The following is a 271,042-nucleotide window of genomic DNA, read 5'->3' on the forward strand; positions in this document are numbered from 1 at the left end:
TTATTCGATGAAATACCTATAGTTACGTCTATGGGTAAACTCTGGCATATAATTCTAAAGTTATTTTAAATAGGTATACGAAGTTATACGTGTATTAGTGGTAATATATATATAAGATCCAATTTTATTATGTTTATTGTGTTTGTTCATAATTATTATTAGATTTTTGAAAGATATTTTACATTAAAGCTGTTCATCTACAACTGTTTTTTTGTTCCTCTTAGTAGTTTGTAAGTTAGGACGGTTTCAGACTAGCGTTTTAGACGAGCGTACGCGTACGCGCGTGTAAGCTCGTATAGACCAAATGTAGGGAAAAGTAACGCGCGCGTAAGCTCGTAAAAACAAAAACCAAATGTAGGGAAATGTAACGCGCGTATAAGCTTGTACCTCTGGAACGACCGTATACGCGCGTAAAAATACACTAGTCTGAAACCCCCCTTAAAGTTAATCATTAAAAACTCGAGACTTTAATGGCAAAGAAAGACGTGGAGTTAATTAGCACAAAAGTCTATTTCTTAGCATTTGTGCTTGTAAGCGAGATTTTAGTGGAATGTTCCATTAGATATTCTAAATGAATATGCAGGGCCGGATCTAGGGTAGAGCGAGTGGAGCGGCCGCTCTAGGCGCCAGATGGCAAGGGGGGCGCCAAAATGGCAAATGAGAAAACAAAAGTTTTCCCCTCACTAGCTCGGAAAGTTGTCTTTTATCCTTTAAAACAAGCGGGGAAAAACGCATTTTATCCACTAGTGGGGAAAGTAATTTGACCTTGGATGGAGCATGTTTAAGTAGCTTGACAGATAACAAAACGTAAAACGCTCATAATAATGATTCGTTTGATATTAATTATCATTAAATAAATGGTTTGAGAATCTAATAAAAATACCAAATTTAGCTTTATTTAATGATTTTATGTCATAAACCTTAAAGTTCCATAAGAAACGTTTGTTTTTTAATAATGATGTTAAATATAATTCTGAACGCACAAGTTGAGTCGATGCAATTCCAAAACGCATCATTGACATTTCATTCGTCAGAAATGTCAACATTGTCAACAAAATTTTTACTTAAAAACTTCTCACGTAAAAATACAGAATTTCCAGAGTTTTTTGTTATAATATCGTAAAAAAAATGAGTGATTTCAGTGATGAAGATGATCTAACGCCTGTGGATGTTGCACTTTCCTCGCTATAGTGAGGTGAAAAGTTTTGTGTTACACACGGGTGCAAATGTATTTTACTTCTCGTGTGTTGAAACACTCGCGGGTTAAATACAACTTTGCACCCTTATATAACAAATAACTATTAAAAGACGCGGCGCGGCGCGTTTGTGACGCGGGCCCAAAATACGGTTCGTTTTGCTTTTGGGTAAAAAGCTTTAACGAAGGGCGCCAAAACCCGATTTCGCTCTACCTGATCAAGGACTCGGGCCGGCACTGTGAATATGTACCTACTTAGATAGATATAATCTAATAAAGTATAATTTCATCAACGAACAAAACTTTTAAATTGCTTTCGCATACAAAGTTGTTGGTACGTGATGTGTGCAAGTAGAGTTAGACCAAGATAGTTTAACGATTGCACACGCAGTGCAAGTGTTATTTTAAACGTTAAACTTCTATGAAATTATGACGTATACAAAACACTTGCACTGCGTATGATATCGAAATCTTTGCAGACTTTTCTTGGTCTAACGGTGCCTGCTACTAATTTAATCAATCATTTCACGCTTTGATTTTACTGCTACAGTACCTAATTATTAAATTGGGGTTCATTATAACTGTATCAAATGGTTTATTTGCCAAACGGCGAAATATAGTTGATCAAGCAAATCTTGTCAGTAGAAAACGGCGCGAAATTCAAATTTTCTATGGGGCGACAACCCTGCGCGCCTACATTTTTTTAAATTTGCCGCCTTTTTCTACTGACAAGATTTGCCTGACCAACTATAAAACTTTATATTATTAATTTGGAACTTAACGCACTTACCTATAGTCTGGCAAAAAAAGAGTAGAAATTAAAAAGTGGCAACACTGCAGTGTCGTCCCTTTTAAATCAAACTAAGAAAAACGGGACGACACTACAGTGTTGCCACTTTTTAATTTCTACACTTTTTTGCCAGGCTGTACACTTGAATGAGATAATGCAATGCTCATTTTAAGGTTTTGTAACAATTAGCTAATTAATCGTGAATAAAAATTCACATCATCATTTATAATTTTATATAATCGAATTAGAACTGTCGCGAGTCATAATATTAGGTAAGCTAATTTTTTTAAACGAATATAGGTTTATTTCGCGTATTTTTGGTCACTCACGCGACATGTTTCAAAGTAAGAGTAGATCTCCATTTTCAAGCACTATCTGTGAAAGGGTAGCGGTCACCATAGCTGCGCGGGCAAGCGATAGTAGATTCGCGAAAAACAGGTCGCGAGATTTACTAAAAATAAGTGAGCTTACCCGTAAAATTATTAGCTTAAATCGTCAAGTTATTGATTAGCGATTAATTACGATTTAACGCTTGGTTGTTCCTGTTGGCTATGCTTCAATACATATTATAAAACACAGACCCCCGCCTCGTCTGTCTGTCTGTATGTTCGCGATAAACTCAAAAACTGATGAACGGATTTTCTTGCGGTTTTCACCAATCAATAGAGTGATTATTGAGGAAGGTTTAGATGTAGGTTTTGTGTAAATTGGTTGAACTACCCTTGCAAAGCCGGGGCGGGTCGCTCGTTCAAGATAATTGAAAAATATGTAACGAAGAACCCTCACAGTTGCGAGTAGTCACGCTTAGTAGGCACTTATTTTCCTCAATGATTGAATAGTCGTGCTTATAATGTACCTACCTATAGGCGCACTACTTCTATAGATATGCATTTCGCCATATTTTGCTTATTTGCAAGTAAGTTTTACTTTTTTCATACAGGATTTTACATTTTATACTGGGAAACCAAATGCAGTCGGTGGATTAAGCCTTTTCCAGGCATAGTATTATTTATCGTCCACATACTTGTCAATAGAATTTCAACGTCAGAGTTCCGATTTAAGGTTCAAATTAAATTGGATTTTCGCAAAATGTGACTCATCGTCAAATGAATTACAAAAACTTAACTATTTGGGATACAAGTTTGAGAACAAATACAATTATTTTATTAAATATTTTGATTTGTGTTTTTTTTTAAAGTAGTCACACTACTATATATAATTAAAAAACTGTAATAGATGTCATATATTAAAGAAAAAGTGACGAAGCCCTCCAGTGGTGAAGGCCGGATTCGAACCGTCTTTAGCTATCGCGGCTAACGCCATGAACCCCTAGGCCACCCCGCCACTTACTTAAGTTATTACAGTTTTTTTTTATTTGGGATACATTTAGATTTGGGAAAATCTTGTAGATTAGTGCGGCCTAGAAAGGGGCAGGCTTCCTGTAGTTTAGAGTAGGTCCCATTAGGGCACTTACCCAAAAGGGCCAAAAGGACTTTAAAATGTAATCAGGTTGCTGCTGTTTGTACCTAACCTTTATCTTCGACTTCGTCTTAATAAAGTTTCAAAGGTTTTAAACACAGTATCATTGACTTTCAAGGTTTTGATTTTTTTTTACCAAAACTATGTGATATGTAAAAAGTTACCTAAGCTTAGTTAGGGTAAGGGAAACACTTATAGGGAATCCTCATACTGTGTCTCTTGTCCCCTAATAAACTATGCCTCTCTTACCCCTCATGACCATAACACTTGTATAAACTCATCTCTCCTTTTAGTATCAGCAACTATACAAGCCGGCCCCCTCCCCAAACTACGCTACCGTCCCCCCAGATGGTCCAGACTGCGCCCTATCAAAATACTACAAACATCAAAAGAGGCGTTCCATATCCCAGAATCCAGAAGATTCGACACAATCGTACACTTTGAAGAGCCAGATTTAAACAGTAGAAAATCATTTGATAAAGAACGAGATGAGGATGGGACAATTAATAACATAGGAATAGAGGATAATGATAGAAGATCATTGGGGAAAAACGAACTAGTTAAAGGTGATAAATTAAGATCGTTATTTGGGAATGATAATGAAATTGATGATAATTATATAAGATCGATATTTGGGAAAAATGATTTTATACATTTGACGAAAAGTAAAAAGAAGCATAATAATTTGCTGAACATCGTGGAGCAGTTAGTTGAGGACGAGGACGAGCCGAGCGATCAGGATGGCCGTGGTGTTATGGAGGATTCTTTAGGATTAAAAAGAGGGCTTAGGCGGCAAGGGGGACTCCCACTTAAATTGGTTTACGAGTTCAATGAATTGGTTAATTAAATAAGTTGAATGTATTTTGGTAAATATATTGAAAAGAGAAAAAAATGTGTGTGTATTTTCTCGTAAGAAGTCTTGCCAAAAAAAAGCATATACTAAACAAAGCCATGATCACGGTGGCATCTATTCCAATTTCAAAAGACGAAAGAAATCCTTTGAAAAGGCGCGAAGCCTCGGCTTAGTCACTTTTTCTTTATTTGTGACGTTTTCAACCAAAAGGTACCACATTGTCGCTTGTTGATAAGGTTGATTTCTAATTGAAACTATATGGAAATAGCGCCTTACTGACAAGCGACAATAAGTACCCTTTTGGTTGAAAATGGCACATTTTATGACGTAAAATAAAATAACGCTAAAATCTCTGCTACTGCAGAAACCCGTCGCCTGCGTCGGGCAGTCAGCCAGGCAGAGACAGAGCGAATGCGAGCAGTCATCTCTGCAGGGCTTTTGATGCAGACGGTACTGCTAACTACCATATTTGCAAATCGAACAAGCGGATTTCGACCTAAATTACGTGAGTGACCCGTTCCCGTTACCAATACAGTGTTTTAGGGTCATTCCTGAAAAATCTCATTCCCATGGCCATACCTATTCGCATATTCTCGGATATTTCGCTTTATTAGCATCAAATTTTTGGTGACTGTGTAGGTAACCCGTGCCAAGTTCCATCTACAACCAAAACTGCATAGCGGAATCTTCTGGGAATTTGCAAATAGGTATAGCCAGGGGAATGAGATTGATAAGGAATGACCCTTTTGCAACCCTTAGCCTTACTTTGCAAGGTGAAATAGGTCGCCATACTGAGCTAGTTTTACTATGGGAACAACTCCGTTATCGCAAAAAAAATTGTCTTTATAATTTTGGCTGATAGATTCGGACCACACTAAGTTTTCATACCTATTCGCATATCCTCGGAGATTCCGCTTTATTAGCATCAAATTTTTGGTGACTGTGTAGGTAACCCGTGCCAAGTTCCATCTACAACCAAAACTGCATAGCGGAATCTTCTGGGAATTTGCAAATAGGTATAGTCTTTATAATTTTGGCTGATAGATTTGGACCACGGTAAGTTTTCATGCCAAGTGGTATAGGGATATGTATGCGTTTTTACTGCTAAGTTTGTGCAAAGTCAGCGTGGTCAGAGCGTAGGGTGCCGATGTTTTTTATGGAAGTCAAATTGTTTTTGCGGTTTTGGGGTTGGTCCCATAATGAAAGTTGCTCAGTATGACTTTATATATTCACCTTCCAAAATTTGGCTAAGGAAGGTTAAAAAAATATGAACCGTTATATTCATCGGAGTTTCCTAGTTAATACTGCTATTTTTAAAATTGCAAGGTTCCTAAATAAAACAACACATTGTAATAGATTATTCTATTTCTATTCATACAAAATATTTAAAATCGCTCCACATGACTGCCCACACCTCGTCCATTTTTAACAATAAGCGCCAGAAGCAGGCGAAATACAACTTTAGGCACCTTGTCATATAGTTCAATTTACGATTAAACTATGAGAAAGTAACCGCACTTCATCTAACTCTTGTGATCCTGGTACCAAAACTGTCTTTGAATTTAAGAATTCGTATGTAATTTGGCCACAAAATGCTCAAATATCTATTTTATCTGCAGTTTTCATTTATCGTGCCTGTGAGAGATGTCATTCTGGCACAATTTAACGTACCAGAATGACAGCTGTTACAGGTTACATGGTTATAGGTATGGTTGATGAAATATAATTTCAACCGATAGAGACCTTGCGCGGGAGGATCTGCCATCTGGTGGCCTGAATCGGAAACATAAACTTGTACATTGCCAAAGCAAGTACTACCATCTACCGATCTCGTACGTTTTTTTGTGCATAATAGGTTCTGCCATCTTGTGGGCTACATCGGAAGCATCTTCACATTTACGCCTCGCGCCAAAAATCTGACAGCTCCTGAACTGCCCTATAGTATGCATTCCCTATCTCTCGTATGTCGAATCGGGAATCGATGCAAATTGTATTTTGTCAACTATACACTAAGAACTGAAATACGTACTGTACAGATGTAGTGCATAATTATTATCCATCGTATTTTCACGGAAACGTACGAACGTGTCTTGCTATTTCAGTCAGTCTCGGTACAAAAAGTACTGAGGTTGACTGAAGTAGCATGACAAATACGAACGTGTCCGAGAAAATACGATAGAAAACAATTATGCATTACATCTTTACACAAATCCACATAGTCTGGTACTAACTGTTTTTATATGCTAGATACCAAAATTACATTTCGATTGCCCAATTTTACCCATTTTACTACAAGATCACAGAATAAGTAATAGTATTATCATACAGAACGGCCACGCACCGCCCCGCACCGAAACGAATTACCTCGCCCCGCGACAGCAGATTGACGGCCGTTTGCCGGCCGCTCAGTACTATTTTTAAGCAACTTACTTACACTATGACGCATGACGCGTGTACAGCCGTGCCGTTCACACGTAGAAACGCAAGTGATTTTTGATATGTAGCGTGTCCGCCCTGTGACAAGATCAGACAGATTAGGTACCTACCGGACCGGAGTCAGTGAAAGAAATGATTCGAGCGGGGTCCCTTTGTTTGACATAATTATTGAGTCATAATGTAATGTTTGTCAGATTATAATTACATAATTAGTCATAATTCTGAAACCGTTAACTTTTCAGGATTTTCGTTAGGTTATCCTATAGATAGGTTAGGTTAGGTTTGTTTTATGGCAACCCTGAAAAGTTACGCGTTTCTAAGAAAAACCGAATTATGACTAACGAAAATGCGGACAAACAATACATTATGACTTAAACTTTATGGGAAATAATAGAGACCTTATTTGAGCCCTACCCAGCGGAGGATAACAGGATGAAAAAGAAGAAGAATACAAAAGTCTTTAAAGGGACAAAGCGTAGTTTAAAAAACAGTCTAAACAGTTTTCGTCATTTATTAAAATAAATAAAACGTTAAGTTTGTCACCCTGATTTGCGCTTGTTAGTATCACAACATAATTCACGTTTACCCATAAAAATATAAATTAAAAAGACGTATAAAATCTTATCCACCATTATAAACTAAATTATTTTACAGTACATATGGTGCTACTTTCTCGCACTAGTGCGTAAAGAGCACTTTTCGTCCATATGTCGAAAGTTTAAAGGGCCATATGTACTGTAAAACGTTGTACGATACACGTGCGAAAAGGTAATTCGCAACTCATGTCGATTTAAAACACTCCCTGCGGTCGTGTTTTAATTTATCGCCACTCGTTTCGAATTTTCTCTTTTCCGCACTTGTATCGTAAATAACTATTACAGTACATATAGTGCTACTTCCTCGCATTAGTGCGTAAAAGAGCACTTTTCGTGCATATGTCGAAAGTTTAAAGGGCCATATGTACTGTAAAACGTTGTACGATACACGTGCGAATAGGTAATTCGCAACTCGTGTCGATTTAAAACACTCCCTGCGGTCGTGTTTTAATTTATCGCCACTCCTCCTCCTCGCTCCTCGGTACGGAGTGAAACATGTCGAGCGTTTTCGACTTAAAACACGTGAGTGACCCGTTATTAATATATTTAATATTATCGCCACTCGTTTTGAATTTCCTCTTTTCCGCACTTGTATCGTAAATAACTATTACTACATACAGTAGCGGCAAATAATTTATCATATTGCTATTTTTTGCAGGCATTCATTTGAAAATTCGTGAAATTAGACTATATCATGTAAACAATGATTGTATCATCATCACGACCATATACATATACATATGTATATATAAAAAAAATATTATAGGACATTCTTACACACATTGACTAAGTCCCACAGTAAGCTCAAGAAGGCTTGTGTTGTGGGTACTTAGACATCGATATATATAATATACAAATACATAAATTAACATTAACATTAGCATATTAAGATTAATTTAATTGTATTACTAACAAATTATATGGGCATTTGCCTGAAATAAATAATTGAATTGAATTGAATAAACATAAAACACCCGAGACTCAGGAACAAATATCTGTGCTCATCACACAAATAAATGCCCTTACCGGGATTCGAACCCAGGACCATCGGCTTCACAGGCAGGGTCACTACCCACTAGGCCAGACCGGTCGTCAAAAAGGTCGTCGTAGGTATATATATATATATATATATATATATATATATATATATATATATATATATATATATATATATATATATATATATACTTACGTCCCACTGCTCGTGGCAACATAGGCAGTCACGTTAGCACAATGCGGATTGGGGACTTCACACACTAATTATATAAATATCGAATTTCTTATTTGGAAACACTCAAAAGCGAATTTTAGCAACAATAAAACCTAGAGGGATTGATTATTCGTCATCTTTAGCCTCTGGTTTGAAAATTAAATCGAATCATTACTTTACAATTTAACCAAGGGCGCCAATGACGGATATATCGGCACCGCAGGTCCAACGCCAAAGGCGGATTAATGAGTCACAGACCACAGAGCAACATAGACCTACGTGCATGTGCATAAAGTTCAATTTCAGTTTTGACATTTCGGTGACGTGGCGTCCGAGCGACAGCTTTTTTGTTTGACACGGCGTCGAAAAGGTTAATACCCACCGGCGCAAAACTCGAGCAAACTAATTATTTCTAGACTTCCGGTTCGAACGCCATCTTGATAGTAGCCTCGCGATTAATTCCTTTGTTTTTTGCTCATTAATATTGTTTAAAGTGTAATATCGATAGCTTTATTATACAATTATCTAATGTGGTAGTGTGCAGTGAATGGAGAATTAATCTCAAAGCGTGTTTAACCACCATTTTGGAGTCAACGGCCGGTAGTCCACGTGCTCCTCGTAAAATCCAGCTATCGGTTTTACGAGACAACTACAACAACCACCGAACAGCGTCGTGCTCTAAGAGCATTTATTTTGTTCCTACCCTTTTACGTGTCATTGGCTACGGGCAACACCGCCCTCAAGTCCATCAAGAAGAAAAAAAAAAAATTTTTCAAAAAGTACCCAAGTATGATCGAATTGCCGTTTTTATTACGCCCCTATATTGTAAATTTCATCGAAATCGCTAGAATCATTTTTGAGATAATACCAAATAAATTATGCAAATGTGTCTGGAAAAAATATAGATTATTTGCCGCTACTGTTGCTTAGTGTAGTTTTGGAAAAAACATTGTCGAGAGTGGGCTATATCAAAGGAAATAATAATCAAAATATATATAAAACATAACTCAAGGTTTAATACCGAACAGCTCAGTACTTGAATACAATTTTAAGATCTTTTTATTATACATTCATTTGGTCATTATTAAGTCACACCACATAACATGCAACTAAGTGAGTTTTGGTATAAAATAAGTTTTAAAAACGATTTCAATAATTTATCCGCCCACTCTCACGCGTTTAACGCATAATAAATTCATAATAATATCAAAAATACATCTAAAACTGGAAATCATATTTGTGCCTTCAGGAATGACTACTACAAAACACGAACAAGAACTATTCCCCGTATATAACCGTTCCCCCTCGACGGATATTACCGTCAGTGGGATCAATGCAATAGAGACTTACGTGCGTTAACATAAGGATTAAATTCGTATAACGACGCTTCTGTTATTATAAAAAATTTCACATAATTCAATACTATATGTCTAAAAGATTCCCATTTATAGAATTATAGACAGCAGGAGATAGGCGTGGGCCAAGCGTTCAAAATTAGCTATACACGCTCTTATTCTCAATAAAAATATGCGTAGATAATTTTGGAGTCTTGGCCCGTTTAGTTACTTCTGCTACTGACAGTACATAGCTCATCTCTTTCTGGCCAATGTGAGAGAAAGAGACGGCGCAAACTATTATTTCCTACCTATAATATCTCTATTATTGCTGACAATTAAATTGAAATATATAAAAAAAATCATTTACAATTTTATTTAAAAAATCGTTTACGCATTAATTTAGCTATCTGTATTTTTGTAACAATATTATGCTATTAATTAATAATTTTACAGGCATTTTAGCATAAGACATATACGTCAATAACTAGCCACTGTTTAATAACTGGCCACCTTATACTAAAAATGACTTCTATTCACCTAAAAACAAAATTCATTTTAGTATAAAATGTCAATAACTGGCCACCTTTCTGGTCACCCTTCAATAACTAGCCACCTTTTAATAAAATGAATTCTGTTTATGGTGAATAGAATTCATTTTAAAGGGGCCCACTGACTATCAGTCCGCCGGACGATATCGGCCTGTCAGTTAGAACAAAAATTTGACAGTTCCGAACAACTGTCAGGCCGATATCGTCCGGCGGACTGATAGTCAGTGGGCCCCTTTAGTATAAGGTGGCCAGTTATTAAACAGTGGCCAGAAATTGACGATTTACCCGATGACAGTTATTGCAACTATCATTTCTTGTATGATCTTTATATTCATTAAATTTACAACATTTGATATTTTTCAAAGGAAGTCCACCTGTTTCACGATTTTCGGGCAAAATATGTCAACCATCGTTATAGTTAGCTGCAAAAATATTTATGCTAAATGTCCTAGCAATGTAAATATTTGTATAGCTGATTATACTAACATTACACCTTCAGCGTACTTCACTCCGTCAAAACGGCTAAGTAAGTTCATTTGATGTCCTATAGCTACTCTAGCGCCACTCTGGAGAGATTTGGAACTGTTATTTATAGCTGACAGCTGGACACTTTAGCAACTGTTCGCCTATTAGAGTTTTCTCCTTACCTCTACCCTCCATACTATCAGTGATACATATTATTTAAAAGTCAAAGCAAATTCGACTAATGTCAAGAAATGTAAACGTTGCCACATTTTAGTTGCCCCATTTTTAAAAGGCAAGTCAATAAATATCAAATGAGTGTCGAAATCGTCAATTAACTAATAACAAAGCAGAACTTGATGTTTAGAGTCAGTCAAAGACAAAGACTCATCTGGCAAGCGGAAGTGTGGAGTTGCCATTAAAAAAATCCAATTTTGTTGACAATCATCATTCGCTTGCCCTTGTCCCATTCACTTGGGGTCGGCGCAGCATGTCTTTTTCTTCCATACATCTCTGTCACCCGTCATCTCATCATTCACTTGCGTTAGTTTCATATCATCTTTCACACAGTCCATCCACCTTTTCCTCGGTTTTCCTCTCTTCGTACACACACACATCCACATTCATTCTTAATACCTTTCTCGTCACATGACTTTCATCCCTCCGCATCACATGCCCGTACCATGCGAGGCGATTTGCCCTTACTTTTTCTGTTATGGGTGCAACTTTCAGGCTTCCTCTTATATACTCATTCCTTATCCTATCCATTCTCGTCACGCCACACATCCACCTTAACATTCTCATCTCCGCTACATGCAATCTCTTTTCATCCGTCATCTTTAGGGCCCAACACTCTGATCCATACATGACGACAATATGATGCTTATAATATAAAACCACTCCCACACTTTATCACTGCAAAATCGACTAACAGCTTTTCCGATATTGTCACAAAAACAATCTTGCCGTAAAACTGGCCACTTTTCAAGTCGTGAAACAGGCTTTACACCTTTTGACCGTCACGACTATTTTATACAGGGTGCTTTTGTTATCACTGACCAACATCCGAGGGGTGAATATATATGTAGGTCATAGTGAACAACTCTGACTATGGGGCCAACCCCGAAATCTCGGAAAAAAAATCTGCCGTCTCATTTCGGTGAATCAGTCAATGTTTTCTATAGAACGGCTGATTTATTTTGTATCCTGTATAATATGTGATATTAAACTTTATTAGAATGTCTTAAGGTTCATTTTATATTGAAAACTTCGTCGGCTATGGTCGACTGTGGCGTCACTGGTTTTTAAAAAGGCAGCATTTCCCAAACTAGTGGAGACAATATTGAGTGGGCCCTGAAACCAATAATATTTTATACCCCCTTTTATAGAAGGCCAAGAGGTGGGTCCCGAATTTGGCAGTAATTGTTGGTGGATCGGGGTCCAGTCAACTTTCGGAACCACTGCTTTAGAGCGTTAAGATTGGCGTTTCTTCGCGCTTTATCTGATGTAAAAAAATGTTCAGGTTTTTAACATTGAGGGTAAAGTTCAAGCATATACAAGGTCATGTAGCTCAGACCCGAGCAGCCACAAAGGTGGCGACCTCGGGTTGTGCCCCCCCCTCTCCCTCTCCCCCTTCCCCACTACTCGGGCTCCTCGCGCGGCCATCACCGGTCGGCGTGCGGGGGCTGCGCGTGCGCGGCGGGGGCGGGGGCGGGGCGGGGATGCGCGTGCGCGGAGGGGGCGGGGGCGGGGCGGGGCTTCTTGCGGTGGTAGTGGTCGTCTAGCTGCAGGAGGCAGCCCACGGCGCCGAAATATCTAGAGAACGGCGTGATGTAAGTTTTTGACGAAATAGTATTTTATACAATCGTGATATAATAGAGAGCTTTTCAGTCGAGTACCGCGTTTAAGCTGTAACAGGGAGTGAATTAATAAACTAAAATATGGTCAAGTGCCGTCCTTTAACTCACCGACGGAGCGGCAGCTGACGCTCACGAAGCTTCATGATACATCTTGGTTATAAGAAAACAGTCTATAACTAAATAATGAAGGTATCTTACCCCTCATGTTCTAAGAAGAGCGCCTTTAGAGCTCCGCGGGACCAGTACGACATGGCGTATGATAGGAGCTTCATTGATAGAGGGTTGACTCGTAGGAAATTGCCGCAGAACACCACCTGCAAAAAAATTACAATTTTACTAAAAAACAACGAGAGGATACTTCACAACTTATATCATAAAAGTGATGACCAATAACATGGCACTTAAAAATAAGGGTGTTTAAAAAAAAGGTTCAGGTAAAGTTTATTGCAGTCCATTGTCTTGAGACGGCCGGCATTTGCAAACTGAGATAAGGAATCCAAAATGCATCCTAATTACACGCCCTACATTTTAAGGACACGATTGGATTCTACAGTCTGTGGAGTAGTAACGAGCATGACTTACGCGAGTAATCCTTGACGGCCGAGCTTGGGGCGAGGCGGTCAACAAAAATGATTTTTATTGCCTTACCCGTTCTACATTTTGATTGCTGGCACACAGCCTCGCTATGGAGCCGATGTTGTTGGTGATGGTGACCAGCGTGGCCCGCGCGAGGTCCTCCCGAGACACCTTGGCTCTTCGGTCTGCTGTGCACATCTGTCCGAAACTAGAAACGAAAATTACATAATCTTGAATACAATTTAAATCTATGAAAACTACCAGCGCCGGCCCTCTAAGCAGGGTCAGAGTGACTCTTTTTCAGTAGAAATGATAGGTAAATTTGAAAAAATGGAGCTAAAGATCGATTTTAGAATTTCCCAACGATAAATGACCCAAACAAATTTAAAATTTCGCACCTTTTTCTACTGATTTGGTTTATAGTAACGCTGTAAAGGGTTCGAAACGTCGGGATGTCGGGGTTTTCATAGTTTTATTTTATAGTAACGAGTTTAAATACGACAAAATAAACCCTAAACATAATATCTGTTCACTTTCCTCGTAAAAACTGAAGCAAAAAAAGTCCAGAGACCTAATAAGTACTCCTTTTATAAGGCAGTCATATATAAAATAACTGTAAGTCTCACCTGCTACCAACAAAGTCCCGACCTCAGTATAAGACTACAGAGGCCTTATACGACTCCTTTATGTTAGCAATCATGTAGAAATTACTTTAGGCCTCACCTGCTAGCGACGAGGTCCCCCGAGAGGCCGAACCGCGCATAATACCCGCCGTATGTCTCTGATCAGCTCTTCGACCGTAGTGTTGTCACCGAAGGTCGCCAACGTTGTGGCCTCTTCGTAACTGCTGCAGCCGGTTAGCAGGCAACAGAGGCCTAATAACACTCTTTTTTAGGGCAAGTCGTGTAATAAATGATTTTAGGCCTCACCTGCTAGCCACAAGGTTCCCGGAGAGGCCGAACCGCGCATAATACCCGCCGTATGTCTCTGATCAGCTTTTCGACCGTAGTGTTGTCACCGAAGGTCGCCAGCGTTATGGTCTCTTCGTAACTGCTGCCGCCGGTTAGCAGGCAACAGAGGCCTAATAACACTCTTTTTTAGGGCAAGTCGTGTAATAAATGATTTTAGGCCTCACCTGCTAGCCACTAGGTCCCCGGAGAGGCCGAATCGGGCGTAATCTCCGCCGTATATGTCCCTGATTAGCTTGTCGACCGTAGTGTTGTCACCGGAGGCCGCCAGCGTTATGGCCTCCTCGTAACTGCTGCAGCCGGTTAGCAGGCAACAGAGGCCGAGGAATGTGCCGCCGCCAAGACTGGAAGGTGTGATAGATTTTAGAATAATTGTACGCTGAATAAACCACCATAGATAAGGTACTACAAAGATGGTTCTTCGTTATTTTCAGGGTTCCGTACCTCAAAAGGAAAAAAACGGAACCCTTATAGGATCACTCGTGCGTCTGTCTGTCTTTGGTACACATATGTAAGTTTGTGATCCAAAGATGGACACGTAACGTAAACATATTAATTTTAAACACGGGGGCCACTTTTGGGGGGTAAATGAGAAAATTAAAAAATAAAGTTTGTCAAACTATATCGTGTTACATATCAAATGAAAGAGCTCATTGTGAGAATCTCAAGTATATTTTTTTATAATTTTAAAATAAATAGTTTAGAAGTTATTCAAGAAAATACGCAAAAAATTACCATCCCCCCCCCCCTATCTCCGAAACTACTGGGTCAAAAAATTTGAAAAAAATACACAAAATAGATTACCTATAGATCACCGGAAAACCTATTAGAAATGTGCATTCAAGCGTGAGTCGGACTTAATTACTTAGTTTTTGATCCGACCCCTACGGGTTTTTTAAAGACATTTCACATAAAAAACACATTGTTTAAATTGTGTAATGTATAGAACCCTTGGAACGTGAGTCCGACTCGCACTTGGCCGTTTTTATTTTTTGTTTTTCTTATTTAATATGAATGAACTTATGTCTATAGAACTAGCGAACACACGCGTATATTCTCGATTCTCATGAAATTTGATGAGCAAATTCGATAATTAAGCAGTAGCGCTACCTGCTCTTTCACTCTTATAGGGATTAGGGCGCCAGCACTAGTGCGATCTCTGTTTAGGACCGCTTGCAAGTATGGAACACTTTACCTGGTGCCGCTGACTCGGTAGAAGTCGTTGGGGCCGTTCACCACGAGTATGGATACACCACTCCCTATGTTCACAAGTAGGAACGGGTACGGATTCGAGAAGTCGAACGGCTGCCGCTCGTAAAGACTCAGGGCTGCTTCCAAGTATGGCGGCTGGAAAAAAAAATTACATTAATTTTTGAATTAAGATTTAGTAAATCAAACTATAATGGAATTACACCTTTCTCTATAGAGCTCCCGACTCGATTATAATGAATACATTATAAAACACTCTAGTGAACTAAAATTAATTTATGAAACAACACTAAAATATAACATTTAAACCTTTCGTATTTTGAACACATTTATAACAGAGTATCCGCGACCACGACCAGTGAAACCTGCATTAAAAAGTCGTAAATAAAGGTAATAAAATAAATTCGGGATAGACCCGGTTATAAATATGTTTTAACACTAAAATATGCGATTTTGGCACACTTTTCTCTATAGATCACCCGACTCGACTATAATGAATATAATATTGTCTTCGGTTACCGCGATAGTTACTCATGAAATAAAACTATGAAAACGGATTATATCGCGTATATTGAATTTATAATATTAATACATCCCGACGTTTCGAACTCTTTACAGCGTTCGTGGTCAACGGGTGACTGAGGAAAAATTACAAAGTGCAAAAATACCCACATACTAAAATAATGAACAATCATAGACTACAAACTTTAAGGCTGGTTGTACATGCAAAATCGGTTCATAAGGCTAGTTATACACTACAATTATTTTCAAGTAAAGATATATATATACGCGATAAAAAATAAAATAAAAACCACCAACGTTGACCACGAACGCTGTAAAGAGTCCGAAACGTCGGGATGTATTATAAATTCAATATAGGCGATATAATCCGTTTTCATAGTTTTATTTTATAATGAATATGTTATAAAACTTTAGTGAACTGCAATGAGTTCATTATACTACACTTTAGTGAACTATAACTGACCGTGTTACTAGTATTGTGGTGAAGTAATTCTGAGTCTGGTGGCGCCCAATAGTAGCATTCGGTCGAATGCCACGCGTCGACGAATAGCAGCCCGGCGATTAACGCGTCCAATTCGTCCAGTTTCTGAAGGTGCATGTTCACTTCCTGAAATGAAAGTTTATTATGAATAAATTAAAAGTGGAAAAAATTCACTGTCGGGTTGGACTTGAACCCACGACCACTGGATAACTAGTACAGTCACAGAATAAGTAATAGTATTATCATACAGAACGGCCACGCACCGCCCCGCCCCGACTCGAATTACCTCGCCCCGCGCGTAAATCTGGCGGACTTCTGGCGTGCTCTCAGTACTATTTTTAAGCACACACACTATGGCGCATGACGCGTGTAAAGACGTAGGCGCCACCGCCCGTGGCGTATAATATAGTGTTGACAAGAGCGGCCATGCCTTTTGACCGGGCTAATAGACGTATACACTCAGGATGGTGTGTGTCTGACTAACCTTGATGAAATTCTCCTCGAATTTGTAGGCGCCACCGCCCGTGGCGTACATAGTGTTGACGAAAGCGGCCATGCCTTTTGACCGGGCTAATAAACGTATAAACTTAGGATGGGGTGTGCTTAACTGACCTTGATAAAGTTTTCCTCGAATTTGTAGGCGCCACCGCCCGTGGCGTATATAGTGTTGACGAGAGCGGCCATGCCCTTAGACCGGGCTAGTTGCAGGAACGCCCCCACCTCCGTGGTGGGGAAACGGATGAAGTGGAGAGTGCCGCGGCGGCCGCGAATCGTCACGTTGTCCATCTGAAACGATGTAACATTAGTTTCAACAGACCTAGGAAGATATAACCAAACGGAGTAGCCGGAGTAGCATTAACAGGCGTTCCCCTCTGCCAAAAATAGTCGGCCAATGGTCATACATAATGTATGGACTGACGTTTATCTGACATGGCATTTGACGTTCCCCTACCCTGCAAAAATTGGCATACTTTTTTGTACAGCAAATTACAGACGTGGCGTCTCCGTTAGTTATATCCTCCTAGCAAAAAGAGTATCCTGAATTTGCAATTCTTGTCTATAAGTTCTAAGCGTTGTCAACCTTAGCGTTGTTTCACCGGCGGTTGGTATATGTTCGTAAGAACTACACATTATATAGGGCCCGTGCGCGCTGGTGGGCGTGGAGGGGTGGAGGGGCGCGTGGGGCTGGAGGGTTGGGGAGGGGCTGGAGGGGTGGAGGGTGCTATCTTGTGGCCTGAATCGGAAACATAGACTGTACACTGTCATTCCACGCCAAAGCAAGTGCTGCCCTCTTTTCACGTACGTATTGTGCATTGTAGGTTCTGCCATCTTGTGGGCTACATTGGAAGCTAAAACTTGACAGTTACACTTCACGCCAATTTAAAGGGGCACGTGTGCTGCCATCTACAGTTCATGGACATTCCCTATAATCTATAAAGTAGACAATAAAGTATTATGGTGTTCATGAAATAAAACTATGAAAACGGATTATATCGCGTATATTGAATTTATAATACATCCCGACGTTTCGAACTCTTTACAGCGTTCGTGGTCAACGGGTGACTGAGCAAAAATTACAAAATGCAAAAATACCCACATACTAAAATAATGAACAATCATAGACTACAAACTTTAAGGCTGGTTGTACATGCAAAATCGGTTCATAAGGCTAGTTATACACTATAATTATTTTTCAAGTAAAGATATATATATATATACGCGATAAAAAACTATGCCGGCTCCAACCCTACACCACGGACCCGAGAAGATTTAATTCCCTCCTAAATTGTAGGAGGGTATCCCAATATGGGACCGGCAACAAACTCGGCGGGACACATCTTTTCAAAACATCAGAATGTCTAGCATCATCCAATATACGCGATATAATCCGTTTTCATAGTTTTATTTCATGAGTAACTATCGCGGTAACCGAAGACAATATTATTATGGTGTTATTCATAAACGCGTTACTGGCCTGAATTAGCTATGAATCGTTTTTCTTTATCTGTCATTTTGACTCATGTATTTGTATGAAAGGGATAAAATTTAATTTAACTAAACCAGCATGGAGACTATATAAAGGAGCCAAATCTCTATGTATGAAAAGTGTCCATCAAAAAACAGTAATTAGGCGGTGCCACCATACACCGAAATACTACCATAGACAACCTACGTAATTTGGTCGGGTTATTTGTTGCCTAATATGGTTCATGTTATACTCATGTCCCAGAGCCTTACTAGCGCCACCGGAGAGATTAGGAACTATTATTTAAAGCTAAAAGCGGTCAGTTTTGCAACAATCCTGCCATAAGAGATTGGCATCCTTTCTATACCATCCATATAAACCAGGCCCGTAAAGTTTTATGAATAAGGGGGTTAGAATATAACCTGTAAATGGACGTCCCTTCGTCCAGTATTGCCATATGCAGAATTCCTCGTGAGGTACCGCCTAATGTTCTTGAGGACCTCTGTTTCTTTGTCAAGCTCTCGACGGTTGGTCTCTCTCGGCTCGAAGTACACGAGTTTGGTGAGAGTGCCGCCGATGTCCATACCGAACCAGGGCATAGCTGAAAAGAGATGGATTATTTTAACCTCGTGAGGCTAAATGTACATTAAAATGTACATATTGATTGCAATCTAATTTGAACCTTTTGATGAAACCATAGAGTAACTTATACTAGAGCGGTACTGTCATAGTAAATTTTGTAACCCCAGTAAATTCACTGCCATCTGTCGACACACTTTAAAACTAAAAATGAAGATTTATAAAAATACGATAAAATGTATTTAAATATGGATAAATGTTTTTTTATATATTTGCATTAATTATTTTTATGATTTTCACCCATGTTCTTTCACTGATATGCGTTAAAATTGTTAAATAACAAACGAAACCGTCAACGCCATCTGTACGACAGTCGGCCAAAGCTAGTAGCGCCCTCTGAACGAGAATCAAATTTTCTTGATTTTCGAGGCACGTTTTTTCCTTAGACTGTATCCATTTATTACGGAGTTATATCTATCTTTGATGAAACAAATAGATTAGCATTTCTTTTGTTTCACTGCGTTGTAAAACAAACGAAATTCGTTTCAATTTACTTATAGAATAAGGTTCAAATTAAAAATTGAAAAACTTTATATGGTGGGTCTTACGAGGTTAATTTTTAAAAAGCAAAAACGTCTGAGAACGATACTATTAAGCTTAGAATAAATTTAAAAGTGGAAAAATTACTGCCTTGGATGAGACTTGAACTCACGGCCTCTGGATCGATACTCCAGCGCTCTGCCAACTGAGCCACCAAGACCTCAACCATAGCCAGCGTATATTTCCACCATATCACATAGTAACTGGTGAATTTCCAATATGACTTCGGTAGCCGTTTAAGAAGTCATAAGCTCTTACTAAAGGGGTCCTATCTTCGCTCCAGGGATGTTGCGAATATTCGCATCCGCATCCGCAACCGCGGAACTTCCGCATTATTTTCAACATCCGCATCCGCATAAAATTGATGAGGAGCTTAATGCGGATGCGGATGTGAAACAGGTAGGCGCAGGAACGTCTTAACGGCGGCGTAAGTGCAAGGTAATTTCGTCATTAGCCAATAGGAATCTCGTTTCGTTTTTGTGATTCGTCGATCGAGCACTTTAGCCTACGACGAATAGCGACAAGAAGTGAAAAGTTTGTTTTATTTGGACTTTAGTATAGAAATGCGACTGTAGGGCACCTATATATTCTTGTTCAAATACTAAGTTTCGTTTTTTATAATAAAAAAAATACAAAAATATAATATTTGACGTTTTTTATGTGCCTAATTTTGACATCCGCATCTGCATGCGCGGATGTGAGCCTTTAAATATTCGCATCCGCGTCCGCAGATGTCAAAAAATCGACATCCGCAACATCCCTGCTTCGCTCATATGAACGCACATATTTTAGATCGGGAAGGATACTTACGAGGCGCATTATTGTCAGGCGGCGTGGGTGGCGTAGGGTCCGCCATCTTGGTGCAGTTCGGTTTGCTGTTGCTCATCGGGTAGGGCGAGCGGCGTCGCTTGCACAACGTGGTTCTGTCGGTACACGAGAGATGGCGTTAAAATCAACCTATTGGAATTAAAAATATTTTCTGTGCGAAGTATTAAATGATAATTTCGCTTAAAACATAAATCCAAAGGTTTTAGCGTATCGTTAAACGCCTTTAAACTTGTGCGCCCAATAACAGTGCAAGCGCCAGTTCTGCTCAATTTCGACTTAAATATAATAGAATATCATTTATTTCAGTATAAGTACACATTTATACAATACACACAGAATACAGAGAAAGACAGAAACAAAAGACATAACTAACTTGAACACTGTAACTACACTGAAAAATGGGGGGTGAGAGGGGTAAAGCTCCTACAATCACTTGGATCATTGTTTACAGAGTGTAGGCACCAGGGGCCTGTTTCTCAAAAGCTTGTAACTTGTAATACAAGCGGATGTCACTATTTGACAGCTTTTGTTAGAAAGGGAGTTTCACTTGTATTACAAGCTACAAGCTTTTGAGAAACGGCCTGGCTGTCTGGACTTACTTGAAGATAGAGCGGGGATAGTCCGCAAGCGGCGCCCGGCGCGGCGGGCACGCCGCGAGGCAGCCCTCACAGCGATGCAGGCGCATCTGAAATAGAAAAGGTTTTATATTATAAGTCATATCGTCATCGACATCATCATTTCAGCCACTTGTATCGGCCTCTCTTCGAATACGCCACTTGTCCCGGTCCTGAGCTAACCTCATCCATCATCATAAGCACACAACGACTTTCTGCAGCGATTCAGTAGTGATGTAGCCGCGATATAGTATCAATACAGTCGCGATGCTGTCGCTGGTATGACATGTACCCTCGCATACGTAAACACGATTTTGCATCGCTACCTATCGCACTACTGAATCACTGCAAAAAGTCGCCGTGTGCTACCTCCATAACTTCCCTAAGGCATAATGTTTTAGTGAATTGGTTATTACAAGGCTACAAATACTAGGGGCCCGTTTCTCAAAAGCTTGTAGCTTGTAATACAAGTGGAAGTCCCTTTCTAACAAAAGCTGTCAAAAAGTGATTTCCGCTTGTATTACAAATTACAAGCTTTTGAGAAACGGGCCCCAATTACTGAATAACGAATGACAATCATGACAATACGCTTGTTGTAATTTATTATTTGTGCCATTTTCAATCAAATGGGTACTTATTGTTGGTTGTCAATAAGGCACTATTTCCATACAGCTTCAACTTGAAATCAACATTATTGACAAGCGACAATGTGGTACCTTCTGGTTGAAAATGTCACATATGGTTTTGCAAAAGGGTGAAATACGGCTCTAGACGTACATACAAGTGTGTTTACGACAAATAAAATAAAATAAATAGCAAACATTTATACAGGGAGTCTCGGAAATTACGAAACAAATCGAATCGAGTAGAATGCTGTACATTTGAGGATATATTTTTGATCTAAGACACATTCGTCATATTTCTTTTTCGTCGGAATAAATTATAGCCTACATTTTTTTTTCGGACGAAAACGGACTTTTGGTCAGATTCCGCTTTCGTCAGAATAAAATGGGCTGTTTAACAATTAACTGCACTAAGTGTTTCTTTTCCAAAAACATTTCCTTCACAACGTAACTAGCATCTGAATTTATTAACGAACCTAACCTATTGATTTAAGCTTAAGTGTGACGTCCGTGAAAACATTCCGTCAGTTATATCCCAAACTTTGAACTGTATCTATAAACGAAAACAAAGTAGCACATTAGGAAATAAATGATAAAATGATTTATTTACGGAGAACAATAATGTTATCAGTGCATTTACTACAAATTTTGAACGGGCAATATATGTATATACTTACTTAAAATAGCAAAAATTCGAGGTGTTAAACCCTCCACTCATTTATAAAGATTTAACTTTATATATTTTTTTAATTGTGTCCAATTTGCTTAAATTACAATGTGGTTATTGTATCATTCCGCACATAAAAGACCCCTGAATGATAAGCGGCTAGCGCTATTTTTAATTGCTCTTAAAATTATCTTAATCGCACTTAGGTGCCTTTTTTTGAACTGCCACTGAATGAACATGGAGAGAATAAGTTGGACGGAGAAAAAAACGAACGAGGAAGAGCTGCGAATTGTGGGAGAGAAGAGAAACCTGCTGAGAACCATAGAAAATAGACGAGGCAGAATGATAGGTCACTTGATAAGACACGACACTTTCTTTAACACTATATTAGAAGGCAAGATAGAAGCGAGAAGAGGCCGCGGAAAACCACGAGCAAGCTACACACAACAACTGAAAGCGAAAGCAAATGTCGTGTCTTACAGGGACCTAAAGAACCTGGCCGAGGACCGAGAAAACTGGCGCATACTCCACCGACAAGAGCCATGCTCTTAAATTATGATGATGATGATGACTGAATGAACATGACAATGAATTTGTCGTAACGCTTTTCGCAAAGATAACTAAGCTTGTTTTGACGTAACACAGTACAAATTCGAGTCAGTGACCTTGATCAGCTGGCCTGCTTCAATAAACTCAAATAATACGCAAAAGATAAAACCTGATTAGCAATAATAATGTAGGCATCACACATCACACCACTCTGGCGTCACGGCTTGAATTAAACAAATCAAATATGTCAGCGTTTACTGATATGCGATAGTAAACATTACAGCACGAATTAGTAGGTACTGTAGGTAGCCTGTCTAAGCTAATTTTGCATTGACTTGGCAGCAACAAAGTATGGTCACAGGGCGGACACGCCATACATCAAAAATCATTTGCGTTTCTATGTGTGAACGGCACGTCTGTACACGCGTCATGCGTCATTGTGTAAGTTGTGTCATATCATTTTTTTAAATTATAAGTGTGCAACAAAAAACATTAAAAAATTTTTAGAACACAACGGATACGCTCACTTGAATTTTTTGTCGCTATTGGCGACATGTTTCGACTTTCGGGCAATTCAAGTGAGTTTAACCATTGTGTTCTAAATATTTTAAAATATGTCTCACGAAAGTTTAATTTCGATAAAAAAATTAAGTGGGTTATGTTTATAGGTATAGATATTATAAAAAATATTGAACATTAATATTTATTACAAATTTAAAAACATAAGTCACCTACTAAAAGGATTCATCAATTAGATGGGTTCAAAACTCTAAAAACAAGAGGTTTTCGTGATTTGTTTTATTGTTGTTTAATCTGTGTATGTTAATTGTTTGAACAATCAATAAATTTAAATTCAAGGTCTTATATTACTCGTATTTAGTAAAGATGTATTAACCACGAAAAAAAATATTGTAATTATACCCTACGTAAGTAGGTCAATGATAATATGTATGAATAAACATTTTTAATAACAAAACGGGACTTAATCGCGGACTTAGTAAGTTTTGAAATGTGTGCCATTTTCAACCAAAAGGGTATTTATTGTCGGTTGTCAATAACGCGCTATTTCCTTATAGCTTCAATTTGAAATGAACCTTATCGCCAAGCGACAATGTGGTACCTTTTGGTCGAAAACGTCACATTTACGAATTTAACTCGAGCAGCTTGAAGATGTTGGTATGTATCAGCTTTAGCTTATCCGAGACCACGGGGACAATGCCGTCCTCGAAACGTCGGAGGTAAATTTCAAAACTTAATAATACGCGATAAGTACCGTTTATGTATAAAAATCGTGAAAGTTTAAATCAGTGTAATATGAATAAATTTCAGATTATTTAGCAACTATTCATATAAAAGTACACTCAACTGCAGAAATGGCTAAACCGGCGAGGTGTGCTTCTTCTGATGCTGAATGTACCTAACTTTAAATGGGTCTCTATTGTTTCCCATAAAGTTTTAAGTCATAATGTATTGTTTGTCCACATTTTCGTTAGTCATAATTTGGTTTTTCTCAGAAACGAGTAACTTTTCAGGATTGCCATAAAACAAACATAACCTAACCTATCTATAGGAAAACCTTACGAAAATCCTGAAAACTTAACGGTTTCAAACATCAAACATTTATTCAGCAAAAAGGCCACAGGGGCACTTTTACATGACAATTTTTACAAGCAATACAAAACCAAAATTTACAAAAAACAATTACAAATATGGAATCAATCAATCAATTTCAGAATTATGACTAATGATAATCTGACAATCATTATGACTTTCAATACAGGGACCGGCCCGCTATCCCTTATCGGGGTTTTATAAGGGTATTGCATAAGGCTTAACTCACCATACCCTTTGCCAGACGAAACCCTTTGTTTTGGTTTTAAAAACCCTTATATAAAGCTACCACATTTGAGTAATCGGTAGCCCAAATACCCTTACAAAACCCTTATCATCCGCTCACCAACACCTTGCATATTGCTTATAAGGGTTAGCCTTATAAAGGGCTTCCCTTTTAGCATATAAGCGTGCTAATTTAAGTCGTCTACCTTGTTCATAAAGCACACATTACTTCGAATCCGAGCGATCGTCGGCGGCGACGGCGGCGTTCTTTGACTAGGCACGTATTTTCTTTCCTTTTCATACACTACCGTAGATATATACTAATCCTGTCTCTTTCACGCAAAGGGAAACCTTTATAAAAAGCGCTTAAAGATAAGGGTAACCCTTATTAAGGGCTAGCCTTATTTTTGGTTAGCTTTTCGGTAAGGGTTAGTCAAAGGTAAGGGTATGAATGGGCTTGCAGTTCAAAAGGGAAAGTCTTTCAATGTGTTAGCCGTGTTTAAGTGTTGCCCATTGAAAGGGTTTTATCGCGGAAAGGGTTGTCCGGTCCCTGTTTCAATAATTAATTATGTCAAACAATGGGACCCCACCTAAATTTGAATAAACAAACGATAGGCATATTGGTTAGATATGTTAAATACTTTTTGGCAAAATATGCGCAAGGAAATTAAATTTGTACCTTCGGTTGAGCTTCCTTTTTGGTTTCCATTTTCATAAAACACTCAAAACTTACGCATACTTTTATTTAATTTTATCAAACACTTCAAAATCCTGTTACTTAACTTCAGTCAGTACACTTAGTCATATTGTTGTTAGTTAACTTCCGTCAAAACAATAAACGGGCACTATTGGAAACTACAAACTAAATAACTTATTTTCAGTGATATATTTCCATTATTGAAATAAGACTTGTTTCGTTTTATATAATTTTTACGAGTAAAAAAGTGATCACACAACAATAAAATTAATAGAAAAACGAATATTAAACACGTCTTTTGCAAAGGAAATATGAATCAAGACTGATTGATATAGCAACCGGCAAAGATAAGCGATAACATACTATCTCCGAGATTATATTTCGCAAACAAATAATAGCGGTATTAATTTAATTATTGTTATTAATTCTTTACACTCGAGAGATCTAAAAAGTTTTTTTCTGATCGAATCGTTATGCCGAAATTTCGTTAGTCCGAATGTTTTTTTTTTTTTCAAAACCGATTAGTTTTTCCAAACTTATTGCATCGGTTGCATTTGCGACGGTTTTTGAAAATTCGGTAAAATTAAAATTTGTCAAATGTCACATAGAACATTCACACACATCTTTACAAACCAACGTTTCAAAAATAATATTTTGGTTAGGACATAATACATAATTCATTAAAACATTAATTAAAAAACTCATCATCATCAATATTAAGAGGGCCCGGCCCTCTGTCGCTGCAGCGTTTTCCATTCCAGCCTATTCTGGGCTTTCGTTTTCACTTGTTGATATGAATGGCTGCAGCACCACTTTTATCCGTGTCATGTATGTGATATTCTAGGTCTTCCCCTTCCTTCCTCAATTCTGCCCTCTAGTATGATTTTGTTTAGCCCTTTGTATGTAGCCATTGTATGTGACCTATACATTTACCGGGTGTCTATTGTTTGACATAATTATTGAAAGTCATTATGTAATGATTGTCATATTATCATTAGTCATAATTTGGTTTTTCTCAGAAACGGGTAACTTTTCAATTGCCATAAAACAAACCTAACCTAACCTATCTATAGGATAACCCGAGGAAAATCCTGAAAAGTTAACGGTTTCAGAATTATGACAAATGATAATATGACAATCATTACATTATGACTTTAAATAATTATGTCAAAGGGACCCCTCATTTACCTCTACGTTCTTCAATGACGTGCATTATTTGTTTTAAAAAACTAGGCTATATATAACTCATTTATCATAATCCTTAATAGAAAAGGTAGATGAATTGAATAGATAAGGAGATTTCTGGTATTCAATGACAACAAGGTGATTTAGATAAGCAAAACTAAAGGGGGGCTTAGGACAGTCGCCATCAGAGATTTCGGAGCGAACAGTGTGCTCACAAATATCTGGACACGATCTAAAATCACTACATAGTATAAAAACAAAGTCGCTTCCTGCTGTCTGGATGTATATCTGTCCCTATGTATGCTTAGATCTTTAAAACTACGCAACGGAGATAGAGTGATTCATGGGGAAGGTTTACATTAGCATTACACTGCAAAGCCGGGGCGGGTCGCCATGAAAAATAAAATTGAAATGGCTATACAAGAGTAAATCCATTTTGTTTGTAGATATTTCTGGTTTTAACAAATTATATCTTACTCTGGGCCAAAAGCTTACTCACATATAAACTATGCTTTGGATATAAACTCAGTACGAGTTTTTACGAATGTATACAAACACTAGCTTTTGCCCGCGACTTCGTCTGCGTGGACTTAGTAACAGCAGCTAAAGTAAGCATAGCGCCTGGAAAAATTCTCATAGCAATCATTCAATTTGAGCATATTATGCACACAAATTACCAGGCACTTCATTAATTATCTCAATTCCACCCCGCTTTTTACTTTCTTAAGGGATGATTTTCGGGATAAAGACTATCCTATGTCTTTCTCAGGGACTCAACCTATCTCTATGCCAAATTTCATGTAAATCGATTCAGCGGTTTAAGCGTGAAGAGGGAACACACAGACAGAAAGACAGACAGACAGACTTTCGCATTTATAATATTAGTATGGATGAGATGTTTAAGCGATATATTCAAGACCGGTTGTTTGCTCGTGTATCGTAAAGTGTCAACTCAAAAACCTTGAACACAAGAATATGGATAATGTTAGGTAAATATCTTAAGGCTTCGGTTTGCCGCTATCACTGTCACATTTCGCAAGAAAGAACGGGAAAGACCATGCGCGCCAAGTGTCAATTTTGAGCGAATTTTGTTGATTTTTATTTATTTTAAAAACGTTGCCTAACAAAATCGAAATTCGAAAGCGGTAAAATTACTATTTAAGTTAAGATTGTTTTTTCTTATGTTTTTTGTTTATAGTGTCACATAATAAATAACCGAGTAAAGTTGGATTAAAAGTCCTAGTTAGAGGTTACTTTGGGAATTAATTGTATCGAGCGAAGTGTCATAATTCGTGTATCGGAAGCTTATAAATTAAAGATAATATAATCAAGAACTACATATATTTTTTCCACGTCTACGAATATCAACGTCTCTTAGAAAAATATGAACATATAAGGAGATTTTTCGCCTTCTGGCTCAGGGAACCGTCTTAACATAATTATACATGCTATTATTTATTCGCACACGTTTTAAACATAACTTGGCGTAAACATTATTTTTACACACAACAAAAATACAAAATAGATGTGTGTGAGTCGTAGATCAACATTATATGTGGTATTTTCTATAAAAAGGGACCTTATTGTCGATGGCGCTTACGCCATTATTAACGATGCTCCGATATAAATACAATGCCGCGCGACGCTGTGCGGCGTAAGCGCCATCGACAATAAGGTCCCTTTTCATAGAAAATGCCCCATATTTACACCTTTTTTCATGAAAACCGTAGTTATAGTATAAACTACATTATTATTATTCACAACGACGGGACTTAATCGTGTAAAACTTTAAAACTTTAGCCAGTCTTCTCCGAGACCACGGGGACAACGCCGTCCTCGAAACGTCGAAGGTAAATTTAAAACTTATTTTACGCGATTAAGTCCCGTATTTGTGAATAATAATGAGTAAAAATCGTGAAAGTTTAAACTACATTTGTGCCATTTTCAACCAAAAGGTACCACATTGTCGCTTGTCAACAAGGTTGATTTCAAATTGAATCTATATGGAAATAGCGCCTTATTGAGAACCGATAATAAGTACCCTTTTGATTGAGAATAGCACATTTATGTAGTGTTGAGCTAGAGTTGACAGCCAAGGATGCGTTCCTTCTTGCCTAACGGTGATGAAAGAAATGTAATGCCTATTCATAAGTCTTGGGCAAGACAATCGCGAAGGCTAGTACTTTGAATGGATTCAATTAATCTTGAAGACAACTAAAACGTTAAATTTTATACTTAGTAGAAATTAAAAATGGTAATATTTGCCACCTCTAATCTAACCATGGATTTATAACAATGAAATTGAATGAATGTTGATGGACGGAGAGCGAATGGTAGACCCAAAAAACGATGGATGGATTGTGTGAAAGAGGATATGAGAAAGAAAGGAGTGAGTGCTGAGGTGACGAAAGATAGAGGAGAATGGAAGAGGAAAACATGTTGTGCCGACCTCACATAACGTGGGATAAGGGCAGGAAGAAGAGAGAGATTTATAAGCCTTTAACGAGATTTCCATTTCAACTCGTGAATACGACATTGGTATAGCTCAGGCTGTAACCGCGAAATTCGAAGTGCGTACTAGCAAGTATCTCTGTCAGTCTAATTGCGCCTTAATTGGAGTAAAAGAGAAAATTGTTCGAAATTTGTGAACTTAGACGTTCGCGGTAGGCCCTCCCTTGCTAGGGCGGTCTCAGTTTACCAAGCTGCGAGTTCAAGAAGGGTACTTCTGGGACTGAATTTGTATTGCGAGAACCGGGAATTCCCGGGACTGAGTGAGTAGAACACTAGTACCGGGTGCATACCCCGTAAATAACCCCTTATAAGTAGGAATTAAGAACTGTACGGCTACCATTAGTTGACACTTTAGTTACACAGTACACGGTTTGCCAAATGTGACCAAGTGTGACAAGGAGGGGGGGAGGGGTCAAAAAACCTCGAAATTCGTGTGACGTAATTAATGGATGAACTCTTACCCCAAAAGGCCAAAACACGTAAAATACTCATCTGTTTTATAAGACTGTTTGTTTCTTAATAAATAATAAATAAAAAAAACACGTCAATATAAATTTCCACAGTAGCTATAGTATTAGATGCAAGTACCTATGACTAATTTGACAGAGTTTTACCGTGTACATGCCAAATTAACTATGCCAAGATGCATTCATACAATTGTTGAACTGTCACTAACTGTCACGCAATTTTGGCAGATGTATCCATTATTCATTACATAAGAATCAGGAAATCCTAAACGGATATAAATATAGATTTTTATATAAGAGTTGATTTGTGATAACTTGATAAGAATATTTTTGTTTATTTATTTAATTTAATCTTTATTGCACATAAAAGAAGTACAACAGGCGGACTTAATGCCTCTCGGCATTCTCTACCAGTCAACTATAGGGCAATATAGGGGCATAGGGATTTAATTATTTACTATTCCGATTGGTACAAATGTTTGGAAATCAGTTATTATAACCATTTCTAGGATTCCGTACCCAAAGGGTAAAAACGGGACCCTATTACTAAGACTCCGCTGTCTGTCTGTCCGTCTGTCACCAGGCTGTATCTCATGAACCGTGATAGCTAGACAGTTGAAATTTTCACAGATGATGTATTTCTGTTGCCGCTATAACAACAAACACTAATAAAAACAGAATAAAATTAATATTTAAGTGGGGCTCCCATACAACAGACGAGATTTTTTTGCCGTCTTTTGCGTAATGGTACGGAACCCTTCGTGCGCGAGTCTGACTTGCACTTGGCCGGTTTTTCAATTTATAGTCCGAAAAAAAATTTACTTGGTACACATCGATGTTATGCCACTCTCATATTAAAAAAAATAAAAATAAAGTGAAAATGATTTCTAATTATGTACCAATTTACTCGAATGTAATTTTTCTAAATATTAAAATCGTTATGTTAATGTTTACTAGACCTATATTGACCGGTATATAGACCGTGATTACCTTTTGTAATGTTTGTAACCGTGTCTATTCGCGAATCATTCAAAACTTATGTTCATGTTTAGTTTATTTTTGGACCTGTCACTAAATGGGGCATTTTCTATGAAAAGGGACCTTATTGTCGATGGGGCTTACGCCGCGCGGCATTGTATTTATATCAGAGCATCGTTTATAATGGCGTAAGCGCCATCGACAAAAGGTCCCTTTTTATAGAAAATACCACAAATATCACAGACCGAGATGGCAATGATTACTATTGACGGCATTGACTTGGCGGAAAAAAAATTAAGTTTTCCGTCACAACCCTTTCTTAACTTCATTTCAATCCAACCGAGTGTTTCACGTTTCATGTTTCACGATACCATTTTTTTTGTATTAATTATTATGTCTCTAGAATCTCACTCACTAAATACATACTTAGTTGTATGGGTTCATGACAAAGATGCCGTCAGTGTTATTTGGCAATATTATATTATAAAATAAATATTCAAAAAATCAAGTAGGTTAAATATATCATAGAGTAACTTATACTAGAGCGGTACTGTCATAGTAAATTTTGTAACCCCAGTAAATTCACTGCCATCTGTCGACACACTTTAAAACGTTAAGATGGATACAGTCTAATCTAACGAAAGAACGTGCCTCGAAAATCAAGAAAATTTGATTCTCGATCAGATGGCGCCACTACATTTGGCCTACTCTCGTATAGAGTGCGTTGGCGGTTTCGTTTGTTATTTAACAATTTTAACGCATATCAGTGAAAGAACATGGGTCAAAATCATAAAAATAATTAATGCAAATAAAAAAAATCATTTATCCATATTTTAATACATTTTATCGAATTTTTATAAATCTTCATTTTTAGTTTTAAAGTGTGTCTATAGATGGCAGTGAATTTACTGTGGTTACAAAATTTACTATGACAGTACCGCTCTATCCTATTATATCCTCTTTGATGTAGGTCAAAGATATCTTTCGCTATTGATATATTATAGATACTAGGTTCCCATGATCACCAGAAGCACTTATTTTGAACTAATCAACATTATACTTACGTGATTCCCAAGACATTGCAAAATCGCTTTTAACACGTCGACGCAAGGTTCACGTCTCAAGTTTACGAATCGATAACCCGTACGACACTAACAGGCCAATTCGAGTTTTAGCCATTCGATCTGTTTCCGATATGATAATGATCTGTCACTGTCAAAAGTAAAGTTTTTGATTAAAGATATGTCACTTTTGACATAGAGTAACTTATACTAGAGCGGTACTGTCATAGCAAATTTTGTAACCCCATTAAATTCACTGCCATCTGTCGACACACTTTAAAACTAAAAATAAAGATTTATAAAAATACGATATAATGTATTTAAATATAGATAAATGATTTTTTTTATTTGCATTAATTATTTTTATGATTTTGACCCATGTTCTTTCACTGATATGCGTTAAAATTGTTAAATAACAAACGAAACCGTCAACGCCATCTATACGACTGTAGGCCAAAACTAGTAGCGCCCTCTGAACGAGAATCAAATTTTCTTGATTTTCGAGGCACGTTTTTTCCTTAGACTGTATCCATCTATTACGGAGTTATATCTATCTTTGCTTTTGATCAGTATCGAATCGGAAACAGATCGAATAACTAAAACTCGAATTGGCCCGTAAATATTTGGAAAGTAGATCAAAGTTCATTGACTTGGCCAAAATCATGCATAACCCATATTGAATTTTGAGCTTTAATTTACAGGGATAGAGTCTATTTTAACATGCGGAGCTTTGGTACATCCGACGATTTGTTGGGTAAGTACACTTATTGCAAAAAGTGCATATGCGATTGTTATGTAACGTAGTTACCGGATTATTTGCTTAGCGGCGCTAGTTTGCGAAATAGTGACAGTATATTTGTATTGTGTTACTTTTGCTTACAGTAAAAGGCTAAATGCACATTATTTTAGGTATATTATGGTAATTTTTAGGGTTCCGTACCCAAAGGGTAAAAATGGGACCCTATTATTAAGACTCCACTTTCCGTGTGTCCGTCTGTCTGTCACCAGGCTGTATCTTATGAACCGTGATAGCTAGATTATAATTTCTTTTACAATTTTCATTTTATTTTGTATAAAAAGTGTAGGACACACAATTTACCAACAGAAACGAATTAAGTTATTCCGATCTTAAAAAATAACATGCAAATGTTATGTATGTTTTAATTATGGATCAATGTTATCTGGATTAATTATTTGGCAACTGAATTTAATAATTTATTGATTCATAAAATTACAAATAACTAATAATGTTAATCATGAAATAAAACTATGAAAACGGATTATATCGCGTATATTGAATTTAACGTCACCCGTTGACCACGAACGCTGTAAAGAGTTCGAAACGTCGGGATGTATTATAAATTCAACATACGCGATATAATCCGTTTTCATAGTTTTATTTCATGAGTAACTATCGCGGTAACCGAAGACAATATTAATAATGTTAATGTTATCTGGATTGGATTAAATGATTTTATTATAAGTCAATTACAGACACATTTTATTATAAATCAATTACAGGCAATTGGAATGTCAATAAAAAATGATTTTTATAGTAAACACTGTATAAAAGATATGTCAAATTTTCATGATGTTTTTCGTGGTTTATAGTGTTTTCAATATCAATGTTTACTTAACGTTAATGTTATGTTTACATAAGTACAAAAAGAAGTCTTTATTCCAGGGCTCGGAAACCGTTTTATTTTTCAAACCGGTTTCGTTCATTCACCCGGAAATGAAAAAGATTTCTTTTCCGTTTTCGGTAACCGGTTAAATAACTGTTCTATTGAGATACCGGTTTATGCCAAATTCGTTTGTCTTTCGTTTACGTGGAACTAAATTAACCGGTTAAATTGACAATATCAAAGCAAGATGGAACAAGTAAAGTACCTAATGCTATCTCTTTCACGTATGAAGACGAATTTAACCGAGTCCGAACGCCGAGTTTATGGTAATGATAATATCGTTCTCCGCGAACCATAAAATTTCGTTCCCTCTTCTTACCGGGCAGGAGAACAAATTTTTTTAGTTTGCGTTCTATCAATTAACCGGTTTTTAACGAACGAAATAATATAACGGTTAAGTAACGATATTAAACACATGTATTTCAATACCGGTTCCGAGCCCTGCTTTATTCCTCTTCCAACTTTAAATTTGCAATTTCAACTTATTTCAAGCTTGTTTACTAATGTGTTGACACTGCTCAATTTATAATTATATAATATAATATAAGTAATTTAACATAATTACGTGATATCTGGGTTGTAAATGTTATCACGTTTATTAGTGTTATATTATATGTTATCTAACTATATCCGTATGTATAGGATGATTCAAAAATACGTTGACAATTTTATTACTTTTGCATTTTGGCAATTTGTGAGGTATTTGTGCACGACCAATCTCTTTTTCTCAATTTCCATGGTCGAAAACTTTAAAATGCATAAAGGCAGCAATAGTTATTTGTTATACAAGGGTGCAAAGTTGTATTTTACCCGCGAGTGTTTCAACACACGAGAAGTAAAATACATTTGCGCCCGTGTATAACACAAAACTTTTCACCTCACTATAGCGAGGAAAATGCAACATCCACAGGCGTTAGATCATCTTCATCACTGGAATCACTCATTTCTTTACGATATTATAACAGAAAACTCTGGATGTTGTGTATTTTTACGCGAGTCGGTGAAAAAAGTTTATTAGTAAAAAAATTATTGACAATGTTGACATTTCTGATGTATGAAATGTCAACGATGCGTTTTGAAATTGCATCGACTCAACTTGTGCGTTCAGAATTATATTTAACATCATTATAAAAAACAAACGTTTCTTATGGAATTTTAAGGTTTATGACTTAAAATCATTAAATAAAGCTAAATTTGGTATTTTTCATTAGATTCTCAAACCATTTATTTAATGATAATTAATATCGAACGAATCATTGTCATAAACGATTTACGTTTTGTTATCTGTCAAGCTACTTAAACACGCTCCATCCAAGGTCAAATTACTTTCCCCACTAGTGGATAAAACGCGTTTTTGCCCGCTTGTATTGAAGGATAAAAGACAACTTTCCGAGCTAGTGAGGGGAAAAATAATATTTTCACCATGAATACTTTGAAGGTTGGTGATTGAACTGTAATTGTTAATTTTTTCCCGCCATGAAAATATAATAATAATATCTACAACTAATTATGTGCCAATTCTATATGAACTAGGCTTTACCTACTACTATTATTTTGGCGCAAAGACCCAAAATGAGTCTTGAGTGAGGCCATTTTACCCGGTCCTGCCGGATTCACGCCAGTTTTCACTGACTCCGAGCTTCTATACTAATCTTTAAAAAAACCTTGTCGAGTCCTGAAGGTAAGGACTAAAAGACTCTTCTCCATCGTTGGGTGTTCTCAAAACTCTAGTACCATTTCGTACCTTGTCACAGTGACAATCAATATGAAAGTCGCTAGGGACCTCATACTATTGTCACTATAAGGTATGAAATGGTACTGACATTAATTGAAACTCAAACTCTAATAGAACTCTGGAAGAAAGAGGCCTAAAATATTCCTTAAATTCCCAGGTTCACTTACATTTCAAACGTCAATGCAATATATCCTTCCCATTCACACCACAACTACGATACCAGTAAAAGAAAGGGACAGGAAGCTTTGGACTCTGCCCCCAGTTACGTACATAAGTTGATAAATATACAAATTACATTGTTACCGTGCCGGGTTTGAACCGGTGACCTATTCTGCATTACGCACAATGCGACGACAGCACTATTTTTTTTTTAGGGTTCCGTACCCAAAGGGATACGGGACCCTATTACTAATACTCGGCTGTCCGTCTGTCTGTCACCAGGGGCCTATTTCTAGAACGATATTAGACTAATATTATTAGTGTGTTGCCATGGTAACCCATACGATTTGACAGTTCGTGGACTAATAATATTAGCGCAGTCTGCGCCGGTCCGTCACCGTCGACGCAAGCTCCTGATGACGCTCCTCGGTACGGAGTGAAACATGTCGAGCGTTTTCGACTTAAAACACGTGAGTGACCCGTTATTAATATATTTAATAATATTAGTCTAATACCGTTCCAGAAATGGGCCCCAGGCTGTATCTCATGAACCGTGATAGCTAGACAGTCGAAATTTTCACAGATAATGTATATTTGTTGCCGCTATAACAACAAATACTAAGCGTAGGCGTGAAGCCGGTTTGCATGCTGCCAAGATTTCCGCGATGTCCTAACCTGAAGATGCAGCTAGGAGTGAATTTGGAGTGGAAACGGATGTTATCGTATCCCAAGCCCTTTGTTTTTTAGGTCTGGATGGAAAATTTGGACTCTGATCAGCTAGCCAAGTTCGTGGCCCCATTCAAGCACGCTATCTCGCAGTTTGTAGCCGTAGGGGCTTTAACCTGCGAGATCAGACGTACTGTGGATGCAGGACAGGAATGCCGGCAAAGCGACGCCAGAGATTACGAGTTCCCAAGCTAGAGGGACGGTTTTTGGTTTAGAAGTCTTCTAGAAATCGATTTTCGCTCATGTCATCGCAGACATGGGTATGTAATGTGGCAAATGTCCACTTTCCGTGTTTAGCAGTAACGATGTGGTTTACTGCGAGACTGCGACATAAACGCATATTGCTTGTGTCAGCGACAACATACATGTATAAATGGATAGGTTTACCTAAATAAAGACACATTTGACTGCATACTATACGGACTACTCTATTGCGTAATTACTCTCCGCCTAACCCTAAACGCTACCTACGCCGTCACTCTGCTCCACTCCGAAGGTACTGGAAATATCAAACCTTCAGTACCTAGGATATTTGGTATGAGTGCATTCAGTGGGATGGGATGTCCTGAACACAGATATATGAGATGACAAGACCATCACACTGAATGCACTGATACCAAATATACCCATGTCTGCGACGACATGAGCGAAAAGTAACCTAAAGCCTGTGCCGCCAATTAAGCTACTAAGCCGCCGAACCTTACTAGTAGACAAGCCTGAGTCCAGGCCGCGTAGCCAACATGCCAATCGCTTACGCTCCGTAGCGATCGAAACGCAACTGTCACTGTTGCACTAATATGGAAGAGTGATAGAGAGACACAAAGCGTTTCGTTATCGAAGCGATAGCGATTGTCACCTTGGCTAGGCCGGCTGGCCTGCTCGGTAAATTGAACGTTGAGAACGGATTCAATTTGGGACTTTAGGATGGAGTTCATATTTAAAAATAAATTGAGGTCGTTTTTGCTGGGAAAATGTTTTTATTCAGTTGAAGAGTTTTCCAGTACAATAATGAATCTATTTAATTTTGACATGTGCATCGTAAATGAATCGTTGTTTTTTTTTTTTAGTTAAGTATTTGTTTTTTTTGTATGGATTGACATGTTATCAAATAATTAATTAAATTGTATGTAGTTATTACAAATTATGCATTTTATTTTATTTGTTTTTCACTTGTCTTCACTTGTTATTTAATTTATTTAATTTTATTATTAAATATATATTTATTTGCTGACATGTCCCATAATTACTCAGTTTAATTTAATTAAGTTATAAGCATGTATGTAATTAGTTCGTAAGATTTCTAACACAATGCATTATTGTTCAAGAAATAAATAAATGAATGAAATGAATGAGTGTATTGAGCTGATCAAATTCGGGAATTTCCAAACTTAATTTCTTAAAGGGGAAAATGTACAGGACGATCGTGAGACCTGTTGTAATGTATGGATCAGAATGCTGGGCGACGTGACGGATGAAAGAGTGCACGCAGCGGAAATGAGAATGTTGAGATGGATGTGTGGAGTGACGAGAAAGGATCGGATTAAGAATGAGTATATTAGGGGAAGTTTGAAAGTAGCTCCGGTAACGGAGAAGATGAGAAGTGTAGGTTAGTGTGGTATGGGCATGTGATGAGGAGGGATGAATGCCATATAGGCAAAATAATGTTAGGGATGAATGTTGATGGACGGAGCGAATAGATCCAAAAAACGATGGATGGATTGTGTGAAAGAGGATATGAGAAAGAAAGGAGCGAGAAAGATATAGGAGAATGGAAGAGAAAAACATGTTGTGCCGACCCCACATAACGTGGGATAATGAGATAGGGCCTGAAGGCCTACCGCGAACACCGAACCTCGCAAATTTGGACATCTTCCTCTGTCACTCTAATGTAAAATAGAAAGATGCCCGCAATTTGCGAACTTCGGTGTTCGCGGTAGGCCCTCTGACATGGTTTTTTTAGGCAGTTCAAATATGCTAGCCGAAAGCGAATTATGCTTTCATATGTGTGTGGTGGTCCAAGTTCAAACCTTGCATGGTTGTGTTGTGCAGCAGTGTCAGCATGGTTGCATTTTTATCACCTGTCACTATGCCTGTCACTTTCGGACTTACATACTTGTTACAACGTGACAGGCATGGTGATAAAAATGCTACCGTGCTATATAAGCCCGCAGCAGAAAAAATTGTTCCCGAAAATCATTAAAAAAATTACTAAAAATTCGATCAGGATCCTTGTCATATACAGACAAGATGTGGGACTTAGGGCAGTTTCAGACTAGCGTATTTTTCTGCGAGTATACGGTCGTTTCGGCGGTACGACCTTACAGGCGCGTTACATTTCCCTACATTTGATTTATACGAGCTTACGCGCGCGTTACTTTTCCCTACATTTGGTCTATACGAGCATTACGAGCTTACGCGCGCGTTACATTTGGTTGGCAGCTTACACCCGCGTTCGCTCGTATAAAACGCTAGTCTATGTGTGTAGTGTAAACTTTTGAATATCCTAGGACGAAAACAACTGGTAATTTAGGTAAATGAGTTAACAATAAGTTTTAAAAGGTGGGCAAAGTTGTTGGATAACCCCTCGTGTATTATTTAGTAAATTTTTTTAATTTCCTTTTAAACCACTTCAGCATAACATTTATTGAAGAATTTAACCCACTTTAAATAACATTGAGTGGGATTTAATGGGTTTTACAAATGATTATTATATATGAAGAAATCCCTTAAAGGGATAAGTTCGCCTTTGTACTGCCTATTTCTGTGCCATATTTGTGTTCTATGTCTTTGTACAATAAAGAGTTTATACATACATACATTATTATATTTGGCTTTTGGAGCAATTGGAATTTCTAAATTATAGATTTTTGTGTCAATTTTTTTTACATTATGCACAGATTTTTATGTAGACTTCTATCGTTATTTCTACTGCTGATACTGACTCTTTGACCTATGTAAATGTTATGCAAATAAACGTAGAGGTCTCAATACGGGTCCTGTCTTCAGTTTGTGTCTCACATATGTCTTAGAAAGCAGACTATATAGGCAAATTAGATAACTGATAAGTTTCCTTTATCCATGAAGTCAGTGCCGGCCCGAGTCCTTGTTCAGGGTAGAGCGAAATCGGGTTTTGGCGCCCTTCGTTGAAGCTTTTTACCCAAAAGCAAAACGAAACGTATTTTGGGCCCGCGTCACACTCGCGTCTTTTAAAACTTTTTTTTTCTCATTTGCATTTTGGCGCCCCCCTTGCCATCCGGCGCCTAGAGCGGCCGCTCCACTCGCTCTACCCTAGATCCGGCCCTGCATGAAGTAATATAGATTATGCATAGGTAATAAAAAAACGCCCCTTTCAAGAACTTACTTGATGAATAGTAATAACTCCAGTTTGCTGCTTCATATTGAATAAATTAACAATAAATAATTAAATAACACTAATATCACAGATTGAATAAATAACAACACTATTATCACAAGTCACTCATCCTCCAACTCGAAAGCGTCAACTAAACTTCTCAATAATTTATTTAGAGAATAATTTAGAATTCTGCATAGAAAGAAGTTGTAATAAATAAATATGTAAGTTATTTGTATTAAGAGGCGCGGGTCTGTCATGCGTGCGTTTGCCGCGGCGGTCGAGGAGCGACTGAGCGTTTTTCATTGGAGTTGCGCGTTTTCTTGCGTATGCGCACTACACAAGTACACAGGGCAAAAGTTTATTTGTTTACACGCGCGTTCCGGGTGGACACGAGATGTCAGGCTACCAGTGGGCAAAATTCTGTGTTTTAATTAGATAACTGGAGAGTGATAAGTGAATTTGAGCGTGATCAGTATGAATGTCCCTCTCGGTGATGTTTATCAGAACAGTAAAAAAATGTACTGAAAGACAAAGAGTGCAAGAAGATACTGATATTATTTACATCACCCTCTCGACCTTAAAAAAACTTGGCTGATAAAGTCCAGAACTTGGAAAAATGGCCCCACGGCTTAGCTTGGCTTTTTTTGGTAGGCAAGATCGTGGAATAGAGGCAGATGGTCCCAACTATTAACTATGTATGATACTAACACATTATGGACTTTTGTTCAAAAATAAATTATTATTGATTGGTTGATTGATTAACTGAAAATTCATTAACGTTATAGTAAAAATGATGTCAAGTCGAACAAATAATTAACGAACGAACGAGGAATTAGAGTAAAATAAAATAGAGAATAGTGACAATTCAAAATGTATGTACCTATGATATAGGAAAGAATAGTTAAAAGTTATTGAGATTACGAAGGATTTTTTTAAATCTTTTTTTTTTATATAGCGTAAGCGATCACCGCCGCCCATGGACAACAACACCAGAGGGGTTGTAAGCGCGTTGCCGGCCTTTAAGATGGGAGTACGCTCTTTTCTTGAATGTTCGAAGGTCGTATCGGTCGGAAATAGCGCAGTATTCTCGGGCTGTAAGGTTTGAGCGTTCATAAGCGCAATGTAATGCCTACTTGATAAATAAACTCAAAATCTTAATCTTTAAAGCTGCCACGGTTTCACTGATTTTTAATGTAGTCTGGAAAGAGAAGAGTCGTGGAATGTACAGTCTAGAGCATGGATGTTGCGGATGCCGATTTTTTGACATCCGCGGATGCAGATTTTTAAAGGCTCACATCCGCGGATGCGGATGTCGAGATTAGGCACATAAAAAACGTCAAATATTACACTTTAGTAATTTTTATTTAAAAAAAACGAAACTTTTAGTATTTGAACATAGCAGATATAGAATATAGCAGGTGCCCCGCAATCTTTTTACTATACTAAAGTCCAAATAGAACAAACTTTTCACTTCTTGTCGCTGTCCGTCATAGGCTAAAGTGCTCGATCGACGAATGAGAAAAACGAAACGAGATTCGTATTGGCTAATGACGAAATTACCTAGCACTTACGCCGCCGCTAAGACGTTCCTGTACCTACCTGTTCTACATCCGCATCCACATTAAGCTCCGCATCGATTTTAAGCGGATGCGGATGTTGAAAATAATGCGGAAGTTCCGCGGTTGCGGATGCGGATGCGAATATTCGCAACATCCCTGGTCTACAGTTTGGCAAAAAAGAGTAGAAATTAAAAAGTGCAGGTAACACTGTAGTGTCGTCCCGTTTTTATTAGATTGATTTGAAAGGGAAGAAACTACAGTGTTGCCACTTTTTAATTTATACTCTTTTTTGCCCGACTGTAAGGGAGCCTATACAACTCTTCTCTTTCAACTAAAAGGTACCACATTGTCGGTTGTCTATAAGGTTGATTTCAAATTGAATCCTTATGGAAATAGCGTCTTATTGACAACCGACAATAAGTACCCTTTTGGTTGAAAATAGCACATATATTTATTCAGAAACGTGAACAAGGTCGTACGTAGGTGGCGGTGTCAAGATTTTGACTAGATTTCTTTGAAGAACTTGTCATTCATTAGAATTTAATCTTTGAACTCGCGATAATTTGTGGAAAAACCACTTGATATAAGACAGACTACTTATATAAGTCTTCATCTTCTCAAATGTCTCTTTTGTGTGAGCTGTCGGCCATGTGTGTGAGCGCCGCACGCGCCGTGGCACGCGCCAACACACAATGGCACAAATCTAATAAACCTGCTATCTATTGTACCCCAGAAACTTCCAAATTGTAATAATAAATGTCCGCGAGTAAAACGCCCCATACACAAAAAGTCACATTATAAAATAAAAAAATTCTTATTTCCTTAAATTTAATTTAATTTATGTGAATTTTTATTTTATAATCCTTATTTGCCACACTGGATGCGTTCTGCGGTCAGCGGTCAGGTCAAACCCTCATTATGTATGAACAACATTGACAGCAACCCTGGAAGTTGAAGTTTGACCTGACCGCTGCCCGCAGAACGCATCCAGTGTGACAGATCCTTTACGCCTAAAAATGCGTTCAAGTATATAGTTTTCTCAATACACTTAAAATTATAACACATTTTTTTCCTCGTTATACTTATGCCTAACCTAATACATAACGAATCCATACTAATATTATAAATGCGAAAGTCTGTCTGTCTGTCTGTGTGTTACCTCTTCACGCTTAAACCGCTAAACCGATTTTGTTGAAATTTGGTATACAGATAGTTTGAGTCCCGGGGAAGGACATAGGATACTTTTTATCCCAGAACTCACCCCTCAAGGGGGTGACAACGGGGGTGGAAATTTATATGGGGAATCAATAACCGCTGAACCGATTTAGATGAAACTTAGTATGGGGATAGTTTGAGCTGTGGGAAATGATATAGAATAACTTTTATCTCCGAAATCATCCCTTAAGGGTGTAAAAAATGGGGTTGAAATGTATAGTGTGGACCAATTTGGGGCTGAAAGAGGATGGATTAAAACGCAGATTTGTTTAAGAATTAAGGTACCCAAATTACTAATTCCACGCAGACGAAGTCGCGGGCAAAAGCTAGTCTAATATAAGTGCCTAATATACCCAAAAAAATTGTGTTATAATTTTTTTTAATTCTAATATCTTTACAAAAATGTTACAAACAAATGCGTATTTCACATATTTGGATTAATTTCGTATTTATGAACGTGTTATTGAACAACATATAAAATGTGGCTTTCCATCAGAGAAGGGTCCTTATGCTCATCATCACGATCATCTGCTATCAGAACCTTTCTATCAGAATTTCTGTTGGAATTTCAGATGAAAATTCATTATAGCACTAGAAGCATAAGGACCCTTCTGTTATGGAAAGCCACAAATATCTTTCATGCGTGTAGCTAATTGTCAGTAAACAGTGACGATGGGACGAATAGTAATCATTTGACATTTGAAAGGTCAAACTGTACGTGTTTATGTTAGAAAATATTGACAGAGCAATGTTATATGATGAGTTGATGACAACGTGATGTTTACAAGTTTATTTACATAAAATACTAGCGCCCCGCCCCGGCTTCGCACGGGTTTACAAAACCTTTACAAATTACACACCAAAACCTTCCTCAAGAACTCAAAACTTTCCTACTTCCTTCGGTCCCATATTGGGATACCCTCCTACAATTTACACAGCAACGCAAACCATGGCACATCTACTGGCGTGCCCCGCATGCCCACATCACTGCTTGGAACTGGATCTGAGGGACACGACAGCCAGGGCTGTCAATACCGCTGCCTACTGGGCATCTATCGTATAGAAGTGGGGGTGGAGCCACGGCACGAAAAGAAGAAGAAGAAGAAGGAGGGAATTAAATCTTCTCGGGTCCGTGGTGTAGGGTTGGAGCCGGCGTAGTTTTTTTTTATTGCGTATATATATATATATATGTCGGAGCCTGACTCCAGAAGGACACATTGCAGCGTTACATTTCAGTTTTAGACGCCTGTATACAATTGATTAGCAAAGTGTTGCTATGTATTACTTAGTTGATAATGTAATTTATCGAGTTATGTAGAGAGTAACGCCATCTATTGGCATTCTTGTTGAAATAAGATTAGGTACAGGCTTTGGAACGTCAAGTGGTTTAGCTTGCGTGAAGTTAGGTACGAGTTGGCAGTTTTGTTGGTAACTGGTCAAGTAAGTTGGCCTACATTCATTTTGGTGGGAGCGATTAGGCTCCGCCGCTCCGCGGCATTCATTCGATCATTCTCGATCGGACCGTGCTAGATATCGGACGTTAACCAACCTCGTGCCTAAACTCACTACGTTCCTGAAGGCTTATACCTGAAGGATTATTTTGAAAGCTTATAGATTCCAACATTATTTAATCATTTAGCTAAGTGTTTTATCCCGAGTGTTAATTTGATTTCTTATGAGTCATTAGAGGTTTACTATTGTAAAAATTAGAAAATAAGTGTTGTTTTGAAAAGATGTGTCCCGCCGAGTTTGTTGCCGGTCCCATATAGGGTTAAATCTTCTCGGGTCAAGAGGTGTACGGTTGGAACCGGAATAGCTTTGTTTGACGTTCATAATCGCATTGTAATATGCCTACCTACTTGAATAAAGATTTGAACGTTACAAGTGACTTTGTTATTTCAAATTAAATTGTCTTTCATTGCAAGCGTGACTAGTTATTTTTATTATTTAGTACGAAAGTATAGTAGGCACTAGGTTGATGAGTCCGTTAGTTTATTTCATACACTGGTAGCAGTGGTAGTATACTATTTAGCTGTGTAGGTATACATCGATGTACTGCGCCCACTACCGCCACCGCTATAGGCCACCACACCACACCCCCAATTATCCCCGACATCAGAGCGTGGGATTATTAAGAGCATCATGTATTGCTTGCACAGCCACGTGGGATCGTGGTGTACTCGTATTTCCGGATTGTATTCGGGGACATACATGCCTAATCTGGACACGTGGTAATGGTAAGCTCACGTGTCTGACCTACATTGAAAGGTGAGTGAAGTTCATTGTTATTTGGTGTGAATTATTGTGAATTATGATTAAGGCAGTCGACCAGAGCCGTCGTAACGTGACCCTATCTCTGATATCACCACGTTTCTTTGTTGTTGATTTGTAATCCGTTAAAATTAGAGCGATCACGTGTTATTTTGTTGTAATATCATTACGTTTAATTACAATCAAGCATCAACTATCACGACATGTTATTATTTCGTCGCTCAATTGTAAATCTACCCTCTAATTTTAATTTTCATGAAAATAAAATTGTGTCGATAGAAAATAATCCGGCCGATTCGCCAATGCATAAAATTATGACATTCTAGTTCTGTAACGTTTTGTAGTTAATAAATTGGAACTAATTATTGCCCGTAATGCCGTGATAGACACAAATCGTGTAGATTATGAAAACATGAGCTACGCGTTTGAAAATTAATGTTACAGTGTGGTGCAGCCTGAGCAGAGACAACTTACAGACGCCATCACGCGTGTGTTTCAACGCCTGAAGCAGCTTAACAGCCAGCTATGAAAAACCACATCGTGTATCTCGCCATCTGCCGCAGCAACGGCAACTGCAAGGCGGAGAGCATCGGCCTTCGTGCTTGGACGTGTGCATCATACCTACTGTATTAAGCTGGTGAGCAGTTCCCATTTCGTTGGGTTTATTTTGAGAAGTTTTACTTCTGTTCAGAACTCATGTTCACCTGATGTTAAAGCTAAAGTATGAAGCGATCTTATGTGATTTTGATCAGTAATGTTCAGTTTCAGTCTGTAATTGGGTCAAATATATACTGACACCGATTTGAATTTAAAATACCCGCATTATCGAAATAGAAAAATGCCTGAGCAACAGGTACAGGTTGCTATGAGTTGGATATTAATGACGCTGATAGTACTAGTGATTCTGAGTAACATTATTGTAACGCTTGTTTTTATTATTTCCTTTTTTTTTGTGATTCACTGTTAACATGTTATTTTGCTTTCTACGGACTGAAAGCTTGTACTTTCGAAGGACTGAGAGTACGCCCGATGGACTGGGCACTGTTGTTTTGCTTTCGATGGACTGAAGGCAGCCCGATGGACTGGGCACTACTGTTGTTTTGCTTTCGATGGACTGAAGGCAGCCCGATGGACTGGGCACTACTGTTGTTTTGCTTTCGATGGACTGAAGGCAGCCCGATGGACTGGGTACTCACTTACTGTTTTGCTTTCGATGGACTGAAGGCAGCCCGATGGACTGGGTACTCACTACTGTTGTTTTGCTTTCGATGGACTGAAGGCAGCCCGATGGACTGGGTACTCACTTACTATTTTGCTTTCGATGGACTGAAGGCAGCCCGATGGACTGGGCACTCACTACTGTTTTGCTTTCGATGGACTGAAGGCAGCCCGATGGACTGGGTACTCACTTACTATTTTGCTTTCGATGGACTGAAGGCAGCCCGATGGACTGGGCACTACTGTTGTTTTGCTTTCGATGGACTGAAAGCAGCCCGATGGACTGGGCTCTACTATTTTGCTTTCGATGGACTGAAGGCAACCTGATGGACTGGGCATTGTCTAATAATGCATTAGAAGTTCCGGAGCATGTAAGAGGTGCAAGTGGTCTGCTTTTTATGTGCAGTATACTCTTTGCGAGGAGTAGCACTTACGCGGCTGAGATGGTTAACTTCTGATGAGTTGTTAGATTCCAGCAAGCCGATGGACTGGCGCATCATATGTAGAGTCACATGTAGTCACATGTAGAGTCACATGTAGAGTCACATGCAGAGTCACATGCAGAGTCACATGCAGAGTCACATGTAGAGTCACATGTAGAGTCACATGTAGAGTCACATGTAGAGTCATATGTAGAGTCATATGTAGAGTCATATGTAGAGTCATATGTAGAGTCATATGTAGAGTCATATGTAGAGTCATATGTAGAGTCATATGTAGAGTCATATGTAGAGTCATATGTAGAGTCATATGTAGAGTCATATGTAGAGTCATATGTAGAGTCATATGTAGAGTCATATGTAGTCACATGTAGAGTCACATGTAGAGTCACATGTAGAGTCACATGTAGAGTCACATGTAGAGTCACATGTAGAGTCACATGTAGAGTCACATGTAGAGTCACATGTAGAGTCACATGTAGAGTCACATGTAGAGTCACATGTAGAGTCACGTGTAGAGTCATAGCTTGTTTTTGTTTGATGACAAATGAGACCGAAATTGTGGGTCAGGAATGACCGAGCGATTGAAATACTCTGCTGTGTGTTTTGTTTCAGAATCAAATGCATACACCCACACACGAGGACGTGTGTACCGCAGGATGGCCGTGTCGGAGCCTGACTCCAGAAGGACACATTGCAGCGTTACATTTCAGTTTTAGACGCCTGTATACAATTGATTAGCAAAGTGTTGCTATGTATTACTTAGTTGATAATGTAATTTATCGAGTTATGTAGAGAGTAACGCCATCTATTGGCATTCTTGTTGAAATAAGATTAGGTACAGGCTTTGGAACGTCAAGTGGTTTAGCTTGCGTGAAGTTAGGTACGAGTTGGCAGTTTTGTTGGTAACTGGTCAAGTAAGTTGGCCTACATTCATTTTGGTGGGAGCGATTAGGCTCCGCCGCTCCGCGGCATTCATTCGATCATTCTCGATCGGACCGTGCTAGATATCGGACGTTAACCAACCTCGTGCCTAAACTCACTACGTTCCTGAAGGCTTATACCTGAAGGATTATTTTGAAAGCTTATAGATTCCAACATTATTTAATCATTTAGCTAAGTGTTTTATCCCGAGTGTTAATTTGATTTCTTATGAGTCATTAGAGGTTTACTATTGTAAAAATTAGAAAATAAGTGTTGTTTTGAAAAGATGTGTCCCGCCGAGTTTGTTGCCGGTCCCATATAGGGTTAAATCTTCTCGGGTCAAGAGGTGTACGGTTGGAACCGGAATAGCTTTGTTTGACGTTCATAATCGCATTGTAATATGCCTACCTACTTGAATAAAGATTTGAACGTTACAAGTGACTTTGTTATTTCAAATTAAATTGTCTTTCATTGCAAGCGTGACTAGTTATTTTTATTATTTAGTACGAAAGTATAGTAGGCACTAGGTTGATGAGTCCGTTAGTTTATTTCATACACTGGTAGCAGTGGTAGTATACTATTTAGCTGTGTAGGTATACATCGATGTACTGCGCCCACTACCGCCACCGCTATAGGCCACCACACCACACCCCCAATTATCCCCGTCATATATATATATATATCTTTACTTGAAAATAATTATAGTGTATAACTAGCCTTATGAACCGATTTTGCATGTACAACCAGCCTTAAAGTTTATAGTCTATGATTGTTCATTATTTTTTAGTATGTCGGTATTTTTGCACTTTGTAACTTTTCCTCAGTCACCCGTTGACCACGAACGCTGTAAAGGGTTCGAAACTTCGGGATGTATTATAAATTCAATATACGCGATATAATCCGTTTTCATAGTTTTACTTCCTCAAGAATCAGTCTATTGATTGGTGAAAACCGTATGAAAATACGTTTAGTAGTTTTTAGGGTTCCGTACCCAAAGGGTAATAACGGGACCCTATTACTATGACTCCGCTGTCTGTCTGTCCGTCTGTCACCAGGCTGTATCTCATGAACCGTAATAGCTAGACAATTGAAATTTTCACATATAATGTATTTCTGTTGCCGCTATAACAACAAATACTAAGATCAGAATAAAATAAATATTCAAGTGGGGCTCCCATACAAAAAACGTGATTTTTTTGCCGCTTTTAGGGTTCCGTACCCAAAGGGTATTAACGGGACCCTATTACTAAGACTTCGCTGTCTGTCTGTCTGTCCGTCTGCCACCGGGCTGTATCTCATGAACCGTGATAGCTAGACAGTTGTAATTTTCACAGATGATGTATTTATGTTGCCGTTATAACAACTAATACTAATAAGTACGGAACCCTCGGTGAGCGAGTCCGACTCGCACTTGTCCGTTTTTTTCTTTTCTTTTGGCGTTTGTCGATGTACGATTGTCAATCTTGGCTAAGACCTCAGATGCATGCAAGACCCCGGCACCCTGTGTAGACATTTTACACACGCGCTTGTATACGCGTGCGTGTGCCGGTTGTAATGTATGGAATTAAATGTAAACTGTCACATCGCTTGCATGAAGTAATGTATAACTATGTTAAGTTTTTATGCTGATTTTACTAGATGTTATAACGGAAGTATATACAGGACGGCCCGGCTAAACGGTGGGAGATATTGGGGGGGTGCTCGACCAAATGTCATAGAGGACCCTGGGCAGTTTTGGAAGCCGCCATTTTTTTTTCAAAATGGCGGATTCAAAATGGCGGCCGATTTTCAAAATGGTCCTAGCGCGTTGAAATTTTGTATACGAGTAATTATGAAATTAAAAATGCCTAACAAAATGCATCTTAACGCAAAAACTTTAAAGTTCATTTTGCAATTACACTCGAACCACGGCACGTGTATTTCATCACTTTTATTCAATATTATTCAAAATTGATCCGTATTCTCAAATATATAAGATTCCATTTTCATCGCACATAAATTCACATGTTAACAAACACGTTCTGATCTGCCTCAATCCAGCCGTGTCGTACGATTTTAGACCTTATTTGTAGGTTATGAAGATTTTATTTATTTATTTTTAAATGTATAGTCGACGGTAGTTCAGTTCACATGTGACAGCTGACCGATAGCGCGTCCTAGACCTGACTTTGACAGTTGACCTTAGTGACGTGGGCGTGGTCAGAGCGGTCAGGTTGTAAAACTTCCTTCCTTTACCTTAAGTATAAGCAGAGACTAGTAAATATTCAAGACGGCCATCCTACTTACAAGTCTTACAACACCGCGTTATTCACGTGCTTTTTTACTATTTTAGCTTTAGGGTTCATCCATTAATTACGTCACACGAATTTCGAGGTTTTTCGAAGGTCTGACGAAAAATGTATTGCTAAAACAATATACAACTAATATTACAAGCAGAAGGAGTTCTAAATAGAGTTCCGGTTATAATATTAGCTGAAAATTGTTGAGCATTAGACTTTTCGTTCGTCGCGACATCTATTGTCAAGTAGCAGTACTGATAAATCCACTACTTGACGCTAGATGTCGACTACGAAAATAACCCGCGTTTCGGTAAGAAAACTGATGTATGTAGTTAGCACTGGGGTCCCTTTGTTTGACATTATTATTGAAAGTCATAATGTAATGATTGACATATTATATTATCATTAGTCATAATTCTGAAACCGTTAACTTTTCAGGATTTTCCTCGGGTTATCCTATAGATAAGTTAGGTTAGGTTAGGTTTGTTTTATGGCCCCCCGCGGGTTGCTCACCTTGTCGTGGTGGAGGGGCTTAGTAACCGTGGCTTGGTCACCCACGGTGAAGCGAAGAGGCAACCAGGGCCGGCCTGTTTGAGGCGCGGGCTGGCCCGAGGAGGACGCTCCAAGTGGGCTAGTTAAGCCCGCTTGTGATGCGCCGAAGGTGGACCGTCGAGGAAGAGGAGTGTCGGTATTGCGGTAAGCCGTTCTCCCTATCCTCGGCGGCCGAGGTGGGATCGCAGGGGAAGAGGAGTGATGGTATTTTGATGCGCCACTCTCCCTATCCCCTGCGAACTTGGCGGGGCCGTTCCGCTGTAGTGGCGTTGGTGGGGCTGCAGAGGAAGAGGAGTGTCGGTGTTACGATGTGCCGTTCTCCCTGTCCTCTGCAGCCGAGTTGTGGTTTTGCGGCAGAACCATAGACCTGATCTGTCGCCGGGCGCCGGGGAAATTCCTGGCGCCCGTGGCTTCCTTGTGGCGGGCTCGGGGGGATCCGCTACAATACAGAATGGAAGCCGAGAAGGAAGGCGCGTCTTACCATCTGGCGCGCCTAGCGTGAAGGGCCTTCGGGCATTCGCGAAGGAGCCGCGCTCGTGGGCGGCTGCCGCCGGTGGGGTCGCGGATGACAAGCGCAAGCGTTCCTGTAACCCCTCCAATAGGGCGGCGAGGCGGCATATGGGGGGTTTTTAGTGGGTACATCGTGGGCCTCATTAGCTTAGACGGGAGTCCCACATAACCACTCGGGTCACCCCCCGCACCCGGGTGGTATGCGTAATGCATTTTTCCCTCCTAACAAAAAAAAAGGTTTGTTTTATGGCAATCCTGAAAAGTTACGCGTTTCTGAGAAAAACCAAATTATGACTAATGATAATATGACTATCATTACATTATGACTTTCAATAATTATGTCAAACAATAGAGACCCAGTTAGCACTCTATCCAGTCTATCCTTACTTATTCATCTATGAAAGAAACACATGTATTGCAACTTGACGTTACTCCCTCACAGTACCAAGGTACTAGGGCCTCAGAACATCTAAGGTGGTTATCTGGTTGTGTTAATGGTACAGAAATGGCTTACAAGGGTCAGGAGGCCTGTAGGAGCTTTATGGATCTGTCTGGAGATGCATGGCGTACCTGGAGAAGGGAGGGTTAGGATAAAATATAAAAGGTAAGGGGATGAGGGTTAGGGATTACTATAGAAAGATAGAAAAGGTAAGGTTGGATTGATGTTTCTACACTTTGTACTATTAAATATATTAATAACGGGTCACTCACGTGTTTTAAGTCGAAACTTATTAGTTTCACTCCGTACACTTTGTACTATTTATTTATTTAAACTTTATTACACTATATTAAATTGTACAAATGGCGGACTCAATGTCTCAAGGCGGTTCCCTGAGCCAGAAGGCGAAAAATCTCCTTATATGATCATATTTTTCTAAGAGACGTTGATATGACTATATTATCTTTAATATTTAATCCGGGACGTCTTGCCACAGCAGTATAGTATGAATTATTATCTCAGAATTCTCAGATGATTTGTTCGGGCTCGGGCCCTAATCTGTTAATGAAAATCCTTTGTTTATTTTAAGAGCGGTCTTTTTTTTTTGTTAACGGAGTGGGCGAATGCTGTTACGCACCGTCCCCCCGGCCGCGAGAAGGCCATTGATGGGGGGGCTCGCCGCTCCTGTCCCCTCTCAACTGGCGAGAGGGGAGGGAGAACCTGGCCCTACCCACTAAACCCACTCCGGCGTTTCGTATCCTCTTTGCCGTTTGTGACTTTTGTGAGGGCGCCATTGGATAGGATGGGGTTTGTCCGCCACAGCAGTATAGTATGAATTATCTCAGATGATTTGTTCGGGCTCGGGCCCTAATCTGTTAAACAAAAGCCTTTGTTTATTTTAAGAGCGGTCTTCAGCACGTGCCAAAGCAACCATGTCGTTTAAAAAGCAACTATCGTAATAGTATTAAGGTTCAAATTTATGTGACAGCTCATTCAGAGAACAGTCAGGATGGCATTTTCTTTGCAGATAACAAATGTGTTATCTCCGAATGGGCTGTTTCATGAATTTGAACCATATAAATAAATTGGTAGATTTGCTTTTTAAACGGGCTTGTTCCCGTTCCATATGTCGGGGCTATTAGCAGTAAGCAGTGTAACCACTTCATAAAGGAAACTATACCTTTTGTTTAATGGAGTAGGGCCCGAGCCCGAAAAAAATCATCTGAGATAATTCATACTATAAGTCAAATTGTACTTACCTAACAGCATCGCACACCTAACAGGCTGCGCTGGAGCATGATTGAAGGTCACCGGGCCGATATCCTCATGGTTTGGAACTGCGGACAACATACATTTTTTTAAATGTATTGCACATAACATTCAGATATTTGTGAGCACCTCGCAGACCGCTCCGATATATCGCCGCTATATTTACTCAACCTCGTATCTGCAACACTCATTTGATGACAAAAACACCCGTAATCCGAATGAAAGAAAAGCAACATTTCTATCAAATGATTGTTGCAGATATGAGGTTTAGTAAGTATAGCGGCGATATCTGATGGCGACTGTACCACGATAAAGTATAAAAGCGCCCCATTATGTCTTTACGACTTATGAGAATAAGTAGATGATCAGCTGTAATTAAAGAAAGATTTCCTTCCTTGAGAAAAAATCGAGACAATAAACAAAGAAAAAAAAAATGCAATTTATATGAGAGAGAAAAAACCGGACAACGAGTCGGACTCGCCCACCGAGGGTTCCGTACTTTTTAGTATTTGTTGTTATTCGACTATCTAGGTATCACGGTTCATGAGATACAGCCTGGTGACAGACAGACAGAAATCAGAAATCAGAAACATTTATTGTTCAAACTGTGTAGGTACAAGAAGTATAGCTAGGTACATTTTTTATGGGTATCAACAGTTTTACCCTTTTCGGGCATACAATTTATTTCATGTTATCAATTTTTGTTTTGTACAATAAAGTGATTTACTACTACTACTACAATTTATTTTATCTTAAACTAAGTAATCTTAAACTAAATTTTAATATACATTTAGGTTTACAGAGTTATAAAATTCTTTTAGGTTTCAGACGGACAGCGGAGTCTTAATAATAGGGTAATTTTTACGCTTTGGGTACGGAACCCTAACAACACATGTATATGATGCAGGGGATAGAGCCAAGTAAGCAAATGAATGCCTGTGTTGGGAGGCACCGCTCTTCCCTAGGTTTATGAAGTTTACAAATAAACATGTGTAAAACTTTTTACCATTTTAAACAAAATAAACAAATAAGTAGGTAACTTAGGTACTACATAGAGCATGCTTAGACAATTTGACATATTTTTTTTTATACTACGTCGGTGGCAAACAAGCATACGGCCCGCCTGATGTTAAGCATTCTCCATAGCCTATGTACGCCTGCAACTCCAGAGGAGTTACATGCGCGTTGCCGACCCTAACACTCCTCTCCCTCGAGCTCTGGCAACCTTACTCCCCGGCAGGAACACAACACTATTAGTAGGGTCTAGTGTTATTTGGCTGCGGTTTTCTGTAAGGTGGAGGTACCTCCCCAGTCGGGCTCTGCTCTAGATCTGGAATGACATCCGCTGTCCTGTGCCCTACTACACAAAGCGAGATGTCATTCACAGTGCCCAATTGCCCATACCTCTCTTTTGGACGTAGTTTAAGGACATACCCGGGGCCGCGTGGTGTATGATTCTTCTTCTTCCTCGCCTTATCCCGGCATTTTTGCCACGGCTCATGGGAGCCTAAGGTCCGCTTGACAACTAATCCTAAGAATTGACGTAGGCACTAGTTTTTACGAAAGCGACTGCCATCTGACCTTCCAACCCAGAGGGGGAACTAGGCCTTGTTAGGATTGGTCCGGTTTGTTTTCCTTCACCGAAAAGCGACTGGTAAATATCAAATGATATTTCGTACATAAGTGTACATAAGTGTGTGTGGTGTATGATTACCCCTGAAAATTCGCAACCTCGCGAAGGCCAAATACAATCTTTTCAGGGTTTAACATGTGACAAATACTGAATCTGTACTTACAGTAAGACAGGTACAATTGATTTTATATTTATTGTGAGAATACCAAACATGAAAGAATGGAATATAAATAAACTAAAGATTCACTATCACAACACACCTGGTTCAGAAATAGCTCGTAAAATACTGACTTGAGATCATTATCATTGACTGATCACGCGATATTAAGATAAACATGATGCGTCACTAACGCTGCGTCTTACGTAAGCGAACAACTCGCGAACGCGAAGCGAAGCGGCGCGGCGGGCCCACGGCGTTCGCGTTCGCAACGAGATCGCCTACGAAGGACACTTTTATAGGTATCAAAGGATTGATTCACCCCGCGCCGCATCGCTTCGCGTTCGCATGTTGTTCGCCTACTGTCAACCAAGTGCGAGTCGGACTCGCGCACGAAGGGTTCCGTACCATTACGCGAAAAACGGCAAAAAAATCACGTTGTATAGGAGCCCCACTTAAATATTTATTTTATTATGTTTTTAGTATTTGTTGTTATAGCGGCAACAAATTTACACCATCTGTGAAAATTTCAGCTGTCTACCTATCACGGTTCATGAGATACAGCCTGGTGACAGACAGACGGACAGCGGAGTCTAAGTAATAGGGTCCCGTTTTTACCCTTTGGGTACGGAACCCTAAAAAATGGAATATCCTGACATTAGTCTGAAGGGCATGTTTGCTGACGCGAGAGTCCCTGACTTCTTCGCCATTCTGCCTTCCGGGCGAGACTGCTCGCCTCTAACAATGAAATTCTGTCACTGGTAGCTAAAGACTACAGTGACGAATTTAACAAACATTGGCGAAAACTGCACCGGTCCGAGAACGGCCATCTTTAGTGCATAAGTTTGTACATGTTTTATTTCATTGTTTTAGGTTGTAAGTTTTAGTATTTTGTACTGTATTTTTTTGTTTATTTGTACACCTTTATATTAGATTGTAAAAATTGGGTTTCTTGCCTGCCAAATAAAGAATTTATTTATTTATTTATGTTCAGCTTTGGCTTTGTATTTTTTAGATTTCTTGTTGTAATTACTGTGGCAACACCAAAGTCACAGTTTGAATTTGAATCTTGCTCTGTCACAAGCTGTCAGAGCCAGTCTGTCATAAGCCTACTACCAGTTAACACTGTGTCGCGCCATTCCCGCTAATTTTCTCGCAATCTGTTAAAAGCACTACTGCTAATATTTAGACTACTTTTAAAATCAGTGCCGTAGCCGAAGTACGCCGTGCCCATCCGTGAAGTGGAGAATCCGAGGTCTAAGTTGGACGATCAAGGTAACGGTTCTAAGCTTACCTCTAGCTTGCGACAAGGGCAGCCCGGGACCAACACCAGGGTCTACAACGGAGGCCAACGGTTCAAGCCCACAACCCCGGATTGCAAGGTAACTTCGCCCTACACTATTTCGCACTTTAGTTTCACTTCATAGGTTAATTTTAGTATAGCACAACTTTCTTGCTCGACCGGCCCCTAAATATCATCCCTTATTGCCCCCCTTTACAGTCCATTCTCTCGCCAATGAACATTTTGGTCCTTCGAGCCGGATAATTTGAAAAGTGACCTTTGGTTTTTCGTTTGTCGTTGTGTGTTGCTTATTCAAATTCGCTTGGTCATACATATCGTCATATCATTTGTTTAATTGAAAAAGTTGAAGGTAGACTTCTAAAAAAGTCGAGGGTAAAGCAAGAAAGTTGTTGGTAGTGTAGTAGTGCTTTTACTAAACCATTCGTTCACTCGTGGTTAATACTGTCGGCAACATTGTCACAGCTGTCAAGTGTTGACGTTAGCTGTCAGTGTCACTATATACATATAGGTTCGGTACTTTGTTATTATTTTGCATTGCAATTAGTTTTTTTTTTTTTTCGCCGTTTTAGTGTGTTTATTTGCATTTAAAACAATATGAGTGTACATGGTGATAGTGATCCGGAGCCCGCGACCGTGGACATGTTCCGTGTCGCGCGAGGGTATGCTATTTTTCGTTTGGAAAACATCGAGAGTTCCGACTTAAAAGGTTATGATGAATCGGACATAAAAGATTTAGAAAAAGACTTTCACAATGCTCAGTTGAGGATCTTACGTCCGCTGAAACCTGAAAGACGTGTGGAAGAGTACGAAGTTACGAGGGAATTCGAAAGTAAGTTGAAATCGGTAAAATGTAGGTTGAGACAAATGGCCAAAAGTGAGATGAGTGACAAGTCGGATGTGAAACCTTTAACGCTTGAAAATAATTTAGCCAAGCTTCCTAAAATAGCGATTAAACCTTTTGATGGAAAACTGGAAAGTTGGGTGTCCTTCAAGGAGCTTTATGACTCCCTCATACATAGTCGGAGCACAATTAGTGACGTGGAAAAATTGCATTACCTATTGTCTAGCGTTCAGGGTTCCGCACATGATTTAATAAAATCTTTTCCTTTGTCGGGTGACAATTATAGTAGTGCTTATGAGACGCTGTCTAACTATTATGACAGGAAGAGGCAAATTGCTGTCATGTATTATGAAAAATTGCTTAACTGTGAGTCGGTCAAAAACAAAACAGATTTGGAAAGGGTTTTTAGAACTTTTAATGAAAATTTAAATATTTTGTCCAAATTTAACCTCCCCGATAAGAACTTTATGTTGTACTATTTGCTGTGGGGAAAGCTAGATGTTGCGACTCGGGAAGCATTTGAGTTACAACTCACTTCCAGCACCGAGGTTCCGAAGTTTGAAGAATTAAAAAGTTTTATCGAGAAGCGGAGCAGGGCGTTGGAGAACTCAAGTGTAAGTGTCAGGCCTCCATCTCAGAGTGTTAAACCGGTAACAAAAAATAAAATGGCTCTTGTTGTGTCGACTCCGGCAACACCGACCTGTGTTTGTTGTTCCGGTCAGCACAGTCTTGACAAATGTAGCAAGTTTATAAGTCTTGGCAACAATGGCCGCTTTAATTTTGTAAAGGAGAAGGGTCTGTGCATTCTATGCTTCTCAAGTGCACATAAAGTGAAGACTTGTCGGGCTTCTCGCTGTAGTGTGTGTCATCGCTCACACCACAATTTGTTACACTTCACCAAGAATGTTGAAGCACCCACGGGCACAGAGACTACAACTACACCACCTAGCGGTAGCACAAGCAGTAGTAGTAGTAGCACGGTTTTAACTGCTATGGCGGGAGAGAATACAGTCTTCTTCGCTACTGCCAAGGTGTTAATTCGGGACAGTTCTGGTGTCTTCCGCCCAGTGCGTGTGCTTTTGGATGGTGCTAGTGCATGCAATCTTATGTCAAAATCCTGTGCAGACATGCTAGGGTTTGAAACTTCTGGCCAACACACCGTGTTTGGCATTGGCAATTCGCCCTGTCAAACATTTGGCTCACTTTCATGTGAAATCAAGCCAATGGGTAATAAACCCTCTTCGCTGAGTACTAAACTCGAAGCTTTCGTTTTGTCGCCGGTGTGTGCCGACCAACCTCCACAACCTGTCGATTCGTCGGGGTGGTCGCACACCAAGAATTTATCGCTGGCTGATCCTGAGTTTGCCCGTCCGGCGCCGGTGGACTTGTTGCTTAATGCACAGGTCTTCGTTTCGTCGTTGTTGCCCGGTATACGGCGCGGGGAGCCTGGACAGCCTACTCTGTTGAAAACCATCTATGGATGGGTCGTTATGGGTGAGTGTGACGGGAGTCAGCTCACAACAAGCGCTCTCGTATCTTATCGCAACAATAATAAACATTGTTTTTTCGTGTCGAGTCCTTCGCAGATCTTGTCGCTCGATGACTCCATCAAGAAATTTTGGGAGTTAGAAAACGTTAGTTCTCCGACCAAACCTTTCGTCTCGGAGGAGGACCAACGCTGCGAGGACTACTTTCGTACAAACTATTATCGCAATAAGGAAGGCCGGTTCGTAGTTCCGTTACCATTTGTCGATCCCGCGAACAAACCTACCTTCCTCAATTCACGCGAAATCGCTTTCAAGCGGTTCACGTCGTTGGAACGCAAATTGAATTCCAACCCCGAGTTCAAAAGGGCGTATGTGGAATTTATGGCTGACTATGAGTCTCGCGGTCACTTGGAGGAAGTGGAACCTCCTTCCACAAGTGAAGGCCACTTCTATTACATACCTCACCATGGAATTCTGCGTGACTCCGTCACCACTCCTCTTCGCGTGGTTTTCGACGCAAGCGCTAAGGACGCTAACGAGGTGTCCTTGAACGCTACTCTTCTCGCTGGGCCCAAGCTTCAGACCAACATCTTCGACCTGCTCACACGCTTCCGCTGGCATGCTGTTGTCTTCACAGGTGACGTGAAACAGATGTACAGGCAGATCCTGGTCTCTGAAAAGGACGCAGAATTCCAGCGCATTTTGTGGCGGCCCTCTGCTGTCGGTCCTGTGCGCGACTACCGTCTCAAAACGGTAACCTACGGGGTTTCTGCTGCGCCATTCCAAGCGCTTCGTACAATGGCTCAACTGGCCAGTGATTCTGCAGCCGAATACCCAGGTGGTTCAACTGTTCTCGCTCGTGACATCTACGTCGACGACGTCGTCACCGGAGCGGACTCTGTCGAGCAGGCGCGTTTACTCCAGCTGGAACTTACAAACATATTGTCGTCGGGGGGTTTCCATCTGAGGAAGTGGACCTCTAATAGTAGTGAGTTCCTGGAGAGTCTTCCGTCTTCTGACCTGTACTCGGAAGATTTTAAAAATTTCGAAGAAATGACTGACATTTCTCTAAAGATTTTGGGCTTGCTATGGCAACCACAATCTGATTCCTTTCGCTTTCGTGTAGCATCTACTCCTAACGGTCGATGCACAAAACGCACCATTCTGTCGGAGATAGCTAGAATCTTCGATCCATTGGGTTTCCTCTCGCCTGTAACATTTCTCGCCAAGTATCTGATGCAGTTACTTTGGGTCTCGGGCGTTTCCTGGGATGGAGATGTCCCGGAAAGCATCAGTCTGGAATGGCAGGAATTTAAAACTCAACTCTCTTCGCTGAGTGCTGTAGCTGTGCCTCGCCGTTTGTTCGGGAAATTCGACGTGCTACATCTCCACGGATTTTGCGACGCGTCAGAACGCGGTTTCTGTGCCGTAATCTATTGCCGTACAGTAGCTGGGGAGGGTGACGTCGACGTCCAGCTGGTGTGTGCTAAGTCCAAGGTCGCGCCGTTACGTAAATTGTCCGTGCCGCGACTTGAATTGCTCGCAGCGGTTCTACTGTCGGACTTGATGGCTTCGGTCGTGGAGGCTTTGAAGCCTTTCCACTTGGTAGATAGAATCATCGCATGGTCGGACTCAAGTGTGACGTTAACCTGGATCAAGTCGTGTCCGTCCAGGTGGAAAACGTTTGTGGCCAACCGTGTGAGTCACATCCAAGACGTCATTCCTCCCGACTCCTGGCATCATGTTAGAACCACTGACAATCCAGCCGATTGCGGATCTCGAGGCTTGCTTCCCCAAGACTTGGTCAACCAAACGTGCTGGTGGAACGGACCTGGTTGGCTCCGGGACCCTTCCGAAAGCTGGCCCAAGTCAGCACTAGCGCCTGATAGGGATGTTCTTCAAGAAGAACAAAAGATTACGGTCCTTGTAGTGTCCAATGACAACGCCTTCATTGACAATTTATTGGAGAAGTTCTCGTCGTTAAGAACGATTCAACGTGTCTTAGCGTATTGTCGCCGCTTCGCGAACAACGCGAAGAACCAAAAGACGACCGCGAAGTTGTTACGCGGACCTTTGACACCTCTCGAAGTAAAGCAGTCACTGATGCTTCTTGTGCGCTCCGTGCAACAGCGCAGCTTCGCTCAGGAAATCGAAAAGATTGCGAACAACCATTCGAACTCTCTTCCAAAAGCGTTCCGGAAACTGTCCCCATTCACGGATGACGCGGGTCTCTTAAGGGTGGGCGGTCGCCTGTCGCGAGCTTCTCTCGACTTCGACGTGAAGCATCCGTTGCTTCTACCTCGCGACAATCGTCTGACCTTCCTTCTTGTCGACGACTATCATAGGCGGTTCATGCATCCAGGCATCCAAACGCTTCATAACTTGTTGTCACAACACTTCTGGATCATGTGTCCAAAACGGGCAATCTACGCAGTGGTATCAAAATGTATGAAGTGCTTTCGGGTGCGGCCACTGGGTGCCCCTGCGCCGTTCATGGGCGACCTGCCGTCCTATCGAATATCCCAACTTAAGGCTTTCTCGAGCGCAGCGGTCGATTTTGGCGGGCCTTTCGACATCGCTCTCGGGCGCGGACGCGGTAACAAGACGTACAAGGGCTATATTTGTGTCTTTGTCTGTACCGCAACCAAGGCCATTCACACCGAGCTTGTCACCGAGTTGTCCTCGGATGCTTTTCTCGCCGCACTTCGGCGTTTCGTCGCTCGTCGTGGTCGGTGCAGCCGGTTAGTGTCTGACCAAGGAAAAAATTTTGTCGGTGCGAACAACATCTTGCAACGTCTAGTGAAGGATGCTGCCGCACACCATACAATTGCCTTCGAATTCAACCCGCCAGGTAGCCCACATTTCTCAGGACTCGCTGAAGCTGGAATTAAGGCCGTGAAAACACATTTGGCGCGTGTCGTCGGGAACCAAAGGCTGACGTATGAGGAATTTTCGACGGTTTTAACCCAAGTTGAGGCTTTGCTCAACTCGAGGCCACTCACTCCTCTCAGCACTGACCCCAACGACCTGTCGGCTTTAACTCCGGGTCATTTCCTCACCACGGAACCCCTGTCGGTCGTACCTGAGGAAAACCTGTCAGACGTTCGGGTTAGCCCTCTCCAACGCTGGAAGCTGCTTCAGAAGATGCACCAGGACTTCTGGAACAAATGGTCGAAGGAGTACATGCATACTCTCCAGCAGCGGATGAAGTGGCACGACAGACAGCCCAACATCCAAGTTGGCGCACTCGTGCTCGTTGTGAACGAGCAGACGAGCCCAATGAAGTGGCCCCTGGGTCGCATCACCGATACACACCCCGGATCTGACGGGATATGTCGTGTGGTTACTGTGCGCACGGCCACAGGGTTGTACAAACGGCCTGTGGTCAAGCTGTGCCCACTGCCTGCGTAGCCGCTTTAGAGCGCTACCTTTGTGCTGTCCGTTTTTCGTTTAGTTTTAATATTATCGCACTACCTTTTTTGTTATTTTCTTATCTTTTTCGCTTAGTTAAAATACAATTGCATTTTGGTAGGCGGAATGTTCAGCTTTGGCTTTGTATTTTTTAGATTTCTTGTTGTAATTACTGTGGCAACACCAAAGTCACAGTTTGAATTTGAATCTTGCTCTGTCACAAGCTGTCAGAGCCAGTCTGTCATAAGCCTACTACCAGTTAACACTGTGTCGCGCCATTCCCGCTAATTTTCTCGCAATCTGTTAAAAGCACTACTGCTAATATTTAGACTACTTTTAAAATCAGTGCCGTAGCCGAAGTACGCCGTGCCCATCCGTGAAGTGGAGAATCCGAGGTCTAAGTTGGACGATCAAGGTAACGGTTCTAAGCTTACCTCTAGCTTGCGACAAGGGCAGCCCGGGACCAACACCAGGGTCTACAACGGAGGCCAACGGTTCAAGCCCACAACCCCGGATTGCAAGGTAACTTCGCCCTACACTATTTCGCACTTTAGTTTCACTTCATAGGTTAATTTTAGTATAGCACAACTTTCTTGCTCGACCGGCCCCTAAATCTCATCCCTTATTGCCCCCCTTTACAGTCCATTCTCTCGCCAATGAACAATTTATTATTATTTATTAGTATGGACATCAGCCTGAAAATCATGATCTATTTTAGACATCCGTATCTCGAAGATTCACTATCAAAATAACTCATAAATACTGACATGGGTTATCAATATTATCGTGATTGATCACGATATTATAATAAACAAGATGTCAGTACGAATTATTATTGTGCGTATAATAAATGAAACAGTACACAGTCGCCTTCATCAGATATATCGGAGCGGCCGACGTGCTCAAAAATATCTGATGCATGCAGTGTAAGGGTCTCTCTACATATGTCGAAATCGGCAAAAGCCGATAGAAAAAACCTTTATGTCTGCGCAATAAGAGTGAAAAAGTCGTCGGATCGGCTCGCATCGGCCGACGCCTGCCGACGCCTCTTTCGCTGTTATTGCGCAGACATAAAGGTTTCTCTATCGGCTTTTGCCGATTCCGCGTCGACATATGTAGGGAGACCAGAGTTTTGCCGTTCCCGGTAACATTTCCCATTTTGTATGAGGAATGTTACCGAGCGAGAAATTTTCCCATACAAAATGGGGAATGTTACCGGGAACGGCACAACTCTAAAGGCTCCGTCACACTCGCGCGTTTTGCGGGCGGGACGTGAGCGGACGCCGGCGCGACGGGAGCGCTCTCATCGCGCTCCGTTCACCCTCCGCCCGCAAACCCTAACGCCTCGACAACAGAAGCATGTTCAGATATTTGTGAGCGCCTTGGCCGCTCCGATTTATCTGATGGCGACTGTACCATACCAGTATAATACCACGACTCCTTTTTAATTAAATAAATCAATATTATAGTCCTACGGTAACCTCAATAAAGCTTGTGTTGTGGGTACTTAGACAACGATATATATAATTTATAAATACTTAAATACATAGAAACACCCATGACTCAGGAACAAATATCCGTGCTCATCACTGAATAAATGCCCTTACTAGGATTTGAACCCAGGACCATCAGCTTCACAGGCAGTCACTACCCACTAGGCCAGACCGGTCGTCGTCTAATTAACATTTAACCATCTATATAAATATGTAGTTATTCAATAAGTATTTTATCTTAAACTGAAAAAGATCTCCGAACGTCATTGCCTGGCAATACGAAAGGATATCCGCTTCGTGCCTTTGTTACAGACGTCATACTTAAGTATACAAGTTATTTTTATTCTTTAGCATTCACCGCCGATATGTGACTTCGTATATCGTAAGAATCTATTTCCTTTGCATTAGTTAAAGTCGGCATAATGGTGATAAGGGAGCCCGAGGGGAGTTAAAACCGATTAAGTTGAAATTTGGGATAGAGACAGTTTGATTTCCGGGGAAGAACATACACTACCGCTCATAACTATTTAGGCACTCGTAATTTTTTCCATACAATTGTATACAAAATCGACTTTCAGAATTATACCGCTAAGTCTCGTATATGATAATAAGAATACATATCTAAATTATGCGAATGGCTAGAAAACGTAACAGGAAAATAAACTACTGGAAAATAAAAAAATGGGAAAATATGCGAATGGTTAGAAAACGTAACAGGAAAATAAGCTACTGGAAAATAAAATTAATGGGGTATGCGAATGGTTAGCAACGCTTACGGGAAAGGAAGCTATTGAGAAAAAATAAAATGGTAAAAATTGCGAATGGCAAAAATCGCGATCTGGCAAAAACGATTTCCGGAAAAGAGAGTACACGCTTGGTGGCGTCCGGGAACGGCATATTCCTTTGCCGTCTGGCGTTCAAAGAGTTAAAGCTTCGTTAGAAAACTATAAGTAAAGAAAAAGTGGTAACTCCATACATCAGTTTTCTAACCAAAACGCAGTTCGTAGTCGACATCTAACGTCAAGTAGAGGAATTATCAGTATCAGTACAGCTACTTGACACCAGATGTCACAAGTGTCGCTACTGACGAAAAATGTACTACTAAAACAATTTACAAAAAAAGGTCAACTGGAAGAGATCCCTGAAAGGGATAAGTTCGCCTTTGTACAAATGATGTGTTTTTATTCTTGTTTTATGTTTCTTTTTGTACAATAAAGAATTTTACTACTACAACTAATAAGCAAAAGGAGTTCAAAATAGAGTTCCGGTTAATCCGGTTATAATTTTGGCTGAAAATTGTTGAGCATTAGAGTTTTCGTTCGTCGCGACATCTATTGTCAACTAGCAGTACTGATAAATTCCGCTACTTGACGCTAGATGTCGACCACAAAATAACTCGCGTTTTGGTAAGAAAACTGATGTATGGAGTTACTACTCTTTTCTTACTTATATTTCTCTATGCTGCGAACACAATATAATTGCCTGCTATGTGCTATTGCCTGTTAATTACTCACTAGCACTGGTACGATTTTTGCCTCCGAATAACCGGCCAAACCGGGCTATGGTCATATCCTTTAGTGCCTCCAATCAATTAATTAATAATCTTTGAGTAAATATCTGCTTCACATTATCACCAATACTCCCTTGCGATATAACATATACTAATCTATGATTGCGATAATAAACAATAATAAATATAATGACGCGATACCAGATTGTTATTTATCATGTATCTATTCTCTATTCGTATAGTAAGTAGGTATCATCGCTTTCTACATAATTATTGTCATTACCGGCTCTAACGCGATTAAATTTCATTATTTTACCTTTTTTCCGACGTTTCAGCTAGGTTGCACTAGCTGTGGTCACGGAAGACTGACGTCCCAGCAAAATGTCAATTGAGATTTTGAGAGATTCTTATTTGTCTACCCTGAACATTTATATAAACTAATGTCGGGTAGTTTAGTGTTGTTTACCAAAATCTCAAATTGGATTTAAGAAACAGTCACGGTCATATCGTACTCATTTATTATTAAAAAAAAAATTTTTTTTTTTAAATATACAGGTGTTTATAAGTAGGGGATAAACCAATATATATAACAATATTAAAACAATATAAACATTCCACTCTTTCGAATCTAGAACTGAGTCCACTCGAAACAGGTAAAAATCTGCACAATGCGCGCCTAATAAACGGAAATGTAGGTATTGTAGGTATAGTTCCGCAGGCCGAATCTTCGGCGGCCCAGATACCGAATATTCGGCCAATGGTCAGGCTGAACATACGGTATCTGGTATCGGCCAATCAACTATCCGTTGCATATCTACTTTCTAGGTTTAGTAAGTCGGTCCTTAAAAAGAGGCTAAAAACTTATAATAAATAAATAAAATGCCTTTTTATTCCATAACTACTAATAAAACATTTACAATCTTAAAAAAAAAAACACAATTAGTTATTCTGTGTAAAAACATACCTTTTAGAAAATGAATCATTCGGAAATTTTATTTACCTATTAGGTATTTGTGCGTGTTAGTTTTTAAATTATATATAAGGATTATTGTTTAAGCTGCTAATTGTTTTGTTTAGGTGCATGATTCTATTTTTTAATTGAGTGCTGCAATTGCCAACAAACTGGTTACAGTTTGGCGATGCATTAATTTCGATTGTAAGCATGTACCCTTTTGTAAATAAATTAAAAAAAATGTTACTATAGCCAAAAAAAATGTTAGTATATTTGCCATTTTTTTAATCAACCTGCTTTCGAAGTAACCCCAATGCACCTTACCTACAAAATGTAAACAAAATACATGGAACATTGTAGAAAAACATCAACAGTGTTCCAATGAACTCTACAATAGAATTCAATTATTTTGTTTTGAGACCTTGAAATGGATACCCTTTAAATTGGCTTTTAATTGCTCTGACCAATCAGTTAATTAATCATCGTGAAAAATAGAATGTAGAGCACCAGCATCATTAATTTAAATTATGGCTTAAAGGTCTTGTAACCAGGCCCTAAAATACAAAAAAAAAATGAAGGAAGGTTATAGGTTTTTTTTTTAAATGGAGTCATTTAAATACTATGAGGCAACAGCTTCGTGTTAGGTTCTATGAATGGAATCGTATTTATTCTGCAATCTATATTTTCATATCTAGAATGATCGTTACGTTGGAAAATAGTGTTTTTAAAGTACATATTCCAATAAGAATTCGGTTATAACGTAAAGTACCACTATCAAAATAAAGGTTAAAAGGTATCTACACGTCAAATACACAGTCCGAAGTACAGGGTCAAGCTATTGAGCTAATTTTTCCTCTCAAAAGAAACCGCAATCTTCAACATAACTGTTCCGAGCCGTAAAGTGGATCGCGACCTACTGGAATTCGCGACAAAAATTCCATCATAATATCAAGAAATATAGCTATCTAGTCATTGTTACTTACCCCTTATATAATCGAGATTGTCTCTGAAGCTCCAGAAACTTTATTACTGCAGTTATTGAAGAAGATAAGCAAAATTTAAAGCAATTTCGCGCAAATCGCGACGTGACAACGCTTGCCGAAGAAATGTAAACGTCACTCTGACAGGTCAAGTGCACACGGATAGTTTCCGCAGTGCACATAACATTTTTTCACATCACGTTAGTTCTACTAAGAGATGATTATTATATTATAAGTATATAGAAAATTATTTGTGTTCTTATAAAAACTATTATATTATGTATGTACTTGTTAAGTGTGTACAGCAATTTATAAAACATTGCGTAAAATTATTAAAAAATACAGCTGACTTAATCGTATAGCCTGTGGTAAATTTGAAAAAAGCATGGCGGATTGTCGTTCCCGTGCTGTGTGTATTTTTATTTTGACGTCTCTGTGTGAACTGTCTTTGTTTTAAATCAGCGATATTTATAGAAAACTGCACATTTGAACAGTGAGTGTTGATAAAAACCCACAATGGGTTTACCAGACACCTGTATCACTGAGGACAAGCTTCCTAAATGCTGGTCTGACGATGTGCGCATGAACGCACTTTTTGCACCTTTTCGTTTGAAATCTGCAAACCCTGAGTCTTGGGACATGAAGATGAAGTTCTGGTCTGATCTGCTGAGGCAGTATTGCCGCTGGAAAAAGGACCCAGTGGTATCTGCGGCAGATTTAAAATGCGCCTTTATGAGGAGGGGTCGGACGCCTGCTTGCCTTGACATTGTGGTGGAAGAAATGTTCCGGTAAGGTTTTCTCTTAATCCGAGCATCTTGTGTTGTGTCTAAACACAATGTGCGATTGCGTCATCGCTTTTTTGTATTATGAATCAAGAAAAACGTATTTACTTGCTTTGTTTAATAATAAATAATTAATTATAAAAGCAACAAAAGTACTTAACATCAATTTTTTTACATGCAGATACGTCTGCGAGCAATACTCCATATTTTATATTAAAGGAAAAAATCCTGCCGGAAGTGTAACTTTTTCCTTTAATATTAAATTTACTTAACATCAATCTTGAAAAGCCTAGACATGGTGATTTTTATAAAATATTAATTAGATGATGATGTATTTTTATTTAATTATTATGAAAATCAGTGTACAGCACAAATACTCAAAATAATAACCAAATATTTGCCTTCTAGAATGCATTTACAGATAATGCAATAGAATAGATAATGGTGTTGAATACCTATAGCATTCTTTGTACTCCAGGCATATGCCTTTTACGGTTAAAATAGAACAGGCATTATATCCATGCCATTCTAAGCTGTATCTTGATTATAGTATGGGTTTAACTTGTATGTAGAGTCAATTAATGAATTAATTTGCAGACTGTTTAATGCAAAAATAGTTTTGTTGATAGTATGTACCATATATGTTATGTAACAGTACCTGGGTATGGGAGGTAGTTAAAATTTAGAGTATGGTTTGTTCCAATCAGTGGTTAAGAAAAATTCATCTGAACAAAGCGTCTATTATTAAGACATACATGCATGTTAAGATGTTTTTGACCACCTTGACCACTCCGATATATCTGATGGTGTCTGTACAACTTTTGTTTACCCTGTTAGCAATGGCGAGCTAGCACCCCTAACAAAGTACCAGCAGATCCTGCACAACGGGCCTGAAGGTTGGGTGCGGTGGGGCGCTCGCTTGGCGTTCAAGCCGGCTGCACTGGCCCTGACGGCGGTCACCTCTCTTCTACCGGCCCGACAGGCTATTGACAGTGACGGGCTACCCAAGGCCAGCATTGATTCCACACAGAGATTTGTATGTGAAAGCGCTGTGAAGGTACGATTCATTTGAAGTATTTAAACTGGTTTAAATTTTTTTGTTTTATCCCAAATCTAAAAGCGGGGTTAACTTACACAAATTGACGTAAGTCCCACGGTAAGCTCAAGAAGGCATGTGTTGTGGGTACTACCCACTAGGCCAGACCGATTGTCAAACCTAATGGCTCAATACATCATCACTGTCACACCATGGTCACCAAATGCCTTTGCAAAAGTATGAGGTTGCCAGGCAACCAACAATGTTTGCATGTGAACAGCCCAGTGTGATTGAATACACTTTAAAAACTGAAAAAAACATGTTTGCGTATTCCATGTTTTTCGCACTTGTATTGTATATCTATTTTTTTTTTTTAGTATTTCTGATTGAAATTGAGTTTACAAAATTAATTAATTTTAATGTAATAAACAGGAACCTCTTATGTGAAGGCCTCTTTTAAATCTAGCCATTTTTCTCAATCCTGAGCAGATTTTTGCCAGTTTGAACCAGCAATTTTATTATTTATTCTAAATAAAAAAAAACATTAGTACCAGTCAAAACCAGTTGTTGGTGTTTTTATTTAAGGATCATGGGGCTTATTTTTATGCAGAGAACTGTACTAACGTTATTTATATTTTTACTCAGGAGCAAGCAACAGAACTTCTAGAGAACTTTCCCAATGACGCAGAGCGGATAGGAACCGTAGATGAGCTGATGAAGATCTGCAAGTGGCAGCACGGAAGAGACACCTTCGAGATGCTGCTTGGTTACCTAGTGTCACAGGGTGCTGCTGTCAAGAAAGATGAAGTCATCAAGCTGGGTGAGTAATACCATAGAAACCATATGTCAGCTCATGGAGAGCTTTATGACAGCTGGGCTGAGATACCTTTGAGATGCCGCTCGGGTACCTAGTGTCACAGGGTGCTGCTGTCAAGAAAGATGAAGTCATCAATCTGGGTGAGTTATACCATAGAAACCATATGTCAGCTCATGAAGAGCTGTATGCCAGCTGGGCTGAAATACCTTTGAGATGCCGCTCGGGTACCTAGTGTCACAGGGTGCTGCTGTCAAGAAAGATGAAGTCATCAAGCTGGGTGAGTAATACCATAGAAACCATATGTCAGCTCATGAAGAGCTGTATGCCAGCTGGGCTGAAATTATACCTTTGAGATGCCGCTCGGGTACCTAGTGTCACAGGGTGCTGCTGTCAAAAAAGATGAAGTCATCAAGCTGGGTGAGTTATACCATAGAAACCATATGTCAGCTCATGAAGAGCTGTATGCCAGCTGGGCTGAAATACCTTTGAGATGCCGCTCGGGTACCTAGCGTCACAGGATGCTGCTGTCAAGAAAGATGAAGTCATCAAGCTGGGTAAGTGCATCCCTGTTTGACCACCAAATTTGTGGAAAACCCTGACTGATTTGATAAAAATAGAACAAAATGAAAAGATTAGGAAGTAGGTACACGCATTCCCACAAAAAAAAAAAAACAGTTTTATAGTTTGACCAGGGACAGGGACTGTCTCATTTTAAACATAGATAGAGATAATCATACTGTCTTTGTGTTACGCTAGTACCAAATATATATATAACTTTGCTAGTACTAACAGTACTGGCACCGTAAAAAAGGAATGAGTAACGTTTTTTTCTTCTTATTTGCTGGCAAATTGGGTTTGACAGATATACTATGGCAACCAAACACCAAAATTTATATGTCATCATCATGGCATTATACGGCACCAAACTTGACCCCTGCTGCGAAAACCGAAAATCGAAATTTCGTTATGTGCCTCTATCGCTCTTTGCATATTTTGGAGTCCCGTTGACACATCTGAAATGTTACCTCTTCAGTATCACTCCTCAGGCTTCGTTCCGGGCACATTCCGTCAAACAAATTCAAGCACCTTATGAAATTAGCTGCATCACCAAACTGCCCTGAATGCAATTAAATAGAAGATGTTCACCATGTGTTAATGGAGTGCGTCCGCAACGAGGCGCTGAGGAGTGTCATGGCGTTTATCAAAACTACCAACATAGGTAGCTGCAACATCGTCCTGGCATCGCCACTATCACACGAGGCCAGGATGATGTGCAAGCTATACTTGAAAATAATGTAGTGGTGTAGGTAATATTGCAGTACTACATTTATTACTATAGATCTCAGTACGGGGGGTGACATCGTCACTGAGTGACGAAACCCCCTTAAAAAAAATAGATAAAAAAAGTATCATGGACTCGATATTGCATACAAAATTTATGAATATCGAAAACCCCTACGGCTTAAATTATACCTCATTTCTCAAGACAATTTAGCAAAGCGCCCACTCTTTTTGCACTGTATGCAAATAAAGTAGACAAAAGAAGGTCGGACAGGTCGGTGGGTATAAACATTTGCACCTGAATGACAAGATAAGCTTACATGCCGTCGGCGTGCGGATTTTTCAATAATGTTTATTTTCATTATGCTGATAAGAAGAGATAAGAATTGCAGCACTTTTTGTTTTCTTGTTAATTATATTTATATTGACCGCGGGATATGGACCGTGATTACCTTTTGTATTGTTTGAATGGAGTCATAGTAATAGGGTCCCGTTTTTACCCTTTGTAACCCTAATAATACTTATAATTATCGAACTAGTGCGGTAATGTATGTTGACATTTTTTTTGATTATTGTACTTTTACTAATTGTTTTACGATTAAAATATGATTAATATATAAGTTTTGTTTTTTCCTCGCAAGTGTATTGAAAAACGACGTATGAAACACGTGTGCTTTAGTAATTACACACATCGGCTTCTTTATTGAGCAATCGCATATAGCTCGCGCGCACAATATAGCCTCAAGTGTAATGACCAACGCAGAACACTTGTATCTTATCATAATGTACTATTTTAACATTGTTTATGGCTGGGACTCAGATTAATTCATTATTATCTTGTCATTAGCCGGAAATCGATTAGTATACTCGCCGTATCGAAATCGCTCTTCACAAAGCAAATAAAACAACTGATAGCTATTATCATTTGTGCAGTCTTCTCAATAAACCTTCCAATTTTGATTATGGAACTAGGCCGATTTGTGTCTTGTGTAAGTTTTTCCTTTTTTTTAATAGCCTATTTTGTGGCCCACTCCCAGGCAAAGGCATCGCCTTTCTTCCGTCACTCATCACGGTTTGGTGCATGCTCCCGCCAGTCGCAGCGAGATGGGTTCTTTTTAGGGTTCCGTACCCAAAGGGTAAAAACAGGACCCTATTACTAAGACTCCGCTGTCCGTCTGTCTGTCAGCAGCAGGGTTGATAAAAAATCATGATTTTTATAAAAAAAAAACATAATAATTTAAGCAGTTTTTTTTTTTTTTTTTTAATTTAATTTAATTTATTTAATATATAATATTAGCACTAACAGATAAACCTTACATGCTAACATTCAAATTACATTTATATTTATATTTACACTTTAGCTTATACACTATATTTCATAATTATTTTATTTTATTTAGGTAGGTTAATTTATTTATTATTTAATTTATTAGATAATATTGTCTTCGGTTACCGCGATAGTTACTCATGAAATAAAACTATAATCCGATTAATTTGATTTAAATCGGATTTATTTGATTAAAATCAGATTTTTTTGATTTTTTCATTTTCATTGCTTTTTTTCATCGAAATAAACCCACACAGCATCTTTTTTTCTTCCAGACATCTTTTTGTTGTATTCACTCTTTCACTAGTCAATTACGAATGACCGGGCGAAAAGCGAAATGCGTCTCGTGTTTTAGTTTCGGGGAATCCTGGAACTGTTTCGGTACCATGCGTCTTGATATGACTCGCTTGCACATGTGTGCGTGCCGTAGTGGTCCGGGAAATTCGCTAAACAATTTTGGGCCGATTTGGTTGTAGTAAAAATTTAATGATTTAAATCAATGATTTTTTTGATCAACTGATTCAAATCATATCAACCCTAGTCAGCTGGCTGTATCTCATGAACCGTGATAGCTATTCAGTTGAAATTTTCACAGATGATGTATTTCTGTTGCCGCTATAACAACAAATACTAAAAAGTACCGACTCGCACTTGGCCGGTTTTTTAGTCTGCCGTGTCAATTATTTAGCCAATTTGGCCCACCGATCCAGGTGCATTCGACAGATGTGTTCCGCCAAATCCCACTTGAGCTTGTCCTTCCTTATAATATTTAATATTTTTTGCAGCTGAGCCGAACAAGAAAGCGACGCCAGTAACAGAGACGGACGAGGCCCTGGTGCGCTTGGTAGCGGCCGAGGCGCGGCTAGAGGCCGAAGCCAACAAGTTAGCTCGCGAGGCCTCCACCGCTGAGGGCGAGGCCAGGGCAGCTCTGCAGCTGGGCAACAGGCTCGCTGTGAGTTATGTAGACCTAGTTACTTCCAATAAAGTTGCACCTTATCACCGAGCAATATGATAGCAGTTAGAAAGCGACGGCAGTAACACAGACGGACGAGGCCCTGGCGCGCTTGGCAGCGGCCGAGGCGCGTCTGGAGGCCGAGGCTGGCTCGCGAGGCCTCTATCGCTGAGGGCGAGGCCAGGGCAGCTTTGCAGCTGGGCAACAGACTCATTGTAAATTGTATAGTTACTTTTAATCAAAATTAAACCTCTACGGCTGCCTCCAGTTTGACACTGTATTTGCTAGCATGTGCGTAACTTACTTTCTATGCATTGTGCTCGTACTCGCATATTAGTGCGAGCGAGATGTATAAAAAGTAAGTGACGCAGACGTTAGCGAATATAAATATATATATATATATATATATATATATATATATCACCCACTATAAATTGATTGATGTGTAATGTCGACAATAAAGAACTTTAATTCGTGTACAAAACAGATTGCTGCCCCAATATAACAGGGTTCTATGTTACATTTTCAAGATAGTTGAAATTCGACTTAATATCACTTTGATAAAGTTCAAATTTCAGTTCGATAAAAGTGAAACATAGAACCCTGTAATATTGGGGCAGCGAAATGTGTCCGTATTTATAATCTTTATTTTAAAGGTAATACAATGAATCCTTTAATTAAAAAAATAATATCTAACCCTATTTTTGTTTAACAGGCTAAGAACCACCTCCGTCGTAAGCACAAAATACAACTAGGCATCGAGCACACCGACGGGGCGCTGCAAAATGTAAAGCAACTGTTGCAGCAGATGCGAGAAGTTGACACCACCACCGCCATCGTCGACACATACAAGTTAGTACATAACATTAGGCAAATCACACATTGACAATGCGGCGAGTGCAGTACCTAAATGTGGTATTTTCTATAAAAAGGGACCTTATTGTCGATGGCGCTTACGCCATTATTAACGATGCTTCGATATAAATACAATGCCGCGCTACGCTGTGCGGCTTAAGCGCCATCGACAATAAGGTCCCTTTTCATAGAAAATGCCATAAATATACATCAAAATACACCCGACATAAGGGTTCATCCATTAATTACGTCACACGATTTTCTAGGTTTTTTGACCCCTCCCCCCCTCGTCACACTTGGTCACATATGACAAAACCCTCCCCCCTGGTGTGACGTCACATTTTTTCAATGAAACCGCCAAATCGAATTAAGTATTATTAATATTTTATGAAAATATTTTGAAAAAAGAAATATTAGTAATTTTATAACCCAAAACTGAAAGAAAATTAAACTAATAAAAACGATTATCGTTCCAAAAACTTGTTATTTAACTGTACAGCGAATAAAATAATTTAAATAAGACGTCACAAAGCTTGTGACTCGCCCATCGGTGTCACAACATGTCACATTTTCTTGACCCCTAACACACTGAAGAAGTGAAGACATGTCTATTTGTATATCGCCGCGGTACACGAAATCGGGAACCGTTCACCCCTTCCCAGAAAAAAAAACCCTTTAATAGGCTTACCCCCTTATTAATAAAACTTTACGGATCTGATTTAGTTAAATTATGTTTTATCCCTTTCTTACAAATATATTAGTCAAAATGACAGATAAAGACAAACGATTCATAGCAAATTTAGGCCAGTAACGCGTTTATGAATAACGCCGTTAATCATTTATCGACCCTTCCGCAGGGATCAGATCTGGGGGACTATTTTAGTTAGTTTTTATTTAGTTCAAAAAAATTATATTTTATCATCGTAGCTGCTCACAAAGCCCAAACTGAACAGGAGGCCTTCACCTGACGCTCGGTCTATAATTATATTAACTATTGCATCTGTTGCAGGGTGACATCGCAGGCACTGAAGCGCGGCATGAAAGAGGGAGGCCTCGACGAAGACGCCGTGCACGACACTATGGACGATCTCAAGGAGGTATTTATCATCTATAAATAGGGGGCATTACTGTGTTCTGCCACCAGAGTGCAGCACTAGCCTTTTTTAGTAAACCATTGAGAAAAAAAAAACATTTATTTCAGACGATACAATCCATATAACATTTTAAACTTTCGCGGTTTGAACTCATATTAAATCACATTTACAAACGGGTCTATCGGGTCGGTAAATAAAGGTGACAAAAGAAATTCGCAATAGACCCGTTTGTAAATGTGATTTAATATGGATAAAATACATATTTTGTTAATTACATATATACTTAAATTACTATGTTAGTACCTAAACTAAGATGTTGGGAGGTCCATAGGACGTCATGACCGTTTGGCATGCATGACAAACGACAATGAGGTGAAAGATTGTCTAGCGCGGGCGTTTGGATGTTGCGTTCGGAAATCTGATACAAAATCTTGAATTCTCGTTGAGAAATTTTTATTTTTACTCTGAATTAGTGGTAACGCTACTACAAGTTATTATACGTCATTGAAGAAATTTGTGCAGCGTAATAATAATGTGATTATATTTAATGTGTGTATTAACTACACCAGGTGATGGAGCAATACAACGAAGTGGAGAAGGCTCTAGCTGGCTCTGTAGAAGATGTGGATGCTGCAGAACTGGAACAAGAGCTCAAGGAACTCTTGTCCGGCCCTGCGGCGCCCCCTGGCGGCGGCGAAAGGAAAGAAGGTCGGTTCCTTTCACTACTTTATTCGACTTATAACTTACTTTACGATGGAGCTATTACAACGACGTGGAAAAGGCTCTAGCTGGCTCTGTAGCAGATGTGGACGCGGCAGAATTAGAATAAGAACTTAAGGAACTCTTGTGTGGCCCTGCCGCGCCTCCTGGCGGCGTCGAGAGGAAAGACGGTTAGTTTAATTGTGGTATTTTCTATAAAGAGGGATCTTATTGTCGATGGCGCTTACGCCATTATTAACGATGCTCCTATATAAATACAATGCCGCGCGAAGCTGTGCGGCGTAAGCGCCATCGACAATAAGGTCCCTTTTCATAGATAATGCCCCAATTTATTACATTATTTTATAGTTTTAGCCTTACTCAGCGAGAACGTTTGTCATACCAAAGTGTAGTAAGTTGATTAACTGTATTAATAATAAACATATGCGCTATTTTCAATCAAAATTGACGGTTGTCAATAAGGCGCTATTTCCATACAGCTTCAATTTGAAATCAACCTTATTGACAAGCGACAATGTGGTACCTTTTGTTTGAAAATGTCGCATATATTTGCTTTCATTATACTATTATTCAACTTTTGTCACTGTGACAGCGGTTGGGCGAGTCCAATCTTAGTTTTGAAGTAAATAGTAGTAATGTGACTGTTATCTTGCTCATAAAATGCACAAATAACTACAACCAACAAAGACGAGGCAGCGTCGTATGGAGATTATTAGTCTCCTACATTTACTTGCCTCTGGTCATACTTAAAACGCTTTTGATTATGAGGATGGTATCCTGTTATCCCGCATCAGGGACATAGGGCTCTCAGAAGGGATTTCCGTTTTTACCTTTAAAAAAAGTTTAATTGAAAAATTCTAAATCAGTGGCAATTTTTTGGACAGCTTATCTTGAAAGAATCTTTTCATTTATTTATTTAATTCATTTATTTAATGTATAATATTAGCACTAACAGAACAGAAGAACCTTACATGCTAACATTGAAATTACATTTATATCATAGAGTAACTTATACTAGAGCGGTACTGTCATAGTAAATTTTGTAACCCCAGTAAATTCACTGCCATCTGTCGACACACTTTAAAACTAAAAATAAATATTTATAAAAATACAATAAAATGTATTTAAATATGGATAAATGATTTTTTATTTGCATTAATTATTTTTATATGATTTTGACCCATGTTCTTTCACTGGTATGCGTTAAAATTATAAATAACAAACGAAACAGTCAACGCCCTCTATACGAGTGTAGGCCAAAACTAGTGGCGCCATCTGATCGAGAATCAAATTTTCGTGATTTTCGAGGCACGTTTTTTCCTTAGACTGTATCCATCTATTACGGAGTTATATCTATCTTTGCTACAACCAACAAAGACAAGGCAGCGTTGTGGAGATTATTAGTCTCCTACATTTACTTGCCTCTGGTCATACTTAAAACGCTTTTGATTATGATGATGGTATCCTGTTATCCCGCATCAGGGACATAGGGCTCTCAGAAGGGATTTCCGTTTTTACCTTAAAAAAAGTTTAATTGAAAAATTCTAAATCAGTGGCAATATTTTGGACACCCTATCTTAAAAGAATCTTTAGCTCCATTCGAACTTTTCACAATCTCAACATCTTTAATCCACAGTGCCCGTCCCGAAAACGCCGCAGTCCAAAAAGAACCCGGAGCCCGATTTCGTTTTCGATGGCGAAGAGCGTGTGCTCGCCGAGCTGAATGAGCTGAGCGTCGAGGATGCCTCTCCCCGCGCCCCGCGCACCCGGGTCCCGGTCCCGGTCCCGGTCCCGATCCCGGTGGCCGAGGGCTGGGAACCTGCACCGACGGGTAAGCGGAACCATACAGAATATATAGGATAGAGCGGTACTGTCATACTCAATTTTGTAGTCACAATAAATTTACTGACATCTATTGACACTTGATTAACCTTTGGTATGCTTAGTAGCAGATCTGCTCCATATATGCATAGAGTATAACTTATACTAGATCGGTACATAGTAAATTTTGTAACCCCAGTAAATTCACTGCCATCTGTCGACACACTTTAAAACTAAAAATGAAGGTTTATAAAAATACACGTTCTTTCACTGATATGCGTTAAAATTGTTAAATAACAAACGAAACCGTCAACGCCATCTATACGACAGTAGGCCAAAGCTAGTAGCGCCCTCTGAACGAGAATCAAATTTTCTTGATTTTCGAGGTAAGTTTTTTCCTTAGACTGTATCCATCTATTACGGAGTTATATCTATCTTTGATATATGTGACGTTTTCAATCAAAAGGTACCACATTGTCGCTTGTTGATAAGGTTGATTTCTAATTGAAGCTATATGGGAATAGCGCCTTACTGACAAGCGACAATAAGTACCCTTTTGGTTGAAAATGGCACATATGTTCAACTTAAACATGAAGTTGTCTAGATTTCTATTTTTTGACAGGAGCATACGGAAGGTTAAAACTAAAAATAAAAATATCACAAAATGTATACATATGTGGATAAATTATATTTTTATTTGTATTTATTATTTTTATATGATTTTGACCCATGTTCTTTCACTGATATGTGTTAAAATTGTTAAAATAACAAACGAAATCGTCAACGCCATCTAGCCGAGAATATGCCAGATTGGTATTGGTGGTAGCGCTATCTGTGCGAGAATAGAATTTTCTTGATTTCCGAGGCACATTTTTTCCTTAGACTATTCATCTTATACGGAGTTATATAGGTCTTTGGCGGAACTTATACATAGCTCCAAGGCTCGGTACCGGTTCAAAAATAACGGTAAACGGTTAAACTCGCTTTTACTCCGAACTATCATTATAACGCGAACGTCGTGCCTAGGAATAAACAGGTTTTTATTATTCTAAACAGACTAATCTGACAAGACGTTTGTGGAAATGTTCCCCTAAAAACCAGTTTGCAAATAACGGTTTCACGAACGAAAGAACAATTTTACTACAAGTACACTAATGTAAAATAGTAAATTCGGCGGAAATTTAGTTAGCAAAAAAAGTTTTGATCAGCCTCAGAACATAAATTAGACGGCCTATTTCTGAATACAGAAAACTTAATAAAGTCTTAGGCACAAACCCTAACTTATTACATCTACATCTAACTTAAAAATAATTATCATGTTTATTTACTTCGTAGCGAAACCCGAACGCAAGGCCTCTCCGAAGCCCTCCCAAAGCTGGTACCCGCCCAGCACTGAATGCCTCCGTCCCGACACCACTTGGAACAACAACCCGGACCGCAGTTACGACGAATTGCGATTGGATGACAGATTACACCCCGGTGAGTATTTATATTGGTGAGTTGTGAGATATTTTAGAAGTTTTATCTTTTTTTCCTTTTTAGGGTTCCGTACCCAAAAGGTCAAAACGGGATCCTATTACTAAGACTCCGCTGTCTGTCTGTCCGTCTGTCACCAGGCTGTATCTCATGAACCGTGATAGCTAGACAGTTGAAATTTTCACATATAATGAATTTCTTTTGCCGCTATAACAACAAATACTAAAATCAGAATAAAATAAATATTTAAGTGGGGCTCCCATACAAAAAAACGTGATTTTTTTGCCGTTTTTAGGGTTCCGTACCCAAAGGGTATTAACGGGACCCTATTACTAAGACTTCGCTTTCTGTCTGTCTGTCCGTCTGCCACCGGGCTGTATCTCATGAACCGTGATAGCTAGACAATTGAAATTTTCACAGATAATGTATTTCTGTTCCAGCTATATCAACAAATACTAAAAACATAATAAAATAAATATTTAAGGGGCTCCCATACAACAAACGTGATTTTTTTGCCGTTTTTTGCGTAATGGTACGGAATCCTTCGTACGCGGGTCCGACTCGCACTTGGCCGGTTTTTTTTCCTCACAAGTGTGTTGAAAAACTGTGTGACACAGGCTACTACTAACTCGTCAAACTAGTGTTAATTAAGTCCTCGCCTAAGCTTCGGGCTTCAATTCACGCTTGTTCGTAAATCCCAATCCTCCCGCCAAAGAAACAAAGCTCCTCACTTCCTCGGCACGTGGCAAACCAAGTACAAGCGGGCATCTCGCTCGTTTTTGCCCAGAACGTGCAAGTTGTGGAATGAGCTACCTTCTGAAGTGTATCCCTTGCGCTATAACATGGGGTTCTTCAAGCGGGTATTTAGGGTTGGCAACGCATAAGTGGCTCCTCTGATGTAGCTTATGTCCATGGGCGGCGAAAACTGCTTCCCATCAGGCGGCTTCTCTGCTTGTTTGCTTCCTATTACGTTTGCCCTTAATACACAATGTATTATTTCTCCCAGGCCGCAGTTAGGAGACTCCTGCTATAGGGTAAAAGGTTAAGGGTCTCCGGCAAGCTCGGGTCTCCATACAAACGTAGTTCCGCTCTCATTTTAAAACGACTAGCTAGATTGCTCTGAAACTTTATACTTACAATAGGATAAGGTATATCTATGTCTGTAATTAGTTTATGTAGCTTCAGATACCATAGTTAAAATAATACATCGAATTTAAGTTTTTCATACACAACTTGTTTTTGCTCTATTTCGTTTGTTTTATAAACTGGAGCTATATAAACTAACTAGTTTTTTGCGCGGTGCGCGGGGCCCGAGGGCCCCGCGGTCATCGTGTTGTTGTTGTTGTTGTTGTTGGTGTTGTTTTGTTGTTGGTCTTGTTGTTTTTGGTGCTGTTGTTTTGGTGCTGTTGTTGATGTTGGTGCAGTTGTTTTTGGTGCAGTTGTTTTTGGTGCTGTTGTTTTTGGTGTTGTAGTTGTTGAGGTGTTGTTGTTGGTGCTGTTGTTGTTGTGTTGTTGTTGTGTTGTTGTTGTTGTTGTTGGTGCAGTAGTTTTGTTTTCCAATGGAAAAAGTAATAAAGTTGTACTTTTGGTAGAAAGAAAAGATCCGCATGCGAGCACTTCATACCCGCAGCTCGGCCTTCGGCCTCGCGTGCTTGGGAAATCGTAGGGGACGCTTCGGGCCTTCGGCCCTACGCGGAGCTCGGCCTTCGGCCTTCGCTGGGTTTCGAAGCTCAGCGTCGGGCCTTCGGCCCGCCGCTTCGCTTATTAAAACACTTGGAGGGTTGGTTTTGCTTTGGGCGGTAAGCGGGAAGTTGGAGCTTAAACACGACCCAATAGTAAAAATGTCTTGACAAGCTCACGTCGGGCCTACGGCCTTCGGCCTTCGGCCCGCCGTTTCGCTCGTCTAAGACATGTTTACTATTGGGTCGTGTTTAAGCTCCAACTTCCCCCTCTCGTGTGACGCTTCGGGCCTTCGGCCCTACGCGGAGTTCGGCCTTCGGCCTTCGCAAGCCTTGACGCTCCGCCGTCGGGCCTTCGGCCCGCCGGCTTCGCTTATTAAGACACTTGGGGAGGGTTGGTTCTGCTTTGGGCGGTAAGCGGGAAGTTGGAGCTTAAACACGACCCAATAGTAAAAATGTCTTGACAAGCTCACGTCGGGCCTACGGCCTTCGGCCTTCGGCCCGCCGTTTCGCTCGTCTAAGACATTTTCACTATTGGGTCGTGTTTAAGCTCCAACTTCCCCCTCTCGTGTGACGCTTCGGGCCTTCGGCCCTACGCGGAGCTCGGCCTTCGGCCTTCGCTAGCCTCGACGCTTCGCCGTCGGGCCTTCGGCCCGCCGGCTTCGCTTATCGAGACAGTTGACTTGGTAGAACGCTTGGGAGCGCTGCATTCACGCAGCTCGGCCTTCGGCCTCGCTTTAAATTACTTGGAGTTGGCACGCTTGGGAGTCGGGGTGAAGGCTCCGGGCCTTCGGCCCTCCGCCGGGGTCGGCCTTCGGCCTCCCGGCCTGAAGCTCGCCCTTCGGGCTCGCTTAAGACACATTTTGTATAGGATTTTGCTTTGTTCGGCCTTAACGCAGCTCGGCCTTCGGCCTCGCCCAAAATTACTGGGGGTTGGGGGTGCCTGGCCATTCGGGGTGAAGCTCCGGGCCTGACGGCCCGTCGCGGGGTCGGCCTTCGGCCTCCCGGCCTGAAGCTCGCCCTTCGGGCTCGCTTGACCTACTCGAAAATTTGACTTTGCCCCTGTCCGCCGCCATTTTGGATTTTTCCAAAAAATTTTTTCGACATACTAATCTCGGGCCCCGAGGCTCGCCGCATGCCAAATCTCAGCGCGCTCGGACCAACTTGAAAAAAAAAAAAAAAAAAAGTCGGCCATTTTGAAAAATTTTAAATGCAGTCGTACTTCTCTCGGGGCCCTCTATGACATTTGGTCGAGCACCCCCCACCCATCTCGCACCGTTTAAAAGTTGTCATACAAAAAAAAAGTGGCCATTTTTTCCGCCATTTTGAATTTTTTCAAAAATTTTTTTTTCCATACCAATCTAGGGGACCCCGAGATTCCGTGACCGAAATTTCAGCGCGCTAGGACCATTTTGAAAATTGGCCGCCATTTTGAATCCGCCATTTTGAAAAAAAAATGGCGGCTTCAGAAACTGCCCAGGGTCCTCTATGACATTTGGTCGAGCACCCCCCCACTAAGTCTTACCGTTTCGGCGTGCTCTTGTGCGGAATCCTCGTCTTCCACTTGTCCACAAAATCCATATTTTTCTGGACCTACATTTTTTGAGCCCTATACAATACTTTTTTTTTTTTTTACCCAACCCTCGTAGTTTCCAAATAAAACGTATACATTAGAAATGAGTGGTTTTGTAGCTATATATATTATTAATTACAGACCTAGATATACCTCATGTCATTATATGTGCAAATATTACAATCCAACACGTAGTTTTAAAATGAGAGCGGAACTACGTTTGTATGGGAAGGTGCAATTCGGCCGAGCTTGCAGGGGCTCTAATAGTATGCTAATTATAAGATACATAAAATTAACAGCAAAAAGACCTCATAAGAAGGCTCAAGGTCACGCAAAGGGCAATGGAGAGAGCTATGCTCGGGGTTTCTCTGCGTGATAGAGTCAGAAATGATGATATCCGCAGTAGAACTAGGGTCACCGACATAGCTCGCAGAATTGCAAACCTTAAGTGGCAGTGGGCGGGGCACATTGCTCGCGGAACTGATGGCCGGTGGGGCAGGAAGGTTCTGGAGTGGCGTCCGCGTACCGGAAGACGAACTGCCGGTAGGCCTCCAACGAGGTGGAGCGACGACCTGGTGAAGGTCGCGGGAATTCGGTGGTTGCGAGCGGCACAGGATCGGTCGGAGTGGCGAGCCTTGGGGGAGGCCTATGTCCAGCAGTGGACGTCTATCGGCTGACATGATGATGATGAACAGCATAAAAATTAGGCAAAAGACCAGAGTAGTCGATGCTCTCACACAAGCTTTATCCCTAACATGGCGCTGGGCTGGCCACATATCACGCTATACTGACAAGAGGTGGACCATAGAAACAACAAAATGGAGAGGACCACCAGGAGGGCGGCGCGCTGGCCGGCCGCAGTTGCGTTGGGCTGATGACCTATCCCAGGCTGTGGGAAAGCAATGAATGGCAATAGCTTCAAACAGAAGCAAATGGATTGAGTTGGAGGAGGCCTTCATCCAAAGAGGGGTTCACCACTAAGCAAATTAAAATAGATTCAACCTACAAATGTAACCTAAACTTTGTGTGAATAAACGACTTTTTTATTTTTATTTTATTTACTATTATCAATGAGGATATAATAAGATAGAGCGGTACTGTCATAGTAAATTTTGTAACCACTGTAAATTCACTGCCATCTATCGACATACTTTAAAACTAAAAATGAAGATTTAAAAAAATACGTTTAAATGTATTTAAATATGGATAAATTATTTTTTTATTTGCATTAATTATTTTTATATGATTTTGACCCATGTTCTTTCACTGGTATGCGTCAAAATTATAAATAACAAACGAAACAGTCAACGCCCTCTATACGAGTGTAGGCCAAAACTAGTGGCGCCATCTGATCGAGAGTCAAATTTTCGTGATTTTCGAGGCACGTTTTTTCCTTAGACTGTATCCATCTATTACGGAGTTATATCTATCTTTGCTATTATTTTCAGGTCAACCTTTCAACGTGGACTTCACTCTACCAGCAAAGCTATACAGCTCGGATTTTCAAGTCCGCGACCACAAGCCTCACTCCGGAGTGTGGTTGTACAACAGTAGAGATGACAACTGTAATACTCTTAATACCTCTTTCAGCCCCAGTACGCAATATACCAGGTAACTGTCCTTGAATTCATTTAGACCGGTCTGGCCTAGTGGGTAGTGACCCTGCCTGTGAAGCCGATGGTCCTGGGTTCGAATCCTGGGCATTTATTTGTGTGATGAACACAAATATTTGTTCCCGAGTCATGGGTGTTTCCTATGTATATAAGTATGTATATCTCGCCTAGCACCCATAGTACAGTCAGCTACAGAGAAAAGGCACCCCCCCTGCATATAAATTTCTGTAAATTCGCTTAGTTTGGGGCTAGGTTGATCTGTGTAAGATGTCCCCTACTATAATTTTTTTAAATTCAGATTCTCAAACAAATTGACAGATCTAATCTGCCAGACTCATTTGTCAATCATCATGGTAGTCGATTTCGAGGTTTTTAGGGCTGCAGGTTCGAGAATATCTATTTTGAAATCCAAAATGGCGGCCATGCACTTTTTGGTAATGGTAGCCATGGTAGTCGATTTCTAGGTTTTGTGCTGCAGATTTTGAGAATGATGTCCGTTAAAAATCCAACACGGCGCCTTTGCTTTTTCTTACGACAAGTATCATTATAATCAACGTCGAGATTCTCAAAGATGCAGATATTAGAAACAAATTAAATTAATTTTTATTTAATTATTTATTTGCTAAAACTAGATGCAATTAACAAAAACAAACATAATAAAATTAAAAACTGTAATAGATGTCATATATTAAAGAAAAAGTGACGAAGCCCTCCAGTGGTGAAGGCCGGATTCGAACCGGCGTCTTTAGCTAACGCCATGAACCCCTAGGCCACCCCGCCACGGCGGTGCCCGTCCGAATTTCTCGACTATATGCCATCTTAGTAAGACTAGGCGTCTTTGAGTCACTGGAGGGCTTCGTCACTTTTTCTTTAATATATGACATCTATTACAGTTTTTAATTTATATATAGTAGTGTGACTACTTAAAAAACACAAATCAAAATATTTAATAAAATAATTTGATTTGTTCCCAAACTTGTTTAAACATAATAAAAGTTAAGCTATAGGTAAAAAATCCTAAATCGCCGTCAACGGGCAAGGTTGTATTTAAAACACTATACGGTCGTGTTTTAATTTATCGCCACTCGTTGCGAATTTTTGTCGTTATTAACCTATACTAAAGAGGATATAATAAGATAGAGCGGTACTGTCATAGTAAATTTTGTAACCACTGTAAATTCACTGCCATCTATCGACATACTTTAAAACTAAAAATGAAGAATAAATTAAATTCGATTAAAAATGAAGATTTATAAAAATACGTTAAAATGTATTTAAATATGGATGAATGATTTTTTTATATGCATTTTTTATTTTTTTATGATGTGACTGATATGCGTTAAAATTGTTAAATAACAAACGAAACCGTCAACGCCCTCTATACGAGAGTAAGCCAAAGCTAGTGGCGCCACTGATCGAGAATCAAATTTTCGTGATTTTCGAGGCACGTTTTTTCCTTAGATTGTATCCATCTATTACGGCGTTCTATCTATCTTTGGTACTATTAACCTATACCTTCTCCGCCAGCACCGAAAGCCCCGCCGGCTTCCAGATGGCGCCCGGCGGCGAGCGGCGCCGCTCCCAGCCCGCGCCCCTCGCCACCCCCGCCCCCGCCCCCGCCCCCGGCGCACCCGCCCCCGGCGCCCCCGCCCCCGGGGGCTGGCCCCGGGAGCCCGAGGACGACGTGGCCGACATAGAGCGCCGCCTGCACAACCTCCGGGGCTTCAACTTATAATCCACGGACTAGTGCACGCCTGACAGGTAGGCTGGACACTCACAGTGAAATAGCTTTAAGTACGGATACGTGTCGATGTTTTGCAGTGTACAGTCCCGTCTAAAAATATCGATACGGACAAAGTGCCAAAAATATGCTTACACGACCTTATTGCCCATGTATTAAAGTAGTGTATACAGTCGAATCCGTTCATTATGACTGCTTATACTGACCAACCGCTTACTATGACGTATTACTGTGCGAGGTTTGGTTTTCACATAAAATTCTTTGTGACAGTCGGATATGATGACTTCGCTTATAGTGACAAATCGCTATGACCTATAAATCCTAATTTCATGACATTATGTACGGTTATACTGACACCCGAGGTCTTTTCCCGCGAGAACGTTTGGTGCGCGCGTGGCGTTTAAGTTGTCTTAGTTTTGATTCTCGGTGAAAAGTTGATAATTGGTACAAGGTTAATAATACTCATCTCTCACAAAGGAGTTTGAGATTAATTTGGAAAAAATCACAAAAATAAGAGTTGATCAAATGCTTTATATGACATCCGCTTAGTATGACGTGTTTGTCACTTCCCTTCGACGTCATAAGCGGATTCTACTGTACATATTTTTGGCACTTTGTCCGCATCGATATTTTTAGACGAGACTGTCCGGCGTCAAGGCTAAGGCCCGAGTTGGCCGATTTTTAATTTGTTGTCGATTTTTGTACGTCAGATTTCGATAAAATTTGGTGGAGTTCTCTACTCTGTACAATCGACCAATTTGATTCCTTGGCCACTTTAGAACCGTGTCATAATACAAATCAATTAGTTTTTTTTCTACGACATTGCTGATTGAGTGATGTGTGTCTAGTAGTTAAAGCAACAAGGTTCTATTGTTGCCTTAGAATCAAATTGGTTGATTAACGTTAACGTAATAAGCGCAATTTCAACGTAAGTCCTAACAAGTCTTCCCCTGAGCGCCCATGCGGAGATCTTCATACTTTTTTTTTTACTAGCCTAATTTAGTGTCCCACTGCTGGGAAAAGGCCTCCCCTCGCTTCCTCCACTCGACCCTGCTGTTTGTACTTATCAAATTTTATCCAAATTTAACGAAAAAAAATCTACAAAAAAATTAAAATCAGCCCAAGTGTAAAATCAATGATTTTCGCCTGTAAACATCTAGCTTAAATATGTTAAAAATAGTTGTAAATTTGTATATTCATAGTGTAGTGACATGTCCTGGTGACATTATAGAATACTCCAATTTAACGTATTGTTTTCTTTGTGTATTATTATAACTGAAATACATACACTGTTATAATAATTGACAGAGTAAAATCGACCTTATATCGTGTAAAATAAGTTTTAAATTCATCTTTCGTGACGGTTAGCTATAAATATGCTATAGGTAAATATTATAGTAGCCGTTTTTCTGTCAAATTTCGAATGAATGTAATTTTTGGTTAAATATTGGGTTATAATTTTATGTGTGTCTGTCAGATAACCTTTCTATGCGGCTTTCCTTGGTTGTTATGTTATATTATATTACGATATCATCGCCCACACTGTTAAAAACTTACAGTTCGTAAACCTTAATACAAAAGGCATATTGTCCAACGATGGACAGTTTAAGAGCGTTTCTGTTTGTACTTTAGGTTTTTTTGATAGTTTTTTAATGTCGAGCGATTTAAGAGCCCATCAACGTGCTACTAGCACCACTGCTAAATAATTGTGATTATTTGTGACGTTTTCAAGTAAAATGTACCACATTGTCGCTTACATAAGGAAGGATTTGCTTGTATCTTCTGCCAGAGCGTCCTTATGGTAAGCGACAATGTGGTACCTTTTGCTTGAAAACGACACATTTAAATTCAAAGATAGCTATTTTAAAAAAGAGGGCCGCTACGTACTGTATTTCGTATTAAAGTACCTTTTGAAAACATTATAATAGTTTTTACGTTGCTGTATTCGTCAATCTATGCGTCCAAAGTTAAAACGGCCGTTTTTATTTTGAGTTTATAGATTGACGAATCCAGCATCATAAAAACTAGTTTGATGTATTCAAAATTTACTTATATACAAAATACAGTACGTAGCGGCCCCCTTTTTTAAATATCTATCGTTAAATTTAAATAATCTCAATTATTTAGCAGTGGCGCTAGTGAACACGTTGGGGGGCTCTTAAAATGAGAAAAAGGTCCTAAGATAGTTGATATGCTTATTTTTATACTTGTGTTTAACACATTCACTAACTAAGAGCGTATTCCCATCTTAAAGGCCGGGAACGCACTTACAACCCCTCTGGTGTTGCGGGTGTCCATGGGCGGCGGTAATCGCTTACCATCAGGTGATCCGTCTGCTCGTTTGCCTCCTATTTCATAAAAAAAACCCCAACGCAGATGTGCGTTCACCGTCATACAAGTTTGTTCCTAGGCCACGCCCCCTGGCAGTGAATGCGTTAAAGGTCTTTTAACCTGATAAGGTCCATATTTAGTTCATATTGATGTTTCTGTGGTCAAATATGAATTTGTTTGGCAAAATATTAGACCATTTTAGTTATAAAATTATTTCGATTTGTTATTAAATCCGAGGAAAGCCTCCAGGAAATGTAAAATAATATTTGACTGATGAATTAATAGTTAAGGTTTTATAATCAAGATGTGATTTAATTAAGTTATATAAAATAATAGTGTGATGTATAATTTAATTTTGGATTCGTTCTTCCGAATTGAAGTTAACGTATTTAGTTTTTCAATTTAGCCAAATAACAAGTTATATTAAATAAATATTTAAAAAAAAGTCTGAAAAGGATGTAATGTTTGTTTACCCCTTTTTCAGCATACATTATTAGGTTTTAAAATTGGTTATGGTCTTCAGCTGACATAATAGGGATGTTGTCTGTATTTTTTTTATATTTTTTTTAAATGTATTTCTTTAAATAACTCATTTGTTTAATAACCCAATATTCCCATATAAATGTTGTCGGTTGTTATAAATTGATATTTAATTTAGAAGTTTCAATGTGAAGTATATATAGTAATAGTAATACACCTATCGCTAGTTGTGCTTGTGCCTATATTAGCTTAGTAGTAGACATCCAGGTTCACATTGTATATCAACAACTGTGTCGTTTTCAAGTAGAAGGTACCACATTGTCGCCTGCCATAAGGACACTGACAGGTTATTTGTATAAAGATATAAGCATATGTTAATTGTGAATAAACTATTTCATTCATTCATTCATTCAAATTTCGTCCTTATGGTATGCGACAATGTGGTACCTTTTGCTTGAGAATGATACAACTATGTGGGCCATTTTATTTAGTTATTTTTTTTAAAATAGGGATTATTACTGCAATGTACTGCCGCCAGAGTGCAGCACTAGCAACTATCGTAAACCATAGAGTAACATACATACAGTGCCTTAAAACTGTTTGTTGACAAGTTTTCACAGATAAAATATGACATTGATGCATCAAGGCGGTTTGTTTATAAAGGGCCTACCGGGAAACGCAAGAATCGAAATTTAGTTATCTACCTATTTATCGCTTGAATATGCAAGTGATAGAGAGGTTAGATAACGAAATTTCGATTTTCTTGTTTCGCGGTAGACCCTCAGATTCTGATGATTTGTGGTAGTGGCGCCCCCTACGCAGTGTTTCGCGTAATATTCCCTATTTGCACAATTTTATGTTTTCTTCTCAGAATCATGCGCTTTTTCTATCCTAATAGGAGGGAAAAAAAAGTATCCCTAGATTTTTTTATCCGTACCGTTACCATTTTTCATAGACTTTAACGGTAACAGAATGGATTTCATTATATTATTTTTAATTAACGATGTAATTAAATACTGTATGTTCGTATGTGATATTAACACTGCCTGTTTCATGGGTATCGTTTTGTTGTATTTTTCTAGTTATGCCAATGTAATGTAATGTAGGTCACGAATTCTCGTTGTAGATGCACTAGGCTTCCTAATGTCGTGTTATAAAGGGATCTTACATACGACTTAGCCGCCGCCATACAATCGATCGCCATACTCTTAATGTGTGAAGTTATCGATGTTATATAAATAAACATGTTTCAATATAAATGCTGTAAAAAGGTACCTTTGTCCTTAAACTATACTTATGCAATTATAAAGTGTAATAAATGTGATATATTAAAGAAAAAGTGACGAAGCCCTCCAGTGGTGAAGGCCGGATTCGAACCGGCGTCTTTAGCTATCGCGGCTAACGCCATGAACCCCTAGGCCACTTCGAAAACAAATCAAAATATTTAATAAAATAATTTGATTTGTTCCCAAAGTTGTTTATCTATACTTATGAAATCCTAAAGTAGCAAGCGCTTATGCGCTACGGTGAGCGCTTAAGATTATTTAAAAAAAATAACGCTAGGTCTTAGACATAGTATATACAAGTAGTTATAGACGCGCCACCGAGCGACCGGGGGTAAGAGAAAGAATATTCATATAAAATTTGGGCAGCATAGGATTTTTTCTCTTTCACTCTTATAAATTTCGGTATTTCGCCATCGCCTCCTACCTATGATGCTACCCGGTCGGTGATAAGGACAAAGCATGGCACTATTTTCTCTTTCCTCTTATAGGAATCCCAATAAGACTATCTTTCTCTATTAAAGTGTCAGGCCCTTGCTTACGGTACTAAGATCCCTTTATCCCGATTACTACACTTAAGTATATTCGCTCGTAACACTCAAAAATTATCACAACGGTAAGGTGTATTCGGGTGATTTCGAAAAATGAACTCTAATAATCATAGTTATGGGTGATTTTCGGAATAACCCGAATACAGCTTACACATAGAATTTGTATAAATGACCTATCAATATTATGTAAAAAGATGTAAATAAAATGCCGCGGCTGGTCCGTGCTTTTGTAATCAACAATAAGCAAAAAATGAGAAAAAAAAATCATTTAAATATTGTAAAGTACTTTAAGTAGGTTATCAAATTCAAATTATCGTTAGATAGGGGAAAAAAAAAGAAAATGTGAAAAAAAAACTTTTGTACCTCGTCGGTGTATGGAAATTTTTGAGTTATTTTTTATTGTGACCTAACATTATGGGATTAACATGTGTTTGTAATATTGTTCTTTTGTGAACGATGATTTTTCTACCATTTGTACATAATGACTTCAAAAGTTACCAGTTAGTTGGTCTATGACGTACAGATGTAGTGCATAATTGTTTTCCATCGTATTTTCTCGGAAACGTTCGTATTTGTCTATTTCAGTCAAACTCAGTACTTTTTGTACCGAGACTGTCCGTAAGCACTTAAGCAGTCAAATTTAGATTGATACAGTATTGCTTTTGTTCTAATCAAAGAGAAGTTCTGATAAAATCGACCTGTCTTAGCTGTCATTTTAGTTTAGTTTGCGTATCTGCCGCATGGCGCTAGTTATAATCTTAGGCATAATGTACGGCCAAGCTGAGTTCGGCCGGATATAACAGCTGTACGTAATAATAGTGTCTATTGTAATAAGTATTTTTAACTTGTCTCTGTCTTTTGTATGTTATATTATATATTAATTTTGTTGTTTTTCTTGTTACCTGTCGTGATTGTTTCACCGGATGGTCTCACCGGAAGATCAGCGCTGGAAGTCGCCAGCAACATGCTGAGGTGAGACCATTTCGTGGCACTTTTTCTTTTATTTATGTTCCTCTGTTCTGTATAACTTTCTATTTGTGTGTGCTAACGAATAAATTATTTCTATTCTATTCTATTCTAAATAGCAAGATACGTTCGTACGTTTCCGTGAAAATACGATGGTAAATAATTATGCACTATATCTGTAATTTGGCGTCTAAAACGGGTCTAAAGCGGCTTTTAGACATGGCTAAATGAAGCTAGCTGCATGAAAATTACTGTAATTAAAATTAAAAATGTTTGTAAATGCACACTTGCTTGTCTATAGGCCGCTAAGGTTTTTTCTCGAAATCAAATACTTTTTGTTTAAATTACATGAGAAATGTTAGGAATGTTGGGCGTCATGACCGAATGGTGTCATTTTGTACGTACGGGTGCGGCGCACAGCCCCCCACTTCCTCGATCTCCGAATGCACGGAATTGGCGCGCGGACAGTAGACTTATATTGACCGGGATATAGACCGTGATTAAACAATACAAAAGGTAATCACGGTCTATATCCCGGTCAATAAAAGTCTATTGAAACTAACCGTGAATCATTCAAAACTGTCAAGATGAAACTTTATGATGTCGCCAATAGTGTTCACAATATCATTTTACGAAAATATCAATTTGAAAAAAAAAAAGCCATTCTGACATATCATGAGACCTGTTTATTTTGATCAGCAGGTATGATTTTACGAGTATATGATTCTATTTACTTTCAGATCCATACGAGAAAAGTTTAAATCGAATTTCTTTTTTACCTCAGCAGCTCGAACAAGCCTACTTTCGTCACTCCCGGGAGTGAGGAAAGTGCGACTTTCCTCACTCCAGGGAGTGACGAAATTGCGACTTTCTTTACTGAACTACCACTTCATACTTTTTTTTCTCCGTATTATTTTGTGTAATTCGAAATACATTTTAACCATGTGTTCTCACTACTGAGGTGAAAAATTATGTGTGCAACACGAGAGCAAAGTTATTTTACATCTCCTGTTTTTGAGTGCCTCGCTACGCTCAAGATTCTTTCACTTTCTCGGGACTCAAAATAAACACTCGCACGAAAAACCAACTTTCCTCTCTTGTTGCACAAATAACTATATCTGCCTCTCTATTTCTTGAATATGAAAGAGTGATAGAGAAGCAGATAACGACATTTAGATCTTCGGTTTTCGTGGTGAGCCCTCAGATGTCAGTATAACTTTACTTGTTGTATGTACAGTCGAAGGCAAAAATATCGATTCAGACAAACGGCTCAAAAATATGTGAACACGATAAGGTCGCGACCTTATTGCCTAAGGTGTATGAGCGTACACATATTTTTGAAACTTTGGGAATGAATATATATTTAGGATGACAGATAATGTAACTTGCAGTAACGAATTATTGTTGTGAAGTATACATAAAATAGTAGATATGAAATAAAATGGTACTAAAAAATTTTAATACTAAATTGTTGCCATTTTACGTCAAAAATGTGACAGTTACGTAGGCAGTGGCGCCCTCAATAATTTTCTACAATTTCTTGTCGGACTATATAGATGGTAGAAAAATCATTGTTAGTAGTCATAGAATAACATGTATTGCTCTCGAACGACTGAAAGATCATAGAATAATTTTACTTACAGTAAAAAATTACAGAAATATAGTAATTATTCATTGTGAGTATTTCTTTGTTTCATTTTCTTATCTTCTGTGCTCAGCCTAGTCTGTAGTGGTCCTGCCTGCGAAGCGAGAGGTCCTGGGTTCGAATCCTGGTAAGGGCATTTATTTGTGTGTTTATCGCAGATATTATCAGAGAAATATAAGTAGAAAGAGTGGTAACTCCACACGTCAGTGCGCGCGCCTTGTTTCGTAGTCGACATCTAGCGTCAAGTAGCGGAACTTTCAGTACTGCTACTCGACACTAGATGTCGAATGCGTCGCTACTGACGAAGTGTATTGCTGTATTGCTCAACAATAGGGGATATTACTGCAATGTTCTGCCACCAGAGTGCAGGACTAGTCTTTTTAGTAAACCATAGAGTAACTCAAAGAGTAAAGTACATAGATCTAGTATATTTCTATAGGTGCGCCCGTTAGGGATATAGTCTTCAGAGATAATAAAATATGACATTGATGCATCAAGGCGGTTTGTTTACAGAATTACGGGGGACCTACCGGGAAACGCAAATCCGAAATTTCACTATCTGCCTCTTTATCGCTCGAATATGCAAGAGTGACAGATGTTAGATAACGAAGTTTAGATTTTCTTGTTTCGCGATAGACCCTCAGATATGTGGTAGTGGCGCCACCTACGCGGAGTTTCGCGTAATATTCCCTATTTATAACGAATATATCTTTGCTAATATTAAAGCAGAAGGAGTTGAATATAGAGTTCCGGTTACTCTGATTATAATATAGGGGGTATTACTGCAATGTTCTGCCACCAGAGTGCAGCACTAGGCTCTTTAGTAAACCATAGAGTACCTTATACTTGCTTATACATACCAAAGACCTTTATATTATATAACTCCGTATAAGATGAATAAAGTCTAAGGAAAAAACCACGGAAATCAAGAAAATTTGATTCTCGCACAGATTGCGCTACCACCAATACCAACCTTTGGCCTATTCTCGTTTAGATGTTTGTCATTTAAAAATTTTAACACATATCAGTGAAAGAACATGGGTCAAATACATATAAAAATAATAAATACAAATAAAAAATTAATCATTTCCATATATATATAAATTTTTAGATATTTTTAGAATTAATCGTGTGTCGATAGATGGCAGTAAATTTATTGATGCATCAAGGCGGTGTGCTTACAGAGGATCTACCGGGAAACGCGAATCCGAAATTTCGCTATTTGCCTCTTTATCGCTCGAATATGCAAGAGTGACAGAGATGTTATGTTAGATAACGAAATTTCGATTTTCTTGTTCCGCGATAGACCCTAAGATTGTGGTAGTGGCGCCCCCTACGCAGAGTTTCGCGTAATATTCCCTATTAGCTGAAAATCGTTGAGCATTGGACTTTTTGTTTGCCGCTACATCTATTGTCGAGTAGCAGTACTAAGAGTTCCGCTACTCGAAGCTAGATGTCGACTACGAAAAGAAGCGCGTTTTGGTAAGAAAACTCGATGTGTGGAGTTACCGCTCTTTCTTACTTATATTTATCTATGATGTAAAGATATCTCTATGTATTGTATAAATATTAATTAACAGGAAAGTGGAAGACTGTTTCTTCATATAAATGTAGCCTCTATGTCTCTATAAATGTCAGCAAAAGCCAATATATCGTCAGGTGACAACCAAAACACTAATTACCTCCACAAGTCCATAGCCGTAGGCCGTAGTGAACCGTATTAGTGGTATTAGTATCAAAATAAGGATTTTTGTTTAATTGTTTTTTAGTAAGTAGTGAGTTTTGCTTGTCACCTGACGATATGGTCTTTGAGGTCTGTGCTATTCTACCATCTGCAGTACCGCCCATTCGTTTGAACTCGGTGGACAAAGTTATTTACTGAAAATTTGCTCTGGCGTGTAAGCGAGCGACTTTGGGCGTTTTCTAAAATAGATATTAAAAGATCACAGATCCTGGTGTTTTTGGGTTCTTTGATCTCAGAATCACTAGCACATTCAATCCTGATGCTAAAAAAATGTCCCTAAAAATGTACTTCTAATTGTTCTACGTCACGCACATACAAGTGAACAAATTTTTCACACTAAAACGCGACGTATAATGGAATTGCCATTTTGGGACATCTTTTTTTAATGGCAGGATGTAGAATGCTGTCGATTCCGAGCAGTCAGCCCAAGAATATCTAGATTTGAAAGAATCAGGTTAACAATATTTATTTTAGAAAACGCCCCTTTGCGCGCCCAAACGGATAACCTATAGATGGTATAGAAAGGATGCCAATCTCTTATGGCAGAATTGTTGCAAAAGTGACCGCTTTCAGTTTTAAATAATAGTTCCTAATCTCTCCGGTGGCGCTAGTTAGGCTCTGGGACATGAGTATATAATGAACCATATAAGGCAACAAATAACCCCACCAAATTACGTAGGTTGTTTTTGGTAGTATTTCGGTGTATGGTGGCGCCGCCTAATTACTGTTTTTTGATGGACACTTTTCATACATAGAGATTTGGCTCCTTTATATAGTCTCCATGGGATAACCTTTTCGACGCAGTGTCAAACACAAAAGCTATCACTCGGAAGCCACGTCACCGAAGTGTCAAAACTGAAATTGAACTTTATGCAAATACACGTAGGTCTATGTTGCTCTGTGGTCTGTGACGGATTAATCGGTCTTTGGCGCTGGACCTGCAGTGCCGATATATCCGTCATTGGCGTCTAAAAGGTTAACGCCACGCCTATTAAATATAACGCGTTATCGAATGCCTTATTGAAAATGCATGAAGGTCTATATTAGACTGTTACCGTGCGTGTCAGGTAATAAGAAATCAATTTACTTTTTGTATGGACATGTATGGATTTAGAATGGGTTACATATAAAAATAAGGAATAGGTAAGGTAGTTATATGTATAGATGGTAAAGTCGTCGTCAATAAAACTTGCAAATATGTAAACAAACTATTTTATGATTTTACCTTCATTACTTCGTAGTCTCGCTTTTTAAAAGAACAACCATGACCTTATCAACAGTCTCTATACCTACTTAAATATTTTATTTATATAATTTTTTCCTTTTAAATGTTAGTTATGAATATTTCAGGGAAAATAACATTCTTAAAAATGTTAGGTTATGTGTCAAACGCTAACAAAATCTGTCATATCTGTTTACATTGTTTGCAAGTTCTATTGACGACATTATTGAGGGACAATGAATGTGTAAATGAAACAATCAGATTAACTTATTTTATCCGTAAAGGCCTATATTTATTTATTTATATCTGTTGACAATAATCCATGTGTGCCCGCGTTTCGTAAAAGTCAAAAAATTACAATGTACCAGGGGCTCATAAACAGTCTGGCACTGACGCCGTCCAGGACACGTACAGGGCTTGTGATCGATTCGAAAACACGATAGACGTCTGGTCCCTTTCACTCACTCAGTCACAGCTGCAGTCAGACAGGGATAGGCGATATTCCACCGCTTTTCGAGACGACAAGGCCCACAGACTACGCGTATCCACGATTTCTCTTGCCATATATTCGAGCGCAACGGAAACATTTTCTGAATGATTTCTTTTAGATCTCTATTCTTAATCTATTGTGAACGGAAGGTAGTCATAAATTAAATATTACCCTGAATTTTAGCAAAACTGTTATTCAGAAGATGTTTCCTTGCGACTTTAGCTAGTGATATGTCAAAATTTATAACTTCAACGCAGTATTGTTTCATAACTGTGGTCGGTAGCAACTAAATGCACTTTAAACCAGATACAAGTTTTAAAATATTTGTTCTTGCCCAACTAGTCAACTTAATTAGGTATATAAATTTACTACTTAATTTGTTCTGTGCTACCATCACGAAATTAACCAATGAGGGCTACCGCGTTTAATTTCGCCGCTAGGGGCGCTAGTGTAGATGAAGGTCTTTCAAAATGTCAAATGCATAGAAGTTTGGGGGGTTTCAAGCTTTTTTATCGGAAATTTTCACTCCTTATTCATAATTGTAGTAAATCTTTGTCCATCTTTGATTAATCATAGTAAACAATAGATATAGCTCAATAAATGTTAGTGGTTTAAAAAAGTGCCAACTAAAATATATGCAAAATTAAACAGGTTGAAAAAATGACACATTTATACATTAAAATACCTTTGTGTTTATTAGAACGTATAGATTTTTTAAAAATAAGCATAGAAGAATTTTGAGACCTGTTTTTCTGGACCTACATCTACAGTGGCGCCAACTGGTGAGCACAAAAACGGTAGCCCTCATTGGACGCCGAACACTTGATATCACGTTCTTGAGGTGAAATGGTGTAATTTCATCGCGATTTCAACAGAAGCAGAAAAGGGCTATTTTTATAACAAATTTATGCAACTCAATACTTTACCAGTCGGCATTCATGCCAAAGAATTATAAAACTGAAATTGATGTCATATCGAAAGAAAAACTGACTAAAGTCACCGGTGTTCTTATGCATTCGCAGCAGACGGCACAACTACCGATCCATCCAGATCACAGAGGTCGAATCGATTGATTTCTAGGGTTCCGTACCCAAAGGGTAAAAACGGGACCCTATTACTAAGACTCCGCTGTCCATCTGGCCGTCACAACTGTATCTCACGAACCGTGATAGCTAGACAGTTGAAATTTTCACAAATGATGTATTTCTGTTGCCGCTATAACAACAAATACTAAAAAGTACGGAACCCTCGGTGGGCTAGTCCGACTCGCAATTGCCCAGTTTTTTTAGTACATGCAAGTTTTGAAAAGCTAGGCGCTTTTGATTATATAGTTCCTTCCGGTTCCTTTCATCGGTCACTTTTTCTTTCCTATATGATATTTATTTCAATTTATATAGCAGCGCGGCTACTTAAAAACGACACAAATCAAAATATTTAATTAAAAAAATGCGTTTCCTAGTCGTCGACAAAAGGATGTTCTAATTTTTAACAAGCAGATACGCCTGCGAACGAACTACAATTTTTTATATTAAAGGACCCACCCCAAGGCGGGTAATAATAAGGGTATGGAAAGATTTGCGAGGTTCGAGGCTTCCGGAGCTCAATCGGTTAAGAGCAATGCAGTTTGCGGGTACAACTCCTGCCGGAAGCTTGTGTTTTCCATTTTTTCCTTTAATATGAAAAAAAATTCGCTTCTAAATTGTCTTCAAGTGCTTCCAGGGACACCGGACCACCGGTTAAGAACGGCAAAGTTGCTAAATGTTGACATCACGGCACCGCTTGGCTGGTCTGTGTCGTGGTGTTGGAAGCTTGTTTTTTCCATTTTTTCCTTTAATATAAAAAAAATTCGCTTCTAAATTGTCTTCAAGTGCTTCCAGGGACACCGGACCACCGGTTAAGAACGGCAAAGTTGGTAAATGTTGACATGACGGCACCGCTTGTCTGGTCGTGGTGGTGTCGTGGTGGTGTCGTGGTGTTGTCGTGGTGTGCTCGGCTACGGGCGTCAGTGGTTGGGCGGGGTCTTGGCGGGCTCGGGCGGCGGCGGCGCGCTCCACTCGGCGTCGCCCTCGTACTGCGTGTTCTCGAGCCGCGTGATGAGCCGCTCGTCCTCGTCGCCGAACTCGCCGCCCATCAGCGACGGCTCGCCCACCACCATCACGTCCTAAACATACAAGTACACATTTACTATTACACCACACACTAACTATACTTTGTCCAAAGATAGATATAACTCCGTAATAGATGTATACAGTCTAAGGAAAAAACGTGCCTCGAAAATCACGAAAATTTGATTCTCGATCAGTTGGCGCCACTAGTTTTAGCCTACTCTCGTATAGAGGGCGTTGACGATTTCGTTTATTATTTAACAATTTTAACGCATATTAGTGAAAGAACATGGGTCAAAATCATAAAAATAATTAATGCAAATAAAAAAAATCATTTATCCATATTTAAATACATTTTATCGTATTTTTATAAATCTTCATTTTTAGTTTTAAAGTGTGTCGACAGATGGCAGTGAATTTACTGGGGTTACAAAATTTACTATGACAGTACCGCTCTAGTATCAGTTACTCTATGCTTATACTAGAGCGGTACTGTCATAGTAAATTTTGTAACCCCAGTAAATTCACCGCCATCTGTCGACACACTTTAAAACTAAAAATGAATATTTATAAAAATACGATAAAATGTATTTAAATATGGATAAATACAAACAACAAACAAACAACAACTGACAAATGGAGGCAAATAATGCTTGGGCTTGTGTAAATTTTTATTACGTGAATTATTATTATTATTTTTGTAATTATTAATTTTTGTAGTATTTATTTGCATTTTCTTTTAATCAATAAGGATTTAATTGTTATTACTTGTTGTAAATACTAATATAGAGTAAGGCATTGTTACTAACAACATTTTTATGGGCCCCAGGCCTGAAATAAACGAATATTTATTTAATTTAATTTTCATTTATAAATGTTTTTTTTTTATTTGCTTTAATTATTTTTATGATTTTGACCCATATTCTTTCACTGATATGCGTTAAAATTGTTAAATAACAAACGAAACCGTCAACGCCATCTATACGACTGTAGGCCAAAGCTAGTAGCGCCCTCTGATCGAGAATCAAATTTTCTTAATTTTCGAGGCACATTTTTTCCTTAGACTGTATCCATCTATTACGGAGTTATATCTATCTTTGCTATTACACCACATAATAATTACAGTTTGTCAAAGGACTGTCTCATTCATTTCAAACATAGACAGAGATAATCGATAATAATCTTTGTCTTACACTAGTACTAGCACCCAAAAGAAAAGGATAAGTACCTATAGTTTTTTTTTTGTTCTTATTTACCAACTGAGGAGTGTCTTATCAAAAGGGTTTATTTCTCTATGAAAAACCATACAAAAATAAGCCTTGTGTGTCTTTTCACGAGGCTTATTTTTGTACGGTTTTTCATAGAGAAATAAACCCTTTTGAAAAGACACTCCTCAACTATAATACTACTTCCGTACAGATGATAAACTTCCTACAAAACCGAACTTTGGAAAGAGACGAATCATCTCCCGTTCTAATGTATCGCCCTATCCCTTTTGGTTATTTAAGGTTGTCATAATTCGAGTCCATAGACCTAGCATTACCTACATAGATGAGCTATACGCACGCGTGCGCCCGTGAGGGACGAAACATACGTAATGCGACAATGATTAGTCGGTTAGATTTGTTGCCATAAACCATACTAAATTTACGGTGGGTAATAAAAAAAAAAGTGGGACTGTGACAAGGACAAACAATAACAGCGCTTTCTCTGCTACTCCTACTAAAAGATACATAAGACTATCCCGTTCGGTCATTACCCCTCACGCCCGATCCAGTTATACTAGATTCATGTTCGAGTCATTATCTTATCTGTGGTCGTGCACGCGAAAGGACGTCAAGTTGTGCCAAGGACTTCCGGGTCGAACGCCATCTTGATAGTAGCCTCGTGATTAATTCCTTTGTTTTTTGCTCATTAATATTGTTTAAAGTGTAATATCGATAGCTCTATTATACAATAATCTAATGTGGTAGTGTGCAGTGAATGGAGAATTAATCTCAAAGCGTGTTTAACCACCATTTTGGAGTCAACGGCCGGTAGTCCACGTGCTTCTCGTAAAATCCAGCTATCGGTTTTACGAGACAACTACAACAACCACCGAACAGCGTCGTGCTCTAAGAGCATTTATTTTGTTCCTACCCTTTTCCGTGACATTGGCTACGGGCAACACCGCCCTCAAGTCCATCAAGAAAAGAAGTTGTGCCAACCCTAATAACAGAGGGATGAGGGGTCATACCAAGTGTGACAGTATGTATCAAAGACCTATCTCTTTCCTAAGAAAAAGTGTGACAAGAAGGGGAGGGGGGGGCCATACCAAATTTTTATTTTTAGACCCCTCTAAAAATAAAAATTTGGTATGATGTAATGAATGGATGACCCCTATTGTGTATGTGTAGTGATAGTTGGTAGTGGTAGTGGTGTACCTGTGAGGCGAGGCTGAAGTTGGGTCCGGGGGAGCGCTTCTTGGCGGGCGCGGGGGGCGCGGCGTTGGCGCCCGCGCTGCCCTTGCGCTTGCGCCGCTTGCTCGCCGGCCGCTGCGACTCTGCGGGTGTGAGAGAGACAACATGTTACTTATATTAACATCATTTCGACCAACACACTGATATATTCAATATATTAGCATATCACTCGCGTATTTAAGAAGATCCCTCGACATGTTTGCTCCATAACGATTAAGGTGGTTCGATTTTCATACAAAATTCAATCGACTTTAATTAAGACACTACACACTATTACTACACAAATATTTGCTCATTTATCTACTTTCGAATATTCGTTTGCGCTGAATTAATAGAAAAACTTTATTTCATACAGAAATCATACATAAATCGACGTAATCTTTTCATAAATTTTACGTATGTGTGTGTCACAAATGTCGTGTACAAATACGTTGCGTGCGACGTTGCCTCTCTATGACGTTGGCGACGTTGCCTGGCCGACCATCGGCGCGCGGGATTTGCAGTGCCGTCATGTTTAGTGCATTTTAAGCTTTGGGTAACCTAGTCGAACCACCTTAACAAAGCTTCAAGCCTTGTGCATAAGCGTACGGATGCGGACTGCGAGTACCAACCCCGAGTGCGAGTGATACGTGTATAGTGATTGTAAGTGACTCAGGAACATTCGTGATGAACCCACAAATAGAGATATGCCTTTACAGAGATTTGAACCTGGGACCTCCAGCTTTGTAGGCTAGGACGTCTTATTATAATACCAGGAGCACATAACTCACCAGGGGGTGCGACCATCCGCTGCCACTTCTGGAAGAGCGTGGTCTTGAGGCAGTCCCGCGGCGACAGCGCGTACGCCTTGTGCCATATAATGGAATCAGATACCAGGAGCTCATGACTCACCAGGGGGTGCGACCATCCGCTGCCACTTCTGGAAGAGCGTGGTCTTGAGGCAGTCCCGCGGCGACAGCGCGTACGCCTTGTGCCGTATAATGGAGTCAGATACCAGGAGCTCATGACTCACCAGGGGGTGCGACCATCCGCTGCCACTTCTGGAAGAGCGTGGTCTTGAGGCAGTCCCGCGGCGACAGCGCGTACGCCTTGTGCCGTATAATGGAGTCAGATACCAGGAGCACATGACTCACCAGGGGGTGCGACCATCCGCTGCCACTTCTGGAAGAGCGTGGTCTTGAGGCAGTCCCGCGGCGACAGCGCGTACGCCTTGTGCCGTATAATGGAGTCAGATACCAGGAGCACATGACTCACCAGGGGGTGCGACCATCCGCTGCCACTTCTGGAAGAGCGTGGTCTTGAGGCAGTCCCGCTGCGACAGCGCGTACGCCTTGTGCCGTATAATGGAGTCAGATACCAGGAGCACATGACTCACCAGGGGGTGCGACCATCCGCTGCCACTTCTGGAAGAGCGTGGTCTTGAGGCAGTCCCGCGGCGACAGCGCGTACGCCTTGTGCCGTATAATGGAGTCAGATACCAGGAGCACATGACTCACCAGGGGGTGCGACCATCCGCTGCCACTTCTGGAAGAGCGTGGTCTTGAGGCAGTCCCGCTGCGACAGCGCGTACGCCTTGTGCCGTATAATGGAGTCAGATACCAGGAGCACATGACTCACCAGGGGGTGCGACCATCCGCTGCCACTTCTGGAAGAGCGTGGTCTTGAGGCAGTCCCGCGGCGACAGCGCGTACGCCTTGTGCCGTATAATGGAGTCAGATACCAGGAGCACATGACTCACCAGGGGGTGCGACCATCCGCTGCCACTTCTGGAAGAGCGTGGTCTTGAGGCAGTCCCGCGGCGACAGCGCGTACGCTTTGTGCCGCGACATCAGCTCCTGCATCGGCTCCAGGATCACGCATAACTGAAATTTAGACAATTTTATTACTTGACGGTACCATTTGATTTTCATGCAGGTAGTTAGGGGATACGAAACTAGGTGGCGCTGCACAATACAAAATGCAGTTTGCCGTAAAAACGTACGACAGTTGACGTAAACAATTGCATTAACGTTTCGGCCAACACTGCATTGTCACAGAATAAGTAATAGTATTATCATACAGAACGGCCACGCACCGCCCCGCCCCGACTCGAATGACCTCGCCCCGCGACACCAGATTGACGGCCGTTTGCCGGCCGCTCAGTACTGTTTTTAAGCAACTTACTCACACTATGACGCATGACGCGTATACAGGCGTGCCGTTCACACATAGAAACGCAAGTGATTTTTAGGGTTCCGTACACAAAGGGTAAAAAAGGGACCCTATTACTTAAACTCCGCTGTCCGTCTGTCTGTCTGTCACCAGGCTGTATCTCATGAACCGTGATAGCTAAACAGTTGAAATTTTCACAGATGATGTGTTTCTGTTCCCGCTTTAACAAGAAATAATAAAAAGTACGGAACCCTCGGTGGGCGAGTCCGACTCGCACTTGGCCGGTTTTTGATGTATAGCGTGTCCGCCCTGTGGTAGTGTGGTCTATAGTTGGTCAAGCAAATACTGACCCTCAAGTAGTTGAGCGTGGAGTTGGTGATGCCCTGACGTGTGATGTTCTTGGAGAGCTGGTCCAGGGCGGCATGGTCCGGCGGATGGACGGCCTGCCGCGGGATGAGCTCTCGATGAGCGCGGACCGCCATGTGCCAGGACTTGATGCGCATCAGGTCATCGAATGTGAACTCGAGGATCAGCCGACCTTCTGTGCACACCTGGAAATGACAGGTAAAACATTAATATGGTACAACAATATTTTCGGCCAAACTGGATCTAGATGATGGAATAAACTATCACTATCAATCTGGCACAGTGTAGTGCATTTGCTGTAATAAACTACTTTTTTAAATCGTGCAAGTTCCTTATATGTCGATGGTCACAATTCCGCGAAACTTAATAACCTGCTTGATGACGAAAAAACTACAAAATCGGCCCTTTTCACTATTCAAAGATTGAAAGCCATCTTCCTCGCGTTGTGCCGGCTTTTTGCCATAACTCAAGGGAGCCTGGTGTCTACTTGGCAACTAATCCCAAGAATTGGTGTAGGCATCAGTTTTTACGAAAGCGACTGCTATCTGACCTTCCAACACAGAGGGAAAGCTACTTAATTATAGGCCTTACTGGAATTTATACGGTTTCTTTCTTTTTTTTTCAGTGGTGATTTGCAGTTTTCTAAAACGATTTCTTGGGTTGCCTCAGGGTACACTTCTAGGACGCTCTAACGTTAGTGAACACGGGTGACCATCGTACAGTGGTCGCAGTCTCTGATGCTGATATTGTCAAAGGCCTTAGAGTAGCTCAGTGTTTTGGAAGGATTTTACGGGGTGCCGCACTAGGACCAGCTGACTTTAGTGAACATGGGTTTTCCATAAAGCTTGACCATGTCAAAGGCCTTTTAAGAGTCGCTTAGTATTCTGGAAGCACTTTATGGGGTACCGCAGGGTACAGCCCTAGGTCCTGCTTACCTTAGTGAACATGGGTTTGCCGTGGTGCGTGACCATCGTACAGTGGTCGCAGTCCAGCGTGATGCTGGTGTTGTGGAAGGACTCCTTGGGTTGCCGCATCGTGTAATACAGCTCTGAGACTCCGCCCTCGTATATACTGCGGAAGTAGCGCGGTATCAGCGTCCTTCCTATTGCTGAAATGTGAAAAGGAAATGTATTAGTGATTGTTTTTGCTTGTGATTGGATAAGAGAGTGTATGTTGAAGAAATATCGCCTTATGGACTAGGTAAATTACGTTTAGTGTTCCAGTAAGGGCCGATACAGGGACTTTAACCCGACTGCATATTTTTTGCAGCCAGGTCTGCGTGCAGTTCACATACAAGTTCGTTTGTACCGGCCCTAAGAGTTATAATCAAAAACAAATAAAAGTACTATTTCGTCGGATGTTAAGCGAGGTTTAGACTAGCAAGAACTTGCATGCAATTAACGTTGCATTGCCGACTTCTGAGGTAAACTGCATTCAAAAGTTTGATCAGATACCGCAATGTAACGTAAATTGCATCAAAGATAGATATAACTCCGTAATAGATGGATACAGTCTAAGGAAAAAACGTGCTTCGAAAATCAAGAAAATTTGATTCTCGTTCAGAGGGCGCTACTAGCCTTGGCCTACTGTCGTATAGATGGCGTTGACGGTTTCGTTTGTTATTTAACAATTTTAACGCATATCAGTGAAAGAACATGGGTCAAATCATAAAAATAATTAATGCAAATAAAAAAAATCATTTATCCATATTTAAATACATTTTATCGTATTTTTATAAATCTTCATTTTTAGTTTTAAAGTGTGTCGACAGATGGCAGTGAATTTACTGGGGTTACAAAATTTACTATGACAGTACCACTCTAGTATAAGTTACTCTATGATTGCATATAAGTTCTTGCTAGTCTAAAAGCCAATGTATCAGAACATCGATCCAATGATCCAATGAAGAAATCCAATGCTGCTAAATTGGGAACGCCAGTTTTGAGGATAGTGGCCCAAGGTTAGGCATAATCTAAATAAGCCCATGTATCTAGAAGACCAGTATCTAGAATTAATATGGGGCATTTTCTATGAAAAGGGACCTTATTGTCGATGGCGCTTACGCCGCACAGAGTCGCGCGGCATTGTATTTATAAGCGCCATCGACAATAAGGTCCATTTTTATAGAAAATACCACAATTTAACATTTTTGTAAACGTTCTGTTTTGACGAAACCTGAGGTGGATGAGCTTATTGTAATGTGACGAAGCCTGCGCTGTGGATCTGATGGTATGCCTTTTTGTTTTTTTTTTTTTGTTAATAAATTTTTTATGTTTTAATAAAAAAGTAGGTGATTTGACCGTGACGTTTTTGTAAATACTTTCAGACTGGACTGATATTTGTGTGCTCCATCATATTTTAACCTTTTAAAGAGCAGAAAATAGCCGAGGTAGTGAGTTTAAACTTCCACGACGATCGATTGTCTTAGATTCTGGTTAGGAAAAAAAAATCAATGTTTTTTGTTTGTTTCATTTTTTAAGCTTATCGCGAGGTCACAAAGCCACTAGTTGTAATTTCTGTTATTAGCAAATATACTTACTGTATCTCTTAGGTCCATCTTCTAAACAGAAGGTGAGCGTTAACGTCGCGTCGTCCTCGAAAAACTCCGTCGCGAACGCGTCCCACCAGAGGTTGTCTGAGTCCTGAAATGTTAGAGTTTCGCGTTACTTATGGGCTCCTGGTACTAAAAATTATAATATATTACATAGTTTTATATTTTTCTCAAAATATGATACGGGCATGTGCACAGTTTTATTTATTTTTCATCACACTCGCTCAGTAAATGTGAATGTGTGGGAACTATAGAAAAAGCGTTTTCCCTAGGGAGTTATGAAAATTCTAGTATTATAATTAAAAGTTTTTTGTCTTTTTAGTTCATTTTTGTATTGCAAGTGTGATGAAAAACATTGTGTGTAACTCGGGGCGTAATAATATTGCAAACTCGAGTCTATAAATCGCACCGGCAAGCCGTCGCGATTTAACTAGGTATATATTATACACTCGTTTGCAATATTTAACTTACGCCCCATGTTGCACAATGTTCTGGTTTAAATCGATGTTTTTCCAGATACGAAAAGTAAACGAGTAAAACTAAACGTAAAATAAATTAATTAATACAAACTGTCCCCCCATGAAATATACAACTATGCATCTATTCTAATATAAATATGGTAAACGTTAGTTTCCCAACCAAACACTTTGGTATAAGTTGGCTGAGAAATGAAATTAGCCGACTTTTTTTCACCGAAATGGCAATTTCCATACTGTAACCTAAACCTAACATAAAATTTAATACATAGTCGTGCCTTAGGTACATACACGTTGCAGTTGCACCAGTTATCAAGATTGTAAATGTCCATAAAACAACATTCCTAGGAAATATCATATTTTTGTAGGTAGCAAGGTATGAGTACTTACTTATATCAAAGATAGATATAATATAAAGATAGATAGTTACTCTATGCTTATATATTGAACCTACATGCTTTTGTCATGTTATTTTTTTTATACCACGTCGTTGGCAATCAAGCATACGGCCCGCCTGATGGTAAGCAGCATAGAGTAACTTATACTAGAGCGGTACTGTCATAGTAAATTTTGTAACTACAGTAAATTCACTGCCATCTATCGACACACTTTAAAACTGAAAATGAAGATTTATAAAAATGCGATAAAATGTATTTAAATACGGATAAATGATTTTTTTTATTTGCATTAATTATTTTTATGATTTTGATCCATGTTCTTTCACTGATATGCGTTAAAATTGTTAAATAACAAACGAAATCGTCAACGCCATCTATACGACAGTAGGCCAAAGCTAGTAGCGCCCTCTGAGCGAGAATCAAATTTTCTTGATTTTCGAGGCACGTTTTTTCCTTAGACTGTATCCATCTATTACGGAGTTATATCTATCTTTGGTAAGCAGTTACCGTAGCCTAGCTATGGGCGCCTGCAACACCGGAGATATTACACGCGCGTTGCCGACCCTAACACTCCTAACATATGTTATGTTTGTAAACTTGTAGATTTTAACATTTAACCAACGAACTTATTTTATTATTATATTCTCTTCACTACATAGTATAAAACAAAGTCGCTTTCTGCTGTCTGTATGTATGTCTGTCCCTATGTATGCTTAGATCTTTAAAACTATGCAACGGATTTTGACGCGGTTTTATTTAATAGATAGTGTGATCAAAAATAGATATAACTCCGTAATAGATGGATACAGTCTAAGGAAAAAACGTGCCTCGAAAATCAAGAAAATTTGATTCTCGTTCAGAGGGCGCTACTAGTTTTGGCCTACAGTCGTATAGATGGCGTTGACGGTTTCGTTTGTTATTTAACAATTTTAACGCATATCAGTGAAATAACATGGGTCAAAATCATCAAAATAATTAATGCAAATAAAAAAAATCTTTTATCTAAGTATATTTAAATACATTTTATCGTATTTTTACAAATCTTCAATTTTAGTTTTAAAGTGTGTCGACAGATGGCAGTGAATTTACTGGGGTTACAAAATTTACTATGACAGTACCGCTCTAGTATAAGTTACTCTATGACTAAAGTAATACAGTGAGATCATTTGAAAACGGATCAAAAAGTGATTATTACTTTGTTTATATTACCGAAAAAGCTTGATAAAACTAACCAGATGTTTATGAGCACAGATGGCGTTAATATCAATGTTGTATGTCCGCCGCTGCGGTAATAGATGTCGCTAGTAGTATTAGAAAACTACTTTATTGCTTTTTTAGAGTTCCGTACCCAAAGGGTAAAAACGGGACCCTATTACTAAGACTCCGCTGTCCGACTGTCCGTCCGTCTGTCCGTCTGTCTGTCTGTCACCAGGCTGTATCTCGTGATCTGTGATAGCTAGAGACAGCTGAAATTTTCACAGATGATGTATTTCGGTTGCCGCTATAACAACAAATACTAAAAACAGAATAAAATAGAGATTTAAGTGGGGCTCCCATACAACAAACGTGATTTTTGACCGAAGTTAAGCAACGTCGGGCGGGGTCAGTACTTGGATGGGTGACCGTTTTTATAGTTAATGGTACAGAACCTTTCGTGTGTGAGTCCGACTCGCACTTGGCCGGTTTTTAATATTGCTGTTTTTAAAAATACTATCTTCTAACTATTATCACTCAGCTGATTGAGTTTCAGTTGTGTGTTTATTTTTAATCTACTTATAGTTTCTTTTTACCAATATTTCATCCATTTCCATTCCTCAAATATGTTTGTTTGTTTAGGCAGAGGCTAGTAAATAGAGAAGACTGACAACTCCCGTATAATGCGATAGTTTTAAGAATAAGAATAAGAATAATTTTAGATTATTTATTTATTTTATTCTATTTTTTAATAAGATTGGCTTTTACGATTTCGAAGTTAAGATTCTGAATTATATGTAAAACGCTTTAGTCCACCTCAACTAAACCCTGCACCGACTTTGACAGAACAAAGTGTCGAAGTGTCATATAATCGTCAATGTTTCATAGAAATATTACTTTAATGCAGTACCGTCTTTACCATAAGGGCACACGGGGCCCGTGCTCAGGGCCCCCTTATGGAGACTCCGATCGTCAAGGGCCGCGAAGGGCAGACAGTAACAGTGAGCTTTCTTTAGTTAATCTTTACATTCTAAAAGGGCCCCAAATTCCTGAGCATAGTTTAAGACACGTTTTCATGTAAGTACTACGTCAAGTATGGAAGCTTATTGGCAAGGTGCGAAGTCGTTGGAGGGAGACATGGCGCTGATTGTCACAAACATTAATGCTAGCGGCAGCCGTTGGAACTAATTTTACTGCATAAGATTGAACGTAGAAAAGCCGACAAAGTGAGGGCAGCACCAGTCGTGCACATAGCAAATAGGGATAGTAATAGTATACATGCATTCTTACTGCCAAGTTTGTACAAAGTTAGCTTGGTCCTATTCTAGCTGGGTTCGACTAAATTTTAAGAGACATTTTCTATTGTCTATATATTTATTTATTTAAACTTTATTGCACAAATTTACACAAAAAGAGTACAAATGGCGGACTTAACGCCTTGAGGCATTCTCTACCAGTCAACCATTAGGCTAAACAGAGACAGTTAGTTTGGTGCAGGATTGTAAAGAGTAAATATGACACAAATATGATACTATATTTACACACTACTATCAAAGATAGATATAACTCCGTAATAGATGGATACAGTCTAAGGTAAAAACGTGCTTCGAAAATCAAGAAAATTTGATTCTCGTTCAGAGGGCGCTACTAGCTTTGGCTTACTGTCGTATAGATGGCGTTGACGGTTTCGTTTGTTATTTAACAATTTTAACGCATATCAGTGAAAGAACATGGGTCAAAATCATAAAAATAATTAATGCAAATTTAATAAAAAAAATCATTTATCCATATTGAAATACATTTTATCGTATTTTTATAAATCTTCATTTTTAGTTTTAAAGTGTGTCGACAGATGGCAATGAATTTACTGGGGTTACAAAATTTACTATGACAGTACCGCTCTAGTATAAGTTACTCTATGATATTATATTTACTATGATACTATATTTACACATATATGTGCCATTTTCAACCGAAAGGGTACTTATTGTCGCTTGTCAGTAAGGCGATATTTCCATATATAGTTCCATATTAGAAATCAACCTTATCAACAAGCGATAATGTGGTACCTTTTGGTTGAAAACGTCACAAATATATGGTATCTATATAATAAATATTATAGGACATTCTTACACAGATTGACTAAGTCCCACAGTAAGCTCAAGAAGGCTTGTGTTGTGGGTACTTAGACAACGATATATATAATATACAAATACATAAATACATAGAAAACACCCAAGACTCAGGAACAAATATCTGTGCTCATCACACAAATAAATGCTGTTAGCGACGCTCTAACACGACAGTAGATGATTCTAAGTTAATTTAAATCGAATAGTTTAAGATTGTATTCTTAATAAAGATTTTATCGTTTAGGTAGGCAAATTCGCTCTAGATTGTTATTAGTTCGTAAGTAACATGTATATACGCGTTATTTTATAGCCTAGGATTAGTTATGTATCTAGGTTTCATTCGATTTCATAAGAAAAGGTCAAATTATTTCCCTTGAATTCCTAATCCCATAGTAAAAAGAGTGAGATAAAGCATTAGAAAGAGATTAAAATGTAGATTCGTTAATTGGCTCACGAATTATAGCCAATCATAAGAAAATGTAGACAAGGATAGGTAAGAATGAGCAGGACGCACGATCAACTTCTCATTGGTCACACAAAATCCGCCGAGCATTTCGATATCGCTCAGATTTTACTATGGAGTTAGTACGTTCGATCAAATATCACGTAAATTATAAATATCCGACCATAATAATGTATGTGGAAATCGTAGAGAATAATATCGTTTATCGATCAGTGCAGGTACTATTGTCATAGGCCTAGCCAAAGTATTGTATTCGGCCAGCGAAAGGGCAAAAAACCCGCGCTATTGTCCTCGACGCGAGCGGACAATAGCCCGTATTGTGTGAGTATTACCGAGCAGAACAGAAGAGATTCGCTAATCGAGAAGCCTAATGGTTTAGATGTTAGGATACATAAGTTTTAATTCGATAATTACGTGATTAATTAAGTAAACATAATGTAAGCGATAACGAGATAACTAAAATCGAGGCGATGACGGCCGGATAGCGTCATTAGCCAATCAGAGCCCTTCGAATCGAACGAATGGAAATCGATCTTATCTCCTTATCGTAGGAGCTTTCCTTTTCTTAAATTTTCGTATAAATACAGGGAAGGACGACTGGGAAAGCACAGTATCGGAAAAGCAGCTTCTACTATCAAAAAGTCCTCAAGAAAACCTGAAGAAGTTTAAAGTGCTCAGTCGTTCTACTCTCAGTTACCGTGTTAGGAGTATTTTTATACCTTGTACCGCGATTAATAAAAGTCAGTTTTTACAAGTGTCGTAATTAGTTTAATTCGAATTCGTGGATAGTTATCCTGGTCCTTCGAGGGTGAGTCGGCGTGGGAACGGACACGTCTCGGCAGTACGAGTGGCGGCGGCAGGGCGTGCCAGCGACCAGACTCTACAACTGAGCTCCGGAGGCTATAGTGCGTCGCGGATTGCATTATTTTCTGGTCCTTCGAGGAGCCGGATTTCCTGTCAGCCCATCGAGACGTCGTGTTCAAGCCCATGTCTCTCAATATGGTAAAAACGAGGTCGAAGTCAGCGTCGCGGATCGACGAAGACAGGCAGCGCTTCCTAGACGAGGGCGCGGCGGCGGCTCAAGCGCGTGAGCTCGCCCGCGTAGCTGCAGAGAGGGCCGGAGGCGCCGACGCGGAGCGTCTCTCCCCTCCACCTGCCGAGTCGACCGGCGCAGAAAGGACCAATCAGCGCGCTGCGAGTGCCGAGCCGCTCGGCGCAGCGGCCGCGCTACCACCGATCGAACCCAGGTTTGGGGACTTACCGAGGCCACCGAGGTCTCCATCGCAAGATACAATGATGCTGTGGAGCAAGGATCTCAAGAAGCGCTTACGGCGTCTATCGAGACCGACACCGATACCGTCACGTCATCCGAAGACAGTCACCAGAGACTATACGACGTCACAACCGCAGGTAACTCCTAGGGAGGCAAGCACCCCGTATGCCCCTACCCGCTCTCATTCCGTGCGTTCGTGCGCGAGTACTATCGTCGAAGCCAGAGTCTCCCAGATCGAGTTGGAAGCGGACGAGCGGCTAGCGGCGATCAAGAAAAAGGAGTTACAACTCGAAGCCGACTTAATTCGTAAGCGGCTAGAAACCCAGAAGCTGCAAATACGTGCAGAAGGTAGTACGACCGACGCGGTTTCCGATCCAGACGACATCGAGCCGCAAAAACAAAGAAGAATCCTTAAGTGGATGGACGAATCGCAGGACAAGACGCGAACCGAGCCCGTCAAGTCCAACAAAAGGTTAGCCAACGAGCCACCGCCAGACTACGACACTCCCAGGCGACCTACGCAGGCGGAGCGGCATATTCGACGTCGCTCACCGAGCCGCGAGGATCGTCGGCGATCGTTATCGCCACCGGACGAGCCCCGTACGCCGCACACGGCACGTACGCAGCTCACGAACGAAGGTACGGTTGCGGAGTCTATGCTGCAGTTATTCGAGAGAATGCAAATGGCGGCTCGTCCGGCACCGAAAGATATATTCGAGTTGCCCCACTTCTACGGCGATGTAAGTGAGTGGCGAAGTTTCTACAATACGTACACCGAGACGTCGAAGAGATACAAGTTTACGGACTACGAAAACGTCGCGAGACTGCGTATGGCGTTACGCGGGGACGCGAAGACGTGCGTGTCACACGTCCTATCGACCGCTACGAAACCAGACATGATAATGCGGATATTGAAGAAGCAGTTTGGCCGAAGCGAAGTGCTTTTGGACAAGGCGATCGAAGATTTGCGAAGACTGCCGCAGTTGGGACCGAGCGCGAACGATCTCAACACTTTCGCAATCAAGATTATGAACATAGTGTCAACAATCATAGACGTCGACCGAAGACACTATGCCGATAATCCGATGCTCATACGAGAAGTCACGGACCGATTATCGCCTCATTTACGCAGCAGATGGTGCGACTATGCAGCCAGGCATCGGGACATCGACAATCCGGAGATTCTACAACTCGCGGATTTCCTGATGGAGGAGAGCGAGCAAGAGATGTCGTTCTGTCACGCTCGCGCGGCCCCGAGGCGCGCGCAGACCCCGTATGCACCGCCGCACGCGCGCGCGACCGGCGCTCGACTGACTGCATCCGCGCCGCGCTACCCCACTCCGGCTACCGCGAACGCGAGCCGCTACGCGATTGGCCCGAAAGTCACGTACGCTGCTCGTCATGTAAACGTCGCGAAGTCAACGTGCCTGTATTGTGGGGGCAATCATTCGACACCGGACTGTCGTAAGCTCGCCACACAGAGCATAGGAGCGAGATGGGAATGGGCGAAGCTGAACAGGATCTGCTACAGATGTATGGACGCGAAACATCTCAAGATTCAATGTAAGGCGAAAGCGTGTGGCGTGGCAGGCTGCCCGCACGTGCATCATCGATTACTCCATGCTGACCCGATGCAGGAGTCAAACGAAGACACTACAATGGCGGTAACTCTGTCTGCGCAACGAGCGGTTGCCCCTCCGAGAGTTACGTCATCGGTCGAGCCAGCGGCGAGAGCGGAGCCGCGGCCCTCAGAACGAGAGGACAACGACCCACGCGTGTACGTGTCATCGACCCCGAACTATAACGTGCTGCTCAAGGTGCTACCTGTTACGGTAACAGGCCCGAAAGGTACAGTTCAAATTTTTGCCTTTTTAGACGACGGATCGACGCTATCAATGATAGATCAAGATGTCGCGGACGAGATAGGAGCAGTGGGCGAGGACGAGCCCCTCTGTATCCGCGGAATACGCAATCTGAAGCATACATCAATCACGCAAACGGTAAAGGCAACAGTGAGATCTGCACGAGGAGGCACCGCACACGGGATCGTCGTAAAAACAGTAGAAGGTTTGGGAATCAGATCGCAGTCGCTCAATAAAGCCGAGTTAATGAAGTACGAGCATCTCGCAGACCTAGGAGACGAGTGCTACACAGGTACGGGAGTACCACAGATGCTGATTGGAGGTGACTTTAGTCATTTAATAACTCCCATGGAGATAAGGCAGGGCGGCGAGGACGAGCCGTGCGCGATGAAGACTCCATTGGGATGGGCATTTTTCGGAAGAATGCCGCGTATAATTCGTACCGTCGAGCAAACAGTCATGCATTGTCGTACCGACGACGAAGACTTGAACGAGCAAGTGAAGAAACATTGGTCGATCGAGGCGCTTGGAGTAACACAGAAAGAAAATGTAAGTCCGAGCGATCAGCGAGCCATCGACATATTCAACGCTACGGTACGCAAAACTACGAGAGGCCGGTACGAGGTAGGACAACTGTGGGCGTCCGACGAAGTGAAGCTACCACCGAGTTATGCAATGGCACGATCGAGATTGCATAATCTGGAATCGCGAATGCGACGCGATAAGGACTTTGCCGCGGACTACGCAGCCCAGATACGGAAGTTACTACAAAAAGGATATGCTGAACGCATAATGGAACCACCACAAACCGATCGAACTTGGTTTTTGCCGCATTTCAGCGTGTTTAACCTCAACAAAGGAAAGGGGAGAGCCGTATTCGACTGCGCAGCAAAAAGCCAAGGAAACAGTCTGAATGATTACATCTTAGCGGGACCGGACTTGCTACAGAGCCTGTTAGGCATACTACTGAGGTTTCGCGAATGGAGCTTCGCAGTAGTAGCGGACATACAGGAGATGTTTCTTCAGATCCAGATACGAGCCGAGGACCAACAGAGCCAGCTCTTCTTGTGGCGAGGTACAAGAAGAGACATGGAGCCGCAGGTTTACAAACTTAATCGAGTTTGTTTTGGGAACGTGTCGTCACCTTTTCTCGCGCATTCCGTGCGCAACCGGAATGCGATCGATAACGCAGATAAGTATCCCGAGGCGGTCTACGATATCCAGAACAACCACTACATGGATGACTACGTGGCGTCATACAAAACCGAAAACGAGCTGTTAAGAATATCATCGCAGGTACGAGACTCTCACGCCGAAGGGAACTTTCACTTGCGAGGCTACGCGAGTAACAGCGAACGATTGCTAGCGAGTATAGAGCCGGAATTGCACGCACAGGAGCCGACGCATCTAGGCGAGAGACAGCAGACCGTTCTAGGTATGACCTGGGACCCTAGCACCGATACGCTAGGCTACAACACGAAGATGCTGCGTGTACCGGAGGCCGTGAAGACTCGCGAGCGACTGCCGACAAAAAGGGAGCTACTTAGCGCGATAATGTCCATTTACGACCCGATGGGACTTATCGCACAATACGTAATAAGCGCGAAGATTATTTTTCAACGAGTATGGGCGAAAGGGACGACATGGGACGCACCGTTACCGAACGAAGAAGCCGAAGACTTTTTTCAGTGGCTGAAAGCACTGAAATTTGTAGCGACTCTACGCATTCCGAGGCAATACGAGTCGCCGAGTAGAGTAACAAGGTACACTCTACACATTTTTACAGACGCATCGACCGAGGCATATTGCGCTGTAGCGTATTGGCGCATAGAGAACGCGGAACACGAAGTGCAGGTCAGCCTGGCGGCGGGTAAGAGTAGGGTTTGTCCCCTGAAAGTACTTTCCGTGCCGAGGCTGGAGCTGACAGCTGCAATTATCGGAGTCCGACTGGCAGACACAATAAAAAACGAACAGAGATACGATATTGAAAAAGTAAGTTATTGGACGGACTCGCAAGTGCTGCTAGGATGGATCAGAGACGACGCACGAAACTACAAGCCGTTCGTGTCTCACCGCTTAGCTGAAATAGCTGAAAAATCGGACCGACAAGCGTGGAGGTACGTGCCGACCGACGTGAACCCGGCAGACCACGCTACACGAGGCAAGCCGACGAGGAAAATCGACATCGACGACGATTGGTATAAAGGCCCGCCATTTCTACGCCGACCCGAGGCGGAGTGGCCGAGTCAAAATATCACTGAAAAACCGAGTGAAGACCTCCCTGAAAAGAAGTCTAACGTGAAGGCGGAGACCACGCTGACTACGACTACATCGAGACCGGACCCATCGAGCGTGTTACCGGACATACGACGTTTCAGTAACTACGATCGACTAATCAACTCTACAGCCTACGTGTTGCTATTCGTAGAAAAATTGAAAACGAGAAATAGAAGACTACAGCTTCAAGTAAGTCACATTAAGCGAGCCGAGCATATGTGGCTACAAAATAGTCAGCGGAGGAGCTTCCCGGACGAGATACGAACACTGAACGCGGGACGAGAACTGGAGAAGAAATCGAGATTATACACTCTAGCACCCGAGCTGAGCGATGACGGCGTGCTACGTATGAAAACCCGCTTAGGTAGCGCTCCAGTCTTGTACTCATCACTGCATCCTGTTATATTAGACGGAAGGGATCCATTTACCAGATTAATGGTCCTACGAGCTCACAGACGATCAGCGCATATACATAACGAGGCCGTTATAAATCAATTGCGTCAAAATTATTGGATTTTGCAGTTACGACCGACCGTGAAAGCTGTGGCGCGAGATTGCGCGCTGTGCAGGCTACGCCGAGCCTTGCCGCGCGCGCAACCTCTTGGCGACCTACCACCCGAGCGACTACAGGCTTACCAGAGGCCATTCACCTACACCGCGCAAGATTACCTAGGTCCTATGTACGTGACCATAGGCCGACGACGAGAGAAGCGCTGGGTGTGTCTGTACACATGCCTAGCAACACGAGCCATACACTTGGAAAGCGTATACAGCCTGTCAACGGACAGCGCACTCCTCGCGCTACGTCGCTTCGCAGCGAGGCGAGGATGGCCGAGCACCATGTATAGCGACAACGCAACGTGCTTTAAGGCCGCATCGAACGAGCTGCGTGAGGCCTACCGACAATGGCTTCCGCAACTACAAACCTACGGCGTGCAACAGCGAATGAATTGGAAATTCATTCCCCCCGGCAACCCCTCGGCAGGCGGAGCTTGGGAGCGCATGGTGCGCACCGTGAAGACAGCAATGCTCTATACATTCAATACTAGAGCCCCGAAACCCGAAGTTTTCGAAACTATATTGACCGAAATCGAAAATATCGTCAACCGAAGACCGCTTACACACGTCAACGTAGACCCGGACAGCGAAGAAAGTCTCACACCGGCACACTTTCTTTTGCTCCAAAACGCTAACCTACCGATGATTGGAGCCTACGATGAGAACGAGACGAGACAATGGAAAGCTGCCCAGGCGCTAGCTGACCACTTCTGGCGGCGCTGGACGAAGGAATACTTCCCACTTCTGGCACCACGCAAGTCGTCCGATGACGGAGGGCGACAGATCCAGCCGGGAGATGTGGTCATCATATCCGAGCCGAACGGACCACGTAGCGTGTGGCCCAAAGGAGTCGTCGAGATCGTCTACCATGGACCCGACGGACGGGTTCGCTCCGCAGACATCAGGACGAGGCACGGGACGCTACGCAGGCCAACCTGTAGGCTTGCGGTCATCGCGTCGCAACCCAGACACCAGGAGTCTTCGACTGCGGGGACAAAATGTTAGCGACGCTCTAACACGACAGTAGATGATTCTAAGTTAATTTAAATCGAATAGTTTAAGATTGTATTCTTAATAAAGATTTTATCGTTTAGGTAGGCAAATTCGCTCTAGATTGTTATTAGTTCGTAAGTAACATGTATATACGCGTTATTTTATAGCCTAGGATTAGTTATGTATCTAGGTTTCATTCGATTTCATAAGAAAAGGTCAAATTATTTCCCTTGAATTCCTAATCCCATAGTAAAAAGAGTGAGATAAAGCATTAGAAAGAGATTAAAATGTAGATTCGTTAATTGGCTCACGAATTATAGCCAATCATAAGAAAATGTAGACAAGGATAGGTAAGAATGAGCAGGACGCACGATCAACTTCTCATTGGTCACACAAAATCCGCCGAGCATTTCGATATCGCTCAGATTTTACTATGGAGTTAGTACGTTCGATCAAATATCACGTAAATTATAAATATCCGACCATAATAATGTATGTGGAAATCGTAGAGAATAATATCGTTTATCGATCAGTGCAGGTACTATTGTCATAGGCCTAGCCAAAGTATTGTATTCGGCCAGCGAAAGGGCAAAAAACCCGCGCTATTGTCCTCGACGCGAGCGGACAATAGCCCGTATTGTGTGAGTATTACCGAGCAGAACAGAAGAGATTCGCTAATCGAGAAGCCTAATGGTTTAGATGTTAGGATACATAAGTTTTAATTCGATAATTACGTGATTAATTAAGTAAACATAATGTAAGCGATAACGAGATAACTAAAATCGAGGCGATGACGGCCGGATAGCGTCATTAGCCAATCAGAGCCCTTCGAATCGAACGAATGGAAATCGATCTTATCTCCTTATCGTAGGAGCTTTCCTTTTCTTAAATTTTCGTATAAATACAGGGAAGGACGACTGGGAAAGCACAGTATCGGAAAAGCAGCTTCTACTATCAAAAAGTCCTCAAGAAAACCTGAAGAAGTTTAAAGTGCTCAGTCGTTCTACTCTCAGTTACCGTGTTAGGAGTATTTTTATACCTTGTACCGCGATTAATAAAAGTCAGTTTTTACAAGTGTCGTAATTAGTTTAATTCGAATTCGTGGATAGTTATCCTGGTCCTTCGAGGGTGAGTCGGCGTGGGAACGGACACGTCTCGGCAGTACGAGTGGCGGCGGCAGGGCGTGCCAGCGACCAGACTCTACAACTGAGCTCCGGAGGCTATAGTGCGTCGCGGATTGCATTAAATGCCCTTACCGGGATTCGAACCCAGGACCATCGGCTTCACAGGCAGGGTCACTACCCACTAGGCCAGACCGGTCGTCACCTATGAACTCACCTCTGTCCTCTGTTGTAACCGCTTATTGAGTTCGTAAACTCTGTAATCCGGTTGACCGAAATATGGAGTGTGCCGCCTGAAAATAAGAGAAAACACAGTTTATACACGTGTTACTGGGAGAGTTTGTGCTTTATCTTCTTATCTTAGAAACTATAAGCGCGCCCTGGGGCTCAGCCAAGACGACAAACGAACATCGACAAACGCGGAACGAAAAGAAAAAAACCTGCCAAATGCGAGTCGGACTCGCTCACGAAGTGTTCCGTACCATTACGCAAAGAACGGCAAAAAAATCACGTTTTTTGTATGGGAGCCCCACTTAAATATTTATTTTTATTCTGTTTTTATTATTTGTTGTTATAGCGGCAACAGAAATACATCTGTGAAATCACGGTTCATGAGATACAGCCTGGCGACAGACGGACAGACAGACAGACGTGCGGACAGCGGAGTCTTAGTAATAGGGTCCCGTTTTTACCCTTTGGGTACGGAACTCTAAAACCGACCAAGTGCGAGTCGGACTCGCCCACCGAAGGTTCCGTACTTTTTAGTATTTGTTGTTATAGCGGCAACAGAAATACATCATCTGTGAAAATTTCAACTGTCTAGCTATCACGGTTCATGAGATAAAGCCTGGTGACAGACAGACGGATAGCGGAGTCTTAGTTTTTACCCTTTGGGTACGGAACCCTAAAAACTAAAGTTACTACTACCAATCTTTCCGATAAGTACCAGGATCACATGAATCAAAGGAGCTAAGGAACCCTAAAAATGATGAATCACACAATCACGGGACTATTTCTCTGACTGTGGATATCTGCCCGATTTTAATTAAATCATTTTTTCATTAAAGACGTCCACATTTTTAAAAGCCAAGGAAGCCATAGCTATGATTATACTATTGCTTATTCTGTTCTTCAAGCTTGTGGTCTTCATTTGATTTGTTTTGGAAAGACATATAATATAACTAATATAAGTGAAGACGGTCGAGTGGCTTCACATATTTCCACAGACAACCTACTCTGGAGCTAATTAGATAATATAACACACTGATTTAAACTTTCACGATTTTTACTCATTATTATTCACAACGACGGGACTAAGTTTTAAAACTCGGAAAAATAAAAACTAAATTAATAAGTAAATCGGAGTCGGAGGTAAATTTAAGACTTATTTTACGCTAATTAGGTTTTTATTAAAATGTAGGTATGTAGAGTCACCTCCGTGATTGCTGAGCCATTTTGGGTTCCAGCTAAATTGGACATTCCATATAGCGTAAGTATTGAGCAACCAATTTGGGTTCCAGCTAAATTGGACATTCCATATAGCGTAAGTATTGAGCAACCAATTTGGGTTCCAGCTAAATTGGACATTCCATAGCGTAAGTATTGAGCAACCAATTTGGGTTCCAGCAAAATTGGACATTCCATAGCGTAAGTATTGAGCAACTAATATGGGTTCCAGCAAAATTGGATATTTCATAGCGTAAGTATTGAACAACTAATTTGGGTTCCAGCTAAATTGGACATTCAATACCGTAAGTATTTTACAACCAATTTAACTAGGACCCAATAGCTCAACAATCACGGGGCGTGACTGTATCAATAACGAAATATTCTAAAATAACTTAACTTTGCTACCCGTACCTAACTTCGCCTGATATTTTTTAGGGTTCTGTACCCAAAGGGTAAAAACGGGACCCTATTACTAAGACTTCGCTGTCTGTTTGTCTGTCCGTTTGTCACCAGGCCATGAACCGTGATAGCTAGACAGTTGAAATTTTCACAGATGATGTATTTCTGTTGCCGCTATAACAACAAATACTAAAAATAGAATAAAATAAATATTTAAGGTTGCTCCCATACATCAAACGTGATTTTTTTGCCGTTTTTTAATGGCACGGAACCCTTCGTGCGCGAGTCCGACTCGCACTTGGCCGGTATTTTTAGTATGTTCCATGCAATGACCAAATCGCAAAACCTCTTAATTTACGAATTTATCGAAAAAAAAGTGTTTGGTTAGAGTTTGGTTTGGTTAACATCTAATTGGCAATTTGGCAAACGAAATAAGTAACATATTCACGCACTTTTAGCTTTTTTTACTTCGTGAGGTCATAACTATTTTGTGATATCTTATTATTTATTAAAGGTACTATCTATAGGTAAGGTTTTAAGTAATAGGATTAAGTTGTAAGATTTAAATAATAAGGTTAAATCTAATCTTGATAATAGTTATCTCCGCTATGGTTTATTTTTACATACATTTAAATCCAATGCTTCTAAATTGGGAACGCCAGTTTTAAAGATAGTAGCCCAAGGTTAGGCATAATCTAAATAAGCCCATGTATCTAGAAGACCAGTATCTAGAATTAATATGGGGCATTTTCTATGAAAAGGGACCTTATTGTCGATGGCGCTTACGCCCACAGCGTCGCGCGGCATTGTATTTACATAGGAGCATCGTTTATAATGGCGTAAGCGCCATCGACAATAAGGTCCCTTTTTATAGAAAATACCACATATAATTTCGGATTTAAAGACAAAAAGAAAAATCTAAATCGAAAAAAGTAATTTGCAGCATTGCTGCAGCAAATGTCAAATCAATGGTCGTCCTGGATGCTAGACAATAGGGTATTCTCGTACTAGTCAAATCAGTTTCTTTTTAGGGTTCCGTACCCAAAGGGTAAAAACGGGACCCTATTACTAAGACTCCGCTGTCCGTCTGACCGTCTGTCTGTCTGTCACCAGGCTGTATCTCATGAACCGTGATAGCTAGACACTTGAAATTTTCACAGATGATGTATTTCTGTTGCCGCTATAACAAAAAATACTAAAAACAGAATAAAATAAATATTTAAGTGGGGCTCCCATACAACTAACGTGATTTTTTTTGCTGTTTTTTTGCGCAATGGTACGGAACCCTTCGTGCGCGAGTCCGACTCGCACTTGGCCGGTTTTTTATTTATTTAGAACTGTCAAAACGATTTGCTAATATGGAATTTATATGAAACATTACATAATGACGTCACGGTCAACTGACCTACTTTTTATACTTCAATCCGATTGATTAAATATAATAACTGCTATCTATAATTTTCTAATAATTATCTGGTGCTTTATTTCATGCATGGTGTGAAATAATTTATTTTAAAAACAGTGTAATACCCTATTCGAACAGAAATACTGCAGCAGTAACGCTGGTGCAGTCTGAATCCGAATGTCACCTTTATTAATGTAAGTACCGTACGGAATCAGACTTCATTAGCATTACTGCTGCAGTATTGAGCATTGAGCGAGACATTACTGCAGCAGTATTGAGCATTGAGCGAGACATTACTGCTGCAGTATTGAGCATTGAGGGAGACATTACTGCAGGAGTATTGAGCATTGGGCGAGACATTACTGCAGCAGTATTGAGCGAGAAATTACTGCCGCAAATGTTAAAACTCCGGGCAGCAACATCGATTTGGAACTTTGCGGCAATAATGCAGTTGGCAGTGAAGTCGCGCTGCAATACTGCTGCAGTAATGCAGTTGACTGCGTTGCTACAGTAAACATCAAAAAGGTATAAACTGAAATAGATATCATACACTATCAAAAAGGTAATTTTATTTAAAAAAATGTTCGATTTGATATTTGCGGCAGTAATGCCGCAACGCCGCCGCGGCTGCAATGCTGCAAATTAACCAGCACGCTAATGCAGTCTCAACTGGAATGCGACCTTTAGGTTGCATCAAAGATTTATATAACTCCGTATTAGATGGATACATCAAGAAAATTTGATTTTCGAACAGATGGCGCCACCACTTTTACTCTCGGATAGATGGCGGGACTCAACCTATCTGTATGCCAAATTTCATCTAAATCGATTCAGCGGTTTAAGCGTGAAGAGGGATCACACAGACAGACAGACAGACAGACAGACTTTCGTATTTATATTATTATAGTATGGATTTTAACGCATATCAGTGAAAGAACATGGGTCAAAATCATATAAAAATAATAAATGCGATCATTTATCCATATATGAATACATTTTATGGTATTTTTAATCATATTCATTTTTAGTTTTAATCGTGTGTCGATAGATGGCAGTGAATTTACTGTGGCTACAAAATTTACTATGACAGTACTCTATCCTATATATCCTCTTTGGGCTGCATAGACTGTTGCTACGTCAATAAAGACAAGCGCTAAAACGAGGTTAAGTCAGCTGACGGAGTGACCTGCTTAATACTGCCAAAGACTAATAAACATTGAAGACCGATAACTCTATAAACCGGAATCACCGGATGCACATACAATCGTATAGTACAGATGTAGTGCATAATTGTTTTCCATCGTATTATCTCGCAAACGTTCGTATTTGTCGTCAAGACACGTTCGTATAATGTAAAACTAACTTTATCGCTCGCACCAAAGATAGATATAACTCCGTAATGGATACAGTCTAAGGAAAAAAGTGCCTCGAAAATCAAGAAAATTTGATTCTCGATCAGAGGGCGCTACTAGCTTTGGCCTACTGTCGTATAGATGGCGTTGACGGTTTCGTTTGTTATTTAACAATTTTAACGCATATCAGTGAAAGAACATGGGTCAAAATCATAAAAATAATTAATGCAAATAAAAAAAATCATTTATCCATATTTAAATACATTTTATCGTATTTTTATAAATCTTCATTATTAGTTTTAAGGTGTGTCGATAGATGGCAGTGAATTTACAGTGGTTACAAAATCTACTATGACAGTACCGCTCTATCTTATTATATCCTCTTTGCTCGCACTAATATGCCAGTAGGAGCGAGATGCATAGAAAGTTACGGAGACGCTGGCGAATATTTCATTGTACAAACTCGTGGTTGGTGAAGGATACATCAGCTGTGTTCTGACTGACGGAACAAAATAACAAGAAAAAACTAAACACTACAAAAGTACCGGAACACAATAGAAATGTATAAAAACAGGAACAGGACAAGTGCGAGTCGGACTCGCCCACCGAGGGTTCCATACTTTTTAGTATTTTGTTGTTATAACGGCAATAGAAATACATCATCTGTGAAAATTTCAACTGTCTAGCTATCACGGTTCATAAGATACAGCCTGGTGACAGACAGACGGACAGACAGACAGACAGACAGACGGACAGACGGACATAGGAGTCTTAGTAATAGGATCCCGTTTTTACCCTTTGGGTACGGAAGCCTAAAAAGCAGGAAATGTAAATAGCGTAGTTACGCGGAAACAGAGTACCAGGAACACATAATTAGAAAGAATTTAACCTGAAAATCGACTTTCCTTGTGACATGCTTAATGTGTTCAAAAATAGCTCTTGTTGACTAAAAGGTTTGCTTCGATAGAAAGTCAAATGCAAGTAGTATTCATTTATAAGTAGATGGACATTTGACATATCCCTATTTTATATCTAGTTCCCAATCTGCCCAATCCAATAGGGCATATTACTGCAATGTTTTGCCACCAGAGTGCAGGACTAGCCTTTTTAGTAAACCATAGAGTAACTTATACATACTGTACCTTTAACAGGTTTTTGACAAGTTTTCAGAGATAATAAAATATGACATTTATGCATCAAGGCGGTTTGCTTACAGAGGATCTACCGGGAAACGCGAATCCGAAAATTCGCTATCTGCCTCTTTATCGCTCGAATATGCAAGCGTGACAGAGATGTTAGATAAAGAAATTTTCTTGTTTCACAATAGACCCTTAGATTGTGGTAGGTGGCAGTGGCGCCCCCTACGCAGTTTCACGTAATATTCCCTAGTACAAAACCTAACAGTACTGCTATGGTAAAAACACCCGTCACAATTAAGTACTTAGAATTTTAAAAATAGGATAATAAAATAAATTATAAAAAATATATAAATAGTGTCAAATAACAGATGAGTTTAGCATTTCCTCATTCCGGATCTACAGCCTAGTTCAGACTACGTTAGTAATTAGTCGAGTGGCGAGCATTTTAGTTAACTAAAAACGGTCATATTTTAGTTAACTAAAATCGGTCAACTGACAAAAATCGTTCGTACACTACAGTGAGTGAGTTACAAGTGAGCAGAAAATGAAAGGCTGGTTCGGACTACGTTAATTTAGTCAAGTGGCGAGTATTTTAGGTGACGAGTAGATTAGTAAGTGGTGGGGGTAGCTCACGCCAGAAAAAATAGAATAAAATGGATCCACTCGATTAATTCACTGACTAAGCTACTTAAGGCGGTTCCCTGTGCCAGAAGGCGAAAAATCTCCTTATATGATCCTGTTTTTCTAAGAGGCGTTGATATTCGTAGACGTGAAAAAAATATATGTAGTTCTTGACTATATTATCTTTAATATCATAGCTTCCGATACACGAATTATGACACTTCGCTCGATACAATTAATTCCCAAAGTAACCTCTAACTCGGACTTTTAATCCAACTTTACTCGGTTATTTATTATGTGATACTATAAACAAAAAAAGAAGAAAAAACACTCTTAACTTAAATAGTAATTTCATAGCTTTCGAATTTTGATATTGTAGGGTAACGTTTTTAAAATAAATAAAAATCGACAAAATACAATCAAAATTGACACTTGGCGCACATGATCTTTCCCGTTCTTTCTTGCGAAATGTGACAGAGACAGCGGCAAACCGATGGAACGGCCTTAACTAAATTTTTGGTGTTCGGACACGTAATACTCGCCAAGTCGCCACTAGACTAAATTACTAACGTAGTCCGAACTAGACTTTAAGGACCCTCCACACTCGTGCGCGAATCGCGGCTTTGCGCCGCGTAGTCTGGAGCGGGCTTTAGACCATTTCCAGTTCCAAATTATGACAGTGAATAGTGATGGAAACGTGTTAGAGTTACCGGTTTTTAAAAATCCTTTTTTAATCAATAAAATTGAATTAAATTTATAAAGTAGGTAAAACTGGAATAAGTGTGATTTAGATTCATTAATTTCATAATATTAAATAACATTATAAATTATTTTAAGCTAATCTATACGAATTTATATTATGATCGTCAACTATTATATACAAATGTCAATACAGATAAAAATCATTATCAAATATCAATAGCAAAATAAATTCATCACAAAGTCAAATAAATATTGGGAAATAAATATACAATGTCAAATAATAGCATGGTTACGAAAAAGATGTCAATATGGCTACCTAGGTATCTCGTAATGGTCGATGGTTGTAATATGACGACCGGTTTGGCCTAGTGGGTAGTGATCCTGCCTGAGAAGCCGATGGTCCTGGGTTCGAATCCCGGTAAGGGCATTTATTTGTGTGATGAGCACAAATATTTTGTTCCTGAGTCATGGGTGTTTCCTATGTATTTAAGTATGTATATCGTCGCCTAGCACCCATAGTACAAGCTTTGCTTAGTTTGGGGCTAGGTTGATCTGTGTAAGATATCCTCTAATATTTAATTACTTATTTTATTTTAATATAAGGAATTATTATCATTCTAGCGGCGTCACGATACAATTTCACTGAAGTCACCAAAGCGAGCCATATTTTACCAGAAGAGGTTGAAATGGCATAAAATGGTGTTTATTTTCCTAAACTCAAATAGTTGGCGTTGGTCATACCAACTATTTGGTATAGAAATATTTGAAACGGGTCACTCAGGGAATCGAAACATATATGCTGAGCGACATCCGATCTAAATTACGTGAGTGACTCGTTTAAATTCTTCATTGTCTAAGGCTGGCCGCAGACGAACGGAATTTTCATTCGGTTTCCGTACGAAATGGCAGGTGTGAACGGGACGTAGCTATACACATTCATAGCGCTGTCTCGCTTGCACCTGTCATTCCGTACGGAAACCGAATGAAAATTCCGTGCGTCTGTGCCCAGGGTAAGTTTGTAATGTCTGTAGGAGTTTTTATATCACAGATACTAAAAAGGCGCCCTGAGGTTTTTTATTAAGTTTCATGCCTGCGTTGAGCAAACCCGGTGAGTACCAGTGGAACCTATTTCAACTGTTACAAAGTGGTCGATTGCCCCAATTTGTCCAACTTATCTGCCTTTTTTTTTTAAATGGCACAAAACTAGGATTGAGTATTAGAACTATCACTGGTATGTGGGATATAAAACTACTAATTACTGCCCGCGACTTCGTCTGCGTACTTGAATTAGTACTTTTTTGTCCCTATTGGCGAGGCCACACTTTGTATAACTTTTATTTATAGGAATTAGACGTTTCCGGTGACACCTCCACTTTGTCATTTTATGTTGTGATATAAAAACTCCTACAGACATTACAAACTTACCCTGGGCACAGACGCACGGAATTTTCATTCGGTTTCCGTACGAAATGACAGGTGTGAACGGGACGTAGCTATACACATTCATAGCGCTGTCTCGCTTGCATCTGTCATTCCGTACGGAAACCGAATGAAAATTCCGTGCGTCTGTGCCCAGGGTAAGTTTGTAATGTCTGTAGGAGTTTTTATATCACAGATACTAAAAATGACAGTTCGATTGCACCAATTTGTCCAACATCTTTTTTTTTTCAAAAATGGCACAAAACTAGGATTGAGTATTAGAACTATCACTGGTATGTGGGATATAAAACTACTAATTAAGTAATTACTGCCCGCGACTTCGTCTGCGTATTAGAATTAGTACTTTTTTGTTCCTATTGGCGCTGTCACACTTTGACACTATATAACTTTTATTCATAGGAATTAGACGTTTCCGGTGACACCTCCACTTTGTCACTTTATATGTTATAATTCCATAGTAATCTGTGGTTTATTATTATTTTGGGACCTCCACAACGTACCGGTTTATTGCGTGAATGACTTCTGAATTGCGTTAGTGGCCTTTGAATTGCATGAGTGAGATGTACTCGTACCTGTAATAAGGGTCCGGCACGGGATGGTAAATCGGCGGCGCATACTCATGGTACTGCAGCGGGTGCGGCGAGAGGTGGTGGTACTCGCGGTACTCGCCCTCGCCGCCGAGCGAGCCCAGCGCCACCGGCATGTAGGCCACTTTGTCAACTTGTCGCCATCTTTCTTAACGCACTTCACTTTGAATTTAGAACTATAGAGACGGAACTGTTTTTTGATTACCGGTTTTTCGTTTTTTATTTTTATTTAATTAAAATTAATAAATAAACGTGTAAATAAATATCTTTCTTAATAAATAACTTTGGGCACTTTGGTTTGTTAATCACTAATTCACTAAGCTTCACGTCATGTCACAATCTGCAAAACAGGTGGAATTACGCCTGACGCTTACTGGCGACTGATAAAAAGCATTTCGAATTTTTCGCGCCGGGAAGTGCCAGTGTAGCGTGAAGAACGTCACAAGTTCCTTATGTACTTAGCCGTGATACACGATTGTGGTCTGTAGCGCGCGGGAATAGGGGCGATAAGCTTGTAGATACTAGTCGCGAGCGGCGGCGGGCTGGCAACGTCGCTCGTCAGCTGGCCGCACTAGAAACGAGGAGCGTTCGGAAAGGTCAACATCGGTTACTATTTTTTTTATTACACGAGCTATTTTTGTAAAATTGTTTGTTTTTACTATCACCCACATATGGATACATATTCTAAATACAAATCCATTAAGCATGTCTTTAGGCACGAAACCGCCAATAAAAAAAAAATTGAAATGTCTAACTAAAGTAAAAGTAATTAAATCAATTTCCGTAAAAAAATAAAATTATAAACTATCATTAGTCAGACTGTTAAGTGAGCCGTCATCACGCGCCGTTCGAAAAGTAATTATCGCAATATGCATAATGTATTATTCAAAAAATAATAAAAAGGCTATTGTTTTCACCGCGGTAAGGCCTCCGAACGCACGCGACGTTGCCGCTCGGGGCGTTCGCGCCATACTTTTTACTGTTTCTTAGCACATAGAACGCTCATTACGCTGGCACGCACACACTGGCAACGACGCTGATATTGTTATATCCGTTGTACATACGCTCTACATAGTGCAAGATGTACATACATTCCGCGAGCTACGGCCGTAGATTATGTAGGTAAGCTACGACGCCACGCGGTATACAAATCAAACAGTACGTCTATAAATAACAGACGAGACGTGTCCATGAAAATTTCTTGCCTCAATTTGTCTGCAATGAATTTCAGTTCTAATATTTCATTCATTTCATTTAAACGTTAGATGACAAGCTGTCTGACTACGTCATAATGACGTGCGAATGTGAACGCGTCATCGCGAGGATCAATTAATAAAAAAAGGAATTTGTGGAGCGGCAATTATTTCGTCATATTATCTTGTTAGTATTGTAGTCAATTAACCATAACAAGCGGTAATTATGAATTAAGGAGTTGCAAAAAGCCGACGATATAATTAGTGATTTCAAAAACCGGTAATTTTAGTCGCGAAAAAAATCGAATGTAGTTAATGCATATTGAAATACATAATGAATTTAAAAAAAGTTAACAATGAATGAGAATAAACAAGGACAGATTGAGATAAGACTATTGACATAAAGTCCGACGGCCCTGAGTTACGCGAAGCACGAACACAAGTAAATAAACCGCACTATTGTTGTTACTATCATTGTAGAAATTATCCCACAGTTCACGGGCCGAGCGCTATCACAGATACATTGATAACCGGACGATAAAACACTACGAAAACCACCCAGATAAATGATAAGGCCGTAAAACTATTTTAGACAATACACTCGCGCAAAAAATCGGCGAGAAACCGCGGACGTGTTAACGTTCCGTCAGTCAGCGCGGAATGTGTGTCACGCCGGCGTGTCAATGACTTGCAGCAGCACGTAAACAGCCGCACGTGCGTCACCGGGCCCGTACCGGAGTCCGGGCCTCCGGCGCCGGACCTGGAACTTGTGTACATAACGTCCGCTGCACCGCACGCCCGCCGCGGAATAACCACGTAAAGATATCGGTTATACGGCAAATCGATTGGAAAAAATCACGCGTCCGCTCACGCCTATCGACAGCTCGATCATCGACCGAATTTTGAAACTGCAGTGTAAATAGTTTGAAAAGAGAACGCTAGAGTTACCGGCGCGGCGGCGCGTATACTGCGCCTATGTAATTCAATACATAAGAGAAGTGTGCCGCGCTGTGACGGACAAGTGACGAACTGTCAGCCGATCGGCGCGCCTCGGGCGCGCTCGGGCGGGCTCGCCGCGGCAAGTTCGGATATGTTACCCGATTAGATTATGTCATGATTTATAGAAAACCGGTTGTTGTCGCAGGTCAATCACTTCACAAGCCACAATAGACGAAAATCTAGTTTGACTGGCCAAGTGGCTTCTGAGTCTGGTGTTGGCCATTAAAGCGCAATAAATCTAAGCTGGTTGCTCATATTTTATGCGAGCTGCACTAATAACTTACGTTAACTTGCTACTAAATAAAATACATTAAAAATGTTATCTCACAGCTTACAGCGGTTGATATTTATGTTTATGTTTTTACAAGTATATGATTTGCTAATTTATGGTTGCCTTTCTGAAGGCGGAGATGAGAGCCCATGAGGGAATCTACCAATAGCATTGGTTGTAATCAGTTGGGCATTATTCGAATAAGTTTTCATATAGACAATTATTCGAAAAACGAAAAAACAATTATTTGTGGTGAGATTATTTGCAAATAAATCATTCGTTTAGTTTTTCGAATAATAAATGAATTATTCGTTATTTAATTCGAATAAATTTCACGAATGATTATTTTAATACACTGAGATGGCAAATTTGAATAGATATTAGATAAGCAACTCCAACGTATTTTAGTTATGGCCAAGGAAAATTTAGGGAAAGACCCCAACTGACCGTCGCCATTCATGAGGTGGGGTACAAATGGGAATAATTTATATGTAGCCGCTACTCCCATCTGTTCAAGGCGGGGACAAATGGGAACACATCCAATATTGGTGTTCCCATTTGTCCCCACCCCAATGAGGTGGTGGGGACAAATGGGAATGGGAATTGGGATAATTGCAAAAGATTTTTATGCAGCGCCTTCTCCCATTCGGGGACAAATGGGAATACACCCATTATTGGTGTATTTCCAGTTATTCCCGCCCCACGTGACCGCCGCCATACATGAGGCGTATTCCTAATTTCCCAGTTCCTACACATCAAATCAACCAACCACCAGATAAACCGATTGAAAACATTTTTTTACTATTGGGATATAAAACAGCTAAATAGTTATTTTGTAAGCTAACTATTCGACAATATTATTCGCAAATAATTTATACGTGGCTATTTTATTCTCAAATAAATTATTCGCGATTGAATTGAACACGAATGATCATTATTCATTATTCCTCATTCGCGAATGATTTGGTTATTCTCATTCGTTATTCGTCATTCGAATTAATTCTGCCCATCTCTGGTTGTAAATTGTAATCCAGCGGAGCGGAGAAGAGATGTGGGTTTTATTAACCGAAGCGTCAGCGAAGTTTTAACTTGGGCAAAATGTTTTCGTGCAATTCTAAACAGATCCTAGTGAAATTTTGTGATCTGATTCTATGACTAAATAGAATTTTTGCTGTCGATCCAGTTTTTGGAATTTTATCAAAATGTGAATTGGCATAAAGCAAAAGCCCAAATAGGGTTTATGGCGCTTTGTGAGACCATTGTGAGCTCACTGTGATAATGACTCAATGAACGAGAGTTAGACCAAGTAAAGTCTGCAACGATTTTGATATTACACGCAACGCAGTGCAAGTGTTTTTATACGTCATAATTTTATAGAAGTTTGACGTTTAAAATAACACTTGTGCGCTATCAAAATCGTTGCAGACTTATCTTTGTCTAAATATTTTTTACTTTTACATTTTCTAATTTTGTCGCGAGGTCTACAGCTCACAGAGCCACTAGTTTAATTCGTATTCGTAATCGTTTATTGCAGACAAATAGTCCATATTATGTACCTACACAACAATTTACAAGTAGAATTAAAAATAATTAAAAATAATCAATCACAAAATTCATAAACCAAGTCAAATAAACGAACAATTAAATCATAAAAAATTAAATAAAAATAAAAATTAAAAAGATTAAAATTCAAAAATTCCAAATCAACACATTTAAACATTACAAATTTAAAATGATTATATATGTATATGCATTTGCATTATATGATCTTTTATACGAATAAATATAATATGGAGTCAAGTTATATTAATGATTGGTTGATTCCCTTACGTCTCTTCAATCTTCGCCTCAGTGGAAAAGCAGCCAAAATGACAGCATCTAAAATGGCAGTCCTAAGAAGATTCTCCGTATGACTTATTCGTTTTTTTTTTGAAAGAACATGTCCTATCGCATCAGAACGCTACTAACCATTGTCAAAGAGAAAGTAAGTGAAAGGAAGCTGTCTTCTGGCACTCGTTTGACGGTTCGAGTGCGCGGGACACGCGCTATTTATTCATATACCGAGCGGCTTATGCACCTGTCTAAAGTGATTAGAGACAAATCATTATCAGCCATTGGTCTAATAAGGATCATTTGATAATAAGGGCGAAGCAACTTTTAGACACTTTTCACGTCTCTGGCGTTACCAGTTAAATTTAATATTTGTCTAAATTTTAGGTACCTTACCTACATCAGAAATGGCTTGGTTTAGCGGTATAACATAAAATGTGCCATTCTCAACCAAAAGGGTACTTATTTTCGTTTGTCAATAAGGCGCTATTTCCATATAGTTTCAATTTGAAATCAACCTTATCGACAAGCGACAATGTGGTACCTTTTGGTTGAAAACGTCACAAATTATATAAAAGGTGCCATTTTCAACCAAAAGGGTACTTATTGTCGCTTGTCAGTAAGGCGCTATTTCCATATAGCTTCAATTAGAAATCAACCTTATCGACAAGCAATAATGTGGTACCTTTTGTCTTCGGTTACCGCGATAGTTACTCATGAAATAAAACTATGAAAACGGATTATATCGCGTATATTGAATTTATAATACATCCCGACGTTTCGAACCCTTTACAGCGTTCGTGGTCAACGGGTGAGTTTTATTTCATGGTACCTTTTGGTTGAAAACGTCACATTAAGAAAAATATTATTTAATAAGCGAAATTTTCAACTGAAGTTTAAATGGCGTGAACGGATTAGTGTCTAACTAAAAGATGATACGCCCAGAAGACAGAAGTTTAAGTTAAGTTAAGATGTAAGTTAAGATAGAAGTGTAAGTATCTAAGTTAAGATGAAGAATTGTAGACGGCAAACTTAAGGCGGTTCCCTGAGCCAGAAGACGAAAAATCTCCTTACATGATCATGTTTTTCTAAGAGGCATTGATATTAGTAGACGTGGAAAAAATATATGTAGTTCTTGACTATATTATCTTTAATAACATAGCTTCCGATACACGAATTATGACACTTCGCTCGATACAATTACTTCCCAAAGTAACCTCTAACTCGGACTTTTAAACCAACTTTACTCGGTTATTTATTATGTGATACTATAAACAAAAAAAGAAGAAAAAACAATCTTAAATAGTAATTTCATAGCTTTCGAATTTAGATATTGTAATGTAAGGTAACGTTTTTAAAATAAATAAAAATCGACAAAATTCGATCAAAATTGACACTTGGCGTGCATTATCTTTCCCGTTCTTTCTTGCGAAATGTGACAGTGACAGCGGCAAACCGAAATATCTTCATAAAGATGACGCATGCTGTTTGCTGTATTATCATCAATATCAGTAGCTTAAATACGTCCCACCTCAGAGTTTAGCCTCTAAACGGCGAGAAGATTATAGCACCTGTCGGAAATGAGCCCAGTACGGATTTGGAGACTTAAGCTTTTAACTCGGCACTGACTTTGATAGAACAAAGTGTCGCAGTGTCATTATAGACGTTTAGTGTTTACAGAAGTTTGATGTATATGATGACACTGCCACACTTTTTGCAAAGTCTGCGCAGGTTAACTTGGTCCAACTATGAATATATTCGTCAGAGACACGGTTAATTTTCTCAGCGCGTGTTTTCTTTTATTGCAATTGCAAAGCTAGACCAAATCAATAGTTTTCCTAACAGTATTTTTGTTGTTACCTATCTCATACCAATACAGGCACTATGTACATTATTTTAATATCAGTAAGTGCTAGTTTTTTGATTTACTATGTATATGACATAATAAGTCAAAAACCCTTTAAAATACTATAATCATTAAAAAAACATAAATACAAATAAAATAAAAGAAATAGTAAAAAACCGGCCAAGTGCGAGTCGGACTCGCGCACCGAGGGTTCCGTACTTTTTAGTATTTGTTGTTATAGCGGCAACATAAATACATCATCTGTGAAAAATTCAACTGTCTAGCTATCACGGTTCATGAGATACAGCCTGGTGACAGACAGACAGACGGACAGACGGTCAGACGGACAGCGGAGTCTTAGTAGTAGGGTCCCGTTTTTACCCTTTGCGTACGGAACCCTAAAAACGCATATAAATCGCTAATGACTTTGTGGTATTCTACACGTATCGCTTAATTGTCCAACACAATTAATAATCAATAACCTTTGACGTTATTAATAATAATAACCAACCACAGCATGGTTAGCCACAATTGCCACAAACATGTAAGTTATAATCAGAGCCCGGAATTTTCGCGGCAAAACAAAAGACACGCACTCTTGCTAGAGTTAGAAACATCTTTTTATCGATATCGATAGTTGTGTAATAGAAGAAAAAGATGATCAACCAAATAAAAAACCGGCCAAGTGCGAATCAGACTCGCGCACCGAGGGTTCTGTACTTTTTAGTATTTGTTGTTACAGCGGCAACAGAAATCCATCATCTGTGAAAATTTCAACTGTCTAGCTATCACGGTTCATGAGATACAGCCTGGTGACAGACAGACGAACAGCGGAGTCTATTACTAAGGGTCCCGTTTTTACATTTTGGGTACGGAACCCTTAAAAAAAATATTTAAAAAAAAGTGAGGTTTTTATAAAATTATCAATACAAACAGATACAATTTGTATACATAATTTAATAGTATACATAAATGGCTTTATAGTGACGAAATTGTTTACTCCCAAAGAAGTTTGAGAAGTTAATGATAATGATTGTCTACTCCTATCACTGTCACAAACCAAATATGCATCTGTTTCTATATAATTTTCTTAATAATTTTTTTTCAATTAGCGGACAATTTTTTTCTTCCATTACCCAACTGAAGATTGCGACAGTATTTTGTTTTGCCGCGAAAATTCCGGGCTCTGGTTATAAATATAAAATGTGTTTTACAGCTAGCCGCCATTTCATTATCGTAGTTAGGTACATAGCGGTGTTTACCGTTAAGCAACCGTAGTATGGGCGATTGCTTTCGTACTGACGGTCGGAATGAGGCCTAATTTTTCAGCACGATAGAATATGCCAGATAAATAATCTTAATACAGTTAGACCAAGCTAAGTTGGCGGCGATTTTGACTGTGCAAGTGTTATTTAAACGTCATAATTTTATAAATGTTTGACGTTTAAAATAAAAATAACAGGAGAGTCTGGGTTATCAAAATAACTAATGGGCTAACTGTAACAAATTTCCGTGAGAGACAAAAAGGAGAAATCGCGCGATAACGAGGAGCTGCCCCGTTATGGAGCAAAATGACGACACGACTTAAGCGAGTGACAAGATTTTAAATATTTAAATAAATAATCCCCTTCTTACATGTATAAGGATAAAACTGTGCGAATGTGGCGACCTACAAACAACGCAACATATGATGCAGTGTTCCCTGTGTCCAACTACGTGCGCTACAGAAGACCTCATAAGAGCTACCCCCCGGGGGTTAGAGGTGGCAAGATATTGGCAAAATAGTATTTAGTTATGATCCCTTCACACGATAAGAAGAAGAACTACGTTTTTTTTATAAATATTAATAGGTAGCCTGGCAAATTTCTCAGCAGAAAAAGGCGTGAGAATAAAAATTTGTATGGGACATAGAACAAACGTCCACATTTTTCAAATTTAATGCGTTTTTTTACAGACAAATAAATTTGAAGGGCAGAATTTGTTTTTATTATTAAAAATATCTTCTGTAGACTATAATAGATGTCATACTCATATGTGCCATTTTCAACCAAAAGGGTACTTATTGTCGCTTGTCAGTAAGGCGCTATTTCCATATAGCTTCACTTAGAAATCAACCTTATCAACAAGCGATAATGTTGTACCTTTTGGTTGAAAACGTCACATATATTAGGCGAGGTGGCCTAGGGGTTCATGGCGTTAGCCGCGATAGCTAGACGCCGGTTCGAATCCGGCCTTCACCACTGGAGGGCTTAGTCACTTTTTCTTTAATATATGACATCTAATATTACAGTTTATAATTTATATATAGTAGTGTGACTACTTAAAAAACCGGCCAAGTGCGAGTCGGACTCGAGCACCGAGGGTTCCATACTTTTTTAGTATTTGTTGTTATAGCGGCAACAGAAATACATCATCTGTGAAAATTTCAACTGTCTAGCTATCACGGATATCTCATGAGATACAGCCTGGTGACAGACAGACGAACCGCGGAGTCTTAGTAATAGGGTCCCGTTTTTACCCTTTGGGTACGGAACCCTAAAAACACAAATCAAAATATTTAATAAAATAATTTGATTTGTTTCCAAACTTGTTTATCTTCTCTAGGTAAACATTAAGTACCTATTATTATGTCTTCTATTATTATGAAAAGAAAAACTTTAAAAACAAGCTTTATCATACAGAACGGCCACGCATCGCCCCGCCCCGATTCGAATCACCTCGCCCCGCGACACCAGATTGACGGCCGTTTGCCGGCCGCTCAGTACAATTTTTAAGCAACTTACTCACACTATGACGCGTGTACAGACGTGCCGTTAACACATAGAAACGCAAGTGAGTTTTGATGTATAGCGTGTCCGACCTGTACCTAAATTCCAGCTTCATAAAATTGAAACAAAAAAAGAAAACACAGAAGTAAAATAAAACTACGTAAGATGCGCCTTTGAAATAAAGTGGTTTAATAAAATCAATATATTAATTAGTTTTATTTAATGACGGTACTCTTAAATTACCCAAGAGTAATTAAAATCGATAATGTTTATTACAAAAAAGAAACCCGTGTATACATCGCAAAAACTAAATAAAAATATTTTCTGCTGACCCTTTTAAAAAACCGGTAAAATGATGTCACATCACTAGCAAATGTCATAAATTTCAACTAGGTACTTTTTATTTTAAATAATTAAATAAACCATTATAGAGAAACAAATATTCATTACAATAATAAAAGAAAATAAACCTTCGACTCCTACAAGAAATACCAATTTGAAATAATATGCCAACATATTGAAGATTCGATGCAAGGACTCAAAAATCGAATTTCTATTTTCAAATATTCAAATAAGAACTGATCATCTCATCGAGAGGGAGCAAGCGAGAGGTCGTTAATTCAATTCATTAGAGCGAAGAGGACGGCGCTACCGGCGTGTGACAAGGACGGCGCTATCGAGATGCACTTTGTGTGAATGAGTGAAAGGTACCGGCGTGTGAGGGTGACGGCGTGAGGCGCGTGCCGTAAGTCGGACAAGGACGGAGTCAGTCTGTTGACGTAGTAGTAGATGAGATAAGGGGCTATCAGTTGGAGGAGTGTTTGGAATGGGTGTAGTACTTGAATGAGTTTTAGGTAATTTTACTGTCGAAGATTTAAGTACATGTTTATATGATTTTGGTTGTGGCTTAGTAATTTTTGTTATCGTTATTAGGGAATCGTTATTTGTTTTACACGGGGGCAAAGTTGTAGTTTAACCTCTCGTGCTAATATTGATACCCGAGCAAGCGAAAGATTCCAAAAAAATGGAATCTTGAGCGTTGCGAGGGTTTCAAGGTACGAGGGTTAAACAAACACACCAACACAAGGAGAATACTAACTGTAAAATATCAAACAAAATCAAAGCAAATCGATTCAAAATGACTGTTATTAAATATTTATAATTCAAAATCATAATTTAAAAGTCAATTCTACCAGCAAACATAAGAAAGCAACTCAAAATTTGCATTTGATTACTTTGCCTCACATGTGAATAAAATGCAACTTTCTTATCAGATTTTGAACAATCAAGAGAACCAGCTGGTGTGGTGAAAAAGTATTTTCCAGTTTATTTATTAATTTAGAAGCGATCTTATTTTTTTTTAAATTGTAACATCAATGATATAATTTTATTACCATACTTAGAATAGAAATATGGAACCAAAATCTCAATCGTCAAGGAATAAATACAGATATTTGTCTATGGCACATGTTTCTTGTATGGAAATACTTACTATCTATAATTTTATTCAATTGGCTATATCTGAATATCTGATTTTATTCAGTGGCTTAAGAGATTTTAGTGCTGAATTTGTGATAAATTCAGCTGGTGTATGCGTTACAAACACATCTAGATAGACAACAAAAGAAATACGTTTGCTTAACCAAAAACCGGCCAAGTGCGAGTCGGACTCGCGTTCCAAGGGTTCCGTACATTATTATGTATTTTTTATGTGAAACGTTAGTGAAATGTCATTAAAAAACCCGTAGGGGTCGAATCAAAAACTAAGCAATTAAGTCCGACTCACGCTTGACTGCATATTTCTAATAGGTTTTCCTGTCATGTATAAGTAAAGAACTATTTTGAGTATTTTTTTTTAATTTTAGGCCCAGTCGTTTCGGAGATAAGGGGGGGGGGGGGTGGTAATTTTTTGCTTATTTTCTTGAATATCTCTTAAATAGTTTATCCTAAAATTATAAAAAAAATATAATTGAGATTCTCACAATGAGCTCTTTAATTTGATATGTAACACAGTATCTACCAAATTTTATCAAAATATGAGAAAAAGGGAAAAATTTCAACAAATAAGTATTTGTTGTTATAGCGGCAACAGAAATACATCATCTGTGAAACTTTCAACTGTCTAGCCATCACGGTTCATGAGATACAGCCTGGTGACAGACGGACGGACAGTGATGTCTTAGTAAATAAATGACCCAATTGGCAAAACTGATAGAATCTGTGCGAAAAGAGGGGAGTAGTGGAGTATAAGGGAACCAACGCATTCTATGACCCTATACTCTTTCCACACAGATTGTCTAAAAATCTTCTTTTCCCCTCACTAGCTCGGAAAGTTGTCTTTTAACCTTCAAAACAAGCGGGGAAAAACGCGTTTTATACACTAGAGGGGAAAGTAATTTGACCTTGGATAGTGTTTAAGTACCTTGACAGATAACAAAACGTAAAACGCTCATGATAATGGTTCGTTCGATATTAATTATCATTAAATAAATGATTTGAGAATCTAATAAAAAATATCAAATTTAGCTTTATTTAATGATTTTAAGTCATAAACCTTAAAATTCCATAAGAAACGTTTGTTTTTTTATAATGATGTTTAATATAATTCTGAACGCACAAGTTAAGTCGATGCAATTTCAAAACGCATCCTTGACATTCCATACATCAGAAATATATTGTCAACAAATAAAAACTTTTCTCACCGACTCTTCTTTCTCTTTTTCTTTTCTCGCGTAAAAATACACAACTTCCAGAGTTTTCTGTTATAATATCGTACAAAAATGAGTGATTCCAGTGATGAAGATGATCTAACGCCTGTGGATGTTGCACTTTCCTCGCTATAGTGAGGTGAAAAGTTTTGTGTTACACACGGGTGCAAATGTATTTTACTTCTCGTGTGTTGAAGCACTCGCTACGCTCAGGATTCTATTTTAGAACCACTCGCTTCGCTCGTGGTTCAACTATAGAATCCTTTCGCTTGCTCGTGTTTCAATTCCACACTCGCGGGTAAAATACAACTTTGCACCCTTGTATAACAAATAACTATTTCTCAGCTCACTACAATCATCACTCGCATATTCAAGTAACTCGCCCATCTCAGCTGATCCAAACGAGGCACACCCACACACAGAAACCGAGTTGACTCACGCACACAGACGCATTTTATTATTATTACGGCGCGGGATAGCGGCAGAGTGCCGTAGTTGAACATTCCATTCCGAGTGATTATTTAATTTAATTTTGCTTTATTTCCTACCAGTTTTTAATATTCTAGTTCTAGGGTAGCAGACTGTATAGTCAGACAAGAAATTGTAGAAAATTATTGAGGGCGCCACTTCCTACGTTTTGTCAGTAAGAGTAGAATAAAAACCGGACAAGTGCGAGTCGGAGTCGCTCACCGAGGGTTTCGTACTTTTTAGTATTTGTTGTTATAGCGGCAACAGATATACATTATCTGTGAAAATTTCAACTGTCTAGGTGACGTTTGGTCTCTCTTATGGCAGAATTATTTCAAAAGTGACCAGCTTTCTGCTGTAAATAATAGTTCCTAATCTCTCCGGTGGCGCTAGGTAGGCTCTGAGACCAAAGAGTATTGTAATAGACTATGACATGAACCATAGAGGTATAATAATGTAGATGAAATGGGGGAGGGGTAGCAAATAACCCGACCAAACTACGTAGGTTGTTTCAGGTATGTTGTCAGGAATGTTAAAACGTGTTTTAATTTTGTCGCATTGCGTATGTTCTGTTCCTCACGGTCGCACGAGTGCACATATAAAATATTAGGTGTATGATACGAAGTACCTAGCTTCGGTGAATGGTGGCGCCGCCTATTTACTGTTTTTTGATGGACACGTAATAGAGATTTTCCTACTTTTACTTCTACACTCCATACTCGCTTCATTTCCTTCATCTGCATCACTTGTATTACACTAGTAATGGGGTTGGCAACTGTCAAAGGTTTGCTGAGATGGCGCCATCATAGCTTGCCCCGTTTTCTATGAGATTTGGCTTAAAGGGCTGGCATCTAGGGCATTAAAAAAACAAAAATTTGACACAATTTTAGGGTTTGACAGGGCAAGCTATGCTGGCGCCATCTGCTAATTATTTCGACCGGCCAACCCCATTAATATAAACGTCATATATTTATTCTACGTAATTTATTCCAGTCTGGCCAACCATATCCGTCACCAGAAAAAGGCGCGCAAATCAAAATGTATGGGCGCCGATAACTACACTTTTTTATTTATTTGTCGTGCTGTTTTTATGAAGGAAGGAAACGGATTTTCCAGGTTATATGAACACTACACTACACTACAAACGACAGGGTCGAGTGGAGGAAACGAGGGGAGGCCTTTGCCCAGCAGTGGGACACTAAAGTAGGCTATAAAAAAAAAAATATATATGAATAAATAAAGTAACCGTATTAAAATATTTACAAATATATTCTAAAATATCGTAAGGTAATTGTAATTATAGTACGTTTCAAACAGCTGGGTACGGTGACAGATTTTATCTCAATACAATTTATAAGAAAGAAGAAAGAAAGAAAATACATTTATTTGACGCCACAACATAGTACATAAAAAAAAAGAAAAGCATGCAGACAAAAAAACATTTGGACGCCAAAAAGGATCCCCACTCAGCATAGTGCCGCGGCAAACCGTGGCGCTGGTTTTCTGTGGGGACCTGGCTTAATCTAAAAATAATGGCGACACGTACGCCAACGACACACAAATAAAATTTACATTGACATAAAAATACAAACATTATTAAACAGAAAATTAAGACAAACAAAATATTAATAACCGCCTTTTTTAAATATATTTATAACGAAAGTTACAGAAAAAACCAACACCAGAACGAACTAAACTTAAGACTAAAACTAAAACAAAGACTAAAACTAAAACAAATCATCAAATTGCCGCGGAAATGTAAAAGTGTTTGTGATAAGTGTGCGAGTGAGTGACTGATATGTTACTGTGATGTCTGTAATTGAATTTGTAACAAGTGTGCACGACATTTCGATTTGAAGCCACTTAACGACTTAACGACTTATAACAAAAAATAAAAACGCATTCTCGCAAAATTGTTTTCAGGTGAAATCAGTCACCGTACCCAAGCTGTTAAAGAAAAGCTATAGCAACGTAATAATTATTCTTTAATAAACATTCACTCAAAAAATTAGAAAAGTCAGCTGCGGCCGTCTTCAGTGGCGCCAGCATTTTGAACTCACGCACACAACGGCAGTTTACGTGCTGTGTGCGGAGACAATAAACGCGCGCCTGTGTGGGTGCGTATAGTGGGATCGAGAGGTTATGATGCTTTTCGGCAGGTACTGACGAGTACTTGTGTTTATAAACAATCATAATCATAATCACAATCATATAAATTAAATAAATTTCTTCGCTAAAACTAAATTTAAATATCTTTAGACATTAAATAACTTAGGTACCAGCGCGACTTTTTTCCTTCTCATTTATTAATGATTTTTATTTCATTATTTTTATTACCAATAATTTTTTCAAAACTTAAATTTTGTTTTTTTTTGTAAAAATGTATGTTTCATGTACCCGAATCGGGTAGCATGTAAGAACTTCTTGTTAGGCCAGGATTACACTTGTAAGTTTTACTTACGTAAGTAGGGACACAGCTATACTACAGAATGAAACTTGAATATCTTTATCTCATTCTTCCAAATAGCTTTGTCCCTACTTACGTAAGTAAAACTTACAAGTGTAATCCTGGCATAATATTTAATATCTTTTGTACCTACTACATGTATGCAATTATGAAAGAATAAAGAATAAATATCGTCATAGGGTACCTATCCCACAACACAAGAGTTATATTGAGCTTACTGTGGGACTAGGTCGATCTGTGTATAATTGTCCTAAAATAGGTATGTAATTATTTTTTAAATTGGATAATAAATGATAACATATTGTAGTTTTCCTTTTTAAATATTATTGTACGTTCTGTAAGTTTGTCTATCTATCTAATTCGAATTTTCCACTCATTCACTCTAAGGTTAGCTGGAAGAAATCCCTTATAGGGATAAGCTCGCCTTTGTACCTAAATTTATATGAATTTCATGTTAACAATTTTTGTTTTGTACAATAAAGTGATTTACTACTACTACTATAACACAAAGTTAATTGGATAATAATAAATAAATAATAAAAATGTTATTTATTTAGGTATAAACCCATTACATTAAGAATAATAATTATTATTAATCTAATTTTTATTTTATTTTTATTTTTATTTAATTTAATGTAACATGCATTCCAGATTGTTGTAAGTCCAGCTTTCTTATGTCAGTCTTTCTGATAAGGACATAAGGTTCATTTTCACCTAGCCTGTATATACATTTTTAGGGTTCCGTACCCAAAGGGTGAAAACGGGACCCTATTACTAAGACTCCGCTGTCCGTCTGTCTCTCACCAGGCTGTATCTCATGAACCGTGATAGCTAGACAGTTGAAATTTTCACAGATGACGTATTTCTGTTGCCGCTATAACAACAAATACTAAAAAGTACGGAACCCTCGGTGGGCGAGTCCGACTCGCACTTGTCCGGTTTTCTATTTATCACTAGACCATACTTACCCCTTTTTTCACAAACTCTTACAAACATTTGTTAAATTTTCAAAAAATCTTTCAAACAAACAGAAATGTCAAACAAAATGATGGATAGGATATAGGGACAAATTAAAAAAATATGACCAAATTAAAAATTAAAAGTACCTACAATCATTTAACTAAAACAAAACGTATTTTTATCTTTAAAATATTCGTTTGTTAAAATTATCAACAATATGTCGCAGTAAAATAAATGTCAACGTATTTTAGGCCATCCTGTACGATACTACGATCTAGTATTATGCTTTTGGGCTGGGCGTACAAACAGCAACACTCTTAACTGTCCATCGGTGGATCTTATGCCTTTCGTAATAAGGTTTACGAACTGTCAGCTAACAGTGTGGGCGATGGTACAGTGTTTTAGATAACCATACTCGTATCCCACCCACGAAGTTATTACAGTCTCTAATCGCCCATTGATCTATAAAAAGGCCTTCTATTATATTCTATACAGCCTGCCTGTTGACCTGTAACTCTAGGGGTGTCACAACTGTCACAAGCGCGTTGCCAACCCTTTAAAACCACACATAATACATATAATTGTGCAGTTTTGCAAGCATTATTAAAAGTCATAATGTAATGATTATCATATTATCATTAGTCATAATTCTGAAACCGTTAACCTTTCAGGATTTTCCTCGGGTTATCCTATAGATAGGTTAGGTTAGATTAGGTTTGTTTTATGGAAATCCTGAAAAGTTACGCGTTTCTGAGAAAAACCAAATTATGACTAATGATAATATGACATTATGACTTTCAATAATTATGTCAAACAATAGAGACCCAATTGTGCAATATCTATGTGTAATAACTGTAATATCTCATTAAAACGTCAGTGTTTAAATTTTTGACATATATATCCAAATAAACAGACAAACATTTGAACAACATAAGACGTCACGTTAAAGTTAAGCCGAACCATTACGGAGACGCAGACGTTTTGATTGATTAGGGTAAATAGGTCATAGTCCACAGCGAAGCGCCCGCTCGTGTGTACCTTTAGTAATTGATTAGATGTCTGTTTTATACTCTTAATCTGATCCCGAGTGATGGTAGGAATTAGAGTGTTTTAAGTCTAAATCGCATCGCTAAAGGCGAACTTAAAAAAGTTATGGCTTTCGGACGGAACTTAAACTAAAAGATGTGTGCGGTTAAGTAGTTTTTGTACATATGTCGTATAGAACGTATTATATGTTATTATATATTATAACTATACATGACTGTTAATATATTTGTTTTATTTCACATAAATCCCATGCCCATGCTATATACTGTAGGTTATAGGTTTACCTGTCTTTTAGGAAACTAAATATTTTCTTTTATGCCGTTTAGTACAGCTTTGATGTCTACCGTTCTCCAATTCTCCCTCAATTGCTCAAAGGTTAACTGGAAGAGATCCCTGAAAGGGATAAGTTCGCCTTTGTACAAATGATGCGTTTTTCTCTTGTTTTATGTTTCTTTTTGTACATTAAAGAGTTTTACTACTACTACTACTAAATTTAAAGAACTGAACTCGTTTACTCGAGGCTCAGCGCTTAAATAATTTCGAGTCTTTTACGTCCTTGGGCGAGTCGTTCATTGAGTATTTTTAAGCGCAACTCAAAAAGACTCAAGCATCCGAAAAAAGACTCCGTCAATAATTGTATGGGTTTTATCTATATAACAGTTAGTATATAAATCCTAGCCATTGTACAAGCTTTGGCTTAGTTTGGAGCAACGTCGATCTGTATAAGATTGTTCGCAAATATTTATTAATTTATACCTTGCTAAACCCAGTAAGCTCAATGGCAATAAGACCGTTTTTTAAGGTTCCGTACCCAAAGGGTAAAAACGGGACCTTATTACTAAGACTTAGCTGTCCGTCTGTCTGTCACCAGGCTGTATCTCATGAACCGTGATAGCTAGACAGTTGAAATTTTCACAGATGATGTATTTCTGTTGCCGCTACCACAACAAATATTATTAAAAAGTACGGAACCCTCGGTGGGCGAGTCCGATTCGCACTTGTCCGGTTATTAATATATTTAATTTGTCCGGTTTTTATCGGACACAGGTTAACAAAGCTCACGTGTCCGCACCACGCCGGCGAGTCACGTTTTCCGTTACGAGTTAAAAAAGTAACAAGTGATCGATTTGAAGCAATAACGTTTTTACGAGTAAATCTTGCTTGTTGAAGTTTTTTTTTACTCGGTGACAAACATTCATACGGCCCTCCTAATGGTAAGCGATCATCATAGCCTAAGAACGTATACAACACAACGTAACGTAACGTATGTAATATGTGAGGCTATTACGTGCGCGTTGCTGACGTCCGTGAGGTGAGAGGAGTGACTTGTCATTAAAGTTTAAAATAACAGATATCTACTAATAAAAAAAACCGGCCAAGTGCGAGTCGGACTCGCGCACGAAGGGTTCCGTACCATTACGGAAAAAACAGCAAAAAAATCACGTTTGTTGTATGGGAGCCCCATTTAAATATTTATATTATTCTGTTTTTAGTATTTGTTGTTATAGCGGCAACAGAAATACATCATCTGTGAAAATGTCAACTGTCTAGCTATCACGGTTCATGAGATACAGCCTGGTGACAGACAGACAGACAGACAGACGGACAGCGGAGTCTTAGTAATAGGGTCCCGTTTTTACCCTTTGGGTACGGAACCCTAAAAACCGTAGATTTTTTAGATACCTATACATTTGTAACAAGCGAATTTACTCTACTTTGTGAACTCCCCATCGTTTTGACTACGACTACTTTTAATTTCTTAAACATCGTTGTTCGTAAAATTTAAACTCAATAAATAAAGGATTTAATAAGGTTTTAGTGATTTGTAATATCAGGCCTAAAATAACCAAAAACTTAATGTATTATTTACTGCTTTATAATCTACATATACATTGAGTTTTGTACATACCTGTACACGGAAAATTCTTCATTTTTTTTTATTATAGGATAAAATATAGTACCTTATAAATAAAATTTTATGAACTTGTAAGAATTAGAGCTTTACATTCATGATTTACCATATAAAAACTCTTAACGCCATCTGTCTATTATGGGTTAAATCTAACATGAATTCACACATACCCGAAAATTTTAAATAAGGGCACTCAAAATACAACTTTATTCACCTTATCTTAGAGCTCATTTTAAACTGCAATTCGTATAGTAAAGGGTTCAGTAATTTTGCAGTAGCTATATACAACATTAAGTATCAATATATTTCGAGCAGAGTAGGTACCTAAGCTTACGCAAACACAGACAGTTTGTACGGTGTAATAGCATTTGACAATTACCTGTACGTGTGTGTGTGTGTTCTCAGTTATGTTCAAAATAATATTTTTTATCGGCAAAACGTACTCTCGTCTCGTCCTTCTCTAGAGGTAAATAGTTAAATTTAGAATCAAATAAAACATCTTTAGCTTATAGTTTTTTAATAATATGAGTAAGGTACGTAGTGAATTGAATAATGGTTAAACCATTTTTTTTTTCGAAAATTTATTCATATGCACAATAATATGCCCTGTGACAATAGTAGATTGTTAACCCAGGGATGAAAGGCAGTCATTACTGCCGAGGTAGTTTGGCGCTCGAACGCAGTGAGAGCGCCAATAGTCGGAGGCTGAAATGATGCCATTCACCCGAGTTAAACACTACTTTTCATTTCGAATACGAGGAAAGTAAAATGCATGTGATTTTGTAACACGACTAAGTTTAATTTTTTATAGTATTTCAAAAGGGTTTCAATGAACAATTTAGGAAAAAGTATCGTTATTTATGAAATGGGGTGTTAAATATCAGAATGGCAAATCCATTTAAACCCAAATTTTAATTGCTTATCGTAAAAAAAAAACATTTACAGTACATATGGTGCTACTTTCTGGCACTAGTGCGTAAAAGAGCACTTTTCGTGCATATGTCGAAAGTTTAAACGGCCATATGTACTGTAAAAGTTGTACGATACACGTGCGAATAGGTAATTCGCAACTCGTGTCGATTTAAAACACTCCCTGCGGTCGTGTTTTAATTTATCGCCACTCGTTCCGAATTTCCTTTTTTCCGCACTTGTATCGTAAATAACTATTTCTGCACACCTTGTAGAACAATACTGCACACGTTTAAAATAACACTTGCACACAATCTGCGTATCAAAATCGCTGCCGAGTTAGCTTGGTCTGACTCTAAGTGTTAAAAGTTTCGAAGATCATGATCGTAAAAAAGTTTCGTAAAAATCTAAAATGAAATTCAGATGTCTTTAATAATTATCTGCTGCATCTAAATAAATAATACCTTATTACTATTCGTATGACTATATCTACCATAAACTTGGCTTTGGCTATAAACATTTTTCAAAGGTAAAACTAAAATTGATTTTAGCGCCCTCTATGACTGGGCGGAGACAACTCGATGTCAACAAAAAGTTACCACAGTGTTTTGGGGTTGCGATTGCAGATTTTATAGTCTCCCCATTAATAAACGTCCGTCCCGCTCGCTCTCGCATCGAACCGTCGCCCCGTCTCTGTCTCCATGCAAATGAAAAATCAATGGACACTCAGTCGCACAAGTGAGTTTAATATAATATAATTTTGAGTAATTGTTTGGACGATGGATTTTGTACTAAAAAAATGTTATATTTAATTTGTTTTGCGTATTTAAGTTTTTATTAAGTTTCGCAAAAAGTTTTGTGTACATTCATTTGTATAAGTAGGTACTCAATACAAATAAAAATATTTGCATACGATATGAGTAAAAAACAAATTTGTATTTGACTTAAAAAATCTTTTAAGTAAAATACAAATTTAATTCAAATAATCGGATTAGTATAGTATGTAACTAACATGAATTGACTGACAAAGAGGCTTATAATTTTAAACTTTCGACCATATTTTCAATTAATTATTCCGTCGGACTCGCGCACGAAGAGTTCCGTACCATTACGCAAAAAACGGCAAAAAAAAATCACGTTCGTTGTATGGGAGCCCCACTTAATTTTTTTTTGTAGTTATAGGGGCAACGGAAATACATCTGTGAAATTTTTTTGTCTAGCTATCACGGTTCATGAGACACAACATGGTGACAGACAGACAGAAGAGTCTTAGTAATAGGGTCCCGTTTTTACCCTTTGGGTACGGAACCCTAAAAATAATAATTTGACAATTTTTAACCCAGGCCACAATTATGACATTTATGACACTTAACATATGACAATTTATCACCGACTTAATTACACATGATTCAATCGCCATATTGTGGTGTATTTAATGAATTCAATCTGAAGACGAGAAACTCCAAATTCCTCCTCCTCCTTTTTGTAAACCTTGTTGCAAGGATATAATGACTATTATTGATCAGCAACAGTGTATTATTGTTAGTACGCGAACTGGCAAATGTCAACATAATACTTGGCCTACATTTTAAGCAAAAATCGCGTAAAAACTTCCAAATGACCTGTTAAATTTGATTATACAACGACTATACTGACATTAATGACACGTAGAACGTAGAACGGCACTCATGACATTTGACCTACATTTTAAGCTAAATTTGCGCAAAAAGTTTGTGCTGGGCTAGCACGCTCGCGGGAAGCATATTTTTTTTCTGTCAACGTTGCGTTTTGCTGACCTTACTTCTGACAACTTTTTGTCTGGACTATAAGCTGTGTAGGCTTGTGTAGTACATGTATTAAAATCAAAAAGACACGATTCCCTCCATTGTACTAGACCGAACTATTCCCTAATGATTAGAACTTAGTACGTTTTAGTACACTACACGCGAACCAAAACAGAATGGGAGCGAGTACCGAGGAGTGACAATGACAGCAAAGCGATCCGAGTGATCCGACTCATCCCAGTCATCCGACCGAACTAAAACTAAACGTCGACTCTCTCTGTGTACTACTGTACTAAAAGACCGAACTAGTACAGTTGTGAGATTGTACTAGTTGGGAGCGATCTTTTTAGTGAACGGGCATGCACAACTCTAAAGCTGTGGCAAATAGGAATACGGCCCGCCTGTTACAACTGGACCTGGATATTCGTAAGGTAAGAAAGAACCAAACTGGCGGATTAGCAAAGTAATATTTTTGTTTTCATTCGCCCGTTTTTTTAATTATTTATCCTTGTGAAGAGATAAAGGAACTGCACATTTAAAGTTAATGTATTTATTTAATGACAAAAAAAAAACACAATGGGAAGTTATTGAATGGGTCATAAAATAAATTTATTTCATTCACTAGCGAAGCGTAGGAATCTTGATAATGTTTATTCAAGTATAAGTGACCTAACATACCTACCAACAACACATTACTACCGCGTACTATTATATATTCTGTGACATTACATAATTATGTATAAGTAAATAATTATGTATATACTAACATTAGCCTTAAGATAAAACTGTCACTAACACAAATTGATCCAAGTTGGTCTTTAATTAATAAATTTATTTATTATTATATTTATTTATTTATATTACACTATTTAGTACTTAATCCTAAAATAGGTAAATGTTTACAGATTCAAATTTTCTTTATTAAAATGTTTTAGCCACCACCACCACCATAGATGGTGCTGGCCGGGGTGCAGGCAGGCCGAAAAGGAGATGGCGGGACGACTTGGACGCATTTTATCCGGATTGGCGGGACACTACAAACGACAGGGTCGAGTGGAGGAAACGAGGGGAGGCCTTTGCCCAGCAGTGGGACACTAAATTAGGCTAGTAAAAAAAAATATGTTTTTATTTTTCTTTTTAAGTTTATATCCTGCGTTCTGGTCCTTTTAGTCTATATCGTGTACCGGTGAAATGAATAGTACGGTTACCATGAGTTCACGCTAACGACTGCTTGAACTCGATCGCAGTCCATCTCGCTCGTACTGATGTATTGGCGAGAACGAGTTTCCGCAGTCGCTAGCGTAAGTGTCAAACACCAACTCATCGTGCGGCTACAGACAGTACAGACCTCACAAAGTTCTTGTATTCATATACTCAAGGTTCAAATTTGAAAGATTCTAATGAGTATCATTATAGTCTTATTTACCCACATATGTATTATTATTTATTTTAAACATTTATTCCTTAAATTTCAAACGAAAGTGACGCAGATTGTTTGTGCAAATACAATAGCCAATTGTTAGAGCAAAGTGAGGGTGTATCATTATAAATCAATATTATCAAAATTATTTTCGTTGTCTTGTTTTATGCCCCAAAAAATGTGACGGATCTTTGTATGAGATTAGTTTTAAAATTTTCTCATGTAAAATGTAATCTACAACTAGAAAGACATGCTTGCCCTGTCAATCCCTAGAATTGTCAAATTATTATTTTTTAAATGAAATTTTAAGCCCTGGATGCCAGCCCTTTCAGCCAAATCTCATAGAAAAAGGGGCAAGCTATGATGGCGCCATCTATGCAAACCTTTGACAGTCGCCAACACCTCGACTCGACTTTTTTTTACAAGACAGAAATACAAGTGTGACAGAGTGGTCACGTGGTCAGAAACAAGACAACGAAAATAATTTTGACCCACAAACGTCATATTTTAATATATTTTTTACATAAACTTTTTTTTTTAATGTGATAGCAAACGAGCAGACGAGCCGCCTGATGGGAAGCAGTCATTAATGATGACATTGCCACATTTTGTCATTGCAAATGGCATGCAGAATTAGCTTGGACCGCCTTTATGGCTTTTCACAGTATCAGTTTTACAGTTATATCCTTAAACCTCACCAGGAGCACATAGAATCAAAGAGTTGGCCGAAAACGTAATACTTCTACAATTATATCGTTGTTATACAGTCAAGGGGTGAGCCACGTGCCGCCCCCCTAGCATGGCCCGACCGCAATCATTTACTTGCGGTAAGCTCACTGGTTTAAAGGTTTTCGTTTATACCTTATTAGTGCTGACAGCCTGGTGATGTCTATCTCAATGTTCATGTGCCGTCCAAAACTTAAAAAAATACAAAAAAAATACTCATTTGGTAAAATAAAAACTTCTCATAATCATAGGCTATTGAAATTTTCCATTTCCAATATAAAAGTTCCTTTTGTTTCCTATGTAATTTTTCTGAAATTTCCGAGAATATTTAGCTTTTGGAAACTACACGCAAGTATAGCACATCTGTAATCTGTAAAAAATGTTAAATAAAAAATAATTTTCTATGACAGTACCACTTTATCCTATTGTATCCTCTTTGTTTATAATAATATTACATATTACACGTCACAAATGGATTTACATAATATATTCAAATCATTAAATAATCATTAATTGTAAAATAAAACAATATAAAAATAATTAACAAATTTCAAATATCCAATAATAATTAAAATACAAAATATAAAAATTAAATTAGGATTAAATCATTATTATTATCATACGTGCGAGCAAAGTGCGAGTATTATAAAGTGTGCCAGTAGGCATAACTAATTGTACATGTCTAGGAATGTTATTAATTGTAGTGATGTACCGACTATTGATTTGGCCGACTAGCCGACTAGTCGGCTAGTCGGCCAAATCCATAAATTATTATTTCTCTTTAAAATTTACATTCAGGTGATCACTGCAGTAGCTTTGTCTAAGTTCGGATGCATTTGAAAAATAATTGTTTTGCTCCTTGCGTCGCTCAAGCTTTCCGTGTGCAATTTTCGTACATTTTATTTAATATTTCAAGCAATTTAATGACAATTTAATAAAGGAAATACATATGTAACGTGATACGTATTACGGCAACAAACCGAATAAAAAAAAATCCGTCCAAAAGCCAATTGCCATTTAAGCATTTTGAGCAAAATATATTTTCCTTAAGAGACCCGCGTTTTGTGAGGTTGATATCTTAGTGGCTTCTAGGAATTTAATTGAAAACACCTCAAATAAAAATTACCTACCTACTGTAATACTATTAATATTATACAACTACATAATAGTTATTGTACTGACTGCGACGACATACATACTTTTTTGATATTTCGACAATACCTGTCCAAGGTTTGCCCTAGATTGACATCTTTTTTGTGTGTGACATTGTTTATTTATTTATTTTTTAATTATAATAATTAATAACAATATTTTAATATTTTACTTCATAAATTGTTGTTTTTGCTGTTTCAATTTGATGCTGACGATCTTTTAGTGAAAAGATTTGTTGCTAATATCCTTTTGTGTAAAGAACTATGTCTTATTCTTTAAGGAAATTAATGAATCTATCTTGTTATCTACTCCCTACACATAAGTTGAATATATTAATATGAACAAAAATATTCGTATGCACCATTAATAGGTTTAAAGTACAATTTTATTAATTTGAATAAAATGAGTATTCACCATTTAATAAATATTTGCTTTTTATTTGGTTTGTTTAGTATGGTTTCCTGTAAGTAATAATAGGCCGACTAATCGGCCATTTTGGCCGACTAGTCGCCGACTAATCGCCGACTACAAATGTGGCCGGATAGTCGGCTTTTCCGACTAGTCGGCGACTAGTCGGTACATCTCTAATTAATTGCGTATTTCTATTCAAATTAGACAAGTGGCACATGTCGAGAATATATTATAATTGTATAAGAACAAGTACATGCTAGACGTTTAAGTTACACGAACTTAGCCGCCACCATACAATCGTAGACACGGTCGTATTTCTGTTATTTTTTAGAACCTCAAAAAGGACAAAAAACCGGCCAAGTGCGAGTCAGACTCGCGCATGAAGGGTTCCGTACCATTACACAAAAAACGGCAAAAAATCACGTTTGTTGTACGGGAGCCCCACTTAAATATTTATTTTATTCTGTTTTTAGTATTTTGTGGTTATAGCGGCAACAGAAATACATCATCTGTAAAATTTCAACTGTCTAGCTATAACGGTTCATGAGATACAGCCTGGTGAACAGACGGACAGACAGATAGACAGACAGCGGAATCTTAGTAAAAGGGTCCCGTTTTTACCCTTTGGGTACGGATTCCTAAAAAGGAACTGTTATTGGATCACTTGTGCGCCTGTCTGTCTGTTTGTCCGTCTGTCACAGCCTACTTGCTCCGAAAGTACTGGATTAATTTAAAAGATGAAATTTGATACACATAAGTAAGTATGTGACCCAAAGACGTGTAACGTAAATAAATGAATTTTTGAGTGAATGAATTAATGAGATGGTTTTATTTCATGGTTAATGAGAAACTGAAAATAATGTTTATTTTTATTATAAAATCTTCAACTACATGAAAATTGAAAATAAAATGAAGATAAGTTATAAGAAGTTTTTCTACCTACATGCTTCACTGCAAAGTGCCATATCAAGTTTCAATCCTTCGTCACCAGTCTCAGTTGTCGGCACGGTGGGATTAGTGATAACTTGATAATTATCATAGATAAGTCCTCGCGCTCTGGGCCACTGTGGGGATACATTCTCTTTTGCCTGTAGGATAAAGCTTTTGCCTAAAAATGTAGCAGGATGATCAAAATCTTTTGCCCTTGGTTTATTTGTATTTCAACGTGTCAATTTTGATTTGTCATACAAATTATTCCAAATATTCGTTTTCAAAACAATTTACATACAATAATATTGTCTTACTAACTTAGCGGTTTTACTCACGTATTTTTATGGAGACCTAGGCTCTCCGAAACATGTCGCGCGAGTGACTAAAAATACGTGAGTGAAACCGCTAAGTTAGTTAAGTTAATATGTCTCAAGATAGTTTAAATTCGAATAAAATTGTCTTGTAGATACCACGTTGTCGCTTGCCAAAAGGGTGCTGTGACAGCTTATTTGTATAAAGATACAAGCAAATTTCGTCCTTATGGTAAGCGACAATGTGGTACCTTTTGCTTATGTTATGTAACTTATGTAGGTAAATTAAGATACAAAATAAAATGCTTGTTACAGTACATAGAGCTGTTTTATAGGTCTACAATTTTGTAATTTTCATAAATAATATTTATTATTTATAAAAAAATAGTTACACAAAAATTGAATCGGCAGAAAAAAAATTATAAGGTCTAATTTCCCATCACCCTTCAAATCCAGCAACCAACGGAAAAATATAAAAACGTCAAAATTCCATTTTGAATTTGGAACGATTTTGATCGGGGAGCACGGCAGACGACACTCGAGGCCCGTGCCGTCTCACTCCACAGTCTTTACTTATGTACATACCGCGACCGGCCTCACCTGACCCCTGTAGCACCGTACGAGTACCCTTTTATTACTAGCGGGGGCATCTGCCGAGGGGGGCAGCGCGGGTCAACTAAGAATAGGCGCAGCGGTACCAGGGATCCATAGATATAGGTAGATACAGAGAGGTTGTACTCGGGGTGGGCGAGTACAGTCGTCGGCAGCGTTACAGAATTATCGGTTGTTTTTGTTATAACTATTTATTTTAATTAGGATGCCGATAATAATTGTTTGTGACCGTTGAAATTTCTGAACATAATATAGTACGGGAAATTAAATATTATTGATGTATTCTTGAATAATCGTTGTTTATAAGCTATTGATATACCCGACAAAAAAAAAACAAAAAAAGTGTATTTAGTTTAATTTGTATACTTTTAGTTTAAGTCATATATGTGCACCTACAGTATTAAGTTATTTGTTATAAGTTAAGTGTGCGCTCACCGATAAAATGTATTTTGCATGAAAAAAAAATGAAATTCTCGTGTAACTGAATATTATGTATTCTTATGAGAAAATAAAGATCTTTAAACCTAATCTAAAAAAAAAAGAAAGTCGTCCTATACTCGTCAAATCATACTCACTCATCGTTTATAAGTCATGTTACTTGAAATAAATAAAATTTATTTATTTATCCTGTACTAACACTACTAACTACTATACTGACCCCTGTTCAAGTTTTGATTATTACTTACAAGTTGCAATTAAATTTATGAATTAGCGTATAAAAATTGTTAAATATAGATATAATCTTACAACCCTTAATCCTCCTTAATTTGACGTGCCGTTAATTATTGTCATTTAAGTATTTTTTTGCATTTATGTTAAACAGGTAATATCAAATAAATGATATACTAGAAGAGACCCTTTATAAGTACAAGTTCGCCTTTGTACAGCAAGCTGCAAAAGTGCATACTCACTCAATGAAAGAATTCCATTCATAAAGTGTGTACAATTTTATTGTACATAGTATTTCATTTTGTATGATTGTAATTTTACTCGTCTTATATACAATAAAGTGTTAAATATACAATATATATATATATATACAATGCCTAAATTCTTGAATAATCACTATTGATAATTATCAATGGTTGAAAAATATTGATATTTTCAGCACGCTTTACAATAACTAATAAATAGATAACTTCTCATTTGAAAGTAAGTTAACTTAGATATGTATTGTAAAACTGTAATTTTCATTTAATGCGATTTGTATGTAATGACATATATTTTCTATTTTGTAATTAAATCGATTTAAATCAATTTATTTATTTCGGAAAATACTATTGAAAAATGGTTAAATTTCACGCAAATCACTTACGTTTTAATAAAAAAAATTACATTGTATATATAATTAGCACTAAACATTGACCACATAATCAATAAAAAGTACCAGCACTAATTAGCCACACAAACACATCATTAGCACACCATTTCACATAATCGCTTTATGCCTCAAGATTAATTAATAAACCTTTAATTGATAACTTTTCCGCGCAACTGTACCACGCTTCACAAAATATATACGTACTGCTCACCTACATTTATTTGTGCACTCACACAGACGCGTTTTATGGGAGCACACATAGATAGACACGGACGAGCTTTGCGCACACATACGTAGTTTATTTTACTAGAGGATTTTTATACGAATGGTTTTATTTTATTCAGAGGAATAAAAAAATTATGATTAAATTAATAATGGATTGACATTTGACAATTTTAGGGTTTATATTTATAACATACTTAGAATTTCTACAAAAAGTGACAGGCAATCATGAAAACCATGCAACAAAAATTGGCAGTCAAAAAAAGGAATAGAAAAAACCGGCCAAGTGCGAGTCGGACTCGCGTTCCAAGAGTTCCGTACATTAAACAATTTTTAACAATGTACCTATTTTTTTTTGTCAGATTTTGATAAAAATTGGTAGGTTTGAAAAGCTCCTCATTCTGGTCGGAATAACGCGTAATAAGCGTCTTAGCAGCGTACTACGTAGGCGAACAACACGCGAACGCGAAGCGAAGCGATGCGGCGCGGGGCGAATCAATCCTTTGATACCTATAGAAGTGTCCTACGTGGGCGATCTCGTTGAGAACGCGAACGCCGTGGGCCCGCGTTCGCGAGTTGTTCACTTCGTGGCTGAAAAAGATATAACACCCCATATGTTTGACGTCAATGTCTGTCTGTCTGTCTGTGGCATCGTAGCTCTCCAACGGATGGACCGATATCGTTGCGGTTTTTTTTTTCACATTGAAAGCTTGTTTCCTTGCGGTGATTCTTAGCTATGTTTGAGAAAAATCGATCAAGTAGTTTGAAGTGTATCAGCTCTTTTCCAAAATTATGTAATTATCATATATGTAATGTCAATTTAATAACAATAAAGAGAATATTAAAGATTATGAGATTTAAAAAAAAAATTGTCTTCGGTTACCGCGATAGTCACTCACGAAATAAAACTATGAAATCGGATTATATCGTGTATATTGAATTTATAATGCATCCCGACGTTCCGAAGCCTTTACCACGAACGCTGTAAAGGGTTCTAAACGTCGGGATGTATTATAAATTCAATATACACGATATAATCCGTTTTCATAGTTTTATTACTTTTATTTCATTATAAAAAATAGTTATTTTATTGCAAATTACGCGCAAGTTCTCACTACTATTAGTACGGTCTAGAACAAGTCTGCCGCCGTTATCTCGCAGTGGTCAGACGTCAACGAATAATGCAATACAAATACAAGGATCTATAATCTATCAAGTCAATCATGTAGATTTGGAGTCGGTCAGGTGGTTCAAAGTCCATTTTAAACAGTTGCTGATCTCATGGCGGTCAGAGGGTAGGTGATTGGATTTGGAGTAGAAAACAGTCGAAAGAAGAGTTGGAATCGGTTACATGGTTCTGAATTCGCTTTATCAGAGGACAGGATTACGTTACGAATATGTTATAAATGCTATAATAAAACGATTAATGCAATGATGGCAGATTTGGAGTCGATCAGGTGGTACAGTCCATTTTAAACAGTGGCTGATCTCACGGCGGTCAGAGGGTAGACATTGGATTTGGAGTAGGAAACAGTCGAAATGGAGATTTTGAATCGGTTACATGGTTCTGAATTAGCTTTATACAATCCACACTAATATTATAAATGCGAAAGTCTGTCTGTCTGTCTGTCTGTGTGTTTCCTCTACACGCTTAAACTGCTGAATCGATTTAGATTAAATTTGGCATGGAGATAGGTTGAGTCCCTGAGAAGGACATAGGATAGTTTTTATCCCGAAAATCATCCCTTAAGAAAGTAAAAAGCGGGGTGGAATTGAGATAATTAATGAAGTGTCTGCTAATTTGTGTGCATAATATGCTCAAATTGAATAATTGCTATAAGATTTTCTCCAGGCGCTATTCTTACTCTAGCTGGGGTTACTAAGTCCACGCAGACGAAGTCGCGGGCAAAGCTAGTAGCAAATAAATCTTATGCGGTCAGAGGACAGGTTGAGTGCCAGTAGGTACGTAACCCTATTAACAAACGCAATATTTAATTGCAGATTTTGGTAGAACTGGTCAGGAGGTTCAATCGAGGTCTGTTTTCGGCAGTGGCATATACCTCGGGACAGTTATAAGTAACCTACGTATGCAATACGAGCACAATCCTACAATGGCCGAAATTGCTGATTTAGGTAGAATCGGTTAGGTCACCTGGCTCAGGTGGTCCGAAGTCCGTTTTGTGGCTAATCTCACGACGGTCAGAGGTTAGATTAGGTTAGTAATGTGTTCAGATCATTTTAAATGCCTTATCCGGATAGTTTCTGCAAAGTTAACCTTTTGTAAGCCAAAGAGCCAATGACGGATATATCGGCACCGCAGGTCCAACGCCAAAGACGGATTAATCCGTCACAGACCACAGAGCAACATAGACCTACGTGCATGTGCATAAAGTTCAATTTCAGTTTTGACACTGGTGTCCGAGTGACAGCTTTTGTGTTAGCCACGTCGCTTTTACAAGTTGATGTCAATGACATTATTATCTCCATGTGATAAGCATAGGTTACATTCGTTTTCGATCTTCGCATTGGCCCCAAGGCCTCATATAGCCAACAGCGCATCCGTGAGAGCATGACATTTTAGTAACAGGGAATCAGAAATCACAAGGAACTCACCTGTCAACAGGCGGCGGTAGCGGCGCCATCATATGCGGATGCGGGGGCATCGGATGCGGCGGGTGCGGGTGAAACGGTGACCCAGGCGGCGCGAAGTTCGGACCCGGGAAGTGCCCCTGCTGGGGCGGTGGGCCCGGCGGGAAGCCCCCACCGCCGCTCCCGGGCCGGGCTGAGGGACTCCCAAAAGGAGCCGCATAAGGTGGGCCGGCGAAGCCCGGGCCGGGGGTGGAGGGCGCGGGGGAGGCGGCGAAGGCCGGGCCAGCCGGAGAGCCCGCGGGCGGCGCGAAGGACGAAAAGGGCGGCTCCGGGTTGCCGCTCTTCCAGGCCGCCGGAACGCCCGGCGCGTCGTCCAGCGGCGGCACGCGCCGCTGCAGGCCCACCGACATCTGTGGGAGAACAGCGTTAGATGGTTGACACAAAAAGCAAAGAAAACACGAAGCAGTGATCCACCCCCCACCGCGGCGGCACGCAATCGAGCGGCTTGAAATTGTGTATCACGTCGTAGGTAATCCGTTAGACTCTAGACCGGACACACGACGCCGCATGCCTCCGCGGCGGGCGGTGCCGGTGCGGTGCCACACCGCTTCTTGTGTTCTTTACTTGAAGTTTGCTTGAAGGCCAGATGGTGGCTAACCAAGCTTCCGACAGTCCTAGGTCACTAGGCCTATACGGTTGAAGCAAGGTGACTTGGGCGGAAGCTTTGTTGGTGACCGTCTGACCACTCCTGTAACTAATTTTATCCTGGCACAGCACTCCACAGTGTTACCAACTTAGAGGTCAGATTTGATTAACTTTGTGGTTACTTTCCAGTGGAAGTGCCATTATGGGTGGAAAGTTTCCACCCATAATGGCACTTCCACCTGGCAATATTTCTATAAACTTGGGCAAAAACTGCATCCCCTAAAGTGGCCAAAGTGGGCAAGCCTGGCATCTAAAATTCCGAGTAAGCAATACTAACGATGAGTTCCCATGCTTTCTCAAGTTCCCCTTGGAAAGTCGGACCTGTAGGTTTGTCATACCTCGGCGGTCATGGAAACACATCAACGAATTTAAAAAAATTGGGACATCGGACACATCTTACAATCACTTAGAACGAAGCGAAGATCTTACATCGAAGTATTTTTTAAGTTGTAACATGAGCCGGAGCAGGGTACATCGGAAGCTTTATGGAGTTAGGATGCATCCAAGAGGTTTGTTTACTGCTTGTGCTAGTGGCGCCCCCTACGCAGAATTTTGCATAATATGCCCTATTACAAACTAGAAGTGATAACCCTGAAGTAGTCATATATTTTTAGCGACTTCACAAAACTGAAAAATTTCATCAGCAATTCTACTTCAGTACTTCACCAAATGATGCTTTCGGAGTCTAAATGCAGAGTTACTATGAGATACACCCAAATACCTATAATATTAAAATACTACGACCGGCCAATCTCATTCAGGTAAGTCTAGCCAGTAAAGTTGTGAACAGTAGATGTCAGTGATAAATGGCGGCAAATTAAAAAATCGGCCAAGTGCGAGTCGGCCTCGCGCACCGAGAGTTCCGTACTTTTTAGTATTTGTTGTTATAGCGGCAACAGAAATATATCTGTGAAAATTTCAACTGTCTAGCTATCACGGTTCACGGTCACAGCCTAGTGACAGACAGACAAACAGACGGACAGCGGAGTCTTAGTAATAGGGTCCCGTTTTTACCCTTTGGGTACGGAACCCTAAAAATGTACCGATACATGTTGAATACAATAGTTTTTTGTACAACAAGGGAGCAGTTTGATATTGATATTTCTTCGAAGGCTTTTTTTGTAAATGTGACGTTTTCAATCAAAAGGTACCACATTGTCGCTTGTCGATAAGGTTGATTTCTAATTGAAGCTATATGGAAATAGCGCCTTACTGACAAGCGACGATAAGTACCCTTTTGGTTGAAAATGGCACAAATAACTTTGATCTCGTGTAGTACACAAGTCACAAGACTTCACCTCAACAGTAAAGAACATATTACTTGGAAGGAAGAATACAACTTGAAAAAATGTAATCCTTCTTTATCACTTTTTCTCGAGGTATTATAACAATTAATTTAATTACCGCAATAGGAAACAAAACGAAAGAAATTTCTCCGAGGAAATTTCAGTGAAATAATATGGAAATAAATGGGAAATAAGAAATAACCATGAAAATAACGACCTACACACTACCTCAAATACACTACCTCAATATTTTGTAGTAATTGCACTACTATATAATTAAAGTTAAGTACATATGTAACTAGAGACTGATGACCCCACAGTCAAACTCTTTATTGAGTTTTGCGGGGCTATGAATTACGTTTATAGTATGAATACTCTGTATTTTATTAAATAAATAAATAATAATAAAATAATAATAATCATTTAACATTGACATTGACAGTGCAATCGACAACTTTTTTGTAAAAAAAAAACTGTAAAATACGGTCCGAATTGCGGATACTACCCTAAACTCTTTGTCAACTATAATATAGTTGGTCAAATCAAATTGGCAGTAAATAAGAACAAAAAAAACTATACTTATCCTTTTCTTTTGGGTGCTAGTACTACTGTAAGACAAAGATAGTATGAGTCTCTCTGTCTATGTTTGAAATAAGACAGTCCTTTGACAGTTTGACACTATATTTAGATAGTTTAAAAAAATAATGATATATCTTGTCAGTAGAAAAAGGCACCAAATTTAAAAAATGCAAAACATCCTTTATAACATATTAAATTTCGCGCCTTTTTCTACTGAAAAGATTTGCTTGACCAACTATATTTGTTTTGCTGGATAAATGATAATCTTTGTTTTTTTTAAGTCCATTATTGTATACTGAAATATAGCTGGTCAAGAAAATCTTCAGTAGAAAAAGGCGGCAAATTTAAAAAATGTAGGCGCGTAGAGATCGTCCCATCCCATAGAAAATTTGAATTTCGCGCCTTTTTCTACTGACAAGATTTGCTAGACGTCATATATTGAAGAAAAAGAAAAAGTGTATTGTAATTATACAATAAAATACGTAATGTTTTTTCTTTAATTAATAAAATTATTACCAATTTATTCTTGTAGGTGGTTTTAAGCATAAATTTTAGGTCTGTGGTTTGGAACGAATGGAACGATGCGTTCTGACTTATTTCGGGTGTCTATTACAAACTGTCAATATAGGGTTGAATTACGTTTGGACTTTGTTTTGTCTCTTTCTCTGCTAATGACGTGAAAGGGACAGAGGGATTTAAATCCAAGTATTTCAAACTTGCATTTTTGTTATTCTAAATATTTAAATAATAAATCGTCTTCTCTATCTTCATCTGCAATGAAGCGGTTTGGTTTTACGAAAGTTTGTAAAGCAGCGTAACTCCATTTTTCACATTTTTGCGTGTTGTGATTTTATGGTTGTAGCGACATCTATCGATAAAAAATTGAGCTAGATGATCTATTAATATAATTTACACATGATTTCAGCTTATTATTGTTAGACATATTACTTAGTCAGATCATAAGTTGTGTCACAAAGACTTTTTACTCATAAAAAAGTTATACAGATCCCTTATTACTTATATACATGAGTTGAAAGCTGAATTACTTACAATATAATTTGACGAAATTGACTGTCTCAGTTTTGTATAATTCTTTGCAATATTCTTAAAAGTGCTATAAAAAAACAAGCAAAAATACGCGGCCGATTTTAGTGATTTTTATCACTATTTTTTTTCTTTTTTACATCTTCCATTAAAAAAGCTGGGTCTTTTCTCGTTCTTTAGATATATAATTCATGTGTATTTGACTGCGAAAATTGCAACTGTTTATGTTTTACCAAAATAAGCGTGTTGCTGAAAAAGGGTCATCCCTTAAATACATCACACATTTGGGGGGGGGGAGGGGGTCAAGAAAATGTGACATGTTGTGACAAGGGGGGAGTCACAAACTTTGTGACGTCACTTTAACTTATTTAAATTATTTTATTCGCTATACAGTTAAATGACAAGTTTTTTGGAACGATAATCGTTTTTACTCGTTTAATTTTCTTTCCTAATCAGTTTTGGGTTATAAAATTACTAATATTTTTTTTGTCAAAAATATTTTGATAAAATATTAATAATACTTAATTCGTTTTGCCGATTTCATTGAAACAATGTGACGTCACACCAGGGGGGAGGGGTTTGCCAAATGTGACCAAGTGTGACAAGGAGGGGGAAGGGTAGAAAAACCCCGAAATTCGTGACGTAATACCAAACGTACCCTAAGTTTTAAGGGCAAAGCTGATGTACAGACTTGTTGGAGAACAAAATGCTGGTGATAAATAACGCCACCAAACTATCTACAGTTTGGTGAAACTTTTGTAAACATTTTTATTTCAAAAAATAAACAAGTATATTAAAATAAAAAAGTAGGTCCATAGGCCATACTGCCTCTTCTTCAGTAAGATTAGATTTCATAACTTCATAAGTCAGTTTTAGATATAAAGTCTTCCTTTTTTTAAATCCATAAGTCAAATCCAATAAAAATGTCTTCAGTTGATGTTGACTCCCTTTTGTGAAGTATAATTTTTCACAATCCAGCCGCGTACTTTCGTCTAACCACAATCGCAAAGTAAACAAGTAATAAAGAAAGTCGCGATCTATATTTTAAACTAATTATATTACGTTTTGATTAGTATAATAAGATAGAGCGGTACTGTCATAGTAAATTTTGTAACCACTGTAAATTCACTGTCATCTATCGACATACTTTGAAACTAAAAATGAAGATTTATAAAAATACGTTAAAATGTATTTAAATATGGATAAATGAATTTTTTATTTGTATTAATTATTTTTATATGATTTTGACCCATGTTCTTTCACTGATATGCGTTAAAATTATAAATAACAAACGAAACCATCAACGCCCTCTATACGAGAGTAGGCCAAAACTAGTGGCGCCATCTGATCGACAATAAAATTTTCGTGATTTTCGAGGCACGTTTTTTCCTTAGACTGTATCCATCTATTACGGAGTTATATCTATCTTTGGTATAAAAGAAGCTTTCGAGTCATGTCTTACTTTTTTTTTATTGAAGGCTTTATATTTACATTTTATCAGTCAAAACCTTTGTGACAGAACTTATGATTATAACCTAAAGGGGTCCACTGACTATCAGTCCGCCGGACGATATCGGCCCATCAGTTGTTCGGAACTGTCAAATTTTTGTTCTAGCTGACAGGCCGATATTGTCCGGCGGACTGATAGTCAGTGGGCCCCTTAACAGTATATACTATTAGTTACTCTGTGACCTAACTAAGTAAGTAGACAGAAAGCTGCAATGTTGAATTTAAATTTTTTCTCCATTTCCTATGTGGTAATATTATGATTATTTTATTTTATGGCTTAGTAGTATGTATTGAGCTCTGTAAATTAAGTAGTACTATTTTTGTAAGCATTTCTTTAATTAGTACATAATTTAGATGTAAACTCTTTGTGTTTGTTGTGTTCGAAAAGCTCCATTATTCCCATGGGTACAATAAACACCTATTTCTGTCTTTCTGCTGTCTATCCGTTTGTCTTTACCGATGTTGAAGCTCGTAAATAGATTTACAGACCTGAATTTATAATTTACAGCATCGATTTCATGAACCAAGGAGCCATATTGTATTCACATTTTTTGTTAAAAAATAATTTAGTATGGGTTAGCATATTATTACTGGTGAGTTCTTAATATTACTTGGGACTCCGGTGCTGTTAAGATAAAACACTCTTTCGGTTGATGTTGCTATGCGCCTCCCTAATGGCTCCTGTACACGATGGACCAGCGTAGGCCAGTCCAAGGGACGCATTTATGCGTTAGAGGGAGCAAGTGATATTGCTGTATCATTCCACCGCATAGCTGCGTCCCTTAGACTGGCCTGCGCTGGGCCATCGTGTAGAGGAGCCATAAGGTGTGTAAAGAAATGGAGGGAATGGCAAGTTAGCATGCTTCTGGTCAGCTTCGGTAGCTCAGTTGGTTAAGAGGATATATCAGCTGAGCCCCTTTTCAGATTTGAGAATTTTAGGTAAATATCTCCGTCACGCTGACGGGGACGGCTCCTAAGATTAGTGCGATAAGGACAACTGCAGCTCAGGCGAAAAATCCTGCGTAAAAATCTAAGACATCGAAGTTTAGTTCTCGACATTTTCCTCCGCCAAAACTTAACGAATTGTAACGAAATTTTGTGAACGGAATGAGAAAGAAATGATCTGTCTCTGACCGTTTTTATATTTGAGTTTATTATTGCCGTTTTTAGCGTTGTTTGAAGTAACCTAGTTCTTATAAAAATAAGAATATCAAAAGCACAACATACAGACACAGATACTGGTAATATTTAACTCATATAAAAAAAATATTCATCTAGGGCCAAAATCAAGAGAGGAAAATGTCGAGAACGTTGTATGGAAAAATGAACACTAATGTATCCTCTTAAGAGCGATCGGTGTTCGAGTCTTGTCCGAAACGGTAAATTTTTCCTTTAACAAACATAAAAAAAAAGGTTTATGAGTAATATCGCTTGTAGATTGCACACGTATCTGTTTATAAGAAAATATTTAGCTTTAAATGGATAGATATAAAACTAATGACACTAATATGGCGGTCATGCATGGGTATTGTATTGTATTATCCGACATTCGAAGAGGACGTTGTGAATTGTGGAATAGTTAGTGTTATGTGTTCATAAGTGTTTTGTTACTATAAAGGAGTAATAAATTTATAAAAAGATTATATAAACATCTATACGAAGACGCGTGCTACATAATTTATGTAGAAGGCGCCAGTAGTCAATAGCTGGTGGCTTTCTTATAGGCGGTGGGACTAGTGCCCAATGTTTACATAGTAATTTTCAACTTCATTAAATAATCCAGGTTCATGTGCAGCGGCTAGAAGTACAATTGTCGTCAGTAGCCTATCCATACACCCTATATGACCTTGGTCTCTTTTTCTTTCGTATATGATATGACGAAGAAATAGCGACACGGAAATTGAGTTGGATAGGACATACTATTCGAAGAGTGGAAACGAATAACGCAAGCATCGCTTTCGGTTGGAAACCGCCGGACGGAAGCCGTGGTTCCGGGCGCCCTGTACACTCTTGGCAACGGTCCGTCATGAGTGAGCTACGAGCGGTCGAGTTGAGTTGGAGCGAGGCCAGAGGGGTTGCTGAAGATAGGAAGGCGTGGCGCGAGCTTGTGAAGGCCCTTTGCACCTCTGGGGTGCCATAGGATAACAACAACATATGATATGAGACCTACTTCAGCTGACGCGGTTATCACTCAGATGCAGACCCGATCGTCGCTATACTAATACGAGTACATGTCACTAACAATATTGCCCCTTAGTTGGTCATAAATAAAATTTTAATTTTAATTAGGGGAAGATCAAAGGATAGTTTTAATCCCAGAAATCATCACTAGGGATTGAAAAGGGAGGTGCAATATTGTAATATGGGGAATCAATAACCGCTGAACCGATTTAGGTGAAACTTTCGTTGGAGATATTCGTAGTTTGAGTTGCGGCCGTGAGAAAGGATATAGAATAGTTTTTTCCCCTCACTAGCTCAGAAAGTTGTCTTTTATCCTTAAAAACAAGCGGGGAAAAACACGTTTTATCCACTAGTGGGGAAAGTAATTTGACCTTGGATGGAGCGTGTTTAAGTAGCTTGACAGATAACAAAACGTAAAATGCTCATGATAATGGTTCGTTCGATATTAATTATCATTAAATAAATGGTTTGAGAATCTAATAAAAAATACCAAATTTAGCTTTATTTAATGATTTTAAGTCATAAACCTTAAAATTCCATAAGAAACGTTTGTTTTTTTATAATGATGTTAAATATAACTGAACGCACAAGTTGAGTCGATGCAATTTCAAAACGCATCGTTGACATTTCATACGTCAGAAATGTCAACATTTGTCAACAAATTTTTTACTTAAAAACTTCTCACCGACTCGCGTAAAAATACACAACTTCCAGAGTTTTCTATTATAATATCGTAAAAAATGAGTGATTCCAGTGGTGAAGATGATCTAACGCCTGGATGTTGCACTTTCCTCGCTATAGTGAGGTGAAAAGTTTTGTGTTACACACGGGTGCAAATGTATTTTACTTCTCGTGTGTTGAAACACTCGCTACGCTCAGGATTCTATTTTAGAACCACTCGCTTCGCTCGTGGTTCAACTATAGATTCCTTTCGCTTGCTCTTGTTGCAATTCTACACTCGCGGGTAAAATACAACTTTACACCCTTGTATAACAAATAACTATTATACCCGAAATCATCCCGTTAGGGTGTAAATATCTTGAGTTAGCTTAAACTGGCTTGAACTCTGTAAGCTATGGGAACGTTCATGAGCTAGGTTAAAATGATTTCGTTTCTTTTCAATGGAGCTCGTCGTCCTAAACGATGTGTAATAAAATTTGAAAGTTCCGCCGCTAACACCCGTTTTTCTACATACATACATGCAATTCTGATATAATTATATATGTATGTACAATATGCAATATGTTTAAGACAGAACTGTGTGGAAGTCCTACAATAAATATCATATTTTTATAGAACTTTTTTTTTTCAAACTTTGCCATTTTAAGCCTGTGCTAGTTGCACCATCCGCACTTGACAGACAGATCAACGTCACCCGGCGCGCCGCGACGGTTTACTATGAAACTTTCCATACAATAAAATTTTGCGAACTCTTTAACGATTACAAACATTTTGGTGCAATCGACGTAAATGTTTATTGTTTAGTGGATCCAATAATGGATGTTTTAGTTACATTACAAACTGGGTCGCATTTATATAAAAGACCTGTAATCGTTGTTGGTATTTCTATCTGATAACCGTAAGTTAAAAATAGACGCCCAATACAAAAAAAAACAAGTGTGAGGCCTTTTTGTAAAACGCAACACTGTATGTCACTTTTTCCTTACAATCTTTTGAAGTAAAACTATGAAAACGGATCATGTCGCGTATATTGAATTTATAATACATCCCGACGTATCGAACCCTTTACAGCGTTCGTGGTCAACGGGTGACTGACGAAAAACTACAAGGTGTAAAAATACCCAAATACTAAAAATAATGACCCATCATAGACTATAAACTTTAAGGCTGGTTGTACATGCAAAATCGGTTCATGACAGACAGACAGACGATCATGATAAGAAGATAAGTATTGATGCAAATTTATAGTGTAATTTTTATCCTGATATAAATAAATCTAAATCTAAGGCTAGTTATACAATACAACTATTCCGACTATTATAATCCATTTTCATAGTTTTATTTCATGATTCATGAGTAACTATCGCGGTAACCGAAGACAATAATCTATGTATGTATGTATAAACTCTTTATTGTACAAAGACATAGAACACAAATATGGCACAGAGATAGGCAGTACAAAGGCGAACTCTCTTGAAGAATCTTTTGAAGATTAAGTTAAGTCTCAATTTGAACGTAACTAAGTGCAATTTTTCATACTTATTGTATTTACAAACTCGAGGCGTGCGCGGGGGTCAAAGTCAACACATCGTTTTGTAAGCTTTTGACAATGAAGGGGTAACATAACCCACAGGGACAAAACCGGTCACATGAGGGAACTAAATATTTGTGTTAGGGTGGGTCGTTCGTGGGCATTTGTTTATTGATAATAATAATTCGTCATTTCATAGATAGACATGTGTCAGTTTATTTTTATTTTATTTGTACTTACATACTTATTACTTAACCATGCAATTTCACCTTTTAAAATTTTCTCTAGCATTTTTCATTTTTAGATCTTATCATTATTCATTAGTCTATTATATTATTATTTCAAACACCATTACCACTGTACAAAATATGATTTACAAATCCCCGATAGGTAGAAGTGCCTAAGTAACAATTTAAAAAAACAACAATGTACGGATACGGATGTCTCTAAACCATTAGCAACCCAAGTTATTTTAATCTGTCATCTGTTTAAATTATAGACTTAAGGTCGGTTTGCAACTGCACCACGCGCATACTGTTCACCATCAAAATAAATATAGCATCCGCAGCTGTCATCCTATAAAGAACTCAAACTTTTCATACGAGCAATTTTTAAAGAATAGGGTATTTTATTTGACCGACAAGTCAAATCAGCTTCTTTTTTCAAATACGGTATTTGACTCATTAGTCTAAACAATTTCTTTTTTCGAATAGGGTATATTTAACTGACTAGGGTATTGTATTTACGTAATAAATGAATGGCGCACTAGTCAAATCAGTTTCTAATTATAATTATTTTCAGTAACTGTTTAAAATGTACTAGCATACATAAATATATAGTACTAAATAAATATCACACATAAATCAGTTTCTTAATTCCAACGTTCCAACCGACGAAACGAATTAACCACTATGGAGTTTATATAACAGAAAAAAGTGACGTCACGGTCAAGTGACCTCTTTATACCTAGTTCTTTCCGATTTTGTCGCTTGCCATAAGGACGCCTTGACAGGTTTATTCGTATACAGATACAAGCAAATCTCGTCCTTATGGTAAGCGACAAACCTACCTATGGTACCTTTGACTAGACTTCAGCACAATTTTCTAGTACTTTCTTTCTTGCATGGCGCGAAATAATTTCCGTACACGGCGGGAAGAAGTTGATAACCAGATAATTTATCGAAGAAATTTAAACTTAAAATGGAACGGCATGAGGTTCAAATTTGTATGTTTTCCCGCCACATCAACTTCTTCCCGCCGTGTACGGTTTTAAACAGTCAACAATAGGTACTGTTACGATGACTATGATAAAGATTTGGTGCAACCGGCCCGCGGCCCAAGACAATCATCGGGTCGGCGCAACTCGCGTGCTCGCGTGTGCTTGAGGCCGTGAACTCCGCACTTGCATCTGTACTTGCAATCAACCGGTTTTAGCCTAAATTTTTAAATTGTATAACCAACGCGTACTACACTACTTAAAGAAACCGTGAAGCAATATACACCCAATGTTTATGGAAGATAGGTAAGCATTTGAGTCTCACCTAGACACATTTATTTTTTTTAGAGGCTAATAGACTGTAGAAATAGTAGACTCACCGTATACTCGTAAAAATCCAAAAATACAAGATATTATTATATACTTAAAGTTAATTATAAAACACTAGCTTCTGCCCGCGACTTATCTGCGTGGCGTGGATAAGGCCATCCATAATATTATAAACATAGAAAATACGAAGAAATTGTTCGATTGAAGTAGCAGATCAAGAAGCAATGACACCCTAGCAACATTGGCATCACTGAAAAGTCAGTATGGTCTATAGGAATAGCAAACTAACAAACAAACAGACTTCATTTCTCATGCTTTGAAAGAGGGTCATTGTTATTCTAAAAGGTGTGCAGAAAATGATACGTTTCTGCACTAGAGCATTTTACGTTCCGAGTATGTATTTTTTACGATAAGCAATTTAAATGGATTTGTTATACAATTTCCATTCTTATATTTAACTTCCCATTCCATAATTAATAGAAAGTACCCTCAAGAAATGCTATAAAAATGTATACTTGTCATGTTTTTTTTAAGGTTTAAAAAAAAACACATGCATTTTACTCTCCTCGTATTCGAAATGAAAATTAGAGCGTTTAACTCGGGTGAAAGGCATTATTTGAGTGCCTTTCATTCCTTGGTTAACAATCTACTATTAAACTAGCCAGCATGAAGACAACTCGCGTGTCCGTGCGTCCTTGAGGCCGTGAACTCCTGGCAACGCACCTGCATGCACTCAACCTGTTTCGGCCTTTAACTTTTTCAATACAATAACCGACTTACTCGACTTGACCTAATTTTGTGTAGACTTTTGACTGAATTATGTTTGCAAGATAGACGACAGAACCATACTATCTCTGTCTTACACTAGACATACTAGCACCCAAAAGAAAAGGATGAGTACCTACCTACTTATTTTTATTTTTTTCTTATTTACTGTCAATTTGGTTTGACCAACTGCTCTTTATTCAATGTACAACACTATTTAAAAAAGAAAATACCTACATTAAAGCGCATGTCTGAAGGCATATGGGGCAAAACGTCTCAAGGCAAAAGCACCTAAGTATTTTTTTTTACAAAAAAATGAATGATCGTATCGAAACACTTCACTAATACATTTTAGAATAGTTTAGTCATAAATTCTGATCTATAAATTCTTCTACTGTTATTGTAAGCAAGCATCAATATGAATGCATTTCTAATCTAACCTCATATACAAAATAACATACGTATTACGTAGCAACGTCTCAAGGTAAAAGTACCTAAGTAAACATTTGACGAAAAAGATTATAGAGTTGGTTGAAACAGTATTCAATTTAAATTTATAATAATGTCTTCTTGATATTATTGTAAACAAGCAACAATATGAGTGCATTTCTAATCTATCCTCATATTTAATACATATATGCACTGCACGTATAGGGTATTTGACTACTAGTCAAATCAGTTTCATTTTTCGAACTGTCAAAACGATTTTGCTACTATGGGATTTATATGAAACACTAGCATGTGACGTCACAATCAAATTACCTACTCTTTATAGTTTAATATGGGTTTTAAAATAGAAATTAGGTCTAAAAATAACTGCTGTCTACGTTTCTCTATTAATCTTCTGGTGCTTTATTTCTTGCATGGTGTAAAATAATTTATTTTTAATACAGTTGCTCAAAAAGAGCTACTTTACGTAGCTGTTTTGCGTGCGGAAAGTTGGTTTTCGCGAACTAGTGCTTTTGACTTTTCCAATTTTTTTAAATTTATTCTTATTCCAATTCATGACTACTTATTGATGAGTGTTAATATTAGTTTCCTTTAAACTTCTTAATTAACATAAAAACCTACTGTTAATGTAAAAATACGAAAAATATACATATTTCATATTTTATTACTTGTCTCTTCATCATTATAACACGTCTATTTTGTTTATATTGAATATTGAAAAACCGTTCTTAATAAGTTGTCTGAATGAAACGGAACGCCGTGGGAACGCCTGTCAAAGAGGCGTTTTTTCTTTCTGCTTTAAGTTTCCAAAGGCAACATTCGGTATTGTTTTTGTGTTCGATGCACAAATAATCGTAATTAACGATATTTCGGTAATAATAGTACAATATTTTATATTTACAATTGTTTCTGTCTTATAGAACATGCATTTAAAAAAAAACTTTCATTGAAGTGGGTTCAATAATAATAACACCCAGCTCAAAAACACCTCTTTATAATGTCAATGTCAGTGATGTCACAGAATTAATAATATAAAAGTTTCGAATTCCTTACTTGTTGTTTTTCTTATTTTTTCGCAACTGTATTAAAAAACGTCGTTCGATACACGTGCGGAAATTTCATTCTTCACTCGTCCCGAGTCTTGCCACGAGCCGCAGGCGATCTCGGTGCTCGTGAAGTAATGACATACTTTCCGCACTAGCATCGAAATGTACTATTTCAGTACAGTCAAATACCCAGTTACGCAGCTACGTATTCGTATTAAATTAACTTCCGAAATAACCCGCCGCATCTGCATCCTATCGATATCGGCTATAGCTGTGGCATTGTTGCGTATATTTAAAGGAAGTATCGGCTATTTGTGTCCAAATATTTGTTCTTTTGTGCGACCGAAGGTAGCAGGTAATAAACGATCTTGATCCCCGAGTGACCGTAATGTCGCTCGTGACGATTGAGTCAGTTTTAAAATAATAATATAATAATAATATTATAGGGACATTCTTACACAAATTGGCTAAGTCCCACGGTAAGCTCAAGAAGGCTTGTGTTGTGGGTACTCAGACAACGATATATATAATACTTATACAAATACTTAAATACATAGAAAACATCCATGACTCAGGAACAAATATCTGTGCTTATCACACAAATAAATGCCCTTACCGGGATTCGAACCCAGGACCATCGGCTTCACAGGCAGGGTCACTACCCACTAGGCCAGACCGGTCGTCACAAAGGTTTGCTTTTGGGTTTAAGGTTGGATAAGATAATCCTATGCTTGTGTTTATGGGAATAATTTAAAAATTAGACCTTTTTAACATAAGGTATGTAATAAATAGAATAGGCATGTAATTTTTACTTCTTAAAATTCGTATGACGAAAGTCTTAGAAAAACGTGCCATTCTCAATCAAAAGGGTACTTATTTTATTTATTTTTTATTTTATTTATTTAAACTTTATTGCACAAGCAAAGAAAAATGTACAAATGGCGGACTTAATGCCAAAAGGCATTCTCTACCAGTCAACCATTGGGTCAAACAGAGACATAAATGTTGGTGCAGGATAGATTCATAAATTATAACGAGAAATAGAACCAAAAAAAAATTCAAATATTATGTATATATATATATATATATATATATATATATATAAACATAATAACGTAAACTAACAAAATTATGATTAAATACAAATACTTATATGATATACAAAAGATTGTCGTTTGTCATTGTCGTTCGTATTGTAGGTTGTCAATAAGGCGCTATTTCCATATAGCATTAATTTGAAATCAACCTTATCGACAAGCGACAATGTGGTACCTTTTGCTTGAAAACGTCACAAATGTATCTAAATGTCGTTTTCAAGCAAAAGGTACCACGTTGTCGCTTGCCATAAGGACACTGACAATTTTTTCGTATAAAGATACAAGCAATTTTCGTCCTTATGTTAAGCGACAATGTGGTACCTTTTGATTGAAAACGTCACCAATCGTAAATATTTATGTCCACAAAAAAAGAGTCCGGTTTTATCGAAAAATTTTGACCCTTACAGGCCTTGACCTAGTAATTTTAATGAGTTAAAGTTTTATCCAGTGAGACAAAAACGACCGTGCTGTTTAAATAATTATATGGTGTTATTCGCGTATTTCAAGCACTTAATACATCTTATTTAATCAGAATAATAATACTTTAATTTTTAATTTTAATTAAAAAAAATTATTTAAATTAAAATAATAATACTTACCTACAACGGTTTGTATATATGTAATAACTAAATAAATAATTAACGTTGATTTAATCAGATGATGATTGCTTTTGGTTGAAAAACTTGTTTTTAATCTATGTATAGCGAGTTAGCTAGTTCTAAAATATCTTTGTTTTCTTTATGGCATCACACATTGCAAACATAAGTATGTATATGTATAAGTATGATCCTGGACTTGTATTGGTTTATAATAACAATATTTATACTTATTTGGTTCTTTTCCGCCGATTAACCGCAATAAAATACAAACTGACAATAACAAGTGCAATCGTGCTGTACATCTATCGTACGGTAATTGATAAGAAATGTGTTTTCAACCAAAAGGTACCACATTGTCGCTTGTCGATAAGGTTGATTTCGAATTGAAGCTATATGGAAATACCGCCTTATTGACAACCGACAATAAGTACCCTTTTGGTTGAAAATGGCACAAATAATGTAATTTAAGCCAACATAATGTATTGTTGTTGGTTTAAATTACATTATTTGTAATGTAATTTAATAATGCTACTAATTAGAATATTCCATCAGTCACCGATGTGTTGAAGACCATTACAAAAGCATGACAGCACGTCGTGTAAACATTTAATAAATACAATAATAATATGCAAGGATTAGAATACATTAATTAAGGTTTACTTCACCTCTTAAACCTCACCTTTTAACATATCGGCCACCGATAAATCCATACAGTAAGTAATATTTGTGACGTTTTCAATAAAAAGGTACCACATTGTCGCTTACCATAAGGACGAAAATTGCTTGTATCTTTATACGACAAACCTGCCAGAATGTCCTTATGGCAAGCGACAATGTGGTACCTTTTGCTTGAAAACGACACATTTAGATATTGTAATTTGTTACTAGTTGGTCAATAGTCATGTTTAGTAGCTTTTGGGCCGATGATTTTGGCATTACTAAAAGCTAAAAGACAGAATGTATCGGCAATCCCGATTCGGGATGACAGAGGGCCTACCGCGAACGTTCGACGTGTTGTCTCTGTCGCACTTGTAAATTCGTACGTAAGTGTGACAGGGAGGTAACAGATTCACAGTGGTATCTGTTTAGTGTTTACCTTTAATTTTGTTGCACATGCTTTTGGTTCATCATCATCATGAATTTACGAGCCTAGCTCTTGTCGGTGGAGCAATTTCCATGTATCTCTTTCCTGAGCCTTTCGTTTGACCGCCTGATACGCCTGCTTTTAGTTACTGTTGTTTTAATCAAAGAATATAAAACTATTTTAGATGAAATATAATGCATTCTGAATATAAATCAGAAAATAATGTCGTTGAACGCGACAGACGCTTGACTTTGGGAAAGTGCAGTGAAAACGTGACGTCGCACGCAGTGATGCAGATCTTCATTACGTATTGTTATAATAAAGTATCTTTGCCTTTGGGATGTTTATATATACTTTTGAGACTATTGGCGACAAGTAAGCAACAATATGGCATTGAATCGCTTGAATCGAATTTCATAATGTTTTTAACAAGATATTCATTTGTATTTCCATAAAATAACTTTGTTGAAAGTTTTGGCAAAAAGATAGAATTTTATAGGTCTTCTTTTATAATGTATTTATCGTTTTAGATAACTTAAAAATAAACAATCCAGATGCATTACTCTTAAGAGAGTAATATAAACTTTTATTTTGTCCGTAACATTGTTTGGCGGGAATCACGGGATAACTAATGTAACTATGTCCAACATTCTGTACTACCTAAAGCTCTGACAGGAATCCCTCGTTAATTAAGATCTGTTTGAACGTGACCTTACCATGGAGCTTCAACTAAGCTTTCTCTGATCGAAGTGACAGGCGAAGGTAAAGACGTATTCTTAAAGTTTTCATTGCCACAGACCTCACGCTGGTAAAGGGGCCCACTGACTATCAGTCCGCCGGACGATATCGGCCTGTCGGTTGTTCGGAACTGTCAAATTTTTGTTCTAACTGACAGGCCGATATCGTCCGGCGGACTGATAGTCAGTGGGCCCCTTAAAATACTATTGCAAAATTAGATCTATTATAAAACAAATTACATATCTTCAAATCAGTTACGAAAATAAATGCATTTAGCGTGGCATCGCTATTTCTCGTATCGCTCTGTGCCACGCCGTGCCAAGAAGTTATCGTGGCCAAAAAACCGTCCTACACGCAATATGTAGTATATGTACTAGTATGGGAAATATAGTGTACCTTTAGGCGTTGTTTAGCACTCCATACCAAACACCGCCCGGCCGTGTCTTTGCAACACTGTTAGTTGTAAGGTAGAGTATTTCTAGAGGACTTCCAAATATGTAAAAGTATCACTAGACTTATATTGACCGTGATTACCTTGCGTGATTTGCGTGATATGAAAGTATGCTCGTATAGGTATATCTAAGAAACCATATAGAAAAGTTGCCTTCCTAGGTTACATTACAAAACTTATATCATATGCGGTGTTAAACTTATGTAGGTAGTTTGTTATGCTATGATTGTTAGGGTTTGTGGCCCGAGTAATTCTGATCTATCATTGTCTTTTCTATCCCAATATCGATCCCGACGCAGGTACGTGCTTGACCTTAAAACTTAAGCTACTTGACGAGTAAGTCTGTCGAAAATGCTCGAATCGAGCAAAGTCATCAGATCAGACTTTGTTCGATGTAGCCTTGCTCTTCAAGTTATCTCTACCCGAAAAGTAACATAAGATTCTATCATACATTTATTCAAGAATGAACACACGATACAAAAACTCAAGTTTTATAATCGATACACAACCATACACCATTCCCATTAGATTTCGATGCCGCTTAGAAACTTGCGATATAAGCAACGGTTCGTTTGCTTCTCAATTTCAATGATTCTACATTTGGTATACCTATTCACTCATTCCCAGCGCTGTTCGTTTTTAGGGTTGGACTTACGATGTCGAAATTATCGAACCCTAGTAAGTTGCTCCAACTCCAATCCTTGTCGCAGTCATTGATTGTGATTCCCCTGCACAGTGTTAAGTGATTTGGCTTGGTTGGTTGTCATTTTCGTCGGCAGATTTGGATCATTTTTGAGATGATTTCAGTACTTTTTAAATCATGTTAGAAGGTCCTTAAAATTGGCCACAAAAAAGTCATGGTCGTGAGTTCAAGCAACCACGGCGCTCAATAGTTCTGATTCTGATTAGTTAAAAAGTACAAATAGAGGGTCAAAGGTTATGCATATCCGTATGTCAGGACTGCCTAATTAAACCCTGCTTAAACCCTGTGAAGGTTCTTGAAATTATAATGTGTATAGCACAGTGTATAGATAGTTAACACTACCAAAGTGAATTTAACCTAACTAGTTAAAGTGTACATCAATTTAATTTAATTGAAAAAGGTACTACGGGTCGGTTGCACCAAACCGTCTGCCACCGTTAAAGCGTTCGCTAAATTCTATTGTATGGGAAGTTTCATAGATCTCTGCTGCGTGACGTTGATCAGTCTGTTAACTGTGGTTGGCGCAACTGGCCTTAAGTAATCAAATGAAAATTCGATTACTAAACAGACAATTGATCTTTATACATCGAATGCATTTTGATCTAATCAAATGTTATTGATATGGAAACGCAATTGTAAATAGTCATTCTTATTGATCGTCAATTGATTCTTGTTATGGTTGACACAAAGTTGTTGCTATTGTTGTGGTTTTTAGATTTGTTAGATTTGTTTACTATAATTTTGTGAAATATGTCGCGCGAGTGACTAAAACAAGTGAGTCTAAACCGTAAAATGATTTAATGTTAGTATGTCTCACAACAGTTTAAATTCGATTATAATTTTGTGGTTACCAATGAAATTTCTTTTAGACTAAATAAATTATTACTTTTCATTTTCTGTGTAAGTCGTCATGTCATTTTCCTTTAGGGTTTTTTTATAGATGGATTTAAAATTTAAATCAATTACAGTAGTTCAGAATCTGTAAATTGCAATCAAATATTGCTATTTTGTATTTATCGGGCGCGAGTTATTGTATACGTATTTATATAGGTATGAAATTAAATCTTTATCGTATTTTATTTGCTTATATGATTTCGTGTTCATGTATATTAAATTCAATATATGTATTGTATTATTCTGTTTTATAGAGTAGTATACACATTTGCAAAACTTGTCTTTTATTTACATATGACATAACAATAACATTGTCTTGTATGACACTTGGCTAAATATTGACTTTGTGCGATATAACATTACTATATAGGTTGGTGTTTCATTTGATCACGGGAGGCTCAGTCAAACAAGTTTTGAGGTTACCTAAACACCGTATATAGCGTATAGCGTTCCAGTTTTTTTGGACAGCGCGGCAAATTATTGATTTTGGAGTTACTACACTTTATTATCGTGAGAGTCTACTAAATTTTCATTAACCGTGCTGCCATTACCAATGCAAGAAAATGTTACGATAATGTTATTATTGATTTGATATTGGGTGTGTTTTGATTGTAAGCAAAGCTCTTTTATTGTGGGGTGGGTTTTTGTTTCGATATTTATCAACTCTTAAGCTTTATGTTTACTTTCACAATTGAGCTCAACAGAATTTCAGCGATAACGCCAAAATGCAAGCTACGGATACTAGAGTATCATAACCTACAAGATATCGATTCGTAAACATTCCCTCCAAAAAAATACGCCGCACAAAAAAGGGGTTCGGAAAGAGACCTGCTCGGGATAAAAAACATTGAGTGAGTATACGAGGGATAGACCTCCGTACCTCCGTAGTGCGCTCAGCGGCCTCCCCACTCGTATGTTAAAACCTCCGGGTACAGGGGCGAGCTACCCCGCATTTCTGCTCTGACAACAGAATTAACACTGAGAGCAAACTCTCCACTTACGATGTTCCGGTTGCCTTTCTTCCTCATACGAACATTGCACGCAGTTTATCCATTTAACTATTTTAAAACTACACTACACTGACACTAGAGTCCTCACGCTCACTGACATCGAAATTTTAGTTTTTTTTTATTGGAAGCGTTGTCGCGTGCAGCGTCCGCCGGCCGGCGGGAGGACAACGAAGCGGGCACGCAGGTGACGCCGCGGCGGCTTGTAGTTACTTTTTGACGAACGTTTTACATTATTTCACTGATTATTTGAGGAAAATAGTCGCGTTCGCCTCATAATCGCGTAGTGTGACGCATTGTACGGTCGTTGGTAGCAGGTACGCCCGGCCCGTCTCGCTCGATCGTACTGGGGTTCGGTCCGCGTCGGGCGCGGGGCGAAGGTCGCGGAGGACGGGGGGCGCGCCCTAGCTGCTTTACCGACCGCGCCGCAGCTCTGCTCCATCCAGCGAGCAGACAGGTGGCGCGGCCATTTGCAAATATGAGTTTGTATCGATGCTACCTGCATTTTGTTTGTTTTCATATTTTTTATTTGTTTTGACATCTTTCTACATGATTTAGATCTATTAATTTCAAAAGTTAATAATTATGTTGAAAAGAGTTTTATAAGAGTTAAAATTCGAAATCATTTTCAGCGAACTCCATATAAACACAACGCTGTATTCCTTAGTTGCACAATAAGACAGCTAGCGCCATCTCCCGATACGACATTAAACCACATGCTTGTACCTTGTACTTGCTTGTACCGTAATCAAATCAAATAATAAAAATCATTATTTTTAAGTTACATATTTTCACAATGTGGACGTAGTAGAATAAGTGAAACTGAAATGAAAACATCCAAAATGCATCTATACTATGTAATTCATTTAATACTTTGTATTTTAAATTATACATTTATTTTTTTAAGACAAACAACAATATATTTGCAATAAATAAGTGAGCGAACTTTGAAAAAGTTGTAATAAAAATAAATAATTATTTCGGTTAGGTATAATAGTGTAGCGACTAAAGCAATTTTTGTAGAATAACGCCATTAAAAACACTTCAAAAGCTTACGAGTACTTCATGCAATCCGGAATCAGCGAATTGTTTAATAAATAATTTATTTATTTACCTTCATTGTAAAAATATGAGTCCATTATTGGTCCTTATCACCTGTTACTGGTTGATTTTTCACAAACAAAATGCTGTTACAGCCATTTGCTGAAAATTATGGAGAAATATTTATATATTTTTTCCAGTTTTTTATGGCATTGATAAACATTTAGGTTGCCAGTCGTAATAAATCAAAAATAAATGAAGGGTTGTCTACAAGTTTATCTTTATTTATACATTCATATAAATCATATAATAATATTTGTTTAACAAAATTTGCGATAATTTATTATGGTTTTTAATTTTCAATTAAACCGATGTAATATAGTTTGTCAAAGGACTGTCTCATTTTAAACATAGACAGAGAGAATCATACTATATTTGTCTTACACTAGTACTAGCACCCAAAAGAAAAGGATGAGTATAGTTTTTTTTTGTTCTTATTTACTGACAATTTGTTTTGACCAACTATATTTACCAACCTTCTGTAACGTTATCGAGAATAGTATTCATTTTTGAACGATAGAAATCTGTCAGCTCAGTTTACTGTCAAAACGTCGCACGTATTGACGTTTGCTTTGCTGCATTGACCGTGCATTGACCATACAAACGCCGACAGATCAAACACAAAAATCTATAGATAACTTAAGAAACCACGTCAATTAAGCACATATGTAACTAGTTAAAGCATTAAGTTAAGTGTAAAACGATGGTTCGGAATAGGAAAACCGTCCATATTCAGCATACGCATCGGGGAAATGCGACCAGTAGCAGTTCGGCTAGCAGCGATACGGGTACTGGCAGCCGCACACTAAAAGTTCTTTCGGGATGGAAAACTGTGATAGGATCCGTGTGTCTTACTGTTGCTGTGTACGTCGGGACTTTAGGGTACTTAGAAACCAGGGTGAACACCCCCTTCAGCGATGAGAAGGTATGTTGTTGATGTGGTAACATTTTTCATGTTTTCCAACTGTATTTTATACAAACACTCATAAACAGTGTAGACAGAGTATATGCCGGCCGGTGACATCATCTGGTGGTAATTTCAAATAGGTTTTAAGTCAGAAATACGTTTTTACGAATGTGTTGATTAGGATAAACATATTTGCACCCAAAAGAGTGATTGTATGTTTTCATACAACCACTCCTAATATATAGCTTGTACTCCTAATATATTTTAATTTCATTAAACTACGTTTGTTATTCAATAAATAGAACTATAGTACAGAGGTTCCCAAACATTTTTGGTGATGGAGTGCTCTTGGATAGCGAAATATTTGAAGGAGCTCCAAATAAAAAAAAAAACGTTCATGACTGTGAACCAGATAAACCTATAGAAGAGCTTTTTTTTTCTTATTTTACAAGTATTCTCGCGGAGCCCTAGGGGTCCGCCGAGCACACTGAAAATGGCTGCTATAGTAAATCTGTTTAGTGTGTTGAATAGGTAACAAGACTAATAACCATTAACACATTCATTGTGTGGCTGGGTTCCACACTAGACTTCCGTGCCAGGCCAAAAAAAAATTTGTTGTTTACAACGATCCCGATTATCGGGTCACCCGGCCTGGGAACGAAACCATAAAATACTCGATACAACACTATGGGAAAAATTAATATGATACAAAAAGGTGAAGAAGTAATTTTACAAACGAAGAATAGACGAAGTACAGTAGATCACTTTATGTAATTTTGTTTTATACTATGTAGTAATACCACAAGGCTGCCATGTGTTAAAATGCCAGTAATTCTTTCAATTTCAGATTGTATCAGAGACAGGTCTGGCTGTCCCCAGCCGGTATTGGGGCTCATACCGGCCCGGAGTGTACCTGGGTATGAAGAGCCGAGAGCCCCGCTCCCCCGTCTTTGGGCTCATGTGGTATGACTTGACCAGTGTGGCGCAGAAGGGCATCAGGTGATTATAATCCTATATAGTATTAGCACAGGGCGGACACGCTTTACATCAAAAATCACTTGCGTTTCTATGTGTGAACGGCACGTCTGTACATGCGTCATGCGTCATAGTATGAGTAAGTTGCTTAAAAATAGTACTGAGAGCACGCCAGAAGTCCGCCAGATTTCTGTCGCGGGGCGAGGTAATTCAAGTCGGGCCGGGGCGGTGCGTGGGCGTTCTGTATGATAATACTATTTGAGCTTTTAAGCCGAGCCGCGTAGGGCTCTTATGCTTAAGATCGGATTAGTACCTCGCCCTGAAGGCGAGGCAAAATTGACCTGTCTAGAATGGTCGGCCATATTTATACCTTGACCACTCCCACAACTGTGCAAGTGTGAGTGAGAAAAGTAATAACGGCGATGACGCAACATTAAATATTAATTGCATGTAAAAAATACGCAACTAAGTATAACGGGTTAGCACTGATTGACTAGCACGTTATTTATTCGCGGATTATTTCCGCAAAGTAACGCCTGATTCTATTCATTAATTAAAGAATATTCATTCATTCATTCATTATAACCACACATTTTTAGAAATTTAATGAGGCAATGAGGCTTGAATTGTGTATTTTTTTAATCTTGACCGTTATAGGGTATATGTTTTAGGCATTGGTGCGACCAGGGCGACAACCTCCCCTCCTACGGCTGGCTGCAGCATGACGGGGAGCAGTGGGGGGAGCAACGCATCCTAGATCCCCCCCACGAGATCTACACCTCCTTTGTCAAGACTCCGGGAGGCGAGCATGGCGGACATTGGACTGTCCGCATCAATGTTACTGCCAAGGTAAGTTATACATTATAAACATGACGGGGAGCAGTGAGGGGAGCAACGCATCCTAGATCCCCCCCACGAGATCTACACCTCCTTCATCATCAGACATTGGACTGTCCGCATCAATGTTACTGCTAAGGTAATCTACAAATTATAAACATGACGGGGAGCAGTGGGGGGAGCAACGCCTCCTAGATCCCCCATACGAGATCTACACTACATTCGCTTCATCATGAGACATTGGACTGTCCGCATCAATGTTACTGCTAAGGTAATCTACAAATTATAAACATGATGGGGAGCAGTGGGGAGAGCAACGCATCCTAGATCCCCCCCACGAGATCTACATGTCCTTCATCATCAGACATTGGACTATCCGCATCAATGTTACTGCTAAGGTAAGCTACAAATTATAAACATGACGGGGAGCAGTGGGGGGAGCAACGCATCCTAAATCCCCCCCACGAGATCTACACCTCCTTCATCATCAGATATGGACTGTCTGCATCAATGTTACTGCTAATGTAATTACATTATAAACTGATAAAAGTGTTAAACATATTATATCCCTCTCTAGCCCTGCTCTACCCTTCGGGTGTAGGCCTCCTTAATTTTACGCCACTCGTCACAGTTCTGCGCGACCTGGCGCCACGTCCCCGCAGTCCTTTTGATGTCGTCGTCCCAACGCATCTGGGGTCTACTTTGAGGACGCTCCCCCCCCCCCCCCATGGTCGACTTAAATATTTATTTTATTCTGGTTTTAGTATATTTGTTGTCATAGCGGCAACCGCGTTCCGTACCATTACGCAAAAAACGGCAAAAAAATCACGTTTTTTGTACGGGAGCCCCCTTTAAATATTTATTTTATTCTGTTTTTAGTATTTGTTGTTATAGCGGCAACAGAGATACATCATCTGTGAAAATTTCAACTGTCCAGCTATAACGGTTCATGAGATACAGCCTGGTGGCAGACGGACAGACAGACAGCGGAGTAATAGGGTCCCATTTTACCCTTTGGGTACGGAATAATTAAGATTTTTTTCCTAGTTGACATATATTGTTCCAGAGCAACGCCTATTCCCCGTACGTGCTGGTGTGGTACGGAGCCCTGGACGAGTCGCTGGGGCCGGCGGCGCCGCTCTCCCGCCTGTGGCTGGAGGGCGGCGCCCTGCACGGCCACACGCCGCAACTGCACAATTTCCGGGTCAACTTGGTGCCGCTGAAGGGTGAGCATACACCTTCCATATCGCTATACCCCAAGCCAAGGTTTTGGGTGCGGACTGCAGAAATACGAGTACATATCAACAGTTTTTTTAGGTTTTTTGTATCGAATTTATTCTTTACTCTCTCTTGTAATACTCAATAAATCGAAAAAAGCCAAGTTCATTCAGGCATTGTTATATGGTTAACATACAATATACTGTGTAATGAAAAGGCCCTATTGGCAAAAGGAAAGTAGGAAAGCCATATAAACGATGGCTGGACGATATAAAAGAAACTGCAGGGAAAGACTGGCTAAACAAAGCGGAAGACAGGCAGAGATGGAGAGAATTGGAGGAGGCCTACACCCGAAGAGGGGTCCAAATTAAATAAATCGATAGTAAATAGAATACATAAACCTAACACTAACTACTAACTATAAGAAACTTACTAACCAGTACGCTAAAACTTCTAATGTAAACAAACTGTAAATTGGAAATAAAAGGCTTTTTTATTTATACTGTGTAGGCAATAGTATTTATATTTTTTCCCTTTGGTCGAAAAGCTTTAACTTTCGGCCCGCTGCGCTAAACGAAGTTGCCGCGTTCCGCGACCTTCAAGCAGAAAAATAGTATACACATATATCTATTTAAGCTAAGGCAATCTTATTTACTGGCTGAAATAAGATTGCCTTAGGTATCATGTAATTGTCGGCCGAGGCCGAGCCCAGGTTTTACAATTTAGACCATAACATCGCTTTGAAGAATTTTAAACCTTTAACATCAATTTACCACACTATCTGATGAAAAATGCCGAAAATCAAAATGGCGTCCATTTTTTTGATTAACAATTTGAATTTCATCTTTTTTTGACAGGGAAGGTCCTCCACACTTCGTTCTCCGAAGGCCACGCACCAGGCCTGCATCTTCTGAAGGAGAAGTTCTATTCCCTTCTTAAAGCTGAACCACACCCTACTTTCGGTAGAATAGCAGTACTTAGCCCTGACGAGGAACTGAGAAACAAGGTAATTTGGACTTTATTACTCTTCAATAGAGTTTACTTCTGAAGGAGAGACCTACATGGTGCTTGGATTTACCAGGGCACAAGGTAATTAGGACTTTATTGCTAGCGAGTAGAGTTCACTTTTGAAAGTAAAATTCTAATCAGTACTCGGCCGTCATGAATTGCTTAACTAGAAAGTATTTTAGACTTTATTTTTACTTCTTAGAGTTCAATTTTGTAGGTGAAGTTTTTTCCCTTCTAAAAGCTGGACCACGGCGGAAGAATACTTAGCCCTGACGAATGACTTTATTACTACTATTTTACTTTGAACTTTACCCCATCACCATAAGGTTGCTATTAACTTGTACCTTTTTCCAGGAGGCAGAGGTAAACTTCGTACCAATCCAGATGATAGTGGAGCCCCCGTTCGTGATGGACGTGGTGTTCACTATAGAGGACCTCCCCACCCCCCCTTTGAAGGGCGACGAATATACCAGGGTGTTAGAAGATAAGAAGAGGTTCTTCAACGACGAGTTTGAGAGGAAGTTCGGCTTGAGACAGAAGAAGTAAGTCGTAGTTTAGAGTGTTTCTTCTGGAATTTGAACTGTCGTGAGTCATACTAACTTAAGGCCGTTCCATCGGTTTGCCGCTATAACTGTCACATTTCACAAGAAAGAACAGGAAAGACCATGCGCGCCAGGAGTGTCAATTTTGATCGAATTTTGTCGATTTTTATTTATTTTAAAAACGTTGCCTTACAATATCGAAATTCGAAAGAGGTCAAATTACTATTTAAGTTAATATTGTTTTTTCTTCTTTTTTTTATTTAAGTCACACAATAAATAACCGAGTAAAGTTGGATTAAAAGTCCTAGTTAGAGGTAACTTTGGGAATTAATTGTATTGAGCGAAGTGTCATAATTCGTGTATCGTAAGCTTATAAATTAAAGATAATATAATCAAGAACTACATATATTTTTCCACGTTTACGAATATCAACTTCTCTTAGAAAAATATGATCAAATAAGGAGATTTTTCGCCTACTGGCTCAGGGAACCGCCTTAAGCAAAAAAATTACGTTAGTTAAACCGTATTTTTTGGATTAAGTGTTTTTTCAGTTTTGCGCATGATTAGCGTTTATAGTAAAATTCAGTAGGTTGGTTGCGCTTTTATTAACTATCGTTTAAATGCATCGCGCTTGCACTTACAATCTTACATACTTGTCAGACGTTTGATAAGTAAGATAAACCATTCGTGATGGACGTAGTGTTTACTATGAATGATAATTTGGTCGAAAAACGTATTTATTTCATCACTACATAGAATAAAACAAATTCGCTTTCCGCTGTCTTTCTGTCCCTATGTACGCTTAGATCTTTAAAACTACGCAACGGATTTTTAATGCGGTTTTCACCTATCAATAGAGTAACTTTTGAGGAAGTGAAATAAAACTATGAAAACGGATTATATCGCGTATATTGAATTTATAATACATCCCGACGTTTCGAACCCTTTACAGCGTTCGTGGTCAACGGGTGACTGAGGAAAAATTACAAAGTGCAAAAATACCCACATACTAAAATAATGAACAATCATAGACTACAAACTTTAAGGCTGGTTTTGAGGAAGGTTTTAGTGTATAATTTGTAAAGGTTTTATGTAACCCGTGCAAAGCGGGGGCGGGTCGCTAGTTTATTATATTATAGGCTTAACATATTGACATATTTTTTTCCAGCTATTCGGACCAGGACGTCAGCATAGCACAGGCGGCTCTGTCGAATATGATCGGTGGCATCGGGTACTTCTACGGCGCGGGCCGCGTGCGATCACAATATACAAGAGAACCGGTGCCTTACTGGAGGGCTCCTCTATACACCGCTGTACCTAGCAGGTAACTTTCCTATCTGTATGATCTCAGCCTTATAACTCCCAGAGTCATTATTCCAGTTTTGAATTTGGAACCTTCTGTTATTCTTATATAGTTCAAAATTCGATATGATTTTGCACTTTTAAAAGGACATTGGGACTTAGATGGTTAAACCAGCAAGTTCGGAATTCGATCGCGGCCATATCGAAATTCGATTAAGATTGCTTGCTGTCAAAGTCCCTTAAACTTACTACTGATTCTTCTTATTCTTATTACTTCTGTAATAAGTCGGCGACACAAGCATGTGACACCCCTTTTAGCAGAAATATTCTATAGATTATGGTGTCCGCTTACTAATAGACTTGCTTGTATGCTTGTTTACCACCATCAAAATTTGATTCCAAACATAGCGCTATTGCGACGATGCTACCAGGAGTACATAGCTTACCAAGAGACTTGATGAAACGGGTCGCTACCGTTGGATCTGTGAGTCTGTGACGTTATCTGATAGAGACGGATATCGCTGGTTAACGCTCGAGTGACAGAGATAGATATGTCGCTGTAAGTACAGGCGGCTCTGTCGAGCATGATCGGTGGCATCGGGTACTTCTACGGCGCGGGCCGCGTGCGATCACAATATACAAGAGAACCGGTGCCTTACTGGAGGGCTCCTCTATACACCGCTGTACCTAGCAGGTAACTTTCCTATCTGTATGATCTCAGCCTTATAACTCCCAGAGTCATTATTCCAGTTTTGAATTTGGAACCTTCTGTTATTCCTATATAGTTCAAAATTCGATATGATTTTGCACTTTTAAAAGGACATTGGGACTTAGATGGTTAAACCAGCAAGTTCGGAATTCGATCGCGGCCATATCGAAATTCGATTAAGATTGCTTGCTGTCAAAGTCCCTTAAACTTACTACTGATTCTTCTTATTCTTATTACTTCTGTAATAAGTCGGCGACACAAGCATGTGACACCCCTTTTAGCAGAAATATTCTATAGATTATGGTGTCCGCTTACTAATAGACTTGCTTGTATGCTTGTTTACCACCATCAAAATTTGATTCCAAACATAGCGCTATTGCGACGATGCTACCAGGAGTACATAGCTTACCAAGAGACTTGATGAAACGGGTCGCTACCGTTGGATCTGTGAGTCTGTGACGTTATCTGATAGAGACGGATATCGCTGGTTAACGCTCGAGTGACAGAGATAGATATGTCGTTGTAAGTACAGGCGGCTCTGTCGAGCATGATCGGTGGCAACGGGTACTTCTACGGCGCGGGCCGCGTGCGATCACAATATACAAGAGAACCGGTGCCTTACTGGAGGGCTCCTCTATACACCGCTGTACCTAGCAGGTAACTTACCTATCTGTATGATTTCAGCCTTCTAACTCCCAGTCATTACTGCATTTTTGAATTTGGAACCTTCTGTTATTCCTATATAGTTCAAAATTCGATTTGATTTTGCACTTTTAAAAGGACATTGGGACTTAGATGGTTAAACCAGCAAGTTGGAGGCCTAGGATTTCGATCATGTTAAACTCCTTTAAACTTACTACGGATTGTTATATTCAACCTCTGTGATAAGTAGGCGACACGCATGTGACACCCCTTTTGGTAGGAATATTCTAACAAAATTATCAATCAATCAATCAATTTATTTTGCTATAATAAGGGTTGGTTTACAGGTGTTATTACAATAAGTATTTTTATGTACACTCCTTAATTAGCCATAATCTATAGCATGCAAAATATTCACAATTATTTACATATGTACAAATACAATCAAATTTAAACTTAATTAAAAAATGAATAATATTATGAGCCCATTTATAAATATTTCTAACCTTATTGCATTATAATATACATTAATATAGCAAAAAATCATTCAATTTATAAAATCTGCGTTCTAAAAGCCACTCACGTATTTTTTTATTAAATTGGTTATCGGGCACTTCTTTAAGCTGTTGTGGTATTTTATTATATATGTTTACACACATCACCGTACAATTCTTCTTAAATCGGCTTGTTTTTTGTTGTTTGCCCACCACAAGTCGGTTACAGTTCCTTGTGTTCCGTGGAAATAAATCACTAGCAGTCTTAAAAAGTGTTCTGTGCTTTCTTACAAATTTAGACACTTCTTCAATATATAAACATGCAAGAGGTAATATACCCAATCTAAAAAATAAGGGTTTACATGATTCCAAAGGACTAACTCCACAGATAGCACGAATACATCTTTTTTGGGCAACAAACGCTCTCTGAATGTCACCACCATTGCCCCAGATAATCAAGCCATATCTTAGTACAGATTCAACATATCCATAGTAGGCGGCCATAACTGTTTTGTGATCTGTCGTTTTTCTTAATCTACGAAGGACATATACAAATCTATTAATCTTATTACACACATTATTTATCTGGTCATACCAATTTAAATTACGGTCAACAAATATTCCTAAAAATTTTGTAATGTCGTTTTCTTTTAATTTATGTCCATTATAAAGTATGTCTAAATGCTGATTATTATTATTAAAATTAATAAAATTTGTTTTATCTAAGTTAGTCTTTAAGTTGTTACGTTCAAGCCACTCGACTACAATATTTACTGTCTCATTAACCTGCGACACGTGGTGGTTAATGCCCATCGAAAAATCATTGGTAACTACAATGGATATGTCATCAGCGAATAAGACGCACTTGTAATTAATTATATCTACAAGGTCATTGATGTATACTAAGAAAAGAAGCGGCCCAAGGATACTTCCTTGTGGTACCCCAAATTTATTGTTTCTAAACATAGATCTATGACACATGCTTACATTCTTGCTACTAATACTTTTTACTTCCACACATTGTGATCTGTTCTTCAGATATGAATCAATCCACTGTAACGCTAGTCCTCTGACACCATAGGATTCAAGCTTACTTAGCAGTTTATCATGCACTACGAAGTCAAAGGCCTTTGACATGTCAAAGAAAACAGCGGTTGTAAAATTTCTATCATCACACTTTGTCCCAATCTCGTGTATGAGATTAAACGTTGCTAATGTGGTCGATTTGTTTCGCTGAAATCCATTTTGTTCGTTTGCGATTATGTTGAATTTAAGGAAATAATCATTCAGTCGTAAATGCATTGCTTTCTCAAAGATTTTTGAGAGTATTGGTACTAAAGCGATAGGTCGATAATTTTCAATATTAGTTTTGTCTCCTTTTTTATACACTGGCTTTACAATTGATATTTTTAATTTATCGGGAAATTTCCCAGTTTCTATGGACAAGTTAATTAAGTATGTCAGAATGTGTACTAGTTCGTATTTACATTGTTTAATGATATTGGTTGCGATATTATCATAGCCTTCAGCATTAGTATTGTTCAGCGCTGTCATAATATTTAAGATTTCTTGTTCACTAAAAGGCATCAGGAATAAACTGTTCGCAATTCTATTAGCTTCAGTTTCCAACGTCTTTGAAAATTTGTCTCTTAACATATTTGTAGAATTGATGAAGTGATTGTTTAGTTCCTCCGCAAGGTGAGAAGCCTGGGTAACACTTCTACCATTTAAGATTAGTTTGTTTATACAACCATTATCCCGAGTAGTTATTACTTCGTTTTTTACAATGTTCCAAGATGTTATAATTCAAAAACAATGACATCTCCGCTCCCGGGCACGCACGGCCGTCCGATCAGTGCTCAGCGCGCTGCGTTCGGACTCACTGCACCTTTAATTGCTTTCACCTCTTATTTATGCCACGTCGGTAGCAAACAAGAATACGGCCGCCTATGGACACCAAATCCTCCTCTGTCTAACTCCAAGGGTGTTACATGCGCGTTGCCGATCGTAACCTCACCTCTGAACCTTATTTATGAACATTGTCAACAGATCATTCTTCCCCCGCGGTTTCCTGTGGGACGAAGGTTTCCACGGGCTCCTCATCCAGCGCTGGTCTCCAGAGATCCAGATGGACATAGCGGCTCACTGGCTGGATCTCATCAACGTTGAGGGCTGGATCCCCAGGGAACAAATACTTGGTGAGTCATCAAATCATTATTCCCCTGCGGATTTCTCTGGGACGAAGGTTTCCACGGCCTCCTTGTCCAGCGCTGGTCTCCAGATATCCAGATGGACGTGGCGGCCTACTCTGGCTCGACCTCATCAACGCTAAGGGCTGGATACCCAGGGAGCAAATACTTGGTGAGCCAGCGGAATGGCCCCATACAGGGCAAAACATCTTGGATCCCCGAGAGACCTCCCCGAGGTCCTACTCAACATCAAAGGTTTGATAGGTTTCCTCGAGGAGCTGGGCTGGCAGGACTAGCCCACCCCCATGTCACGCAAAATAGGCGCCAGTCGTCGAGTTGCGGAAAATCGCCCGAACTACAATACAATACAATACTTGGTGAGCCATCAGATCAGGTAGGGATTTTTTTGACCTCTTTTCCCCCCTGGTGAAGTCTCGTGAAATTTGTCTTGACCCCCACCCTTACTCTCACGTGACATCTTTCAAAATTTGTCTTTTGACTATAAATGCGTTGGATTTATTTTGCTTTGTTACACATGTTTTGTTTACAGGAACGGAGGCCCTGGCAAGGGTCCCTAAAGAGTTCGTAGTGCAAAGCAACGCGGCAGCCAACCCTCCCATGCTGCTACTAACCATCGCCCACCTCGTCAAAACACAACCTCAACTCTTCCAACCACACTGGCCTTTGAGAAGGACGTTGGACCGAATGTTTACCAGACTACAAGTAAGTTATGATAGCCTGGTACTTTGATTGTCAGCCACTCACTTTCTTAAGCAACCTATGACATAGAACGCCCTGCCCGAGTCTGTGTTTCCGCATGAGTACAATTTGGGGCTCTTCAAGGCAAGAGTTAATAGGTATCTCATAGGTAAGCGTGCTCCACCGTAGACCACATCATCACTTACCATCAGGTGGGATCGTGGTCAAAAGCCTGCCTATTCATCATAAAAAAAAAAGAATTGCTTTTAGACAAGTCTAGGATGACCTAGAACATAAACAGTAACCATATAACAAAAGCTCTTGTCAAAACACAACCTTAACTCTTGCACCCACACTGGCCTTTGAGAAGGACTTTAGATCGAATGTTCACCAGACTACAGGTGAGTTCTGATCATCTAGTACTTTGTTTTTCAAACATAGCTTTCTTTAGCAATCTATGACAAAAAAGTGCTTTTACACAAGTTTAGGATGACCTAGAACATTTACAGTAACCATATAACACAAGCTCTTGTCAAAACACAACCTCAACTCTTCCAACCACACTGGCCTTTGAGAAGGACTAGATCGAATGTTCACCATACTACAGGTGAGTTCTGATCACCTAGTACTTTGTTTTTCAAACATAGCTGTCTTTAGCAACCTATGACAAAGAAGTGCTTTTACACAAGTCTAGGATGACCTAGAACATAAACAGTAACCATATAACAAAAGCTCTTGTCAAAACACAACCTCAACTCTTGCAACCACACTGGCCTTTGACAAGGACTAGATCGAATGTTCACCAGATTACAGATGAGTTCTGATCACCTAGTACTTTGATTTTCAAACATAGCTTTCTTTAGCAACCTATGACAAAGAAGTGCTTTTACACAAGTCTAGGATGACCTAGAACATTTACAGTAACCATATAACACAAGCTCTTGTCAAAACACAACCTCAACTCTTCCAACCACACTGGCCTTTGAGAAGGACTAGATCGAATGTTCACCATACTACAGGTGAGTTCTGATCACCTAGTACTTTGTTTTTCAAACATAGCTGTCTTTAGCAACCTATGACAAAGAAGTGCTTTTACACAAGTCTAGGATGACCTAGAACATAAACAGTAACCATATAACAAAAGCTCTTGTCAAAACACAACCTCAACTCTTGCAACCACACTGGCCTTTGACAAGGACTAGATCGAATGTTCACCAGATTACAGATGAGTTCTGATCACCTAGTACTTTGATTTTCAAACATAGCTTTCTTTAGCAACCTATGACAAAGAAGTGCTTTTACACAAGTCTAGGATGACCTAGAACATTTACAGTAACCATATAACACAAGCTCTTGTCAAAACACAACCTCAACTCTTCCAACCACACTGGCCTTTGAGAAGGACTAGATCGAATGTTCACCATACTACAGGTGAGTTCTGATCACCTAGTACTTTGTTTTTCAAACATAGCTGTCTTTAGCAACCTATGACAAAGAAGTGCTTTTACACAAGTCTAGGATGACCTAGAACATAAACAGTAACCATATAACAAAAGCTCATCTAGTCAAAACACAACCTCAACTCTTCCAACCACACTGGCCTTTGAGAAGGACTAGATCGAATGTTCACCAGACTACAGGTGAGTTCTGATCACCTAGTACTTTGTTTTTCAAACATAGCTGTCTTTAGCAACCTATGACAAAGAAGTGCTTTTACACAAGTCTAGGATGACCTAGAACATTTACAGTAACCATATAACAAAAGCTCTTGTCAAAACACAACCTCAACTCTTCCAACGACACTGGCCTTTGAGAAGGACTTTAGATCGAATGTTCACCAGACTACAGGTGAGTTCTGATCACCTAGTACTTTGTTTTTCAAACATAGCTGTCTTTAGCAACCTATGACAAAGAAGTGCTTTTACACAAGTCTAGGATGACCTAGAACATAAACAGTAACCATAAAACAACAGCTCATCTAGTCAAAATACAACCTCAACTCTTCCAACCACACTGGCCTTTGAGAAGGACTTTAGATCGAATGTTCACCGGACTACAGGAGAGTTCTGATCACCTAGTACTTTGTTTTTCAAACATAGCTGTCTTTAGCAACCTATGACAAAGAAGTGCTTTTACACAAGTTTAGGATGAACTAGAACATAAACAGTAATCATAAAACAACAGCTCATCTAGTCAAAACACAACCTCAACTCTTCCAACCACACTGGCCTTTGAGAAGGACGTTGGATCGAATGTTCATTAGACTACAGGTTTCTAACAAAAGCTGTCAAAAAGTGACATTCGCTTGTATTACAAGTTACAAGCTTTGGGAAACGGGCCCCAGGTGAGTTCTGATCGCCTGGTACTTTGATAATTAAACACTTGCTTTCTTTAGCAAACCATGAGTACTCTGACATAAACTACTTTCAGACAAGTCTAGAATGACCTAGAACATAACAAGCGAGGATCGTAACTGCTGTACCTGTATATTTTATTTTGATTGCAGTCGCCTTGATGTATGTTCCAATTTAAAAAACCTGCCAAGTGCGAGTCGTACTCGCGCACGATGGGTTCCGTACCATTACGCAAAAAACGGCAAAAAAGTCACGTTTGTTGTATGGGAGCCCCCCTTAAATATTTATTTTATTCTGTTTTTAGTATTTATTGTTATAGCGGCAACAGAAATACATCATCTGTGAAAATTTCAACTGTCTAGCTATCACGGTTCATGAGATACAGCCTGGTGACAGACGGACAGACAGAAAGTCTTAGTAATAGGGTCCCGTTTTTACCCTTTGGGTACGGAACCCTAAAAATTTCTCTTTCAACCTGCAGTCGTGTTTTTAAATACTGAGATAGTGGCAAATAAGCATACAGCCACCAGAAACCCTCAAGCGAAGGTGTATTTCAGAGCTGGTACCAGTGGTTCCAGTCGTCGCAGAAGGGAGATGAACCCACGACCTATCGCTGGCGAGGCCGGGAGGACGACGGGCTGCAACTTAACCCGAAAACATTGACTTCGGGCTTGGATGACTATCCCAGGTAGAGGTTAGAGGAAAGGGGACGGTTGCTTGTCCATACAAACGTAGTCCCGATTTTCCTCTCTGGACATTGACATTATGGAAAACATTTGTGACGTTTTCAAGCAAAAGGTACCACATTGTCGGTTGTCGATAAGGTTGATTTGTAATTAAAGCTGTATGGAAATAGCGCCTTACTGACAAGCGACATTAAGTACCGTTTTGGTTGAAAATGGCACATTTTTACATAATTTTACGCTACCATAGCTATCTCATCATCTCATTTAAAAATCAATTATTTTGTAAGTGAAGAGTGTATATTGAACTTGGTTCTCAATTTCACATTTTCGTTTTTGATGGGGTTATTGGGATACTAATTACTAATACAAAACACTCCACTGAGTTGAAAGGATTGATATATTCCGCTCGCGATGATATCCGTACACGGCGGGAAGAAGCTTATGTGGCGGGAAAGAATTGAAGAAATTTGAACCTTATGTATTTCTATTTTAAGTTCAAATTTCGTCAATAAAATATCTCGAATTATCAACTTCTTCCCGCCGTGTACCGATATATATCACTCATTCAGAGGATCTGTACACTATATTTACGAGAGAAATGTCAATCAATCAGATATACACAGCCATAAGTGCGACCAAAATGGCGAATCACGCGATACCATAGACATAGTATATACAAGTAGTTATAGACGCGCCACCGAGCGACCGGTAAGAGAAAGAATATTCATATAAAATTTGGGCAGCATAGGATTTCTTCTCTTTCACTCTTATAAATTTCGATATTTCGCCATCGCCTCCTACCTATGATGCCACCCGGTCGGTGATAAGGACAAAGCATGGCACTATTTTCTCTTTCCTATTATAGGACTATCTTTCTCTATCAAAGAGTGTCAGGCGCTTGCGTGATACGATCCCGCCATGTTTTCCCGACATCTTCCGAATTCTTCCGAACCGCTCCGAAACCTATTCCCATCGTCTCACTCGCTCGTCACGCTCGGCCGGCTCATTCGAAACATGAGTGGGAAAGAGCGAGCAAGGAACTGAGACACATGAGTTACTGAGCGAGTAAGTTGAGTGAGTTGAAGAGAGAGTGAATTCAATCAAAATATATAGTTCATTTAAGGCCGTTCCCTGAGCCAGAAGGCGAAAAATCTCCTTATATGATCATGTTTTTCTAAGAGGCGTTGATATTCGTAGACGTGGAAAAAAAAGATGTAGTTCTTGACTATATTATCTTTCATAACATAGCTTCCGATACACGAATTATGACACCTCGCTCGATACAATTAATTCCCAAAGTAACCTCTAATTCGGACTTTTAATCGAACTTTACTCGGTTATTTATTATGTGATACTATAAACAAAAAAATAAGAAAAAAACAATCTTAACTTAAATAGTAATTTCATAGCTTTCGAATTTCGATATTGTTAGGTAACGTTTTTAAAATAAATAAAAATCGACAAAATTCGATCAAAATTGACGATTGGCGCGCATGATCTTTCCCGTTCTTTCTTGCGAAATGTGACAGTGACAGCGGCAAACCGATGGAACGGCCTTAAATCACTCACTCGTGAAGAACCCATGTTATAGTAAGACACTGTAATTTTTTCAGAGCGTCACACCCGTCAAGTATAGAGCGTCATGTAGACCTGCGATGCTGGATGTACGCGGCCGCCGACGCTATGGCGACCATAGCTGACGTACTACAGAGAGATACTACCAGGTAACCATGGCACGGATTATATTTATTTATTTATTTATTTAATCTTATGGCATACATAATAATTGTAAAAATAGAAACAGTGTATTTTTTTTTCTTCTTGATGGACTTGAGGGCGGTGTTACCCGTAGCCAATGACACGTAAAAGGGTAGGAACAAAATAAATGCTCTTAGAGCACGACGCTGTTCGGTGGTTGTTGTAGTTGTCTCGTAAAACCGATAGCTGGATTTTACGAGAAGCACGTGGACTACCGGCCGTTGACTCCAAAATGGTGGTTAAACACGCTTTAAGATTAATTCTCCATTCACCGCACACTACCACATTAGATTATTGTATAATAAAGCTATCGATATTACACTTTGAACAATATTAATGAGCAAAAAACAAAGGAATTAATCACGAGGCTACTATCAAGATGGCGTTCGAACCGGCAGTCCAGTGTAAGTGTTGTATAAGTAATTAAAGATCTACACATAGACCAGTCGGCCACTTTATGGCTTCGTAGCTCAGGGTGATCAGGTCTTCAAGAGGGCCGGCGACATAACGCGTTATAGGACAGTCATGAATGATGTGCTGGATGGTTTGTGCTTCCGCACCGCAACCGCAGGCCGGGGAATCCACCCACCCACAGCGGTGTTTGTAGTAGGCGCATCGACCATGACGGATTATACATATAATAGTTCAGATATATCATTAAGATAAATTAGATATAAATAATTCGATGGTTTTACGAGATGAAGTCATTTTTGTCGTAAAATTAAAGCGAGCGGAGCAGCGTCCGTCCGTGAGCGCGTGTGGCAACCGACTGACTGATACTGATATTTAAATTTGATTTGTAACGATCAAATTTTGTTTAACCCTCGTGCCTTGAAACCCTCGCGACGCTCAAGATTCAATTTTCAATTTTGTAATCTTTCGCTTGCTCGGGTACAGAATAAGTATTATCATACAGAACGGCCACGCATCGCCCCGCCCCGACTCGAATGCCCTCGCCCCGCGACACCAGATTGACGGCCGTTTGCCGGCCGCTCAGTACTATTTTTAAGCAACTTACACTATGACGCATGACGCGTGTACAGACGTGCCGTTCACACATAGAAACGCAAGTGATTTTTGATGTATATAACATGTCCGCCCTGTGACTCGGGATATTAGCAGGAAAGGCTAAACAACGACTTTGCCCCCTTGTAAAACAAATACTGTTTATTTATTTCATGTTTTTAGATTTGAGGCGACCCGAGACCAGTTAGGCGACGAAGAGTTGCTTAACCAGTTGCACTGGTCGCCGCACACTCAGACTTATGCAGACTACGGTAAGAATGCACAGTCGCCATCAGATTTATCGGAGCGGCCAAAGAGCTCACAAATATCTGAACATGCCTTTATTGTCAAGGTACGTCTTCTTATTTGGGGCATTTTCTATGAAATTATGCATTTTCAATTTTGCTGTGCCCTAATAGAGTATCATGTACCGACTATATTTTATTTACCACCTGTATGAAATGAACTTGATTGCAATAAATAAATGAAATGAAAGGGACCTTATTGTCGATGGCGCTTACGCCGCACAGCATTGTATTTATATCGGAGCATCGTTAATAATGGCGTAAGCGCCATCGACAATAAGGTCCCGTTTTATAGAAAATACTACATTTTTGAGCACCTCGGCCGCTCCGATATACACGGTGGCAAAAAAATAAGTGCATTCCCGTTGCCAGGGAGGTTTTGGAATTATACTGAGCAACTTTTTTACTATGGGACCAACCCCGAAATCGCAAAAAAAAAAATTTGGCTGTTTGATACATTTTAGCTTGTCCATTTTCTATGGGATCGTAATATTTTTCGCGATTTCGTGGTTGGTCCCATAGTAAAAGTTGCTCAGTATTATCCCAAAACCTTCCTGGCAACGGGAATGCACTTATTTTTTAGCCACCCTGTATAGTCACTTTTCATCTCGCAGCGATAACTTTTTTCACACAAAGAATTGGGACTACCTGCCAATAGTAAAAGTATTACAACTAAGAATAACGTATCCTGTGACATTTCGCCTGTCTTTATTGGAGTTATTGGTCGTAAGGGCCAATTAGCCCACCCTCCTTTCAAATCGATAGTGTAAGTATAGTTGGTCAAACCAATTCAGTAAATGAGAACAAAAAAAACTATATTCATCCTTTTCTTTTGGATGCTAGTACTAAGACAAAAATAGTATGATTCTCTCTGTCTATGTTTGAAATGAGACAGTCCTTTGACAAACTATAGTCTTCGAGATATTTAACAATGTGACAGACAGACGGACGGACAGAGTCGCATCATAAGGGCTTCTTTTTTTACTCTGTCCCACAGAGAAATAATAAGCATAGAGTGCTCACTCCATACATCAGTTTTGTTACCAAAACGCTTATTATTATCGTAGTCGACATCTAGCGTCAAGTAGCGGATTTATTAGTACAGCTACTTGACACTGGATGTCACGAGTGTCGCGACTGACATCTAGTGTCAAGTAGCGGTACTGATAAATCCGCTATTTTAGTAGTAGTAGTAGTAAATCACTTTATTGTACAAAAAAAAATGTTAACATGAAATTCATATAAATTACAACAAATATTAATACTATTACTACTTACATTATTACTAACTTATATTATTACTTTACAATTTACAACAAATGTTTTAATGTTTTAACACATTAAAACATTAATATTACAAGCAGAAGGAGTTCCGGTTAATCCGGTTATAATACCTGAAATACCTGAATGATATGATTGATATGTATAAAATAGATGCAGAGATTTGATGTGTATAGATTCGTTTTATATATATATATAATAGTATAATATAATTATATACCTAATAGTATTAAGCAAACGCGAATCGGACCGCGTGAACTCGCCAACTATTACATAAACCAAAGAGGTTTACAATAGTGGCATACTGGCAAAAGTTGTATGAATATTTAAAGTGAATAAATAAATTAAAAAAAAAAAAATATATATATATATATATATATTAGCTGAAAATTGTTGAGCATTAGACTTTCCGTTCGTCGCGACATCTATTGTCGAGCAGCAGTACTGATAAATCCGCTACTTGACGCTAACAAAACTGATGTATGAAGTGATTATTTCTCTATGTCTGTCCGGACTGTTCGTAAAAAAAAATGCAAGTTGCAGGGATCTATGTAAAATGGTGAATTACGTTGGAAATCTTATCAAACGTGATTGCATTTAGGGATGTATATCGTTTTCAGGTTTGCACACGGACGGCGTCCGGTTGGTCCGGCAGCCGGCCAAGCGTCCGGGAGAGACCGCTAAAGTAGTCCGGAGCGTCACTGTACCGCCTGAACCTAAACTGGTCACATCTGCCTTCGGTAAGTAATACTAATATATCTATGTATGATGTTATTGATGGGTATACGGACGTCCGGCTGGTCTGGCAGCTGGCCAAGCGTCCGGGTGAGACCGCTAAAGTAGTCCGGAGCGTCACTGTACCGCCTGAACCTAAACTGGTCACATCTGCTTTCGGTAAGTAATACTAATATATCTATGTATGATGTTATTGATGGGTATACGGACGTCCGGCTGGTCTGGCAGCTGGCCAAGCGTCCGAGGGAGACTGCTAAAGTAGTCCGGAGCGTCACCGTACCGCCTGAACCTAAACTGGTCACATCTGCCTTCGGTAAGTAATACTAATATATCTATGTATGGTGTTATTGATGGGTATAAGGACGTCCGGCTGGTCTGGCAGCTGGCCAAGCGTCCGGGTGAGACCGCTAAAGTAGTCCGGAGCGTCACCGTACCGCCTGAACCTAAAATGTCGTTTTAAAATGAGAGCGTAACTGCGATAGTATGGCGGCACTAGGTTCTTGTGATTCTTAAATCTTATCCTTTGTCCATAGGCTACGTGTCCCTCTTCCCCTTGCTGCTAAAAGTTCTGAAACCCGACAGTGAGAACCTGGGCACGATACTTCGGGACCTGGATAAGCCGGACCTGCTGTGGTCTAAATATGGACTCAGGTATTTTTGATTTGTATTTAGTATTCGAAATATTTTCTAAATATCTTTAATGGTCCCTATGACGGTTCATTTGTATGTGTAAAAGCTGTCACGTAATTTATTTTATTACAAGCTTTTATTTAACTTGAAATGTACCTATGTAAGTATGTATGTAAAATGTTTGTAAGGGTCAAATCTTGCAAGTTAAATTTGACCCACTTCCCGGTTTCCGATGAAGCTGAATATTTGCATACATATGTAAGACGTGTGACAATGCAATATTATGGTACCATCGAGCTGATCTGATGATGGAGACAGGAGGTGGCCATAGGAACTCTGTGATAAAACAACGCAACCTAATTGTGTTTGGGGTTTTTAGAATTGTCTCGATGAGTATTAGTTGCCTGTGGAAATAAAGTACAGTGAGCGATAAAAGCTTGTACCAAAAATGAAATTTTTGCCAAAAACTTATTTACTTTGTAGACAGTTTTTGTAAGTTATCAATCACTAGACTTATATTGACCGGGATTTATAGACCGTCCCCCGCCCGCTATCTTCAGTCACCCGTGAACAAGATGCATCTAACTGCGTCGAAATATCGGGAGCTCATAAACAATACAAAAGATAATCACGGTATATATCCCGGTCAATATAAGTCTAGTGACACAAGTAGTCGTAAGTCGCGACACAAGTGACATCTAGTGTCGAGTACTGATAATTCCGCTACTAGCCGCTAGATGTCGACTACGAAAATAATAGTCTTTTTGGGAACAAAACCGATGTATGGAGTGAGCACTCTATGTCTTCTTCATTCTCTTTGCCCGCATTAAAGGGATTGGTTACTTTTTAGGGTTCCGTACCCAAAGGGTAAAAACGGGACCCTATTACTAAGACTTCGCTGTCCGTCTGTCTGTCTGTCACCAGGCTGTATCTCATGAACCGTGATAGCTAGACAGTTGAAATTTTCACAGATGATGTATTTCTGTTGCCGCTCTAACAACAAATACTAAAAACAGAATAATATTAATATTTGAATGGGGCTCCCATACAACAAACGTGATTTTTTTGCTGTTTTTTTCCGTAATGGTACGGAACCCTTCGTGCCCGAGTCCGACTCGCACTTGGCCCGTTTTCTTTAGTGACATCTATTTCAGTTTATAATTTAAAATATATAGTTGGCCAAACCAAACTGTCAGCAAATAAGAACAAAAAAAACTATACTCATCCTTTTCTTTTGGGTGCTAGTACTAGTGTAAGACAAAGATAGTATGATTCTCTCTGTCTATGTTTGAAATGAGACAGTCCCTTGACAAACTATATATATAGTCGTGTAACTTCTTAAATATTCTAATAAACACAAATAGACAAGAATTTTTGAAAGGTCCTCCAATCCTAAAAGCTGAAATAGAAAAGGCAATCAATACCATGAAGGACGGAAAAGCTGTTGGCCCCGATGGTATATACTCGGAAATGTTAAAGTTATTGGATGAGACAAGCATGCAAATTTTAGTTAGACTTTACAATGACATTTACGACACAGGACAGCTTCCAGAAGATTGGCTCAAATCCACATTCCTCCCATTACCCAAGAAAATGAACGCAAAACATGCGGAGATCATAGATTAATAAGCCTTATGAGTCATGCACTAAAAGTATTTCTGAAAATCTTACACATGAGAATTTACAATAAAATAGATAAAAATATATCAGAAACTCAGTTTGGATTCAGAAGCGGGTTGGGAACGCGAGAGGCTTTAGTAGCAGTGCAGGTCTTGATTCAGAACAGCTTGGAATTCAGCAAAGATGTCTACGTATGCTTTATTGACTTTGAAAAGGCATTCGACAACGTGAAACATGACAAACTAATGCAAATACTCAATAAAACGGAAGTAGACGGCAAGGATCAAAGAATCATCAGGAACCTGTACTGGAATCAAACAGCCAACATAAAAGTAGGAACATCAAGCACGAGCGACCTCAATATCCTAAAAGGTGTAAGACAAAGTTGTATTCTGTCACCGCTGTTGTTCAACCTTTATTCAGAATCTATATTTCAAGAAGCTTTCGAAAACGTGAAAACTGGTATCATAGTCAACGGAACGACAGTTAACAACCTCAGATATGCCGATGACACCGTTATTCTTGCCCACTCAATGGACGAACTTCAGCAGCTACTAGATCGTCTCAACTCTGTAGTAGAAGAATACGGCCTCAAAATGAATATAGCGAAGACCAAATGCATGATTGTGGGTAAGAATGTAACTGAACCGACCTCATTGACTATAAACGGTAATATAATAGAATGAGTTAAATGTTATAAATATTTGGGTAGCTCACTTAATGAGAAATGGGATCTAAAAAAAGAAATACGCATCAGAATAGAAATTGCCAGAAGTACGTTTATGAAAATGAAGAAATTTTACACAAATAAGGTCAAATGCTACGTGCTGTCGATATTTCTCTATGGTGTCGAAGGGTGGACCATTAATAAGACTATGGAGGCTAAGATCAATGCATTCGAAATGTGGTTATACCGAAGAATGTTAAAAATTTCCTGGAGAGACAAAGTTTCAAACATTGAAGTTCTGAATAGAATGAACAAAAAACTTGAACTTTTGACCACCGTAAAGACAAGGAAAACCTCATATTTTGGACATATCTATAGACACGACAAGTATAACATAATTCGTAACATCTTGGAAGGGATAATCGACGGCAAAAGGAGCAGAGGAAGGAGAAAGCTAACCTGGATAGACAACATTAAAAGCTGGTCCAATATTAATGACACTGCCAGTTTGTCTAGACTGGCACAGGATAGAACCAAGTTCCGTAAGATGGTCGCCGACATCCGCTGAGGATATTGCACAGCGAGAAGAAGAAGAACTTCTTAAATAATACAATTCAAATGAATAATAAAAATACATTTTTTGTTTGCTAGTTGTACTTTGATTTAAATATGTTTTTATTTCAGATCACTTTCGAAATCATCACCACTCTACATGAAACGGAACACAGAACATGATCCGCCATATTGGCGCGGTCAAGTATGGATCAACGTCAACTATCTCGCTCTGGCGGCCTTGAAACACTACTCTAGAGAGGGACCGCATGCTGTGCGAGCGGGACAGCTGCACGACAGACTGAGAGAGAATATCGTTCGTGAGTATAAACAAAGATAGATATAACTCCGTAATAGATGGATACAAAGGAAAAACGTGCCTCGAAAATCAAGAAAATTTGATTCTCGTTCAGAGGGCGCTACTAGCTTTGGCCTACTGTCGTATAGATGGCGTTGACGGTTTCGTTTGTTATTTAACAATTTTAACGCATATCAGTGAAAGAACATGGGTCAAAATCATAAAAATAATTAATGCAAATAAAAAAAATCATTTATCCATATTTAAATACATTTTATCGTATTTTTATAAATCTTCATTTTTAGTTTTAAAGTGTGTCGACAGATGGCAGTGAATTTCCTGGGGTTACAAAATTTACTATGACAGTACCGCTCTAGTATAAGTTAACTCTATGGTATAAAATAATAAATAAATACCAAAGCCCTATTTAATGTACCCATCTCTTTCTCTTCCTTAGTGTGCTGCTGTGTATACGGTGTTGAAAGAATGAATGGGCCCTGGAAGGAAAGTACCTCAAAACCTTAAGTTAGCTCATTTTGCTTTAAGGAAACATTCTTTTATTTTTGAAAATAAACATAACTTCATTTAAAGATTTTTTTTTTCAATTTTGCTTGTCTAAATTATTCGATTTTATGAATATTTTGTACGACAGACGAGTGTAAGGCCTAATGTTTCTTGGAGAAATGTTATCATTAACATTAACTGTATCGAATAGTAGAATAAAATAGCGTGTTATTTTTTTTTTAATTTTTAGCCGGTTCGATTCCCGGGTGAAAGAAGCGAATTTCAAAAAATCTTTGAATGCAGTTTTGTTTCTTTTTTAAAACAAAAAGAATGTTTCCTTTGAGCAAAATGAGCTAACTTAAGGTTTTAAGGCACTTTCCCTCCAGGGCCCATTCATTCTTTCCACACTGTATATTGGTATATTATATATGTATGTCTGTGTGTATGTATATTTATAATGTATTGAATACACATAATTATATTACTATTTGGATGTATTGGTACATATTTATTAAAATTAAAAAGCTTTTATTTCGGATTAATTACATCCATAGAATTATATATTATTAAAATTAAAATTAAAACAATTAAATTAATGTTAAACTTAAAACTAACTTAAACTAAACATATTTAACAAAATTACTTTTTAAAATCTGCACGTGGCGCGTGCGATTTCGCCCAGTGGCCAAATATCGGGCTGTCATATGCCCCTGCGACCGCACTCAGGAGCCCGTCGGTGCTGCCGCGCGCACGGCGCATCAGGGACGCGACGCGTTTGCGCATAATGGCATGGAAATCATCCGTGTGTGCCTCAGCGAACATCCCAGAAGCACTGCAGTACCGCGGCAGCCCCATCAGCATCCTGAACGCGTTATTGTAGAGGACGCGCAGCGCACTATAAGCTTTCTTCGTGCAGTTGATCCACAGGCTGCAAGTGTAAAAAGTTTGGCAATATAACTATTCGCGTTATTTAATTTTATATGTATGTATAATCTTCTTATTCCTGTAATTTATTCGTGCACCACCCGTTTAAAAAAAAAAACTATATTTTGCTAACCTAATGTTGTCTGGAAGAGATAAGACCGCCTGTCGCTACCTTTATTTACATTGTAAATCTGTTGTATGAATTTGTTTTCTTTTGTGGTCCAATAGAGTATATTTACTTACTTTTTTTAGGTAACATTTTGTCCGAGTACCGCCGCACGGGGTACTTTTGGGAGCACTATTCGGATGTGGACGGCTTCGGCGCCGGCTGCCGGCCCTTCACCGGCTGGACCGGGCTACTACCGCTCATCATGGCTGGAGAATACTAATTAGGGTTCCGTACCCAAAGGGTAAAAACGGGACCCTATTACTAAGACTCATCTGTCCGTCTGTCTATCATCAGGCTGTATCTCATCAACTGTGATAGCTAGACAGTTAAAATTTTCACAGATGATGTATTTCTGTTGCCGCTATAACAACAAATACTAAGTACGGAACCCTCGGTGGGCGAGTCCGACTCGCACTTGTCCGTTTTTTAGGATTCCGTACCCAAAGGGTAAAAACGGGACCCTATTACTAAGACTCCGCTGTCCGTCTGTCTGTCTGTCACCAGGCTGTATCTCATGAACCGTGATAGCTAGACAGTTAAAATTTTCACAGATGATGTATTTCTGTTGCCGCTATAACAACAAATACTAATAAGTACGGAACCCTCGGTGGGTGAGTTCGATTCGCACTTGTCCGTTTTTTTATATAAGTACCCCTTCATTGCCTTTAATCATGGGGAGTATTAACTCCTCATAGTTCTGGGGCCTCGGTACTTTTCGCACTGAAACTGTGTTTTTTATTCCGTTATGGTGGCAAATAAGCAAAAATAACTGATCTTTTAAGGCAAAGTTACATTAACCTCGTAAGGCCCACCATACAAAGTTTCCCTATTTTTAATTTGAATTGAACCTTGTTGTATAGAAGATTAGGGAGACTTTCGTTTGTTTTAGAAAACAATGAAACAAAAGAAATGCTACTTAATTCAGTTAGTGTAAGGTTCAAATTAGATTGAAACAGAGTGTACATTGTAATGCACATTGGGCCTTACGAGGTTAAGACATTAGCATACCTATTCACTATGCCGTATTTGCTGAAATATGTAGATATTGTATAAATTGCATTCCTTTTTTTAGCGCAGAAAAAACATCATTCTTATATTTAAGCATATACTGCGTATTGTAGGGGCTTTTAATTTTGCTTTATTTATAAGACTTTTAGTTAATTTGAAGTGTAAAGTAGGAAAATATTTGTTATTTTAATTTTGTGAAGGTAGGTATATTGTTTGATTATAAAATAAATTGTTACTACAAAATTACAAACTCACCTTGGATTATTTTTGTTGTCTATATGTACCATTACAGTCAAGGGCCTACCGCTAACAACGAAATTTGCAAGTTGCAGGCGTCTTTCTCTTTTCCTCCAATGAAGGCGTAATTAGAGTGACAGAGAAATATGCCCGCAATTTGCAAACTTCGGTGTTTGCGGTTGGCCCTAAAGTAATTTCTAATGACTATTCCAAACGGGACGATCAAATTGACCAACTTAAAATAAATTGGCGTCAATCTCATCTAGCGTCCACACTCCCACAAGCACACAATTTAACCACCAATTTTAGATTTATTTTTAAATGCCCCAACGCGCATATTAGGCCACGATTACACTTGTAAGTTTTCAATCAGTTTTACTTCGTAAGTAGGGACACAGCTATACTACAGAATGAGATATGAATATCGTTATCTCATTCTAGCAAATAGCTTTGTCCCTACTTACGTAAGTAAAACTTACAAGTGTAATCCTGGCCTTAGCGTCGAAAATTGGCATTCTTGCATCGTGATAATCTTACAATCGAATCAAGTGGGATCGCCGAGCCAATTTTGTTTTTGCGTCCACACCACATGATTTAAATTTAATGAAATATCTTGAAAATTTGACCCGAGGGGCTACCGCGAAAACCGAAATTCGCAAAGTGCGGGGATCTTTCTCTTTTACTCTAATGAAGGCGTAATTAGAGTGACAGAGAAAACTGCCAGCAATTTACGAACTTCGATTTTCGCGGTTATAGCCCTGGACTGGCCTTAAAGACTGTCAATTTTTTCAAAGCTTAAGCTCGCTCCAGACTACGCGGCGCCAAGCCGCGAACGCGAGTGTGGAGTCGATTTCTCTGATAGCGAACTAGCTTCGCGCACGAGTGTGGAGGGCGCTTCAGGCAAAGTACCCTATCCCATTGTCACTATTATTTATTTCTCATGGTAATTTTTTTATAAATAACTTTTTGTAATTTAATTTTGAAAGATGAAACTCCCCTATGGTGATTTATGTTTTTTTAATAGATTTACCTAAAGTATTTCAGTGATTTCAGGATATTTGTTGCTAATATCGATCGCAGCCATAAAGATTTGGCGTTTTGGCCACAAGCGCCCTCCACACTCATGCGCGAATTGCGGCGCGTAGCCGCGAACGCGAGTGTGGAGTCTAGTACGCTAATCAGCGAAATTGACTACACACTCGGGTTCGCGGCTTCGCGCCGCGTAGTCTGGAGCGCGCTACACGTCATCGGTGATGTTTCAGGTTACGTTCAGAATATAAATTATTTTACAATAGTAATAAAACTAAATTACTGACCACAAAAAGAATCGGTACTGAAATAATTACTAGTTAGTACAAAGATAAACCAATTACTTAATTATTATTTTCTGTAGCTTTGTAATCAATACTATTAACTAAGTAGAGAGCAAATTAATAAGATGACAAATAAACTTTTTTCTTTCTGATGTTACGTTCAGAACGCTTCAATACGTGGACGACATTCATCGGGGAGACGTCGAACAGTTTCCTATTAGATTTTATTTAGTTTAAGATATAAAGGTCACAAAGAAGTTAGCAAAATGGTCACAAAATACGTTATTGCCCTTTTTACCCTCTGCTCTATGAGCGGAGCATTAGCCCAAAGCTGCCAAAACCCTCAAGTCGAGGCAGCTTCGTTCACAAGTTTAGATGCGACCGTGGTGACACAAATAGCGTATATCACGGAGTTTACGCTGAAGTGTGACAATCCTCTGCCTCCGAACTACGCTCTGTATGCTGAGGTTGAGGGTAAACCGCTGACTGCTGCCCGTATCGGAGAGAACAAATACCAGGTTAGTGTAACCTCAAAATATTTCATTTTGCCGATTTTTTTTTATACTATCTCTGTAATTAGAAGTCAGAACTATACTATATTCCGTTTATTATTTTTTAAGTTTTTGTATCAGAAAAACATAAATATCATTAAACTTCTCTGATCTAAATAGGGCACAGTGAAATTAGAAAGGATCGTAATTGTTGTATCGTAAAATAAATCTGACATACAGTTAGATCTGTCTTCTGCATACAAGTTAAGTGCCAATATCTATAGCTTTTGATGAAATTTAATCGTAAAAAATTACGAACACATAGGAAAGAAAGACAAGAAAAAGGAAAGACTTTCTCTAAGGACAAAACATTATCAAGTTTGATTCTGGTTCTTTGAATATGTAATTTAAACGTCAATGTGTATTATGGATCATGTATTTATCTAAAATAAATGATGATCATTTTATTTATTTTTTTATTACAAAAAGGCAAGCATTTGATCGCAATCTCACCTGATGGTAAGTGCCGATGCAGTCTAGGATGGATCATGCTTAACCTAAAAGATGTCTATTCACTCTCGATTTAAAAAGATCCAAGTTATAGTGGACTGCGAATATATTTGCAGGAAGTGAATTCCACTCCTTAGTATTTGTGAAAATTATCACAACAACAATCCCATGACAATTCTCGTAGATCAAAATAAAAGAAGTCCCCAATATGTATTGCTCAAAAAATCACTAGTTTTCACATTTCTAAGAAACCAGACTAGTTCTGTTGTCTTTATGCTTGGTTTACACTGGCTTTTAGAAGAAGAAAAAAAACCTACAATAATGATCCACCTGTTGTCTGCATCTATCTTTAAGAGTTACACAAACCCGCTGCCAAAAAGCCACTCCCATTCAATGAGGGCTAACGCGTATGAATTCGCTGCTAGGGGCGCTAGTGTAGATGGTGGTCTTTTCCATAGTTCGAAATGTCAAATGTCACTTGTCACTTCAATGACTGACAGCTGTTCTTTAGTCTTTTGGACCTCCATCAACAGAGGCGCCAACTGGTGAGCAAAAAAACGATAGCCCTCATTGAAGAAACATTCTCATTTTAAAATACAATACAATACAATTAGGTAGCCTTTAAACACTGACTCATTTAAAGTTATGTTTAGTTTCTTTATAATTGATTATTAATTTTCACTAGTCAGGTTGTCGGGATTTCCGACAAAATGCCCTTCTAAAGCTTTCCAGTCATCTCAGTTTCGAGCGGTTCTTATCCACTTTGGTGGGAAATCATCCTCCCATCTAATTTTCGGGTGTCCCTGACCTCTCTTGCTGTACACCCCAGGCCAAAAGTATGGAAACAATGTTGTTTTCTTTAATATCTCATGTTTCTATCTTTGTTGTATATATTTGTAAACTAAGACTAAAAATATTAAAAATACTGTTGAATTGGCAACTATCAAAGCCAGAGTAATTTGCTTTTAAAATTTTCTATTATTATTTTTACCAAATAGTCAATGAGTAGTATAAAATCCATCGCTTAAAAGATCACACTTTTCTATTCAAAAACAAGCTTGTTTCCATACTTTTGGCCTGGGGTGTATGTAGGAAACCAGTTGGTTCTATTTTGTGACCATTTGTCTATGAGTCTAATGAAAATAGACTCATTTTACAATAACATGCAACTTGGCATTAACATAACATTTTGCATTTATCTATGTTTGGTTCATAAAAAAATCTAGATAAATGTTGTTATACAATGAAAATAGTGAGTAGAAGTTTTGGATGTAACGAAGACCAGACATAGATATTATAAATTCCAAATTTCATTTTTCAGTTATTTCAAAATGTTTGGAAATGAGAATGTAACCTCAATTGTACAGAGGCAAAAAAAGAGTAGAAATTAAAAAGTGGCAACACTGTAGTTTCTTCCCTTTCAAATCAATCTAAGAAAAACGGGACGACACTACAGTGTTGCCGCTTTATAATTTCTACTCTTTTTTGCCAGACTATACTGCAGGGTTCTTGTGACTTATTGTTTTTCTAAATCTGCACCTTTTACTAATTACTAGTAAGAAGTGCAATAAAGAGTATTATATCTATCTAATGATCTATTGATCACAATCTTCAGGTCTCGTGGACCGAGGAGCCCGCTCGCGCCCGATCCGGCACGCACGAAGTCCGAGTGTTGGACGAGGAAGGCTGGGCCTCGCTGCGTCGCGCTCGCCGCGCCGACCCCGCCGCCATCGTGCCCCCGCTACTGGCTGTCCAGTTGTCCCACCCTGGCAGTGAGTACCACCAACCTTTCCTCTTCTTCTTTGTTATGACTGGAGTTAAATGATTCCTATGACTGTTCCTTCGAGCCTTTTTTTGTTGGGCTTATTTAACACTTTCGCAACCGGATAAAATTTTGAACAATACCCCAGAAACCGGTCGTCTATAGCTGCGTATAAAAGGGCGGATTGTCCGGCATCTGAGCAAGTTCACGAGTGCCTACCAGGCGGGTTCTCGGTAGTCAGTGTAAAAAAAATATTGAAGAAACATGTTTTTACCATATTTTTAACCGCCTTAAAAAAATGGTTCTCAGTTTGACCCGTATGTTTGTATGTATGTATGTTTTATTATTTAAATGTAACAATAAAAAAAAAATGTCCACTAAAATTTGACGTGGCAGTCATATAAAAGTAAGCTGTCATAACTGCACGCGTGTGTTAAGGACTTTCATTGTATCAATTGCATAAACCACTATTTTTTGTCCGGCAGGTTACTCCGGCCCTTGGGTGAACTCCGAGGTGCTCGCTACTGCTCTGTCGGTGCTGGTGGCCTACACAGCTCTCCGCAACAAGAGCAGAATCCTTGCTTAAATGTTATTTATTTTTATATTTAATAAATCTTTTCTAATTTAACCTGTTTCTTTTATACTGTATCTGTACCCTTGAAATTTTTTTATTTTCAAGTTGCATCTTAATTTTCAAAAACTGGAACTTAAGTTGTATAGAAAATAAATTACTAGTCTGTATTGTAAAACCAGGACGTCAAGTATTTGCTCACATTTACATGGGATTCGGGATTTTGAGAGCGAAATACCTCAGTCCAATTTGATGGCATCCTGTAAAATCTTCTATAACAAAGTAAGATATTATATTCATTGGTGTTGGTTAAACTGTTGGTGTGTTCGCAAATAGCCGAGTCCACACAGAGCGAGCATACGCGCGAGGCAATTTCCTCGCGCACAAGACGGCCAGTGTAGACGTGCCTCGGCCGAGGCGGCGCGTGCAAGGCATGTCTACACTGGCCGTTTTGTGCGCGAGGAAATTGCCTTGCGCGTATGCTCGCTCTGTGTGGACCCGGCTAATAATTACTCTTCTTTCTTTGGTGAATATGAAAACTGATGTATTGGTTACCATTTCAGACAATATGTAAATAGTTACAAAGTCGCAATGGCTACCCTTTCCGTCTACACAACATATTACCTACAGTTATATGCTTATATGTATGAAAAGCGAGGAATGTGTTTGTGCAGAACCAATACAAGAACACGCTAAGCGAGGTTAGGTATTTGAAGTGATTCTATTGGTTCTGGTGGAAACGCAAATTTTCATAAAAAAACTAAAAAACATACTAACTACTCATTTTTATTTCAAAAATAACAATATTTTATAGTTATTAATTTATATAAATAATGCCAGCATAAAAATTAAGATAGTCGACGCGCGTTATTATTACAAAATATTGTAGCTACCGTTTGTACCGCCTGTACACACCGGCTGCGAGTGCGTAGAGGTGCACGTGCGTGTTGTATTATACAGTTTCTTATGAGCGACGGCACACCGCATGCGTGACGTGTGCGTGAACAGCTCCAACATTTTAGCGCACGTGCGCTCTGGCCTTTAACAGTTGAAGCAGATGGCTTAATATATTATGTGATAACAAGTACAAGGTTTGTTGCCTCATCATCTTCCGCTATCAACATACACTGTATCTACAATATATTAAATTTTTGCGCTACTTTACGCATCTTAAGCGCGCGGTTGTTTTATGCGATAAACGCAGCGTTGAACGCATGCGATCTACGGAATGTAGGAAAAATGACATTTTATATTAGATAATCTAATGACACTATTATTGTTTTACGCGGTAAACGTTGCGGTAACCGCGCATAGTAAATTTCCATACATTCCGATAACGCATGCTCTCAACGCTGCGTTTATCGCATAAAACAACCGCGCGCTTGTTTCATCTTAGGCACATTTATCATATAAGCTGATATTTTTCGAAAATTCAGAGCATGAGTACTGTCTTATAAACGTTATAAACAATACAAAAACGTCACACACGCCAAGGCCCCAGGCGCAAGCGAGCTAATGTAAACCTTACTTGAAAGTGTGAAGCTTACTTTGACAGCGTACGTCATAACACCTACTGTCCGCGCGCTAATTCCGTGCATTCGGAGGTCGAGGAAGTGGGGGGGGGGGGGGGGGGTGCGCCGCGCCCGTACGTACAAAATGACACCACTCTGTCATGACGCCCAACATTCCTCACCCGTGCACGGAATTCGCGCGCGGACAGTATAGTTGTCCATGGCGCGGTGGGCACGACAAGTAACGACGACGACGGACGATGTTCTTGGCGTACAAAAGGTTAATTCATACTTTAGTAATTATTTATCAATAAACAAAGTACAAATACACAAAATCATTCCTGCACCCAAAACGCCAGGGTATGGTGATGTGCCTAAGCTAATTCTTGATGTTTATGATGCCACGCTCCTCAGAGTTAGCTTAAGAGTTAGTTCTTGGCTTTGGTCATTTCCTCCTGCTTGTGCTTGCCGATACAAGTGCGGAACTCCTCGACTACTGTTTGGCATTTTCTCCAATCCTTTGTGGTGGCTATGCACTCCTGGTGGGAGGAGTACAAAAAATGGTTTATATGTGTAGAACATAATGTAAGACCGTCTATGATTAGTGTTGGTTAAAGGTCTCCGGCAAGCTCGGTTCTCCATGCAAACATACTTCCGCTCTCATTTTAAAACAACTACCTAGATTGCTCTGAAACTTTGTACTTACAATAGGATAAGGTATATCTATGTCTGTAATTAGTTTATGTAGCTTCAGATACTATAGTTAAAAAAATACAGTGAATTTAAGTTTTTCATACAAAACTTGTTTTTGCTCTATTTCGTTTGTTTTATAAACTGGAGCTATATGAACTAATTACAGACCTAGATATACCTCATGTCATTGTATGTGCAAAGTTTCATTACAATCCAACACGTAGTTTTAAAATGAGAGCGGAACTACGTTTGTATGGGAAGGTGCAATTCGGCCGAGCTTGCCGGGGACTCTTAACACTCTTTGAGTCCTCTGCTTTAAAACTACTTAGTTTTCACTCTAATAATTAAATTGAAACTTAAGTTTTTTTTACTGTGTCTTTTGTAGAGACTTGAGCACTTTTTAGAGAACTCAATAAAAAAAATGTACATGCATTGTCTTCAGAATTAATAAGCAAAACTACACGTAAGTACAATAACGGCTAATTTCTACTTTTAGATAAAACCTACAAAATTGCTGGAGTCTTTATTCGGAGGCCTGAGTCCTCCTGGGATTGTGCAAACTCGGATTACATGCATTAACGACCAAAAGGTATTAAAACGATTTTCAGCTTCATTATTATTCACAAGACGGGTTGTGAATAATAATGAGTAAAAATCGTGAAAGTTTAAATCAGTGATTCAGCTTGTTGGGAATTAATACTTTGAAAAAGTCTAATTTGATTGGCCTAACTTAAGACTGAAGTGCGGAGTTTCGTAAAATGGACTCAATACAGGGCCGGGCTCTTAGACTCTTTGGCGATGACCCATCTGTCAAGTCAAGGATACAGAGCCTTGAGCATCGCCGTCGAGTCGCTTGCCTATCGGTGTTCTATCGGATACATTTCGGGGAGTGCGCACAGGAACTGCACAACCTGATCCCACCTTCCCCTTTCCATCATCGGACATCCAGGCGCAGGGAGCGAATGCACCCGTTTGTGGTCCACATTTCATTTGTTCTGACGAAATGTTTTGCCTCCTCCTTTTTGGTACGGACGGCTAAGGAATGAAATGCGCTCCCGCCATCTGTATTCCCTGATCAATATGACCTCGGTCTCTTTAAAGCAAGAGTGAATAGGCTGTTGTTACTGAACCGGTGAGCTCCATCTTAGGCCCTGTCTTCACTTTCCATCAGGTGTGACTAGGGCCAATCGCCGATCAGTTTATAATATAAAAAAAAAATCTAGTTGAATTCATCAAGTATAGCTCAAAAGACTCATTTCTAACAAACCCTATCTACAAGTTGTTCGCGTTGCTTCTAATTCTTACATACGTTTGTAGACATACTTCACTAACAGAGGTTTGGTAAAGCAAAAGAAGCAAAGCACTGCCTTATTTAATGTGTCTGATCGTCAATGTTCTTGCCCTATGTTGACCGTCTTCCTAACAAATTTTATATGGGACTCTATTGTGGTTTGCCATATATTGTTTGTCCACATTTTAGTTAGTCATAATTTGGTTTTTCTCAGTAACGCGTAACTTTTCAGGATTGCCATAAAACAAACGTTTTTTTTTGTTGTTGATGGAGTGTTAAAATGCGTTACGCATTCCCCCGGCTGGGGAGCCATTGGGGGATATGTGGGACCCTCCTGCAGCCATCCCCTCCTATAGAGAGGAGAGGAGGTGTACCCACTAAAAGCCACTCCGGCATCACCCGTCTTACCATTTTGAAGGAGCCATGGGATGCCATAAAACAAACCTAACCTAACCTATCTATAGGATAACCTGAGGAAAATCCTGAAAGGTAACGGTTTCAGAATTATGACTAATGATAATATGACAATCATTACATTATGATTTTCGATAATTATGTTAAACAAAGGGACCCCATTTTATTTTTACCGGTTTTCCCCACACATTTTTATGTTTATTAGACTAGATGTGTTTGCAATAAATATAGATAGAGAGGTCAAACGACGAACGAACGGAGTGGTTTACGTAGGACCTCAGTCCACAGGCAAAATAAACGATAAGAATTACCTGCACTTTATAATGTAATTCAAGGCATCCAGTTTTCTTCAGCATGGTTTCGACGGGGTCATCGTCATTATCTGGTACGTCTCGAGGTTTCACCGTCATGTTGAGGGTTTATTTCATTAATTAACAAATTCTATTTTTATGATTTCTAATTAAATAAATAAAAGGCCCAACTCGCCGAGAGCAAGTTGGGACAATTAATTACACTTCTGCATTTGCACTCACTTTTGACACCTTTTGATGGAAGTGTCAATCAATGTCAGAATTTTGACAAACCCGATAAATACACAGCCAAATAATGCGCAACCCAATGCGAGGCCTGTTTCAATGTGTTTTCCCAAGGTAATAAAAAGGTTGGCTTTGCGAGGCCCCCCTACGTGCGAGGCCGTGGGCGAAGGCCTCTTTTGCCGACGCCTAGCTACGCCATTGCTCTCAGACCGAATTTCTGAAAAAAATCAGGACACTCCTCCTTTCGGGCTTCCCTTTGCGTGCACTAGCACAAATAAGATAATGACATAATGACTTGCATTTTGACAACCCTAAATAGCCGAAAGGGATAGTGCAATACATTAAAAAGGGACAGCGTGATTCGCCCCTGAATCGCTGTTAAACTTCGGTTTTGTACCGTAATACGTGTACGGTGTACGGTAATACCGGTAAAATAGAGTAAAAGGGCCATCCTTGGTTATATGTCAACCATGAGATTCATGCATTCGCGGCTCGTGGCTCCTCAGAATAATGACTAAAGCAAAGAAGCCGGGCAAAAATAAAAGCTTGGTAAAAGATATCGTATTCACAACACGTTATTACTTTTTGTCTATGAGTGAGTGAGACAACAATCCGCAAGTTCTTTCGTTTTTTTCAGTATTGTCATAAGATGAACTGAGGGAAATGTCAAATGGTTCTATGTGGTTCTATAATATAATCCAGCCAAATAAAATATAAGTTCGTTATTTCACAGGTAGGTGTCAACTGTAACAACTTGACATAGTCGTATTATTTTAGTTGAAATATTTCGGGATGTTTCAGCGGTCATCTTGGTTTATTTTAATTATATTCTTGCTATTCCTGAAAGATTGTTGGAAAACGTGTTGAGTTTTTATTTGTAATGGTTTGAAGTTCTTTTTGTAATAATGTCTTGTGTGATCGAGGGCTGTAAATCGCATACAGGAAGAAAAGAAAATACGCACGAACCGATAACCTTTAATCGGTGAGTTTTGTTCAATTTTGAAGAAATTAATTTATAGGACCTGACCCTAAACATAGAAATCGATATATTGTTTATGTAATTATTACTTTCATTCAAGTCTATATAGATTTTTGCATAAATTTTCGAACTTTTCTGCTAAGTATGAAAGGTTATATTTTTGGCATAGTGATGTATCGACCTCAGATCAATAACCTATCGACATTTACAGCTTTCTTATAGTTTGGCCCAGGACTGTCTCATTTTAATTGATGAGTACAGTCAAGGGCATAAATATATATACATTCCCAAAGTCTCAAAAATATGTGTACGCTCAGACAATAAAATCGTGTTCACATATTTTTAAGCCATTTGTCTGGATCGATATTTTTGCCTTCGACTGTACCTATAGTTTTCTTTGTTCTTACTTACTGACAGATTGTGTTTGCCAGACTATAGTTTAATACTAAAAACCGGTCAAGTGCGGGTCGGACGCGCGCACCAAGGGGACCGTACTTTTTAGTATTTGTTGTTATAGCGGCAACAGAAATACATCATCTGTGAAAATTTCAACCGTCTAGCTATCACGGTTCATGAGATACAGCCTGGTGACAGACAGACGGACAGCGAAGTATTAGTAATAGGGTCCCGTCTTTACCCTTTGGGTACGGAACCCTAATAAAAAAGACATTAATGATCATTGATGAATGTTCCTTTTATTAATATTGTTGGTCACAAAACTCAACTTTTTATTTCAGATTTCCAAAGGACGAGGAATAGGGGATATTACTGCAATGTTCTGCCACCAGAGTGCAGCACTAGCTTTTTTAGTGCACCGTATCGTAACTTATTCATACTGTACCTTTAACAGGTTTTGAACAAGTTTTCAGGGGACCTACCGGAAAACTCGAATCCGAAATTTCGTTATCTAGCTGCCTCTTTATCGCTCGAATACGCAAGAGTGACAGAGATGTTAGATAACGAAAGTTCGATTTTCTTGTTTCGCGATAGACCCTCAGATTGTGATAGTGGCGCCACCTACGCCGAGTTTCGCGTAATATTCCCTATTATTAAATATAAAAAATATATTACACGAACGTTTTTTTTTTCATTTCCTATTTGGTACAGTCAGCTGCACAGAAAAGGTACCCCACGTCCATACTAATTTACAGAACTTTGTATGCAGGGGGGGTGCCTTTTCTCTGCAGCTGACTGTACATGACTAGAAACTATACTTAGTCTTTTAGCATTAGAAAAAATGGTAAACCATTTCCACGTGTCTTTTTATTGACAAGTTTTTTTATAAATATAGCAATATTTTACTTATGAAAGCAAAAGTATGTAAATGATCGTATATTATATTTGTTGCGACTTATTTTCAAAGTGTTTTTCGATAAAACGACACGTTAAGATCGCTCGCCTTCTTTCTAATGATAAAAAAACGAGAGGTATAGTTAGACGGTTCTGAGTGGTAGACTGCAAATGAGATAAAAGCTATATTAGGGACATGCATTAATCCTCATATCAGGCGGCTCTTTGATTCCAAGGATTGCATAATTTTTATACTTTTTAATGATTTTTAGAATATGAAAATTATAAAAAGTATAAAAGTTATGCAATCCTTGTATTCCACGCATTTCATTTCATTTCAACGAGCCGCCTGCTACAGATTTCTTGAAATTGCCGCGTTTTTTCAGGTTCAACTTTCATTAGCCAGATCAATTTGCCAATTTCGTGATTATTCTTTTACACGGCACATAAACTTATGCATAATTTATCGATATAAAAAGTCGACACAGTCACATCCCTAGCAAATTATCAAACTTATGACACCGTACGTAAATGAGAAATAACAAGCATATATGCATCTCTTTTCGGCACATTATCTAATTCGTAAGGAAGTAAAGTACGGGTATACATATTTGCGAAGCATTTTTGCCCGACTTCTATGCTTTAGTCATTATTCTGAGCGTGGCTCGGCTCGAGATCGTAAAGGGTCCTCCACACTCATGCGCGAATCACGGCGCGAAGCCGCGAACGCGAGTGTGGAGGGCCCAGTACCGGCCCGAGTCCTTGATCAGGGTAGAGCGAAATGGGGTTTTGGCGCCCTTCGTTAAAGCTTTTTACCCTTTTTACCCGACTGCCAGTGCCAAAGGAGGAGGGTAATGTTTTTCGAGTGTATGTATGTATGTCTGTTTCTTTGTGGCCTCCTGTAGCCTAAACGGCTTGATGGATTTTGATGTATGAGGTATCGTTAGATTCGTCTTGATCACGGGAGTGTCATAGGATACATTTTACCCCGAAATTTCTACAGGAACATGTTCACACGCATCAGCAAGCAATGAGCAAATAACTTGTTCTGCAACTCCCGCGTACCTCTCGCGTAGCGGTCTGGTAGCGGGCAAAGAAGGGCGTGGCCTGCCTTGTGGCGCGTGGTGCGGTACGGAGGGGGATATTCTCGAGTCTACAACCCGAACGCGGGCACACGCACACGCATGACATGAGGGCACACGTCGTCGTTGACGGTCGACTTTTCTAAGTGTTTTTTTTTCGATACTTCCTCGTCCAAAGCGAAAATTATAAAGTAATAACTTGTTCTTTTTTTTCAACTAAAAAGTTATAAATAAAAAAATAATTATAATAAAAAAACAGAAAACCCGACTGCACACTAAAAAGAGGCAAACAAGCCCCACAAGAAGTATTGTTTATTCAAATGCTAAAACCAAGCTATGGAATACCGTTTAAACAATACAAAAAATGCACTATGAAATGTGTATGTAATCGATAGTTAAATAAATAAAAACTTATTCTAAATACTAACTAAACTAACTTAATGTATTATTTTCAAAATTGCTTTCTCTGGGTTAGACACAAAGAGTAGTATAATAGACATGAGGAGTATTATTTATGGTATATTGTACAAAAAAAACAGCCATATCGTATCTGGAGGACTTGGTATGTTTCGAAAATTCTTTTTGTTTTAATTAAAAAAAATGGCCGAAATGTAATGATGATATATTTTTAGAATCGCCTCAAAAAGCCCTTTCGTATGATACCACACACGATAGGTTTTGGATTTTTTTTTCCATACAAAAAAAATATGTTTTACCACTCCCCCCACAGGGATTTTTTTTTTAGGAACTGTGGGTCAAACATTTTATTTAGACCTCTAGTATGCGTGTGCCAAACGGCTAACCTGTACATCGATTTGCGGGTTTTCTTTGTAATTGGGGTCGAGCGGCTTCCACTACATTGTGATAAAAACCGTCCCTTTTTAAGCGCGCTCTAGATTACGCGGCGCGAAGCTGCGAACGCGAGTGTGGAGTCGATTTCGCTGATTAGCGAACTAGACTCAACACTCGCGTTCACGGCTTCGCTCCGCGATTCACGCACGAACGTGGAGCGCCCTTTAGATTACACATCGTCCGAAACTGGGGATACGGGCTGGTAACACTGCCGGCAAGCCAAGCCAATAACCCCCGTTCACATGCTTCCGTTTGTGGATGCCTCGTGGATGCTTTCCGAGACTTGTTAAGTGTAATTCCTCATTCTGGTAGTTCGAAAACTGGTGTACCTTACGCAAAGGGAATAATTAATTGTTCAGGTGAGTGCACTTAAAAAATTAGCTGTTACTTGCAAGAAGGTATTCTAACTTTACATGCTTTACATCAAATCTTTAATAGTACTTATGAGCTATAATAATGCTGATATATGTGGATGCACTACTGCAGAATACCTGTCTAGACTTTCGAGTGCTATTAAATTTGTCTCAATTGTGGATGTGAGCCGCATACTAGGGCGTAATATTAATAATACCAGATATAAATATTTCAAACTGTTTAATTAGAATGTTGCCGGAACCCCATGATTGGCAGCTACAGTATAAGGATTTGAAGCCCCGGGTTGCTCATCTGCTGCAGTCCGGCTTATGGTCAGACTGTTCCTTCCTGGTGGGTTCGGAGGTGGTGCCAGGTCACAAGTTGATGCTGTCATTGGCATCCCCGGTGTTTGAAGCCATGTTTTATGGCACTATAGCGGAGACAAACAACCAACTGATACCAGTCACAGATATACAACCTAAAGCTTTTAAAGCACTTTTAGAGTAAGTGTCATCTGATCTTAAATTAAGTACTAAGTATACCTACTTTCTTGTGTGCTATAATATAAAACTTTGTAAAAAAAAATGTTTAAAGTTCATGAATTAAATGTCATGTCTTATACAGTAAGATACCTGTAAAAGAGGCAAATTGTTAATGTGTCGGTGATATGGGCCTTATGTATGAAGTTAGAAAGCACATATTATGCTGTGTAGAACATTTAAGGTGTTTAATCTTTATTTTTTATTTTTTACTATTTGTTGTATGTATGTTTGAAAGTATTATGTCACCTCTTTATCTTATATGTAGAAAAGAATATAATAATATAATATAAATATAAATAATATAGGACATTCTTACACAAATTGACTAAGTCCCACGGTAAGCCTAAGGAGGTTTGTGTTATGGGTACTCAGACAACGATATATATACGGTGTTTCATGACCCACTGAAAACCTAAAAACAGTTTGTTCAGAATCGATAGGAGAATCGATTGTGCTATGTTTTAATGGGGGTAATTTTTTTATTTATTATTTTTACATGCTCAGTCTACAAGTTTGTAATGCAACAATATCAATAACTAGCATTTGACACGTTATTTGTCAATGAGCAACACCCTTAACTGGCCATTGGTAAACCTTATCTCGTTGCAGTAAGGTATGCAAATGGTCAGTTAACAGTGTTTACGATGGTAACTAGCAATTGTTTGATGTCACTAAAACGACAAAACGACGAAGTATCTTGTGTAGAATTACCAGTCGAATAGAATTGTTAAGAAAACTAAACAATGAATATATTTTTTAAATTATTATTGGATTAAACAATTACTCAAGATAAGTTTAAAATAAAAAAAATCTGTTGGGGTGTCTCAGGTTTTCAGTGGCTCAAGTAAGACCGAGTATAATATATAAATACTTAAATACATAGAAAACACCCATGACTCAGGAACAAATATCTGCTCATCACACAAATAAATGCCCTTGCCGGGATTCAAACCCAGGACCATCGGCTTCATAGGCTGGGTCACTACCCACGAGGCCAGACCAGTCGTCGCAGAAAAGAATAAGTTTTAGTTGGTGGAGTAAAGGTTCCATCTATATCATCTATATACCTATAAGCCCTTTATCCTGAACTCAGATTTTTCTTCCTTTCTTTGGTAGTTTTCTATTTTTGTTATAATATGTCTCTAAGTTCAGTGTGCCTCCTGGCAAAGGCCTCCTCTAACTCCTTCCATTGCTTTCTATCATTCGCTATTTATTGTCAAAGAGCAATGGAGAGAAGCATGCTGGGAATCAAACGATAAGACAGACACAGAAATACAACTATAAGAGGAAAAACGGGCATACCAGATGTACTCTCAAAGATAGATCAACTGAAATGGAGGTGGACTGGGCATATGATAAGGAACAGACCTGAAAAATGGAGTAAGATAGTAACACATTGGTATCCTAGAGACGGTAAAAGGAATAGAGGAAGACAGTACAAGAAGTGGGAAGACGAACTCAAACTGACAGCTTGTCCAAACTGGAGAAGAGTAGCGAATGATAGAAAGCAATGGAGTAAAGGTTAACTTTGGATTAATCCATGATTGATATTATATATAACATGTGGTTCCATTTAGGATAAGGCAGAACAAAACATACTGCTATCGATGAGACAGGTCAAAAGGTATTATGTTAAAAAGACATTTATTTACATACAAGATATATACAGTGGTACTACGTAAACGAAATTAATAACTAGCTTAAATCTAAAATAGGCCCTTGAGGCATTGTACCAAGGATGCTGGCGGCATTTCCCCGCTGTATCGCAATGCTGATACGTTGTGCGAGAAAGCCGCCAGCTCTTCGGTCACCAGTTACGTCAACCAGACGCTTCGCGATTTCTGCAAACAACTTATGCGCGCTGGGACCCCATGGACCTAGAGTTTCAACTCCAAATGGAACGAAATGATACTCTCTACCGAGGCTCTTATATTTATTACGTTTTAAAATTTCGGCGCTTTCCGCCGCTCCGCCCGCTTTTACATTAGTCCGTTGGAGGTGGGACGGTGCCAGTGTGTCTACGCAGGTAGCATCCCACACCAACATCCGTCCCAAGCTCCAAGGAACCAAGGACATCCCATCGGGCCTCTTGCCATCATCTCTGATAATGCCAGTCGGCTCAAGAAGAGCGGGTACATTGATGGTGGCAAGAGACCGACGGATTATGTCATTAAGCCACGCATGTCTTGAAAAACGGCCGGCACTTTTTTGACAAGATAATCCATGGTGTCCCAGTCGGTCCACGTCCGTGCCACAAGAGCATATGTGTGGCGTACACACCGAAACCCCGAGTCGCAAACCAGTCGCCAGTCTAAGGGAGGCCGGATCCAAGAAAGTACCAGTATTAGGCGAAGGATGGGCATGTAGCCAGTAACCCGCTTCCCGGGCTCCGACCGCCAAAAGCCTCGCGCGGTCTGGACCTGTACAGTTGTTTAGGAGAATATTGTAAGTTAAATCACAGTAAACATTATCCCAACTCCTTTGTGAATTTGGGTGTGTGTTAAAAATAACTAAATTTATATTTTAGGTATATCTACACAGACAAGTTAAACGTCAGTTGTGTGGTAAACGCCTGTGGGCTTTACTATGGAGCCAAGAAATACATGCTGCCCCACCTCATGAAGAAATGTCTCCTCTACATCTTGTCTTCTTTATCTCCAAATAATGTATGCTGCGTGTATGAATTCACAAAAGTCTTTGAAGTCCATGGTCTTTTAAAAACATGTAAACAGGTATGACTTTATTACTCATGTCTAGCCTAGCTTCCTAAGGCCCACGCCCCACCATACAAAAAAAGCCATTTGAAATTAAAATCAATTGTGAATAACTTGATTTGGAAATATGGATGATTTTCTTTTAAACTGAAATAAATGTCATATACTAAGAAAAAGTGACCAAGGCCTCCAGTGCCCCAGGCTGGAATCGAACCAGCGTCCTCTGCTATCCAGGCCGGTGCCTGTGCCATTCGGCCACTGGGCCACAGCGGCATAGGTCGAAATTTTCCAAATATATGTACTTGCAATCTAATACTTCTAACAGTATTGATTTTCTTTTGTTTTGAAATCGAACGAAACAAAAGAAATGCAACTTTGTTCCAATTTAAAATAAAAAATCTTTATTGCCACACCTTAGGAAAAAATCTACAATTTATGAAAGGATAGCTTAAAAATACAATATAAACTAAACTTAAACTTAAATATCAACTTAACATAACATAATAACTATTAACTTAAATCTATGGTGAGGCAAAGGGTCCCAATCTCAGCATGTGCGGTGCCAGAGGGCTCCGCGCTAATTTTCAGACTGGTCCCGGGACGGTTGGGGTCGGTCGCTACTATCATAATGTACCCTTCTTAGGTACAGCTCTATATTTATAACTCTATGTGTATTTGTGTTATTAGTGTGCGTATATGGATATGTGGGGCTGATATGTGGATGTAGTGTAGGTAAGAATGTATTTTGTACTGTGTGTGTGTATCATGTTTTGTTCATGTGTGTAATAGTTCAAATTACCTTGACGACTCTTTATTGAAAAACACTTGAAAAATAACTGCTATGTATCGAAATTTGTCTAGTTTAATACTTGGTAGTTACCAGGAAACTCGCAAATTACACCAACTTTTGGGACTTTGAAAAAGTAAATATCTCTGCTCTAATTTGAAAGGGGATGCTGTCTGCCTGGGTCCAATGTCCGTAGGAAATAAGATTATTAACCTAATTACATTAAAATAAACATGGGTAATGCTGCAAAAACCCTTCTATGAATATTATAAATTAATTGTAAATTAATCACAAGCTTTTATTTCACTTTCAATGTATGTAAGTAGGAATGTACACTCGGGTCAAATCATGCAAGATAAATTAAACCAACTTTCTATTATTCGATTGAGCTGAAACTTCACTAGGCACTTACAAACAGCAACACTGTTAACTGTCCATCGGTGGACCTTATTACAGTCGCCATCAGATATATCGGAGCGGCCAAGGTGCTCACAAATATCTGAACACGCCTCTATTGTCAAGGCGCTAGGTGCGTGTTCAGATATTTCATGTAATGTTTTGTAATAAAACGTTTCTTCAGTTAATTCTTGTTTCTGTTCATCTGTACATTGTAAATAATTTCCTAATCCAATACAATGTATAACTTCAAACATGTATGATTGATCTTCATCTACTTCATTTAAATAACTACGTGACAACAAATCTGCAATATGCATCAAGCGGCCTTTTAAATATTTAAAATCAATATCGTATTTTAATAATTTTAGTTTAAGTCTTTGTAATCTAGCAGAAGGGATTTCATGTATTCCTTTCTTTAATAAAAATAATAAAGTTTCCAACGGTTTATGATCATTAAGGACAGTACATTTTTTTCCATAAATGTAAAAATGAAACTTTTTCGTGGCCCAAACTACACTCAACAACATTAAACCAACCTCCAACCCGATCCAACAGATATTTTTGAGGCGTAAGGTCAACCCGTGGACAGTTAAGAGTGTAAGCGATGGTACATAATGTAGGTTGGGTGACGGTGACAATGCAATATTATGGACATTATGGTACTACCGAGCTGATTTGATTTGATGATGAACACAAGAGGTTACAAGTTTGTGATAATAAAGCGCACCCCAAATGGGGGCATGTTAGAATTGTCTCGATGAGTATTAGTTGCCAGTGGAAAGAAAAGTACGGTCAGCGATAAAAGCTTGTATCACTAATGATTCTTTTGACAAAATACTATGTTTCAGATGATACAGGTTAATGCCAGTGAGGTGTTGAAAAACAGCAACTTTGAGGAGGTGGAGCTGAGCACAGTGCTGGAGGTGTTCTCGATGGAGCGTCTGCGCGTGAGCAGCGAACTGGAACTGTTCGCGGCGGTGGACCGCCGCACGCGCACCTTATCAGAAGGTAAACGAAATATTAATATTCCTTTTCATTTCTCGTGCTCTGAAAGTGGTTCATTTATCTAAGCGGACTGAAAGATCACTTTCAGTGCCCCGTATCAACGTATCAACGTTTGATAGGTTCCTTAATTAATTTATTTTATTTTATAACGAGAAAAATTTGGGTACATATGACAAGTTATTATATAGATATACTTCAACGCATTTTTTACGGCGTAAATAACAAACAAACTTATTTTCACTGTGTGCTGTGACGTCACACGGCGCGCGGTTTTTATATGGGGCATTTTGACACGCCGCACCTACGTACTGCGTGTGCGTGCGCCACATTAACCTACAACCAAAGATAGATATAACTCCGTAATAGATGTTTACAGTCTAAGGAAAAAACGTGCCTCGAAAATCAAGAAAATTTGATTCTCGTTCAGAGGGCGCCACTGGTTTTGGCCCACTGTCGTATAGATGGCGTTGACTGTTTCGTTTGTTATTTAACAATTTTAACGCATATCAGTGAAACAACATGGGTCAAAATCATAAAAATAATTAATGCATTTAAAAAAAATCATTTATCTATATTTAAATACATTTTATCGTATTTTTATAAATCTTAATTTTTAGTTTTAAAGTGTGTCGACAGATGGCAGTGAATTTACTGGGGTTACAAAATTTACTATGACAGTACCGCTCTAGTATAAGTTACTCTATGCCTACAACCTACTTTCCCAATTTGGCAGTTTCTGGGGTACAATAGATAGCAGGTTTTGTTAGAAACATTTGACTGGCATTTTCCAAAAACATCATGCATGTAGAGGCAGTCTGGGCATAGTGAACACCAGGTGAACACCTTTACCTTTGACTGGATATAACCGGAAAGCTTAACAAGGTAGAAATGAAAAAAAAAACGACGTCAGTCTTTATTTAACCAACTTTAAAATAAAAACAACATTAATCTTTAATGTTTAACTATTTCTGTAACTTTGAACAAAACATGAAAAACATATTTTATTCGCTTTGCGACAATGCCGGGCAAAGTGTAAGAGGACAGGCCCCCGGGCAAAGCAAATATCAGCCATAAAATCGAACGAACTTCTGATTATTTTTAACAACATTTAAGATTTCACTTTGACACACAACACTCTGACAAAGGGCTGTATATTAGGAACCATGGGAGATAGGTATTCCAAACTTTCAGAAAATGTTATTTTTACTGTTGTTTTTTGAAATAATTATCAAATTTTTTTATTAAAAATATGGGTCTTCATAGAAGGAACTCCGACTCTCCGACCCTATGTCGGTAATAATGGCCGCCATCTTAATTATCTCACTTCCGGTCAAGATTTCGATCGAGCAATCATCAAATTCGGATTCAGCGGGGTCAAATTTGGTTTAAAAATCCGGTTGCCAAAAAGTAATATGATTTGCCAGTCGAAATCGATTTTTTTCAAAACCATGACGAGACATCACATTTTAATCAACACAATAACTTTTTAATAATAATAATTTGAAACATTTATCACAAGTACAAGTAACTTTTCATTGACTTCATAAACTGTACACTATAGACCTCCTCATCTTTTTCGATGACGCCGCGCGGCGACCCTATACAATGTGTGGCCTGTGGTGGTGTTTTGTATGTATCATTTTAACATCATGTTTTACACGGTAAACAATAAACTTATTATTATTATCAACAAATTAAAGGCTACTCCTCAAACTGACCAACATTTCGTATTTTTCATACAAAATAAATATTACCTTCAATGTACGTTATTATCATTGTGATTGACATTGCCTATTACACCTTAAACATAACAAAATTCGCAATACATTGCGTCTTGGAAAAAACTTTAAAGTGTATTAAAAATCAAAACACAAGTTATTTACCTAAACATTATGGACGTTGTCTAGTGTGAGCCCTAATGTGGCTGGCAAGGCCAAACTTGCTCTAAATAAACTATTGCGCGCGTGACAATAAAGTTGGCCAGCTGCGTTGAACGTGTACACGTAGGAGGGCTTACGATTTTTTCCCGTTTTATGCCTAGGCTTGTGAGGCGGTTATCTTCAAATGCAACCGCTCCCTACAGCGCCAGCCGCTCACAGTGCAAATGAACCCGAACGTTGTATAGACATGCGGTGCGACGAAGACGAACAGGTCGGGATTGGGAGGCCGAATTCGCTTTGCCTGGGGTGTTCACTTTACCCGACCTTCCCCTAGTTAATTCGTCCGTTTCACTTTCTCACAGATGGTGATCAAAAGATCCGGAATGTGCTCGGAAAGATCCGTTTCCTCACGCTGACGCCGCAGCAATTCGTGGAGGGTCCGGCGAAGTCTCCGCTTTTCACTAAGGACGAGGTCTTGTCGGTCCTCACCAACATTGTGTCAAGCAACTCCCATTTACCGCTGCCGGACGGTTTCAGCGCCTGCCGCGTGCCTCGCAGCCTGCTCGCTGGATCGGCAGAAGGGGTAAACTTCATGACGCAGGTAGCAAAGTGGCGTCAGCGACGTTATAATGACGTAATTATGACGTCGTTATGACATCATTATGACGTCGCTGACGTCATAAAGACGTATAAATGCTACCTGGGGAGCTCCGGAATGGTCTGAATCTATTTGCTTTGATTTTGTTTGATATTTTACAGTTCGTATTCTCCTTGTGTTGGTATGGTGAAAAACGTTTGTGTTTCACTCGGTGGCAAAATTTGGTTAACCTCTCGTGCTAATATTGATACCCGAGCAAGCGAAAGATTCCAAAAATAAACCACGAGCGTAGCGAGTGGTTCGAAAAATGGAATCTTGAGCGTTGCGAAGGTTTCAAGGCACGAGGGTTAAACAACAACTTTGCCCCCTTGTAAAACAAATAACTATTTCTTGCATCTTTGACAATCATTTTTGACATTTTTAACCGACTTCAAGATTTCAAAAGGAGGAGGTTCTCAAGTCGGTTGTATGTTTTTATTTTTATCGGAAGTATATACATACAGATTGGTCCCGTTTTTGTCAAAACGCAGTTCTGATGATGGGATCCATGAGGAATCGAGGGAACTCCTCAAATGTTAAAGGCAAACATATAGTGATTTTAGTATTTTCATCAACAAATCAAGCATTTACATTTAAAAAAGTGACGTTTGAAGAAGTGGAACTGCTGATGATGATCAGAACGGAACTCTTCAATGACGCATAGTTCACGTTTGGCGATTTTTCCACTTCGTCATGTTTGTTAAGCAAGTTAGGTTTTCAAGACACATTTTTGTCAAGCTCGAGTTCTGATGATGGGATCCATGAGGAATCGAGGGAACTCCTCAAATGTGAAAGGCGATAGTGATTTTTGTATTTTCATCAACAAATCCAGCATTTCCATTTAAAAAAGTAACATTTGATGAAATGGAATTGCTGATGATGATCAGAATGGAACTCTTTAATGACGTATAGTTTACGTTTGGCGATTTCTCCTCTTCTTTATGTTTGTTAAGCAACTTAAGTTTTCAAGACACATTTTTGTCAAGCTCGAGTTCTGATGATGGGATCCATGAGGAACTGAGGGAACTCCTCAAATGTGAAAGGCATACATATTGTGATTATTGTATTTTCATCAACAAATCCAGCATTTACATTTAAAAAAGTGACATTTGATGAAGTGGAACTGCTGATGATGATCAGAATGGAACTCTTCGATGACACATAGTTCACGTTTGGCGATTTGTGCTCTTCGTTATGGACCCAGACCCAAACTTGGACCCGGACTCGGACCCGGACCCGGGTCTGGACATGGACCCCAACTCGGACCCGGACCGCACTCGGACCCGGACTTGAACCCGGACCCCGACTCGGACCCGGACCCCGACCGAACTCGGGCCCATACTTGGACCCAGACAGCAGGAAACGGACACGGACTCGGATCCGAATCCAGACCTGGACCCGGAAATGCTACTAGAAAAGTGGGTTAATAGATGGGTGGGTGGGTTTGAACTGCGATTCTCACAGAACAGAACTGCTATCAGAAAAGTGAGTTAGGTTAGGTTAGAACTGCGACCCTTACAGAAACGAAATGGTACTAGAAAAGTGGGTGGTTTTACCTCCTTTTCTACATAATTAGGCAAAAGATGCTGTCTTTTTCATTTCATCGTCTGGAATCTAAGAGTGCACGATCAACAATAAGTAATCTTTCAACGGCATCCCCCATTGAAGTCGGTTTTTTTTCTTAAAAATTATTCTTCTTGTATACATCGGTCACATTCGGTGACTTTCAACGTCCGTGTCAAAGAGTCTTCTTTGTCTCCTTGCCAGAAGATAAAATAAATTAGTACAGTCGCCATCAGATATATCGGAGCGGCCGAGGTGCTCACAATATCTGAACACGCACTCTAACGCCTTGACAATAGAGGCGTGTTCAGATATTTGTGAGCGCCTTGGACGCTCCGATATATCTGATGGCGACTGTACCACTGAAAATTCGCAACATAGCGATTATGGCGAAGGTCAATTGAAACCTCGTTTTTAGGGTAAAAACGGGACCCTATTACTAAGACTCCGCTGTCTGTCTGTCTGTCCGTCTGTCACCAGGCTGTATCTCATCAACCGTTATAGCTAGACAGTTGAAATGTTCACAGATGACACAGAATAAAATAAATATTTATTTGGAGCTCCTATACAACAAACGTGATTTTTTTGCCGTTTTTTGCGTAATGGTACGGAACCCTTCGTGCGCGAGTCCGACACGCACTTCGCCGGTTTTTTATTTACTTATGTTCATCCCATCGATTGAAAATTACAACGCCCTTCTGTACCTAATGTTATATTATTGTCAACTCAGATGTTGAACATGGAAGAGGATTGTTGGCGCCGGGTGCTGAACTATGTACCATTGCGGGACATAATACTTTCGGAGCGTGTCAGTCGCGGCTGGCAGAAGATGGTGCTGGTATACCTATCAAGTAAGACATACAGACTAAACTGAAATAAAGAAAGTAATAAAAAATGTGGACCAGTAAGGCCACCCGGCTACGGCGATACCCCTCCCAAATTCTAGAGTATATAAATATAAATATTATAGGACATTCTTACACAGATTGACTAAGTCCCACGGTAAGCCCAAGGAGGCTTGTGTTATGGGTACTCAGACAATGATACACATAATATAAATACTTAAATACATAAAAAACACACATGACTCAGGAACAAATATCTGTGCTCATCACACAAATAAATGCCCTTACCGGGATTTGAACCCAGGACCATCGGCTTCACAGGCAGGGTCACTACCCACTAGGCCAGACCGGTCGTCTAAAATGCAATCTTTGAAAGGCTAGGCTTAGTCAATCTGTGTAAGAATGTCCTATAATATATATTTAACTATTTATTTAGGCCCCGGGTATGTCCTTAAACTGCGTCCGGATCCGGATATGTCCTTAAACTACGTCCAAAAGAGAGGTATGGGCACTGTGAATGACATCTCGCTTTGTGTGGTAGGGCACAGGACAGCGGATGTCATTCCAGATCTAGAGCAGAGCCCAACTGGGGAAGTACCTCCACCTTACAGAAAACCGCAGCCAAATAACACTAGACCCTACTCATAGTGTTGTGTTCCTGCCGGTAAGTAAGGTTGCCAGAGCTCAACGAGGGAGAGGAGTGTTAGGGTCGGCAACGCGCGTGTAATATCTCCGGTGTTGCAGGCGTCCATAGGCTACGGTAACTGCTTACCATCAGGCGGGCCGTATGCTTGATTGCCACCGACGTAGTATAAAAAAAGGCGCCTACAGAACAGAAATCCTGTCCAGCTAAACTCAAAAGTTTTTGTATTATTAATGAAGACATCGCCACACTTTGTTATTGCAAATGCCATATGTCATACAGATTCAGCTTGGTCCTACTCTACAATACAGAAATATTAGAATAAAGATAAGGATAAGAGAGGTTGGAAATAAAATGAGCTAAATGTCGCCCCATTTTTAAAAATCAACTGACTTTGCCGTTGTATTGTAAGTATTAATAAATAACTATTAGATCGGGGAAACCCTGAAGAAAGGCCAGGTCCAGAGCACCCAAAACCGGCGAGCGTGTATGAGGAATGTTATGAAAGTGACGGAAGCGAAAGAGGTATATCAGGATCGTAGCAAGTGGAAATCCGTGGTCTCTGCCTACCCCTCCGGAAATTAGGCGTGATTATATGTATGTGTATGTATTAATTACTTACAGGTATCAGTATTGGTATTCTGCCCAGTTGGGCATTGTGGCGGCATGTACCAGATGTGCGTTGGTTGGAGGTTGACAGCTCGTCGCTTGAGCTGTGCTGCCGCAAGCTTGGCGCGTCACTCGAGGTCGCGTGCTGCGCCAGCGAGCAGGATTTAAAAACAATCGCAGAACAGTGCCCTAACTTGAAAGTAGGTATATACAGGGTGGCTAAAAAATAAGTGCATTCCCGTTGCCAGGTAGGTTTTGGGATTATACTGAGCAACTTTTACTATGGGACCAACCACGAAATCGCGAAAAAAAATTGTACTCTCCCATAGAAAATGCACAAGCCAAAATGTATGAAACAGCCAAATTTTTTTTCGCGATTTCGTGGTTGGTCCCATAGTAAAAGCACAGATTAATAAATAGTTACTACGTAACAGATACATCATTCCCATACAAAAGCGAAAATACCTACTCTATAATAGCCTACAAAAACTTAATAATAATACCTGCTGCTCAGGACGAGAAGAAATGTACCATAAGTATGGCGCACAAAGAGTCGAGACTGCCTTGCTCGCCGTGCGAGTCACGTGCCAACGCGTCATCGTAAGAATGCGCTAGGGTTGTACTGTTACTTATGTTATTATTGTAATAAAACGAATGTTGCGAATCAACCATATTTTATATTAGTCAATCAAATATTTAAAAACAACACTTATAATACCTGACTCAAAAAACTCCTTAATTTACGATTTATCTACTTATGTTCAAAGAAATAAATAGTGACAAAATTCATAAATATAGATTTAAAATACTACTCACCTTTCTTTGTCTCTCGGAAATGAAAAAACCGGCCAAGTGCGAGTCGGACTCGCCCACCGAGGGTTCCGTACTTTTTAGTATTTGTTATTATAGCGGCAACAGAAATACATCATCTGTGAAAATTTCAACTGTCTAGCTATCACGGTTCATGAGATACAGCCTGGTGACAGACGGACAGCGGCAGCGGAGTCTTAGTAATAGCATAGAGTAACTTATACTAGAGCGGTACTGTCATAGTAAATTTTGTAACCCATGTAAATTCACTGCCATCTGTCGACACACTTTAAAACTAAAAATGAAGATTTTTAAAAATACGATAGAATGTATTTAAATGTAGATAAATGATTTTTTTATTTGCATTCATTATTTTTATGATTTTGACCCATGTTCTTTCACTGATATGCGTTAAAATTGTTAAATAACAAACGAAACCGTAAACGCCATCTATACGACTGTAGGCCAAAACTAGTAGCGCCCTCTGAACGAGAATCAAATTTTCTTGATTTTCGAGGCACGTTTTTTCCTTAGACTGTATCCATTTATTACGGAGTTATATCTATCTTTGGTAATAGGGTGCCGTTTTTACCCTTTGGGTAAGGAACCCTAAAAAACGAAAAAAATTTCTTTTGTTTTTTGACTTTTACACCCATCTACTGCACAATAATTACGTGGTTTCGGCATTTCGAAGCGTAAGCGCGGGAAACGTGCGGTACGAGCGCTCAGGCGGGCGTTCGGCGGCCCTCTGTCGATTATATCGTCGACGATACGCCGAGCAGTAGGCATATAGCGCGTGGCTTTGAGCGAGTGAAGGAGGCCTGGTAAAAGTTGCTCAGTATAATCCCAAAACCTCCCTGGCACCGGGAATGCATTTATTTTTAGCCTCCGTGTATAAATAATGTTCATGGGTAATATCTCTTGCTGTGACTACGTAGTACAAATTCAACACTAACCCTTACTATCTACTACCCAGGGACCGGACAACCCTTTCCGCGATAAAAGCATTTCAATGGGCGTCCCTTAACTCGGCTAACATATTAAAGGCTTTCCAGTTTAAACTGAAAGCCCATTTATACCCCTTTGACTACCCCTTACCGAAAAGCTTAGCCAAAAATAATGTCGTATTTCAGCCTTGCGTGAAAGAGACAGGATTAAGTATATATCTAGTCAATGAACGCCGCCGCCGCCGCCGCCGATCGCTCGGATTCGAGTAATGTGTGCTTTATGAACAAGGTAGACGATTTAAATTAGTACGCTTATATTCTAAAAGGAAGCCCTTTATAAGGCTAACCCTTATAAGCGATATGCAAGGTGTAGGTGAGCGGATGATAAGGGTTTTGTAAGGGTATTTGGGCTACCGATTACTCAAACGGGTTAGCTTTGTAAGGGTTTAGAAGCAAAATGAAAGGGTTTCGTCTGGCAAAGGGTATGGTGAGTTAAGCCTTATGCAAAACCCTTACAAAACCTATGTAAGGGATAGCGGGCCGGTCCCTAGCCACAATGCGTAGGTGCGCGGTGCGGGGACTTTAAAGCCTGGCCAGGAATATATGATTTCACTGGAACTAATTTTTTCATACTATACTGAATTGTCACCCTATACATGAAAATAACAGCGCCCTCTTGACAATGATCATATATTATTGGTCAGGCTTTAATAAAAAAAGTTTCAATCAGCAAGTTCTAAAGTTATGGTTTTCCCTTAATTTCATTTTTCTCATTGACCTATTATATTGCACACAGCTGTAAATATACTCATATTCATTTATTTCACAGTAATATTACATATTACACGTCACAATTTGATTTACAAGTTACAGATTAGATTATTATCATTATTACAGTTTCGGGTAGTAGGTATTAGTACATTATGATACAAGTGTGCTAAGTTGGTCATTAAACGCGAGGCGATATTGTGCGCGCGAGCTGTAAGCGAGCGCGCAATAAGAAAGCCGATGTGTGTAATGACCAATGCACACGCGTTTCATACGACGTTTTTCAATACACTTGCGAGAAAAAAAAAAGAAACAATCAAATTTTAATAGTTAAAACAGTTAGTATTGTGTGTTTCATCTTTCATACTCGTGCCGGCCGGCCGCCCCTCGCCCCGGCCGCGGGCGGCGCGGCGGGCGGGCCGGCCGGGCCGCGCACCGCGCAGGCGCGAGGAGCGCGCCGGTGCCCGCCAGTCCGACCAATTAAAGAAGGCTCCCTTTCCATGCATATTATTAGCAATCAGTTACCTTCTTAACTCAGTCGGATAATATAATGAAAAAGCACGAGTGGAATAATACACTGAAAGAGCACGCGTGTTTAATATCTAGGATAATGAGCCAAAAATCGGTGGAATAAAAACGTTGTTTTGAGCAAGTGTGTTGAATAAATAGTTACATATGTCAATTAATTTTACAATAGTGAGCATTATATAATATAAACTAGCGACCCGCCCCGGTTTCGCACGGGTGCAATGCTGATGTATTATACATAAACCTTCCTCTTGAATCACTCTATTTAAAAAAAACCGCATCAAAATCCGTGGCGTAGTTTTAAAGATCTAAGCATACATAGGGACAGGCAAACAGCAGGAAGCGACTTTGTTTTATACTATGTAGTGATTAAATTTGATACACCTGCGTAGGTTAATGTACATTAAGTTCTTTGTTTTGTATAGGAAATGGTTTAATTTTTGAAAAAATACACTATGAATAAACACTGTAATTCTGCCTATACAGCAAGACACCGAAATGGAATATGACGAAGCGCGGTCCGAAGCGACCTTCCGCTACACAGTGCAGAAGTTCCGCAGCCTCGAGGGCCCGGTATTGTCCCCACCCTGCTACGTGCGCAACCTGCCCTGGAAGATCAGGGTGATGCCCCGGCAGGCGCTCGACTCCGACCTGCTGAAGCGGAAAACGCTCGGCTTCTTCTTGAAGTGCAACGAGAAGAACGAGTCTTCCAGCTGGTCGTGTAACGCCATGGCAGAGTTGAGACTCATCTCGCATAAGCCGGACTGTGAACCGTTTTTTATGAAGATGGAGGTTTTGTTCTGCAGGTAAGAAGTGTGTTGTTTTATCTCTGTTATATACTACACAGACACGGTTTATACCCATCTGTCCCCGGCGGGAACAGATGGGTATAGTTTCATTCATTCGGTTTAGTTGCTATACTGAATAGTTAAAATAGGGATGTTGACATGAAACGCGAATATATAAAATACTAGGTTTTTACCATAGCAGGGAATATTTGAATGCTGAAAATCATATTTTGTATGTGTAAATAAGCGTAATAAATTAATTAAAAATAATTAAAAGTATTTAAAATAATGCCCGGCATTACGTGACTGCAAACGCAAATCAGAGCGCGTGACGTCACGGTGTGGGAAACACGCAAAGACAAGTTGTCAAACCAGCGGCGGTAGCACGGTCGCATTTTTATCGCTTGTCACCACGCCTGTCACGTTCTAACAAGTATGTAAGTGCGAAAGTGACGGGTATAGTGACAGGCGATAAAAATGGAACCATGCTGCGCCCGCTGGTGGTCCTCTGGCACTGACAGCAGTTTGTTTATCACATCGTTACGTCATCTAGATCACGTGACAGCTTGGAGCGTTTTTGCGCGAAATTTAAACAGTAAACTAATTAGTCAATTTTTTATTAAAAATTAATGAATAAAAATTAAACATATTTTATTTTTGCAATAATTACTTGTTTCTCTCACGCGCAAAACCACAATTCCAAGAAAAAAAACGTAGGTTTATAAATCTTGCGTCAAACGGATTAATCTTGCGTCAAACGGATTAATCTATCGTTGGCAGTGTTGGCACTTGATCGGTAAATCGGTATTCTGTACTCATGCTGGGTTGCTCATGCTCATTTCAGTTAGAAAAACTACCATACAAACCGCGACAAACGGCCAACTTAGAATTATTATGTCGCCAGCAGAAACATAATACGTATCTACATTTAATTTCATTGATATTTTAAACTACCATTCAAACTGCGACAGAAGAGTAACGGCCAACTTAGGATTATTATGTCGCCAGCAGAAACATAATACATTTAATTTCATTGATATTTTTTCTCAACAGTAAGAAGAACGGTTGGGGATTCCCCGACTTCATGAAGTGGGACGATGTCCTGGACCCGGAGAGGGGTTACATCAAGGACGACGCCATAACCGTCGAGGTGCACGTGACGGCACAGGCGCCCCACGGCGTGTCGTTGGATTGGTAAGTGGCTCCTTTGTCCAATAAGGGTAAGCAAATGATGACTTGTTTTCACGGCCCTCATTTAGGGGCTCCTGATCCTGGTACGGGGCTGGCTGTGAAACGTCAGGGTGAGGGATAAGGTTAGTTTTTTTAACTGAACGCCACGCCGATCGAGTGCGGCGCGTCATCGTGAACTATGTCTGAATGAACACCTGACAATGTGTTCTACACGTGCAGCGTCTGGACAGCGTCCAATATAATCATGGTTTCAGGATGTTGTTGGGGCTGTCCCGTTTCTGAAGCGCATCGGGCATGTTTGTGCAAGCTCACACGGATGACTACAATGCCATAATACGCAAGAGAATTGCCTCGCTGCTCTGCAGAGTGCGGGCCAGCTCCAACCCCATCCTGGCTACTGTTGCGGGCCGATACGACTCACCTATAATGCGGCATTTTGAGTGTGTCATAACCGCTATTAGGTGATAGTTGTTAGAATGTTATTGCTGTCTGTTTTTGTTTTGTCGCTTTCTGTTTTTTGTTCCACTAACACTTAGTTTTTAATCTTAATTGTTACTAACCATTATGGGCCAGTGTTGTCTTAAATAAATAAATTGAATTGAATTTAATATGTTACAGGTTTCGGAGAGCTGCATCGTAAAACTTGCCAGTAAAGGTCTAAAGAGATTGAGTCAACAAACTTACAGACACTCGATTTGATGTGGTGTGAAGATTTAAAATTCAGCCACTTATCTTCAGTGGAACGATTAAGGGGACTCGAGAAACTCAAATTGATTTTCGCTCCCGAAGAAATTAATGAAAATTTACATTTGTTGCTGCCCAATACGCCCACTGTGTGCGTGACAATGGCACGCGCCGTAGCACGCGCTCAGGCACAATGGCACACAATGGCCGACCGCTCACATAAAAGAAATAATTGGTTTTGTTTAACAGCTTAGGGTGTTAAGCGTAAAAATCATTTGAGAAGATTCATACTATACGAGAGCTAATTGTTTGTGGTTATGCTCATGAGTGTGAATATGAACACTTTTCGGGGGCGTCTGCAAGCTTAACCACTTAAAATTTCTGTTCTCCAGCCTCGTAGACTAGTGACGAACGCGGACTTAGGCCCCATTCGCACGAGAGCTTAAAAAGCGGTGCGTGTGCGACGCACCCATAAGTAAGAGCGAGAAAGCGATACCTCTTTCTCGCCTTTACTTATGGGTGCATCACACACGCAACGTTTTTTGAGCTCTCGTGCTAATGGGGCCTTAGAGGCCACATGGCGAAAAGCTGCAAAAAACTACAGTTTTGTTGCTATCTGCCTGCACTTGTAAGTTAGCAATGCATGATTTATAACAGAGAAGTTGAATAGTGCAATGCCGCACTAAAAGTATGCAGTTATATTGCATCTTCAGTGTACCTGTGTAAACTTTCATTAGAAATCAGTATATCTATCCCTAAAACGAGCTAGGCTTAAAACAAGGTCCACCCGATGTATATGTATCGAAGAAGATGAGGGAAGATGTCGATTCTACTTCCCGTGATCTATACAACATACTCCAGAAACTTTCAAATTGCGAAAAAAAGGTAAATGTGACGCGTGCACCGCGAGTAAAAACGTTGACGTCACAGTAATTTTGTCAGGCAATTCAAAATTTGTATCTGGTAACCCTAGTCACAGGCCGCACGGCTGCGAGCTGCGACAAAATGTACGGAAAGCATCGTGATTTCTTTTTTGTTATTTACGCCGTAAAAAGGATAATTATAAGGTTGCCAATGTCATAAATTTATTCTCGTTATGTTATAATAAAAGGAATCTAGTAAAAGTGTTTTTGATATGCATTTTAGATGGATTATTCCCACTAAATACCTCTAAGTTGTTACCAGTGGTAACTACTGGGAATTTTTTTTCCACCTTTTACCACTGTTAACTACTGGGAAAAAAAATCCCAGCAGTTACCACCAAAATTTTGTTAGCGTTCAATAATTACTAATAAAAACAGTATAAATATCAATATCACCATAAATCTAAAATTGGAGATTGACGCAAATTTCTTTTTTGACCTAATCGATTTGATCATCCCGTCTGGACTGGCCTGTGTGGAAGGTGGTCTGTACGTCTGTTAAGGACGCAGCTAGTCTGTGCGAAAAGAGAAGAGTCGCAATACATTACACGATTTCCACGACTCCTCTTCCCGAAAAGTCTTTCTATATACAGTTGGTCAAAGGACTGTCTCATTTCAAACATAGACAGAGAGAATTATACTATCTTTGTCTTATACTGGTACTAGCACCCAAAAGAAAAGGATGAGTATAGTTTTTTTGTTCTTGTTTACTGCCAATTTGGGTTGAACAACTATGAGACAGCGAGAAAGAGATATGCTGACTGGACCAAGGTCGCCGTCCGGTACGCCAGTCTGTTATTAGCTTTTATATTTTACAATAGGCAACACTGCATTATGTTATGTGTCAATACTGTCAATTAGACAGTGCTAAGGTGCTAAACAATAACACGCAAAAGTTAGGTTATAAGCTCCACAAAATGTTTAGAAAATTAAGAGTAACTCGTTTTTCAACGCTTTACTCCAACTATTCAATTAAAGTAGAGCTAGACACCAGTTTGAAAGATAAATTTGAAAGCAAAGAGTACAAGCCGCGCAAGCACCCGGGAACAACCCGAGTAAAAATAGCAGCGTTACCTCCAGATATAGTCAAGGCAATAAAAATAGTTTTAGACGATTCTGGGGCCCGTTCTATGCACCAGGACAGCATCAAGCTCAGCAACTACCTTCGATCACGCTTACTTCCACCAGAAGAAGGAGATATTGACCAGAAAGCAGCAAAAATACACGACAAAATTTCTAAGAAAGCATATTCGAAGATTGGGGATAATTTGACAGAAGACGAACTAAATCAGTTGAATAAGCAGGTGCAATCGAAAGTTTTTAACGTTTTAAAGGCAAATGTTTATCGTTGGGGTAATATTTCATATGACAAAGCAACATGCTTACAATATTTAATGTCTAGATCTGCACCCGAGTATGCCGTCCTAGTGCGTATATTAGATGAAATAAGAATGAAATATCCGGATTACAAGCCAAGAAGCTTCTTTGACTTTGGCTCAGGACTAGGAACGGGCACATGGGCCGTCAACAACTATTGGAACGGGGACATATTTGAATATTTCTGTGTCGATACCTCACCACACATGCATGATTTGGCCCGATTACTCTTATGTCAGGGGAAAGACAACGTAACTATGCCTTTGAAAGGCTATTTCCAACGTCAGTTCCTACCGGCATCAACAGATCTCAAATACAATATAGTTTTATCAGCATTTTCATTATTTGAACTACCAAGTATGCGAGCAAGATTGGAAACCATTCAAAAACTATGGAAGAAAACAGAAGATTTCCTGATAATAGTTGAGCAAGGGTCTAACGCTGGCTTCCAAATTGTGAATGAAGCTAGAGAATTCGTTTTAAATTTATCCAAAGGCAAAAACAATGGTTATGCATTTTCACCATGTCCAAATGATAATGTATGCCCAAGGTATTTAGAATTGAAAACACCTTGTAACTTCATTATGAAGTATGAATCGCTGCCATACCCTTCAAAATCAGACGTGTTTGCAGAATTATTCTCATACGTAATATTAAGGAAAGGTGTACGTCCATCCGATGATCCTCAGTGGCCTAGGATAGTGCGAGCACCCATTGTCCGCTCCGGGCACACCATTTGTAGGTTGTGTACGAAACAGGGGGAGCTGCAAGAGATCATATTTTCCAAGTCCAAGTTTGACCAGACCACGTACAGGTGCGCTAGGTCCAGTAACTGGGGAGACTTGTTGCCTGTAAAATAAACCATTTAAAATTTTATTGTTTTTGATTAATTACAATACAATAAAAATTGTTTTTATAGTACATATGGTGCAATTTCCCGCACTAGTGCGTAAAAGAGCACTTTTCGTGCATATGTCGACAGTTTAAAGGGCCATATGTACTGTAAAACGTTGTACGATACACGTGCGAATAGGTAATTCGCAGCTCGTGTCGATTTAAAACACTCCCTGCGGTCGTGTTTTAATTTATCGCCACTCGTTCCGAATTTCCTCTTTTCCGCATTTGTATCGTAAATAACTATTATTGCACATATTATACAAGAAAACATTACAATAAAAACAGCAATATCATAAAATTTATATTAAAAAAACCTATGAAGATTACCTATCACTTATAGCCGCCTATATCGATACATTCGATACCCTAGTTCACGTTTATAATCGTTCTAATTACGGCAAACATTTTGTTGCAATAAGTACCAAACAAGAGGCCAGGGGCGTAGCTAGAGGAAATGGCGCCCGGGGCAGGCACCAAATTTGCGCCCCCTCAAACGTAGCCTGTAGACCACCGAACTAACCGAGTTCGACGCGGCGGGAACAATCAATGTTTTTGAAAATAATTTTATGTTTTGGCGCCCCCCCTTGGACGGCACGCAGCCCCCCCCCTAGTTACGCCACTGCAAGAGGCCTTAAGAGTTAGAGCAAGATAAGTCTGCAGCGATTTTGATAGCCCAGACTCATAGACATAGTATATATGTATACAACCCAGACTGTAAGTGTTACGTCAAACTTCTATGATTTTATTTAATTTTATTATCACTACATACTATAAAACAAAGTCGCTTTCCGCTGTCTGTCCCTATGTATGCTTAGATCTTTAAAATACGCAACGGATTTTGATGCGGTTTTTTTAATAGATAAAGTGATTCAAGAGGAAGTTTTATATGTATCATTTGTAAAGGTTTTGTGTAAATTAGTTGAACTACCCGCGCGAAGCCAGGGCGGGTCGCTAGTGACGTATAAATAACACTTGCACAGTCTATGCTATCAAAATCATTGCAGTGATCTTATTTATTTATTTATTTATTTAATCTTTATTGCACAAAAGAAAATACAATCGTACAAAAGGCGGACTTAATGCTATGAGGCATTCTCTACCAGTCAACCTTCGGGCAAAGCAGATAATTTGTAGGCGGTGCAACATAGTGATTACATATATACAAGTATAGTTAAATAATGGATAGGCATAGACATACATACATATATCTGTATATATAATATTCATATAAATACATACAATATACATACATACAAATACATAAGATATCAGATGAAACTTTCAAAACAGAAACACTAAGAATTCATCGTTCTGCCAGCAAAGTACTCACGTAAGGATTTTTTTAATGCAAATCTATTCGGACACTGTCTAATTTTAACAGGGAGACTATTCCACAGGCGAGCTGCCTGAATAGAGAAAGAATAGGACATGAAACCTGTTCGGTGAGATGGTATGGACAAAGAAAGGTTGCCAGTAGAGCGAAGTTGACGGACACGAGAAACACCATATTAGTTGTAGAAAGATTTGAGATATTCGGGAGATTGGGGATCATTAATAACAGAAAAGAGGGTGCAAAGCATGCGAATATTTCGACGAACACGTATAGGATACCAGCCGAGTTTAGAGCGGAAAGAGGAGACATGGTCGTATTTACGAAGACAGAAAATGAAACGAATGCAGTTATTTAGTAAACGATCTAACTTGTTCAAGAGCTCTTCATTTAAGTCTGGATAACACACATCACCGTAGTCAATTATGGGTAGGATTAATGTCTGTGCTAATAATATTTTTGTTTTAACGGGTAAAAAGTGTTTAAGTCTGTTAAGGGCATGTAGAGATCCAGTGACTTTTCGGCAAATTTCAGCTACCTGTATCTTCCAACTCAGGGTGCTGTCTAAATAGACGCCTAGATCTTGGTCTAACTCTATTATAACCAATGATCGTAAACTGCGAGCGAAATCCATTGAAGTACTAGGGTTGTTGTCAATTCAAAGTACGTCATTTCAATGGATTTCGCTCGCAGTTTACGATGCCTGATTATAACTATCACGAGTACGGTTATTTATTATTTTAATAACAAAACTTCCGTGAGACATAGACATATTAAATTAGTGACCCGTTTTTAATATATTTAATATGTTATTTATTATTATTATTATTTAATCAGGTAGATACACATAATATACAACTTAATTACAAAAATACCGTTAAACCAGTAAGGTTTGTCTCGGTACACAAGTGAAGGGTAAACGGAAAGAACATGTCTAGTCACTTAAGTAACATTTTGAGTAATCGCGGTTTTAAAATTTGGAATCATGTCAACATGTATGGTAATTCCGTGACGGTCTTTTTTAACTAAAAAAAAGTTGTGTTACATATATTATACAGTGGTAGCAAAAGATATAACCAATAGTTCATTAAGAGCTCTACATTTTGAAATTAAAATCTCATTTTCCGAAAAAAGTGACTAGACATGTTCTTTCCGTCCCTTCAAGTGTGATATATGGCAAGAGGTGTCCTATTTTACAAGGTTAGTTCTTGCGCGCTGCGTCATGGTGATCTCTGCGGGCGCTTATGTTTGTGGCTTTCCATCATTTATAAAATACGTTTCGTATCCGTTACTCTTGATGCTAACTGTACCTTTTAAGTAATTGAATATTAGTACCTTAATAAGTAATTGAAAGTTAAATTTTCAAGGTCATTTGTTTTTGAGATGCCGCCTTTTGTACAGGGTGAGCCAATGATAAATGCATTTCAAAAAATTTTCAATAATAATTTGTGTTTTTAAATAAGAAGTATATTTAGAAATTAAGATAATAAAATAAATTTTACGTTTTAAAAATTAAATTATCAAGATGTCGTCCGTAGCAGTTGCGACACTCTTCCAGTCTTGTTTGTAAATTTTGAAAAACTTATGTTAAAAAGTTGCGGAGATATTGATGGGATTTCTTGACTTATATTCTCCTTTAATTCTGAGAGTGAAATGAGAGTGTAAGGGCTTTTGGTGTTTCAATCGTGGGTTCTCTGGCCCCCAGTTACGAGAGTTTTGACGATTAACGATTGACAAATCCATTTAGGTGGAAATGGGCTTCATCTGAGAAGATGTCGTTTTTGAAGTTAGAGAACGTGTCTAACATTTCAATTGCAAAATTAGACCTCGAATCATGGGCGTAGCCAGACTTTTTTAAAGGGTGGGGCAGAAGTAAATAAACTAAGTGGTGGTTTCCGACCATAGGCTTTTTATTTACACACCTACACCTTATTTTAATTATAACCTGCGAGAGTTTATACTAAATCTAGCTATAATTTCGATTTCAAATTTATTTAAAATTTATTTTTTGCTTTCTGAACCCTCTTTCCATGCACACTCATCATGCAGAGGCAGACAAGACGGTTTTCTGTCATTGTTGATCTACACCAAGTTTTTACCCTTCGTAAAGTACTAAATGACCTTTCGATAGTGCGTGTTGTGCAGGGTTGTGCAATTAATATATATCTTATGGTGGAAAAGAACAGCTGTGTCTCTTCAATTAGCGCAACTAAATCAATTTCCTTCAGTTCACTCTGTGCCAATTTTTTTTGCTTCGACGTGTCATACCAAAGTTCAGCTTCACAAAGAAACCCACTTGTTGTAGTAATTGGAAGCACCTTCCATTTTTTTCAAAAATTATTCATAAGGCTTTTGAAGCATTAGGTGCGGGTGTAATGTTAGTAGTGAATACGCCGGTGAATTGCTCTCAGAAAAACGCTGCTCTAGAGACATAATTAAAGAATCTAGGTAAGGAATCATCAATGATCTGTTCCAAAACTCGCTAGGTGTCTGTGCCGGAGGATTAGCACGATGTGTCTGCCTATTTGCAATCCGTGGCGGTGACGTTCTAAAATCTATATCAAGATCGTCGGCGATTTATTCTGCTTCGGCTATTAAACTTTGGCTTTGAACTTCGGCATTTTCACGGTGTTTTTTCATGTTGGCATGTTTTTTTTGATATGGTTTGCACACTGAAACAAGTTTATACTTTTTGACTGCAGAGTATTTACCACCGGTTGCAGCATTGCGGAATATTTTGCTATTAGGCAAACACTAATAATAAACTCAGTATTTGTGTAGCTGCACAATGCAATTGAAAAGCAGATTTTCTGGTTGCATTGTTACCCTCTTTTGATAGTGTTAAAAGTGCCCTGACCACCTGAACATAGTGCTCCTTGAAAATGGCAATACTTTTATATTTCTGGGACCAACGGGTTTCACAGAACATTGGTATATTGGGTATGCATTTTCGACAAAGGGGTGATTCTCGAAAGAATCTTATTATTTATTTTATTGTGGTGACAGTATTTCGTATTCCTACTACTTGGTTTAAGTCGTGCACAACTAAATCAATTTGTGACTGGAGCAGTGAAAATACTGCGCCTTTGTATATTTTTCTTGTAGAGTTTTCTGAACACCACCATCCTTTCCTGCCATAGTGGAACAGCTGTCATACCCTTGTCCTACGCACTTTTTTGGACTTAGATCTATATTTGTTATGAAATTATCGATAGCAGAAGCTATAGATTGTTGGCCGTCAATTCCACAAAACCTAAAAACTCTTCACGAACAAGCATCTTTTCTTCATCAAAGAATCGGATACCAATTGAAAGTTGCTCTTTCCCTGATATGTCGCTGCTCTCGTCTGCTAGGATACTATAGGCGCGTGCGTTCTTTACGTCGACTGTGATATCATCTCTAATGACATCCCCGCACAGACCAATTATTTCATTTTGAATGGTTGGTTAGGTGTATGTGGCGTTTTTTGCTTAAAAATTCTTACCTTGGGGTCCGAGAACAGGGTGGGGCTACTGCCCCACCTTACCCCACCGTGCCTACGCCCATGCCTTGAATCAAAGTCAGATTGTTTCAAATCTTGCAAAAGTAGAATTTTGTAAGGTTGTAGCCGATATCAAGCCGTAAAATGCGTCCTAAGTTGTTCAGGACAATCCCAAAGCCGTAGCTCGTTTACGCGTTGATTTCCTTGCATCCGCTCTCAACAGATTAATCGCTACGATTTATAGTTACATATGTAGCCAGCACAAGGGCCTGACACTCTTTGATAGAGAAAGATAGTCTTATTGCGACTCCTATAAGAGGAAAGAGAAAAATAGTGCCATGCTTTGTCCTTATTTATCACCGACCGGGTGGCATCATAAGTAGGAGGCGATGGCGAAATATATACCGAAATTTATAAGAGTGAAAGAGAACAAATCCTATGCTGCCCAAGTTTTATATGAATATTCTTTCTCTTACCCCCGGTCGCTCGGTGGCGCGTCTATAACTACTTGTATATACTATGTCTATGAGCCAGCATAGGGCACTATTTTAAATATTTTTTTTTCTTTTTCTTTTAAATGACACCTTTTTCATTTGCCTAGATTTATATTTAACGAAAGAGGTCGAGACGAAAAGAGAATTTATCACTGGCCCACCCTGTAGCTTAGTAGGCACGTAGGCAGGAGGCAGCACAGCTAATCGGTAGACCTATAAAATAAAGAATTACCTAATAAAGGTAATGAACATATGATTGACTAGATACTTAATTAATTAAGTATTAACAAATCTATTTTATCAGTAGGTATGGCAACCGTTTTAAGTCGTTAGTTGCATGACAGTGTTTCGTGGAAATTGATCTTGATATCTTGATGGAAAGTATACGTCATAGCATTGTTTATACCAGTTTATTATGGATGGTATAGAAAGGATCGCAATCTCTTATGGCAGAATTGTTGTAAAAGTGACCGCGTTAAGCTTTAAATAATAGTTCCTAATCTCTCCGGTGGCGCTAGTTAGGCTCTGGGACGTGAGTATAACATGAACCATATAAGGCAACAAATAACCCGACCAAATTACGTAGATTGTTTTTGGTAGTATTTCGGTGTATGGTGGCGCCGCCTAATAGACCTGTACCGCTGGCTATATTTTGACCCCTAGGTTATAAAAATATTAGTCAATTCTGTTTTCGCTTATGAATACTTTGTTAAGATGTAAATCTTACATTTTGTTTTGTGTCATATATATAATTTGCTTTTCTAGTAATTTGTTATTTTGTGGTAATTATTTTTTATTTTGAATTATCTTGGAGAAAAAAATATTCGAGAGAAAACATGTAACTGTGTTGCATTTAGGATAGTGTTTTTAGTGTGAAAACATAGTTTGTGTCAATTACGTCCACTGTCTGATATCTGATACTATGTCATAATATTCTAAATGACACAAAAAAAAATTAGAGTTAAAAAAAAATACTTAGGTCGAATTTAATCGTTTAAATAGGTCCATTAAATGATTTTGTGTCTTATTAAGGCATAGCTTCATAAGATATTTGATGATTTTGTTGTAACAGGCTGCCACCGTTACAAAAGAATATTAAAGATATTAGAGTTTACATCTTATTAATTTGAAATGCGGGATAAATAAGATGTATGAATTTGTGTCACTTGCATCCACTGCATAAACAAATATTACAAAAATATTATTTGCGTTCAAACGAAGCTAGCGGGCGGTCTGAATGGGCAACGGAGGCCGTGCAGGGTGGGGCCGCGGCGTGACCTTGCCGTACGCAACGCATGTTTACTTCGCCTGTGCGCCAAATTAACGCAACTTATTCAAAGAAGTTACGCAAACAACACAACAACAAGCAACAAGCAAGCAAAGAATGCGTCGAATTATCTTTTACCTATTTAAAACTCATAGATATTGTACAATGTCACCATTATGCAAAAGAACTGTAAGTACATGTTTGATTTGCGAGCGAGCTGGCAACATTGCGCAGGGAAATCTTAAAAATATCGCGTTTACGTGAACGCCACATACATTTGTGACAGTGATAGGGAAAAGGTACCACTAAAGTAAAATTTGGTTATTAATACCGTGACTTTCTTTCATTCTTTAATAAAAAAAATTGCTATTTATGCAACAAGTGCGGAAATCATCTTTACGCACGTGTATCATACAATGTTTTACTATGCATTGTGCGAGTAAATAAAAAAACATGTCATGGCAAATAAGTTTAATTATTAAAAGGAGTGTTTTAAATCGACACGAGTTGCGAATTACCTATTCGCACGTGTATCGTACGTTTTACAGTACATATGGCCCTTTAAACTTTCGACATATGCACGGTAAGTGCTCTTTTCCGCACTAGTGCGAGAAAGTAGCGCCATATGTTCTGTAAAAAAAAAAAATGAAAACAAAAAGCACTAGTGCGGAAAAGCAGTACTTTCCGCACGATATGGCTCCGTAGGAAACGCACTTTTCGAGCACATGCATTGTAAAAAAATATATAGGACTGTATCTCCTAAACCATGCGTCGTAGCGCAAAAATAATAAAATGTTCGTTCCCCTTTATGTAACCCAAAAGTAATACATGAAAAATACAATGAAAAAAAAAGAAACAAAATCTTTATAGGGCTGTATTAGCTGTATCTCCTATATCGTGCATCGTAGCGCAAAAATAATCAAATTTTCGCTCCCCTTTAAGAAGCCCCTAATTAAGATTTAAAAACGCAAAAAAGAAAAAAAAGAGGAAAAAATCTTTATAGGGCTGCATCTCCTAAACCGTGCATCGTAGCACAAAAATAATCAAATTTTCGTTCCCCTTAAGAAACCCTTAATTAAAACTTTAAAAAAAACCAGGAAAAAAACTTTATAGAGCTATTATAGCTATATATATAGATATAATATCTCCTAAACCGTGCGTGGTGGCGCAAAAATAATAAAAATTTCGTTCCCCTTTATGAAGCCCCAAAGTAATATACTAAAAACACAATGAAAAAAAGAAAAAAAATAACAAAAAAACTTTATAGGGCTGTATCTCCTACACCGTGCATCGTAGCGCAAAAATAATTAAAAAAATCCCTTTAAGAAACCCCTAATTAAGATTGAAAAACGCAAAAAAGAAAGAGGAAAAAAAAAGGGCTGTATCTCCTAAACCGTGCGTCGTAGCGCAAAAATAATAAAATTTTCGTTCCCCCTTACGGAACCCCAAAGTAATATACAAAAAACACAATGAAAAAAAAAAAAAACAAAAAAAACTTTATAGGGCTGTATCTCCTAAACCGTCGTAGCGCAAAAATAATCAAATTTTCGTTCCCCTTTGTGGAACCCCAAACTAATATACAAAAAACACAATGAAAAAAAAAAAACAAAAAAAATCTTTATAGGGCTGCATCTCCTAAATCGTGCATCGTAGCGCAAAAATAATCAATTTTTCGTTCCCCTTTAAGGATCCCTTAATTAATACTTAAATAAAAAACAAAAAAAAAACAGGAAAAAATCTTTATAGAGCTATATCTCCTAAACCGTGCGTGGTAGCGCAAAAAGAACAAGATTTTCGTTCCCCTTTACGGAACCCCAAAATAATATACAAAAAACACAATGAAAAAAAAACAACAAAAAAATCTTTATAGGGCTGCATCTCCTAAACCGTGCATCGTAGCACAAAAATAATCAAATTTTCGTTCCCCTTTAAGAAACCCTTAATTAAAACTTAAAAAAAAAAACAGGAAAAAAAACTTTATAGAGCTATTATAGCTATATATATATAGATATAATATCTCCTAAACCGTGCGTGGTGGCGCAAAAATAATAAAATTTTCGTTCCCCTATATGCAACCCATAATTTATATTTAAAAAAAACGCAAAATTTAAAAAAAAAAACTTTATAGGGCTGTATATCCTAAACCATGCGTCGTAGCGCAAAAATAATAAAATTTTCGTTCCCCTTTATGCAATCCATAATTTATATTAAAAAAAAACGCAAATTTTAAAAAAAAACATTATAGGGCTGTATCTCTTAAACCATGCGTCGTAGCCCAAAAATAATTTAAAAAACCCCTTTAAGAAACCCGTAAATAATACTTAAAAAAAAAAAAACAAAAAAACCAGGAAAAAAAACTTTATAGAGCTGTATCTCCTAAACCGTGCGTGGTACCGCAAAAACAATAAAATTTTCGTTCCCCTTTATGCAACCCATAATTTATATTTAAAAAAACGCAAAATTTAAAAAAAAAATCTTTATAGGGCTGTATCTCCTAAACCATGTGTCGTAGCGCAAAAATAATAAAATTTTAGTTCCCCTTTATGAAACCCCAAAGTAATATACAAAAAACACAATGTAAAAAAGAAAGAAGAAAAAAAAACAATAAAAAAATCTTTATACGGCTGTATCTCCTAAACCATGCGTCGTAGCGCAAAAATAATAAAATTTTCGTTCCCCTTTATGCAACCCATAATTTATATTTAAAAAAAACGCAAAATTAAAAAAAAAATCATTATAGGGCTGTATCTCTTAAACCATGCGTCGTAGCGCAAAAATAATTAAAAAAACCCCTTTAAGAAACCCGTAATTAATACTTAAAAAAAAACAAAAAAAAACCAGGAAAAAAAACTTTATAGAGCTGTATCTCCTAAACCGTGCGTGGTACCGCAAAAACAATAAAATTTTCGTTCCCCTTTATGCAACCCATAATTTATATTTAAAAAAAACGCAAAATTAAAAAAAAAAATCTTTATAGGGCTGTATCTCCTAAACCATGCGTCGTAGCGCAAAAATAATAAAATTTTCGTTCCCCTTTATGAAGCCCCAAAATAATATACAAAAACACAAGAAAAAGAAAGAAAAAAAAATAACAAAAAAACTTTATAGGGCTGTATCTCCTAAACCGTGCATCGTAGCGCAAAAATAATCAGTATCCGTTCCCCTTTAAGAAGCCCCTAATTAAGATTTAAAAACGCAAAAAAGAAAAAGAGAAAAAAATCATTTTAGGGCTGTATCTCCTAAACCGTGCGTCGTAGCGCAAAAATAATAAAATTTTCGTTCCCTTTTATGAAACTCCAAAGTAATAACAAAAGACGCAATGACAAAAAAAAGAAAAAAAAACAACAATAAATAAAATAAAATAAAAATAAAAAAATAAATAAAAACAAAAAAAAACTTTAGGGATGTATCTCCTAAACCGTGCATGGTAGCGAAAAATAATCAAATTTTCGTTCCCCTTAAGAAGCCCTTAATTAAGATTTAAAAACGTAAAAAAGAAAAAGAAAAAAATCTATATAGGGCTGTATCTCCTAAACCGTGCGTCGTAGCGCAAAAATAATCAACTTTTCGGTCCCCTTTATGTAACCATTAATTTATACAAAAAAAAACGCAAAAAAAAGAGTTTTTTTTTATAGGGCTTGATCTCCTAAACCATGCGTCGTAGCGCAAAAATAATTAAATTTTCGTTCCCCTTTATGAAACCCCAAAGTAATATACAAAAAACACAATGTAAAAAAGAAAAAAACAATAAAAAAAAACTTTATAGGGCTGTATCTCCTAAACCATGCGTCGTAGCGCAAAAATAATCAAATTTTCTTTCCTCTTTATTCAACCCTTAATTTATATTTAAAAAAAAAAACGCTTTCACTAAACTGCTGTAACTCGGAAACTTAGAATCCACAAAGGGGACTTTACTAAATTATGACACATATTAAAGCCTGACCAGTAATATATGATCATTGTCAAGAGGGCGCTGTTCATTCTCATGTATAGGGTGACAGTTCAGTATAGTATGAAAAAATATTGTATTTAATGAACATCATCATCAATGTAATTAATGTTGCTTGCCACGCTTAAACATAACAAAAATCACAATAAATTGCGTCTTAAAATAAACTTAAAAAGTCTACTAAAAATCGAAACAAAAGTAATTTTTAAGTCGCTGTTGTGACATTCTTAATCAAAAGGTAGGTACCACTTTGTCGTTTACCATAAAGACGAAATTTGATTATATCTTTATACAAATAACCTGTCAGAGAAAGTGGTACCTTTTGATTAGGAACGTCACAAATGTTGGTCAGTATGAGGAGTGCAGCCTACAGTTTATTTTTAATTATATTTATATACCTACTACGGTAAGATTGATAAGACAATGTAATTATGCCTCCGAATGAAATAAATACACTGTATCGCAAAACTAAGTGGCGAGACAGCTCATAATGCCATCTCTTGGTTGGTCTTAACTTAACAAGGGTAAAGGAGATAGTATTAAGATCTCAGTCGCCAGCTGATATTGCGGCAAGTATAATAAGCACCCCACCCGCGTAGGTACCCTTCCCCGCGCACGCCCTTCTTGCTCAATTGAGTTTTATTTTGCCAGATAGTAAAAAAACCGTGGATCAAAATGACCCAAATTATGAATGATGTCTCAATGTGGTATTATAATATTATAGACGTAAACTTAATAATATGAATTTTTTTTTGTGGCAGACAGGGTGTTAATTAGAAAAATTTTTTTTTAAATAAAAGCGGTGGATGAATTTGACACAGATTAGTTTGAATAACATATAACAATGTTCTGTAAAGTACAACACTTCACTTACCGACTCTAATATTTTTTTAGGCGTTTTAGGATCAATATTAGGTATTTATTAAATGCCATTATACCCGTGGATGAAAATGACACAAAATGCGTGTGTACGTCGGAAGCCACTTTGCCTTTACAGGGAAACAAAGAATTTCGTCTCGAATATTTTTTTTACAGAATGCTGATTGAAAAAAGAAATACCTAAATTTCTACCTAAGCAAATACCTAGGATGACACAAAATATTATTTTTAGGTTTAGTATATGGTCTGGAAACTATATATAAAAAATAAGCAACATTAATATTCTTATAACCTCAGAAGTTATTGGTACAGGTCTATAATTACTGTTTTTTGATGGACACTTTTCATACAAAGAGATTTGGCTCCTTTATACAGTCTCCATGCAGTTTATACTGTGAGTAACATCGTCCGTACTGTTAACTACTCATAAATCTTATTGCAATAATATTAAGGTGCACCGATGCCTATGTAACTGGGCATAAGAGCGGTGCTGTTAGTACTATGACTCAGCACTACGTGGCGCTACCAATGATTTGAAAAGGATTTAGTCTAGACATACATACGGCAAAATATTTACTTATTCTAAATCAGTGGGTAAAAACTTGTCAAGTCGCTCTAAAATTTTCCACTACTTATTATGCCGTATTGTTGGAACTGTCGGATTAATGGATTTATCAGGGAAATACATACTTAAATTCTACATATAAAAAATGCAGTTCTATAATTGTATTCTGTTAAAATAACAAATTATTCTTATAGGGATAATTCCACCTTTGCTCATTGTATTTATTTTTGTTCTTTTATTGTGTTTGTAATCTGTCTTATGTACAATAAAGTGTTTATATACATACATATTCTCATTCTTAGAATAAGAATAAGAAATATTTATTAGCACAAAAAAAGAACACAAAATATTGATTCATTTAGAGTATAGACGAACAGAATTGTGCTAAAAGGTCACACTACGTGACGCTGATTTTCAGTGAGGCCTGATAAAACTAAAACTAGAGCTAAAACTAACTAGGTAGCAAAAATAAGTTCAAAATTAGTATATAAGTAACAATATTCTTATTCTTATAATCTGGCGTTCGGGTGTGTAAAGTGCCGGATTATAAAGTGGGTAATTTAAATCGCTAACTGCGGGATTATGCATACTGGCGTGCCGGATTGGAGAGCGCCGAAATACGTATGTCTTTACCTGAGTATCCTGAGTTTACGTACCTATAGTAGAATTAAGATTAGCTAAATCTCTCCCCATATTCAAAAATCAGCTAAAACTATACTTTCTATCTCTGCCTTAAGTTGCCATTTTATATATTGTATATATGCTTGTATAAATATATATATATATATATATATATTGTATTGTATATTTATTTGTGTGTTAGGTTTCGTTTTAATACTTATATATATAAGAAGTAATTGTAGTATGTGTGTTTGTGTTTAATAGTCTCCATATTTAGCTCTTTGCACTACCTGTTGACTTTTGTATGAGTTCTACATTTCCTGCTACCCAAAGGTTGTCTGGAAGAGATCGCTTTTTAGCGATAAGACCGCCTGTTGTTACCTGGTTCTATTTTTTCTTTAAATATTTCTTTGTAGTTTTACATGTATGTAAAATGTATAATTTTGGTGCAATAAAGAATATTTACTTACTTACTTACTATGGCACAGAATAAGTAATAGTATTATCACTATTATCCTTTGGCATATGAACTGTTACGTTTACGTTTATATATAACGTTTTCTGCTATTCTCTCAAAATAAAATTAGAATAGAATAGAATAGAAGAGATTTATTCAGAAAACGCTTAAATTTAGCTATTACATAGACAACAGAACAATTTATTTTTCACCTCAGCAGCTCGAACAAGCCTACTTTCGTCACTCTAAAGTGAGGAAAGTGCGACTTTCCTCACTCCAGGGAGTGAAACAATGTAGCTTTTTAATTTAGTGAAGGCCATGAACTTCATACTTTTATTACATTTTTTTTATGGTATGGTACGGTACGGTACGGTACGGTACGAGAAGGTAAGAGAGCGCAACTACACGCTAAAGTACATAATATTTTATATTTTATTTTATATCAGTGCAAAGCTTCAAGTAAATTTAATAAGGCATAATTATTATTACGCACTTCGCTGAGTGTGTGACAGATCATCTACGTAAATACTTACTTATTAAAACACCACAATATTGAAAAGATCATTAACCTAATTAATAAATATATTTCGAGCGATTAACAAGTGAGTTTTCAGATAACGGTACAATAGTAGTGGAGGCGCGCGCAGCCCATTTACGGTAAATCTTCAGTGTGTGTTCTCATTCCAACAAAATAAGACGGAGACTATGAGATCTCTGTGTGTTTCGTGCCTTAACTTGCCTTTATATAGGTCTAGCACATTTCTTAGACTAGACCTAGGAACGCGGAAGATTTCTAATAGGATGTAGCTTTAGGACTACCTATATCTATTGAAGTGTTATTTGTGTATTTTTTATCGTACTTGTACTCGTACTATTTTACTCTAATTCACTGTGTTTTGTACGTTGTAAGTAAGTACATAGTTTTAATTAAAGTTAAGCATGTAAGTTAATATATCTAAACATATTCGTGTATATAAATAAATAAAATATAACTAGGTATATGGGTACCTTTGGTAAAACAAAAAGACACATAAAAATTACGTATATGTGGTATTTCCTATAAAAAGGGACCTTATTGTCGATGGCGCTTACGCCATTATAAACGATGCTCCGATATAAATACAATGCCGCGCGACTCTGTGCGGCGTAAGCGCCATCGACAATAAGGTCCCTTTTTATAGAAATTGCCCCATATATATGCACACAAATTATAAACTATATTGTCCACAGGAGTGATCTTTATATATTAACTTTTGTTTTGTAGTATGATGCACATGGTCCTTTGGACCATTGGACAGAATGAAGACTTTAAGCTGTTTACTCGTGTTATTGATTGTGTTGAAAGTTGATCGGACCGGTGGTGGTAAGTTTTTATTTTTATATTTTTGATATGAATAAGAATAATAATGATTTATTGCATTACTGTGTACATTTGTAGATGGTAATCATGATACAATTTGTTTCAAGTTGTTAGTCATAAGTTACCCATTTCGGGTATGCAATACTTAAGTAACTTATGAACTAAACTTAAAATAACATGCAAAGATAATTACAAATTAATTACATTCCAATTAATATTCAAAATATTCTTGTTATTGTTATTATACTTGTATTGTTGTTGATAAGCATGTTTTGTTTTTGCCTTTCGAAACTTTTTTTATTTTATATTTTAGCCTACCTACTTATTATCAGTAACTTCCATCGCGTAACGTAAAAAAATAGAATAAATAAAATATTTTAATAAGATACTTACCTAGTTATAATTAATGAAGCTTAATTAGATTTGATTGTAAAGCTTCCTCATATTTACATAGTGTGATATATTACGTATTGTTAAAAAGATTTTTCACCACACCAGCTCGTAAAGGCTCTCTTTGTACTTCAAAAACTAATTAAAAAAAAAACTATTTCAGAATATTCAAAATTCCATACAATATTGTTAGTACCATCGTTATAGCTATGTGTTAGTAAATACATTAAAAATAAAAACAAAACTTTCAACAATGAAATCACAATCCAATAAATTAAGAAAGTTGCATTTTATCCACATGTGAGGCAAAGTAATCTGAAGCAAATTATGAGTTGTTTGCTCTGCTAGTAGGCTGATTTAAGTTGACTTCAAAGCGATGATTTTAAATGATAAATATTTAATAACGTTCATTTGAATTTGATTTGTAATGTTTTACAGTTAATATTTTCCTCGCATTGGTGCGGAAACTCGGGAGCAAAGTTTGTTTAACCCTCTTGCCTTGAAACCCTCGCAACGCTCAAGATTCCACTTTTCGAACGATTCCAATTTTGAAATCTCGCGAGGAGTTAAATAACAACTTTGCCCCCTTGTAAAACAAATAACTGTTTCGTAATAAAATAGCGCGATAATTATTTTCCTATTTAAACAACCCGGTCTTCCATCAAAATATCGGCTGTGTAAAAAAATTCAAATAGCTACTTAGGTACACGAATTACTGCGCGGGAAGTAGATTAAGGTCGACTTCACTGATAGTGATAATAATTATTTGTTTTATACTCTGATTTGTAATTAAATTCCAAAAAACTAACCTCACTCAGATCCTTTTTCTTTCGTAATAATGGAAAATATGTAAAGAAGTAAACTCAAATTTCCCTTTTGCATACTCTAGCATTTAAAATAAATATAGGTGTATCCTTTTAGCTTTGTTTAGTTTCTTATTTAATACGGAAAAGAGAAAAAGTGAGGTTAGATTATTGGAATTGATTTATAAATCAGAGTTTACAAGGGGGCAAAGTTGTTGTTTAACCTCTGTGCTAATATTGATACCCGAGCAAGCGAAAGATTCTAAAATTGTAATCTTGAGCGTTGCAAGATTTTTCACCACACCAACGTAATGAAAATACTGGCGGTAAAATATCAAACAAAATCAAACGAAATCAATTCAAAATTAAATATTTATCAATCAAAATCATCATTTAAAATGCATTTCAGTCAATTCTACCAGCATAGAGTAACTTATACTAGAGCGGTACTGTCATAGTAAATTTTGTAACCCCAGTAAATTCACTGCCATCTGTCGACATACTTTAAAACTAAAAATGAAGATTTATAAAAATACGATAGAATGTATTTAAATATAGGTAAATGATTTTTTTTATTTGCATTAATTATTTTTATGATTTTGACCCATGTTCTTTCACTGATATGCGTTAAAATTGTTAAATAACAAACGAAACCGTCAACGCCATCTATACGACTGTAGCCCAAAACTAGTAGCGCCCTCTGAACGAGAATCAAATGTTCTTGATTTTCGAGGCACGTTTTTTCCTTAGACTGTATCCATCTATTACGGAGTTATATCTATCTTTGCTACCAGTTAATAATTCAACATAAGGAATGTAAGGAACACATATGTGGATAAATGCCGCTTTCTGATCAGTTTTTAACAATCAAGAGACCCTTTAACAGCTGGTGTGGCCAAAAACAACCAACTTATACTTAACTATAGTCCCTCGAATGATAGTCCCTGACGCTATGACAGTTCATTTATGACCCTATGACGCTATGACAGTTCATATATGACCCTATGACGCTATGACAGTTCAAAGGGAGGAGCTATGACGTAAAATGTTTCTACTAACCGTTTATATTTGAATATATTCGTAGATATTTTCTTTTCTTTTCTTGATGGACTTGAGGGCGGTGTTGCCCGTAGCCAATGTCACGTAAAAGGGTAGGAACAAAATAAATGCTCTTAGAGCACGACGCTGTTCGGTGGTTGTTGTAGTTGTCTCGTAAAACCGATAGCTGGATTTTACGAGAAGCACGTGGACTACCGGCCGTTGACTCCAAAATGGTGGTTAAACACGCTTTGAGATTAATTTTCCATTCACTGCACACTATCACATTAGATTATTGTATAATAAAGCTATCGATATTACACTTTAAACAATATTAATGAGCAAAAAACAAAGGAATTAATCACGAGGCTACTATCAAGATGGCGTTCGAACCGGAAGTCTAGATATTTTCTGTTTGTTTACATCGGTGACATTCGATGACATCCAACGTTCGTTGTCAAAGAGTACTTGTTGCCAGTAAAAGAAATTGTTACCATTGATAATCCGCAAAATGGCGAGGGTCAAATAAACTGTTGTCAGGCTTTACCTATTATCAAAGATAGATATAACTCCGTAACTCCTATTATATCCACTTTGCTATTATACTTACTTTACTCTTTGCTCTGTACCTCTGTACACTCAATTGGCCTAATTCTAATTTTAATAAACGTCACAAATTAGATCTCTATACATCCAACGTTCGTTGTCAAAGAGTACTTGTTGTCAGTAAAAGAAATTAGTACCATCGATAATCCGCAAAATGGCGAGGGTCAAATAAACTGTTGTCAGGCTTTACCTATTATCAAAGATAGATATAACTCCGTAACTCCTATTATATCCACTTTGCTATTAAACTTACTTTACTCTTTGCTCTGTACCTCTGTACACTCAATCGGCCTGATTCTAATTTTAATAAACGTCACAAATTAGATCTCTATCATAGAGTAATTTATATATTATACAACATGGATCGGATATCTGTCAGTGTCAAAAGTGTTTAATTTTGTTTTAGGTTCCCTTTTTGTTCCCAGCACAATTTCTTCTACCAAATCAAAATTATTCACCGAACATTCTTATCGTGCGTGGTACGCCATAAAACGTCGTCATTGGCAAAATCCCTCCTACCAAAACCCACAAGACGGGAAAGCCATATAATATTCGTAATATAGGCGAGACTGAAAGTTCTTAAAATGGGCCACTTAGAAATCACATCTAGAATAATTGTGTAGTTTATATGATGCTTCATAATGCTTAATTATGTTCAGTTACATACAGTACTTTAACTACACACATAGAGTTAGACCAAGATAAGTCTGCAACGATTTTGATAGCACACGCAGTGCAAGTGTTATTTTAAACGTCAAACTTCTATGAAATTATGACGTATTGCACACTTTTCTTGGTCTAATTCTATTATAAGCTCACTGTGATGTGTTCAGGTATCGCATGTTACGATCGCCATCGCCATTGCGGCATTTGATCAATGATCTCACGTCATCTCGACTGATAATCCTGTGATGTTTAATATTAAGAATATTTTGCGATGGACCAGGGTCCACGTGCCTAGATATTGCCATGCGATGTAAAAGTGTACTTACTTGGATGCAAATAAAGATCTCTACCTCTATCTCTATCTACTATTTAGGTCAAATCAAAAACCTATGATTCTTATCTATTCCAGACTGCATTCTTTCATTGAAAAGCGACTTCGGTTCCCCATCGCCCGTGTATTTATTGGGGGGAGAATACCTCACCCCCAACACTGCGAGCGGCGCTATTTCATTGCGTCGCGGCGCTGTCCTGACGGTCGCATGTCCGCAGCGGACGGTCACCATCGCTGGGCAGGCTACTAGAAAAGAAGCAGTGGTTAGTTTTAACCGAATAACTTACTTATAGAGTCAGTTCCACGTCAACACTGCGAGCGGCGCTATTTCAGTGCGTCGCAGCGCTGTCCTGACGGTCGCATGTCCGCAGAGGACTATCACCATCGTTGGGCAGGCTACTACAAAAGAAGCAGTGGTTAGTTTTAACCGAATTATAGAGTCAGTTCCACGTTAACACTGCGAGCGGCGCTATTTCAGTGCGTCACGGCGCTGTCCTTTGAACTTAAATTCGCTGTATTTTTTTAACTATGTTATCTGAAGCTACATAAACTAATTGCGGCCATAGATATACCTTATCCTATTGGAAGTACAAAGTTTCAGAGCAATCTAGCAAGTCGTTTTAAAATGAGAGCGGAACTACGTTTGTGTGGAGAACCGAGCTTGCCGGGGACGTTTAACTTGTGTCTCATGGGATTTGAACAATTAAAAATAAATTCTCAGTCATTATTTTCTTCCCCAGGACGCGAAATGCGTGTCAACGTCCACCTTCTCCGTGGGACGCTGGACCGGGGAACTGAACCAGCTGAACTGCAGCTCAGCACCAGTCTTCACCGTCAAGGAGACCAGCAAGGCATGCTACCGAGGCGGTCAGACGGTCAAGTTAGTAATAATAGGCTATCGTAGCTGAACTGTCATTAGGTCAGGATCTAATGATGGGTACTTGGAGGAAACTAGAGAACTTTATACTGTATCTGTAGGCACATGTGCACCAATGCGCACTAATTGGTATTGGTACATATACAGTGGCTAAAAAATAAGTGCATTCCCGTTGCCAGGGAGGTTATGGGATTATACTGAGCAACTTTTACTATGGGACCAACCCCGAAATCGCCATAAAAAATTTGTCTGTTTCATACATTTTGGCTGGTAGGTATATTTTCTATGGGATGGTAAAAACTTTTTTCGCGATTTCTTGGTTAGTTCCTTAGTAAAAGTTGCTCAGTATAATCTCAAAACTTCCCTGGCAACGGGAATGCACTTATTTTTTAGCCATCCTGTGTATAGGTGCACCTACTTATACTAATTTGCGTTTTTCTTATAACAACGCTTTTATTTTCTGTCAAAAAGTGACATTTGCTGAAGTTGACTAAAACCCTAAAATGGTATACAGATTTATGAAACCTGTTCTTTGTTATTTGTGTTCAGGGTGGGCTACATAATCCGCGACAAACTTCACGAGCTGTACTCGGCATGCTTCGACCGCGGCACGCTTAACACACTGTTCGTGAAGCACGAGTTGACGCCGAGCAGCGTCAACATACAGTCCGGCCACAACCGCCCGCAGTTTACAGGTGACTTTATCTACAGGGTGGGCCACACACGCTTCGTGAGCTACTCGGCATACTTCGACCGCGGCACGCTGAACACGCTCTTCGTGAAGCACGAGTTGAAGCCGAGCAGCGTCAACATACAGTCCGGCTACAACCGCCCGCAGTACACAGGTGATTTTTTAGGGTTCAGTACCCACAGGGTAAAAACTGTCTAGCTATCACGGTTCATGAGATACAGCCTGGTGACAGACGGACAGACAGACGGACAGAGGAGTCTTAGTAATAGCTATTACCAGCTGTCACCAGGCTGTATCTCATGAACCGTGATAGCTAGACAGTTGAAATTTTCACAGATGGTGTATTTCTGTTGCCGCTATAACAACAAATACTAAAAACAACAAAATGAATATTTAAGGGGGCTCCCATACAACAATGTGATTTTTTTGCCGTTTTTTGCGTAATGGTACGGAACTTGGCCGGTTTTTTTGAATCGCCTGATGGTATAACTGTCGCCCGGGTTATTTGTGTTTCATTCGGGTCGTAAGTGCGTTACTGGTCGCAAAGATTGATATAACTCCGTAATAGATGTATACAGTCTAAGGAAAAAAACGTGCCTCGAAAATCACGAAAATTTGATTCTCGATCAGATGGCGCCACTAGTTTTGGCCTACACTCGTATAGAGGGCGTTGACTGTTTCGTTTGTTATTTATAATTTTAACGCATACCAGTAAAAGAACATGGGTCAAAATCATATAAAAATAATTAATGCAAATAAAAAAATCATTTATCCATATTTAAATACATTGGTAGTGAATTTACTGGGGTTACAAAATTTACTATGACAGTACCGCTCTAGTATAAGTTACTCTATGCTGGCCGTTAAGAGGGGTACGCTCTTTTCTCAAAGGTTTCAATTTCGTATGACGATAAGCGATAAAAGCGTGACAAATATCGTTGCAGGTGGCGACCTCTTTCCAGGCAAAGTCCACATCGAGAAGCTCTACAAGACGCAGTATGAAAAGGACAGGTTCAACCAGTTACTTGGACCTAACATGGCTGACAAGTATTTTAGCAAGAACCAGGTGGGTAATCTATTTATTTATTTATTTTATTTTAAACTTTATTGCACAGTAAGAATATACAGTGACAAAAGGCTGACTTAATGCTACACGGCATTCTCTACCAGTCATCCTTTAGGCCAAACAGAGAAACATAGTTGGTGCGGGGTATGTAAAGAACACTAAAACTAAATGCTTTAATAGACACAAATATAAATGTAATATGTAGATAAAATAAATATATAGGTACAACAATAAATATATAAATATCAATAAATATAAATAAATATATATATACATACCTGCCACTACCTTTACTATGCAGACACTTAATCGTGAGACTTTTCAAAAAGATACTTGCGCAGCTTGCGCTTGAACGTCAACTTAGTCTCGGCTTGTCGTATGCTGAGAGGCAAATCATTCCAGAGACGGGTGGCTTGCACAGTGAATGAATTGATCGTAGCACCAGAGCGGTGGTGCGGGATAGCTAAAATAAGTTTACGAGCGGTGCGAAGTTCGCATCCTGGTCGAGCAGTTACAAATTTAAATTTAGATCGCAAGTATTCTGGCGCCACTGGGTCAAAAAGAATGGAGAACAGGGTGCATACAATTTTGAGACTTCTGCACTCACGAATGCGAAGCCAGTTGAGTTGTCGGCGAAAGGCGGTTACGTGGTCATACTTGCGAAGGCCATAAATGAACCTAATACAGTTGTTCAATACTCGGTCGAGCTTGTCCAGTAATCCTTGCGTCACATTAGTGTGATCACAATAATCAATGACAGGTAACACCAGAGCTTGAATAAGGAGAGTTTTGGTAGAGATCGGTAGAAAATGTTTAAACCTATACAGTGATCGCAACGTATACGCAACTCTTCGACACATATCGGACACCTGGGGTTCCCAGGTCAGGCCACAATCAAACAGCAATCCTAGGTTTTTAACTTTTGTGGAAAAAGGAATGACAATGTTTTCGAAGAGAATCGGTGCAACATTCGTGAAATCGGTATTTAGGACCAGGCGTGGACTCCCGATAATGATAGCCTGACACTTGGGAGGGTTCACAGCTATTCCGAAGTCTTTGGACCAAGTTGAGATGCGATTGAGGTCATCATTCAATCTCGAGATAGCCTCGTCCACGTCATCAAGCCTCGACTGGGTGTAAAGTTGTAGGTCATCGGCATATAAATGGTAGGAGCACTTAATTTTGGTCGTTATCAAATTAATAAAAACGGAAAAAAGCAAGGGAGAAAGTATACCACCCTGAGGAACGCCCGAAGTTAGGTTGCACCAATCTAGACTTCTAAAGTTATTTATTGGATTCTTTTAAATCTTTAAATGAAAGTTATTCCCCTCTGGTTCATTCTTTGCTCCTTTTGAATGCGGTCCACAATGCGGTCCGTGCATAAGCCTCTCAGTGTGATTTGTTTGCAGGCAGACAGGTGGTTGTGCGTGATGAATGTTTGAGGTTTTGGGAGAAGATGGATGCACGTCCTTCAACAGTTTAAAATGTGTTAATTATTTATTTTTAGATGTTAAATAATATTGTAATTTGTGATTAATAAAATTGTATATTGTTTCTTTTTGTTTTTTCTGTGTAAGTTAGCAGTGGTTTGGTATTTTTACTGTCATACTGTTCAACTTGTTTGATAAATAAATAAATAAAACATTCAAAATGAACAATGAGTAAAACATGATCACCGAGGCTTTACGGGCTACTAATTGTTATATTTGTTATGTTTTATTCCCCCAGTTCCTGACGCGTGGGCACTTGGCCCCTAGAGCGGATTTCTCCCTCGCAGCACTGCAGCGAGCTACCTTCCACTTCGTCAATGTAGCGCCGCAGTGGATGAAGGGCAACCGGGGTGATTGGGGCGCTCTCGAAGAGGTAAGTTACCTCTTAACCTGTGACGGCCCTAATAAGTTTTAGTCTCAGACAGACAGACGCACGAGTGATCGTATAAGGGTTCCGTTTTTTCCTTTTGAGGTACGGAACCCTAACAAGTAAAAATTGGTGTCCAACCGAAACTGAAGATTTAATTCATTTTGAAGTCGGTTTTCCTTGTTTTTAAGATGATTTTTAACCTCATCTTATGTGGTCACCATGCAGGCCCTCCGCCGGAGAGTGAAGACTACCAACTCCTCAGTAACAGTCTACACGGGGACCCACGGGGTGCTAGCGCTACCCGGGACCCAGGGAGAGAAGGAACTCTACCTATACTCAGATGAGAACAACAATATGGCTGTGCCTGTGCCGCTATACTTTTATAAGGTAAGCAAGAGAGGGACTCAGAGAGAAGAAACTGTGTCCTGTAAAACCGCATTTAGACGGTTCAAGAACTTGCATGCAACTTTTGTTAGGTACATTGCGGTATGTGGTCGATCGACTGAATTCATTGTAAAGTTGGTCAAGCAAATCTTATGGCGCGAAATTTAAGGGTCTCCGGCAAGCTCCTTTCTCTGTACAAACGTAGACTTCGCACTTGGCCGGTTTTTTTAGGGTTCCGTACCCAAAGGGTAAAAACGGGACCCTATTACTAAGACGTCTGTCCGTCTGTCTGTCTGTCACCAGGCTGTATCTCATGAACCGTGATAGCTAGACAGTTGAAATTTTACAGATGATTTATTTCTGTTGCCGCTATAACAACAAATACTAAAAAGTACGGAACCCTCGGTGGTTTTGTAATTTTTCTAAATTGTTCTCAAACTGCCAGTTTTTTTTTTATTCCAGCTAGTCCACGACCCATCCCGCCGCGCAGCCACAGCCTTCATCACAATCAATTCGTCCTTCTTCAACGCGTCGGCGGAGAACGCGTTGACGTTCTGCGATGACGCGTGCGCATCCTGGCTGACGTGGCGCGACGACGCGACGCACAGCTTCTGTTGCAACTATGACGCGTTCAGCCGTGTTATAGACCATGTGCCTCAGCTGGAGGTCTATGAACTCTATTAGAATTTCTGAGTCCCGGCAAGCTCGGCCGAATTGCACCTTTTCATACAAACGTAGGTCGGGCATTTTTTCTATAGTGATAATAATAAATAAATAAAACACACCCTTAGTGAAGAGGTTGCGGGGCAGCCCAAACAGCATACTGAACACCATTGCAGAGCGATGTGAGGGGCGCTTCCAGAAGCACTGGAACCTTTTGCATTGCTCGCTAGGTTATGTATGATTGTTCTTGAGTGTGTTATTATGTATATATTAATTTAAGGTGCCTACTAATACTAGCTCTAAGTAAACTTTTCTTACTAACAACTATGGACATTATGTTTCCGAAATAAATTATATTTGAATTTGAATTTGAATTATAGGGACATCCTTACACAAATTGGCTAAGTCCCACGGTAAGCTCAAGAAGGCGTGTTGTGGGTACTCTGACAACGATATAATACTTATACAAATACTTAAATACATAGAAAACATCCATGACTCAGGAACAAATATCTGTGTTCATCACACAAATAAATGCCCTTACCGGGATTCGAACCCAGGACCATCGGTTTCACAGGCAGGGTCACTACTCACTACCCACTAGGCCAGATAGACCTGTACCAATAACTTCTGAGGTTATAAGAATATTAATGTTGCTTATTTTTTATATATAGTTTCCAGACCATATACTAAACCTAAAAATAATATTTTGTGTCATCCTAGGTATTTGCTTAGGTAGAAATTTAGGTATTTCTTTTTTCAATCAGCATTCTGTAAAAAAAATATTCGAGACGAAATTCTTTGTTTCCCTGTAAAGGCAAAGTGGCTTCCGACGTACACACGCATTTTGTGTCATTTTCATCCACGGGTATAATGGCATTCAATAAATACCTAATATTGTTCCTAAAACGCCTAAAAAAATATTAGAGTCGGTAAGTGAAGTGTTGTACTTTACAGAACATTGTTATATGTTATTCAAACAAATCTGTGTCAAATTCATCCACCGCTTTTATTTAAAAAAAAATTTTTTCTAATTAACACCCTGTATCTGCCACAAAAAAAAATCATATTATTAAGTTTACGTCTACAATATTATAATACCACATTGAGACATCATTCATAATTTGGGTCATTTTGATCCACGGTTTTTTTACTATCTGGCAAAATAAAACTCAATTGAGCAAGAAGGGCGTGCGCGGGGAAGGGTACCTACGCGGGTGGGGTGCTTATTATACTTGCCGCAATATCAGCTGGCGACTGAGATCTTAATACTATCTCCTTTACCCTTGTTAAGACCAACCAAGAGATGGCATTATGAGCTGTCTCGCCACTTAGTTTTGCGATACAGTGTATTTATTTCATTCGGAGGCATAATTACATTGTCTTATCAATCGTACCGTAGTAGGTATATAAATATAATTAAAAATAAACTGTAGGCTGCACTCCTCATACTGACCAACATTTGTGACGTTCCTAATCAAAAGGTACCACTTTCTCTGACAGGTTATTTGTATAAAGATATAATCAAATTTCGTCTTTATGGTAAACGACAAAGTGGTACCTACCTTTTGATTGAGAATGTCACATCAGCGACTTAAAAATTACTTTTGTTTCGATTTTTAGTAGACTTTTTAAGTTTATTTTAAGACGCAATTTATTGTGATTTTTGTTATGTTTAAGCGTGGCAAGCAACATTAATTACATTGATGATGATGTTCATTAAATACAATATTTTTTCATACTATACTGAACTGTCACCCTATACATGAGAATGAACAGCGCCCTCTTGACAATGATCATATATTACTGGTCAGGCTTTAATATGTGTCATAATTTAGTAAAGTCCCCTTTGTGGATTCTAAATTTCCGAGTTACAGCAGTTTAGTGGAAGCGTTTTTTTTTAAATATAAATTAAGGGTTGAATAAAGAGGAAAGAAAATTTGATTATTTTTGCGCTACGACGCACGGTTTAGGAGATACAGCCCTAAAGTTTTTTTTGTTGTTTTTTTTTTCTTTTTTTTGTCATTGCGTTTTTTGTTATTACTTTGGGGTTTCATAAAAGGGAACGAAAATTTTATTATTTTTGCGCTACGACGCACGGTTTAGGAGATACAGCCCTAAAATGATTTTATTCTCTTTTTCTTTTTTGCGTTTTTAAATCTTAATTAGGGGCTTCTTAAAGGGGAACGGATATTGATTATTTTTGCGCTACGATGCACGGTTTAGGAGATACAGCCCTATAAAGTTTTTTTGTTATTATTTTTTTCTTTCTTTTTCTTGTGTTTTTGTATATTATTTTGGAGCTTCATAAAGGGGAACGAAAATTTTATTATTTTTGCGCTACGACGCATGGTTTAGGAGATACAGCCCTATAAAGATTTTTTTTTAAATTTTGCGTTTTTTTAAATATAAATTATGGGTTGCATAAAGGGGAACGAAAATTTTATTGTTTTTGCGGTACCACGCACGGTTTAGGAGATACAGCTCTATAAAGTTTTTTTTCCTGTTTTTTTTTTGTTTTTTTTTTAAGTATTAAAATTACGGGTTTCTTAAAGGGGTTTTTTAAATTATTTTTGCGCTACGACGCATGGTTTAAGAGATACAGCCCTATATTTTTTTTTTTTTTTAAATTTTGCGTTTTTTTTAAATATAAATTATGGGTTGCATAAAGGGGAACGAAAATTTTATTATTTTTGCGCTACGACGCATGGTTTAGGAGATACAGCCCTATAAAGATTTATTTTCTAAATTTTGCGTTTTTTATAAATATAAATTATGGGTTGCATACAGGGGAACGAAAATTTTTATTGTTTTTGCGGTACCACGCACGGTTTAGGAGATACAGCTCTATAAAGTTTTTTTCCTGGTTTTTTTTTGTTTTTTTTTTTAGTATTAATAACGGGTTTCTTAAAGGGGTTTTTTTAATTATTTTTGCGCTACGACGCATGGTTTAGGAGATACAGCCCTATAATGTTTTTTTTTTAATTTTGCGTTTTTTTTTTAAATATAAATTATGGGTTGCATAAAGGGGAACGAAAATTTTATTATTTTTGCGCCACCACGCACGGTTTAGGAGATATTATATCTATATATATATATATATAGCTATAAAAGCTCTATAAAGTTTTTTTTCCTGGTTTTTTTTTAAAGTTTTAATTAAGGGTTTCTTAAAGGGAAACGAAAATTTGATTATTTTTGTGCTACGATGCACGGTTTAGGAGATGCAGCCCTATAAAGATTTTTTTTGTTGTTTTTTTTTTCATTGTGTTTTTTGTATATTATTTTGGGGTTCCGTAAAGGGGAACGAAAATTTTGTTCTTTTTGCGCTACCACGCACGGTTTAGGAGATATAGCTCTATAAAGATTTTTTCCTGTTTTTTTTTGTTTTTTTTTTTTAAAGTATTAATTAAGGGATCCTTAAAGTGGAACGAAAAATTGATTATTTTTGCGCTACGATGCACGATTTAGGAGATGCAGCCCTATAAAGTTTTTTTTTTGTTTTTTTTTTCATTGTGTTTTTTGTATATTAGTTTGGGGTTCCACAAAGGGGAACGAAAATTTGATTATTTTTGCGCTACGACGGTTTAGGAGATACAGCCCTATAAAGTTTTTTTGTTTTTTTTTTTCATTGTGTTTTTTGTATATTACTTTGGGGTTCCACAAAGGGGAACGAAAATTTGATTATTTTTGCGCTACGACGGTTTAGGAGATACAGCCCTATAAAGTTTTTTTTGTTTTTTTTTTCATTGTGTTTTTTGTATATTACTTTGGGGTTCCGTAAGGGGGAACGAAAATTTTATTATTTTTGCGCTACGACGCACGGTTTAGGAGATACAGCCCTAAAATGATTTTTTTTCCTCTTTTTCTTTTTTGCGTTTTTCAATCTTAATTAGGGGCTTCTTAAAGGGGAGCGAAAATTTGATTATTTTTGCGCTACGATGCACGATATAGGAGATACAGCTAATACAGCCCTAGAAAGATTTTGTTTCTTTTTTTTTCATTGTATTTTTCATGTATTACTTTTGGGTTACATAAAGGGGAACGAAAATTTTATTATTTTTGCGCTACGACGCATGGTTTAGGAGATACAGTCCTATATATTTTTTTACAATGCATGTGCTCGAAAAGTGCGTTTCCTACGGAGCCATATCGTGCGGAAAGTACTGCTTTTCCGCACTAGTGCTTTTTGTTTTCAATTTTTTTTTACAGTACATATGGTGCTACTTTCTCGCACTAGTGCGGAAAAGAGCACTTACCGTGCATATGTCGAAAGTTTAAAGGGCCATATGTACTGTAAAACGTACGATACACGTGCTAATAGGTAATTCGCAACTCGTGTCGATTTAAAACACTCCTTTTAATAATTAAACTTATTTGCCATGACATGTTTTTTTATTTACTCGCACAATGCATAGTAAAACATTGTATGATACACGTGCGTAAAGATGATTTCCGCACTTGTTGCATAAATAGCAATTTTTTTTATCAAAGAATGAAAGAAAGTCACGGTATTAATAACCAAATTTTACTTTAGTGGTACCTTTTCCCTATCACTGTCACAAATGTATGTGGCGTTCACGTATTTTAAATAGGTAAAAGATAATTCGACGCATTCTTTGCTTGCTTGTTGTTGTGTTGTTTGCGTAACTTCTTTGAATAAGTTGCGTTAATTTGGCGCACAGGCGAAGTAAACATGCGTTGCGTACGGCAAGGTCACGCCGCGGCCCCACCCTGCACGGCCTCCGTTGCCCATTCAGACCGCCCGCTAGCTTCGTTTGAACGCAAATAATATTTTTGTAATATTTGTTTATGCAGTGGATGCAAGTGACACAAATTCATACATCTTATTTATCCCGCATTTCAAATTAATAAGATGTAAACTCTAATATCTTTAATATTCTTTTGTAACGGTGACAGCCTGTTACAACAAAATCATCAAATATCTTATGAAGCTATGCCTTAATAAGACACAAAATCATTTAATGGACCTATTTAAACGATAATATTCGACCTAAGTATTTTTTTTTACTCTAATTTTTTTTTGTGTCATTTAGAATATTATGACATAGTATCAGATTGCAGTGGACGTAATTGACACAAACTATGTTTTCACACTAAAAACACTATCCTAAATGCAACACAGTTACATGTTTTCTCTCGAATATTTTTTTCTCCAAGATAATTCAAAATAAAAAATAATTACCACAAAATAACAAATTACTAGAAAAGCAAATTATATATATGACACAAAACAAAATGTAAGATTTACATCTTAACAAAGTATTCATAAGCGAAAACAGAATTGACTTTAATATTTTTATAACCTAGGGGTCAAAATATAGCCGGCGGTACAGGTCTAAGACCGGTCGTCGAAATGATGCACTGGACTTTTTTTCCAAAATAGGTAAATTTAATGTTTTTCCTACTCAGAATCACGAGCTCCTTCTTTCCTACTAGGAGGAAAAAAGCGTCCCAAGTTTTATTTTTCCATTCCGTTATCATTTTTCAAACACTTTGCACGGCCGATTACGGCGGTAACAAAATGGAAAGTACGTAAAATGTATGAAAATTTTGGGATATTGTTTCTTTTCTAGGAGCATGGAATGAGCTCATGATTCTGGTTACAAATAACATTAAATTTACATATTCAAAAAAAAAAAACCAGTGTATCACTACAGAAAAAAATGCCCAGTTCCGCTCTCATTTTAAATCTACGTGTTGAATTATAATGAAACTTTGCACATCTAATGACATGAGGTCTGTAATTAGATTACATAGCTCCAGTTTATAAAACAAACGAAATAGAGTAAAACAAGTTTTGTATGAAAAACTTAAATGGTATCTGAAGCTACAGAAACCAATTACAGACATAGATATACCTTATTCTATTGTAAGTACAAAGTTTCAGAAGTTTCGCAGCCGGAATTCATCGTCCGGCTCGACGAAGATTGGAATACGAAAACGTTAAGGCCGGTGACGATATTTTATTGGTTTTGACTCGTGTACTGACAGAATTAGTTTAATTTATTGTACATATTTTATTATTATATTGTTTTACTATAAGAACCTAGTTTTCATTTTCTACCGCTCTAGGTAGCCGGCTACAATTTAACATTTAGTTTCATTTCAAGTTTTGCATACTTAAATACATTATTAACCAACCCCGAAGTAAGTATAAAAAATGCGCCAAAGAAAATAAAGACCCGTTTTAAAAACTTGTTAACATTTCATATCCACAAAAGGTTAAATAGACTATTGAAGCTTCGAGCTACACCGGAATGACTGGAAGACCCGGTGATGATGATGATGATTGTCGGTGTTGCTCGAAGTATGGATTGGACCGACTAAATAGGGGATATTACTGCAATGTTCTGCCACCAGAGTGCAGCACTTGCCCGTTTAGCAAAGAGGATATAATAGGATAGAGCGGTACTGTCATAGTAAATTTTGTAACCACAGTAAATTCACTGCCATCTATCGACACACGATTAAAACTAAAAATGAAGATCCGTTAAGTAAACCATACTGTAACCAAAGATTGATATAACTCCGTAATAGATGGATACAGTCTAAGGAAAAAACGTGCCTCGAAAATCACGAAAAACTGATTCTCGATCAGTTGGCGCCACTAGTTTTGGCCTACACTCGTATAGAGGGCGTTGACTGTTTCGTTTGTTATTTATAATTTTAACGCATACCAGTGAAATAACATGGGTCAAAATCATATAAAAATAATTAATGCAAATAAAAAAATCATTTATCCATATTTAAATACATTTTATCGTATTTTTATAAATATTTATTTTTAGTTTTAAAGTGTGTCGACAGATGGCAGTGAATTTACTGGGGTTACAAAATTTACTATGACAGTATCCATCTATTACGGAGTTATATCCACGACATGAACCATATAAGGCAACAAATAACCCGACCAAATTACGTAGGTTGTTTTTGGTAGTATTTCGGTGTATGGTGGCGCCGCCTAATTACTGTTTTTTGATGGACACTTTTCATACATAGAGATTTGGCTCCTTTATACAGTCTCCATGGATAAAAGTATATGTGCATTCTATTAAATCCCGTTTCAGTATTAAATTATGCGACATTTAATTTATCACCATTCTCTCGAATTCGCGCTGATTGGTCACGGTTAGCCTAACATACTCCTTCTCGCTTTGCTTATCGTCGCACCTATCCTTTAACTCTCGCAGAATACCTACAGTGAAAACTAGTTTCACCTAGTGAAAATGCGTTTTCCCGAAAAGTCAAAACTAGTTTTACTGCAATCAATTTGAAATAATTATTTATTTATATACATTATTGCCATGAACCTGTGTTGTACCATATTGTATTAATGACTATTAATTTGTAATATGTATTAGGTTCCTAAATCATATCTGTCCATTACACAACCCTAATCCAGGTTAACTTAACTCGACAGTATAATTTGACTAATTAGATACTGAACTGTCAGTCGTAGTCAAAATTTGAAATCGTCACTATTAAATAAATATTAAATTAATTTATCTAGCTATCTACGATTTAGTAACTCTATGCACATATATAGATTCCACAAACAAATTTACTAAATGACTTAAATATGTAAAAAGTCCCGTTCTAAATTTAAACTTATTTCTATTCGAATAAGGTTGTTTTATTAAGGTAATGATCAATAATTGTAAAGTACAGAAATACCAAGTACTGATTCCCTAAGTAACCTAAGATCAGGCTGCAGTCAAAAAACTAGTAAAGGTTACGTTATCCTGATAATTTTCCCGCCGTCTTCATGCTCGTTTTAGTTGGTTATTGTCTGGTTAGCTGCCTGCTAGCTATAGTTTTTGCGAAAAACCAGAGGCGAATATTTTTGTATGAAAACTTGCAATTAACTTTAAATGCATTTTTTATCAAAACTACTGCAGTCTAAAATGAAATTAAAATCAGTCCATCGACTCAATTTTTTGCAAGCTTTCTAATGGTACCCCACACGATTCTTACAAATGAAATAAAAAATCTGGTTACCCCTCTCAACCCCCTAAACTTTCCCCTAAAATAAGAAATAAGCAGTTTTGACTTATTTACAATATTAGTGGTGGTAATTGCTATAACTATTTCAAATTTTAGGTTTATCTACGTCAAACGGTCTCTGAGAAAAACGCATTTAAATGATTTGCAAGACCGAAGTGATCCCATAAGTGTTCCGTTTGTCAAAACAAAGTTTTGCACGGAACACTAA

General features: G+C 38.6%; 10 protein-coding genes and 1 long non-coding RNA gene across 21 annotated transcripts; 7 read left to right on the plus strand and 4 right to left on the minus strand.

Moving 5' to 3' along the window:
- The first annotated feature begins 2,796 nt into the window (after nucleotides 1-2,796).
- LOC134752226 (uncharacterized) lies at nucleotides 2,797-4,371 on the plus strand. 2 transcript variants are annotated; one of them, XM_063687849.1, is made up of 2 exons: nucleotides 2,797-2,901; nucleotides 3,758-4,371. In XM_063687849.1, exons 1-2 carry the CDS (start codon nucleotides 2,871-2,873, stop codon nucleotides 4,309-4,311), a joined length of 585 nt encoding a protein of 194 aa, XP_063543919.1. In that variant the 5' UTR covers nucleotides 2,797-2,870; the 3' UTR covers nucleotides 4,312-4,371. The 2 variants fall into 2 exon arrangements, with proteins under 2 accessions (XP_063543919.1, XP_063543920.1); XM_063687850.1 differs by having other exon boundaries at nucleotides 2,850-2,901; nucleotides 3,764-4,371.
- A 1,293-nt stretch (nucleotides 4,372-5,664) lies between these two features.
- Nucleotides 5,665-62,509, minus strand: LOC134752208 (uncharacterized). Its single transcript, XR_010128742.1, has 2 exons — nucleotides 62,332-62,509; nucleotides 5,665-8,152 (listed from the first exon to the last, which is right to left on the minus strand). It is a non-coding gene; the product is annotated as an uncharacterized LOC134752208 (long non-coding RNA).
- LOC134752150 (pantothenate kinase 3) lies at nucleotides 11,777-65,938 on the minus strand. 3 transcript variants are annotated; one of them, XM_063687746.1, is made up of 12 exons: nucleotides 65,789-65,938; nucleotides 52,009-52,086; nucleotides 21,094-21,179; nucleotides 20,477-20,589; nucleotides 18,910-19,088; nucleotides 17,134-17,307; nucleotides 16,504-16,647; nucleotides 15,505-15,656; nucleotides 14,477-14,653; nucleotides 13,414-13,549; nucleotides 12,964-13,079; nucleotides 11,777-12,721 (listed from the first exon to the last, which is right to left on the minus strand). In XM_063687746.1, exons 3-12 carry the CDS (start codon nucleotides 21,177-21,179, stop codon nucleotides 12,571-12,573), a joined length of 1,428 nt encoding a protein of 475 aa, XP_063543816.1. In that variant the 5' UTR covers nucleotides 52,009-52,086; nucleotides 65,789-65,938; the 3' UTR covers nucleotides 11,777-12,570. The 3 variants fall into 3 exon arrangements, with proteins under 3 accessions (XP_063543816.1, XP_063543817.1, XP_063543815.1); XM_063687747.1 differs by lacking the exons at nucleotides 52,009-52,086; nucleotides 65,789-65,938 and adding an exon at nucleotides 50,825-50,867; XM_063687745.1 differs by lacking the exons at nucleotides 52,009-52,086; nucleotides 65,789-65,938 and adding an exon at nucleotides 39,349-39,645.
- Nucleotides 65,939-66,158: 220 nt separating this feature from the next.
- LOC134752131 (charged multivesicular body protein 7) lies at nucleotides 66,159-90,653 on the plus strand. 3 transcript variants are annotated; one of them, XM_063687717.1, is made up of 11 exons: nucleotides 66,159-66,573; nucleotides 67,405-67,624; nucleotides 68,249-68,423; nucleotides 71,814-71,980; nucleotides 72,696-72,832; nucleotides 73,845-73,932; nucleotides 74,499-74,637; nucleotides 76,286-76,480; nucleotides 77,806-77,949; nucleotides 82,647-82,809; nucleotides 84,339-90,653. In XM_063687717.1, the coding sequence occupies exons 1-11, from the start codon at nucleotides 66,302-66,304 to the stop codon at nucleotides 84,544-84,546; spliced, it is 1,908 nt and encodes a 635-aa protein (XP_063543787.1). In that variant the 5' UTR covers nucleotides 66,159-66,301; the 3' UTR covers nucleotides 84,547-90,653. The 3 variants fall into 3 exon arrangements, with proteins under 3 accessions (XP_063543787.1, XP_063543789.1, XP_063543788.1); XM_063687719.1 differs by lacking the exons at nucleotides 66,159-66,573; nucleotides 67,405-67,624; nucleotides 68,249-68,423 and adding an exon at nucleotides 68,607-68,697; XM_063687718.1 differs by lacking the exons at nucleotides 66,159-66,573; nucleotides 67,405-67,624; nucleotides 68,249-68,423 and adding an exon at nucleotides 68,884-68,974.
- Nucleotides 90,654-95,036: 4,383 nt separating this feature from the next.
- Nucleotides 95,037-177,859, minus strand: LOC134752154 (LIM domain-binding protein 2). 6 transcript variants are annotated; one of them, XM_063687753.1, is made up of 9 exons: nucleotides 177,484-177,859; nucleotides 157,618-158,003; nucleotides 117,861-117,936; nucleotides 104,885-104,987; nucleotides 103,281-103,453; nucleotides 102,330-102,530; nucleotides 101,567-101,690; nucleotides 99,793-99,911; nucleotides 95,037-97,425 (listed from the first exon to the last, which is right to left on the minus strand). In XM_063687753.1, the coding sequence occupies exons 1-9, from the start codon at nucleotides 177,508-177,510 to the stop codon at nucleotides 97,267-97,269; spliced, it is 1,368 nt and encodes a 455-aa protein (XP_063543823.1). In that variant the 5' UTR covers nucleotides 177,511-177,859; the 3' UTR covers nucleotides 95,037-97,266. The 6 variants fall into 6 exon arrangements, with proteins under 6 accessions (XP_063543823.1, XP_063543825.1, XP_063543827.1 ...); XM_063687755.1 differs by lacking the exons at nucleotides 157,618-158,003; nucleotides 177,484-177,859 and adding exons at nucleotides 126,723-127,077; nucleotides 128,879-128,960; XM_063687757.1 differs by lacking the exons at nucleotides 157,618-158,003; nucleotides 177,484-177,859 and adding exons at nucleotides 126,723-127,077; nucleotides 128,706-128,858.
- Nucleotides 177,860-179,181: 1,322 nt separating this feature from the next.
- On the plus strand, nucleotides 179,182-204,862 carry LOC134752196 (mannosyl-oligosaccharide glucosidase). Its single transcript, XM_063687810.1, has 16 exons — nucleotides 179,182-179,515; nucleotides 180,345-180,496; nucleotides 181,144-181,321; nucleotides 182,376-182,535; nucleotides 183,385-183,533; nucleotides 183,890-184,077; nucleotides 185,246-185,401; nucleotides 189,274-189,422; nucleotides 189,964-190,136; nucleotides 193,024-193,154; nucleotides 194,766-194,876; nucleotides 196,099-196,187; nucleotides 198,122-198,241; nucleotides 198,770-198,887; nucleotides 201,838-202,025; nucleotides 203,684-204,862. Exons 1-16 carry the CDS (start codon nucleotides 179,294-179,296, stop codon nucleotides 203,818-203,820), a joined length of 2,421 nt encoding a protein of 806 aa, XP_063543880.1. The 5' UTR covers nucleotides 179,182-179,293; the 3' UTR covers nucleotides 203,821-204,862.
- Nucleotides 204,863-206,332: 1,470 nt separating this feature from the next.
- Nucleotides 206,333-209,545, plus strand: LOC134752089 (translocon-associated protein subunit delta). Its single transcript, XM_063687650.1, has 3 exons — nucleotides 206,333-206,676; nucleotides 208,775-208,931; nucleotides 209,407-209,545. The coding sequence occupies exons 1-3, from the start codon at nucleotides 206,425-206,427 to the stop codon at nucleotides 209,505-209,507; spliced, it is 510 nt and encodes a 169-aa protein (XP_063543720.1). The 5' UTR covers nucleotides 206,333-206,424; the 3' UTR covers nucleotides 209,508-209,545.
- Nucleotides 209,546-210,305: 760 nt separating this feature from the next.
- Nucleotides 210,306-213,920, minus strand: LOC134752106 (cytochrome c oxidase assembly factor 4 homolog, mitochondrial). The gene is made up of 2 exons (XM_063687668.1): nucleotides 213,713-213,920; nucleotides 210,306-211,542 (listed from the first exon to the last, which is right to left on the minus strand). The coding sequence occupies exons 1-2, from the start codon at nucleotides 213,809-213,811 to the stop codon at nucleotides 211,432-211,434; spliced, it is 210 nt and encodes a 69-aa protein (XP_063543738.1). The 5' UTR covers nucleotides 213,812-213,920; the 3' UTR covers nucleotides 210,306-211,431.
- A 4,451-nt stretch (nucleotides 213,921-218,371) lies between these two features.
- Nucleotides 218,372-237,040, plus strand: LOC134752142 (uncharacterized). The gene is made up of 10 exons (XM_063687733.1): nucleotides 218,372-218,499; nucleotides 218,743-218,997; nucleotides 221,564-221,768; nucleotides 223,785-223,944; nucleotides 226,184-226,404; nucleotides 228,752-228,872; nucleotides 230,134-230,318; nucleotides 233,658-233,977; nucleotides 235,013-235,153; nucleotides 235,769-237,040. Exons 2-10 carry the CDS (start codon nucleotides 218,744-218,746, stop codon nucleotides 235,788-235,790), a joined length of 1,629 nt encoding a protein of 542 aa, XP_063543803.1. The 5' UTR covers nucleotides 218,372-218,499; nucleotide 218,743; the 3' UTR covers nucleotides 235,791-237,040.
- Nucleotides 237,041-237,635: 595 nt separating this feature from the next.
- LOC134752042 (methyltransferase-like protein 17, mitochondrial) lies at nucleotides 237,636-239,010 on the plus strand. Its single transcript, XM_063687603.1, has one exon. It carries the CDS (start codon nucleotides 237,675-237,677, stop codon nucleotides 238,992-238,994), a length of 1,320 nt encoding a protein of 439 aa, XP_063543673.1. The 5' UTR covers nucleotides 237,636-237,674; the 3' UTR covers nucleotides 238,995-239,010.
- A 14,348-nt stretch (nucleotides 239,011-253,358) lies between these two features.
- Nucleotides 253,359-262,855, plus strand: LOC134752209 (uncharacterized). The gene is made up of 8 exons (XM_063687819.1): nucleotides 253,359-253,437; nucleotides 257,347-257,531; nucleotides 258,009-258,148; nucleotides 258,695-258,840; nucleotides 259,781-259,902; nucleotides 261,631-261,765; nucleotides 261,988-262,149; nucleotides 262,609-262,855. Exons 1-8 carry the CDS (start codon nucleotides 253,374-253,376, stop codon nucleotides 262,828-262,830), a joined length of 1,176 nt encoding a protein of 391 aa, XP_063543889.1. The 5' UTR covers nucleotides 253,359-253,373; the 3' UTR covers nucleotides 262,831-262,855.
- The last annotated feature ends 8,187 nt before the right edge of the window (nucleotides 262,856-271,042 follow it).

The sequence above is a fragment of the Cydia strobilella genome, chromosome 24, assembly GCF_947568885.1.
Source record: "Cydia strobilella chromosome 24, ilCydStro3.1, whole genome shotgun sequence".
In the NCBI taxonomy this organism is placed as follows: domain Eukaryota; kingdom Metazoa; phylum Arthropoda; class Insecta; order Lepidoptera; family Tortricidae; genus Cydia; species Cydia strobilella.

Bases quoted from the DNA above. Each gene is read 5' to 3' on its own strand.
- LOC134752226 (XM_063687849.1), top strand. From the start codon at position 2,871: ATGCATTTCGCCATATTTTGCTTATTTGCAA. The intron at 2,902-3,757 runs GTAAGTTTTACT...CTCTCCTTTTAG, and splicing joins CATATTTTGCTTATTTGCAA to TATCAGCAACTATACAAGCC.
- LOC134752150 (XM_063687745.1), bottom strand. From the start codon at position 39,384: ATGAAGCAGCAAACTGGAGTTATTACTATTCATCAA. The intron at 13,550-14,476 runs GTGAGGCCTAAA...TTTCGTTTCTAG, and splicing joins GGGGACCTAGTGGCTAGCAG to TTTCGGACAGATGTGCACAG. The intron at 13,080-13,413 runs GTAAGGCAATAA...ATTTTTTTGCAG, and splicing joins GCAATCAAAATGTAGAACGG to GTGGTGTTCTGCGGCAATTT.
- LOC134752131 (XM_063687717.1), top strand. From the start codon at position 66,302: ATGGGTTTACCAGACACCTGTATCACTGAGGACAAGCTTCCTAAATGC. The intron at 68,424-71,813 runs GTGAGTAATACC...TATTTTTTGCAG, and splicing joins AGATGAAGTCATCAAGCTGG to CTGAGCCGAACAAGAAAGCG. The intron at 74,638-76,285 runs GTCGGTTCCTTT...TTTAATCCACAG, and splicing joins CGGCGGCGAAAGGAAAGAAG to TGCCCGTCCCGAAAACGCCG.
- LOC134752154 (XM_063687753.1), bottom strand. From the start codon at position 177,510: ATGAGGAAGAAAGGCAACCGGAACATC. The intron at 158,004-177,483 runs GTAAGTGGAGAG...GTTCTCCCACAG, and splicing joins AGAAAGGCAACCGGAACATC to ATGTCGGTGGGCCTGCAGCG. The intron at 102,531-103,280 runs GTAAGCAGGACC...TGTCATTTCCAG, and splicing joins GCAAACCCATGTTCACTAAG to GTGTGCACAGAAGGTCGGCT.
- LOC134752196 (XM_063687810.1), top strand. From the start codon at position 179,294: ATGGTTCGGAATAGGAAAACCGTCCATATTCAGCATACGCATCGGGGA. The intron at 193,155-194,765 runs GTAGAGGTTAGA...TAATTTTTTCAG, and splicing joins GGCTTGGATGACTATCCCAG to AGCGTCACACCCGTCAAGTA. The intron at 198,888-201,837 runs GTATTTTTGATT...TTTTTATTTCAG, and splicing joins TGGTCTAAATATGGACTCAG to ATCACTTTCGAAATCATCAC.
- LOC134752089 (XM_063687650.1), top strand. From the start codon at position 206,425: ATGGTCACAAAATACGTTATTGCCCTTTTTACCCTCTGCTCTATGAGC. The intron at 206,677-208,774 runs GTTAGTGTAACC...CACAATCTTCAG, and splicing joins TCGGAGAGAACAAATACCAG to GTCTCGTGGACCGAGGAGCC. The intron at 208,932-209,406 runs GTGAGTACCACC...TTTGTCCGGCAG, and splicing joins CCAGTTGTCCCACCCTGGCA to GTTACTCCGGCCCTTGGGTG.
- LOC134752106 (XM_063687668.1), bottom strand. From the start codon at position 213,811: ATGACGGTGAAACCTCGAGACGTACCAGATAATGACGATGACCCCGTC. The intron at 211,543-213,712 runs GTAATTCTTATC...TCCTCCCACCAG, and splicing joins AATTACATTATAAAGTGCAG to GAGTGCATAGCCACCACAAA.
- LOC134752142 (XM_063687733.1), top strand. From the start codon at position 218,744: ATGTTGCCGGAACCCCATGATTGGCAGCTACAGTATAAGGATTTGAAG. The intron at 218,998-221,563 runs GTAAGTGTCATC...TTTATATTTTAG, and splicing joins GCTTTTAAAGCACTTTTAGA to GTATATCTACACAGACAAGT. The intron at 230,319-233,657 runs GTAGGTATATAC...CTGCCTATACAG, and splicing joins AACAGTGCCCTAACTTGAAA to CAAGACACCGAAATGGAATA.
- LOC134752042 (XM_063687603.1), top strand. From the start codon at position 237,675: ATGTTTAGAAAATTAAGAGTAACTCGTTTTTCAACGCTTTACTCCAAC.
- LOC134752209 (XM_063687819.1), top strand. From the start codon at position 253,374: ATGAAGACTTTAAGCTGTTTACTCGTGTTATTGATTGTGTTGAAAGTT. The intron at 257,532-258,008 runs GTTAGTTTTAAC...TTTCTTCCCCAG, and splicing joins CTACTAGAAAAGAAGCAGTG to GACGCGAAATGCGTGTCAAC. The intron at 259,903-261,630 runs GTGGGTAATCTA...TTATTCCCCCAG, and splicing joins AGTATTTTAGCAAGAACCAG to TTCCTGACGCGTGGGCACTT.